At 44.5% G+C, this 288358-nt stretch overlaps 3 protein-coding genes and 1 long non-coding RNA gene across 8 annotated transcripts; 3 read left to right on the forward strand and 1 right to left on the reverse strand.

Moving 5' to 3' along the window:
• Positions 1-9788: 9788 nt before the first annotated feature.
• On the reverse strand, positions 9789-10288 carry LOC121552670. Its single transcript, XR_005997282.1, has 2 exons — positions 10247-10288; positions 9789-10090 (listed from the first exon to the last, which is right to left on the reverse strand). It is a non-coding gene; the product is annotated as an uncharacterized LOC121552670 (long non-coding RNA).
• A 3688-nt stretch (positions 10289-13976) lies between these two features.
• enah (ENAH actin regulator) lies at positions 13977-164847 on the forward strand. Of its 3 annotated transcripts, none has more exons than XM_045211252.1 (14): positions 13977-14319; positions 77984-78149; positions 93655-93832; positions 129430-129502; positions 150775-151247; positions 154074-154820; positions 156756-157075; positions 158404-158561; positions 158820-158868; positions 159195-159249; positions 159493-159559; positions 162308-162386; positions 162815-162872; positions 163267-164847. In XM_045211252.1, exons 1-14 carry the CDS (start codon positions 14315-14317, stop codon positions 163302-163304), a joined length of 2466 nt encoding a protein of 821 aa, XP_045067187.1. In that variant the 5' UTR covers positions 13977-14314; the 3' UTR covers positions 163305-164847. The 3 variants fall into 3 exon arrangements, with proteins under 3 accessions (XP_045067187.1, XP_045067186.1, XP_045067188.1); XM_045211251.1 differs by lacking the exon at positions 13977-14319 and adding an exon at positions 62491-62828; XM_045211253.1 differs by lacking the exons at positions 13977-14319; positions 154074-154820 and adding an exon at positions 62494-62828.
• Positions 164848-168618: 3771 nt separating this feature from the next.
• On the forward strand, positions 168619-178843 carry lbr (lamin B receptor). Of its 3 annotated transcripts, none has more exons than XM_041865077.2 (14): positions 168619-168759; positions 171073-171247; positions 171526-171729; positions 172072-172149; positions 173407-173578; positions 173968-174161; positions 174802-174856; positions 175079-175273; positions 175589-175692; positions 175992-176117; positions 176205-176373; positions 176531-176611; positions 176722-176844; positions 177066-178843. In XM_041865077.2, exons 2-14 carry the CDS (start codon positions 171077-171079, stop codon positions 177224-177226), a joined length of 1833 nt encoding a protein of 610 aa, XP_041721011.1. In that variant the 5' UTR covers positions 168619-168759; positions 171073-171076; the 3' UTR covers positions 177227-178843. The 3 variants fall into 3 exon arrangements, with proteins under 3 accessions (XP_041721011.1, XP_041721013.1, XP_041721012.1); XM_041865079.2 differs by having other exon boundaries at positions 171526-171711; XM_041865078.2 differs by lacking the exon at positions 168619-168759 and adding an exon at positions 169682-170018.
• An 8448-nt stretch (positions 178844-187291) lies between these two features.
• Positions 187292-188728, forward strand: LOC121552141 (insulin-like growth factor-binding protein complex acid labile subunit). Its single transcript, XM_041864873.2, has 3 exons — positions 187292-187475; positions 187658-188356; positions 188538-188728. Exons 1-3 carry the CDS (start codon positions 187292-187294, stop codon positions 188726-188728), a joined length of 1074 nt encoding a protein of 357 aa, XP_041720807.2.
• The last annotated feature ends 99630 nt before the right edge of the window (positions 188729-288358 follow it).

A 288358-nucleotide genomic window follows, 5' to 3' on the forward strand; every position in this document is an offset into this window, starting at 1 on the left:
CCACAGCATTCTGCAGTGACACTCCATCCCATCTGGTTTGGGCTTAGTGGGACTATCATTTGTTTTTCAACAGGATAATTACCCAACACACCTCCGGGCTGTATAAGGGCTATTTTACCAAGAAGGAGAGTGATGGAGTGCTGCATCAGATGATCTGGCCTCCACAATCCCCAGACCTCAACCAAATTGAGATGGTTTGGGATGAGTTGGACCGCAGGTGAAGCTGGTTGAGAGAATGCCAAGAGTGTGCAAAGCTGTCATCAAGGCAAAGGGTGGCTATTTGAAGAATCTCAAATTTAAAATATATTTTGATTTGTTTAACACTTTGTTGTTTACTACATGATTCCATATGTGTTATTTCATAGTTTTGATATCTTCACTATTATTCTACAATGTAGAAAATAGTAAAAAGAAAGAAAAACCCTTGAATGAGTAGGTGTTCTAAAACTTTTGACCGGTAGTGTATGCGGGTGGTATCTAACACATAATGCCACACAACGGTGTTCAAGGTTTAAAGGCCATGTTTCAAATTAGCAACCCCTAAAGGGGATAGAATGAAGAGAGAGTATGTAGATTCCGCTCCTCTGATTGGCTCGAAGGGTCCTTCAATAGTCTTGCAAAAAATGTTAAAGGGAGAAGTTTCGGAGATCGCACAGAGCGAGTAGTGCGGACAAAATAGAGGAAATGGAGAGAAGGTTGGAGAAGCAACATCTGTGCTGGAAGATGAGAGCATCCTGAAGTTTTTTGTCTTGCCTAGGGCGGCAGAACGGCCAGCACTGGCTCTGCTCTACTCTCTTCACTGCCTCAGCATAGGAAACTTTCTGCCCCGGGGTTTCGGAGAGCAATGACGGAAGTAGAAGTAATGCTTGATTCTGTTGGAGCGAGTGAAGATAGAGGAAATTTGTGGAATACTGTAGCATCTACGAATGGAGCTAAAAGGGCTAAAGTTGTAAATTAAGATAAGCCTCTGTATGATAATGCCTCATTCCTTGTTGGATTGCAATTCATGAGCAAGGATGTTTTTTTGGGAATCCCGTTTGCGGTCACAAAGATGGTGAAGGATGCATTGCGAGAAGTGGAGTCAGTCAGAGTGAACAGGAGTGGTATTATGTTGATGTCATCTGTGTCAAAAGAACCAAAGGAGAAAGCACTGTGTATGTACACATTTTCGACACATGAAGTGGAATGCTATGATTATCGGAGTAGGGCACCGATAAAAGGTGTCATATCTGGCGTCTCGATGGATATTGAGGCTTCATGGTTTAAGATTAACATGCCAGGAATAGTTGATTCACGTCGCTTAACCCACACTGTGAATGGAAAGAAGGAGGAAAGCCTTTCTGAATTATTGATGTTTGATGAAGAAGTTCTCGCGACCCATGTAAAGCTGGGATATGAGATATGCAGTGGGAGCTTATGTACAAAAGCCACTTCAATGTCATAAATGTAAAAAGTCTGTCCACGTGTCAAGTCTTTGTAAACGGAATATCTTTGTTGAAGAGGATGCACAGTGTTGCAATTGTGATGGGAATAACATTCCAGAGTTCCCTGAGTGCCCTGTTAGGGTGAAGGAGGTCAAAGTAGGAAGGATCAGGGCTGTCGAGAAGGTCTCCTATGCAAAGTCAGTGAAAATTGTCGAAACAGCGAGTAGAGATGATGAAGCTATGGCAGTGGATGATGTCCAACAGTCTGTGGATGTCAGTCAGTTGAGAGATCCTGAAATACTGTCTAAAGAAGGTTGATTTTGGTGCGTTTATTGCACAGGTGATTAATTGTAAAGGACAAACTAACAAATAATCGAAGAAACTGGAAATCATTGTGAAAGCGGCTAAAAGGTTCTTGGATCTCCAGGATTTCAAGGCTGAAACATTGCAGGGAATACTGTCTAAAGATGCTTCCCCCTCTCAGGCCCCAGAGCCTTAGGTATCTGAGTACATTTTACTAAGTGAAGGAATACATTGACTTTAGTTTAGTTTTTTTGAGAATAATGTGTATTATTCGTTCTTTGTATTCGTTTTTACCCCACCCAATAGGTGGAGGCAATACACATTTTTTGATGTAGTCTGCCAATAAAACCTTGAAAAAGAATAATAATAATAATAAGAAGAAGAAGAAGCAGCAGCTGTGCTGGAATGCGAACAATATGGGTGTCGGTTCTGATGATATGGAGCGGGAGGATGAGGGTCAAGGACAGGAATGGTCTGTAGTGGAAAGACATAGGAAGAAGAGAGATCATGATACAGAAAGCAGTGGGGCGTCTAGTAAAGAAAGCATAAAGAGGGCCAATGTAGGAAGCAAGAGTAATAATGTGTCGGAGTGGAAAGTGGTGATGGTGTTTGATGAGACCACAGGGCCTCATTTACACCCTATCCGACTAACCAATGCTGTAGAGAACGAGATAGGTGAAGTCAAATTAGCCCGGTTAATTGGAAATGGTAGATCGTCACGGTAGCTATTGATAAAGAAGAACATCAAGACGAAGCAGCTGCTTTACAAGTGGGATTCACTGTCGAGAGCTACGTGCTGATTGTACGGAGACTGTGACAGCCGGTTAAATGGCGTCCCTTGAGAAGGCAAGAACAAGATGTATGTCAGTAGAAGTGCAGTATTATTATAAGGAGACGTATACTTGGAATACGGAGGAGGAATGGAGTGAAAAAGAGAGGCAGAGGAGGTCTAAGAGACAGAGGGAGGAAGAGGGTGAGCTTGAGTCGGTTAAAAATGGCAGAAAAAAGGGAGATGGTTTGTTAAAGAAGAATGCAAGAAAGAGTAAGCAGAGTGAGCTGAAGACAGGAGGAGAAATGGAAGTGAATGAGGGCGAAGAATTGGAGGTGGTAGGTGTGGTGAAGTTCTAGGAGCCCGACGCTTGCACCGAGGGTCAGGATAAAGATGAGTCTGTGACAGTAGGAGTGAAGTTTCTGGAAAAAAGTGGACCCTTGGCTTTTGGCTGATCCATTTGAGGTTTCAGGGTGGTTGAAAACAGAGTTGGGTGCTGTGGAATCGGTGAAGGTAACCAGAAATGGTCTTGTGATAATTGTTTGTGTTTCTGCTGGTCAGAGGGAGCAGGCGCTCCGCGTTGAATGAATGGGGGCAAGAGATGTGAATTGTTTTGCTCTCAAGAAAAGGGCACCATTGAATGGAGTGATTACTGGGGTAGCGGTAAATGTGAAAGTTGACCAACTGAAGGGGAAGATTCCCGGTGTTTGTGATGCTCACCGTTTGGTGTGAAGCAGACAGGGCGGGGTGAGTTGTGAAACAGAAGAGTCGTTGTCTGTTCTTTTGAGTTTTGACTTTGCCCGACAAAGTGATGTTAGGGTATATAAGTTATCCTGTACGAGCTTTTGTGCCGAATACATTACGTTGTTAGAGGTGTCAAGCTTATGAGCATGTGGCAGCAGTGTGTAGGAGGGAGGTTCCTATGTGTGAGAAGAGTGCAGAAGGGCATGAGACAAAGGAATGTGTAGTATTGGGGAAAGTAGTGGTATGTGTTAATTGTAGGTGTGCCCATGGGGCTTGGGATCAGAAATGTCCTGTGCGAGAGAGGCAGGTTGAGGTTTCCAGGGTTAGAGTAGTGCAGAAGATGTCATATGCTGAGGCAGTGAAGAAAGTAGAGGAAGATGGGTCAAGGGGGAGGGATCCTGAGAGGAGTGGTGTGAGTAGTAGAGCTGTACCAGTACAGAGGGATAAACCAACAAGTGATATATGTTTCAGTAAGATTGGATTTGTAGCATTTATAGCAATGGTTGTCAACTGTACTGCAGAGATGGAACGTAAGTCGCAGACAATTGAGGTTGTGGTGGCAGCTGCAGAGAGGTATTTGGGTGTGCGAGACTTGATGTCAGAAGAGTTACAGGGTGTGTTAAGTGGTGATGTCCTATCCTTTCAGGCTGTTGGCCTGAGGCAGGACTAAATCGATTTAAATAGTGGAGTAGGGTGGTTTTTCTTTTATTTATTTTAGTGAGTGCAGTGGTGGAAAAAGTACCCGATTGTCATACTTGAGTAGAAGTAAAGATACCTTAATAGATAATTACTCAAGTGAAAGTCACCCAGTAAAATCCTACTTACATTTAGCAGACGCTCTTAACCTTACTTACAGTTAGTGAGTGCATATATATATATTTTTTCATACTGGCCCCCCGTGGGAAACGAACCCACAACCCTGGCGTTGCAAGCGCCATGCTCTACCAACTGAGCTACAGGGGGCTAAAAGTATTTGGTTTTAAATATGCTTAAGTATCAAAAGTAAATGTAATTGCTCAAATATACTGAAGTATCAAAAGTAAAATAATTTCAAATTCCTTATATTAAGCAAACCAGACACAACCATATACTTTTTTTATCTACAGATAGCCAGGGGCACACTCCAACTGTTGGCCAGAAAAGCATGGTAAGCTAATGTTAATGGGTCAGTATCAAGCTAGCTAGCTTGGCCGTAACTGATAAAGACAAGTCGAGTTGGCTAGCTAGCTGCGTTTTACAGCCAGACTGGGTTTTACACTTAGCTAGCTAAACTGCAATTATAAACCATTATTATCTAGGTAGATACGGTAGCTAAGTATCTGTCAGATGTAAAGCAAGCAGGATCGTGGCATCTGTCAGAAGCAATGCATGTTGGCTAGCTCACGTTAGTTTTTTTTTTTAGTTTTTTTTTCACCTTTATTTAACCAGGTAAGCCAGTTGAGAACAGGTTCTCATTTACAACTGCGACCTGGCCAAGATAAAGCAAAGTAGTGCAATAAAAACAACACAGAGTTACATATGGGGTAAAAAAAACATAAAGTCAGAAATACAACAGAAAATATATATACAGTGTGTGCAAATGTAGCAAGTTATGGAGGTAAGGCAATAAATAGGCTATAGTGCAGAATAATTACAATAGTATTAACACTGGAATGCTAGATGTGCAAGAGATTATGTGCAAATAGAGATACTGGGGTGCAAAAGAGCAAAATAAATAACAATATAGGGATGAGGTAGTTGGGTGGGCTAATTTCAGATGGGCTGTGTACAGGTGCAGTGATCGGTAAGGTGCTCTGACAACTGATGCTTAAAGTTATTGAGGGAGATAAGAGTCTCCAGCTTCAGAGATTTTTGCAATTCGTTCCAGTCATTGGCAGCAGAGAACTGGAAGGAATGGCGGCCAAAGGAGGTGTTGGCTTTGGGAATGACCAGTGAGATATACCTGCTGGAGCGCAGACTACGGGTGGGTGCTGCTATGGTGACCAATGAGCTAAGATAAGGCGGGGATTTGCCTAGCAGTGATTTATAGATGGCCTGGAGCCAGTGGGTTTGACTGACGGACATGTAGTGAGGACCAGCCAACAAGAGCGTACAGGTCACAGTGGTGGGTAGTGTATGGGGCTTTGGAGACAAAACGGATGGCACTGTGATAGACTACATCCAATTTGCTGAGTAGAGTGTTGGAGGCTATTTTGTAAATGACATCGCCGAAGTCAAGGATCGGTAGGATAGTCAGTTTTACGAGGGCATGTTTGGCAGCATGAGTGAAGGAGGCTTTGTTGCGAAATAGGAAGCCGATTCTAGATTTAACTTTGGATTGGAGATTCTTTATGTGAGTCTGGAAGTTGAGTTTACAGTCTAACCAGACACCTAGATATTTGTAGTTGTCCACATACTCTAGGTCCGACCCGTCGAGAGTAGTGATTCTAGTCGGGTGGGCGGGTGCTAGCAGCGTTCGATTGAAAAGCATGCATTTAGTTTTACTAGTGTTTAAGAGCAGTTGAAGGCTACTGAAGGATTGTTGTATGGCATTGAAGCTCGTTTGGAGGTTTGTTAACACAGTGTCCAATGAAGGGCCAGATGTATACAAAATGGTGTCGTCTGCGTAGAGGTGGATCTGAGAGTCACCAGCAGCAAGAGCGACATCATTGATATACACGGAGAAAAGTGTCGGCCCAAGAATTGAACCCTGTGGCACCCCCATAGAGACTGTCATAGGTCCAGACAACAGGCCCTCCGATTTGACACACTGAACTCTATCTGAGAAGTAGTTGGTGAACCAGGCGAGGCAGTCATTTGAGAAACCAAGGCTATTTAGTCTGCCAATAAGAATGCGGTGGTTGACAGAGTCGAAAGCCTTGGCCAGGTCGATGAAGACGGCTGCACAGTACTGTCTATTATCAATCGCGGTTATAATATCGTTTAGGACCTTGAGCGTGGCTGAAGTGCACCCGTGACCAGCTCGGAAACCGGATTGCATAGCGGAGAATGTACGGTGGTATTCGAAATGGTCGATGATCTGTTTGTTAACTTGGCTTTCGAATACTTTCGAAAGGCAGGGCAGGATGGATATAGGTCTGTAGCAGTTTGGATCTAGAGTGTCACCCCCTTTGAAGAGGGGGATGACCGCGGCAGCTTTCAATCTCTGGGGATCTCAGACGTTATGAAAGAGAGGTTGAACAGACTAGTAATAGGGGTTGCGACAATTTCGGGGCTAGTTTTAGAAAGAAAGGGTCCAGATTGTCTAGCCCAGCTGATTTGTAGGGGTCCAGATTTTGCAGCGCTTTCAAAACATCAGCTGTCTGAATTTGTGTGAAGGAGAAGCGGGGGGCATGGGCAAGTTGCAGCAGAGGGTGCAGAGTTGGTGGCCGGGTTAGTGGTAGCCAGATGGAAAGCATGGCCAGCTGTAGCAAAATGCTTGTTGAAATTCTCGATTATTGTAGATTTATCGGTGGTGATAGTGTTTCCTAGCCTCAGTGCAGTGGGCAGCTGGGAGGAAGTGCTCTTATTCTCCATGGACTTTACAGTGTCCCAAAACTTTTTGGAGTTAGTGCTACAGGAAGCAAATTTCTGTTTGAAAAAGTTAGCCTTTGCTTTCCTGACTGCTTGTGTATATTGGTTCCTAACTTCCCTGAAAAGTTGCATATCGCGGGGGCTATTTGATGCTAATGCTGTACGCCACAGGATGTTTTTGTGCTGGTCAAGGGCAGTCAAGTCTGAGGAGAACCAGGGGCTATATCGGTTCTTAGTTCTGTATTTTTTGAATGGGGCATGTTTATTTAAGATTGAGAGGAAATTACTTTTAAGGAACAACCAGGCATCCTCTACTGACGGAATGAGATCTATATCCATCCAGGATACCTGGGCCAGGTCAATTAGGAAGGCCTCCTCGCTAAAGTGTTTTAGGGAGCGTTTGACAGTGATGAGGGGTGGTCGTTTGACCGCGGACCCGTTACGGACGCAGGCAATAAGGCAGTGATCGCTGAGATCCTGTTTGAAGACAGCTGAGGTGTATTTAGAGGGTGTGTTAGTCAGGATGATATCTATGAGGGTACCCATGTTTACGGATTTAGGGTTGTACCTGGTAGCTTCGTTGATAATTTGCGTGAGGTTGAGGGCATCTAGCTTGGATTGTAGGATGGCTGGGGTATTAAGCATATCCTAATTTAGGTCACCAAGCAGTACAAACTCTTGAGGATAAATGGGGGGCAATCAATTCACATATGGTGTCCAGGGCACAGCTGGGGGCTGAGGGGGGTCTGTAGCAAGCGGCAACAGTGAGAGACTTATTTCTGGAAAGGTGGATTTTTAGAAGTAGAAGCTCAAACTGTTTGGGCACAGACCTGGATAGTATGATAGAGCTCTGCAGGCTATCTCTACAGTAGATTGCAACTCCACCCCCCTTTGGCAGTTCTATCTAGACGGAAAATGTTATAGTTGGGGATGGAAATTTCAGAATTTTTGGTGGCCTTCCTGAGCCAGGATTCAGACACTGCTAGAACATCAGGGTTGGCAGAGTGTGCTAACGCAGTGAATAACTCAAACTTAGGAAGTAGACTTCTGATATTTATGTGCAAGAAACCAAGACTTTTGCGATTACAGAAGTCATCAAATGATAGCGCCTGGGGAGTAGGAGTGATACTGAGGGCTGCAGGGCCTGGGTTAGCCTCTACATCACCAGAGGAACAGAGGAGGACTAGAATAAGGATACGGCTAAAGGCTTTAAGAACTGGTCTTCTAGTGCGTTGGGTACATAGAATAAAGGGGGCAGATTTCCGGGTGTTATAGAAAAGATTCAGGGCATTATGTACAGACAAGGATATGGAAGGATATGAGTAAAGTGGAGGTAAACCTGAGCGTTGGGTAACAATGAAAGAGATAGTATCTCTAGAGGCATAAATTGAGTCGGTCTGTGAGTGTATGGGGGAGGGACAAAATAGCTATCTAAGGCAGGTTTAGCTAGGCTGGGGGGTCTACAGTGATATAGTACAATTAGAAATAACCGAAACAACAATAAACTAACCATGTTTGGGCTGAGGCTAAACGTAAACAGGATGTAGTACCGTAAAAAGGAACAGTCCAGCAGATATCAGCTGTATAGCTGAGTTATCATAAGGTCCGGTGGTGAAGCACTAGTGAGTAAGAGGGTTAGCAGGGGCTAGTAAGGGCTAGCAGATGGATGGAATCTTCGTGGTTAACGTCGTAACCACATCAGACGATTTCGTCGGCAGACCAGTCGTGTAGGATCGGGCGGGGCTTCGTGTCAACACTAGGTGGTCCCGTCCGGTTGACAGAGAGGTAGATAGCCGGGAGATGGGCCTAGCTCAGGATGCTTAGCCAGACCACAGCGTCCGTTTTGTTGTAGCCAGCTGGTAGCGATGAATCCGGAGTTAAAGGTCCAGTGATTCAGTGATTCCGGCGGAAAAACTGATATGTTCTGGGTCGATAACGCGCTGTGCAGACTGGCCGAATATCCGGTGATCAATGTCCAGTGATTAAAATTAATCCCGCGGAAAAAATCCAATGTTCTGAGTGAAACACCGCTAGCTGTGGCTAATAGCAAGTAGCTAGTTAGCTGAAACTGGCTAGCTAGTTTCAACTGGAGATTCTAGATTCTAGACAAAGGTAAGTCAACAATAGAATCCGTTCCACATTGAGTGAGGCGGGTTGCAGGAAAGTATATTTTCTAGAAGGATGAAAAGTCTGATAGGGAAACATGTACGAAAAATACAAAAAAAAACAGGGTATTTACAGGCTATTTACAGACACACGACAGAAACAGGACTGCACTACTTCGCCATCTTGGATTTTTCCAAGATGGATCACATTAGCTAGCTAATGTAGCTTACAGATGTAACTCGGAGGTGTAGCCTACATTCTGAATTAAGCAATAGAGTGGACACTTAATTAGAAGGGATGTCATTTAGCTAGCACACTCACTACCTCTATCCGTCTCTCTCCAGGTGCTACACTACAGAGACAGAATGGTCCAACGACCTCCAGAGCCTTCTGACCAATTACCTGCCATCTCTCCAGAGCACAGAAAAGTAAGCTACACTCATAATAGTATACTTGATGCACCATGTAAACCTTCACTATGGCAGTCTGCCTGTGTGACAGCATAGCATATTATCCAGGGCCACTGGTTGGATTGGATTTACTGTACTCACTCAAACTCATGCTCTCTTCTCGCTGTAAAAGTCTCCCAGACTTATCAAAACTAACATGTGTCCATCCCCCTATCACCAGGTGAGTCTGCTGGGCTGTGGAACTCTAGAGCAGCCCATCAAAAAACCTGCAGACAGTTCCCTGAGGAAGGATGCAACTATCAAGGCTTAGCAAAAAGGCCACATTTTGAGGATGACCAAATGCAATAACGTTTTGTATAAACTCATTTTAATTTTAATTGTTAGATTATGACCAACAACTTTTTCCATAGCATGTTTGCCATGTTGGTTTTCATACTAACTTATGTGGTAACTTAAACATCAAGACAACACTAAGAGGTTATGATTCAAAAGGTCTAAATTAAATGCAAGTCTCATGTCCAGGGTGAAAATACGTTTTTATTCATGTATATCAAACACACAGGTGTCAACTAAAATAATAAATGTATATCCCATACAAGATTGAAAAATGTCTACTTGTCCCAAAGTGAATATAAGTCAGTGACTGCGTCCGTAGCAGTTTGTATGAATGAACATGTTGACAGAATGGCTGAGAGAGAGAGACTGTTTTGCTGTACTCCCAGGTAAGGCCCTTGCTTCCATTACCACTGAAGGCTACAGTATTCAGTCAGGCAGCTTGAAGATGTGTCACCATCCAGGCCCATGTCACAGCATGCAGGGGCCTGATAGGGAGATGACAAATGCATTAGGTACCTTGCATCACCAAAGCCATCTTAGCATTTACTGCAGGTGTTTCTGAACAATTCAACCATTTTGTTAGCGTCATTGATATATGGAAATTCTCATACAATATTCTGTTCATAAGCATTGACTAATACCTTTAGGGGAGGCAACCCTGGTCCTGGAGTGCGGCAGGTAATTCAAGTTTTTCATTTAACCGACCTAGAAGACCAGGTGAGTTGAATTTAGGCAATCACTGAACTGATCAATTAGCTCAGTTGGTCTGGGCTGTGTTCAGTACATAACTTAATAGAACGTTAAATTGAACAGAAACAGTGCTGCATTGAACGACCAGCTGAAAAACTGGGAGGGGTTGGGTCCATATAATTAATTAATGTCCAAAAACATGTTACAACTGCTGATTGCCCCTTTAAATATGTCACTCTTTGCTTCAAGCCAAACCCCAGCACACACACCGAATGGAGCAAACGTATCTCAAAGTCTGTTCAAGAACGTACACTACCGGTCAAAAGTTTTGGAACACCTACTCTTTCAAGAGTTTTTCTTTATTTTTACTATTTTCTACATTGTAGAATAATAGTGAAGAAATCAAAACTATGAAATAACACATATGGAATCATGTAGTAACCAAAAAAGTGTTAAACAAATCAAAATATATTTGAGATTTGAGATTCTTCAAATAGCCACCCTTTGCCTTGATGACAGCTTTGACACACTTGGCATTCTCTCAACCAGCTTCACCTGGAATGTTTTTCCAACAGTCTTGAAGGAGTTCCCACATACGCTGAGCACTTGTTGGCTGCTTTCCCTTCACTCTGTGGTCCGACTCATCCAAAAACATCTCAATTTGGTTGAGGTCGGGGGATTGTGGAGGCCAGGTCATCTGATGCAGCACTCCATCACTCTCCTTCTTGGTAAAATAGCCCTTACACAGCCTGGAGGTGTGTTGGGTCATTGTCCTGTGGAAAAAACAAATGATAGTCCCACTAAGCCCAAACCAGATGGGATGGTGTATCGCTGCAGAATGCTGTGGTAGCCATGCTGGTTAAGTGTGTCTTGTCACCAGCAAAGCACCCCCACACCATAACACCTCCTCCTCCATGCTTTACGGTGGGAAATACACATGCGGAGATCATCCGTTCACCCACACCACATCTCACAAATACACTGCGGTTGGAACCAAAAATCTCACATTTGGACACCAGACCAAAGGACAAATTTCCACTGGTCTAATGACCATTGCTCGTGTTTCTTGGCCAAGCAAGTCTCTTCTTCTTATTGGTGTCCTTTAGTAGAGATTTATTTGCAGCAATTCGACCATGAAAGCCTGACTCACACAGTCTCCTCTGAACAGTTGGTGTTGAGATGTGTCTGTTACTTGAACTCTGTGAAGCATTTATTTGGGTTGCAATTTCTGAGGCTGGTTACTCTAATGAAGTTATCCTCTGTAGCAGAGGTAACTCTGGGTCTTCCATTCCTGTGGCGGTCCTCATGAGAGCCAGTTTCATCATAGCAGTTTCAAAGTTCTTGACATTTTCCGTATTGACTGACCTTCATGTCTTAAAGTAATGATGGACTGTCGTTTTCTCTTTGCTTATTTGAGCTGTTCTTACCATAATATAATATAACATGCCATTTAGCAGACGCTTTTATCCAAAGCGACTTACAGTCATGCGTGCATACATTTTTTACGTATGGGTGGTCCCGGGGATCGAACCCACTACCCTGGCGTTACAAGCGCCATGCTCTACCAATTGAGCTACAGAGGACCACCATAATATGGTCTTGGTCTTTTACCAAATAGGGCTATCTTCTGTATACCCCACCTACCTTGACACAACACAACTGGTTTGCTCAAACACATTAAGATGGAATGAAATTCCACAAATTAACTTTTAAGAAGGAACACCTGTTAATTGAAATGCATTCCAGGTGACTACCTCATGATGCTGGTTGAGAGAATGCCAAGCGTGTGCAAAGCTGTCATCAAGGCAAAGGGTGGCTATTTGAAGAATCTCAAATATAAAATATATCTTGATTTGTTTAACACTTTTTTGGTTACTACATGATTCCATATGTGGTATTTTATAGTTTTGATGTCTTCACTATCATTCTACAATGTAGAAAATAGTAAAAATAAAGAAAAACCCTTGAATGAGTAGGTGTTCTAAAACTTTTGACCAGTAGTGTACAAGAACATTTTGGGAAAACGTGTCGATCAGCACAAACCGTTCCGCAACATAGCAAATGTTCAAGCGAACTGAATGCACCTGGTGCGGCACTCCAGAAACAGGGTTGCCAACCCCTACTCTAGGGTAGGCTAAATAGTGAGGTGATTTCCATTTAGCAGACGCTCTTATCCAGGGCAACAAGGGTTAAGTGCCTTGCTCAAGGGTAAATCGAGAGATTATTCACCAAGTCGGCTCAGGGATTTGAACCAGCAACCTTTTGGTTACTGGCACAATGCTCTATAACCACTAGGCTACCTGGTGCCCTACAGTTGAAGTCCTGCAATAAGAGCTAAGACACTAATATTTGTGTAAACACTTCACAGTTGGCAAGGCTCCATTGGCAAGGCTTTACAATGCATACAGTATGTCCCCAATGCAGTTGTCTGATACATCCAGAGTGCGATTTTAGGTGCTACATTTTTGGGGGTCAAATTAACTAATTATTGTCCTTTTTTTAATTTTTATAACAACATTCCAAACTTGTTAAGCATTATTTAGTCAACATATGGCATGATTCCTCTATTTGTATCGGTTTGCATCATTTTCAATGTGGAACTTTTATTCTGAAGGTCAACCACAAATTCCACTATTGTGGCTAATCGTTATTGTGGCAAGCTTCACATAGGTGGTGCAAAAGCAATCGAGCATCACGCCGTGACATTGATCAACATTAGATACCACCCACAGACATTTGATAGACACCCCCTCATTATCATATTGGAGGAAGAAATACATAAATAAATGAATGAATACATATATAAAATAATATAATGAATTAAAGTTTGAATAATTAGATAATACATAGATAAATAATTAAATACATACAAATGTGTAGAGAATTTATGAAATTTGGTCAGTATTTTTGTATTTCCTTGCTCATTTATTTAATTATGTGTGTATTTATGTATTTATTTATTCATTTATGTATCTATTTATCTGTGCATTTATTTATAATTATGGCAGGTTTGATCCTCCATAGATTTGATCGTGGGGGACAATAATAAGCACATCCACATAGCGGCACACTGAGATTGCTTATTACATCCCCCATAAAGGTCTCGTTCAAAACTCCCGCAAGGGGGGCACATGCGCCCTTGAGGTATAAAAGAACGTTTGCACCATCTCTGTTGGCTTTTGGGCTGTCAAAAAATTCCAGGGGGTGTGGCCCATAAAGATGTATAGCGATCGCAACGTTGTATCTCACGTTATGGCGTATGTGAGCACAAGGGCAGAGCCATTGAAGTAGTCTACATTTTTAAGTAGTCCATTTTCTTCTACTACTACTTTTATGAGTTGGTAAACAAACTGAAATGGTGCATACTGCCACCTGGAGTGTGTTGTTTGAACAGGTATATTGCCAAGGTTGGCGATTTACTGCCACCTGCAGTTATGGAATTCAGCCTTTGCTCATAAGTAAAATTAATTGACTGACCTGGATGGAATTATGTGATCCTTCATTAACACATAGGAAGTCTCACCCAGTTGACTACTTAAAAATTGTGAAAGTCCTCGATGCCGCTGCCCATGCTTTAGCAAGCTTTTGGCAACTAGAGTCCTCTAGAAATATCTATGGTGTCGCCCTGTTCTGTGCGTCTCTACGTACTTCACGTAGTTGAGAAAAGCTTTGCGTCAGTGTTGAAGCAGAGAGACCGGGATCCCAGCGGCAACGTGCCGTTACATGAAACGACTGGAGTCTCAGCAGCAAAAAACATTGTTTTCTCATTTTTTCTTTCATTAGAATTTCATGAACGGTGGCGCGATGCACTAGATAATTTTTTTTACATTTACATTTTTTTTTACTTTACTGGATGTAACTGTGAACCAAATTCGTCCCGAGGCGTTCCATTGATATTCTTATTTTGTGACATATTCAAGTGCGAACTTTCTGAAAACTATTGCCGAGATAAGTCATCAGTCAAATAACATTTTAAGCCCTCGACGAAGATACTTTTTTAGGCCTGTGACAGAATCATCATGAGGTGAGTAATTGATCAAAGTCTTGATAAAAAAACATTGAAGGGTGCAACATGATGCCAAAGTGTATGTAAATTCACACAGTGACTTCTAGTGAAGCTATATGTCCAACAAAGTTTATATTCGGAACGATCAAATGCATGTTATTCGTTTGGTTATTTGGTAGTTTATGTCTTGCACAAAATGGTGTTATATTCTGCATATACAGAAAGTTGTAGTGCAGCACTGTCGATATAGATGTTGCCTCCTTGTATGTCAAATAGCAAGGCATGTAGTGCGCAATTGTCCTATCAGTGGTTGCTTATTACAGGGCTTACTGAAAAATAAATGATTTCATACAATGTCACACTTACACACGCCTCCACAAAGAAACATTTGTCCTAGGGTTGTGTATACTACGGTCAATAGGTAAATAATTACTTGTGCCAATTTTGTATTCGGCATCATCTTGGGGATTATCCACGACAATGATGAAATGTAATTTATTTGTCACATTAATTCAAACATCCGTTTTTTCGTTAATGTTGACAACTCGACAGGGCTATGCAGGTTCATTCTGCAAGGGTTGCGCACTCTCTGACTACTGTGTCTTGAAAAAAAATGTATTATCATTGAACATATTTAATAATTATACACAATTTAAAACCTGTATTTGGTAAGTATGGTTTATATAATTAAAAATGATTTATTAGTGCTCTAAGGTCATTCTCCCACAAATGTCACACTTGACGATGATGCACTCAGGTGTCCCACGTTGTCTCTGCAGGTTTAACCCCAGGACAAAACAAACTAACATCTCAGATATTCATGTTATAGTCTTATATAATATTTTGTCTTCCTGTATTCAAGCAGTGATAAGTTGCTGATAAAGATGAGTGTATTATCTTAATAAGTGTATAAGTGACATAGCCTTGTGGCTGTTTGAAAAAGACTGTTTCAGTGCTCTCATCACATTGTAGTGGAGGGAGTTGTCGGTAGGATAGGGGGAGTTCAGATGTCAAGGCTTGGTCCACAGTCAGAGGGTGACCCCTACTCAGATCCATGACTCAACATTGCGGGGGCGGGCGTGTGGGGGGGGCTTCAGAGAAAGTCCTAAATGGGGCCAGCTGCTGGCATCTGTCCAATAGACTAAGCCTTATCTAACAATGGCTCTGGCTGCTCCAAGGAACTAAAGCACTGCTGGAATTCTCAAATAATTTTTATCCACCTTGCTGATTGGTGATCAGTGATCACATTACTTTTTGGAAATAGTAAATGGTGGGTGAAATGGAAGTATTATTCTATGTTAACAACTTGCTTGTTTTCTATTTTATCTTTTTGTTAATTAAACAACAAACATGAGTGCCAAAAGGGAGACTATTAGATGTGCCTGGTGGGTTTGTTCAATAGGTGTAGGTTGGTGCTTAGGGTTACTGGCTGGCCAAGCTGCTGGCCTGACTGACTCATGGCCATTTGTTGGTGTGTCTCAGGACAGACGCAGGCAGACAACATGGAGGTTTTCTTTCTCCATTAACTCATCAGGAACTATAAGCCCAAAGACCTGTCAACATAAGACACCTTTTCTATGTCAAAGTGATGAATGCTGAACTGTACCTGTTCCTTTAAAATTCCTAACCCATGATGTTCTAAAATAGAGCCACGAGTCAGTTATGAATCATATGAAGTGAAGCACACTTGACATTGTATCAGTCCCGGTAGATAATTGAGCATCAGGAGACTTGGCTGTGATGTGTCATCGTAACAATCCCTGACAGCCTTTTCCTTTTGAGGAGCCTTTTGCGGTCAATGATGCTGAGAAATAACAGCCACTGAAATGCCCCCAAGCTTTACTCATTTAAGACAACCACTCATGTGATTAAAAGACAAAGGCTGATATTATGAGATTTACTGTATTATTATTATTATTATTATTAGCCTATGTTATTCTTACACCCATGGGTGATATTAACTTTTAGGGGTTTATTTTGTAATTCTTGCATATTTTATGTAAGATCACACCAAAAACAACATTTTTATAAATGCTGCTAGAATAAAAAAAATAAAGTTTTCCTGATGACTGCCACAGTTATTCAGCCTCTGGCTTTTTAATGGACTGGATTAACCCCCAAAATTGGAACAAATCATTTGGTCCAAGTTTTTCTTTTGTGCGATTGTTCATCCAAGGAAAGTGGACCCAGGAGAGAACCACCAGGATTACTGTTGTTTCACAGGAGACAAGTGACTTTGTACTCAAATTATTTTACGTAATTGTTTAATCCACTGACTTCATTCAAATATTTTCGGCTGGTGTGTTTTCCCCCTACCTTTTCGTGTGTGATGCTCAGTTTAAATGGGTGTAAGTAAGATGCTCTGTCTTTGTGTGTGCGTGGACACAGTTTTATCTGGTGACGTATCTCGTCATGGTGAGTTATATCAGACAGCAGCAGCAGAGCCAAAGGGCTGTCAGTGTGTCCTGATATCTCACTCAACCCCCATCCCACCTCACCCTTTGTTTTCTTCATGCCTCTGCTTTGCCACTTAATTGAGCCAACCCACACGTAAAACAAGGAAACAGAACTATCTCTGTTGTTAAAGATATGGAGGATTTGTCTTGCCTTGTCTCTCTGACATGAATCACTACTCTACACATGGTGGCGCTCTGTGAAGAGGGCCTTGTGACTTACTGCCGCACTACAGGGAGACTGGAGGAGGCCAAAGTAACAGGCTCAGTGAGGAATTTCTTGTTTTTGTCCAGTTGTATTGGACATTTTTTATTATCTTTCTCGTTTCTCTTTCTCTCTCTTCCTCTGTACTGGAGTAGAAAGTTGTGTACTCAATGTTGTATGCTGACAGGGAGACGTTCTCCCCCATTAGAATGACTGGCCTCTCAGTACCACAGCATCAATCGGCTATACCTCAACGCCTGCATACCAGACAACTAGTGTCAACTCCCCACAGTGTTACCAAACCACCCTTTTGTAATTATGCTTTTAACAGTGTATTCAGTGTTCATGGAATAGGAAGCTGCCTTTATTTGGCCAAATGACACAGGATTACTTTAATGGCTTCCTAATTATGAGGGCAGCATTATTTATAAAGTGAACACAATGCTGCTTTTGGTAACAGTCCATTTTTAAATGCTGCTCTAAAGCCCTGATGGAAATAGGCTCTGTTAAGTTCTGTTATAACATCCTGTTGTCTCTCTTTTAAAACAGGAATGTTATTTTAACATCTGAGGTATTATTCCAAGTTTTCCAACCTTGGCTTTGGTATGACGTTACAAATTATATACCATTTATTACGGTCTATAAAATATTGACTGCATTTTTAGAAAGCACATATTACAGTGTGTCTACCTGAAACAGGATTCGGCCTACAGTCTTCCCATTTGTCCCTATGGAGCGAAGCCATGAACCCTGCCCCATGCTGTGGGGGTTGAGTGGGTGGGCCAGGTGGCAAAGGGGTAAAAACCCTGACATGCCCAGCCCACTGTCTCTCTTCCTCTTTCTTTCTCTCCCTCTCTCACACACACACACTCTCCCTTCCTCGCTCTCTGGCGACGGTATAGTTGCCTGCAAGGTAAATTTGGCAGCTATAACAGGGGCCAAAGATCAGCACCTTTGAGAGGTGTGGATGTAGAGAGAGTTTTGATTGACATGTCTTGTATGTGTCAGGTAGAGGTCTTCTCGGGTCCAACCCGAGGACAATCGGATCCGGACCCGATCATAAAAAAAATTAATTGAATAAAAAAGGAACAAAAAGGATAATCCTGGACTCGAGAACAATCAGACCAGACGACAACCAGACCTAGACACGACCTGTATCCTAACAGGTTCGGGTCTAGACCAGACCCGATTTGGACCAGAGTGAAAAATATAATAACAATTCAGCCAAGTTGCTCTTCTGGCTAACAAATAGGTATTTTATATGTTGGCTAGGCCTTCTATAAGTCAATACATTCACCTTATCGGAGAAATACAGTCCTGTTTAGCTCAGTTGGTAGAGAATGGCGTTTGCAACGCCAGGGTTGTGGGTTCGATTCCCACGGGGGGCCAGTATGAAAAATGTATGCACTCACTAAAAAACTGTAAGTCGCTCTGGATAAGAGCGTCTGCTAAATGACTAAAATGGAAATGTAAATGTTTACCACCAACACCTGTTAGCTGTCAAGTCCTAAAATGGAATTTCAGAGTTTTATAAAGAACTGCTCAGTGCTCTCTGCCTTTGGCCCAATGTGGTTTTCACCCCCCTCCTGTTGTCCTTGTGATCAGTTTCCCTGGGCTCTTGGGTGTGTGTGTGTGTGTGTTGAGTATACCAAATATTAAAAACACCCTCCTAATATTGAGTTGTACCCCCTTTTGCCCTCAGAACAGCCTCAATTCGTCGGGGTAAGGACTCTACCAGGTGTCGAAAGCGTTCCACAGGGATGCTGGCCCATGTTGACTCCAATGCTTCCCACAGTTGTGTCAAGTTGGCTGGATGTCCTTTGGGTGGTGGACCATTCTTGATACACACAGGAAACTTTTGAGTGTGAAAAACCCAGCAGCGTTGCAGTTCTTGACACACTCAAACAGGTGCGCCTGGCACCAACTACCATACCCCGTTCAAAGGCACATTCACCGTCTGAATGGCACACATACACAATCCATGTCTTAATGGTTTCAAAGCTTAAAAATCATTTTTTAACCTGTCTCCTCCCCTTCATCTACACTGATTCAAAGTGGATTTAACAAGTGACATCAATAATGGATCATAGCTTTCACCTGGTCAGTCTATGTCATGGAAAGAGCAGGTGTTCCTAATGTTTTGTACACTCTGTGTATTTTACCTTATCGTATTTGTATTGTTTTGGACACTGTCATTCCCATTCTCTGGTCAGTGGGTGATTACATCAGGGCAGCGCTGGCTGACCAGCTGCATATGGCGGCTGCTCAGTCATGTGTGTGATGCACTCATGGGATCCTCAACGAGCAGGATTTCCTCTGGCAGGTCATGAATGTGCATCTCCTCGGTCTAGTCCATTCCCATCTGTCCACCATCTTAACTCTGACTGCAGATTATAAGCAACAGAATTATTGATTTGGATACGAAATGTCTGGGGAAGAGTGTTAGAGAGGGGGACTACACTGTCAACCCACCCCATACCTCAGTGAGTTGACATACAGCAGGCTGCCTGTCTCTAACTCACTGACACAGATAGGCTTTCACCCCATAGTGTACCGGCACACCCACTCTGGAACAGATGTGCTAGGCCTGGACAATGGGATTACCTTGCTCTGATCTCTGTTTATAAAAGCAGAGTGGGTCTCTAGGTAGATTGACTGGCGATTACTGGAACGTGACATGATGCTGTAGTAAAAGCAGAGCTACAGAGACCGCTACAGTGCTGGCTAAGGGATTAATATTGCTCCCTCGCTGCCTCTGCACTGCTAACACGGTGAACCCTTAGCTTTCAGGTCACTGTCCACTACAGATGCAGGAAATGAACACCCAACCGGCTCACCAGATCCATGACAGCATCAAAGTATTGTTAGCCTACTGTAGATCCCTTGAAACCTGGTGTTTGAGAAGCAGAACCCTCTTTCTACTGATGGGGACTGTAAAACAAGTTGGTCATCCTTGCTGCAGTAGCAGTCTCTGTAAATCTTTCAATACTACTGGAGCTGCCAGCGGAGCGCTGACTGGTGTGTGTTTTAATCCAGCTCCTGCAAGCGTATTCACCCCGTTACTGCTGCTGCATTCTACTGTAGCATAGGCAGCCAGCCTGTGTTATTGAGTGTGGCAGTCTCTCTCTCAATTCTCTCTCTCTCTCAATTCTCTCGCTCTTTCGCTCTCTCTCAATTCTCCTTCTGCAGTCTCTCGCTCTACAGCCTGGGTAGAAACCTCTGTCAGTTGGCTCTAGAGCACGTGACCTCTGTCGCTCTGTGTGTCCCCAGTGCCAACTATACCCCAGAGGGCTAGAATCACTGCAGTGGCCATGCATCTGGAGCTGTGCACTCTGCTAGGATTGTCTGTGTGAGATTGTGTGTGTGCATGTTAGCAATCACTTAACATATTCTGCATAATATGGTGGTGGTAAGTTCTAGGTGCTTGGACACAGCACTGTCTGTGTCTTTTCACCCTGCTCTCTCTCTTTGCTTCTTGAAACCCTACCTCTTTAAGGAATACCTGGAATAGTATAAAAGTAATCCTTCTACCCCCCCATAAAAATAAAATAAAAAGTGGTTGTCCCACTGGCTATCATAAGTTGAATGCACCAATTTGGAAGTCGCTCTGGATAAGAGCGTCCGCTAAATTACGTAAATGTAAATGTAGAACACTTGAAGCCCATTTAGGAGCTGAACGCATCAACAGCACAGCAGTGAGCCTTGCTGTACGGCCCTGTCACTATATATGGAGAAATGTAAATGCAAAGTTGTCATTTGTGAGGAGCTTAGGGCCAGTATGGGTAGAGGGCGGATGTAGCTGTGCTTGTTTGGAGGAGGACACAGATGATTATGCAGACCCGCCAGAACACACTGGAAATTGCATGATTTTAGCCATCTCTCTCTCTCTTTGCTCACAATTTATGAATGCTCAGTGTTGTGGCATACATCAGAAATGGTCCTGCCTAAAGGACATGTTTGTTGAAAACAGAGAGCGCAGGGTGCATCGATCCACACATACAGATGAATCAGACCAGCAGTTAAGCTCTGTAATGCAGCCTTGCTTTGTTCAGCCTCGTATGCCTGTGTGCAGTCTTCCGTGTTGAGCGCATTGAATGGTTAACGCAGAATACTTTTCCACATAGAAGGGGTTGCCCAGGCAACACAAAATGCAGGGAAATCAAAATTCTTTGATGTTCGCTTCCGAAAAAGTTGAGTCTTGTAAAGGAAGAGCGAGGTGGTAAAAAGGCATTGAGTTAGGAACCCCACAATGCCCTAGATAATAAACTAACCCGAACCAACATCTTTCCTTTGTTTGTGTGACAATGAAGGGAACTCTGAAAGAGTCATTTACATTTTATATTTTAGTCATTTAGCAGACGCTCTTATCCAGAGCGACTTACAGTTAGTGAGTGCATACATTTTCATACTGGTCCCCCGTGGGAATCAAACCCACAACCCTGGCGTTGCAAGCGCCATGCTCTACCAACTGAGCTACACGGGACTACAATTTGACACGTGAACTCCCCTGATTGAGAACACACTCCTTTGTTTTGTGACCGCTCGGTGCAATCGCTCAGCTCTGGGGTTGAGATTGAGAAAAGAAACGCATACATTTTAGGGGGAAGAGAACTGCCGAAGTACAAGCACATCTCCTGAAAGGGCCGCTTTTTAGCAAAGTGTGAACTGCCTGAAAAGCTCCAAACTAATTAGTGTGCGTTGGTGGGAGAGAAAAGCTGTGGGGGCACAGCCAAGACACCCCCGCTAGAGTTGAACCTCTCTTCTATGCAGGGGGTGGGAGATTCCAGGAAATGCTAGAGCTTTCTAATGACCTATTATCAAAACCAAGCATGCATCAGGCCCCTATTGTGGAGAGCAAGTATGTTTTTGCCTAATATCTTGTGGTTAAATATGACTATTTTTAGCTTAGCTAAACTACGTCATAATATAACAGTATGATGGATTGTTTAGAGACTTTTAGCCGACTCTTCCATAGATGTGGTTTCAGAGTTGGAGCAGTCGGTATCACTGTCGTTGGAGCAGTCGGTATCACTGTCGTACTAACTACTGTAGCTTTAGGATAGACTCTCGACCGGCGTCTGACTGAAACCAAACTCTCACACTTCACCTGACCTTTGTACTGCATGGGACCTCATTACCCACACTGCACCACTGCACCTCCCGTCCCTCTGCCAGCGTCCGTTAAAATGTGACAAGATTTTTCAGTCCTTTGGCCAAGTGTCCATGTGATTAGATCCTTGCCTTGCTAAGAGGCTGTGTGTCAGTGTGTGTGATCTGACTGTTCGCTCTGAGGGACAGCAGGAAATCACTCATTTTACATTTAAATCATTTAGCAGATGCTCTTATCCAGAGCGACTTACACATTGGTGCATTCAACTTATGATAGCCAGTGGGACAACCACCAATTTTTTTTTTATAGTAATTTTTTATTTTATTTAATTTTTTGTGGGGGAAGAAGGATTACTTTATACTATTCCAGGTATTCCTTAAAGAGGTAGGGTTTTAAGTGTCTACGGAAGGTGGTCAGTGACTCCGCTGTCCTGGCGTCATGGGGGAGCTTGTTCCACCATTGGGGTGCCAGAGCAGCGAATAGCTTTGACTGGGCTGAGCGGGAACTGTGCTTCCGTAGAGGTAGGGGAGCTAGCAGGCCAGAGGTGGATGAACGTAGTGCCCTCGTTTGGGTGTCGGGTCTGATCAGAGCCTGAAGGTAAGGAGGTGCCGTTCCCCTCACAGCTCCGTAGGCAAGCACCATGGTCTTGTAGTAGATGCGAGCCTCAACTGGAAGCCAGTGGAGTGTGCGGAGGAGCGGGGTGACATGAGAGAACTTGGGAAGGTTGAACACCAGACGGGCTGCAGCGTTCTGGATAAGTTGAAGGGGTTTAATGGCACAGGCAGGGAGCCCAGCCAACAGCGAGTTGCAGTAATCCAGATGGGAGATGACAAGTGCCTGGATTAGGACCTGTGCCGCTTTCTGTGTAAGGTAGGGTCGTACTCTGCGAATGTTGTAGAGCTTGAACCTGCAGGATCGGGTCACCGCTTTGATGTTAGCGGAGAACGACAGGGTATTGTCCAGGGTCACGCCAAGGTTCTTTGCACTCTGGGAGGAGGACACAATGGAGTTGTCAACCGTGATGGCGAGATCATGGAGCGGGCAGTCCTTCCCCGGGAGGAAGAGCAGCTCCGTCTTGCCGAGGTTCAGCTTGAGGTGGTGATCCGTCATCCACACTGATATGTCTGCCAGACATGCAGAGATGCGATTCGCCACCTGGTTAATCACAGGATAATCAAAGGGAAACACACCCCTAATAACACACCACACACTCCTAACACACTACACACTCCTAACACACTACACTACTGCTGCTCTACCTGGAGGATGTAATAAAGCTAGTAACAATTCAGGTTCTCATTGTATGAATATTCTGTTCCCCCCCCCTTTTTTTACTGTTTTTTTTAACCAGTATTGCATTATCATTTTATCTACATTCAGAGATCTGTTCAGCCCTTTCTATATCCAGTACATGACTGCATATCCAGCATATAACTTGGCTGAATGAATGGTCAATAATGTTGTCACAAAGCTGAATGACGGGCTCTTTGCGCAACGGCGGTGTGTCAGTGAAAGTGTGTGACACGTCCTTCTACTAGCCCACAGCAGCTTACACTCCTGATTCACTTACCCTTTAGCCTCTGACCTTCTAAACCGCTCATGGGGACAAGCCGCTGGTCTGGCTGTGACTGTCCTCTAGTCATTGTATGATTCAGCTTTCTGTGGAAAAAAACGGTCTGAATATTTCCCAGAATGGAATTTTGAAGATCTTACATTTTACATTTTAGTCATCAGACGCTCTCATCCTGAGCGATTTACAGTTAGTGAGGGCATACATTTTTTTTTTCATACTGGTCCCCCGTGGGAATCGAACTCACAACCCTGGCGTTGCAAGCGCCATGCTCTAACAACTGAGCTACACGACCAAAGGCGTTCCACCCTTCTTCCATGGTATATGAAACAAATTGAAAAAGAAAAGGAGAGCCGCACACTCTAGGAGCTCTGATCCAATTCTGTCGAATCAAAATAATTTGCAGAAAACAATCCGATTTCGACAGAAATATGGCTGAGACGCAAAGAAAATTCAAGGAGAGGGGGTACAAAAATTGTCAGATTAATACTGCCATTGAGAAAATTCAAAACAAGTCGAGACATGATCTCTTTCAAGGACAGTCTCGCAAAAAGAAGCATTCTTGCGTTCTAATTACATGCTATTCAAAGTGCTCTGAACAAATGAAGGGAATCGTTCACAAACATTGGCACATTCTAAGATCCGATGACGGTATAGATAATGTGTTTTCGGACCCTCCCTTGGTCGTATTCTCGCTGGGCAGAAATCTCAGAGATCAATTGGTAAACTCTGATTTACCACCCCAAAATATTCCTGCACAACGTCTATTTGCGGCTCTTCCGGATAGAAACTACAAGTGTAATGGCTGCGCTCAATGCAATGGTACTTACAAATGTACACCCCCAAACAGGGAAACAGATCCCAATCAAAGGTGTTATCACGTGCTCCACTAAGGCAGTTATTTATCTTATAACTTGTCCTTGTGGTAAAAATTGTGGGAAAAACAAAGCGCGAATTAAAAGTACGAATCTCGGAACATCGTAGCACCATTAGGTGCAAAAACTCGACTTACCCAGTCGCGGCCCACTTTTTGGAAGCGAACTACTCACTCGATTTCGTCCCTACGTTATATCGGCATCGAACATGTCACCCTCCCTAGGAGGCTGCCTGGATCTTTAATTTAAAGACCCTTGCTCCCTTCGGTCTCAACGTAGACTTTGATCTGAAGCCATTGTTGTGATTATTGTAATTTTGCTATTCATTGTAAATGTTTGTAGGCCTATGTAGCCAAATTGTGTCTGATCGTATGCTAGTCATTCATGTTTTTTATATGCTCTGTTTATCTGTGAATTAACCAACGATATCAAGCCACACCCGGCCATGATTACAGACACCTGTGTGTGTCCTTTGACACTATATAAACTAGTGACCCGCAGTGTTTGTCATTATACCCTGATGAAGACCGCTTGTCTGTCGAAACGTTGGTTATCAGGTTATTAAATTATTGCATCTGAACTCCTAGAGTGTGTGGCTCTCCTTTTCTTTTTCAAGTGTTCTACTCCGCTAGCCAGCACCTCGCCTAAACAGGTGTGTGTTTCTTTCGCCTCCAAATTAATATGAAACATTACCTAAGAGGCCTTGCTTTTAAAGTTTAAACAGACAAACAATATGTTGGTTCTGTATATTGATACTTTGACGGGCGCAAATCACTGTTGTTCATCTGTGTATAGGAATGGGTCTAGTAGCATAATATTTTCTTGACGTCTGGATGTAGGAGTGTGAGGCCGAGGCAGGGGTGACTGTTGCAGAGCTGCCATTTACTGGGCTGTGAATGTTGACCCTTTGACCTCAACTGTTCTGGACTGAGCCGAGTTGGACCATAGAAAGGAGCACTTGAAATTCGATCTGCAATTGAAGCACTCACAAAGAAAAGTGGCCTCTCCCTCTGTGACTGAAAGGCAGTGCTATTTGATCCTCTTTAATGGATTTCAGTCTTTGTGTGCTAATCTAAATCCAGACTTTTCTTACTGACTGATTGTTTTAGAGCTGGGGCTCCACTTGGCTTTGACGGCACTCCATAGCTGCTCATTTTGTTTTGGATTGATAATATACCCAAGGCCTCCCGCTGAGTAGTGAGCACTAGCCCATATAGCACAGCCCAGTAGAGAGGAAGCTTTCAAAAGCCGTCTTACAGAAACCATGATCTAAAATTGAGCTGATTTTAAAAGTCTCAACTGTAGGCTGTGTTTTCATGCCTGTATCTGTTGACTCACTGTCAGCCACCCAGCTGCTTCTAAAAACCATTTGGCTCATCACCTGTCGCTAGTTTACGCACGCACACGTTTAAGTGTTTTACTTAATTTCTCTGGCACTGGTTCTTGGTCTGAGACTAATCCCACAAGTGAACATTAGGCTGATTAACCCTGAAGACATCCATCCAATGATACAATATTAAATATCACCCCCGTGCTCTACTGCCTTTTCTCCTACAGTAACTATGGGTTTATCAGTTCTCTGGAAGTGAGGAAGTGTGTGTCTGTGTACATTACAAGTGTATAATTTGGGGTCTTCTGTTATGTCAAAGGTCAAGAGCCACAGAAAAAGATGAATAGGAATATAGTACTGCTTTCACATAGGATTTACGGTATGTTGCCTGTAAAAACAATTGGGAAATGTTTATATGATCATCCTTCTTGCCGGCATTAACCTTTTAAATCACCATTGCTTTAGCCGGCAAGGAGCAAGACATTCAACTTTGACCCTGTTGTTGCGATAGTTGTCATGGCGTGACGGCAGCAAGTTGTTCTAAATTCCTCTGACAGAATTCACTTTTATTTCTTGACTTTCACAACCGTAAGTTAGCAGCGCACCATACTTGTAAATAATTACCCTGTAATGTGTTAATTTTCCTGTTATGGCGAGTAAAAAGTTGGCCACAGTTAAACTCAAAACGTTGTGTTCTGGTAATTACAGTGCTTTTGGAAAGTTACGTTACAGCCTTATTTTAAAATGGATTAAATTGTTTTTCCCCCTCATCAATACCCCATAATGACAAAACAAAAACAGGTTTTCAGAAATGTTGGCAAATTTATAACAGAAAATAAATCTGAAATATCAGACCCTTTACTCAGTACTTTGTTGAAGCACCTTTGGCAGCGATTACAGCCTCGAGTCTTCTTGGGTATGATGGTACAAGCTTGGCACACCTGTATTTGGGGAGTTTCTCCCATTATTCTCTGCAGATCCTCTCAAGCTCTGTCAGGTTGGATGGGGAGCGTCGCTGCACAGCTATTTTCAGGTCTCTCCAGATGTTCAAGTCCGGGCCCTGGCTGGGCCACTCAAGGACATTCAGAGACTCGTCCCGAAGCTACTCCTGTGTTGTCTTTGGCTGTGCGCTTAGGGTCGTTGTCCTGTTGGAAGGTGAACCTTCGCCCCAGTCTGAGGTCCTGAGCGCTCTGGAGCAGGTTTTCATCAAGGATCTCTCTGTACTTTTCTCCGTTCATCTTTCCCTCGATCTGCTCAAAAACATCTCCACAGCATTTATGCTACCACCACAATGCTTCACCGTAGGGATGGTGCCAGGTTTCCTCCAGACGTGATGCTTGGCATTCAGGTCAAAGAGTTCAATCTTGGTTTCATCAAACCAGAGAATCTTGTTTCTCATGTTCAGAGTCCTTTAGGTGCCTTTTGGCAAACTCCAAGCGGGCTGTCATGTGCCTTTTACTGAGGAGTTGCTTCCGTCTGGCCACTCTATACCATAAATGCCTGATTGGTGGAGTGCTGCAGAGATGGTTGTTCTTCTGGAATATTCTCCCATCTCCACAGAGGAACTCTGTCAGAGTGACCATCAGGTTCTTGGTCACATCCCTGACCAAGGCCCTTCTCCCCCGATTGCTCAGTTTGGCCTGGCGTCCAGCTCTAGGAAGAGTCTTGGTGGTTCCAAACTTCTTCCATTTAAGAATGATGGAGGCCACTGTGTTCTTAGGGACCTTCAATGCTGCAGAAATGTGTTGGTACCCTTCCCCAGATCTGTGCCTCAACACAATCCTGTCTCGGAGCTCTATGGACAATTCCTTAGACCTCATGGCTTGGTTTTTGCTCTGACATGCACTGTCAACTGTTGGACCTTTATATAGACAGCTGTGTGTCTTTCCAAATAATGTCCAATCAATTGAATGAACCACAGGTGGGACTCCTAATCAAGTTGTAGAAAGATCTCAAGGATGATCATTGGAAACAGAATGCACCTGAGGTCAATTTCCGAGTCTCATAGAAAAGGTTCTGAATACTTATGTAAGGTATGTCTGTTTTTTATTTTTAATACATTTGCAAAAAATACATAGTCCTGTTTTTGCTTTGTCATTATTGGGTATTGTGTGTAGCTTGATGAGGAAAATGTTTTATTTAATCAATTTTAGAATAAGGCTGTAACGTAACAAAATGGAAAAAGTGAAGGGGTCTTAATAGTTTCAACTGTATATGAGCTGGTAGCCAGCTAGATAACTAATGTTAAGTTTAGCTAGCAACAAACTAAAACATTGTCAAGAAAGTTGATTTTAGTTGCCTGGCTTGCTAGATTTACTTAATATCCTGACCTAAATAGATTTTTAAACAGATGGGTTTTTTAGTGCATAAAATAGAGCAGGTAACATTGCTGTTTGGACCAGCTATGCTGCATGCAGACTGCTGTTTTGTTTATACTTTTTCATAATGACAGGGGCAAGTTTGATGTCGGAGAACAACAATAGAATATTCATGATTTAATAGTGTCAAAGCCGGTAAGATGAAAGGGGACGTTTATACTGAGGGATTGGAGGGACTTTTAAACATATTACAGCAATCATGACAAGGTCGGGTAGCGGAAATAAAAGTGAAGGCTTTGTTCAGATATAAAGAAAAGTTGGCAAAAAGTTGTTGGCATGCCTCAACGTCTTGGTTTGTTTCTTGTGTGGCCATCTCCATTGCAAGACAATCTCCAGTTCAATTGTACTTCAATTCTTCCAGTTAAACACGGTATGCTAATTCTGTCCCAATGCAAGGGCATATTCTCTATTAAATAGTGCTGAGTGATTATCCGAAATGTTGTTTATTCCTGGGTTATTAAACAACTAATTGACCAACGTCGGTTCAGTTAATTGAATTCCATTTAGTTGTAGTTATTTATCTCAACGCAGCGTTTCTGTAGAGAAATCAAAACAAGCACGAGAGAAATCAAATAAACTAAATGTGGGACGCTATAGGAAATTGTAGTTTCAAACAGGAAAATATTCAACATATATTGAGGGGAAAAAAGTATTTGATCCCCTGCTGATTTTGTACGTTTGCCCACTGACAAAGACATGATCAGTCTATAATTTTAATGTTAGGTTTATTTGAACAGTGAGAGACAGAATAACAACAAAAAAATCCAGAAAAACGCATGTCAAAAATGTTATAAATTGATTTGCATTTTAATGAGGGAAATAAGTATTTGACTCCTCTGCAAAACATGACTTAGTACTTGGTGGCAAAACCCTTGTTGGCAATCAGAGGTCAGACGTTTCTTGTAGTTGACCACCAGGTTTGCACACATCTCAGGAGGGATTTTGTCCCACTCCTCTTTGCAGATCTTCTCCAAGTCATTAAGGTTTCGAGCATGACGTTTGGCAACTTGAACCTTCAGCTCCCTCCACAGATTTTCTATGGGATCAAGGTCTGGAGACTGGCTAGGCCACTCCAGGACCTTAATGTGCTTCTTCTTGAGCCACTCCTTTGTTGCCTTGGCCGTGTGTTTTGGGTCATTGTCATGCTGGAATACCCATCCACGACCCATTTTCAATGCCCTGGCTGAGGGAAGGAGGTTCTCACCCAAGATTTGACGGTACATGGCCCCGTCCATCGTCCCTTTGATGCGGTGAAGTTGTCCTGTCCCTTAGCAGAAAAACACCCCCAAAGCATAATGTTTCCACCTCCATGTTTGACGGTGGGGATGGTGTTCTTGGGGTCATAGGCAGCATTCCTCCTCCTCCAAACACGGCGAGTTGAGTTGATGCCAAAGAGCTCGATCTGACCACAACACTTTCACCCAGTTCTCCTCTGAATCATTCAGATGTTCATTGGCAAACTTCAGATGGCCCTGTATATGTGCTTTCTTGAGCAGGGAGACCTTGTGGGCGCTGAAGGATTTCAGTCCTTCACGGCGTAGTGTGTTACCAATTGTTTTCTTGGTGACTATGGTCCCAGCTGCCTTGAGATCATTGACAAGATCCTCCCGTGTAGTTCTGGGCTGATTCCTCACCGTTCTCATGATCATTGCAACTCCACGAGGTGAGATCTTGCATGGAGCCCCAGGCCGAGGGAGATTGACAGTTCTTTTGTGTTTCTTCCATTTGCAAATAATCGCACCAACTGTTGTCACCTTCTCACCAAGCTGCTTGGCGATGGTCTTGTAGCCCATTCCAGCCTTGTGTAGGTCTACAATCTTGTCCCTGACATACTTGGAGAGCTCTTTGGTCTTGGCCATGGTGGAGAGTTTGGAATCTGATTGATTACTTCTGTGGACAGGTGTCTTTTTATACAGGTAACAAACTGAGATTAGGAGCACTCCCTTTAAGAGTGTGCTCCTAATCTCAGCTCGTTACCTGTATAAAAGACACCTGGGAGCCAGAAATCTTTCTGATTGAGAGGGGGTCAAATACTTATTTCCCTCATTCAAATGCAAATCAATTTATAACATTTTTGACATGCGTTTTCCTGGATTTTGTTGTTGTTATTCTGTCTCTCACTGTTCAAATAAACCTACCATTAAAATTATAGACTGATCATTTCTTTGTCAGTAGGCAAACGTACAAAATCAGCAGGGGATCAAATACTTTTCTCCCTCATTGTAGTTCAGCTCAGAAAAAAGTGATAATTAACTACAATACCCATAATTCACTGCGCCTGCACTGCCTGCCATGTTCTTCCCGGCCCCGGACAGATAGATACACACAGACCGCATTAGAAAGGAATGTACACAACACAACGACCAGAGTGATACAGTTCGTGTGGTAGCTCTACCCTATTGATAGTTGTAGGACTTGGTAATTAGCAGTCTTGAAAGTATGCCGTATCTACTTTGAAGAACTGCAATTGTGATTTCGTCAGACCGCTCTGCTGCACAGGCAGCTACTAGCTAGCTACTAGCCTAGCTAAATAGGATGATTCGTTGGGGAGCACAGAGATTAAATTAGATGGTTGGCTGGCTGGCTGCTAGTGCCTGAGCAGAAATAAGATTATGACTAAGGAATGAAATAATAAAGTCATCAAATTAATAAGACAATGGTATTTTTTCAATGTTTTGAATGTTCTCAATTTTTGGCTTTGAAATTTCAATTAAAAAGCTAAAATCATTTTAAGATCATTATTTAATTTAAAATATAAATAAACAGCAATTTATATTCATTTTTTACAGAACCGAATCCGAACCGACTTCAAAAAGGACTAATCACTCAGCACTACTATTAAATGCATTTACAGGGAATTATTAATGTGATTTGTATGGCCAGCCATATCTCCATCAGAAGCCATACTGTGGGGCCTTCTGTGGTGCAGTCAATCAGCGGACACAGATCGGCCGTCATCTCAATTATATTTATCATATGTCAGCGCACATCAGTGAGCTGTGAGCACCCAGCGACACCCGTGGGAGCGCTCCATACTGGCCTGTTGGGTGTCTCGGTCTCTGTGTATCTCTCTCGGTCTCTTTGTGTAAATGGGCCTGCCTGCCTGGATACTGGCATTTAGCGGCAGCAGATGTCACTAGTGAAAAATTGAAGGACTTAAGAGTGGGGAAGGTATCTGGTGCTGCCTGCTAATGTGGCAGGCCATGCAGGAGCCATGGGCAGGATATAACCTCTACTGAGGCATGCAACGATGGGCAGGCACCTTTCACTGGCCATTGATTTATCACAGCGCTGGTCTTTGGTGCGTGAGCCTGATGGGGAAAGAACTCATCTGGACCACAGAGGTGTTTTTCTCCCCAGTAAATTACCTCCAACAGACAACATGATGGATGGACAGAGGAGTGTCATCTAGCCTGTCGTTTCTGCATGATTGCAGAATGAGGATATGTCTGTCTTTCCCCCACTGTCTCCATCTGTCTTACATTCGCCTTCTCTGTCGCTTTGCTCTCTTGCGTTGCTCATTCCCTCCTCCTTTTTCAACCCCTGCCTCACTCCCTTTTTTTAATGTTTTTTTAGTCATTTAGCAGACGCTCTTATCCAGAGCGACTTATAGTTAGTGAGTGGTTTTTCATATTGGTCCCCCGTGGGAAACGAACTCACAACCCTGGCGTTGCAAACGCCATGCTCTACCAACTGAGCTACACGGGACCTTTTTCAACCCCTGCCTCACTCACTCCCCCTTTTGCCGCTCTCTCCTCCGGTCTTTGAAACCCCCAGGAAGCCTTGGTTGTGCTGGGAGTCGTGTGGCTCGTTGTTGCTAGGGCAGTCCATGGGCAGGGTTTCTGAACAGGTGGCGCCTATGTTTGCCCATCTGTCCATGGTAACAGCAGTTGCCCCATGGCTACTTTTCCTTTTCCACCTCCCTGCCTTGTTTTCTTTCCAGCCTGGGAGTCATGTTGCCAGGTTCCCAGAGCCAAGATTTCCAATCTCTTTCTGTAGTAGGAGGGTAGGGAGACCCACGGGAGCTAAACATAGTCAGTTGGACTGTAAGAGAACACACTTGTCGTCTCAGTAACAGTAGTGTTTTGTTTCGGGGGTGGGGTGACTCTAGTAGATGCTAAGGCTCGGGACCAGATCTTGATAACATTTTCTAATAAAAAGGGAAACTGGATTATCATTAATACTGATCTATTAATGAACTGCAACTGGTCCATGAAGGGTATGCGAAAATACCCATAATATCTGTCAAAACTCTTAAAGAGGAAGTTTACCTAAAATCCAAAATGTCCTAAGTGATTCCATACATTAAAACTAAACTGAACAATAATATAAATGCAACATGTAAAGTGTTGGTCACATTTTTCATGAGCAGAATATATTTTTTTTAATGCATATGCACAAAAAGCTTATTTATCTCAAATTTTGTGCACAAATTTGTTTATATCCCTGTTCGTGAGCATTTCTCCTTTGCCAAGATAATCCATCCACCTGACAGGTGTGGGATATCAAGAAGCTGATTAAACAGCATGATCATTACACAGGTGCACCTTATGCTGGGGACAATAAAAGGCCACTTTAAAATGTGCAGTTTTGTCACCCAACACAATGCCCCATGTCTCGCAGATGAACAAAAATATAAATGCAACATGCAACAATTTCAATGATTTTACTGAGTTACAGTTCATATAAGGAAATCAGTCAATTGAAATAAATTCATTAGGCCCTAATCTATGGATTTCACATGACTGGGCAGGGGCGCAGCCATGGGAGGGCCTGGGAGGGCATAGGCCCACCCACTTAGGAGCCAGGACCACCCACTAGGGAGCCAGGCCAACCCACTGGGGAGCCAGGTCCAGCAATTCAGAATGAGTTTTTCCACACAAAATGGCATTATTATAGACAGAAGTACTCCTCAGTTTTATCAGCTGTCCGGGTGGCTTGTCTCAGATGATCCCGCAGGTGAAGAAGCCGGATGTGGAGGTCCTGGGCTGGCGTGGGTACACGTGGCCTGCGGTTGTGAGGCTGGTTGGACGTACTGACAAATTCTCTAAAACTAAGTTGGAGGCGGCTTATGGTAGAGAATTAACATTAAATTTATCTGGCAATAGCTCTGGTGAACATTCCTGCAGTCAGAAACCAAATGCACGCTCCCCCAAAATTTGAGACATCTGTGGCATTGTGTTGTGTGACGACAACTGCACATTTTAGAGGGGCCTTTTATTGTCCCCAACACAAGGTGCATCTGTGTAATGATAATGCTGTTTAATCAGCTTCTTGATATGCTACACCTGTCAGGTGGATGGATTATCTTGGCAAAGGAGAAATGCTCATTAACAGGGATGTAAACAAATGTGTCCTCAAATTCTGAAAGAAACAAGCTTTTTGTGCATATGGAAAATTTCAGGGATCTTTTATTTCAGCTCATGAAACACGAGACCAACACTTTACATGTTGCGTTTACATTTCTGTTCAGTATAATTAAAATGCAACAACACCTTTCATTTTTATTCTGTCTATTCTGCAATGTAAGATGGCCCAGTTACTGTATATTACAATGTAAGGTGACATAATTACTGTCCATCTCCTCAACATATGCTAACCGGTAGAGCTCCTAAGCTACAACACAATATCTACTTGAACTGCAATGATTAGACTACATACCTCCGCATGTTCGCTTTGACGCTTTCCCTTCTCAAAAGCTCTCTGTATTTTGGCACGGCACCAGATCCAGTCCATGGGAATATGGAAGGTACAATTTTGTCTACATTTTGTTCTCATCATTTCCGATTGTTATATCTCTTTCGTAGTCATCGCCAATGAGGTGCTTACTACACACACGTAGATTTGCTGTAGGAGTGTTTTGCTGTAGGAGTTTTATCGCTACTAGCCATCTTCTGCGTCTGTCTGTATCTTTCAACGGAAAACGGCAACGTTTTTTTTAGAAATGTTTAGAATTGATTTATTATATAATGTGCAGCCAGGGACTTTAGGCTACCTGTGATAAGTCTTTCAGTGTTTGCGTCATAACTCACATATGTGACGTCATGCTCCAAATAAGGGCATATAAGTAAGTTGCCCCACGAGAGCACACATGCACAGTTGTTATCCATCTCCGCTGTTGTTGCAGTCGGCCACATAAAATCGTTTTAGGTGGAAATGTACACATTTCCTGACTCAAAACCGATAGCTCATTCGGCCGTACACTTTCAATAAAACAAATAATGTTTTCCCAATTTGCGGGTTTCTCAATCGCTCTTTGACTGACAACGGAGCAGAGCTAGCAGTGCACAAAGACACCAGTTCTAGACTGCAGGGAGAGAGGGGGAAAAGGCAAAGTCCACCTAACTATACTGAACAAAAATATAAATGCAACAATTTCAAAGATTTTACTGAGTCACAGTTCATATGAGGAAATCAGTCAATTGAAAGACGATCCCGCAGGTGAAGAAGCCGGATGTGGAGATCCTGGGCTGGCGTGGGTACACGTGGTCTGCGGTTGTGAGGCCGGTTGGATGTACTGCCAAATTCTCTAAAACAATGTTGGAGGCGGCTTCTAGTAGAGAAATGAACATTCAATTCTCTGGCAACAGCTCTGTTGGACATTCCTGCAGTTCCTTCAAAACTTGAGACATCTGTGGCATTGGGTTGTGTCAAGCATAAGGTGCACCTGTGTAATGATCATGCGGTTTAATCAGCTTCTTGATATGCCACAACTGTCAGGTGGATGGATTATCTCGGCAAAGGAGAAATGCTCACTAACAGGGATGTAAACCAAATTTGAGAGAAATAAGTTTTTTGTGCGTGTGGAAAATTTTGGGTGTATTTTATTTCAGCTCATGAAACATGGGACCAACACATTACATGTTGGTCCCATATTTTTGTTAAGTGTAGTTCAAAGTATGGAATCAATTTGGAAATGTTGGATTTTAGGTAAACTTCCCCTTTAATGCTTTTTGAGCGTTAAGTCTGTTTTAATCAGTGTTAGTTGAGGGCAAGGCTGGTGCTGCTCTGCAGTGTTTCCAGTCTCTGATGGAGGAGTCAGTAGGCTTGGGGAAGAAGGGAAATTATTGGACTAATTGGTGTCAGCAGCACTGGGCTTTGCTGCTCACATTTCCACACTGCAGCAAGGCCAAGCTGTTCTCTTGCAACAAAGACTTTCCCTATTTCCTAAGCATCCAGAAGTACTGAAGTGTAGCCCCAATTGTGGATTCTCTCAAATTCAACTCAACTTTTTGTGCTTTTTCATTTGTACTATAAAACATTAGATTATGGTTGTTGAACAGCCTTAATAATGTAATCTAAGTGCCTTAAGTGAAGCACAGTTGATCAGGTCTTAAATAAGCAACTCTGACAGGTTAGCATAAGTCACCTCGCCATACGCGTCAGCTGTTCCCTGGCTGTTGCTCTCCATCTCTCTCATTCCCTCCCTTCCTCTCTCACAGCCACAACAACAGGTGGGCCACAGCCTGCTTCTTCAATACAAAGACCCAGGGTACACTTCCATGGCCACTCTGATGTTCATCAACCTGTTAAACACTCTAAGCCTTTCACTAGGATTTCAGGCTGCTGCTGTTGTAGTAGTGATTATGGGATGCAGAACTGTAGTGTCTTACGAGGATTTATATTGCATGCAAAACAATCTCTCCTACCAACATAACCAAATGTATATGCCGTGTAGGTCAGTTCTGAATGACCTCCTCCAAAATATGCATCCACACCCACATCCCCACACACCACACCTCCTCTTCCCCTCTCCTCAACGATGTTGACAGCAGACCTGAGAGAGTGTCTCTGAGCTCAGTAGCTCAGTCAGAATAGTAACACATATCCACCTCCCCTTCTCCCTCTCCTCCTCCCTCTCCTCACTCTTCACGTTGTCCGCCTGCTGAAAAGGCATCCAGAGGGTTCTCATGGCACACGGCCAGCCTTGACTGAAAATGTAAAGAATTCCCCTCTCTTCATTCCCTCTTCTCCCTGTCCCCCTTTCTCTAGTCTTGCATGGAAATTATACCCAACACAAAAGAGCAGCTTACCCAACAGCCAAACTCAAAGCAAGGCTTAATTTGTAAAAAAAAAAATTAGGAGTGGAGGATGAGAGAAGAGGAGAGGAAAAGGGGGTGGTGGTATCAACACATGCAGTAAGCAGAAATGTCATTTGATATAAAAGGCATGAGAGGAACAGAGCCAGATGTTTCTCTTGCTGATCTTGTAGTGTTCTTAAGCTTCATTGCAGGCTTGTCACGCCCTGACTCTATCTAGTATGTCACGCCCTTTCTATCTAGTATGTCCTAGATCTATGTTGGCCGGTGTGGTTCCCAATCAGAGGCAGCTGTCGCTCGTTGTCTCTGATTGGGGACCATACTTAGGCAGCCTATTGGCACTAGTGGGTTGTAGGATCTTGTTCCGTGTGAGGTATGTTGTTTGTGTACCTTGGACTTCACGTTTCGTTTAGTTCGTTGTTTTGTCGTTGTTTATTCGTTTCAAATAAACATGTATGCATATCACGCTGCGCCTTGGTCTGACCCGTCCTTCAACGAACGTGACAGAAGATCCCACCAAACGAGGACCAAGCAGCGTGCCCAGGCGGTGAGAGTAGCCATGTCACAGGTGGGCAATTGGTGGTCATGGGAGGAGATATTTTCGGGAAAAGGACCCTGGGCGAAGAAGGAAGCCCAGGCAGGAGAGGAGCAACGGCAACACGGAAGCCGGCTGAGGAGGAGGCCCGAGAAGCAGCCCCAATAAACATTTTTGGGGGGGCTAAAGGGGTGGTCGGGGAGCGAGAGAGAAGAGCCCCGACCACTGCACCCGGTTGGTTTTCAGATTGGGTCCCTACGACCATGGGAAGAGGAGTGGGAACAGTATTATACTGAGGAATCGTAGGATGACGACGAGTTTCTGTTCCCTAACTCGTGGGGGCTCCCGGAGGAGTCCTCATGGGAAGAGGAGTGCCGACGACGGAGACCCGAGAGGCAACCCCAAGAAAAATGTTTGGGGGGGGCACACGGGGTGGATGACGAGGCAGCAGGAGGCCGTGGAAGGGCGAATCTGCAGGTTAGGAGAGGAGGCCACCATGTTACGGGGGCTATTGGTTCAGAGGGAGCAGGAGTTATTCGGTCAGAGGGAGGCGCTACAGGAGGGTAAAAGGGAGAAGGAAAGTGTAGAGGCACGGCGAGAGGAGCTGGTTAGGCAGCAGAAGGAGCGGGGGTTAATAAAGGAACCCAGTCCCGCTCCTCGCACCAAGTAAGTGGTGCGTGTCGCCAGTCCGGTCCGGCCCGTTCCTGCTCCCCGCACTAAGCCAGTGGTGCGTGTTCCCAGTACGGCCCGACCCGTTCCTGCTCCTCGCACCAAGCCAGTGGTGCGCGTCGCCAGCCCGGCCCGGCCTGTTCCTGCTCCTTGCACCAAGACAGTGGTGCGCGTCGCCAGCCCGGTCCGGCCTGTTCCTGCTCCTCGCACCAAGCCAGTGGTGCGCGTCGCCAGCCCGGTCCGGCCTGTTCCTGCTCCTCGCACCAAGCCAGTGGTGCGCGTCGCCAGCCCGGTCCGGCCTGTTCCTGCTCCTCGCACCAAGCCAGTGGTGCGCGTCGCCAGCCCGGCCTGTTCCCTCCCTCGCACCAAGCCAGTGGTGCGCGTCGCCAGTCCGGCCCGGCCTGGGGACCATACTTAGGCAGCCTATTGGCACTAGTGGGTTGTGGGATCTTGTTCCGTGTGAGGTATGTTGTTTGTGTACCTTGGACTTCACGTTTCGTTTAGTTTGTTGTTTTGTCGTTGTTTATTCGTTTCAAATAAACATGTATGCATATCACGCTGCGCCTTGATCCGTCCCGTTTATGAACGAACGTGACAAGGCTCCACACAGTGGAGCTGCTGGCCCCTGGATATTTCATAAATCATTGTGGCTCTGTATTAGTTCATTAGACTGTGCAGAGGAATGCTTTTATTGCTGCCTTAAGATTTAGTGAGAACAGACCCATGTTAGTCTCCATGTCACTTCTCTGATTTGTATTGCTGGTGGTCTTGTTTAGCTTTAGCAGTCTGCTGGTCTACGGGAGGATTCAAGTGTTTGGCAAAACTTAGGCATGGGGTGTAGTAGCTTTAAATGCTTTACAGTTAGTTCCACTAGTCACACTCAAAACACATAATTCACATCTATGATGTAATATTCAAGTGAAAGTGTCTGAGGTAAGCAAAGTACAAATAGAAGGTTACACACTCAGTCCAAAGTGATACTATATCTAGGTACATCCTTGAGATAAAGATGAATACAAAGTCCAAGTATGTCTCTACTTGTCTTCTGTTATGTTGTGTGGGTCATTGATGAGATAGATGTTCCAAACAGTCCTGGTACTGTCTGTAGAGATTAGTGTAGAGTGAGATCTGGAGATCTTTTTTATATAGGCCTGGCTCTTCCTACAAATGTCCACAAGCAACATTCAGAGCAGCACAGTCTCCTAGTAGATTATGTCATTGTGTTGTTGTGCATGGGAGCACTTCGACTCAGCATCCACGTGTCTTGGAAAACGCCCTAGGCCAGTTGGAGACTGGCTGACCACACCACTGCTGATATTTCCCTGGGGACTGCAACTGCTGCTACTGCTGCCTCCCTCTCCTGTCAGCACCATCACTGCCACCAGGTCACCCAAAGATCACGCAGCCTGAGCCCGCGCCTGCTACAGCCCCTACTCCTGTTTCGTAACCTAGGTCCAGCTCCAGCCCCTACTCCTGTTTCGTAACCTAGGTCCAGCTCCAGCCCCTACTCCTGTTTCGTAACCTAGGTCCAGCTCCAGCCCCTACTCCTGTTTCGTAACCTAGGTCCAGGTCCAGCTCCTGCTCCTGTTTCGTAACCTAGGTCCAGGTCCAGCCCCTACTCCTGTTTCGTAACCTAGGTCCAGGTCCAGCTCCTGCTCCTGTTTCGTAACCTAGGTCCAGCTCCTGCTCCTGTTTCGTAACCTAGGTCCAGGTCCAGCCCCTACTCCTGTTTTGTAACCTAGGTCCAGGTCCAGCCCCTACTCCTGTTTCGTAACCTAGGTCCAGGTCCAGCTCCTGTTTCGTAACCTAGGTCCAGGTCCAGCCCCTACTCCTGTTTCGTAACCTAGGTCCAGCTCCTGCTCCTGTTTCGTAACCTAGGTCCAGGTCCAGCCCCTACTCCTGTTTCGTAACCTAGGTCCAGCTCCTGCTCCTGTTTTGTAACCTAGGTTCAGCCCCTGCTCCTGTTTCGTAACCTAGGTCCAGGTCCAGCCCCTGCTCCTGTTTTGTAACCTAGGTCCAGCCCCTGCTCCTGTTTCGTAACCTAGGTCCAGCTCCAGCCCCTGCTCCTGTTTCGTAACCTAGGTCCAGCTCCAGCTCCTGCTCCTGTTTCGTAACCTAGGTCCTGGTCCGGCCCCTGCTCCTGTTTTGTAACCTAGGTCCAGCCCCTGCTCCTGTTTCGTAACCTAGGTCCAGCTCCAGCTCCTGCTCCTGTTTCGTAACCTAGGTCCAGCTCCAGCTCCTGCTCCTGTTTTGTAACCTAGGTCCAGGTCCAGCTCCTGCTCCTGTTTCGTAACCTAGGTCCAGCTCCAGCTCCTGCTCCTGTTTTGTAACCTAGGTCCAGGTCCAGCTCCTGCTCCTGTTTCGTAACCTAGGTCCAGCTCCAGCTCCTGCTCCTGTTTTGTAACCTAGGTCCAGGTCCAGCTCCTGCTCCTGTTTCGTAACCTAGGTCCAGCTCCAGCTCCTGCTCCTGTTTCGTAACCTAGGTCCTGGTCCGGCCCCTGCTCCTGTTTTGTAACCTAGGTCCAGCCCCTGCTCCTGTTTCGTAACCTAGGTCCAGCTCCAGCTCCTGCTCCTGTTTCGTAACCTAGGTCCAGCCCCTGCTCCTGTTTTGTAACCTAGGTACAGGTCCAGCCCTGCTCCTGTTTTGTAACCTAGGTCCAGGTCCAGCCCCTGCTCCTGTTTCATAACCTAGGTCCAGCCCCTGCTGCTGTTTCGTAACCTAGGTCCAGCCACTGCTCCTGTTTTGTAACCTAGGTCCAGCCCCTGCTCCTGTTTTGTAACCTAGGTCCAGCAGTTTGCATTATCACTTCACTCACTCTCCACAGTAATCCTAATTAATAGCGCTTCACTCAATTGTCAGAAGAGTAAAAAGTGGCAGGGCATGATACCAGGGCACGACACTACTCCCCCTCCCCCACACATCACATGGTATGTTTGGCCTATAAAAAGCACAGCAGAAATCATCATGTTTGTTTCCCCTTAGGCCAGAAACTGATGTTTTCCCTGGCTAACTTTGTCCTTCCTCCTGTCTAAAAGGCTTTACAGAGTTGGATGTTTGACAGAGAGCCTCATGAAACCTTGGCCCCAAACCCTGACCCTCCCTTAACAGTCTGGACTCTTGAGGTGTTGAGCCCCAGCCAAATAGCCTGGACTCCAAACTGAATATTGCTCTCTTTCACTATTGTTTCAGTATTGATTCCAGGCTACCTGCCAAAACCATTTTATCACACACCAGCATTTGGATGCTTCTCAGGACCAGACTTGTACTTGACGAGGTAGCTATAGATGCTATTCCATCGAGCTGAATTAAATACTGGGTTTCAAACCAGAGTGATGTTAGAATGTAATTTGCGGTTAAAGCACTGCTCTCCTGTGCATCTCATAGCTCGAAGGTTTTTAATTTGCCCAGCTCTGTGGTGAAGATATTGTGTTGACTGCTTCTCTACATTTTCCAGCCTGGGCCTCCCTGTTACAGTGCTGATGATGATGTGGAAGGAATGCGGTGGAGACATCCCTCTTGTTGAATGATCCGATGAGAGAGCCGGGGCTCAGGCAGCTTAACAGGGAGTGTGAGTCATCAGGTTGTGATTGCCATGTTTGGTACCAAAGAGACTCCGTCTCACCTCGTGGGCTAAATTACCTCAGAGAGGAGGAAAGGATTACACTAACATCCCAGAGACTAAAACACCCGTCCTTAACCTGGACGAGAGAGCAATGCATTATACTTATTGACCTACTTCAACTTTTTGTTGTTAATCGTTCTGTCAACTCCTTCTGTTGTTAGTGTAGGGGTCATCATAAATCGTTCTAACAGTGATACTGACAGATCAGATGTTATGATATTTAGGTCCCATTTCCTCACTTTGCATACAGGAAAGTCTGAACTTGTACCACTTGGTCGTCTTGTTAAATTTGCGTAGCAAAATTCTGCCTGTGTCCACTCCAGAGGTCACACTGTGTAATCTCATCTTTTCCAAACAAGTGGGCAGATTACTTCTGTGATGGTTTCCGTTTGCCTCCTGATCAGCCCTTGTTGGTGTAATCAGACGCAGATCACCTGTTTGTTTAGCACTCTGGTGTTGAAACTGGCTTTATGCTGACTGTGGAATTCCACTCATGTAGGGGGCTCTGATTGTGGGAGTGACAGAAATCTCACTGATTCATGGCTTCCTCCCAGTGATGGATGTTATAGTTGGCCAGTGTTGGCCAAGAGTCAAATAAAATTACAGTACTAACTTGTTTTAGGATAGCTCCATGATTGGTGGGTAGCACTGAGCATTGGTGTGATCAATTATCAGACCAACCGCTCATGAACCAAATGAGCCTCACCAAATGAGTAAATTTGCTAAGTGGATGTTTTTAAGGTAAATTCCATAACCATTATATGTGATTGATTTTTATGTTGGGTATAATGACTTTGCTTATTACACAGACTTTGCATATTACCCATGTACTGTTATCAAAATAAAGGTTAAATAAAAACTATCTATTCATCAAGCTTAAAAATGTATGCACACATGACTGCAAGTCGCTTTGGATAAAAGCGTCTGCTAAATGGCTTATTATTATTATTATTATTATAAGCTATGTTTCTGCCACTTCTCTCTGTTAGGTGTCTTTGGAGGTTGCAGTCAAGTCATGCCATGGCCTAGTTATAGTTGACCACAGTAGCATAGGCCTTGAGGTTTGCCCTGTCTCTGAGTGCTACATGTTCTACGGATGTCAGATTCAGCCCAACCCAAGAGTCCAACCTCATCATTGCTGTGAAACTTCATCTTTGTCCATCATGTCCTTTCTGTCCTACGGCAGAGCATGTTCAACATGATATTAAAAGATTTAGGGATTATGGTCTCAGCGTTGCTGTGGGCCAGAACCAGCTTGTGACCAGGCAGGGAAGTCTGTTGATAAGCTGACTGATAAAACACACAAGGCAGACTGCTTCTGCTGACCTGTCACTCAGGCGGCCTTACAGGGGTCTTTACCAACTAGGCCGGTGGTCCCAGTAGCTGCAGTACCCCTGGCTGTGTCCATCTGTGACGCCAAGGGAGCAGACCCAGCCTTGCCCTCCTGGTGACTGCTCTGGAGACCTTCCCATGTATCCCATCATGTAAGTCTTCTATCGACCAGGGGAACTGGACAGAAGTAATCACTGTTTGTCCCTCATCTTTTCAAAACAAGAGGACAGATTTAGTCCCTCATCAGATGCATTTGATGCATGCTTGTTGGGTGCAATTACACAACAGCATGGTGGCTTCAAATTCATTAAGAGATGCCTGTGTGGTAGTTCAGGAGAAATTGGTCCTGTGGTGGTGTTACTTCTAAGATATTTTCTCAATCTCAACCTGTTCCCTTCAGCTTTAGACAGACACTAACGGTCTCTGCTGCATTCCCAACCAGACGTGAGTCTGAAATTAAAGCGGTGCCTGTGGCAGTGTTTGGTCCACAGAGATCAGTGCTGTGAAGGCATAGTGAATGCCAGCAGGCTCATGCTTCTCACTGTGTGATGATCCACAGAGGAACAACCAGGACCAGCCCTCATCACTCCGCTCTTTACCGCACAGAACAAGAGGCCCTTTGGCAGTTAGATAGACATACCAGACCAGCAGTATGTAGACTTGACTTTCTTTCTCCTGTCAGAGAGAGTTAAAGGACAGATTCACTTATCCGCAAAATTATATTCTAACTTGTTGGACTTCTCTGTGTAGCGGTCCTTTAAAGTGAACCTGTCCTTTTTAAATCTTACTACGGATGGTTTGGAGGGACAGACTGGGAGAGAGTGACCGCACTGACCTCCCTCATATCTCGGACCAAACAGAATGCCCAATGGAAAGGCCAATAAAGTTCTATGAGCTTGAGTGGACTTTTGGGACCAACCATGCATCTTACCACTGGCCAAAGCTCAGTTGACACACAGTACCAAGATGGTGCCTGACTTCAAGCTCATTGTGTGTGTTAGTATGCAGACACACAACTCCTTGTGTCCCCAGCTCTCCGCTGTGCATCAGTGAATATTCACAACCACAGACAAGAGAAGACTACACAAAGCTGCTTCTACTGGTTTGGAGGTTATTGTAGCAACGGCAGGTTGCTAACAAACAAGACAAGCTTCTCCCCAGCCGCCCAGCTAGCTCTGCACGCTTCTGATTTAAGTGCGGATTAAGGCACCACTGTGATTTACTACGTGGGCCAATCTCCTCTCAGGCATCTCACAGCCACAGCTCCACTCACCGCTGCAGTTTTAATCTGTCATCCCGGTGATATGCAGGGCCCTGTGTCCCAACTAGAGCAGCGGGCCTGCCTCCGCTAGGCTAGGGGAATTGGCCTACATTGAGCTGTGTTTAGTACCGACCCACCAAACTACTAAATCACAACCTGTCCTGGGCCGGGTCTTTGCTCTGTGTCTTTAGTGGTGCAGGATGTTTTTGACCCGGGACCAGATAGGGAGGCGTACACACACACACAATACATCTGTGAGAGGCCGAATGAAGGCTTCGCTCCTCTGTCACCCTAATCCTGTAAATCCACTGGCCCATTTCCCCACGCTGGAATGAAAGGGCCACGGCACCATAGAAAGTGAATCATTAGGATAAAAGGTGAGTTAGGGAGGGAGAGCGAGAGAGATTTTAAACAAATTGAGATGCTGTGTTTAGGTTGTTTCCATGTACATCACATTTTCTACTCTACCAAAGGTTTTGTCACAAAAACTGTTGCGATAAATAGCAAACTTGCCCAATCTGTTTTTGCCACATGCTCTCTAGACAACAGTCCGCTGATAAAGTTGACAGGGTAGGTAATATGATGGCATACGGATAAGAGCAATAATATATTTTTGGGGTGATTGGCAGCCAAGCATCAATGTTCATGTCGCCAGCATTCAAATAATACCCTCGATATTTATTGGAAATTTGCATCAAGCTCATCACTTAACCACCATGAAGTTCATAACTTATTTCATCTGCGTATGAACTCTTAATGCTTTTCCACGTGGTGGTGGTAGTAGATATGTCCTCATCATATATCATCGCATGACTCCAAGTTTACTTCGACATGATGGTTTATTTGTGCATAAAGGAGTTTCCGCCACATTTGTCGCGTAATCTATTTCACTGACAAAAAAATGATCCCACCTTGTCTAGCGTATTTTGTTTTGGGACGTTTCCATCAGACCTGACTTGAGTTCTTTTTTATGCGTCAGGTAATTCATCCGCATGAAATAGTTTGATGGAAACCTTGTTACTGACAGAATCGTTCTCGTACTCACTGAATCACAGTTTGATGGGAAAGTCTAGATATTGATTTAAAACACCTCAGAATGGAGTCTGATAAATCAATATGATGAGGCAGTGCTTCACCCGCTGTGGTTATATCATCAAATCTCTGTGAAGTCAAGGGCCTGTCTTTATACCAAATGGTTCTTTTGATTTAGCTAGAGACTTGGATTACGTCAAACTGAAACTCTACCATGATACAGCTTTACAGACAATTTATACAGTCATATCTACATTTACCCTCATGCTCTCCGGACCAACATATCAGAGTGCTGTACAGCGAGTGCACTGGGGGTGTTGGGCAGGGTGTAGGAATGGGTTTGGATCCAGGGAGGAGAAAGGAGAGGTGAGTTGTGGGGGGGTGCTCTCTCTCAAGAAAGCCCCGGAATAAAACCGTTCCGTAACGCCTTTCAGTCAGCATGTTTATTCCTGGGCTGAGGGGGTACATTCTTCGGGGGGCTGCCCGATTTAGCCCTCTGGAGGAGGGGTCCTAGTGGCAGCAGGCCTGTTGGAGCCTCTAGTCTACATGGTCTCCTCACTCTACTACTGAGACACTTCTCTCCAGATCTCACAGGACAGAGAGGCAGAACCTCTCACAGACAGATCATTCTCAGGTGTTGGTGCTGGATACACCTGTTGTCTCCACCGCCAACATGACACGTGACTCATAAGTCCTTGCTGTGGCAATTCTGTCGCACAGGGGGAGAGTGGGAAGGGAACATGGTGGGTTTGGGGTACATGACGTAAGGCTGAGGAGGAGAAATGTACTGGACAGACTTGGAGGGCTATTTTTATTGTCAGATAGTGTTTGTAATATAATAGTGTAACGTTAGCAAACGTTTTCCTTCCACCCTATTTCTGTGTTTGAAGATGGCTCTTGAGTTGACTAGTGACTGTATGCAATTCCCAGTTTGGATTAGAGCTTAGTCTTTTTGTGCCCTCCTCTGTGCTGATTGGACAGCTTTAGCTTATGTCCGATGAGCCTCTATACTCCCCATCCCAGTACTGCATCATTTAATAGATCCTAGTCTAATAGGAGTTTCTTTCTACCAGCAGAATAGCTCATATTTATAGACCGTGTCCTCAAGGTCTGGGAATTGCCAGGGACCTCACGATACGATATTATCTTGATACTTTGGTGCCGATACGATATGTATTGCGATTCGATACTGTGATTTTATTGCAATGTTCCAAACATATTGCTCACCATATGTCTGCTGCGGTGGGACAAGAGAGAGCCATGAGAAAACAACACGTTTTTGATCAGGCATGGAAATAAGTGCTGAAAACAAAATTGGCTCCCTATTTAAAAAGATGGAGAACAAGCTATGAAGGAAAAATACAGGAATTTTGGTGCAGGTACAGCCAACTAGGGCAACAATAATGTTGCGATATTGTTAAAACGATACGATATATCATCAAAAAGAGTATCCCAAATTTGTATATATAAAATAAATAAATAATCATCACTAATATCCTCTTCTTTAGAATCCATTCAGATATAGTTAGAGCATAGTATTTCTCCTGTGATGTGACAGGAGCGTTCAGCTCCTTGCTGCTGTAGGTCTATATTTATTGATGCACACTCTGAACCAGTTCATAAAAATCCCTTTTAGCTAAGTCATACCCTGGGGGGTGTGAGTGTTCATGTATGTGTACTGTAAATATGTGTATTCCGCTATGTGTGTGCTATATGTACGTGTTTTACATTAGTGTACAGTACGTTGGGACCAATGTGTTTTAGTGTCTTTCGTTTACCATCTGTGTGCTGTGCTGTTCTACAAAACAAGTTTATCAGTAGCCTCCCCCGGGTTTGTAGAATCAATTGGACTTAATGGCCGTAGCTGTGTTTTTTTTCTCGTTCCCCTGATGGTCATTTTCCTAACCAGCTGCACTTTAGAGATCTTCTCCTCCCAGGTGCCTCTGAGGAGATACAGCTACAGTAAATTGGACACGTTGCCATATGCTATGGCAGGAACAGATGGAGTTGGGGTGGTAGGGCTGTTTTGTCAAGAGTTAGAGGATATACACTACATTACCAAAAGTATGTGGACACCTGCTTGTCGACATCTCGTTCCAAAATCATGGGCATTAATATGGAGTTGGTCCCCCCTTTGCTGCTACTCAGCCTCCACTCTTCTGGGAAGGCTTTCCACTAGATGCTGGAACATTGCTGCGGGGACTTGCTTCCATTCAGCCATGAGCATTAGTGAGGTCGGGCACTGATGTTGGGTGATTAGGCCTGGCTCGCAGTCGGCGTTCCAATTCATCCCAAAGGTGTTCGATGTGGTTGAGGTCAGGGCTCTGTGCAGGCCAGTCAAGTTCCTCCACACCGATCTCGACAAACCATTTCTGTATGGACCTCGCTTTGTGCACAGGGGCATTGTCATGCTGAAACAGGAAAGGGCCTTCCTCAAACTGTTGCCACAAAGTTGGAAGCACATAATCGTCTAGAATGTCATTGTATGCTGTAGCGTTAAGATTTCCCTTTACTGGAACTAAGGGCCCAGCCCAAACCATGAAAAACTGGCTCAGACCATTATTCCTCCTCCACCAAACTTTACAGTTGGTACTATGCATTGGGGCAGGTAGCGTTCTCCTGGCATCAAACCCAGATTAGTCCGTCGGACTGCCAGATGGTGAAGCGTGATTCATCACTCCAGAGAACGCGTTTCCACTGCTCTAGAGTCCAATGGCAGCGAGCTTTACACCACTCCAGCTGACGCTTGGCATTGCGCATGGTGATCTTAGGCTTGTGTGCAGCTGCTCGACCATGGAAACCCATTTCATGAAGCTCCCGACGAACAGTTGTGCTTAAGTTGCTTCCAGAGGCAGTTTGGAACTCGGTAGTGAGTTTTGCAACCGAGGACAGATGCTTTTTACGTGCTACACGCTTCAGCATTCGGCGGTCCCGTTCTATGAGCTTGTGTGGCCTACCACTTCGCGGCTGAGCCGTTGTTGCTCCTAGATGTTTCCACTTTAGAGTAACAACACTTCCAGTTGACTGGGGCAGATCTAGCAGGGCAGAAATGTGATGAACCGACGTTGGAAAGGTGGCATCCTATTACTGTGCCACGTTGAAAGTCACTGAGCTCTTCAGTAAGACCATTCTCCTGCCAATGTTTGTCTATGGAGAGTGGATGGCTGTGTGCTCTTATTGTATACACCTGTCCGCAACGGGTGTGGCTGAAATAGCCGAATCCACTAATTTGACAATGTGTCCACATACTTTTGTGTGTGTATATAGTGTAGATCACCATAGTTTTATGGCACCGGTGTGACAGGTATTGCAGTCGACATTTGGTTGTTGGGTGACTTTGGTTGTGCTGTTTTCCCACTACATATTTTTACTGGGTGTTTTTTCCCCCCTGGTTTTCCATGGTGGTTTTTCTTCTTGCATCTCCATCGTTGTTTATCTCTTCATGGCCCCACCCTAGGTAGAAGTTTGGGGCTTTTTCCAACCGTTACCTGTCTCAAAAGCAGTGTCTGTCTCATGACAACATTGTTCAGACTAGAGTTGGAGAGAATTAAAATACAACAAAAAAATCTGGACTAAAAGTTAGCACTTCTCCCATTTTTTTGTATTTTGCTCATACAAGGAATGCAAGTAACTGTTGTTCTGGAGATGTGGGGATTAGGTAGTAGTCTTGTCCACCAGCCAGCGCTATAGAAATTAGCCTGGGGACGAGGTTAGGTAGCCATGGCATTAAAACAATGAGCCTTCTCTTCACATCAGGTGAAGTTTCCTAACCACCTTCATCATTCTGATAGTTCCCATACCGTTGGCTAATGTTAGTGAGACTCACTCAGCGGGTTTTGTTGGGTGACACACCTGTGCACGTAGCCGTCACCTTGTGTCATTGTTGGCAGGAGACGGGAGTCGAGACAGACCCATTGGGTCATGTCACTGGATTGGCTGAGCTCAGAGATGCTGGCAACAAGGTCGCTGTGTTGACAAGCTTTGGCTGGGAAAAAAATGGATGAATTAATGAATAAACAATGTTGCTATGCAGATCTGTCTCGGTTGGGCAACCTTGTCAGAAAAGGAAGGTTATTGCTGGAATGAGAGAGACTAGTCTTTCTAGCACACCACACCTGTTATTGAACAGATTTGTGCAATTGTTTTGCCTTTTGCTATATGTGTTGTCCTGTAGAATGTTCCAGAGAATAGTGTTTGTCTCATAAGGTCTCTGGGGGAAATGTGTAAAAGGACAAAGACTACTTCCTGCTCTTTTTGGTCAAAGGTTGGAAATCAGAGTAGGCATAATAAACAGTGTACCTAGGCTAGGATGGATTTCTTATTGTTGTGTATCTGACTGCTACCCTCTGTCTCTTTTTGCCATCAAAGCAGATTAAATTACACATACAAGGAATGCAAGTAACTAGTGGATTAGTGGATTCGGCTATTTTCGTTAATATATCTAATGTTGTGACGTGACTTTCATTAATATGATGACTGTTATTTATTGAATCAACTAACTATGTTTAATTTTTACTCAAATGAATCATGTAACAATTAACTCATTAGGATTTGGGGCACCGCGGAATAAGTTGTTTATAGAGTTACCATCTCCCCAAAAAAAGGTATTTACCTATCAATATGTATAAAACAGTCAACGTATCAATCATTACCTCTTATCAGTCGTCATTCTGAATGGTCACAGAATTCTTGGATCCGCAAGAACCCCAGCTTTACTTATGATTCAGCACTACACAAATTGGTTTAATTATTTATTTACTAGCTAACTAAATAATAACACAGAATACATACAGTGGGGAAAAAAAGTATTTAGTCAGCCACCAATTGTGCAAGTTCTCCCACTTAAAAAGATGAGAGAGGCCTGTAATTTTCATCATAGGTACACGTCAACTATGACAGACAAATTGAGGAAAAAAAATCCAGAAAATCACATTGTAGGATTTTTAATGAATTTATTTGCAAATGATGGTGGAAAATAAGTATTTGGTCACCTACAAACAAGCAAGATTTCTGGCTCTCACAGACCTGTAACTTCTTCTTTAAGAGGCTCCTCTGTCCTCCACTCGTTACCTGTATTAATGGCACCTGTTTGAACTTGTTATCAGTATAAAAGACACCTGTCCACAACCTCAAACAGTCACACTCCAAACTCCACTATGGCCAAGACCAAAGAGTTGTCAAAGGACACCAGAAACAAAATTGTAGACCTGCACCAGGCTGGGAAGACTGAATCTGCAATAGGTAAGTAGCTTGGTTTGAAGAAATCAACTGTGGGAGCAATTATTAGGAAATGGAAGACATACAAGACCACTGATAATCTCCCTCGATCTGGGGCTCCACGCAAGATCTCACCCCGTGGGGTCAAAATGATCACAAGAACGGTGAGCAAAAATCCCAGAACCACACGGGGGACCTAGTGAATGACCTGCAGAGAGCTGGGACCAAAGTAACAAAGCCTACCATCAGTAACACACTTCGCCGCCAGGGACTCAAATCCTGCAGTGCCAGACGTGTCCCCCTGCTTAAGCCAGTACATGTCCAGGCCCGTCTGAAGTTTGCTAGAGTGCATTTGGATGATCCAGAAGAGGATTGGGAGAATGTAATATGGTCAGATGAAACCAAAATAGAACTTTTTGGTAAACTCAACTCGTCGTGTTTGGAGGACAAAGAATGCTGAGTTGCATCCAAAGAACACCATACCTACTGTGAAGCATGGGGGTGGAAACATCATGCTTTGGGGCTGTTTTTCTGCAAAGGGACCAGGACGACTGATCCGTGTAAAGGAAAGAATGAATGGGGCCATGTATCGTGAGATTTTGAGTGAAAACCTCCTTCCATCAGCAAGGGCATTGAAGATGAAACGTGGCTGGGTCTTTCAGCATGACATTGATCCCAAACACACCGCCCGGGCAACAAAGGAGTGGCTTCGTAAGAAGCATTTCAAGGTCCTGGAGTGGCCTAGCCAGTCTCCAGATCTCAACCCCATAGAAAATCTTTGGAGGGAGTTGAAAGTCCGTGTTGCCCAGCGACAGCCCCAAAACATCACTGCTCTAGAGGAGATCTGCATGGAGGAATGGGCCAAAATACCAGCAACAGTGTGTGAAAACCTTGTGAAGACTTACAGAAAACGTTTGACCTGTGTCATTGCCAACAAAGGGTATATAACAAAGTATTGAGAAACTTTTGTTATTGACCAAATACTTATTTTCCACCATAATTTGCAAATAAATTCATTAAAAATCCTACAATGTGATTTTCAGGAAAAAAAAATCTCATTTTGTCTGTCATAGTTGACGTGTACCTATGATGAAAATTGCAGGCCTCTCTCATCTTTTTAAGTGGGAGAACTTGCACAATTGGTGGCTGACTAAAGACTTTTTTTCCCCACTGTACGTACTTAATACATGAGAAAAAGTCCCTAGCGGACTAACAGCATGACTGCTTGGTTATCAAAAGAGGGAGGGGTAAAGGGACAGGGAGAGACAAAGAGAGTCAAACTTATCATTGATACATTTGGAAACTGCCCTCAAAGTAATCATCATACTTTGCTCACAAACTACCGCCCGTTTTGGAGTAAGAAACCAATGAATGTATTTACGTGTTTGCCGCTCGTCTATCTCTGTTGATCCCAGCCCTCTTGGAAAGGAGGTTTTGGCTGGGTCTTCGCTCAGCTCACTTGTAAGGCTCTGATTGTCCACCAGAGGTCACAATGTTCTTTGTTCTGTCTTGTAGTGGAGTGTACTCAGAGCAGATACTCGGTGATTGTCTGAGATGGGATTTTATCCTTCCCATCTCTTGTGGTTAGTCAAAGTTCTAGATCACTTTACAAGCACAGCTGCAGACTGGCAATGTTCTGGTCTTGTGAGTTGATCTTCACCTTGTGTTGAGATTCAAAGTTCTAACCATTTCAAACGTGTGGACTACCGTCTCCACGCTTTCTGGTCTAACCATTTTAAGCCGTGTAACCACAGCTCCACGCTTTCTGGTCTAATGCAAATTTTGTTTCCAATGCTTCTTATGCACTCTGGTAAAAGGGGCGTTCCTACTTGCTGACGGTCTCTGAGCTCACTCGGGGCGTGGCTGTTGACTGTGCATAGCTTATGTGAAAACGTATGATCTCGTTAGAAAACTAATCATATTCCTATCTTAACAAAAATACTTTCATTTTTCATTTCTTATACACAACGTATTGGATGAAGACTTGACAAATAGAATGTGTATACTTTCCAAATTACAGTACTTTCTTGATACCATCCTTAATGACATCACAAAATAATAAACAATATGACATGATTATTCTTTAGATCCCCACAGACCATTCCCCACATTCTGATGTTGGGAATATTGATACAGTAAAAGTTTTGGCGGCAAAAGTCTTCTGGAGACCAAGCACATTCCTTTACCAATACTGAAGAGCAAGGGAAAAATTTCCCTCCTACCTAATTTACGACAGAGTGTTAAGGTGTCAAAACCGGCCCAGCCCCCCTCCCCGCTTCTGTGGGTGAGAGGGTCTGGTTGTTGTCAGCCATTTGCCAAGCTGATCTGAGGCCTTTGGATCCTCAGCCAGAAGAGTCATGACACTGACCATCGTCACAGTCCAGCTGCTGGTGAATAACCTTTGTGTGAAGTCCCATCGGTATCCTCCATCCTCTGATCAGTGTAAGAAAATGAGTTATCGATTTTTGTCCTGTAGGGACTTTGATATTTATCCATGTGTTCAGTATCTGTCATTGTTTGTGGGATTTGCCCCTCGCGCTAATCCAAGGTCAGTTATATCCCTCAAATGGTGACTTGTTGTGATCATATCTCTCTACTGAGCTGGATGTCAGAAATATTTGACCTACTCTATTAGGTGGTTGGACACAGACAGGAGCCAACCAAGGAAAGTCTTTGCATACTGTAAGCCTATACACCACAACCATACCAACTGTGACGAGGAGCCTAAACCATTTGATATTAACACTCATCAAAATGCAGCACTTGCAGCTGCAAATTCCACCAGTCGTCCAAGACGCAGCCACCAGACACATTTTTGGAAAATCCTCACACCCCCTACATACCTCTATTTGACATAGAAATGTAAAAGGTTGCAGCACAACTGTAGCCTGGCTGAAGCGACCCATGTGCCTCACAGCACAGGGAAAGCTGTGACCACAATGGTGTGGAAAAGAGGGCGTTTGTTAATGCAATATTCGCTCAGAAATTGTGTGACTGGTTTGATTGGTTCTCTCAAATATAAATTTTTTACTTTTGGATTTGAAAATACAACCGTTGTAATGGAAGGGGGTGGTGCTCGGGGGCTGTGTGTCGCTGTGCGTGTCTGTGTTTGAGTGAGAAAGACACAGAGAACCAAACCGTAAAAGCACAGCCCCCTTCATTGTCAATGCATTGCGCCGACAACATCAGAGTCATTCCAGACTGTGAAGTCAGGAGGACTTTGAGAGTTAGGTGTTAGCCAGACTAGCATCACTGTCTGCAGTGTGGTAAAAGTCATCTGGTGGAGCAGGGAGTCTTTTCCATGTGTTGGCTATCCATTACCTCTGTCTGGGCCTGTGACAGCCTTAATACTTGGAACAGTGTTGCTAACACAACTTGGCTTGGGAAGCTCCTTTTAAAGCCCAGCCTTGGCAAAACTTCTACCTCAACTCTCTCTTACTTTCGTCACTCACATTCTATCTTGATCTCGATCTCTCACTCAACCTCTCAACTCTTCTCATTCACTTTCCTCAACTTTCTCTTTCTGATCTCTCTTGCTCACTCTTTTATTATGTTGTTCTTCCATATTCTCTCCTTCTTTTACTGTATGATCCCGTCTCTTTCCTTCTCTCTCTCCCTTTGCCCCTTCCCTGCTCTCTCTGGTTATGATGTCCTGTAGTGCAATGACAGTGCAGGTGTCAGGAGCTAGTCATCAGTGATTTACTCTGCTGATTTCAGTGGAGCTGGAGGTCAATATATTATCCTCCACATTCTCCTCTTCTCTGTGTCTGGTAGACCTGGGCTTCTGGCGGGCCTGGGCTCTTTTACACTGCAGCAGGGTTACATTCACCACCAGCGCACACACGCTAACCCAGTTATGTTTAACAGCTGTCTGTACTGTAACACAACCCCCCCCACACCCCTTTCCCCCATTTCATTGTTTCTTCCTCCTGGTCGTGAATTGTTACAGATCAGCATCTCTGCTGCACTTATCTCCTAAGGCCCCTGTACACCTGGAACATCTCATCTGATATAATTAATAGTCCTGGCGCTTTGAAGTCAGTGATGCCATGATGCAGCGCATTGCATTGCCTGGCAAAGTTAAAGGCAAAAGACTGGAAAATTGCCCAACACTTACCTGATTCACTCTCTTTTTTTCTCACTGGGTCCCTCAATGCTCGGAAGTACTGTCACACATGACTGTTTTTGCCAGTGTGATCTGAACAGGGGCCGATTTTGCTTGTCTGTGCAGCTAAAACAGCTGGGAAAGAGAAGAGCCTTTGAGCAGCTGGGTGTCGTCCTTTGTTTAGCAGCGAAGGGCAAATGTATTCATCACAAAAAAATATTTAATCAATTTTAGAATAAGGCTGTAATGTAACAAAATGTGGAAAAAGTCAAGGGGTCTGAATACTTTCCGAATGCACTGTATATATGTCACGGTTTCGGCCGAGGCTGCTCCTCCTCCTGGTTCGGGCAGGCTTCGGCGTTCGCCGTCCCCGGAATACTAGCTGCCACCGTTGTATGTTTCGTGTGTTGATTGCTTTGGTCTGTCTGGTACACCTGTGTCTGTTTGTGTCCTAATTACGTGTCCTATAAGTTCCCTGTTTTGTGTTAGTTATATTGTGTGTTGTTGTCCGCGTGTCTTTTGAGCTGCGTGTTTTGCGCTCTTCATGGTATTTGTTTTACGCATGTTGCGTACTGTTTTCTCGCCTCTGTATTTTCGAGGTCGTGTATGGATTATTGTACACTTTACTAATAGTAAAGTTTGTTGGACTAAACCTCTGTGTCCTGCGCCTGACTCCTCATCACATCCACATCGGTACCATACTGACAGAACAACACACCACTTATGGAGTCAGCAGGATCAGCGACGACAGCCTGGTCACTAGAAGAACGGCTCAGTCAGCAGGACTCCATGATCCGGCAACTGGAGGCCGTTCTAGGCGAGGTGTCCAACACTCTGCACCGGTTGGCTAGTGGAGAGGTGCCCACGTCCACATACACCATCCCATCGCCACCGGTCAATCCTCCTCTCTCAGCGCCGGAACCCAGTGGTATTCGGCTCTCGCTCCCGAGGGCATATGACGGTTCTGCAGCCGGGTGTCAGGGGTTCCTCCTGCAGATAGAACTATACCTGGCTACGATACACCCAGCGCCCTCGGGATACGAGAGCGTCTCCGCCCTCATCTCCTGTCTATCCGGTAAGGCGTTGGAATGGGCCAACGCCGAATGGAGGAGAATAGACGCAGCTACCATCACCTACGCTGAGTTCTCCCGCCGCTTCCGGGCAGTCTTCGATCACCCACCTGAAGGGAAGGCGGCGGGGGAGCGTCTGTTCTACCTCCGACAGGAGAAGAGGAGCGCACAGGAGTTCGCACTGGAGTTCCGGACGTTAGCTGCGGATGCGGGATGGAATGAGAGGGCCCTCATCAACCAGTACTGGTGTAGCCTGCGAGAGGACGTTCGTCGTGAGCTGGCCTGCAGGGACACCAACCTATGCTTCGACCAGCTGGTGGACATCTCCATCCGGCTTGACACCCTGCTGGCCACCCGCGGGCGTCCCCGAGTGGGGGTCGTCCATTCCATCCTCCAGCACCTCCGAGCCAATTCCTATGGAGCTCGGGGTGCTGGCGCTAGAGAGAGGAGGAGGGAGAACCCGAGGAGGGCCACCCCCTGCACCAACTGTGGCCGTGGAGGACACACCGCGGCCAGGTGCTGGGGAGGGTCTTCTGAGAGAGGGGACAACAGGTCACGCACTGGGGAGTCATTTCAGGTGAGTAGGCGCCCCCACTTACCCAGAGCTCTCTGTTGGTCACATGAGTATTCCTGTGCGTTTTCCACAGGTGGCACCTCATTCCCAGCATAAGGCGCTAGTAGATTCAGGCGCAGCTGGGAACTTTATTGATCGGGCATTTTGTGCTAGGTTAGGAATTCCCCCTTCGGCCGGTAGAAGTTCCATTCCCTGTCCATGCATTAGACAGCCGGCCGTTGGGGTCGGGTCTGATCAGGGGATGTCACAGCACCGCTGACGATGACTACGCAGGGGGGTCATGAGGAAATCATTCAGTTCTATCTGATTGACTCTCCTGCGTACCCAGTGGTGTTGGGGCTTCCCTGGTTAAGCACCCACGATCCTACCATAGCGTGGCAACAGAGGGCTCTTATGGAGTGGTCTGCCCAGTGTGTAGGGAGATGTCTAGGTGTTTCCATAGGGGCGACCTCGGTAGAGAGTCCGAACCAAGTGCCTGCACTGCGCATTCCCCCCGAGTATGAGGATTTAGCACTAGCGTTTAGCAAATCGAGGGCAGCACGGCTACCTCCTCATAGACAGGGGGACTGTGCGATAAATCTCCAGACCGGAGCAGCTTTTCCCAGGAGTCATGTGTATCCCCTGTCTCAAGAGGAAACTGCGGCTATGGAGACTTACATAGCCGAGTCCTTGGCACAGGGATACATACGGCCCTCTACTTCTCCGGTCTCCTCGAGTTTCTTCTTTGTGAAGAGGAAGGACGGGGGATTGCGCCCGTGTATTGATTACCGTAGTCTCAATCAGATCACAGTAAAATACAGTTACCCACTTCCACTGATTGCGACGATGACGGAGTCATTACGCGGAGCGCGGTTCTTCACAAAGTTGGATCTCAGGAGCGCGTACAATTTGGTGCGCATTAGGGAGGGGGGATGAATGGAAAACAGCATTTAGCACCACCTCGGGTCATTACGAGTATCTCGTCATGCCGTACGGGTTAATGAATGCTCCTTCAGTCTTCCAATCCTTTGTTGATGAGATTTTCCGGGACATGCATGGGCAGGGTGTAGTGGTGTACATTGACGACATTCTAGTGTATTCTTCTACACGAGCCGAGCATGTAGCCCAGGTGCGCCGAGTATTGAGACGACTGTTGGAGCATGACTTGTATGTCAAGGCAGAGAAATGCCTGTTCTTCCAGGAGTCCGTCTCTTTTTTGGGTTATCGGTTGTCCGCGTCTGGCGTGGAGATAGAGGTAGATCGGGTATCGGCTGTGCGTAATTGGCAAACTCCAACCACCGTAAAAGAGGTGCAGCGGTTCTTGGGTTTTGCTAATTACTACCGGAGGTTTATCCGGGGCTTTGGACAGGTTGCAGCTCCCATTACGTCCCTGCTAAAGGGGGGTCCGGTGCGCTTGCAGTGGTCAGCTGAGGCGGACAGGGCATTTGTCAAGCTGAAGAACCTGTTCGCCTCGGCCCCGGTGCTGGCGCATCCGGATCCCTCTTTGCCTTTCCAAGTAGAGGTGGACGCGTCCGAGACCGGTATTGGGGCAGTCCTTTCACAACGGTCCGGCACGCCACCTAAGCTCCGCCCCTGTGCGTTCTACTCCAAGAAGCTCAGCTCGGCGGAGCGCAATTATGACGTTGGGGACAGGGAGCTGTTAGCTGTAGTCCAGGCCCTAAAGGTGTGGAGGCATTGGCTTGAGGGGGCTCAACACCCTTTTCTCATTCTGACTGATCACCGTAACCTGGAGTACATCCGGGCAGCTAGGAGATTGAACCCTCGTCAGGCTAGGTGGAACATGTTCCTGACCCGGTTTGTTTTTAAGATCACATACATCCCTGGGTCCCAGAACGGTAAGGCAGACGCACTGTCCCGGCAGTATGACACGGAGGAGAGGTCCATTGAGCCTACTTCCATACTGCCGGAGTCTTGTCTGGTGGCTCCGGTAGTATGGGAGGTCGATGCGGAAATCGAGCGGGCGCTGCGTACCGACCCTACTCCCCCGAGTGTCCTGTGGGGCGGACGTACGTTCCGCTCGAGGTTCGTGATCGGCTTATTTCTTGGGCTCATACATCACCCTCCTCTGGACATCCTGGTATTGGTCGGACGGTGCACTGCCTTAGCGTGAAATACTGGTGGCCAACGTTAGCCAGGGATGTGAGGGTTTATGTCTCCTCCTGCTCGGTGTGTGCCCAGTGTAAGGCACCTAGACATTTGCCCAGGGGTAAGTTACATCCTCTGCCCGTTCCACAACGACCATGGTCCCACCTCTCGGTAGATTTTGTGACCGATCTACCCCCTTCCCAGGGTAATACCACCATTTTGGTCGTTGTGGATCGGTTTTCTAAGGCCTGTCGTCTCCTCCCACTGCCGGGTCTCCCTACTGCCCTACAGACCGCCGAGGCCCTCTTTTACCCACGTGTTCCGGCACTATGGGGTCCCCGAGGATATTGTGTCCGACCGAGGTCCCCAGTTCACCTCCAGAGTCTGGGGGGCTTTCATGGAACGCCTGGGGGTCTCGGTTAGCCTTACCTCGGGGTACCACCCAGAGAGCAATGGGCAGGTTGAACGTGTGAACCAGGATGTGGGTAGGTTTTTGAGGTCCTATTGCCGGGACCGGCCGGAGGAGTGGTCGAGGTATATCCCCTGGGCAGAGATGGCCCAGAACTCTCTCCGCCACTCCTCCACCGGATTAACACCTTTCCAGTGTATTTTAGGGTATCAGCCGGTCCTGGCACCGTGGCACGAGAGCCAGACCGAGGCCCCTGCGGTGGACGAGTGGATTCGGCGCTCGGAAGAGACGTGGGACGCTGCCCATGTCCATCTGCAGCGTGCCATCCGTCAACAGAAGGCGAGCGCCGATCGCCACCGCAGTGAGGGGCCGGTGTACGCACCGGGAGATCGAGTCTGGCTCTCGACTCGAAACCTGCCCCTCCGCCTGCCCTGCCGGAAGCTGGGTCGGCGGTTTGTGGGGCCCTTCAAAGTCCTGAGAAGATTGAACGAGGTGTGTTACAGATTACAACTGCCTATTGAGTACAAAAATATTAACCCCTCGTTCCATGTGTCTCTTCTCAGGCCGGTGGTAGCTGGTCCACTCCAAGAGGAGGAGATAGGAGAGACCCCTCCACCCCCTTTGGACATCGAGGGGGCACCGGCGTACAGGGTCCGGACTATATTGGACTCGAGGCGCCGGAGGAGTGGTCTCCAGTATCTCGTGGAGTGGGAGGGGTACGGTCCGGAGGAACGGTGCTGGGTGCCTAGGAGGGACATCCTCGACCCATCCCTCCTGACAGAGTTCCACCGTGGGCATCCCACGCGCCCGGGTCTGCGTCCTCCTGGCCGCCCCGAGACCGGGGGTCGGCGCACGGCTGGAGCCGCGCGTCAAGGGGGGGGTACTGTCACGGTTTCGGCCGAGGCTGCTCCTCCTCCTGGTTCGGGCAGGCTTCGGCGTTCGCCGTCCCCGGAATACTAGCTGCCACCGTTGTATGTTTCGTGTGTTGATTGCTTTGGTCTGTCTGGTACACCTGTGTCTGTTTGTGTCCTAATTACGTGTCCTATAAGTTCCCTGTTTTGTGTTAGTTATATTGTGTGTTGTTGTCCGCGTGTCTTTTGAGCTGCGTGTTTTGCGCTCTTCATGGTATTTGTTTTACGCATGTTGCGTACTGTTTTCTCGCCTCTGTATTTTCGAGGTTGTGTATGGATTATTGTACACTTTACTAATAGTAAAGTTTGTTGGACTAAACCTCTGTGTCCTGCGCCTGACTCCTCATCACATCCACATCGGTACCATACTGACAATATATTGTGATTTGATACTGCTATTTTATTGCGTTTTGATGTTCCAAACGTATTGCTCACTGTATGTCTACTGCGGAGAGACGAGAATGAAAAAATTCGTTTTGATCAGTCGTGGAAATAAAAATGCTGAAAACATATTGGCTCACTATTTAAAAGGATGGAGAACAAGCTTTAGGATGAAAAAAAATCCTGAGTTTTGCCGCAGGTACAGCCGACTAGCGCTATAGCTAACAATACCTTTCCTTTTAAATATAGTTTTTTTAACGAATTGATACTTGGAGTCAAAGTATCAATTTTATAATATTATCCCAAAATAATATTGCGATATGTAACTGTATAGATTTTTTCCCCCCATGACTAGTATTGGTGGTCCTGTACAGTTTAGGTATGAATGGCTCCTCGTCAAGCCTCAGCCTCAGTGATAACGCTGAAGCAGATCATCTGATCATCTGCCGCCTGCATGGTATTGGTGCTTCTGGGAATAAGCCTTCTCAGAAAGTCCCTTTAGGATTCTTTACTGAAGATCTGACGTTGTCCACCTCAGCTGCTTGCGCCATTCATTTTACTGACCAATTGGTCCCTGTTGTTGATGTCATGGCCGTCGGAATATGTTTAACTATGTCTTCCCCCTATCTGCAAGGTACTGGAGCTAAAATGGCTGTCATTGTGAACATGACCAATGGAAAAACACTCTGTTTGAGCTTTTAGTAAGGACAACCATCTTCTTTGTGACTCCTGTAAGGCCAAGGAAGGAGGATAATCTTAAAACCATCACTGAATACCAAGGTGAAAATGTTACATTTCACCTCCTCTGACTGTCTGGCATCTTGTCTGCAGGCATTAGAAGTGAAGAACTGAATCATTCATGCCTCCCTGATAGTGGTCTTATCTCTCTACACTTCTCTCCTCCTTTTCCATCTCTTGCTCTCTCTCTGTCGCTCTCTCTCTGTCGCGCTCGCTCTGTATCTCGCTCGCTTGCTCGCTCTGTATCTTGCTCGCTCTCGCTCGCTCTCTCAATCTCGATCGCTCTTTGTCTCTTTCTTTCTCGACTGTAGAGAGATGGCTCTGACTGAGTCAGCTGCTATCCATGCCTCAGCCACCTGTGGTGACATTAAACTCAAAATGAGCAGAGAGAGGGGAGGGGAGATGGAGGGGAGGCGGACGTGGGAGAGAGCAGAATCTCCTCACATCGTCGGCCTGGCTTGCCCTAGCTTGAGGGGCCTGGCATTACACAGGTGGATACCACTTTCTGCTGTCTGTTTATGGCTGTGGTGGTTGGGGTACGAAACATACACTCTGTGTTCTAATGTTGATTTTGGTCAAGTTCAATTTTTTGGCATTATGTGTCAGTTAGTGTCTCCAATGTGTTCTCATTACATGTATTGTAAAGAATACCCCACCAGCAGTGTGAGTGTGCTCCTCTGTGAGTGCAGCCCCTAATTGAATCCTACAGTGTTTTGACAGCTCTTGACTTGCGGGTTACTGAACGTGGGACGACTAGCTCTCATGTAAGTGCTTTTATCCAACAATGCAATTAATTCCCATGGCAGATGCCTTTTTCTAAACTGAGGTTTTATGCCTTTTATATGTTGTGTATATTTCCATTATACTATCCCGATGAGGATACATAAACAGGTAAACTGGGGCGGAGTTGTCATAATTTACATTATGTGATTTTTTTTCTTCAGCATGTGAACAGTCTCTGTGCTGCTCAGTGATTTAGTCATCCATAGTGAGATGAGTCTTGTTGGCGAGGTATTGAAATGTTTCTGTCCAATCAGGGGTGCCCTAGTCATCACCCATATAATTAATACAAGTGTTTATGGGTTCATGGGTGAGGTGGGGTCCTGATTTTATGACCGTGCATCTGCAGGGGCAGGCCTGCTCTCTCTCTCTCTGTGTGACTGACTGGGTCCTTCTCTTGCAGCTGACCTGTTACTCACTCCCGTTCCCATGGCGAACCAACAGCCTCTTCACATGCAGTGAGGTCTGGAATCACTCCTCTCTCTCTGCCGCACACCCTTACCACACACCAGGACCAGAATGCATCTGTTCTGTCAGCTCTCCTGGGGCCTTATGGAAGGGGAAAGTAGTATCATTAGAGGTGGAGTTGGTAGACGTTGTCTCTAACCCCTGATACAGGGTCAGATATTTTTCACCTCTCTAAAGGTTAGCCTAAGATTAGGATTATGGGTCTGGTAATCAGACCCTAAATATGTGGTTAAGGACAACTTTGACCTCAAGATGTTAAGGTGACACTGTGAGAGTGGTTGGGTTCTATGGTTTTATCAGCCAGGGTTAAAAATGACCCCCCTGTTGTAGGGGCTATCACATGGTTAATCCTCTCCTCTCACTGTGCTGACAGACTGCTGATAACAAGCATGGAGTAGCCAGTACAGGAGGACGTGTGTGTGTATCCAGATGAATGTTGAAGGTTGTGTGTGGGAGAGTGTTAGCTCAAGGGTGTGTTGACGTGCAGTGACAGGCTAGTCTCTCTCCCTGCCCGACCCTGTCATCCTGACCCCAGGAGCAATGCCATACCCTCAGTGCTCTTTCCATACTGTACATGGACACTGTTACATAAGCACTGCTGATTCAAGTCATATCAATTCATTCAGACAATGGGTCCTCTTTAGTTTTGTAGTTTTATAATCGTCACCTGCAGAAAGGGAGGCTTCCTCCTGTCAAACGTGTGTGTCATAACTCCATGGCAATGCCTGGTTAAGCCTGGTTAGTACACTACGAAACACCACTAATTCTGCCTGGTTATTATGATAAGTCTATTTTGGAGGGAGACAGATGACAGGAGGGTGGGGGATGGAGAGAGAATAAGAGGGAGAGAGGAGAAGAAAGCTCTGCTGAACTGAGCCCAGCTATAAACACCAGTGTGTGTGTGTGTGTGTGTGCAGTGATTTCATCTTCTCCATACATGATCTTCCATTAACAACTGTCTGCCTGCAAGGTGAAGGGGGGTTGTGAGAGCCTGTTGCTAGGTTACCCCTCCACCACTGTCAGAAGCCGGATTCAGCATCAGTAGCCGTTCACATCAGTGCTAGGCTAGCATGGAGCAACAGCATCGCTGACTCGCAGCATCCATCCATCGCTTCATCATGAGTCACTGATGCCTTTTTAAGAAGGGGGCAACAAAATGAATCCGAAAGGGTGGTAGAGAGAAAGGCGGACGGCGGGACGGACTGCACTGCTCTGCGTCTGGCAACAGTAACGGCGAACGTTGGGCGCTGAGGCGAGGAGAGGAGGGGTAGGCTGGGGGAGAACTATGCAGCTCCCCACCTCCACACACCGCAAGGCTTCCAGCTTCATCCTCAATGAAAGATCATGCGTCTTGTCTTCCAAAATGGAAATTTACCGGTACGTACTGTAGCCTACTTTCTGTACTGTATGTCTAATATAGTACTAGATTCCTCCTCTCTCTGCGTTGGAGGATCTTTTTGGGGTTGTCTATCTGTACAGAATGTGCCCTGCTGCCTGTCAGTCTTGTCTTCCTCATCAAATAAACTGTTGCATATTATTCAAGCAGAGCTTCTAGGCTTTTGGCGTCTTAAACACAGCTGGGTTGGACAGGAATGGTTTCACATGAAGCCTTGTTCTATGACATAGGTAAAGAAAGAGTTTGGGCCATTAATATCTAAATTGTGCCATTATTCCTCTGGTATGATGTTAGATATCTTTCCTGACACGGATGTTGATGTTACAATAAGTGGTTCTCAGATGCTGTTATTTCTATGCTCATTGTATAATTCTCCTGCATAGCTCCCCAAGGAGCAGTAGACATGTACACTAATTCATCTGGCTGCCGGAACGTTAAGCAAGCCATAAACATCATGTTAAGCAAAGGAGAATCTTCATCAAATATGAATCAGTTCCTTCACATATCTGCTCTATGTGCACGGAGTGTATTTAGGCTCTGCCTACTGGGGGCTGAAGCAAAATCATCATTTCAAACTGCATATACATTTGGGAATGTTTTTAAGTTTTCTCTCCCTTTTTAATTTGAAAGTTCCACTGTGGTTTTCTGTATGCGGAAAGAGAGTCTGGCTTCCTATATCCCATGTTTAGGATGTTGAGGAACAACAACACAAACAACGTGGCCAGTCAACCCTGAGAAGAATAAACCAGTGGTGTCCAGGCAGTTCCCATGCAGCCCAACAGGGCCTGTTCTGTTAGCCAAGCGGGTGGTGGGAGATTGATTGGCTGTGTTCCATATGAATCCCTCTCTGTGATTGGCTGAATGGCAGCCAACAGTGCCCAGTAGGGCAAAAAACCTCCAGAGGAACTGGTCCCAGTTAGCACTAACCTGCCACTTTCTCACCGCCCCGCCAGCCACCCTGTAAACGCCTGATGAGGCTGGCGTGTTCACAAACACAGTGCTGCTGCTGTCACTCACACAGAAGCTAGCAGTGTGTTCACAAGGCTGTATCCTCCGGAGGGTTGAACCTGCATGCAAACTAAGTTTCCCCTCAAACACATTCTGTATGACATGTTTTTCTTTCGGTTGCCATGTCATCATTTTGCAGTCTCATTCCGTTTATGTGGAACCTGTTTGGTTTGTTTCTGCTTTATAATTGAGTTATGATTCTTCACACCTGGTGAGTGCAGAGGGAGGAGGACAGTTTTGGTATGACAACATTGTATTACAATGTCTCTCCCACACCTCTCTACTACAACCTCTTGCAGTTAGAACCCCAGACAGACCTCAAATCAAATTTAATTTGTCACATGCGCTGAATACAACAGGTGTAGACTTTACCGAGCCCTTTCCCAACAATGCAGAGTTAAAAAGTAAGAAAAACTTGCTAAGAATAAAAAAGGAAATAGTAGCATAATAAAATAAGGACATTATATACAAGGAGGACCGGTACCGAGTCAATGTGCAGGGGTACCAGGTGGTTGAGGTTATTGTGGTAATATGTACATGTAGGTAGGGGTAAAAGTGACTAGGCAATCACGATAGATAATAGCAGCAGTGTATGTGAAGAGTGTGAAAGTGTGTGTGGTGTCAATATGCATGTGTGTTGGAGTTTCAGTGAAGTGTGTGTTGGTAGAATCCAGTGATGTGCATAGAACCAGTGCAAGAGAGTCCGTTCAAATAAAAAGGGTGTCAATACAAATAGTAAAGGTAGCAATTTGATTAACTGCACTCTTATGGCTTGGGGGTAGAAGATGTTCAGGAGCCTTTTTGTCCCAGGGTTAGCTCTCTGGTACCGCTTGCCGTGCGGTAGCAGAAAGACAGTCTATGACTAGGGTGGCTGGAGTCTTCGGCAATTTTTAGGGTCTTCCTCTGACACCGCCTGGTATAGAGGTCCTGGATGGCAGGGAGCTCGGCCCCAGTGATGTACTGGGCCGTACACACTACCCTCTGTAGCGCCTTGCGGTTGGATGCCAAGCAGTTGCCATACCAGGCGGTGATGCAGCCAGTCAAGATGCTCTCAGTGATGCAGCTGTATAACTTTTTTAGGATCTGAGGGACAATGCCAAATATTTTCAGCCTCCTGAAGGGGAAGAGGCGTTGTCGTGCCCTCTTCACGACTGTGTAGGTGTGTTTGGACGATGATAGGTCCTTAGTGATGTTGACACCGAGGAACTTGAAGCTCTCAACTCAATTACAGCCCCATCGATGTGAATTGGAGCATGCTCGGCCCTCTGTTTCCTGTAGTCCACGATCAGCACCTTTTGTTGTGCTGATGTTGAGGGAGAGGTTGTTGTCCTGGCACCACACTGCCAGGTTTCTGACCTCCTCCCTATAGGCTGTCTCATTGTCGTTGGTGATGAGGCCTACCACTGCCGTGTCGTCAGCAAACTTAATGATTGTGTTAAAGTCGTGTGCGGCCACGTAGTTGTGGGTGAACAGACCTGCACAGGGTTTTATCTGCCACTCCCCAGCTTTCTGGAGCTGGTTACCATGGTACTGTCAAAGGTCAGACTAGTTACAGCCAATCAGAGGCAGCTACCTGTTGATCACACCAGGGAAGGACCCAGTAATCTAGTGCTCCCATGGGTCGTCTGGGTCCTATGGTGAATGACTTAATTAGGGTGGAACTAAATCCATAGGGATGGTCTCAGTGTTCTTCACAACTGCTACTACAGTACAAGATTAAGAAAGGTTTTTCCCTCGAAAGGTCCATTCTTGAATTTATGACTAGCTTCCTTGGACCTTACTCCATGTCACTCGAGTCCAGTGTGGCTCTGTGTTGATCATGAAGGTACCAGTTAACAAGCTTGCTCCGTTGAACGAGAGAAGGTACTGACCCTTGTCATCTGACCTCAAGATGTTCAGAATGTGGCTTCACAGAAGATATTAAAGTTGAGTCCCATTTCCACTAATCTCCTGAAAGCAAGCAAAGGCCTCCTGTTTTCCAGCTGAGTTACATTTCACATTTGAATTGTGCTTTGTGATTGCCTCTACTGCGTGAGCCCCAGTGTGAACAGCCCACAAAGTCATAATTATAAAGGTATTATCGCTCAGTCAGTCGCCTCCCAACTGTCCCTTTTTAGAGTGTGTTCCTGTCTGTGTGCCAGTGGCTGAGACCAGGCCTCCCCTGCCTCGTAAATACAGCCCATATAGTTTAGCTTCAGCCAGCCAGCTCAAAGAGATGTCACCTCAGCAGCTGGCCCGCCTGAATGTTTTTACAGTCATGATGCGTCACATTGTCCTGCCTAACAAGCAGCATGAATGAACATTGTCTCTCTCTCCCTCTCCCTATCTCTTTCCCCCCTTCGCTCTCTCTGTCTATCCCTCTCTATCACACCAAATCTGCTTGTGTTATGGATGACTCATGGCAGTGAGTGGTGTGTATTTTTAAGCTGTCCGTCTGCTCCCTTTGTGCCATACTGGGTTTGGTTGGTGGTGAGGAGGAGTGGGCTCCCTCTGTATGGCTGGCGTCAGAGCGGAAGTGAGAGGTGAGGTAGGGTGTTGAGGTGTTGCAATCCCCAGGCGGGCGGTACGTATGGCAGGACCAGGGAAACAGCTGCTGGTGATTGACTGTGTGTGAATGGAGGATAATCAGACTGCAGGATGTAATGACAAAGTACAACAGTTGTGATCTTACGTTATCTCGAATCTTCATTCTCTCTCCCTCCCCACCCGTGGACACACAAAGGCAATAGGTCAATCCCTTTTATCTGATGTTCTCCAACAACCTTAGTCTGGGTGTCCCTCTCTCGCTCTCTTTCCCAGCTACGCGGAAGCAGCCAAGGATCCAAATAAAAACCCACCCACATACACAGTGTTGCTAATGTGATGGCTGTAGTTTGGAGAAAATTAGGGAAAAGCCAATGAAGGACCTTGACTAGTGTAGCAGGGCTGATGGACGGGGCACACTACACATTTCTACAACATGCCCCCTCCTTCCTTATTACTAGTTTCACATGGTGAGATTGAGGGACGTGCAGTGAAAACTCTGAGGGGGAATATTATGGGAATGAAAAGGAATCCATTTTCTGCTCTCTTTCCACTGAGAATGTTCCTTCTGCACTGTGACATGCTGTGGAGGGGGGTTGAGCGACACACATACGTGTGCACGCACGCACACACACACACACCTTGTCTTGTCTTTTAGGGACATCAGTACAACTATCAGCCATTTAAGAGAACAGCTTGAACTTGCAAACGACTGATTGTACTGTTCAGTATTCATGCAATGCTACTCCTGACAATCAAGGCTCTCTCTCGTTCTATCTCTATTACATGATTTAGTATGTTCAGAAAAATGTTGGTTATTCATGGTATTTCATTCTTACACTGGGATTTACAGTGCATTCAAGGATAATCGGACCACAAAGTGTTCCAATGCTTCTGCTAGAAACTATCCTGGCTACAGAACGCTATGTTATCTAGCCAACTCTTATAACGATCTGCCTCTGACTATTGTTGTCATGCCAGACATGTTTGCTAAAGATATACAGATGGTCCAGACTATCACGAAACCATTCTATGAATCATATAAATTCCTTATTGATGATATACAGATGTAGGATCTTAATTTGAGCCGGTTTGCTACAGCAGGAAAATAATCCTGCAGCATCAGGAAACGTTAATTATTATTATTATGTGGATTATAATTAATGGACATTTTTGTAGGGGTTGATACAAGGGAAAATCAAGTCTGAAATTTCCAAGTGGAAATTACATACTTCAGAAGCCTTTTTTAACCTCAAATACACTACATGTTCTCGTGCAACAGGGTGATCAAATTAAGATCTTACATCTGTAATCAGTCAGGTGTCTTAAGTTGAATACAAGCTGAAGAGGAGTGGGAGGACGAGGTCTTTCAGTGATTAGCATACTAGCGTTAGCCTGATTAGCCTGCTAGCGTTAGCCTTGATACTGGCTCTCCATGCATTTCTCAGCAGGGGTCTGGTGGTTCCAGTCCAACACCTCTAACTACACTGGGCCTCTAACAGTCTGAACAACAGCAGGCTTCTGGCACCACAATCAGTGAGTTTACAGCAGCAACATTCTCACGCCTCCCCTTCTGCTCTTCTACCATAGCTGAGAGGAATCCACAGTATTCTTTCTGTCTGCTATAGGCCTGTAGCCCTCTGGAGCTGTGGAGAAAGTGTTGAAGCGGAGGAGTGTTTAAACTACATTTTACATTTTAGTCATTTAGCAGACGCTCTTATCCAGAGCGACTTACTGTTAGTGAGTGCATACATTTTTCATACTGCCCCCCCGTTGGAAACGAACCCACAACCCTGGCGTTGCAAGCGCCATGCTCTACCAACTGAGCTACAGGGGACTACCTATGTGTGTGCTGTTTGCTGAGCAAATGAAAGCATATCACGTTTTGTGCTCTGGTGAAGGAATAATTCTAGGAACAGAACAGTCCACTATCTGGTCACAGAGTGCACAGAGTTTTAAGGGAACCGTTGTGTCCCATCTCTAGCCAGCAGTACTCTGGTATCAGGCTAGGCTAGCCCTGAGATTCTGCTCCTCCTCACCCCTGTGTGAGTGACACTACTAGCCAGTAGCCACCTGAGTAGGGGCCAGTTTCTGGTTTTCAGGCAGTGGAGGCTAGTACTGGTATGTTCACTCTGCTGCGTGGGAGTACTGGTATGTTCACTCTGCTGCGTGGGAGGCCAATGTGGGGAAGTGTGCTGTGCTGCTGCACAATCCAGCTGTGTGTGTCAGCCAATGGTGGATCAAAGTGTTCTAGGCTAGCCCCAGTGTTGGTTGTTTGTGTGTGTGTATGTCCCTTAGGAGTCTTCACTCTGGCTCTACAGGACTCTGGGTCCAGTTGAAGCCTTGACCCACACCAGTCCCTCAACCCTCAACACACTATATACCACTGCCTGTGGGCCTCCCATCCATCCTCTTTCCTCCCCTAATGCCTTCCAGATAGACTGGAAGCATTTTCTTGTTTCCCCTCACTGACATGGTGGTTACATGTAATCACATCAGGCAGAATGCTGACCTGACAAATCAATATTGCTTTGGTTGACTGTAGAGAGAAATCCCTTTGGTATTTTTCATTAGACCCTCTCCAGGTAAATGAGCCCTCATTACATTTACATGTCAGTAATTTAGCAGATGCATTCATTAGAGGTGGTTTCGCTCACAGGCTCAAAACATTGTCCTTCGTGTTTCTTTGTCTTACTTTGTTTTGTTTAGATTTACAGGGTTCGTCCTTGGTTTCAGCTTGGAGTATAGAGCATAGTTCAGCCGCTTGTTAAAGCGGTATTAAAACTGAGGACAGATACCTAGGCCAACATTCCTGTTTGTTAAGCCCTAACCACTGCATGCGAGTACACCATTTAGGGATCAGGGTTGCTCTGCTCTCTCTGTGGCCATGTGGACAATCAGAAACCACACAACTGTTGACCTAGGCCTCCCTGTGGTGTAGTGCCTACAGGGGGCAGAGGAAGTGGTGGAGGGAAGTGTTGTCGGTCTGCCCCAAGGAAGACTGACTGAAGAGTCTGAAGGAAATCCAGAAACTGTTCTCTGCAGTTGATTTGTAAGACTTGGACAGTCCAACAAACCTCCACATGGGATCTGTTCATTCGACTGTGTTGATGAAAATAATGATTTGGACCCGTTTACAGACCTAAATAATGGAGTGTTCCTTCAAAAAGGATTTGCATTCCTGTTCTTAGCAGTAAGAAACAGAGCGGTAATATGTTGCCATGTATTCTTTGGTAGGGATATAGAAGGCTGGCGCTTTATTGCATAAGAAGGCAGGCCTAGCTAGTCCCTGGAGTGCTTTTCACAGCTCTACTGGCTCTGACGTCACCACTGCTAGCTGCCTCTCCTCTCCCTCATCTCTCACATCCAGGCCCTTTGATGTTATATTTTGGTATAGAGACATTAACATTAATGAAGGGATAGAAGGGAAACGCTCCCCTATTCGTGTTCCAATTCCACCTTGCTCAAACGTTACAGCTTTGTGTAGTGTGTGTGTGTGTGTACTGTACTCTGTGGTTTGTGTGCTGTGTGTGGATTTACTATAGAGTTCAGAATATATGACCTCTTAGATATATTTCTAAGGGGGTGGAGTGGTGGTACTCACAGTGGAGTACTGTACTACCCTGTCCTTCAGAGAGGCTGAAGAGAGCCCAGAGCCCATGCAGAGCCAGCTGTGTAGGTGTGTTGAGACCAGACTGAGAGGGCCTAATGGGGAGATGAGGAGACTGAATGGGATCAGGACTATGATGAGAGGTTGTGTGTCTGTCTGGTCTACTTAACATTTACATTTAAGTCATTTAGCAGACGCTCTTATCCAGAGCGACTTACAAATTGGTGCATTCAACAGGATAGCCAGTGGGACAACCACTCACTTTTTTATTATATATATATATATTTTTTTAATGTGGGGTGGGGGGGGTAGAAGGATTACTGTTATACTATTCCAGGTATTCCTTAAAAATTTAGGGTTTCTAGTGTCTCCGGAAGGTGGTCATGGAATCTGCTGTCCTGGCGTCGTGGGGGAGCTTGTTCCACCATTGGGGTGCCAGAGCAGCGAATAGCTTTGACTGGGCTGAGCGGGAACTGTGCTTCCGTAGAGGTGGGGGGGCTAGCAGGCCAGAGGTGGATGAACGTAGTGCCCTCGTTTGGGTGTAGGGTCTGATCAGAGCCTGAAGGTAAGGAGGTGCCGTTCCCCTCACAGCTCCGTAGGCAAGCACCATGATTTTGTAGTAGATGCAAGCTTCAACTGGAAGCCAGTGGAGTGTGCGGAGGAGCGGGGTGACATGAGAGAACTTGGGAAGGTTGAACACCAGACGGGCTGCAGCGTTCTGGATAAGTTGTAGGGGTTTAATGGCACAGGCAGGGAGCCCAGCCAACAGCGAGTTGCAGTAATCCAGACAGGAGATGACAAATGCCTGGATTAGGACCTGTGCTGCTTTCTGTGTAAGATAGGGTCATACTCTGCGAATGTTGTAGGGCATGAACCTGCAGGATTGGGTCACCGCTTTGATGTTAGCGGAGAACGACAGGGTGTTGTCCAGGGTCACGCCAAGGTTCTTTGCACTCTGGGAGGAGGACACAATGGAGTTGTCAACCATGATGGCGAGATCATGGAGCGGGCAGTCCTTCCCCGGGAGGAAGAGCAGCTCCGTCTTGCCGAGGTTCAGCTTGAGGTGGTGATCCGACATCCACACTGATATGTCTGCGATTCGCCACCTGGTTATCAGAAGGGGGAAAGGAGAAAATTAATTGTGTGTCGTCTGCGTAGCGATGATGGGAGAGACCATGTGAGGATATGACAGAGCCAAGTGACTTGGTGTATAGAGAGAATAGGAGAGGGCCTAGAACTGAGCCCTGGGGGACACCAGTGGTGAGAGCACGTGGTGCGGAGACAGATTGTCACGATCGCTGAAGGAGGACCAAGGCGCAGCGTGGAAGGTGAACATTACTTATTTATTAAATGATACACGAACAAAACAACAAATCGATACGTGACGTCCAAAGGTGCAAAACACAAACCTACACAGGAACAAGATCCCACAAACACTGTGGGAAAACCACCTGACTAAATATGGTTCCCAATCAGAGACAACCAGCAACAGCTGATACTCGTTGCCTCTGATTGAGAACCACTCTGGCCAACATAGATATACAAAACTAGACTAGACACAACGAGCACAAAACATAAACTCTACACACCCTGGCTCAACTTAAAAGAGTCCCTAGAGCCAGGGCGTGACACAGATTCTTGCCACGCCACCTGGTAGGAGCGACCTGTCAGGTAGGACGCAATCCAAGAGTGAGCAGTGCCGGACTGGAAATACTACAATCTGCAATGAGAGAGAAGCCACTGGCTTTAGCTTTGTTTTCCTACACAGCTAGCTACACAACTACTAGGCAGGACTCCACAACAACCTTCATTAGGAAGCTAGCTACTTTCATTAGAATTTGTTTTGCTTTGTAAATTCTTCTGATTTACCTTAGAGCCTTTCTGGGTCTCTCAGTCTCTGTGTTATGACAACCGTAAACTGTGGTACACACACACACACACACACACACACACACTACGCAACAGTTATGTGTTTTGGGATGGTGGTCAGCCAATACCATTGCTTAGATGACTGTGCAGATTTTGATAAAGAAAGTGAAGGGGTAATGAACGCCCCCGTTGATGTTTATGGGGAAGGGCAGCCCTGCCACCACCAATGCCATGTTGCTACCTCGATCCCACTGAGAGGTCTGTGTGGCTCCACTAACACATGTTCCCCTGCCTTGGACACTTAGTTTGGGGTTGGATTCCTCTGGGATTCAGTTGCCTGTGGTTGGAAGGTGGTGGCAGATCAGCGCCAAAGGCCTGCGTTATGTTTCAGATTCTCTCTGGTGGTTTAGAATAGAGCACTATACTGTACTTCATTACACGTCTCCTTCAAGAGTCCAGTGAAACAAGGAAACTAGTGGGAATGTGAAACTAGGGAATCTTGTAATAAGAGCTTCGTTATAGAATGTATTTGAATACAGAGTAGAGCAGTAGTCCATGAATAAATTACAGCTCGCTCCATTTCCATTGTTCTTCTCCATTTAATTTGCATTGGATAATATGCAATTTGCATTGGATATGACAAAATAACTGTTTTTGACCCCATCCTTTCCTATTCCATGTCATCTCTTTATCTAAGCAGTAGGATTGACAGTTGTACAATACTTCCATTCTGTGTAATGCAGCGTTTCTTTCTACCGAGGACTGTAGGGTTTATATTGTTATATATAAATCAAACCAAATCAAATACAACCTTACAGTGAAATGCTTACAAGCCCTTAACGAACAATGCAGTTTTAAGAACAAAAAGTGTTAAGTAAAAAATATAAAATAATTAAAGAGCAGCAGTAAAATAAAATAACAGTAGGGAGATTATATACAGGGGGTACCGGTACCGAGTCAATGTGCGGGGGCACCGGTTAGTCGAGGTAATTGAGGTAATATGTACTTGTGGGTAGAGTTAAAGTGACTATCCATAGATAATAAACAGAGTAGCAGCAGTGTAAAAGAGGGGGTGGGGTGGAGCGGGGGGGGGACAATGCAAATAGTCCAGGTAGCCATGATTAGTTGTTCAGGAGTCTTATGGCTTGGGGGTAGAAGCTGTTAAGAAGCCTTTTGGACCTAGACTTGGCACTCCGGTACCGCTTGCCGTGCGGTAGCAGAGAGAACAGTCTATGACTAGGGTGGCTGGAGTCTTTGACACCGCCTGGTATAGAGGTCCTGGATGGCAGGAAACTTGGCCCCAGTGATGTACTGGGCCGTACGCACTACCCTCTGTAATGCCTTGCGGTCGGAGGCCGAGCAGTTGCCATACCAGGCAGTGATGCAACCAGTCAGGATGCTCTTGATGGTGCAGCTGTAGAACTTTTTGAGGATCTGAGGACCCATGCCAAATATAGGAGGTGTGCTGTCGTGTGTGTGTGTGTGTGTGTTTACACTGGGAGGATGACTGTGTCTAGTGGAGGTGTATGTGTTAAGACTAGGAAGCTAGCTGTGTCTACTGGGATATGTGGGTTCAAGTCTCTTGGCAGGTTATTAGCACTCTTTCACTACAGACAGACTATAGCAGGCAGGCAGATATAGAACTGTCTCTGCCTGGCTAAAGCAATTCAGTTCTAAAGATAGTCACAGTAGCTAATGGAACGCAAAAATGGAATGATGATTTTCTCGGATTAAAGAGGATAGATCATCTTCCAGCTACGCCACGAATATTATGCTCTTCAGTTACAATACTGTTTTTCCGATTTTGAAATCTGTTAGTGGTTTTTAAGAGTAATTTGTGCGGCGACTCTGGTACAGTGTTATTGACAAAGCAATTTGCTGTTGCAATTACCTTTTAATGTACAGCCAGTAAGCATAGCTGTTATTATGGCTGAACGGTGCCTACCCTGCTCTCATGTGTCATCATATCAAAGATGGATTGATGCTTGTCTCAGTGGGCATGAGGTTGCTTTGTGTTTATTGGTTGTTGTTTTCCTTTGTTGGCTCTGTCTGTTTGGCTGGGCTTAGTTTATTTTCTGTATGCTGATGGGTGCTGAGAGTGAGGCGTGGGTTGAGTGAGATGAGGATGGTGCTGCTGAGTAAGAGACCCTCCCCTGTTCCTCCCTTCCAAAGCATCCACTTCCCCACATCAAGTCTGGGAGCTCCCCTCCTCCCTGTAGGCCTAGGGGCTGTCAGTGTTTAGCTAGCCTTGCAATTCTGTTCGTATTATCTTGTTTTCTACCTTTGAGGCTTTTGTGGAATTTCTCTGTCTCTCGGCCAGTGCCGGTCTGACTTGTTCCACCCGTTGGTTTCCTCAGATCCTCAAAAAGTTATACAGCTGCACCGTTGAGAGCATCTTGACTTGCTGCATCACCGCTTGGTATGTCAACTGCTTGGCATCCGACCGCAAGGCGTTACAGAGGGTGGTGCGTACGGCCCAGTATGTCACTGGGGCCGAGCTCCCTGCCATCCAGGTAGAGCTGGGCGATATAGCCAAAATATCATATCACGGTATTTTAAAACTATTGGATGGTATTTTATGTTTTTGAATAGTTTTACATTTAGGGTGACAGCACATACATGCTGAGTGATTTCAATGGGTTTTTCTCCATTCTGATTGTTTAATACTGTTCAATTCAACTTCAACCTAAAATAATTTCTGAGGTCATTTAGACACTGGGCAGGGGCATATGGGCAGAAAATGTAGGCCTTATTTTTTACCAAATGTTGCACTTGCGATTTAGAGCAAAACACTTGGGTGAACTGTTGGAATCATGGAAATAGAATGATTATTCTAATTATATTGTTAGAGTATAATAGTGGGCACTTTGAATACAGTGTAGTTTGACATAACATCGAATAAAAATGCCAGGGAGGAGTTACTGGGACAGGGTAGGAACCAAAAGTGTTGATAACTCCCGAGTGGCGCAGTGGTCTAAGGCACTGCATCGCAGTGCTAGCTGTGCCACTAGAGATCCTGGTTCGAATCCAGGCCAGGGGCAGCACACAATTGGCCCAGCGTCGTCCAGGGTAGGGGAGGGAATGGCAGGCAGGGATGTAGCTCAGTTGGTAGAGCATGGCGTTTGCAACACCAGGGTTGTGGGTTCGTTTCCCACGGGGGGCCAGTATGAAAAATAAAAAAATAATGTATGCACTCACTAACTGTAAGTTGCTCTGGATAAGAGCGTCTGCTAAATGACTAAAATGTAATAAGTGTTTCCTAGGGGACCCTATAATCTTTGGCTACATTGAATGTTTTCTCTTAGCTACTTCAAGTAGCTAACATTTTTTTATAATTAAAAAAATATATATATATATATATATATATATATATTAGTTTTTTGTGTCATTTAGCAGACGCTCTTATCCAGAGCGACTTACAGGAGTAATTAGGGTTAAGTGCCTTGCTCATGGGCACATCAACATATTTTTCACCTATTCGGCTCTGGGATTAGAACCAGCGACCTTTCGGTTACTGGCACAGCGCTCTTAACCACTAAGCTACCTGCCGCTATTCATGCGTCTCATATTCCTCTTTGATTTAGAATATACTGTTGCACAAACAACATGCTGATTTAGGTCTACACCATCACTGGAATTATCAGGCTGTATAGCTAATTACGTTTGCAATGACTCAGCTGGCTGGCTAGCTAATACATGTACTAACTAGCGATTAGCATTAGCGGCTAACACGATTTAGGGCCAACTTGCTAAGAAAAGACAAACTAGCTGTTTGCAGATGTAAGAAACACAAACTAATAGTGTAATTATAGAACGCTAGTGGATTTATATTAAAAAGCAAAGTGAAAACAGCATCGTTGTCATCATCATTGTTGCATGTGCTGCATTGACCATGCAGACTGAAAGCAAGTGTCTCGTGGTCGAGGAACAACACATTTGCGCCTTGAGTGACAGGGGGCGGGGCTTGGTCTGTGTGGAAAGCGGCATGGAGAGAGAGAGGGAGAGTGTAGAGAGATGACTCAAGTAGCAATGTAAACTATAAAAATGGACGCTACACACGGCGTATCACTAACCAAACATTCAAATACCGTTATAGAAGGTAAAGTAAAAACCCAAACCGGTCCGTGCATCAATACCGGTATATCGTAAAATACGGTATACCGCCCAGCCCTACATCCAGGACCTCTATACCTGGCTGTGTCAGAGGAAGGCAGATTGTTCTCAGATTGTTCTCTCTGCTACCGCATGGCAAGTGGTACCAGAGTGCCAAGTCTGGGACCAAAAGGCTCCTAAACAGCTTCTACCCACAATCCATAAGACTGCTGAACAGTTAATCAAATGGCTACCCGGACTATTTGTATTGACCCCCTTTTTGCACTGGACTCTACCCCCACACTCACACATACTAACCACACTGACACTCCAACACACACACACACACACACACACACACACACACACACACACACACACGCATGTTGAGGCTACACAAACACACACACACACTCACTCTTTCACACACGCTGTTGCTATTCTGTTTATGAACTATCCTGATTTGCCTAGTCACTTTTACCCCTAATTACATGTACATATTACCTCAACTACCTCGTACCCCTGCACATTGACTTGGTACCGGTACTCCTTGTATATAGTCTTGTTATTGTTATTTTGTGTTACCATTTCTTTATTTTATTTGCAAATGTTCTTACTTTTTAACTCTGCGTTGTTGGGAAAGAGCTCGTAAGTAAGCATTTCACTGTAAGGTCTACACCTGTTTTATTCGGCGCATGTGACAAATAAGATTTGATTTGATTGATTTGAAACGACCGCCGGATTAAATGGAGTCTGATTTATCAGCCTAGAGCTGTGGAGAGGAGATGCATGTTTTAAGCCTCTTTCGAAGAAGGAAGTGGAAAACGGGGCCTTCTCCCCTGCTGACACTCACGTGGCGAGAGGTTGTGTGGGGAGGTTCCCTCTCTCTCCTCTCACAGTCCCCTGGCTCTCTTCTGCTCTCCTACACCCCCCCCCATTCTGCTCCTCTGTCTTCTCCTGTTGGAGTAGTTGCTATGAAGTGGGAGGGAGGGTGAAGCACGTTGGTGGATAATTTACTCTGTTGCCTGGCAGGGCCTTGGCCTACATGTTTTGTCCTGCTAGTCGGTAACAGTTGTCAGGGATCACCCTACACAACTGTCATTGGACAAGTCTCAAATGGCACCCACTACTATAGCCTATACACTGAGTATACAAAACATTAAGGACACCTTCCTAATTTTTAGTTGCACCCCCCATGTTGACTCCAATGCTTCCCACAGTTGTGTCAAGTTGGCTGGATGTCCTTTGGGTGGTGGACCATTCTTGATACACACAGGAAGCTGTTGAGCATAAAAAATCCAGCAGCATTGCCGTTTTTGACACAAACCGGTGCGCCTGGCACCTACTACCATACCTTGTTCTAAGGCACTTAAATATTTTTGTCTTGCCCATTCACCCTCTGAATGGCACACACACAATCCATGTTTCAATTGTCTCAAGGCTTAAAATTCCTTATTTAACCTGTCTCCTTCCCTTCATCTACACCGATTGGATTTAACAAGTGACATCAACAATGGATCATAGCTTTCATCTGTATTCACTTGGTCAGTCTGTCATGGAAAGAGCAGGTGTCCTTAATGTTTTGTACACTCAGTGTATAGTGCATTAGTTTTGACCAGAGCCCTGTGTGGTGCGATGGGCCTGTCAGTTCTCACTGTGGACAGGCAGGAGTCTGGCCTAGGCTGTATGGTTTCCCTTCTGCAGGTGGACTGTATCATGTGGATTGCACACTCCCACACCCTGATATATCTTTATGGATTTTTGACTCCCCCCTTAAACCCTTCTCCTTTTTAATCATGACCAATGTCATTCCATAAATGACTCCTCCAATACCATTTCCCTCCCAGACAGCCACTCTATCACTTCCTGACTTTCAGTAGACCACAAACGGCGCTGGATTGGCCATGCTTGATTAACTCTGATCATCTGGAGGGGTATTTCATCCTTACTACTTGAGGTAAAAACCAATGTCCCCCTGTGTACTGCTGCTTGTTAATGTGTCTCTCTCTCCTCTCTCTCTCTCTCTCTCTGCAGTGAACAGAGTATCTGTCAGGCGCGGGCCGCTGTCATGGTGTATGACGATGCCAATAAGAAATGGGTTCCAGCCGGCGGCTCCACGGGCTTCAGCAGAGTGCACATATACCACCACACAGGCAACAACGCCTTCCGGGTGGTGGGACGCAAAATACAGGACCATCAGGTGACTCACTGGGACTAGACCTAGATGATGTGTGAAGCATAGTAGTGCTTTTGACGACTTACATGCATATGAATATAAATGCTACAGTATATTAAGCCTATATGCGTCGTTTAAAGTGGGACTGGGATTTCACATGTGGCTGAAAAGTGCACTGATCTGATGACTCTAGACTTCTTTATACTTTATTCCGTCTGACCTGTGTCAGTAGGAAAGCAGTCTGGCAGCCATCTTGCCTGTCTCAATGTCTCTCAGGAATGACCCAGTGTCTCTCAGGAATGACCCAGTGTCTCTCAGGATTGACCCAGTGTCTCTCAGGAATGACCCAGTGTCTCTCAGGATTGACCCAGTGTCTCTCAGGAATGACCCAGTGTCTCTCAGGAATGACCCAGTGTCTCTCAGGAATGACCCAGTGTCTCTCAGGAATGACCCAGTGCTGTAATTGAAAACAAATCTGAGAGCTTTGCTGCTCCATCAGTCACCAGCCATGTCTGGACTGGCAGAGCCAAGGTCTCAAAAACATCAATCAATATGTCTGTCTGTTTGTCCCTGGTCCAAGAGTAAAGCCTATGGTTAGCTATAGAGTCAACAGAGAGCAACAACAATGTAGATCCATGCCAGAGAGGTAACGTAAGTCTCCTGTATTCCTCTCCTCTGACTCTAGCTTACTGCCTTACTCCATATGATATGATCTGGCCAGGCAGCCAGTAATACACATCTGTATTTAATGAAGGGAACATTTTTGTGGAAAATTAGAGGATTGCCTGTTCTCAGGAAAAATAGAAGACATATTTCGAGAAACACAACACCAAGTTCTGCTGAATCATTTCCACGGCACCAGACTACACCGGTCTGATTGGTGGATTAGTGTTTGAGCTGATTGTTGTGTCTTTGGTGTTTGGTAGCCCTCTGTGTGTATACACTACAGATGGCCTTCGCCCGAACCCGTCTCCTGAGTTTTTAGCAGAATTTCCCCCCCAACCCCTCTAAATTCAGTTATATCAGCAGGAACTGACAAACTCTGTGTCGTCTGTTATTCTCATTACAAATAAACTGGTTAGCGAGCTACCTCTCTGCAACCCTATCTCTCTCTACCCTGAAAATGGATCCCCTGAAATAGACTCAGACTGTTTTCAGCTTTAAGAGTGAATCGTTTTTAGAATAGATATATATAATCCTGCCTTGGTTGGGACTAAACAGATGGTTAGCTTGGTCTGATTTGATCCAGCATTTGTCCTAAAGGAGTTTACTCTACCTGTCTGGGAGTATCTCCCTCAGTGCATCAGACTGTTGTGATTTAGTTGATTTCACTGTAATTATGTTCGTCAGTGGATATACTTTCACACCGTCTACTGCTGTTCCTTTGTTGATGGAGGATCACTATAGGATCCAGTGTTTTGCTCCTAGAACATCAGTGCGATCTCCCAGGACCTCATTGCCATGCAGGAAGAGTGTTTGTTGAGAGGGCTGAGTGCAGTACTAGTGTAGTCCACTGAGGCATTGTGTACATCCAGGGATGGGCAACTGACGCAACATGCAATAATTTCAAAGATTGTACTGAGTTACAGTTCATATAAGGAAATCAGTCAATTGAAAAACATTAATTTGGCCCTAATCTATGGATTTCACATGACTGGGAATACATATATGCATCTGTTGGTTACTGATACCTTAAAAAATTAAAAGTAGAGGCGTGGATCAGAAAACCAGTCAGTATCTGGTGTGATCACCATTTGCCTAATGCAGCGCAACACATCTTATTCGCATAGAGTTGATCAGGCTGTTGAGTGTGGCCTGTGGAATGTTGTCCCACTTCTCTTCAATGGCTGTGCGAAGTTGCTGGATATTGGCGGGAACTGGAACACGCTGTCGTACACGCCGATCCAGAGCATCCCAAACATGCTCAATGGGTGACATGTCTGGTGAGTATGCAGGCCATGGAAGAATTGGGTCATTCTCAGCTTCTACAGATCCTTGCGACATTGTCATGCTGAAACATGAGGGGATGGTGGCGAATGAATGGCACCTTAGGATCTCGTCATGGTATCTCTGTGCATTAAAATGGCCATCGATGAAATGCAATTCTGTTCGTTGTCCGTAGCTTATGCCTGCCTATACCATACCCCAACGCCACCATGGGGCACTCTGTTCACAACGTTGACATCAGCAAACCGCTCACCCACACGACGCCATACACATGGCCTTTTCTTGTCCACAGCACAAGTTGCACCTGTGTAAGGATCATGCTGTTTAATCAGCTTCTTGATATGCCACACCTGTCAGGTGTTTTTTTTTGTTCACCTTTATTTAACCAGGTAAGCCAGTTGAGAACAAGTTCTCAATTACAACTGCGACCTGGCCAAGATAAAGCAAAGCAGTGCAATAAAAACAACAACACAGAGTTACATATGGGGTAAACAAAACATAAAGTCAAAAATACAACAGAAAATATATATACAGTGTGTGCGAATGTAGTAAGTTATGGAGGTAAGGCAATAAATAGGCCATAGTGCAAAATAGTTACAATTTCGTATTAACACTGGAATGATAGATGTGCAAAAGATGATGTGCAAATAGAGATACTGGGGTGCAAATTAGCAAAATAAATAACAATATGGGGATGAGGTAGTTGGGTGGGCTAATTTCAGAATGGCTGTGTACAGGTGCAGTGATCGGTAAGCTGCTCTGACAACTGACGCTTAAAGTTAGTGAGGGAGATAAGAGACTCCAGCTTCAGAGATGTGGACTGCTGGAGCGCAGACTACGGGTGGGTGTTGCTGTGGTGACCAGTGAGCTAAGATAAGACGGGGATTTGCCTAGCAGTGATTTATAGATGACCTGGAGCCAGTGGGTTTGGCGACTAATATATAGTGAGGGCCAGCCAACAAGAGCTTACAAGTCACAATGGTGGGTAGTATATGGGGCTTTGGTGACAAAACGGATGGCACTGTGATAGACTACATCCAATTTGCTGAGTAGAGTGTTGGAGGCTATTTTGTAAATGACATCGCCGAAGTCAAGGATCGGTAGGATAGTCAGTTTTACGAGGGCATGTTTGGCAGCATGAGTGAAGGAGGCTTTGTTGCGAAATAGGAAGCTGATTCTAGATCTAACTTTTGATTGGAGATGCTTAATGCGAGTCTGGAAGGAGAGTTTACAGTCTAACCAGACACCTAGGTATTTGTAGTTGTCCACATACTCTAGGTCAGACCCGCCGAGAGTAGTGATTCTAGTCGGGTGGGCGGGTGCAAGCAGTGTTCGGTTGAAGAGCATGCATTTAGTTTTACTAGTGTTTAAGAGCAGTTGGAGGCTACGGAAGGAGTGTTTTATGGCGTTGAAGCTCGTTTGGAGGTTTGTTAACACAGTGTCCAATGAAGGGCCAGATGTATACAAAATGGTGTCGTCCGCATAGAGGTGGATCTGAGCGTCACCAGCAGCAAGAGCGACATCATTGATATACACAGAGAATAGAGTCGGCCCGAGAATTGAACCCTGTGGCAACCCCGTAGAGACGGCCATAGGTCCAGACAACAGGCCCTCCGATTTGACACATTGAACTCTATCTGAGAAGTAGTTGGTGAAGCAGGCGAGGCAGTCATTTGAGAAACCAAGGCTATTTAGTCTGCCAATAATAATGCGGTGGTTGACAGAGTTGAAAGCCTTGGCCAGGTCGATGAAGACTGCTGCGCAGTACTGTCTTTTATCGATCACGGTTATAATATCGTTTAGGACCTTGAGCGTGGCTGAGGTGCACCCATGACCAGCTCGGAAACCGGATTGCATGGCGGAGAAGGTATGGTGGGATTTGAAATGGACGGTGATCTGTTTGTTAACTTGGCTTTCAAATACTTTCGAAAGGCAGGGCAGGATGGATATAGGTCTGTAACAGTTTGGATCTAGAGTGTCACCCCCTTTGAAGAGGGGGATGACCGCGGCAGCTTTCCAATCTCTGGGGATCTCAGACGTTACGAAAGAGAGGTTGAACAGGCTAGTAATAGGGGTTGACACAATTTCGGCGGCTAATTTTAGAAAGAAAGGGTCCAGATTGTCTAGCCCAGCTGATTTGTAGGGGTCCAGATTTTTCAGCTCTTTCAGGACATCAGCTGTCTGAATTTGTGTCAAGGAGAAGCGGGGGTGGCATGGGCACGTTGCAGCGGAGGGTGCAGAGCTGGTGGCCGGGGTAGTGGTAGCCAGGTGGAAAGCATGGCCAGCCGTAGCAAAATGCTTGTTGAAATTCTTGATTATTGTAGATTTATCTGTGGTGACAGTGTTTCCTAGCCTCAGTGCAGTGGGCAGTTGGGAGGAGGTGCTCTTGTTTTCCATGGACTTTACAGTGTCCCAAAAGTTTTTGGAGTTAGTGCTACAGGATGCAAATTTCTGTTTGAAAAAGCTAGCCTTTGCTTTCCTAACTGATTGTGTATATTGGTTCCTGACTTCCCTAAAAAGTTGCATATCGCGGGGGCTGTTCGATGCTAATGCAGTACGCCACAGGATGTTTTTGTGATGGTCAAGGGCAGTCAAGTCTGAGGAGAACCAGGGGCTATATCTGTTCTTAGTTCTGAATTTTTTGAATGGGCATGCTTATTTAAGATTAAGAGGAAAGCACTTTTAAAGAACAAGCAGGTATCCTCTACTGACGGAATGAGGTCAATATCCATCCAGGATACCCGGGCCAGGTCAATTAGAAAGGCCTGCTCGCTAAAGTGTTTTAGGGAGCGTTTGACAGTGATGAGTGTCATGATCGTCATAAGTAACGGACCAAGGCGCAGCGTGATATGCGTACATCTTTTTAATGTGTACTTAGCAACACGATACAAACAACAAAAACAACAAAACGAAACATGAAGTCCTCGGTCATAAACACACAAACCTACACGGAACAAGATCCCACAAAAGACAAGTGCACAACAGGCTGCCTAAGTATGGTTCCCAATCAGAGACAACGAGCCACAGCTGTCTCTAATTGGGAACCACCCCGGCCAACATAGAAACACATAAACTAGAACAAGAACATAGAAAACGAAACATAGAACCTAACACCCAGAAAATAGCACATAGAAACTAACACCCTGGCTCAACATATAAAAGTCCCCAGAGCCAGGGCGTGACAGTACCCCCCCCAAAGGCGCGGACTGTGACCGCGCCAACTAACCCCAACAGGGGAGGGGCCGGGTGGGCATTCCGCCTCGGAGGCGGATCCGGCTTCGGGCGTGACCACCACCCTCTAACTAACCCCCCGTAGCGCCCCTGGTCTGGTCCCGCTGGCTGGAGCTGGACTGGACATCGGTGGAGCGGATTGCTTAGGCTCCGGTGTGGAGCAGCTGACCGGTACCTGACCAGGCACCGGTGAAACAGGCACGGGCTGTGCCGGACTGACGACGCGCACCACAGGCTTGGTGCGGGGAGCAGGAATGGGCCGGACCGGGCTGACGACGCGCACCACTGGCTTGGTGCGGGGAGCAGGAACGGGCCGGACCGGGCTGACGACGCGCACTACAGGCTTGGTGCGAGGGGGAGGAACAGGCCGGGCCGGGCTGGCATCGCGCACCACAGGCTTGGTGCGAGGGGCAGGAACAGGCCGGGCCGGGCTGGTGACGCGCACCCCAGGCTTGGTGCGAGGGGCAGGAACAGGCCGGGCCGGGCTGGCGACGCGCACCACAGGCTTGGTGCGAGGGGCAGGAACAGGTCGGGCCGGGCTGGCGACGCGCATCACAGGCTTGGTGCGAGGGACAGGAACAGGCCGGACCGTACTGGGAACACACACCACTGGCCTTGTGCGGGGATCAGGAACGGGCCGGACCGGACTGGTAACACACTCCAGTACCTCTCGCCGTGCCTCTACACTCTCCTTCCCTCTAATGACCAATGGCCCCCGTAACCTGGTGGCCTTCTCTCCTAGTCCACAATCTCGCCCTGGAGCTGCCTCCAGCAGCCCCGTCGTCCATGCCGTGTGCCCCCCCAAAACATTTCTTGGGGTTGCCTCTCGCCTGTCCGACGACGGCCCGGTTGGCGCCGCTTCTCCTCTCCTGCCTGGGTCTCCCCCTTCATCGCCCTCCGGTAACGGACGGCCTCCTCCTCCGTTATCCTCCCCCAACCGAGGAGGACATCTACCAACGTTACCTCCGGCGTTTGCTCCTGGAAACGCTGCTTGGTCCTGTTTTGGTGGGATCTTCTGTCACGATCGTTAGAAGTAACGGACCAAGGCGCAGCGTGATATGCGTACATCTTTTTAATGTGTACTTAGCAACACGATAAAAACAACAAAACGAAACGTGAAGTCCTCGGTCATAAACACACAAACCTACACGGAACAAGATCCCACAAAAGACAACTGCACAACCGGCTGCCTAAGTATGGTCCCCAATCAGAGACAACGAGCCACAGCTGTCTCTAATTGGGAACCACCCCGGCCAACATAGAAACACATAAACTAGAACAAGAACATAGAAAACGAAACATAGAACCTAACACCCAGAAACTAACACATAGAAAGTAACACCCTGTGAGGGTTGGTCGTTTGACCGCGGACCCATTACGGACGCAGGCAATAAGGCAGTGATCGCTGAGATCCTGGTTGAAGACAGCGGAGGTGTATTTAGAGGGTAAATTTGTCAGGATGATATCTATGAGGGTGCCCATGTTTACAGATTTGGGGTTGTACCTGGTAGGTTCGTTGATAATTTGTGTGAGATTGAGGGCATCTAGTTTAGATTGTAGGTTGGCCGGGGTGTTAAGCATATCCCAGTTTAGGTCACCAAGCAGTACGAACTCTGAGGATAGATGGGGGGCGATCAGTTCACATATGGTGTCCAGGGCACAGCTGGGGGTTGAGGGGGGTCTGTAGCAAGCGGCAACAGTGAGAGACTTATTTCTGGAAAGGTGGATTTTTAGAAGTAGAAGCTCAAACTGTTTGGGCACAGACCTGGATAGTACGATAGAGCTCTGCAGGCTATCTCTACAGTAGATGGCAACCCCACCCCCTTTGGCAGTTCTATCGAGATGGAAAAGGTTGTAGTTGGGGATGGACATTTCTGAATTTTTGGTGGCCTTCCTAAGCCAGGATTCAGACACTGCTAGAACATCAGGGTTGGCGGAGTGTGCTAACGCAGTGAATAACTCAAACTTAGGGAGGAGGCTTCGGATGTTAACGTGCAAGAAGCCAAGGCTTTAACGGTTACAGAAGTCAACAAATGATAACGCCTGGGGAGGAGGAGTGATACTGGGGGCTACAGGGCCTGGGTTAACCTCTACATCACCAGAGGAACAGATGAGGAGTAGAATAAGGATACGGCTAAAGGCTTTAAGTACTGGTCTTTTAGTGCATTGAGTACAGAGAAAAAAAGGGGCAGATTTCCGTGCGTTGTAGAATAGATTCAGGGCATTATGTACAGACAATGATATGGAAGGATATGAGTACAGTGGAGGTAAACCTAAGCGTTGTGTAACGATGAAAGAGATAGCATCACTGGAGGCCCCGATTGAGTCGGTCTCCGTGTGTATGGGGGGTGGGACAAAGGAGCTATCTAAGGCAGGTTGAGCTGGGCTGGGGGATCTACAGTGAAATAGTACAATAAGAAATAACAGAAACAGCAATAAGCAAGGCATATTGACATGGGAGAGAGGCATAAAGCAATCACAGGTGTTATTCGAGAGAGCTAAGACAACAGCTGGTAATGGCAACAACGTTTGGGCTGAGGCTAAACATAAACAGGATGCGGTACCGTAAAAAGGAACAGTCCAGCAGGCATCAGCTGTATAGCTGAGTTAACATAAGGTCCGGTGAACAGCAGTAGGAGAGTTCGGAGGTAGTTCGGGGGTTGCTATAGCACTGGCGAGCAAGAGGCCACGGCTAGCGTGTGCTAGCGGGCCGGGGCTAGCAGATGAGTCTTTGTGGTCAACGTCATAACGGGAAGCCTGTTGTAACCACATCAGACGATTTCGTCGGCAGACCAGTCGTGTTGGATCGGCGGGGCTCCGTGTCAACTCTAGGAGGTCCCGTCCGGTTGACAGAGAGGTAGATAGCCGGGAGATGGGCCTGGCTTTAGGCTAGCTCAAGGTTGATTAGCCACAACAACGTCCATTTGGTTGCAGCTAGCTAGCTGCGATGATCCGGTGTTAAAAGTCCAGCGATTCAGTGATTCCGGCAGAAAAACTGATATGTTCTGGGTCGATAACGCGCTGTGCAGACAGTGCAGACTGGCCGATAATAGTCCAGGCTGGAGCTGGCTGGTAGGTAGTGCAGGCCACGGACAATGGTGAAAAACCGCTAACGGTGGCTAATAGCAAGTAGCTAATTAGCTGGCTACTCCCGTCCTGTAGACAGAGCGGTAGATAGCCGGGATATGGGCCTGGCTCGAGGCAAGCTCACGGCTAACTGGTGCTTGCTTATGGAGCAGTGGTGATCAGCCAAACAGCAACATCCATTCGGTTGCGGCTAGCTAGTTGCGATCCGGTGTTAATGTCCAGTGATTCAGTTATTCCGGCAGAAAATTCAGATGTTCTGGGTGAAAACCGCTAACGGTGGCTAATAGCAAGTAGCTAGTTAGCTGGCTAGCTAGTTTCAACTGGAGATTCTAGATAAAATGTAAGTCAATAATAGAATCCGTTCCACATTGAGTGAGGCGGGTTGCAGGAAAGTATATTTTGTAGAAGGATGAAGTGTGATAGGGAAATATGTATGAAAAATACAAAAAAACAGGCTATTTACACACACACACACAACAAAGAACGCGACCGCACTGCTAGGCAGTGGCAAAGGAGAAATTCACACTAACAGAGATGTAAACAAGTGCGTTCACAAAATTTGAGAGAAATAAGCTTTTTGTGCGTATGGAAAATTTCTGGGATCTTTTATTTCAGCTCGTGAAACATGGGACCAACACTTTACATGTTGCGTTTATATTTTTGTACAGTGTATATTTTTTAGGAACTGAGTCGGGGTCTCAACTTGAGAATAGTAGAATATACAAGGTGCAATTTCAGTCAGTCAATTAGCACGTCTGCTAACATTTTTTAGCTCGCTAAATTACCTTATCATGGTCAAATTACCGGCTGGGGGGCCCCCATAGATTTTTGCTAGTCACTCTCACTCAGATATCACATTAACAACTGCAAACATTTCTCTCCTCCGTATAGCAAAATGTGTAGAATTGCACGAAATTAACTCCTAAACTTAAAAATATTATCTCCGCTGTCAAGATGGGGGCCACTAAAATGGGATGGATGTTGGTACACAAACCTGCGAGCAACTTTGCCCCCTCATGATGAGTTCAGATTTTTCTGTGGCCCCCACTCCCATTAAAGTTGCCCCTCTCTGATCCAGAGGCACAGAGGAGAGGACCAGGGGCTTTTGCTGCAGTGGCAGATCCTGTTACATACTGTAGCAGTCTCAGGAGAGGCCCATGGGGAGATGGAGGGAGAGCAGGATGGAGGAGCGTAGGACAGGTCAGACATGTGGAGAAAGGAGGCAATGCAGTTTCAGCTACAGTTTGCATATCATTATGTCAGTTGGCCGGTTACAAACTCTAAAAGCTTATTTTTATTCTAAGTCTAGTATCCCAGTTTATTGGAATGGTCAGCTCTCCCAGGAGCATAATAGTTAGTTACTGGACTCAGCTGACAGGCTTTTATTCTCTCGGTGACGTGTTTCTGGTGAGGACCCATTCATCCAGTGATTCAGACAGAGCGCTGTGGTGTGTGTCTGTGTGTGTGGCACACAGGCCATAGTGGCTTCCTGATTCGCAGAGCTTCCTACCGTAATGACGGCCAGTAAATCCAGGAGGTTTGGACTCTCAGCAGAGCGCCTCACTCACCTCAGAAAACTGATCCCGTGGTGGTCTCTGATGGAGAGGGTGTCAATGACCGATTGAGTGCAATCGTACTATTTCACTATTGGATTTTTTTCTTTCCTTGAAGACCTAATGAAAAACCTCTGTTCTATTTGTTCCCCCAGAAGCAATAAGCCCTGACCTAGTTCCTGCCCCCTATAGACCTTGTGAAGGTCTTGTTTCTGGAATGACTGACCCCGGTCCTCCTGTCTACTAGGCTACTTGCTGTAGAGCAGAGGGATTTAACGCAGTGGAAAAGCCTCTATGATATTTGTTTCATTTTACCAATGCAATAAAGAGCTACTGGCCCTCACTCACTCCCTCAGTCTTGCAATCACTTACTCACTCACTAGTTCTTAAAGTTGTTTGCCTTGACATTTCGTCCTTACATTTGGTGTATACTGTGTGTGATGGCTGTAGATGTATCAAAAAACACACATCACAGTTTCTAAATACTGATCCAGTAGTCTCTCTCCTGTGATGACAAAGGTTTCTATAGTACAGTGAGTCTCCAGTGTAGTGAGGTCTTGCTGTTGTCTCCACAGCTACTGAGCATTGCAGAATCCATACCCTCAAGGCCTTGCAATGTCTTGTGATGGATGAGCACAGCACATAGACCCCAGGAGTGTGTGTGTGTGTGTGTGTGTGTGTGTGTGTGTGTGTGTGTGTGTGTGTGTGTGTGTGTGTGTGTCAGACACTGCGTGTGTGTGCACAGAGTCACGGGAGGCTGTTTACCCGGTAACACTGTGGATAACGAGGAGGTGTGACTAATCCATCCAACACACAGGATTCCTCCTGTGGGAGAGTGGTAGCGCTGCCGGTCAGCATGTGCTTTATCAGCAATCCCAGAACCCTCTCTGTCTTCTCCCTGACATCTCCTGTCCTGTGGGCAGAGAGAGGAGGACCGGTCATTAACAGGGCCTTGCTCTCCTGCTGTTGTTCATGTCAACACGATGAAAAAAGGCCCTTCTCACATAGACACCATCTCTGTAGACACACACACAACTCAAAGACACCGCTTACACACCACCCACACCAGCCAGGCTCCATTCACATCTCCATCTGAACCTGAGGATGTATCTTTCACATGTAGGAGGGACTCTTTTTAGAACTGGGTTCACATGATAATTAGACACAGTGAAAGGCCATTTTGGCAGTGGCACCCTGTTCTGCGTCTGTCGCAGCAAACTGGTTACACTGTAGTAGCCTAAGGACTAGATAAGATATTCGTGAAGCATTTATAAGACTTTCATAAGCACTTAGTCGTTATGTACCCCTCTATTTATGCTCCGGACGATACCAGCATCGCAAAATCTTTCCCATGGTTAAAATAAAAATAAAAACAAGTAGACCTACAGTGAGGGAAAAAAGTATTTGATCCCCTGCTTATTTTGTACATTTGCCCACTGACAAATAAATGATCAGTCTATAATTTTAATGGTAGGTTTATTTGAACAGTGAGAGACAGAATAACAACAAAATAATCCAGAAAAACGCATGTCCGAAATGTTAGAAATTGATTTGCATTTTAATGAGGGAAATAAGTATTTGACCCCCTCTCAATCAGAAAGATTTCTGGCTCCCAGGTGTCTTTTATACAGGTAACGAGCTGAGATTAGGAGCACACTCTTAAAGGGAGTGCTCCTAATCTCAGTTTGTTACCTGTATAAAAGACACATGTCCACAGAAGCAATCAATCAATCAGATTCCAAACTCTCCACCATGGCCAAGACCAAAGAGCTCTCCAAGGATGTCAGGGACAAGATTGTAGACCTACACAAGGCTGGAATGGGCTACAAGACCATCGCCAAGCAGTTTAGTGAGAAGGTGACAACAATTGGTGGGATTATTCGCAAATGGAAGAAACACAAAAGAACTGTCAATCTCCCTCGGCCTGGGGCTCCATGCAAGATCTCACCTCGTGGAGTTGCAATGATCATGAGAATGGTGAGGAATCAGCCCAGAACTACACGGGAGGATCTTGTCAATGATCTCAAGGCAGCTGGGACCATAGTCACCAAGAAAACAATTGGTAACACACTACGCCGTGAAGGACTGAAATCCTGCAGCGCCCGCAAGGTCCCCCTGCTCAAGAAAGCACATATACAGGGACGTCTGAAGTTTGCCAATGAACATCTGAATGATTCAGAGGAGAACTGGGTGAAAGTGTTGTGGTCAGATGAGACCAAAATCTAGCTCTTTGGCATCAACTCAACTCACCGTGTTTGGAGGAGGAGGAATGCTGCCTATGACCCCAAGAACACCATCCCCACCGTCAAACATGGAGGTGGAAACATTATGCTTTGGGGGTGTTTTTCTGCTAAGGGGACAGGACAACTTCACTGCATCAAAGGGACGATGGACCGTCAAATCTTGGGTGAGAACCTCCTTCCCTCAGCCAGGGCATTGAAAATGGGTCGTGGATGGGTATTCTAGCATGACAATGACCCAAAACACACGGCCAAGGCAACAAAAGGAGTGGCTCAAGAAGAAGCACATTAAGGTCCTGGAGTGGCCTAGCCAGTCTCCAGACCTTAATCCCATAGAAAATCTGTGGAGGGAGCTGAAGGTTCGAGTTGCCAAACGTCAGCCTCGAAACCTTAATGACTTGGAGAAGATCTGCAAAGAGGAGTGGGACAAAATCCCTCCTGAGATGTGTGCAAACCTGGTGGCAACTACAAGAAACGTCTGACCTCTGTGATTGCCAACCAGGGTTTTGCTAAGTCATGTTTTGCAGAGGGGTCAAATACTTATTTCCCTAATTAAAATGCAAATCAATTTCTAACATTTTGACATGCGTTTTTCTGGATTTTTTTGTTGTTATTCTCTCTCACTGTTCAAATAAACCTACCATTAAAATTATAGACTGATCATGTCTTTGTCAGTGGGAAAACGTACAAAATCAGCAGGGGATCAAATACTTTTTTTCCCTCACTGTAACTCTTTGATCCTTTAAAAACCTACTGAATGTAAAATATTGTGTGCTATAGTTTGGAAAATAAATAAATGTGAGTCTGGATGACAACATTTCCTAAATAAGTTTGGTTTCCTTGCCACAATACTAATGAGTATCACGATATTGGTGTCGTCCCGGCCCTAAGTATAACCCAAACCCAAGAGTTAACTTTAAACTGCATGACACTGAAAATGTACCTGCAATAGGATTTATGTTGTCACAAATGTTGTTGTATTCATACTCTGCTTTAGTAAGTCAATAAGTTGATCATAGAGGGACATGTTTCTATATTGCTTCATAACTTTGTCAGACTTCATACACTGACAGACTTTAATCCTCCATAATCCTGGAGCATATTAATTAGGCTCTTTGATGGATTTCTGGTTTTTCATTACAAGCAGAGAAGTGCAACAGTACACACACTGTGTGATTAGTATTGATGTGATCATTGACTTCTATCACAAATATGAGACAGGATAAATGTAAAACTCAAGATTTAATGGCGCTTATTATTAGACTGAGACTGCTACCTGTCTGCATCTGTTTAGTGGAGAGAATCGATAAGAGGAAGATAGACTGTCTGGTTGTGGCGTTGGCCCCTCAGAGAACCTTTCCATTTGAAGCATGCAGTATGAACCCCAAAAAACATGACCAAGAACCTGCACATTCAAATGTGAAATCTATAGCTAGGCCTTGAATGCCTCTCTGAACCTGACTCAGCTAAAAACGAATAGGGGTCCAGAGTGATTCTTGGCCGGGGTACAGTACAGCTAATTTCTGATAGGAGCTAGATTAACTATTTGTTATGCTGTGTTCTTCTCAGTCTCTGGCTGGAGTCGAACCGACACCCGTTACGTTTTCTCTGCTCTGCCGTGTGCCTCAGTGAGCTCATCAACAATACATTTTAGAACAGATTATGTAAATCACTGGCCTGACCACCCAGAGGAAAAATAAAGCTAGAAACCAACATATCTTCAGTTTCAAGAGCCAAAGGAATGTTCTAATTCAATTATAGATTTTTGAAATAAACTTGGCGCGGATATAATAGGTATTTTTCCCCCACAGCTTTCGCCAACCCTAGCATTCTAGTAGTGAAGGACGACCTTAAGCCTCAAGCGGTGAATGATTGCTTGGGAGCTGAACGCAGCTCATTCGATTCCCTCCCATTTATTTATGGAAGGTGTGCTAATGTTTCTAGGTCCTGAAGACTATAGACACAGGGTTTCTTCTTGGTCCTATGCCAAAGCTGTTAAATATACACATATTTATCATTCAAGGTCCCTTATACTTTAGTAAGTGTGGTGGTAGTCAATGTTCCCTCTAATGTTCCCGAAGTAGGCTACTGTGGCTATTTGATCATAATGTTGGCCTACCAGAGTGGCCTACCATCAAAAACAATGGAGAAAAACACATCCCATAACATTTTAACATGGAAATAGCTGTTTTATCATTCAGCCTATAGTATTAGCCAATGTGTGGTGTTCAATGCCTACATTCCATGAGACTTAAAAAAAAGGAAAAATGCAGGGCTTGACATTAACCTGTCTATCCACTTGTCCTTCAGACAAGGAGGTGACTGAAAATGTTGTGTTTGATGCAAGAAACCGCTTTACAAAATAAAATGCATTATTATTCCCATACCATTATTACAGGGAATCAGACAAATTATGCTACACTCTGCCTATTCGCTACTTAGCTTATTCAAGACCATCTCAAAATACAACACTTCCCCTTCAAGACATAAAAAAACTCTTTACCTGACTCGCTTTTCAAAGATGGCTAGAAATACAAACATTTTGTGCTCTTGTTGGAAGCAACTACTCTCCCATTGTTGACTGGAAATTAGCTATAACTGGGATAATAACTCACTAACTAGCAAAGGATATGAACAAATGTGCACACATGGCTACATGCAGCTCTCTCTTTGATCTCAAAACAAGCACATCTACTCCCGACCGTTCATACTGTAGCCTAAACACAGTCCAGTTCAAAGTGAATGGCACACATCCATATATGGCAACGGCATATAGGCCTACTTCAGCTCTGATTGGTTATGGCGCACCGCTCTATGTAGAGTACAGGTCTGTGTAGAGTACAGGCCTGAGTCGTGCCTGTCAATGCAATAGAATCCTACTCCAATGCGCTCTGCCTACAAGAAAATCTCTTGCACAGTTATTAGTTTTGCATACTAAATCTTGCATAGTAAGTTTTGTTTCGGTATATTACACTGAAAGTGGCTAATATTGTGTTAATTGGATCACAATTCCCACAGTAGAGCGAAACGTTGATAGTGTTAACTAATGGGGAAAACTGTAGAAAGTTAAGTGAAGTTAAATCTCCTGCTTTTCTGCAGCGGGCTCATTTTTCTTCTGCACGGCAGTCTGAGGGGAGCTTCGCACATGCACACAGCTTAGACGGAACATTGGTGGTAGTAGACTGACTGAGTGAGGTTGTATTAGCTGTAATGTATGACTCTTATGAACTCTAAAAACATACATTTCCTTACCTGTAATCACTTTACACTTGTTTTGAGCAACAGAAATAGTCCTCGCAGTACTTAAGAATAGCTATCAAAACCATCTCACTCTCTCTCCCCATCCTTCTTCCTATAAGTACGATAAACTACAGAAATAATCCTCTAAGCACTTCAAATTATCTTTCAAAACCATCTCAAAAACCATCTCTCCCCCCCTCTCTCGATCTCCCCCTTTCTCTCCTTCTCCAGGTGGTAATAAACTGTGCCATTCCCAAGGGGCTCAAGTACAACCAGGCCACACAGACCTTCCACCAGTGGCGTGATGCCAGGCAGGTCTACGGACTCAACTTTGGCAGCAAGGAGGATGCCAATGTATTCGCCAGTGCCATGATGCATGCCCTGGAGGTGCTCAACTCTCAGGACACAGGTGAGGGTGAGCTCTGCTGACCGACGGGAAGAATATCTGCTGTAATGACCTGAGATATCCACCCAGCTCTCTTTGGTGTTTTGACAAATGAGAGGTGGTCTTGCCTGTTGCCGTCCTGTTGCCTCACCCACTGCTGTAGTCGGAGTGAGAGGTGTCCTGGATGTTTAGTGGGCAAAGATGCACAGCTCTTGGCTGATGTAGAAGATGGGCAAGGGTTAGCCTTGGAGTGCTCAGACACACTGGTTAAGGTGACTAGGTATTGGTGGATTTAAGCAGGACCCAAGAGGTAGAGCAATGCTGAAACCCTCTATAAATGTGTCATAACACTTGAGCGTCACACTAAAACTAGAGTACTTGACCAGATATTTGCCAAAAGCACTTTTTAATATTTTAGTGTTTACTGTCCACACAGATGACTCATCAATGTTTTGCCTCCCTTTGCAGAATGTTTTGCTTCACTAAGCTGAATATGGTCGGGTAAAACATTTTTTCTTTGTGTCTAATTCCTTTTGATCCACTGTTTTATATTGGTTTGGCAGAATGACTCTTTTGTCCTCAGAGTGAGGTCATATGTTTAGTGAGGACCTGCTCTCGTAAAATTGGGGGGGTAGTGGTCAGAGTGTGTGTGTGTTTGGGGAACTCTGGTTATGGAGCAGGGGCCTAGTGAGGGGCTCAATCAAGGCCCTGTTCCTGACCCCCCTCCCTCTGTGGCTGCAACAACTTGTGACTAGGCCCTCGGGGGTTCCACACAACAGCAGTCACACTGAGCCTAGTATCTCTCACCAGGCTGTTTAGGCCTTTTTAGTCAAACTTCTTACTTATTGCTAACTAATGAGGCATTGTTTTCAGTGGTGGCCATTTCTGTTTTCCAGATATGATTAATCAGAGGAACAGCTAGCTAGTGGCTGGCCTGGCAGTGTTCTGGGGGGATAGCTACAATGTATCTGTATTCTCTCCAAGCAGCAGTCTGCTGAGCCCAGCCCACAGAGTTACCTCTGATGCAGTGGCCTTGGAACAGACTGCGCTTCCTAAGCTTCATTTGTCGGTGGATGCGATGAGCCACTGCGTCTGTGAATAGCTTTCCTGTAATCACCACCACCCCTGAGTAATATACACGCGGTAGCTCTGGTGGTATTTTCTCAATGAGGGCTGGCTGTCTTGGACAGAGAGAGAGATGTGTGTTTGGTTGTTGGTAATATGATCGCAGAGAGATCCGACGGTAGTTGTTTTTCAAGGCACATTTTCATTCTAGAGTCAGTGTCAACGCACACTGCACCCACATCTCTTCTCTGAGGGGCAAGTTACTGTCTCCTTGCCGCTGTGTTTGGAATAAGACTGACTGACATTCAGAAGCTGTTTAACCAAGTCTATATGAATGAATCCAGGTTTCAAATCAAATACAAACAGTTATATTTTTGTTTCATCAGAACAGAGGACATTTCTCCAAAAAGTATGATCTTTGTCCCCATGTGCAGTTGCAAACCGTAGTCTGGCTTTTTTATGGCGGTTCTGGAGCAGTGGCTTCTTCCTTGTTGAGCGGCCTTTCAGGTTATGTCGATATTGGACTCGTTTTACTGTGGATATAGATACTTTTGTACCTGTTTCCTCCAGCATCTTCACAAGGTTCTTTGCTGTTGTTCTGGGATTGATTTGCACTTTTCGCACCAAAGTACGTTCATCTCTAGGAGACAGAACGCGTCTCCTTCCTGAGCAGTATGACGGCTGCGTGGTCCCATGGTGTTTATACTTGCGTACTATTGTTTGTATAGATGAACATGGTACATTCAGGCGTTTGGAAATTGCTCCCAAGGATGAACCAGACTTGATTTTCCCATGATGTCAAGCAAAGAGGCACTGAGTTTGAAGGTATTCCTTGAAATACATCCACAGGTACACCTCCAATTGACTCGAATGATGTCAATTAGCCTATCAGAAGGTTCTAAACACATGACATAATTTTCTGGAATTTTCCAAGCTGTTTAAAGGCACAATCAACTTAGTGTATGTAAACTTCTGACCCACTGGAAGTGTGATACAGTGAATTCTAAGTGAAATAATCTGTCTGTAAACAATTATTGGAAAAATGACTTGTGTCATGTACAAAGTAGATGTCCTAACCGACTTGCCAAAACTATAGTTTGTTAACAAGAAATGTGTGGAGTGGTTGAAAACAAGTTTTAATGACTCCCACCTAAGTGTATGTAAACTTCCGACTTCAACTGTAGGTATGGGTAAATTGACTTGGCAACAGGATAGATAATAGACCATAGCAGCAGCTTATGTAGTGAGTGTGAAAATGTGTGTGTGTGTGTGTGTGTGTGTGTGTTTGGCATCAGTATGCATGTGTGTGGGCGTATGTAATGTGTGTGTTGGGGTGTCAGTGTGAGTGTGTGGGTAGAGTCCTTTGTGTGTTCAGTGCAAGAGAGTTGGTGCAAAAAACGGTCAATGTAGGTAGCCATTTGATTAGCCATTTAGCAGTCTTATTGCTTGGGAGTAGAAGCTGTTCAGGTTCCTGTTTGTTCCAGACTTGGTGCATTGGTATCGCTTGCCGTGCGGTAGAAGATCGAATGGTCTGGCTTGGGTGGCTGGAGTCTTTTACAATTTTTTGGGCCTTCCTCTGACACCGCCTGGTATAGAGCTCGGCCCTAGTGATGTACTGGACCGTACACACTACCCTCTGTATCGCCTTGCGTTCGGATGCCAAGCAGTTGCCATACCAAGCGGTGATGCAGCCAGTCAAGATGCTCTCAATGGTGCAGCTGTAGGACTTTTTGAGGATCTGAGGGCCCATGCCAAATCTTTTCAGCCTCCTGAGGGGGAAGAGTGTTATCGTGCTCTCTTCACGACTGTGTAGGTGTGTTTGGACCATGGTGGTGTGTGTTTGGACCCCTGTGTTTGGACCTCTGTAGCTCAGTTGGTAGAGCATGACGCTTGCAACGCCAGGGTTGTGGGTTTCCCACGGGGGGCCAGTATGAAAATGTATGCACTCACTAACTGTAAGTCGCTCTGGATAAGAGCGTCTGCTAAATGACTAAAATGTAAATGATAGGTCCTTAGTGTTGTGTACACCAAGGAACTTGAAGCTCTCGACCCGCTCCACTACAGCCCCGTCGATGTAAATGGGGGCGTGCTCAGCCCTCCGTTTCCTGTAGTCCATGATCAGCTCCTTTTGTCTTACTGAAGTTGAGGTAGATGTTGTTATCCTGGCACCACACTGCCAGGTTTCTGACCTCCTCCCTATAGGCTGTTCATTGTCGTTGGTGATCATGCCACCAGCGTTGTCGTCAGCAAACTTAATGATAGTGTTGGAGTCATGCGCGGCCACGCAGTCGTGGGTGAAAAGGGAGTACAGGATGGGACTAAGCACGTACCCCTGAGGGGCCCCCGTGTTGAGGGTCAGCGTGGCGGATGTGTTGTTGCCAACCCTCACCACCTGTGGGCGGCCCGTCAGGAAGTTGCAGAGGGATCCAGTTGCAGAGGGAGGTGTTCAGTCCTAGGGACCTTAGCTTAGTGATGAGCTTTGAAGGCACTATGATGTTGAATGCTGAGCTGTAGTCAATGAACAGCATTCTCACATAGGTGTTTATTTTGTTCAAGTGGAAAAGGGCAGTGTGGAGTGCAATAGAGATTGCAGCATCTGTGGATCTGTTGGGACGGTATGCGAATTGGAGTGGGTCCAGGGTGTCTGGGATGATGTTGTTAATGTGAGCCATGACCAGCCTTTCAAAGCATTTCATGGCTTCAGATGTGAGTGCTACGGGGCGATAGTTATTTAGACAGGTTACCTTGGCATTCTTGGGCACAGGGACTATGGTGGTCTGCTTGAAACATGTAGATATTACAGACTGGGTCAGGGAGAGGTTGAAAATGTCAGTGTAGACACTTGCCAACTGGTCAGCGCATGCTCTGAGCACACATCCTGGTAATCCATCTGACCCTGCGCCCTTGTGAATGTTAACCTGTTTAAATGTCTTGCTCACATCGGCTACGGAGAGCGTGATCACACAGTTGTTCGGAACAGCTGGTGCTCTCACGCATGGTTCAGTGTTGCTTGCCTCGAAGCGAGGATAGAAGGCATTTAGCTCGTCTGGTAGGCTTGTGTCACTGGGCAGCTTGTGGCTGGGTTTCCCTTTGTAATCCATGATGGTTTGCAAGACCTGCCACATCCGACGAATGTCAGAGCCGGTGTAGTAGGATTCGATCTTAGTCCTGTATTGATGCTTTGCTTGTTTGATGGTTTGTCCAGGTTAGTGTCCCGCTCCTTGAAAGCGGCAGCTCTTTAACTCAGTGCGGATGTTGCCTGTAATCCATGGCTTCTGGTTGGGATATGTATGTACGGTCACTGAGGGGACTACGTCGTCAATGCACTTATTAATGAAGCCAGTGACTGATTTGGAGAACTCCTCAATGCCATCGGATGAATCCTGGACATATTCCAGTCTGTGCTAGCAAAACAGTCCTGTTGCTTAGCATCCGCTTCATTGGACCACTTTCGAATTGAGCGTGTCACTGATACTTCTGGTTTAAAATGTTTGCTTGTAAGCAGGAATCAGGAGGATAGAGTTATGGTCAGATTTGCCAAATGGAGGGCGAGGGAAAGCTTTGTATGCATCTGTGTTTTTTCCACTCTACTTGCACAGGTGACATGTTGGTAGAAATGAGGTAAAACGGATTGCAGTTTTCCTGTATTAAAGTCACCAGCACCTAGGAGCGCTGCGTCTGGATGAGGATTTTCTTGTTGGCTTATGGCCCTATATAGCTCGTTGAGTGTGGTCTTAGTGCCAGCATCGGTTTGTGGTGGTATATAGACGGCTACTAAAAATTATAGATGAAAACTCTTGGTAAATAGTACGATGTTTAACACAGTTGATATGAGAACGTTGAATAGCCTAGCTGCTGCTAAAATTACCCCTGTCCCTTACCCTGCCTCCCTCCCTGCCTCTCTCCATGCCTCTCCCCCTGTGTCTCTCCCCTGTCCTTCAGCGCTTTGTCCCTGACTAGCCCATCCCCAGACTCGTGTATCTGGCTCTGTTTACCCCAGTGACCTCTAGCCCTTATCTCTCCCTGAGGCTGGATGCTTGGTTCTCACTGAACTTTTATAGCCTGTATTAATTACCCGATAGTGATGCACTTGATTATGGAAATGGTTATAATGAGACATTCTCCGGTGGTGTGGGTGTTCTCACACTATCAGAGCCTGACTTGTGCAGCCTGCCTCTGACAGGAGGAAACCCTGGGGGCTGCTTGCACTTTGAAGGAGTCTAAGGATATCGTCAACGTGTGTTTGCGTGCGTGTGCATATGTGTGTGTGAGAGAGAGAGGGAGGATGTTTCAGTCCTCTCCAATTCCCCTGTCTGTCTGTCTGTTTGCAACAACGTTTGTAGTGTGAGCTTCCTTAATAACGACATAACCAAGGACTTTTCTCTCAGGCGCTCTCTTCCTCTCTCCCTTTCCCTCCTTCCCTTCTCAATCCCCCCTTCTCTCTCACTCTGCTGTTTTCTTTTGTTCATTAGAGAAGGTGGGTTTGTTGTTTGCAAACTCCTCCAGTGCTGAGTTTGCATAATTCCCCTGTGTTTGGTTGGGGGCTTAGACTTGGTGCTAGAGGCTGGGGGCTGAGGCTGGTTGTTGGGGCAGGGGATCTGCTCTGGAGCCGAGGCTGAGGCTGGATATTTACATTTACATCATTTAGCAGACGCTCTTATCCAGAGCGACTTACAAATATGGCCTAGACTGGGAGCTGGGGAGCCAGGGGCTTTGGGATGCAGAGAGTGTTAGACTAGCCCTACCAGGCTGACAGAGGGGAGAGGGGAGGCGAGGTACGATGGGACACTAATTGGCCCTGCCTCAGTCAGAGCTCCATTGTGTTCAGTAAGATGTTTACAGCAGCACAGTCCAGCCTGATGGGGCTGGATAAGGCTGGATAGGCCTGGGGCTGACTGGATGGGGTTACAGCGACCACTGAAGGCTGGAACAGGCTGACACACTCCACTGAAGGCACTTCACTGAGGCCCAGTGCAGCCAAGCTTTCCCCTATACTTGTCCTTTACTGAGATGGAAACATGTATTGTGTACAGTAGTTCTCGTCAGTGATGTGCAGAGAGGAGATGAGCACTTACACAGTTTAGGATGAGTCCACCCAGGCTACAGCTGAGGTACAGAAACCCTGTTCGTGAGCAAGTTTGTTTGAGAGGCACTTTGAGAACTGTAGTTAAGATATGGATCAGATTTTCTGCTCTTCTCTACCTCCTGTTGGTCGTACATAGAACTGCGCACAGAAGCAGTGATGAGATGTTTTAATTATTCTACAGTATATTCTGATCATCCAATGTGATGATACTCCTATTCTAATAGGTGTCCCTTTTAGACATGATAAGCCTTCCATGACACATGAGGCTCAACATCATTCACTGCCAGACAGGATTTATCACCGGACAAGAGAGGAATGGCGTCACTCTAGTCTATCTTTTTATAATACTTGTTATTTATTTCACTGCTAGCTAAATCCAGTATTGACATGGTTTACTGAGGCTTCTGCTGCTGTGGTCTGTGCTTGAGCCTCTGGTCATGCAGGCTGAATGTAGATCCAGCTGCTGTCTGTTCTGTTGCATACTCTGCACTAATGTGATTGTTCCTGCCTCTCTCTCCATTGTTCCGCCACTGGAAAACTGATGCTGCTGCTTGGGAGGAGGAGGGGGAAAAAATGCAGGGTGATGGTTCTGTCTTTTGCTGGCAGTGCAGGATTTTACTGCCTTTGGTGTAAGCGTGTAGCTCTTTCTCTTGTGTGTGTGTGTGTGTGTGTGTGTGTGTGTGTGTGTGTGCGCATACGCTTTAAATGTGCGCATGCATGTCTCCTACTTACAGAAAGTCCTCTTCTCTCCCTATATCCCTGGAGTTTCTACGGTCTATAGTATCTTGTCTAATTTTAGCAGAGTGTAATATGTGCTTTGGAATCACATGGCAGGCAGTCTACGCTAGGCTGGCTAGTGTGACACTGACACTGGAGCTGTCTGTGCTTACCGTGCTGCTATTGCCATGAGACTGTGTGGCATGTGGGCTTTTCTAAAATAAATGGCTGTTGTCGCCTTCCTTCCCAGTCAGATAAAACACTGAATGACTGACTGACTGAGCCACTGGACAAAGGGCAGAGCGGACTGCTGGAGGTCAGGGAGGTCAGGGGTTAGAGTTCATGTTTGCTCTGTATAGGACCTGTGATGAGGTGTTGTAGCCCGCTGACAGACAGATGAGTACATACTCTAACGATAAGCTGTCTGTGTGGAAATGTTTAATGTGAAATTTGGTTTACACAGAAACCAGCCGGACCAAACTGCACCTATTCTGTGTTTAGCGCTGTGAGAACAGCAACAGAACAGCACTGGGAGGGTTTTTTCTCTTCCTCTTTGCCAGGAAGGTGTGTGTGTGTGTGTGTGTGTGTGTACGCCAAGACAAAGTAGTGATCGGTTACCGTCAGAGACGAGGCAGTGTTTGTGGTCTGGTGAGGTCATGTGAAGTTTGGAAAGTCGAGGGTTTCTGTTAATACACGTCAGTCAGATGACTGAGGGGTTAAGTCTGGTGGAGCCGGTCTGTGACCCTCCTCAAGGTCACAACAAAGCAACTGTGTTCTCCCCATGTCTATGTCCAACCTCATTGAAACCCAAGTCAAAGAGAGGTAGTGTGGTGCTAAATGTTTTGGGCAGTAGTGACTTTAGTTCTGGGCTGTGACCTGAGCTCACTCTGTGTCAGTCATGTCCAGCAACCCATAGAGGCCTATACAGACAGACGTCCTCAGTCTACCTCCCTCTCTCTGCTCTCCTAAAATGGGTAAAAGAGGACTGGACTGAGGGTCAGGCCGCCGGACGCCGGTCGGCGTTATGGTCTGGCTGTAATCCCCTCCTTTTCATCTGGCTGTGGACAGATTGATGAAGAGAGATGGAGAGAGAGGGAAAACAGAGCGAGAAATAAGAGAAATGAGGCAGTGTGAAAGAAAGGGCCTTGTAAGGCTAGAAAGCACCAAGTTGAAAGGCGGAGGGAAAGTGTTGGTCAGACGTGCTCCAGTGACATGTAACTCCACAGCTTCTGATTGGGTCTTCATGTTGACAGACGGCCGTCTGAGCCCCAGGACAAACAGCTGAACACACATTCTGACTCTACACAGTGGGGTCCCTCTCTTTGGGGGTCCCCTAAACCTCCACCCAGCGCCCCATGTTGCCCCCGTTCTGCCCTCTACACCTCTAGCAACACAGCCCAGCATGGTGTGAGGGACCAGGGGTAGATTTATTGACAGGCACCTTTTGGGGTATAAATACAGTGTTGTGATGGGCTGTTGACAGAGCAGAATACAAGGCGAGTATGTCTGTTACCATGACCTCATCAGTGTGTGAGAACAACACGGGAGCAGGGTTGACAGTGTGTGTGTCTGTGTGGCCTACCCTTGCCAGTGACTCTGTCATAGAAACAAGCTGCATTCCTGAGCCAAAAGGAGTTTGTTTTGCAGCTCTAGGGACTGGTTTTAAATGGGTGCAGACAGAGATAGTACAGGGGTTCAGACACTGACACCCACCACCGTTTCTCAGGGTGTCTGGTGTGTTGGTTTCTTAACTCATGCCACCATGTGATCCCCATTGCATCACTGGGCCAGGAGAGATGGAGGTTGGTGTGAAGCGAGTCCCGACTGCCTGCCTCACTTTTTATTGATGAGCTCATGCTCTTTGGCACCATACTGCCGTAATAACCCACGCTGCTGAGAGGTTCTCCACTAGCCAGCCTGCTACTACTACTATCACTGACAGAACAGCTGCCCTGCACGGCCCAGAGAGTGAAACCCCAACACTGTACTTATCAGGGAAGGAGACCAGAGAGTGAAACCCCAACACTGTACTTATCAGGGAAGGAGACCAGAGAGTGAAACCCCAACACTGTACTTATCAGGGAAGGAGACCAGAGAGTGAAACCCCAACACTGTACTTATCAGGGAAGGAGACCAGAGAGTGAAACCCCAACACTGTACTTATCAGGGAAGGAGACCAGAGAGTGAAACCCCAACACTGTACTTATCAGGGAAGGAGACCAGAGAGTGAAACCCCAACACTGTACTTATCAGGGAAGGAGACCAGAGAGGGAGAGACCAGACTTTGAGAGCAGCGTGATCCAGAGAGAGAGAGCGGGACCAGGGCCTGCTGTTTTAGACTTGTTGTGACCCAGCCCAGGGTGGGTGCTGTGTTGTTTTGGTGCTCTACACCCTGAACTGCTGCCTCAGCTCTCTCTTTCAGCCCTCTTTCGCTCCTCTGTGAGGTGGAGAGACTGCTGCTGCTGTTTGGTGCTGGCACTGTAGAGCCAGAGGAAGGGAAAAGCCCCCCAGGCTTCCACAGACATGCCTGCTCCCAGAGTGAGCAGCTTCCAGCCGCAGCAGATGATCAGTCGCGCTCAGATCATCCTCAGCAGTGAGTAGAGCTGGACTGGAGAGGGCAGGTAGGGGGGTGTAGTGAGACAGCTGATGGGTAGAATGGGTGGAGCAGGAGTGGGAGGGAGCAGATGACTACACCACTGATTGCATGTTGCAGAGCGTTAGTTGAACAGAGAGCACGACTGACTGAGTGCCTCTCTTTCTGTCTTATTAACACAAGTAGTGCTAACAATTCCTTGTATAACGTAAATGTTTTATGCTTTATTCGAGATGTCAGTGAAAACGAGGTGTTAGTCGCCTGTAGTGTAACCTGTTATATATTATGCACTGTCCCCATGGGTGATGGACACAATTCATCTGGAAGAAAGATGGAGTCCTCTTATGATTGGTCACAGATCAGTTGCTCTTTCTTACGATTGGCTAAGCTGTGTTCCATACTTTCATGCTCTGTAGCAACAGTATACGAAGCCCCTGGCTGAAAGAGAAAGGGCAAGGAGATGGAGGGCAGCCTTGACCTCTGTTTCTGTGCTTAGCCGATCTTTGAAAGAGAAGAAATCACTTTAAAATGTGTCACTGAGTTTCCTAGCTACAGAGTCAGAAACACACAGGCTCTGTTCAGTCCGCACAACTAATACAACCCTTGAGGGAGAGGAGAGAAAATGTACATTTAGGCATAGTTCTGAATGCTGCTTCGTTCTCATGCCCTCAACACCAGTGTTCAGTTGGCTTCGTTCAGCTAGCTCTGTGTTTCCAGTGCAAGCTGGGTGTTTTCGGTTGGAGGCGAGCCCTGTGGAAAGAGCCCTGTCTCTCCTCTCTGTTGTGCCAGCATCAGGGTCATGAGGATATGTCTTTGTTGTGCGCCGCTTGGCTCGCTAAACTGATGATTCATACAGTACAGTTAGGAACAGCAGCAGCACACCAGGGCTTTCTCATTTAAATAGGCTGTGTTTAGGCAACACTGCTGCTGACTATCAGGTGCTAAAGGCATGGTTGCTAATCAAATTGGGACACATGTCCTAACAATGCAAAACAGTTGCATTTGGGTCTAGCCTTTGGGTGCTGTATCTTTGTGGCTAGCTCCCTGGGTGCTGCACTTTCGAGGCTGTTGTCTAGTGCTCCGTGGGGGCTGTTACTTCAGAGCTCCGTGATGAACTCAGGAATGGCGTCACTGGTCTGGGGCTCTATAGCCCTGGGCACCTCCCCTAACACGGTGGCTGGGCCAGAAATAAAATGTTTACCTTCTCCTATGGATGGAGGGGGCCTGCGCTGCGTCTGCTTATGGGTGTACTGTTTCCGAGAAGGGCAGCTTTTATTAGGTAACTTTACGTCAGACCTGAGCTGAGGCATCAGGACCCCTAAGCTGGCCTGGTGTCAGGTGCTGGGTCTCAGTGTCAGTGGCCTTGCCTGGGGAAATGGAGATGGCTAGCTCTGCTGCTGACAGCCCTGCTAAGGACAGGGGGAAGGGTGAGAGAGGGGAGAGGTCACTTTCCTACTGACACCTAGACCCCCTGTCTCTCCCTCTGCCCCAGAATAAGACCCCACCTTGGAAAAGAGGGTGAAGGTGAAAGGGGTTGAGGTTTGGGGGTAGTGTATACGGCCTGTTCTGTCATTACGTTTGTCTACAGGTCTGTACTGTATGCCTGTCTCCCTATGGGAGATGGGGAATGGTTGCACTGCAGCAGTCATGAATAATATATCACAGGATGTCTGTGATTGCAGACAGCTAGGCTCCTCGAAAGCTGTTTTTGTAACCGTAAAGGAAGTAGGCCTAATGTTCTGACATGCAACACCTACCATCATCCATCACCACACACCCAGTCCTGTTGCCACGGAGAGTGAACTGACCTGTCACACCTGCTCAACCTGATTGGCACCCCTAACTGCAGTGAAACTGTTTATAGCCAATCTCATCCAGGCGTAGAGAGCCTGCGGAGTCAGGAGGACCAATCATCTGCACCCTGATGACTCTTCATCCTTTTACTTTGAAGTTTTTCTCCCAGCATCCACACATCTGTCGGCCTGTTCACAGTAGCAGCAATTTCACAAATGGGGTTAGCCATTGTTTAATAGGGCCGGGACGATACCAGTATCGTGATACTCGTTAGTATTTTGGCAAGGAAACAAAACACGAAGCTGATAAACTTTTTTAGGAAATGTTGGAAAAAACATAATCCAGTCACGTTTTGTTTGTTTTCCAAGCTATATCACACAATATTTTACATACAGCAGGTTTTTGAAGGACCAAATAGTGTGGTATGCTTCATGTTTTCTTTTTTGCCATGGAATAAATATTGCGATACTGGTATATTCACAGCCCTATTGTTTAGACACTGCATATTTGTGAGTGTTAAGCTGCGAGACTCCTGACTCTGCGTTGAGAGGGGGGTTGCACGCGGTGTTACAGCAGCAGTGTTGGGGTTGTAATGAGACAGGTGGTGTTACAGCAGCAGTGTTGGGGTTGTAATGAGACAGGCGGTGTTACAGCAGCAGTGTTGGGGTTGTAATGAGACAGGCGGTGTTACAGCAGCAGTGTTGGGGTTGTAATGAGACAGGTGGTGTTACAGCAGCAGTGTTGGGGTTGTAATGAGACAGGCGGTGTTACAGCAGCAGTGTTGGGGTTGTAATGAGACAGGTGGTGTTACAGCAGCAGTGTAATGCACTCCTATATAAATTGTTTTTCTATGTCAGGTATTTTACTACTTTGTGATAAAATAAAGAAAATGATATGTGCCTAATTTGCATATACACTGGGTGTATTTGCATACATGAATACATTTATATAAAGGGTTGAAACAGGGCTGCAACCACCAAAACTACCTCTAATCATAAACTGTGCTGTCTAGACTGCCTCATTAATGATTCATTACTGTTGTCACGTTCTGTTGCATAATTCTACAAGTGTGTAAAGAGAAGGATACCCACTCGTCTCTAGATTACGCCTATCTATAAATACGTCACATTGTTTGCAAGATTAGACATAATATCACTATAATCCCAGTGTTCCTTTTTGGAAATTGCTTTCAGTTCAGCACATTACTGTATTAAATTATTACTTTTTTAATTGCACCAAAAATCTGCACCCACCAAAACAGTGTTCTTCTCTTTCTTGTGATGTGTCGAGACAGTGGGTTAAGTCCCCGACCAATCGTTTGTGTTCACTGTAGATGCAACGGAAAACCATTGTATTCTATTGAGCACATTTCAGCCATTACCGGAGTGTGTTTGACAGGTTACTAATGTTTCCACGGTTGTAACGTTAACTGGAGAAAAAAAAGTAACAAGCAAGAGTGGGAAAGAGTCGCCAGAGTAAAATGAAAGTAATCAATCTAGTGAGATTTAAGTGACAAGTGGATTTTGCACCCCTCAAACACAGGAAATACTGTAGATTGCTAAAAGGAGAGATCCTTAGGTGGGCGGGGCCTGCCTGTTGCTAGATAAAAGGTCAAAACATTGTAATAATGAACATTCTCATGATGAACGAAGCAAAGTACAGAGAGATCCTTGATGAAAACTTGCTCCAGAGCGCTCAGGACCTCAGACTGGGGCGAAGGTTCACCTTCCAACAGTCAACGACCCTAAGCACACAGCCAAGACAACACAGGAGTGGCTTAGGGACAAGTCTCTGAATGTCCTTGAGTGGCCCAGCCAGAGCCCGGACTTGAACCTGATCAAACATCTCTGGAGAGACCTGAAAATAGCTGTGCCGCAACGCTCCCCATCCAACCTGACAGAGCTTGAGAGGATCTGCAGAGAAGAATGGGAGAAACTCCCAAAATACAGGTGTGCCAAGCTTGTAGTGTCATACCCAAGAAGACTCGAGGCTGTAATCGCTGCCAAAGGTGCTTCAACAAAGTACTGAGTAAATGGTCTGAATACTTATTCAAATGTGATATTTCCGTTTTTTTAAAATACATATGCAAACATTTCTAAACTGGTTTTTGCTTTGTCATTATGGGGTATTGTGTGTAGATTGCTGAGGGGAAACAATTTAATCAATTTTAGAAGAAGGCTGTAACGTAACAATGTGAATACTTTCCGAATGCACTGTAGAAAAGCAGGTGTGTGCCTTTCCAAATCATGTCCAATCAAATGAATTTACCACAGGTGGACTCCATTCAAGTTGTTGAAACATCTCAAGGATGATGAATGGGAAACAGGATGCACCTGAGCTCAATTTCGAGTCTCATAGCAAAGGGTCTGAATACTTATGTAAAGAAGGTATTTTTTGTTCTTTTGCACACAAAAAAAAAGTTTTCGTTTTGTCATTATGGGGTATTGTGTGTAGATTGATGAGGAAAACATTTAAATGTATCCATTTTAGAATAAGGCTGTAACGTAACAAAATTTGCAAAAAGTCAAGTGGTCTAAATACTTTCCGAATGCACTGTATATGTGTGTATATATGTACAGTACCTGTCAAAAGTTTGGACACACCTACTCATTCAAGGCTGTCATCAAGGCAAAGGGTGGCTAATTGAAGAATCTCAAATATAAAATATATTTGGATTTGTTTAACACTTTTTTTGTTTACATGATTCCATATGTGTTATTTCATAGTGTTGATGTCTTCACTATTATTCTACAATGTAAAAAATAGTTTAAAGAAAAGTGTCAACTTTTGACTGGTAATGTACAGTGGGGAAAAAAAGTATTTAGTCAGCCACCAATTGTGCAAGTTCTCCCACTTAAAAAGATGAGAGAGGCCTGTAAATTTCATCATAGGTACACGTCAACTATGACAGACAAATTGAGGAAAAAAATTCCAGAAAATCACATTGTAGGATTTTTTATGAATTTATTTGCAAATTATGGTGGAAAATAAGTATTTGGTCACCTACAAACAAGCAAGATTTCTGGCTCTCACAGACCTGTAACTTCTTCTTTAAGAGGCTCCTCTGTCCTCCACTCGTTACCTGTATTAATGGCACCTGTTTGAACTTGTTATCAGTATAAAAGACACCTGTCCACAACCTCAAACAGTCACACTCCAAACTCCACTATGGCCAAGACCAAAGAGCTGTCAAAGGACACCAGAAACAAAATTGTAGACCTGCACCAGGCTGGGAAGACTGAATCTGCAATAGGTAAGCAGCTTGGTTTGAAGAAAACAACTGTGGGAGCAATTATTAGGAAATGGAAGACATACAAGACCACTGATAATCTCCCTCGATCTGGGGCTCCACGCAAGATCTCACCCCGTGGGGTCAAAATGATCACAAGAACGGTGAGCAAAAATCCCAGAACCACACGGGGGGGACCTAGTGAATGACCTGCAGAGAGCTGGGATCAAAGTAACAAAGCCTACCATCAGTAACACACTACGCCGCCAGGGACTCAAATCCTGCAGTGCCAGACGTGTCCCCCTGCTTAAGCCAGTACATGTCCAGGCCTGTCTGAAGTTTGCTAGAGTGCATTTGGATGATCCAGAAGAGGATTGGGAGAATGTCATATGGTCAGATGAAACCAAAATAGAACTTTTTGGTAAAAACTCAACTCGTTGTGTTTGGAGGACAAAGAATGCTGAGTTGCATCCAAAGAACACCATACCTACTGTTTATTTTATTTATTTCACCTTTATTTAACCAGGTAAACCAGTTGAGAACAAGTTCTCATTTACAACTGCGACCTGGCCAAGATAAAGCAAAGCAGTGCGATAAAAACAACAACACAGAGTTACATATGGGGTAAAACAAAACAAAGTAAAAAATACAACAGAAATACATATAATATACAGTGTGCAAATTTAGCAAGTTATGGAGGTAAGGCAATAAAATAGGCTATAGTGCAAAATAATTACAATTAGTATTAACACTGGAATGATAGATGTGCAAGAGATGATGTGCAAATAGAGATACTGGGGTACAAATGAGCAAAATAAATAACAATATAGGGATGAGGTAGTTGGGCGGGCTAATTTCAGATGGGCTGTGTACAGGTGCAGTGATCGGTAAGGTGCTCTGACAACTGATGCTTAAAGTTAGTGAGGGAGATAAGTGTCTCCAGCTTCAGAGATTTTGCAATTTGTTCCAGTCATTGGCAGCAGAGAACTGGAAGGAATTGCGGCCAAAGGAGGTGTTGGCTTTGGGGATGACCAGTGAGATATACCCGCTGGAGCGCAGACTACGGGTGGGTGTTGCTATGGTGACCAATGAGCTAAGATAAGGCGGGATTTGCCTAGCAGTGATTTATAGATGGCCTGGAGCCAGTGGGTTTGGCGGCGAATATGTAGTGAGGACCAGCCAACAAGAGCGTACAGGTCACAGTGGTGGGTATTATATGGGGCTTTGGAGACAAAACGGATGGCACTGTGATAGACAACATCCAATTTGCTGAGTAGAGTGTTGGAGGCTATTTTGTAAATGACATCGCCGAAGTCAAGGATCGGTAGGATAGTCAGTTTACGAGGGCATGTTTGGCAGCATGAGTGAAGGGAGGCTTTGTTGCGAAATAGGAAACCGATTCTAGATTTAACTTTGGATTGGAGATTCTTAATGTGAGTCTGGAAGGAGAGTTTACAGTCTAACCAGACACCTAGATATTTGTAGTTGTCCACATACTCTAGGTCAGACCCGTCGAGAGTAGTGATTCTAGTCGGGTGGGCGGGTGCAAGCAGCGTTCGGTTGAAGAGCATGCATTTAGTTTTACTAGTGTTTAAGAGCAGTTGGAGGCTACTGAAGGAGTGTTGTATGGAATTGAAGCTCGTTTGGAGGTTTGTTAACACAGTGTCCAATGAAGGGCCAGATGTATACAAAATGGTGTCGTCTGCGTAGAGGTGGATCTGAGAGTCACCAGCAGCAAGAGCGACGTCATTGATATACACAGAGAAAAGAGTCGGCCCAAGAATTGAACCCTGTGGCACCCCCATAGAGACTGCCATAGGTCCAGACAACAGGCCCTCCGATTTGACACATTGAACTCTATCTGAGAAGTAGTTGGTGAACCAGGCGAGGCAGTCATTTGAGAAACCAAGGCTATTTAGTCTGCCAATAAGAATGCGGTGGTTGACAGAGTCGAAAGCCTTGGCCAGGTCAATGAAACGGCTGCACAGTACTGTCTATTATCGATCGCGGTTATAATATCGTTTAGGACCTTGAGCGTGGCTGAAGTGCACCGCATGACCAGCTCGGAAACCGGATTGCATAGCGGAGAAGGTACGGTGGGATTCGAAATGGTCGGTGATATGTTTGTTGACTTGGCTTTCAAAAACTTTTTGAAAGGCAGGGCAGGATGGATATGGGTCTGTAACAGTTTGGATCTAGAGTGTCACCCCCTTTGAAGAGGGGGATGACCGCGGCAGCTTTCCAATCTCTGGGGATCTCAGACGTTACGAAAGAGAGGTTGAACAGGCTAGTAATAGGGGTTGCGACAATTTCAGCGGCTAGTTTTAGAAAGAAAGGGTCCAGATTGTCTAGCCCAGATGATTTGTAGGGGTCCAGATTTTGCAGCTCTTTTAGAACATCAGCTGTCTGGATTTGTGTGAAGGAGAAGCGGGGGGGGCATGGGCAAGTTGCAGCGGAGGGTGCAGAGCTGGTGGCCGGGTAGTGGTAGCCAGGTGGAAAGCATGGCCAGCCGTAGCAAAATGCTTGTTGAAATTCTCGATTATTGTAGATTTATCGGTCGTGATAGTGTTTCCTAGCCTCAGTGCAGTGGGCAGCTGGGAGGAAGTGCTCTTATTTTCCATGGACTTTACAGTGTCCCAAAACTTTTTGGAGTTAGTGCTACAGGATGCAAATTTCTGTTTGAAAAAGTTAGCCTTTGCTTTCCTAACTGCTTGTGTATATTGGTTCCTAACTTCCCTGAAAAGTTGCATATCGCGGGGCTATTTGATGCTAATGCAGTACGCCACAGGATGTTTTTGTGCTGGTCAAGGGCAGTCAAGTCTGAGGAGAACCAGGGGCTATATCTGTTCTTAGTTCTGTATTTTTTGAATGGGGCATGTCTATTTAAGATTGAGAGGAAATTACTTTTAAAGAACAACCAGGCATCCTCTACTGACGGAATGAGATCTATATCCATCCAGGATACCTGGGCCAGGTCAATTAGGAAGGCCTGCTCGCTGAAGTGTTTTTGGGAGCGTTTGACAGTGATGAGGGGTGGTCGTTTGACCGCGGACCCGTTACGGACGCAGGCAATAAGGCAGTGATCGCTGAGATCCTGGTTGAAGACAGCGGAGGTGTATTTAGAGGGTAAGTTAGTCAGGATGATATCTATGAGGGTACCCATGTTTACGGATTTAGGGTTGTACCTGGTAGGTTCGTTGATAATTTGTGTGAGATTGAGGGCATCTAGTTTAGATTGTAGGATGGCCGGGGTGTTAAGCATATCCCAATTTAGGTCACCAAGCAGTACGAACTCTGAGGATAGATCGGGGGCAATCAATTCACATATGGTGTCCAGGGCACAGCTGGGGGCTGAGGGGGGTCTGTAGCAAGCGGCAACAGTGAGAGATTTATTTCTGGAAAGGTGGATTTTTAGAAGTAGAAGCTCAAACTGTTTGGGCACAGACCTGGATAGTATTTCAGAATTTTTGGTGGCCTTCCTAAGCCAGGATTCAGACACTGCTAGAACATCAGGGTTGGCGGAGTGTGCTAACGCAGTGAATAACTCAAACTTAGGAAGGAGGCTTCTGATATTTATGTGCAGAAAACCAAGACTTTTACGGTTACAGAAGTCAACAAATGATAGCTCCTGGGGAGTAGGAGTGATACTGGGGGCTGCAGGGCCTGGGTTAGCCTCTACATCACCAGAGGAACAGAGGAGGACTAGAATAAGGATACGACTAAAGGCTTTAAGAACTGGTCTTCTAGTGCGTTGGGTACATAGAATAAAGGGGGCAGTTCTCCGGGCGTTGTAGAAAAGATTCAGGGCATTATGTACAGAAAAGGATATGGAAGTATATGAGTACAGTTCAGGTAACCCTAAGCGTTGGGTAACAATGAAAGAGATGGCGTCATTGGAGGCATCGATTGAGCCGGTCTCGGCGTGTATGGGGGGAGGAACAAAGGAACTATATGAGGCAGTTTGAGAGGGACTAGGGGTTCTACAGTGAAATTGTATAATAAGAACTAACCCAAACAGCAATAGGCAAGGCATAATTGACATGGGAGAGAGGCATAAAGCAGTCACAGGTGTTATTAGAGAGAGCTAAGACACAACTGGAAATAGCGATAACGTTTGGGCTAAGACTAAACAGAATAAACAGGACAGGGTACCGTGTAAAGGAACAGTCCAGCAGGCATCAGCTGTGCAGCTGAGTGATCATAAGGTCCAGTGAACAGCAATATGTGAGTCCGAGAGCAGTTCAAATTGGTGCTTCAGCACAGCTAGCAGGGAGCACAGTTGTAGTTTGCGTGTGCTAGCGGGCCGGGGCTGGCAGATGGATCTTCGTGGTCGTCGCAACGGGAAGCCTGTTGAAACCACATCAGACTATTTCGTCGGCAAACCAGTCGTGTTGGATCGGCGGGGCTCAGTGTCAACACTAGGAGGTCCCGTCCGGTTGACAGAGAGGTAGATAGCCGGGAGATGGGCCTGAGGCTAACTGGTGCTTGCTATAGGGCAATGGTAATGGTAATCAGCCAACAACAGGTTGCAGCTAGCTAGCTGGTTGTGATGATCCGGCGCTAGGGTCCAGTGATTCCGGCAGAAAGTCCAATAAGCTCTGGGTCGATAGCACGCTGGGTCGATAGCACGCTGTGCAGACTGGCCGACGAATTGTCCAGGCTAGAGCTAGAGCTGGCTGGTGGATAGTGTAGGCCACGGACAGTGGTGAAGACGCTAACATTGACTAATAGTAGGTAGCCATTCAGATTGCGGCTACACTCGTTTCAGCTTACTGTGAAGCATGGGGGTGGAAACATCATGCTTTGGGGCTGTTTTTCTGCAAAGGGACCAGGACGACTGATCCGGGTAAAGGAAAGAATGAATGGGGCCATGTATCGTGAGATTTTGAGTGAAAACCTCCTTCCATCAGCAAGGGCATTGAAGATGAAACATGGCTAGGTCTTTCAGCATGACAATGATCCCAAACACACCGCCCGGGCAACGAAGGAGTGGCTTCGTAAGAAGCATTTCAAGGTCCTGGAGTGGCCTAGCCAGTCTCCAGATCTCAACCCCATAGAAAATCTTTGGAGGGAGTTGAAAGTCCGTGTTGCCCAGCGACAGCCCCAAAACATCACTGCTCTAGAGGAGATCTGCATGGATGAATGGGCCAAAATACCAGCAACAGTGTGTGAAAACCTTGTGAAGACTTACAGAAAATGTTTGACCTGTGTCATTGCCAACAAAGGGTATATAACAAAGTATTGAGAAACTTTTGTTATTGACCAAATACTTATTTTCCACCATAATTTGCAAATAAATTCATAAAAAATCCTACAATGTGATTTTCTGGATATTTTTTTCTCATTTTGTCTGGCATAGTTGACGTGTACCTATGGTGAAAATTACAGGCCTCTCTCGTCTTTTTAAGTGGGAGAACTTGCACAATTGGTGGCTGACTAAATACTTTTTTCCCCCACTGTATGTACGTATACAGTGGGGAGAACAAGTATTTGATATACTGCCGATTTTGCAGGTTTTCCTACTTACAAAGCATGAAGAGGTGGAAACATCATTCTTTGGGGATGCTTTTCTGCAAAGGGGACAGGACGACTGCACCGTATTGAGGGGAGGATGGATGGGGCCATGTATCGCGAGATCTTGGCCAACAACCTCCTTCCCTCAGTAAGAGCATTGAAGATGGGTCGTGGCTGGGTCTTCCAGCATGGCAACGACCCGAAACACACAGCCAGGGCAACTAAGGAGTGGCTCCGTAAGAAGCATCTCAAGGTCCTGGAGTGGCCTAGCCAGTCTCCAGACCTGAACCCAATAGAAAATCTTTGGAGGGAGCTGAAAGTCCGTATTGCCCAGCGACAGCCCCGAAACCTGAAGGATCTGGAGAAGGTCTGTATGGAGGAGTGGGCCAAAATCCCTGCTGCAGTGTGTGCAAACCTGGTCAAGACCTACAGGAAACGTATGATCTCTGTAATTGCAAACAAAGGTTTCTGTACCAAATATTAAGTTCTGCTTTTCTGATGTATCAAATACTTATGTCATGCAATAAAATGCAAATTAATTACTTAAAAATCATACAATGTGATTTTCTGGATTTTTCCGTCTCTCACAGTTGAAGTGTACCTATGATAGAAATTACAGACCTCTACATGCTTTGTAAGTAGGAAAACCTGCAAAATCGGCAGTGTATCAAATACTTGTTCTCCCCACTGTATGTAAATGTTGTGTGTGTGTATATATGTATATGTGTATATACGTATGTGTGTATACGTATGTATGTGTGTGTATACATATGTACAGTGAGGGGAAAAAGTATTTGATCCCCTGCTGATTGTCTACGTTTGCCAACTGACAAAGACATGATCAGTCTATAATTTTAATGGTAGGTTTATTTGAACAGTGAAAGACAGAATAACAACAAAAAAATCCAGAAAAACGCATGTCAAAAATGTTATAAATTGATTTGCATTTTAATGAGGGAAATAAGGATTTGACCCCTCTGCAAAACATGACTTAGTACTTTGTGGCAAACCCTTGTTGGCAATCACAGAGGTCAGACGTTTCTTGTAGTTGGCCACCAGGTTTGCACACATCTCAGGAGGGATTTTGTCCCACTCCTCTTTGCAGATCTTCTCCAAGTCATTATGGTTTCGAGGCTGATGTTTGGCAACTCGAACCTTCAGCTCCCTCCACAGATTTTCTATGGGATTAAGGTCTGGAGACTGGCTAGGCCACTCCAGGACCTTAATGTGCTTCTTCTTGAGCCACTCCTGACAACAGTTGGTGCGATTATTCGCAAATGGAAGAAACACAAAATAACTGTCAATCTCCCTCGGCCTGGGGCTCCATGCAAGATCTCACCTCGTGGAGTTGCAATGATCATGAGAACGGTGAGGAATCAGCCCAGAACTACACGGGAGGATCTTGTCAATGATCTCAAGGCAGCTGAGACCATAGTCACCAAGAAAACAATTGGTAACACACTACGCCGTGAAGGACTGAAATCCTGCAGCGCCCGCAAGGTCCCCCTGCTCAAGAAAGCACATATACAGGGCCGTCTGAAGTTTGCCAATGAACATCTGAATGATTCAGAGGAGAACTGGGTGAAAGTGTTGTGGTCAGATGAGACCAAAATCGAGCTCTTTGGCATCAACTCAACTCGCCGTGTTTGGAGGAGGAGGAATGCTGTCTATGACCCCAAGAACACCATCCCCACTGTCAAACATGGAGGTGGAAACATTATGCTTTGGGGGTGTTTTTCTGCTAAGGGGACAGAACAACTTCACCGCATCAAAGGGACGATGGACGGGGCCATGTACCGTCAAATCTTGGGTGAGAACCTCCTTCCCTCAGCCAGGGCATTAAATGGGTCGTGGACGGTTATTCCAGCATGACAATGACCCAAAACACACGGCCAAGGCAACAAAGGAGTGGCTGAAGAAGAAGCACATTAAGGTCCTGGAGTGGCCTAGTCTGTCTCCAGACCTTAATCCCATAGAAAATCTGTGGAGGGAGCTGAAGGTTCGAGTTGCCAAACGTCAGCCTCGAAACCTTAATGACTTGGAGAAGATCTGCAAAGAGGAGTGGGACAAAATCTTCCTGAGATGTGTGCAAACCTGGTGGCCAACTACAAGAAACGTCTGACCTCTGTGATTGCCAACAAGGGTTTTGCCACCAAGTACTAAGTCATGTTTTGCAGAGGGGTCAAATACTTATTTCCTTCATTAAAATGCAAATCAATTTATAACATTTTTGACATGCGTTTTCTGGATTTTTGTTGTTGTTATTCTGTCTCTCACTGTTCAAATAAACCTACCATTAAAATGATAGACTGATAATTTCTTTGTCAGTTGGCAAACGTACAAAATCAGCAGGGGATCAAATACCTTTTTCCCTCACTGTATGTGTGTATATATGTGTGTGTGTGTGTGTGTGTGTATGTGTATATATGTGTGTGTGTGTGTGTGTATGTATATATATGTGTGTGTATGTGTGTGTATGTATATGTGTATATATATATATATATATATATCTCTATCTATCTAGATATATAATTCACTTAATTTTTTGGGAAAGATTATTGGTTTCTTTTCATTTTCATAAGAGTTGGAAATGCAATGAATTGAAGATTATTTGTTGATGTAAAAATAGACATTTATTGATTTTTAAATTGTCATTCGATTTTTGGGTGAGTCGTGTGAAATTATTGGTTGGAAAGAATGTGGTCCCCAGAAATTCTGGGGGAAGAAATTGGGTCCCCGCTGAAAAAGTTTGTATACCACTTAATTAGAGCCTTGAATTTGACCTCTGGTGTCACATCATAATTAATGCTAATATAAAGGTTTAAGGATTCTCAAATGGACCAGAAAATATTTGTACTCTTTATTAGTTATGTCACGGTATGTGAAGTATTTTATTTTTGCTGGATGATATGGTTCCAACTTCAGCAGTATGATTGGTTCATGATGACTCATCCCCAAAGACCCCCAGCTCACAGGTCCCAGGTCAGATCTCAGGTCAGCAGGCCAGGAAACAGGCCCAGGGAATGATTCATGTCTTCCTGACCCAGGAAAAGTGAAATAGGACAGGACAGGCTGGACCTGGAGAATGGAGAGACGCTAGAGAGACGCTACAGGGGCTGTAAGGGGCTGAAACACAACAGGACTGTTTCACAGAAACACAGAAAGAGGATAAAACCCCGAGACTACCCTCATTTCTTCCTCCACTCCTTTCATCTCCTCTGGGAGGAGAGAAACACGTAGTTAATTAGCAAAGAATACATTAGAATGCTGACTGGAGCGTGGGACCACATCCTGTAAACACCTCCCTCTCTCCGTCTACTCCCTCCCTCCCTGCCTGTCTAGCGTAGCCCTCGCTCCAGGCGTGGCGTATGGGTAGTAGCATCCCGGGGCGCTGTGTGTGTTAGCATGTGATAGAGGAACATGGTGCTCTGAGTTCCTAGGATGAGCCTTGATGACAGGGATTCTCAGTGGAGCCATTATGACTGGGACTGGAGCTGGGGTTTTAGTTGGTACTGGGTCTATGGCTATGGTTAGGACTATGTCCAGGGCTGTGGTCGGAGCACCCAAAGACTGCCCGGACGATGGACTGCCCGGACGAAGAGACTGGATTACTGTGTGTGCTGATGTGTGTGTGCATGCACACGTGCGCAGGTTTATTTTGTGAGGTAGACCTTCGTTCTCTCAGTTTTAGGCCTGTGAAGAAGCTATTTTATGATCTGTAGGGTTTTCTCAGTTTCTCAGTCCTGACACATTCTCTGGCATTAATCAGAGCTGCATGTATGGTCTGTCTATCTCAGTGTTGTGAAAGTCTTAAACATCATTGCAGTGTTTGACTGTGGATGCACTGTTGTCGGTCTTTAGCCATAGAAAACAATGTTAGAATGGATTGTATATCCATACAGCAGAAGTATTTCAGTCCCAGTATGGGATCTAATATAGAGGAGTTGAAACCTCAATGTCTATCATAACAGCGACAAAGTGCTGTTTGTTGCCGGCCAACCTCGGAGTGCTTTTGTCTTACCTGACTCTGTTGAATACTCTCATGACATTGTCATAAATTTGATCTCTAGCCTGTAGGCTACAGAAAAGTACATATACTCTTTCTACCATAGGCTACATGATTTCTGTTAATTTTTTTACGCAATGTTGGTGGAGCGCTGCAGTGTTGCGTCTCTCCAACAGCACCCTGGAGAGGCGCGCTCGACATGAACAAGTGAAATATTTCACTGTCCTTTATCCTTCTAATTCTTGGAGTGGAAACGTTGTTTGCAGAGTTCACAACCTGCTACACTTGTGAGAAACAAGTTTTGGTTTATTTCATACCATCATTTAGGCCCTACGAGTTTTGTCTTGAAAAATATATATATATTGATACTTTTTTTTGAGCGCGCCATGTGAGCAAATGAGCATGTGTCTGGAGTCTGGTTTGTTTCTCTGTACTGTTAATGACTGAGTGCGCACACCTACATAAAGTAGGCCTAGGCTACCTGGCCTGCTGCGCGCAAATGTAGGAAAGTGCCCATTTGGGGATATCTGATTTCTGACCACCATTAATAATAAGCTGAGCTTCTCAGTCATTTTTTCTTCACCTCACACAATGAAGTCAGTTCTATTATTTATTTTTTTTTTACATCCATTGCGAGTGATAGGCTAATAGTTCCTCACAGTAGTTTAAAAATCTTTCCAACATTCTCCCCCTCGGTAATCACCAGGCCTCAGTGTGAAAGAGCAAAATGTCATGCTCTGATGATCCCATATATCCAGTGGAAATGTCATAAAATGCCTGAACACTTTTCCCTGGCCTTGCGTAGAAACAGCTGTCTGTCCCGAGCTCACTTGCGCAGGAAACTCTGAGGGCCCGGAATAGGCTAGTTAATACAATGTTACAAGTTTGCTCCTTCACAGTTGCCAAACGTCAGCCTCGAAACCTTAAAGACTTGGAGAAGATCTGCAAAGAGGAGTGGGACAAAATCCCTCCTTAATGTGTGCAAACTTGGTGGCCAACTACAAGAAACGTCTGACCTCTGTGATTGCCAACAAGGGTTTTGCCACCAAGGACTAAGTCATGTTTTGCAGAGGGGTCAAATACTTATTTCCCTCATTAAAATGCAAATCAATTTATAACATTTTTGACATGCGTTTTTCTGGATTTTTTTGTTGTTATTCTGTCTCTCACTGTTCAAATAAACCTACCATTAAAATGATAGACTGATCATTTCTTTGTCAGTGGGCAAACGTACAAAATCAGCAGGGGATCAAATACTTTTTTCCCTCACTGTACTGTACATACACTGTGAATACCAAACATTTGGAACACCTTCCTAATATTGAATTGCAACCCCCTTTTTGCCCTCAGAACAGCCTCAATTCGTTGCGGCTTGGACTCTACTAGGTGTCAAACGCGTTCCACAGGGATGCTGGCCAATGTTGACTCCAATGCTTCCCACAGTTGTGTTAAGTTGGCTGGATGTCCTTTGGGTGGTGGACCATTCTTGATACACACAGGAAACTGTTGAGCGTGAAAAACCTAGCAGCGTTGCAGTTCTTGACACAAACCCGTGCACCTTGCACCTACTACCATACCCTGTTCAAAGGCACTTACATCTTTTGTCTTGCCCATTCCACCTCTGAATCGCATACATACAGTCGTGGTGAAAAGTTTTGAGAATGACACAAATACCAATTTTCATCAAGTCTGCTGCCTCAGTTTTGATGATGGCAATTTGCATATACTCCAGAATGTCATGAAGAGTGATCAGATGAATTGCAATTAATTGCCATGAAAATTAACTTAATCCCCAAAAAACATTTCCACTGCATTCCAGCCCTGCCACAAAAGGACCAGCTGCCATCATGTCAGTGATTCTCCCGTTAACACAGGTGAGAGTGTTGACCAGTGGCGGCTCCTGAAAAAATTCTCAGGGGGGGCAATTTTTCTGATGATTTAGGTGACCTACACACATTTAAAAAAAGATATGTCCAGCAACAACATGAAGACAGGGGCAGCATATAAGTCAATACTGATATACACATTACTTGCTTCAAAAAGGCCTCATGGTTGAATTGGAAATATGTGCACCTGAGCATAATTCACAACAAGCAAGCAGGAGCTTTTGATAGAGGCTACTGAAAACATTGATGCAAGTTATTGGTAATAAGAAATTTTTATAGACTTCCATATTCTGCCCTCTTGTATAGATTTGTGAAAATGAACAGTGATAGACATTTTGCCTGAAAACAGAATTTGAAAATAATTTCTAGAAAAGGTAAACACAGCTATCTGTATGGCTTTGTAAAAATGAACAACCATATTCTGGCCAATTGTATAGATTTGTAAATATGAACAACCATATTCTGGCCAATTGTATAGATTTGTAAAAATGAACATGAACAGATTTTTTTTTATATTTTTACTTTTTTTTAAATGAAAAATAACTATTTTAAACAACATCAACTGTGAACTGATTTGGGCGTGTGTGTGTTAAAGAGACAGACAGGGAGGGACAAAGAGAGAGAGAGAGGCTACATTACTTGTACTGAAACTGTTCTAGCTTGCTGCATGAACAAATTCAGCTGATGCGCATAGCAATGCACGTAATGGGCATTCTTGAAATGCTCATGCACCTTTTGCTGCACACCAGCCTTCTCTCCCCTCATCACACTGGCTCCATCGTAAGCTTGCGCAATGAGTTTGACTTTCTCGTCGTCGGCAAAAAGACCGTTCAGTCTCTCCAAAAGCACACTGGCGATTGAGACTGAGGTTGATTCCGAGATGGGAAGGAACTCAAAAAAGCGCTCCTGCACTTTGTGGTTGCTATCTATGTACCTCAGCACAAGCACCAGCTGTGTCTGTGTAGAAACGTCCGTGGTCTCGTCAGTGTCACGATCGTCTAAGGAGGAGGACCAAGGCGCAGCGTTGAAGGTGAACATATTTATCATTATACTGATCACACGATCAAAACAACAGACGATAACGTGATGTCTACGGTTTAACACAAAACCAAATAAGAACAAGAAACCAAAGGGAAAGACAGACAGTTAAATATGGCTCCCAATCAGAGACAACCAGCTGACACTCGTTGCCTCTGATTGGGAGTCACTCAGGCCAACATAGAAATACAAACTAGACCCACAACCTACAACACAAAACATAGAAACTAACACCCTGGCTCAACATACGAGAGTCCCCCGAGCCAGGGCGTGACAGTACCCCCCCCTAAAGGCGCGGACTCCGACCGCGCCAACCAAACACAACAGGGGAGGGACCGGGTGGGCACTCCGCCTAGGCGGCGGATCCGGCTCCGGGCATGATCCCCACTCCTTCTCTAACCCCCCAAAGTACCGCTGGTCCGGTCTGGCCCTGCTGACCAGAGCTGAACTGAACACTGGTGGAGCGGATTGCTCTAGCTCCGGCGTGACGCAGCACCTGACCGGTGCCGGACCCGCCACCGGTGGAACAGGCACGGGCCGTGCCGGACTGACGACGCACACCACTGGCTTGGTGTGGGGAGCAGGAGCGGGCCGAGCCGGGCTGACAAAACGCACCACTGACTTGGTGCGGGGAGCAGGAGCGGGCCGGACCGGGCTGACGAAGCTCACCACTGACTTGGTGCGGGGAGCAGGAACGGGCCGCGCCGGGCTGACGACGCGCACCACTGACTTGGTGCAGGGAGCAGGAACGGGCCGGACAGGGCTGACGAAACGCACCACAGACTTGGTGCGGGGAGCAGGAACGGGCCGCGCCGGGCTGACGACGCGCACCACTGACTTGGTGCGGGGAGCAGGAACGGGCCGGACAGGGCTGACGAAACGCACCACAGGCTTGGTGCGGGGAGCAGGAATGGGCCGGACCGGGCTGGCGACGCGCACCACAGACTTGGTGCGGAGAGCAGGAACGGGCCGGACAGGGCTGACGAAACACACCACAGACTTGGTGCGGGGAGCAGGAATGGGCCGGGCCGAGCTGGCGATGCGCACCGTAGACTTGGTGCGAGTGGCAGGAACAGGCCGGACCGTACTGGGAACACACACCACTGGCCCTACGTGGGGATCAGGAACAGGCCGGACCGGACTGGCAACACACGCCAGTACCTCTCGCCGTGCCTTTACATCTTCCACCCCCTCTTCGACCAGTGGCCCCCGTAACCTGGCGGCCTCCTCTGCCAATCCGCTGGGCCGCTCTGCCGCGGTCTCCTGCTGGCCCGTCGTCCACGGCGTTAGCCCCCCCCTAAAAATGTTCTGGGCTTCACTCCTACCCGTGGCCAAGGTCTCCATGTCCCTCGCCAGCCGTTCGCCCTTCTGCCACAATGTCAAGCCCCTCTCCTCCTCATCCGGCTTGACCCAGTCGAGGAGGCGAAGGAGATCTGTTAGAGATCTCCCTGGCGATGGCTCCTGGACACGCTGCTTGGTCACATCTTGGTGGTTTCTTCTGTCACGATCGTCTAAGGAGGAGGACCAAGGCGCAGCGTTGAAGGTGAACATATTTATTATTATACTGATCACACGATCAAAACAACAGACAATAACGTGATGTCTACGGTTTAACACAAAACCAAATAAGAACAAGAAACCACAAACTCAAAGGGAAAGACAGACAGTTAAATATGGCTCCCAATCAGAGACAACCAGCTGACACTCGTTGCCTCTGATTGGGAGTCACTCAGGCCAACATAGAAATACAAACTAGACCCACAACCTACAACACAAAACATAGAAACTAACACCCTGGCTCAACATACGAGAGTCCCCCGAGCCAGGGCGTGACAGTCAGCTTGGATAGCTACGAAGTTCGCCGACCTCACCTCCTCCACAATATGTTCCCTCATGACCGCTAGCATACACTCCAGTAGCTCATTTTGAATGGTCTTTGATGTGCCCTTGAAAACTTTAGCATTTTTAAGATGGTCATCAAACACCTCATCTAATTGTGCCACAAAGTTGACAAGTCCAAGAAAAATACCAGGGTTGGTGGAGCCCTCAGTTTCATCTTTGCCTCGCAAAGCTAGCCATCTTGACAGTAGTACGTGAATTGATTGACGCTGCTACCCGCTCTTTTCTTAGTTATGTTCATGGTTACTTATGTTACGTATGACGAAAGCGCGTAAGTGCAAGCCCTCCCGGAACCCATAGAGATTGTATTGAAAGCTCTGATATTTTGAGAAAAAAAAGATTTTACATTAAGTCTATGAGAGACGTCTAGATTAGAACACTGATAACTACTGTTGCCGTGATATAATTGCAAAGAAAAAAAATCCCTTCCTTTTGGCAGTGCGTCGCCCATATCGCCCTAATGAACACACCGCCCCTGGTGTTGACGAGAACAAGGCTGGAGATCACTCTGTCATGCTGATTGAGTTAGAATAACAGACTGGAAGCTTTAAAAGGGGGGTGGTGCTTGAAATCATTGTTCTTCCTCTGTTAACCATGGTTACCTGCAAGGAAACACTTGCCGTCATCATTGCTTTGCACAAAAAGGGCTTCACAGGCAAGGAGATTGCTGCTAGTAAGATTGCACCTAAATCAACCATTTATCGGATCATCAAGAACTTCAAGGAGAGAGGTTCAATTATTGTGAAGAAGGCGTCAGGGCGCCCAAGAAAGTACAGCAAGCGCCAGGACCGTCTCCTAAAGTTGATTCAGCTGCGGGATCAGGGCACCAACAGTACAGAGCTTGTTCAAGAATGGCAGCAAGCAGGTGTGAGTGCATCTGCACGCACAGTGAGGCAAAGACTTTTGGAGGATGGCCTGGTGTCAAGAAGCGCAGCAAAGAAGCCACTTCTCTCCAGGAAAAACATCAGGGACAGACTGATATGCTGCAAAAGGTACAGGGATTGGACTGCTGAGGACTGGGGTAAAGTCATTTTCTCGGAATCCCCTTTCCGATTGTTTGGGGCATCCGGAAAACACCTTGTCCGGAGAAGACAAGGTGAGCGCTACCGTTGTCATGCCAACAGTAAAGCATCCTGAGACCATTCATTTGTGGGGTTGCTTCTCAGCCAAGGGAGTGGGCTCACTCACAATTTTGCCTAAGAACACAGCCATGAATAAAGAATGGTACCAACACATCCTCCGAGAGCAACTTCTCCCGACCATCCAAGAACAGTTTGGTGATGACCAATGCCTTTTCCAGCATGATGGAGATCTTGCCATATGGCAAAAGTGATAACTAAGTGGCTCGGGGAACAAAACATCTAAATGTTGGGTCCATGGCCAGGAAACTCCCCAGACCTTAATCCCATTGAGAACTTGTGGTCGATCCTCAAAAGGCGGGTGGACAATCAAAAACCCAAAAATTCTGGCAAACTCCAAGCATTGATTATGCAAGAATGGGCTGCCATCAGTCAGGATGTGGCCCAGAAGTGAATTGACAGCATGCCAGGGCGGATTGCAGAGGTCTTGAAAAAGAAGGGTCAACACTGCAAATATTGACTCTTTGCATAAACTTAAGCCTTTGACACTTATGGAATGCTTGTAATTATACTTCAGTATACCATAGTAACATCTGACAAAAATATATCATAACACTGAAGCAGCGAACTTTGTGAAGACCAATACTTTGACCACGACTGTACAATCCATGTCTCAATTGTCTCCAGGCTTAAAAATCCTTCTTTAACCTGTCTCTTCCCCTTCATCTAAACTGATTTGAAGTGGATTGAACAAGTGACATCAATAAGGGATCATAGCTTTCACCTGGTCAGTCTATCATGTTTTGTATACTCTGTGTATACAGTGCATTTGGAAAATATTCAGACCCCTTGACTTTTTCCACATTTTGTTACGTTACAGCCTTATTCTAAAATGGATTAAATTGTTTCCCCCCCTCATCAATCTACACACAATACCCCATAATGACAAAGCAAAAACAGTGTTTTAGAAATGTTAGCCAAAAAAAACTGATATCACATTTATTCAAGTATTCAGATCCTGTACTCAGTACTTTGTTGAAGCACCTTTGGCAGCGATTACAGCATTGAGTCTTCTTGGGTATGACGCTACAAGCTTGGCACACCTGTATTTGGGGAGTTTCTCCCATTCTTCTCTGCAGATCCTCTCAAGCTCTTTCAGGTTGGATGGGGAGCGTCGCTGCACAGCTATTTACAGGTCTCTCCAGAGATGTTTGATCGGGTTCAAGTCCGGGCTCTGGCAGGGCCACTCAAGGACATTCAGAGACTTGTCCCGAAGCCACTCTTGCGTTGTCTTGGCTGTGTGCTTAGGGTCGTTGTCCTGTTGGAAGGTGAACCTTCGCCCCAGTCTGAGCGCTCTGGAGCAGGTTTTCATCAAGGATCTCCCTGTACTTTGCTCCATTTCTCTTTCCCTCGATCCTGACTAGTCTCCCAGTCCCTGCCGCTGATGAACATCCCCACAGCATGATGCTGCCATCGCCATACTTCACCGTAGGGATGGTGCAAGGTTTCCTTCAGACGTGATGCTTGGCATTCAGGCCAAAGAGTTCAATCTTGGTTTCATCAGACCAGAGAATCTTGTTTCTCATGGTCTGAGTCCTTTAGGTGCATTTTGGCAAACTCCAAGCAGGCTGTCATGTGCCTTTTACTGAGGAGACGCTTCCATCTGGCCACTCTACCATAAATGCCTGATTGGTGGAGTGCTGCAGAGATGGTTGTCCTTCTGGAAGGTTCTCCCATCTCCACAGAGGAACTCTGGAGATCTGTCAGAGTGACCATCGGGTTCTTGGTCACCTCCCTGTCCAAGGCCCTTCTCCTCCGATTTCTCAGTTTGGCATAGTGGCCAGCTCTAGGAAGTGTCTTGGTGGTTCCAAACTTCTTCCATTTAAGAATGATGGACCACTGTGTTCTTGAAGACCTTCAATGCTGCAGAAATGTTTTGGTACCCTTCCCCAGATCTGTGCCTCGACACAATCCTGTCTTGGAGCTCTACGGACAATTCTTTTGACCTCATGGCTTGGTTTTTGCTCTGACATGCACTGTCAATTGTGGGACCTCCCTATCCAACCTGATAGAGCTTGAGAGGATCTGCAGAGAAGAATGTGAGAAACTCCCCAAATACAAGTGTGCTAAGCTTGTAGTGTCATACCCAATAAGACTCGAGGCTGTAATCGCTACCAAAGGTGCTTCAACAAAGTTCTGACTAAAGGGTCTGAATACTTATGTAAATGTATTTTCAAAACATTCTAAAAACCTGTTTTTGCTTTGTCGTTATTGGGTATTGTGTGTAGATTGATGAGGGAGAAAAAACAATTTAATACATTTTAGATTAAGGCCGTGAGGTAACCAAATGTGGAAAAAGTAAAGGGGTCTGAATACTATAACATTTAATTTTTTGGGGGAACAAACTCAATATACTTTTAAAATGACTAAAACCAATTCAGAATTGTGTAGAAATGATAATGGACCTACATTTAAACCGTTTGTTGACTGGGTCCAGCTCGCCAAAAATCACCGAAATGAAAGAAAGACAGTCAGGGAGCATCGAACATTCCAGAAATGATGGATAGGGGACTATTTTTTGCTAAAGACCGAATGTGGTCCCCGGGGAAAAAATGAGTTTGATACCTCTGCTTTAAAGAGACCTTGCCCTTCTACTTCTTGTTTTGGCTGGGTTGAGGCGCAAGCCCTCCTGTAGCTCAGTTGGTAGAGCATGGCGCTTGCAACGCCAGGATTGTGGGTTCGATTCCCACGGGGGGGCAGTATGACAAATGTATGCACTCACTAACTGTAAGTCGCTCTGGATTTTAGACTAAAATCTAATAATACCTTAGTTACAAAAGCTTTGCATTCTTTCATCTTGGGTAGTGGTTATCGAATTTGTCTAATAAGTGTTTGAAATGTGGTATCATATGCTTGTTCAGCATATAGTGTTGTTGAGGAGTGTGGAGAGGGCTGTTGCTGGTGGGTGTGGTGGACTCTCACTAGCAGGTCTCATGTGTAGGACCAGAAGGTTCTATATGAGTCACTGCTGCCAAACGTTTATAGATAAAAGCCTTATTCTTCCCTCAGATATGGAGCTCTCCTTCGATCTTTCTCCCTCTCTCCATCTGTCTGGAATAGCAGATCAATGTATCACTGCTCTGCACAGACACTAGCCAGCCTGAATACTGATAGCATAGGAGAAGACTCATCTCTTTTGGTCAGATCCAAGCCCTCCAACTTCTGTTGATACTGGACCGTGAAGCAGTGGTGGCTCCTCAGAGGAGGAACGGGAGGACCATCATCCTCAGTGAATTTCAGAAAACTTTAAATGGTAAAACATTAAAGTTATCCTTTTGAGATAAAACTATACTAAATATAATCACGTCACCAAAATCTGATTAAAACACACTATTTTGCGAAGAAGTTCTACCGTAGCCTCAACAGCACTCTGTAGGGTAGCACCATGGTGTAGCCGGAGGACAGCTAGCTTCCATCCTCCTCTGGGTACATTGACTTCAATACAAAACCTAGGAGGCTCATGGTTCTCATGCCCTTCCATAGACTTACACAGTAATTAGGACAACTTCCGGAGGACGTCCTCCAGCCAATCAGAGCTCTTGCAGCATGAACTGACATGTTGTCCACCCAATCAAAGGATCAGAGAATTAATCTAGTACTGAAAGCATAAGCTACAGCTAACTAACACTGCAGTGTATAAAATATAGTGAGTAGTTGACTCAAATAGAGGGAAAGACAATAGTTGAACAGTTTTGAACACATTAATTTATTCCAAAATGAAGGAGAAGCTAGAGAGGGGGAGAGATTTTGTATTATTATATATATATATTTTTTAACGTTCAGTTTCACTTAGCTCGCAAATGCAGCAAGCTAGTTTAGCCTACTGAAACACCCTGCTCAAACAGAGGGATGCTATGTTAGCTATCTGGCTATGACTTTCCAACACAACACTGGAACTCTTCCAAGTCAAGGTAAGCTTTTGGTATTACTAATTTATTGCCACTGGGGCCCGCCGGTGTAACTGCTTACTGACTGTACACTAACGTTACTGCATGATTTTAGCGGGTTTACTTACGTGTTAGTTCTATTAGCAATGCTATGACATTACTTTAGCTAATATGGTGACAACGATGTAGGCTGTGTATAGAAATGTTTTTTCACCTGGTCACATACAGCTGATGTGTTGTGCATTTGAAGTCCACAAGGGAAGGGAAGAGAAGGAATACAATGTGGCTGTTATGAGAGTGATCAGGGGTGTATTCATTCCACCGATTCTGTTGAAAAACGTTTATTAAACGGAAGTAAAGAGAACAAAACGGGGATAAACATAGCTGAATTTGTCGAATAGAAACTCTTGTTTGCAACTGTTGGACTAATGATTACACCCTATATTAGCTAGATGCAGGCAAGGTGGTATTGAATGTCACAGCATCATTAATCTTTCCTTCGATCCTGACTAGTCTCCCAGTCCCTGCCGCTGAAAAACATCCCATCAGCAAGATGCTACCATCGCCATACTTCACCGTGGGGATGGTGAAAGGTTTCCTCCAGACGTTTAAGAAAGTTTTTGCTTTGTCATTATGGGGTATTGTGTGTAGATTGATGAGGGAGAAAAAACGATTTAATACATTTTTGAATAAGGCCGTAAGTTAACCAAATGTGGAAAGAGTCAAGGGGTCTAAATAATTTTTTTTTGGGGGAAATCTATATTTTGGGGGGGGGAGGTGGGGCACAAACTCAATATACTTTAAAATGACTAAAACCAATTCGAAATTGTGTAGAAATTATAATGGGCCTACATTTATAGAGTTTCTTGACTGTCCAGCTCGCCAAAAATCACCGAAATGCACACTGTCACCTCAAATTTGTCTCTTGATCTGTGTGCACCTACGTTGTCAACTTTCATTCATAGGCTAGGTTGTAGCAACCTCATGATGGGTATAGGGAAAATGTAAGTATCATGTAGTAGCCTAAACCTATCGCTGTTACATTGAACTGGGTGAATGGAATATGAATGAGTCATCCAATATGCTGTAATAGAAATAAGGCCATGCTCATGAAAAAAAAATTGCACTGACCGCCACTGCCGTGAAGGCTTTTCACCTATCGAACATAGGCTTCAGTGAATCACCTAAAACCACTTTAGCATGTATAAATGTTATCAACAAACGTGGAGCTCTCTTACTGATTTGATTGTATGTTTGTTGGTTTTCTTTCGATGGCCTTGTCGTCTCTACAACCACCAGATAATCGATTGTTTTGTAACTCCATGGCTGTTTGGCAGCGGTCCAGTGCTGTCCGTGGATATGATGGCTGATTGGTTGGAGTACCTGTGAGGGCAGGCTGATAGACCACTCTGGGAGTGGATCAGTATGACAGACATTAGCTCACAACCTAGCCGACCGACAGGGAATTACGCTTAAAGGATCGGTCTGGCCTGAAAAGAAGAAAAGAGAGTTGGGAAGGAGACAGTGTGGTTTGGGTTTGTTGTGAATTGGATTTGATCCTGATTTTGAAACAAATTCAAGACTGAAGCTTTGAATGAAATGCTGAGAAAAACGACTGGGTAGATGTGGTAGATGTTGCTTTCCCTCAATAAATGAGACTACATTTATGTAAATATTTAGGAGATGAGATATGAGTCAAAAGCGATGAGTCCAGAGGCCATTTCCTCAGAGCGGATGTGTGACCATCTCTGTGTGTTTCTCCTTCCAGGCCCCACATTGCCAAGACAGAGCCCCCAGGTTCAGAATGGACCTTCACCAGAGGACCTAGAGATGCAGAGAAGGTAAGATCTGAGCCTACAACAGCACTAAACACAACAGCACTAAATATAATACTGTTCCTTAGACCCCAATCCATCTAGTAGATACCGACACTTCTGACTAGAAATTCCTGTTTTGAGTTCAGTGTTTCAATCAAATATGAGCCAATCAGTCAATTGCCTGCTTAACACTACCTGCTTGCCTAAATATATTGATCCAACTACACTACATGACCAAAAGTATGTGGACACCTGCTCGTCAAACATCTCATTCCAAAATCATGGGCATTAATATGGAGTTGGTCCTACCTTTGCTGCTATAACAGCCTCCACACTTCTGGGAAGGCTTTCCACTAGATGTTGGAACATTACTGAGGGGACTTGCTTCCATTCAGCCACAAGCATTAGTGAGGTCGGGTACTGATGTTGGGCGATTAGGCCTGGCTCGCAGTCAGCGTTCCAATTAATCCCAAAGGTGTTCGATGGGGTTGATGTCAGGGCTCTGTACAGGCCAGTCAAGTTCTTCCACACCGATTTTCGACAAACCATTTCTGTATGGACCTTGCATTATGTACATTGTCATGCTGAAACAGGAAAGGGCCTTCCCCAAACTGTTGCCACAAAGTTGGAAGCACAGAATCGTCTAGAATGTCATTGTATGCTGTAGCGTTAAGATTTCCCTTCACTGGAACTAAGGGGCCTAGCCCGAACCATGAAAAACAGCCCCAGACCATTATTCCTCCTCCACCAAACTTTACAGTTGGCACTATGCATTGGGGCAGGTAGCGTTTTTCCTGGCATCCGCCAAACCCAGATTTGTCTGTTGAACTTCCAGATTGTGAAGCGTGATTCATCACTCCAGAGAACAAGTTTCCACTGCTCCAGAGTCCAATAGTGGCAAGCTTTACACCTCTCCAGCCGACGCTTGGCATTGCGCAAGGTGGTCTTAGGCTTGTGTGCGGCTGCTCGGACTTGGAAACCCATTTCATGAAGCTCCGGACGAACAGATCTTGTGCTGATGTTGCTTCAGGAGGCAGTTTGGAACTCGGTAGTGAGTGTTGCAACTGAGGACAGACCATTTTTACGTGCAATGAGCTTCAGCATTCTGTGAGCTTGTGTGGACTTCCACTTCGCGGCTGAGCCGTTGTTGCTCCTAGATGTTTCCACTACACAATAACAGCACTTACAGTTGAGCGGGGCAGCTCTAGCAGTGCTGAAATTTGACTAACTGACTTGTTGGAAAGGTGGCATCCTATGATATTGCCAGGTTGAAAGTCACTGAGCTCTTCAGTAAGGCCATTCTGCTGCCAATGTTTGTCTATGAAGATTCCATGGCTGTATGCTCGATTTTATACACCTGTCAGCAACGGGTGTGGCTGAAATTGCTGAATCCACTAATTTGAAGGGGTGTCCACATACTTTTGTATATATATACTGTACTTTTGAATGGATACAACCGGCTTTGGACTTATGCTCTAAAAGGTTGTTACCTCTCGAGCCCTCACCACTTTCCACTCCCATATTAACTAGGCAGGCGGTGTGTTTGGCCGCCTGCAGGTGTTGTTCTCCCACATCCTGGCACCGATAGAGGCTGATGGCTGCCAGTTTGTGTTCATACACAGCGGCAGACACCCCTGGAGTAGAGCAGGGCTGGGTGAGAGGATGATAGGGCTTTGTGGCAGGCTGTAGCGTACAGGCACCCCATCAGTGTGTCAGGTGGAATCACAAACCACTTCTACCCTGCTGAGTGCAATGGTACACTCACAGCCTGAGGTTAGGAGCTGACTTAACGCTTTCTCACACACACACAGCCAGACAGACTCACTCGGTGAGAAGTGTGTGTGTGTGTATGAGAAAGCGTATCTGACTTGGTGTGCATCAGAGAGCGAGAGAGGCAGACATTTTGTGTGTTTGAAGACTTCAAAAGAAGAAATGGACTGATACAGAGGCCTTCTTAATGAAAAGCTAGTCTACAGTGAGCCACGATCACTCTCAGGAGACCTTGGCTAAGGCTTTCTCTCACATTCTAAAAACACACTGCTCTAAATCCTCTCAGAGCCTCCCTCTCCTGCTGCATACACTCACGCACACTGAATAACGCTTGGCATGAGATCTGTCTGTATTCATATTCAAATGAGTGTCAAGTTGTCTTCCTCCGGCTGGTCACTGAACTCTCACACTAGGCTAACACATTTTGTTAAGAGTGTGTGTTTTGTCGTGCAATCACTTCAGTTTTGCATCTCGGTCTCGCGCGAGCTCTTAGAGGGTGTACTGTACCTGTAATTGGTTTTCCTTCTCCTTAAATGGCAATGCGACTATTCCCCCTTGGGTAATAATAATATGCTGCTAACTCTGAGTTTCTCTGTGTGGAGAAGATGCCTCCCCCATTATTCAGTGGGGCACCACAGGACAGTGCAGTGTAGCACTGTAGCAGCAGTATTAATCGGAGCCAGCTGCTGTCTGTTGGCTATTTTATTACCTGCTCACAGAAACCTATAAAACGTTATTGAATTAGCCTGCAGCCTGATCTCACAGGACCACACAGGGACTACCACCTGTCCTGTCCCCGTGCACACAAAGACATGGCATCATGGCGATATGACCCCTCACCCCCAGTGCCATATCCTGCGTCACAGCAGCAGAGAACATTGGTAGTTTGGTAGAGAGCATCTGGATTTTGGATTGGCCCTGGCCCTCTCTCCTTGTCCTACAGACTGCAGCCGGTTACAGAGTAATGTGCTGTGGATTTAGATATCCTGGCTGACTGACAGGTTTAGCAAGAGAGTGGGTGAGTTTGATGCCTGTAGAGTAGATGGCTAGCGGTGGTCAGGGTGCTGTGCTGTGTTATGAATGATGAACAGAGCTCTATCTCCTGGTATGGCAGCAGTATATGTTGTACGTGTCTCTGACCATAAAGGAGTTGCAATGAAAGTGAAGTTAAGATGGCGAGACGTGGCTCTATGTTGAGCTTCATCATGGTAACTGTTTCTATGTGAGTCAGGGTCATTTCAATCCCAGACAACCTGCCCATGGGATCTTTTTATTTATCAACTTAACAGTCGAAAGATAAATCATCCATGACGTTTTTTGTTAATCGGCCTAGATTCACTTGCTTTAGTACCCACTGGTCGTTACGGACTATTAACTGTGAAGATTGTGAGTAAGAAAGAGTTTGAAGATTCTGTGTGTTTGTGTGCGTGTGTCCGTCCAGTAGGTGTGTATCTGGCCTTTTTGTCTCTTTGCGGTCCCTTCCTGTCGTCCCATGATGAATGGTGACTCAGCAAATGCAATGACACTTTTCATGAAATAAATCCTCATGTTTCAGCAGGCTCACTGAGACCCTAAGGCCTGCTGTAAGGCCACTTGGCAATTTGGTTAGCAACAGTTTATTAGCAGCTACTGCCTTCGGAATGTCATTGTGGTATATTGTATGTGGGATTGACCTGTCATATCATTCATACACATCCCTGTTAGTCTCAGATGAGGTGTTCTACAGGGTATATGGCATATCTCATTCTAGGGCTGACCCCTTTTATTTGACTGGTCGATTGTTTTGGTCGATAGGCTCTGAACAAATCCATTGTGGAGATCGCGGGGATGGCACAGTCCAAGAAGAAGAGGAGTGTGGCTACACAATGTACATCTCTCTCCCGAATGCGCTCTCTCCTGCCAATGTGTGCACATTCTTCATTGTTTCATAACTTAATTGTGTGAATTGTTTGCATTTGTTTGTTAGTGTCTATCAATTCCCCATTACGTATATTACCAGTAGTACATTTACCGTTAATTCCTATATTTTCTAATCTACAATGTTTGTTTGGTTACGGTCATGCCTATTAATGCATTCAATATATCATTATTCCATTCTTTCTTTCACAGTGGACATGTGGTTTGCAGAGTGCACAACCTATGCTACATTTGTGAGAAACAAGTTTTGGTTTATTTCATTCCATTTACGAGTTTTGTCAATTTAGTCCTTGACTTTTTTTTGGGAGCGCCCCTGTCAATGTTGAGTAAGGACGCGCACCTGATTACGCATAGAAGCAGGCCTATAGGCTACCTGGCTTGCGCGCAAATGTAGGCATATAAATGTGCCCATTTGGGATCTGATGGTATTTCTGATTGGCTTAATGCACCACCACTAATGAGCTGTGGAGCTTCTCAAAGTAATGTTTTCTTCACCTCAAACAGCAAGCAAACAAAGTCTGTTTTAATATCCATTCAGAATTACAATATGCAATGTTTCAAGTTTGTTGCAGACAGGCCATGCGTAGCCAATGCGATTTATAGGGTATTTATTTTGATCAGGAAATGTTCTGCCTGCAGGCTGCTATGATTTTATTTGTTGGCTTTATAGGCTATTTTTACATTTTCATTTAGATTTGGATCGAATTTTGAGATACGTAGACGTTATTAGAAATTAAATGAAACTGTTCCATGAAAATGCATATGAAAACCATAACTGGCACGCAGATCGGTAGAAATGGTAAGATAAATTGGCATTCCACATGAGCAAGTTTGCCGACTCCTCGTGTAGCGAATTCAGGAGAGTAACGGCAGAATCTTTGAAAGCCAGTTGGAGCGGGAGGAGGATAGTCGGGACAGGTTTTTTTCTTCTGGTTATTTTGATCTCTGGCTCCCTCTTGAGTCGTTTGTGTCTTATTTCATCAAACAGTGAGCTTAAAGCATCAGATGCAGTTGATTGGTTGAAAAACCTGATGACTTTCGGTCTACCAATATATTTTTTTTGTCAAGGACAGCCCTATCTGATTCATATCCTATACTAGATCAGTTTAATGGCTTTGTAAGTGTTGATTTACACAGACGTGGTGTGTGAGTTTGTACATTTCTACATTTACATTTTAGTCATTTAGCAGACGCTCTTATCCAGAGCGACTTACAGTTAGTGATTAAATTTTTTTTATTTTTTATACTGGCCCCCCGTGGGAATCGAACCCACAACCCTGGCATTGCAAACGCCATGCTCTATAAACTGAGCTACATCCCTGCCGGCCATTCCCTCCCCTACCCTAGACGACGCTGGGCCAATTGTGCGCCGCCCATTAGTCTCCCGGTCGCGGCCGGCTGCGACAGAGCCTGGAGATCAAATGCATTACGTGACTTGTTTATGTTGGTGCCTTGTAAAGTCGACCCACTCTCTCCCATCTGAAAGTCATAAAATTGGTTCCTGACACGGATTTGATATTAACCCCATCATTAAGAAATTGGTTTATTGCTCCACGCTAACATGGGGCACACACAGGGAGGGTGGTTTGAGAGGTGGGTGGCCTGGCCTGATAAGCTTGTTGAGTGATTGCCTAGTCTAAAACACTTTCAGTATACATTCAGACATAGGCCTCCCTGTACAGAATGTGTCTGGACCGTTCCAAATGTTCTGAATGTTCCAAATGTTCCTTGGCTGGTGCACCACCTCATACAAAGACATACCTGACATAGCAACATGTCTGTCTGTCCCACAAAGCTCTGTACTGTGTTAGTAGAGTAAGCATTCCTTTACTGCTTTACTGTGAGTAGTAGGAGTGCTCCTTTTAAGGATATCTGACCCAATCTGTGTCGCTCTGTCATAAACAAAAAAGGCCTGGATGTGTTCAAAGGACTTATTTTAGTGTGTGTAATGGATCTGGCCCTGAGCCTCCCCCTCACTCTGGCTCTTCTGTTCTCTTCCGGCCCTCGTCCATACAGTGGGGGAAAAAAAGTATTTAGTCAGCCACCAATTGTGCAAGTTCTCCAACTTAAAAAGATGAGAGAGGCCTGTAAATTTCATCATAGGTACACGTCAACTATGACAGACAAATTGAGAATTTTTTTTCCTGAAAATCACATTGTAGGATTTTTTTATGAATTTATTTGCAAATTATGGTGGAAAATAAGTATTTGGTCACCTACAAACAAGCAAGATTTCTGGCTCTCACAGACCTGTAACTTCTTCTTTAAGAGGCTCCTCTGTCCTCCACTCGTTACCTGTATTAATGGCACCTGTTTGAACTTGTTATCAGTATAAAAGACACCTGTCCACAACCTCAAACAGTCACACTCCAAACTCCACTATGGCCAAGACCAAAGAGCTGTCAAAGGACACCAGAAACACAATTGTAGACCTGCACCAGGCTGGGAAGACTGAATCTGCAATAGATAAGCAGCTTGGTTTGAAGAAATCAACTGTGGGAGCAATTATTAGGAAATGGAAGACATACAAGACCACTGATAATCTCCCTCGATCTGGGGCTCCACGCAAGATCTCACCCCGTGGGGTCAAAATGATCACAAGAGAGAGCTGGGACCAAAGTAACAAAGCCTACCATCAGTAACACACTACGCCGCCAGGGACTCAAATCCTGCAGTGCCAGACGTGTCCCCCTGCTTAAGCCAGTACATGTCCAGGCCCGTCTGAAGTTTGCTAGAGTGCATTTGGATGATCCAGAAGAGGATTGGGAGAATGTCATATGGTCAGATGAAACCAAAATATAACTTTTTGGTAAAAACTCAACTCGTCGTGTTTGGAGGACAAAGAATGCTGAGTTGCATCCAAAGAACACCATACCTACTGTGAAGCATGGGGGTGGAAACATCATACTTTGGGGCTGTTTTTCTGCAAAGGACCAGGACGACTGATCCGTGTAAAGGAAAGAATGAATGGGGCCATGTATCGTGAGATTTTGAGTGAAAACCTCCTTCCATCAGCAAGGGCATTGAAGATGAAACGTGGCTGGGTCTTTCAGCATGACAATGATCCCAAACACACCGCCCGGGCAACAAAGGAGTGGCTTCATAAGAAGCATTTCAAGGTCCTGGAGGGGCCTAGCCAGTCTCCAGATCTCAACCCCATAGAAAATCTTTGGAGGGAGTTGAAAGTCTGTGTTGCCCAGCGACAGCCCCAAAACATCACTGCTCTAGAGGAGAGCTGCATGGAGGAATGGGCCAAAATACCAGCAACAGTGTGTGAAAACCTTGTGAAGACTTACAGAAAACGTTTGACCTGTGTCATTTCCAACAAAGGGTATATAACAAAGTATTGAGAAACTTTTGTTATTGACCAAATACTTATTTTCCACCATAATTTGCAAATAAATTCATAAAAAATCCTACAATGTGATTTTCTGGATTTTTTCTTCTCATTTTGTCTGTCATAGTTGACGTGTACCTATGATGAAAATTACAGGCCTCTCTCATCTTTTTAAGTGGGAGAACTTGCACAATTGGTGGCTGACTAAATATTTTTTTCCCCACTGTATTTAGCTGTTGCAGTCAATGGAACTGGCTGTGTGCTTAATGCCTGGTGTCTTCCCTGTGATGCAAACTCACTACATTCCTGCCTGGCTCACCCTGGAGAGATGGAGTGGAGGGGATGGGATTTTAGGCTACACACTCACAGGCTCACACACTCACTTGCACTCTCAAAAAAATACACACAGGTGCAGAAACACCGCCACACATGGATGCACGTACGCAATCGCAAACATGCACACACTGTTTACTATTACTAGCCTAGTACTTTCAGTCCGACCCTGACAGTGTTTTATTTTTACTAACGACTTTGTTCGAGGTCTATGATTCCGCCATAGATTTAGCCTGAAGGTCAGGCATACTTTACCATGAGCTCAGTCTATTTTCACAGACACGGTTAAGAACTGTTCTGTCGTCCGTAATGCAGAGGTCCAGTGTGTCTGTGTTCCAGAGCTGGTCTCTGCTCTCTTTTCTGCCCAATGCTGTGTTGTGTTGGAGGTGAGAGAAACAGACTGTGTGATGGATGCAGAGTACAGTTAAGCTTAGTACTGTCCGAGTGGCGCAGTGGTCTAAGGCACTGCATCTCAGTGCTTGAGGCGTCACTACAGACCCCCTGGTTCGATTCCAGGCTGTATCACAACCGGCCGTGATTGGGAGTCCCATAGGGCGGCGCACAATTGGCCCAGCGTCGTCCGGGTTTGGCCGATGTAGGCCATCATTGTAAATAAGAATTTGTTCTTAACTGACTTGCCTAGTTAAATAAAGGTTAAAAAAACAACAACAAAAAAACACAACTTGTTATTTTATTAGGATCCCCATTAACTGTTGCAAATGCAGCAGCTAATCTTCCTGGGGTCCACACAAAACATGAAACATGAGATAATACATGACATAATAAACCTCGTACAAAAAGAAATACTGTGGTATTTTGGACACAGTAATTGCACTGTAGCTACAGTTACACTGCAAAATTACTGTAGTAAAAAAACAGTTATTTTGGAAGCAGTATTTACAGCATACTGCACTTTAACTGCAGTTACACTACCAGTCAAAAGTTTGGACACCTACTCTTCTTTATTTTTTATATTTTTTACATTGTAGAATAATAGTGAAGACATCAAAACTATGAAATAACACATATGGAATCATGTAGTAAACAAAAAAGTGTTAAACAAATCAAAATATATTTTATATTTGAGATTCTTCAAATAGCCACCCTTTGCACACTCTTGGCTTTCTCTCAACCAGCTTCACCTGGAATGCATTTCCAACAGTCTTGAAGGAGTTCCCATGTGCTGAGCACTTGTTGGCTGCTTTTCCTTCACTCTGCCGTCCGACTCATCCCAAACCATCTCAATTGGGTTGAGGTCGGGAATTGTGGAGGCCAGGTCATCTGATGCAGAACTCCATCACTCACCTTCTTGGTAAAATAGCCCTTACACAGCCTGGAGGTCTGTTGGGTCATTGTCCTGTTGAAAAACAAATGATAGTCCCATTAAGCCCAAACCAGATGGGATGGCGTATCGCTGCAGAATGCTGTGGTAGCCATGCTGCTTAAGTGTGCCTTGAATTCTAAATAGATCACAGACAGTGTCACCAGCAAAGCACCCCCACAGCATAACACCCCTCCTCCATGCTTTACGGTGGGAAATACACATGCGGAGATCATCCGTTCACCCACACCGTGTCTCACAAAGACACGGCGGTTGGAACCAAAAATCTCAAATTTGGACTCCAGACCAAAGGACAAATTTCCACCGGTCTAATGTCCATTGCTCATGTTTCTTGGCCCAAGCAGGTCTCTTCTTCTTATTGGTGTCCTTTAGTAGTGGTTTCTTAGCAGCAATTCAACCATGAAGGCCTGATTCACACAGTCCCCTCTGAAAGGTTGATGTTGAGATGTCTGTTACTTGAACTCTGTGAAGCATTTCTGAGGCTGGTAACTCTAATGAACTTATCCTCTGCAGCAGAGGTAACCCTGGGTCTTCCATTCCTGTGGCGGTCCTTATGAGAGCCAGTTTCGTCATAGCGCTTGATGGATTTTGCGACTGCATTTGAAGTTCTTAATGTTCCGTAGTGACTGACCTTCATGTCTTAAAGTAATAATGGACTGTTGTTTATTATTTGAGCTGTTCTTGCCATAATATGGACTTGGTATTTTACCAAATAGGGCTATAGCACCTGTTAATTGAAATGCATTCCAGGTGACTACCTCATGAAGTTGGTTGAGAGAATGCCAAGAGAGTGCAAAGCTGTCATCAAGGCAAAGGGTGGCTATTTGAAGAATCTAAAATATAAAATATATTTTTATTTGTTGTCACGCCCTGACCTGGAGAGACTGTTATTCTCTAGGTAGTTTGGTTAGGGTGTGAAACTCTGTATTGTATTTCTATGTTTGGCCCGGTGTGGTTCCCAATCAGAGGCAGCTGTCGCTCGTTGTCTCTGATTGGGGATCATACTTAGGCAGCCAGTTTTCCTGCCTGGGTTGTGGGATCTTGTTTGTGTTCCTGTTTGGCTTGTTTCGTGTATAGCCCATAGGACTTCACGGTTTTGTTGATTTTGTTATTTTGTCTAGTGTTTATCCAGTTTAATAAAGATGTACGCATACCACGCTGCACCTTGGTCTGACCCGTCTCTCAACGATCGTGACATTTGTTTAACACTTGTTTGGTTACTACATGATTCCATATGTATTAGCATTTGAGGGCTGTATTATTTCATAGTTTTGATGTCTTCACTATTATTCTACAATGTAGAACATAGTAAAAATAAAGAAACCCTTGAATGAGTAGGTGTGTCCAAACTTTTGACTGGTACTGTATACTGCAATGTACTGCAGTTAAACTGCACTCTGACTGCAATCTTTTTTCGTAAGGGACAAGAACAGCTCAAGGACAGAAGTACATTAATTTAAAATTAAAATAAAGAATTTATGGTCCCGTACTGAAAAAACACTGAGAAAACAGAGATACCTATACTATAGGCCTATATCCATTAACATCTATCAATGTCATTCTTGCATACATGCATATCAGTTTCCATATACATTATTATTTAGGTCAGATAGGGGAGAGACCGTGCTGCTTCCTCTCTGCTTGGAATATCTTCATAAAATACTAACGATCAAGGGAGCAGAAGATAAATTAAATGAAGGAGAGGGATGGGAAGAGAAAGCGAGAGGCCCAGCTAACTCTAGCCCCGTTTCCATTGGCAATTTGAAATCAACCCAGGTTTGGCTGGCCTTGGTAGGCTAGTTCAAATTGCATTTCCACTGCCTCCAGAAATTAGAAATGATGTAATGTTGCTAGGTAGCCAATATGTGACTGCAGCTGGCTTCGCTAATGTTGATAGCTAGCAAGATGTTGAAGAATTTAATTCACCCTCACTATGCTGTAACTAACGTGACCCCATACTCCTGCCAGTGCCAGCTAGACTCAGAGCCATGTATTTAGCTTACTGGCTTTAGCTAGCTAGCTAAACAGTTAGTCATTGTTAGCATAACAGGCTAGCTAGCTAGCTTAATTCCTACCTTTGCTTGCCATGGCATTGGCTATTAGCTAGCTAGCTAACCAAGCAAACCAGACCGGTTTGATATGATGCAGCTAGCTAGCTTTCAATATGACCTGGCCAGCCAAAATTCCTGCTAGCTCATGTTAGCTAGCTAGCATTTGAGGGCTGATTTGTTTTCATAAAAGTTTGTGTAGTGCAGAACTGAATGAAGGAACTAGCTATGGTGTTAATTTGTGTCATGTCTGGCTACTTCAATACTGCTTGTCCGTGTGCTAGCTAACAGCAACATGCCCAGACGAGCTAGCTAAACGTTTTCAGCATCCAGCATTCATAGCTCCAGCTGGAGAGACTAGAGGCGCGGCCCCAGCCAAACCACGCTCTCACTACTCAGCTATAGTGGCCTCAGAGCAGTGTGACTGTGTGTGTCACAAATCCTATATATGTGTGTGTTTTGAGGAGGGAAAGCAAGCCAATTATAAACATAATGTGGAAACCCTGTTTAAGGCTTGCAGCAATCCAGTCCAACGATGACACACCAAATTCTTGAATGACCACATGAAATGAGCCTTGGCTGTTAATATATCCATCTCTTAAATACATTCCGTTCTTTGTCACGCATAACTATACTCTATTTCTCAATGGCATACTTTGAACCACGCTATAAATAAATATTTAGATCACTGTCCTCAGTCAGAATATCGCTGGTCGTGGTTTCCAGAAGATTATATAGATAAAATATGTTGATTTGGATGTTTTCCTCCCTACCCCAAAATCCCTCTTCCAATCCCAAATCCCAGTCCTTCTGAAGACATGAGACACAACAGCCATGGAAAGGTTGTTAGATGCCTCTTTAAACGTCCCAAAGATTTCCATTAGATTAAAAGAGGTGGAATAATGGGATGTATAAGTAGCTGGTGTGAGACTATAGCAGGTTGGCCTTAGCACTGTGCCTGCTTCTAGCATCTGTCAGGTGGTGAGACAAAAGGACGATATTCTCCGTACTGATGCAGGGAGATTGGAGATAATGTGGTGCTCTGTACCCGATTGGCAGAATCATTTAGAGAGACAAACTGCTAATGAGGAGCATTTATCTGCTGCTTGACATTGATCACACGCTAAGTGGTTGAGATCACATGGTAACAGTAGTTGAGATCACACAATAACAGTGGTTGAGGGATGGCATCAAGCACCTGCAGCTGTGTCAGACGACATGTACAGAACTTGTGTTCTGTTAGTGTCCAACACAAACAAGGCTGCTGTTGGACAAAACTAATTCCCCTCCTTGGCTTTGACTAGTGTTCTGGGGCCTCATTTGATGAAATACAAAATATATCCCAGAACATCCTTGTGCCAGTTTTCCCCCAAAGGTTGGTATTTATAAAAACTCAACTTTAGACCAGGCGCACACACATTTTTTAGTGGTTGAAGTATTGTACTGCAAGCAGGCAACTAAGTATTTTGTGCAAATGGACAATATGATGATAAAAAAACCACACAAAAAAACTGGAAAACATAATAACAAGATGCAACCATTTGCCATTAGTGAGAAGAGCTGACAGGTCGACAACAATTTGCCATTGTTTTCTCTTTGCCAAATACAGCATAAGTTACTGCAAAAGATAACATTCTGCCAAAACATTTGATCAAATTTGTCATTGCTCTTTCTATTAGAAACTACCATGTCCTAATTCCAAAAGTTCCAAATTATACAGCAAATTAAGGGCATTATGTCACCATAAAAGGTGAATGGAGGGCATTTTCCAGGCGGAGTTATAATGCTAGTTCATGCGCGCACAGTTTAAGGACTGGTCAATATTTTTAGAGTACCAGTACCAGTCAAAAGTTTGGACACACCTACTCATTCCAGGTTATTTCTCAACATCAACTGTTCAGAGGAGACTGTGTGAATCAGGCCTTCATGGTCGAATTGCTAAATGACACCAATAAGAAGACTTGCTTGGACACGAGCATTGGACATTAGACCGGTGGAAATATTTCCTTTGGTTTGATGTGTCCAAACTTTTGACTGGTACTGTACGTCGTCTTTTCAGAAATGGCGCACGCAGATATATAGTGTGAAATTTACACAATGGTTATAAATGAGGCCCCTGATCCGATTTGCTGCGCTTGGTTATGGGACACCTGGAAGTGACTGTGAGCTGTAGAGTTGGATTGAGTCATTTATAGAGTAGCTCCATATGGACTAACTGGGCTTCAGTCCACTGAGACAGAACTGTTCAGGCCAGGCCTCTGAGCCAATAAGGAAAGTCTCTCTGACCAACTGGACTGGGGGCTTGCCAGGCTTTGTGATTGTGCGGCTCTGCTTCCATTGGCTGTCAGAATCATGGACAGCTGAGAAGCATCACACTGTTGCTACACCCAAAAGCTCGGACTGTGTGCAATTCATTCTCAAGACCACTTCAAAGATACTCACTCTTCAGTGCAGAATTGTATTTGGGCATTTTCAGTATGGATGTAGACCATGTTGCCTAACATCTGCTCCTGCTAGGGCTGGGCGATTCTATTGTGAATACCGGTATACCAGTGTGGATCCACATACCGGTATGGATTTTTGCCATACTGTCTATAAACGATATTACGATAGTGCTAAATGAAATAAAGTTGTACAAATTGTGCTACTTCGTCAGTTTTGTCCTAGTTTGGTTGAGTATAAAACCATCAGAATGGAGAAAGCCCATTAAAATCACTCAAAATTCATTTGTTGCCATTCAAGGGTCATGCACTACTCATAAAACATATTTAGAACTTTTATTATTCAGAAACATAAAATACCGTCATACAGTCGGAAATGAGAAGAATATTGTGATATGATATTTTGGCCATATCACACAGCCCTAGCTCCTACCCCAACCTTGGTTCTAATTTTGTCTGTATTAATAGTCTGCCTTGGTTCTGACGCATTCATACTGTCATGTCGTCCTTCCTCGCATAGTTCAGACTGGTTTCCTACTGTCTAAATAATTAATTTGTCAAACACAGCACATTCAAGCGATTCTCGTTTTCTTGTAAAATACTGACAAAGCTTTTTTGTGTTTTTCAGTCAGTTGTAGTAGTAAGTTGTTGAAAGAAGTTCGGATTCAGGCTGTGTGCTGCCTACACTCCCTTAGCAACCGTTCCCCAGGCAACGCATGTCAGGAACTGAGACGCCAGTAAATGGATCAGCAAGGTTTTTCACATATTTGAAGCCTTCATTCCCTTAAATGTAAGAGAGGCAAAGTCGGAGACGAATCCAACCTTGTTTCACTCTGCTCGGTGTGCAACAAGGGCTCCTGAGAAAGTGAGGGCAATTCTGTGTTTGTGTGTTGACATGCGCTGAGGAATCCTTTGATCATTTCTAATCTGGTCCCATTGTTCTGTTCAGTAGGACCTGCAGGGAGCTGCCTTCCCCTCTCTCAGCAAGGCAGATATGTATTGTTAATGCTCCAGCTTGGTTCACCCTAATAGTGATGATACATTGAATTGTTAGACTGTATGAGAGTTTTATAGTTGTCATACTGTTCTCCTCTGTGTGTGTTGTGTAGGAATGTTATGATCGCGAATGCCAGGGAATGCAGTATGTGTCAGATAGCATTACATGTACAATAAAAACACTGGATGGAAATAGTCTGAACTACTGCTGTGTACAGGTATGGAATGTCATGCTAGCTAAGCAAACAACGTGTCCAAGGTGAGTGAGCAGTGCTGTCGTGTTTTCTTTCGTGTCCTCAGGTAAATAGCCAGTTTTTTTAGTTTTTTGTCTATTTTGTATATATTTCTCAATTGTACTTTTCATTCTTTAACTAAATATACTTTCCTGCAACCCGCCTCACCCAACGTGGAAAGGATTCTATTAGTTCTTTATAACTTTTATCAAGAACCTTAAGCTGAAACTGGTCTAGCTGCAACCGAATGGCTGTGGTAGCCAGCTAGCTAGCTACTTGCTATTAGCCACCGTTAGTGGTCTAAACTGTTGTCCGTGGCCTGCACTACCCACCAGCCAACTCTAGCTCTAGCCTGGACAATTTGTCGGCCTGTCTGCACAGCGTGCTATCGACCCAGAGAATATCGGATTTTCTGCCGGAATCACTGGACCCTAGCGCCGGATCATCGCAACTAGCTAGCGGCAACCGAATGGCTGTTGTCGTTGGCTAATTACCATTGCCCCTTAGCAAGCACCAGTTAGTCTTGAGCTAGCCTCGAGCCAGGCCCATCTCCCGGCTATCTACCTCTCTGTCAACCGGACGGGACCTCCTAGTGTTGCCACGGAGCCCCGCCGATCCAACACGACTGGTCTGCCGACAAAATCGTCTGATGTGGTTTCAACAGGCTTCCCGTTATGACGTCGACCACGAAGATCCATCTGCTAGCCCCAGCCCGCTAGCACACGCAAGCCGTGCTTCTTGCTCGCCAGTGCTGTAGCAGCCCCGAACTACCTCCGAACTCTCCTATTGCTGTTCACTGGACCTTATGATAACTCAGCTATACAGCTGATGCCTGCTGGACTGTTCCTTTATACAGTACCGCATCCTGTTTATGTTTAGCCTCAGCCCAAACTTTGATTGCTTTATGCCTCTCTCCCATGTCAATATGCCTTGCTTATTGCTGTTTCGGTTATTTCTTATTGTACTATTTCACTGTAGAGCCCCCAGTCCAGCTCAACCTGCCTTAGAAAGCTCCTTTGTCCCACCCCCCATACACGCGGAGACCGACTCAATCGGTGCCTCCAGTGATGCTATCTCTTTCATTGTTACCCAACGCTTAGGTTTACCTCCACTGTACTCATATCCTTCCATATCCTTGTCTGTACATAATGCCCTGAATCTATTCTACAACTCCCAGAAATATGCCCCTTTTATTCTCTGTACCCAACACACTAGAAGACCAGTTCTTAAAGCCTTTAGCCGTATCCTCATTCTACTCCTCCTCTGGTGATGTAGAGGTTAACCAAGGCCCTGTAGGCCCCAGTATAACTCCTACTCCCTAGGCGTTATCATTTGTTGACTTCTGTAATCGTAAAAGCCTTGGTTTCTTGCACATTAACATCAGAAGCCTCCTCCCTAAGTTTGAGTTATTCACTGCATTAGCACACTCCGCCAACCCTGATGTTCTAGCAGTGTCTAAATCCTGGCTTAGGAAGGTCACCAAAGATTCAGACATTTCCAGCCCCAACTACAACATTTTCCGTCTAGATAGAACTGCCAAAGGGGGTGGGGTTGCAATCTACTCTAGAGATCCACCTTTCCAGAAATAAGTCTCTCAATGTTGCCGCTTGCTACAGACCCCCCTCAGCCCGAGCTGTGCCCTGGACACCATATGTGAACTGATTGCCCCCCATCTATCCTCAGTTCGTACTGCTTGGTGACCTAAACTGGGATATGCTTAACACCCCGGCCAACCTACAATCTAAACTAGATGCCCTCAATCTCACACAAATTATCAACGAACCTACCAGGTACAACCCTAAATCTGTAAACATGGGCACCCTCATATATATCATCCTGACAAATTTACCCTCTAAATACACCTCTGCTGTCTTCAACCAGGATCTCAGCGATCACTGCCTTATTGCCTGCGTCTGTAATGGGTCCGCGGTCAAACGACCAACCCTCATCACTGTCAAACGCTCCCTAAAACACTTTAGTGTGCAGGCCTTTTCTAATTGACCTGGCCCGGCTATCCTAGATGGATTTTGACCTCATTCCGTCAGTAGAGGATGCCTGGTTGTTCTTTAAAAGTGTTTTCCTGTCCATCTTAAATAAGCATGCCCCATTCAAAAAATTCAGAACTAAGAACAGATATAGCCCATGGTTCTCCTCAGACTTGACTGCCCTTGACCAGCACAAAAACATCCTGTAGCGTACTACATTAGCATCGAACAGCCTCCGCGATATGCAACTTTTCAGGGAAGTCAGGAACCAATATACACAATCAGTTAGGAAAGCAAAGGCTAGCTTTTTCAAACAGAAATGTGCATCCTGTAGCACTAACTCCAAAAAGTTTTGGGACACTGTAAAGTTCATGGAGAATAAGAGCACCTCCTCCCAACTGCCCACTGCACTGAGGCTAGGAAACACTGTCACCACCGATACATCTATAATAATCGAGAATTTGAACAAGCATTTTGCTATGGCTGGCCATGCTTTCCACCTGGCTACCACTACCCCGGCCACCAGCTCTGCACCCTCCGCTGCAACTTGCCCATGCCCATGAGTATGTGGACAACTACAAATACCTAGGTGTCTGGTTAGACTGTAAACTCTCCTTCCAGACTCGCATTAAGCATCTCCAATCAAAAGTTAGATCTAGAATCAGCTTTCTATTTCGCAACAAAGCCTCCTTCGCTCATGCTGCCAAACATGCCCTCGTAAAACTGACTATCCTACCGATCCTTGACTTCGGCGATGTCATTTACAAAATAGCCTCCAACACTCTACTCAGCAAATTGGATGTAGTCTATCACAGTGCAATCCGTTTTGTCACCAAAGCCCCATATACTACTCAACATTGTGACCTGTACGTTCTTGTTGGCTGGCCCTCACTACATATTCGTCGCCAAACCCACTGGCTCCAGGTCATCTATAAATCACTGCTAGGCAAATCCCCGCCTTATCTTAGCTCACTGGTCACCATAGCAACACCCACCCGTAGTCTACGCTTCAGCAGGTATATCTCACTGGTCATCCCCAAAGCCAACACCTCCTTTGGCCGCCATTCCTTCCAGTTCTCTGCTGCCAATGACTGGAACGAACTGCAAAAATCTCTGAAGCTGGAGACTTATCTCCCTCACTAACTTTAAGCATCAGTTGTCAGAGCAGCTTACCGATCACTGCACGTGTACACAGCCATTCTGAAATTAGCTCACCCAACTACCTCATCCCCATATTGTTATTTATTTTGCTAATTTGCACCCCATTATCTCTATTTGCACATCATCTTTTGCACATCTATCATTCCAGTGTTAATACGAAATTGTAACTATTTTGCACAATGGCCTATTTATTGCCTTACCTCCATAATGTACTACATTCGCACACTGTGCTCATATGTAACTCTGTGTTGTTGTTTTTATCGCATTGCTTTGCTTTATCTTGGCCAGGTCGCAGTTGTGAATGAGAACTTGTTCTCAACTGGCATAGCTGGTTAAATAAAGGTAAAAAAAAAAAAAGATGTCACCCATACCAAAGTTAACCAAAGGTCTACGTTGTAAAACATATTCCCTTTTTGGTGAAGCATATCTTGTTCCGTATAGAGCAGGGTTCCCAAACTTTTTGGGCCCGTGATCCCATTTTGATATCAATTAATTTTTTTCATGTAAAAAATGTTATGTAATCAATGGCCAACGTTTACTTTTTTTATTGTGGCTATGACAGTCTATTACAAATCAGTATGACAGTTTTGAAAGTATTTCAAGCTGAAGGAAGTATGGTTTAAAGTGACTGAAATGCATCAGAAAGCTATTGGGAAGTTCAGAAGATCATCAGGCAATAATTTTGTATGATCTTCTGTGTAGAATATAACATGATTTATGTTATTCTCTCCCCAGTCAGCACCTAGTCTTGTCCGCTCTGTTATAATGATTGTGGGCGTTGTAGAGGGAATCTTATCTTTCAGGGATCGGGTCATAATAGTTTGTAGAGCCACATTTGCAGGAAGAAAACAGAAACCGCTGTTTATTACATCTAACGGCTACCGGAGGTTACTGGTTCTATGAACCAAGCACAATTATTATTATTTTTTTATTTATTATTCTGGCTGATTAGTTTACGTCATCCCCGTTACATGTAATTCGTTACTACCCAATCCTGTATACAGTTTCACTCCGTTTTGTACTGTGTAACTACTCCCCATATATGATGGGTCATTGACATTGCACGTCAATTGCATCATCCACCACTGACCTTCTCTAACCCTGTCGGTCTTTCTAGTGGTGGGCATAATAAACCCTTCCTGCTGCTCTCAACACAATCCCGCCTAAATTTAACCTCTGGCATACTGATAATATTATACATTTTAGTGGGGATGTTTTAAAGAGGCTCCTGCTTGTGCAGCACTGTCAGCACTCCTGTCACAGTTTGACGATACTCTCGATGGAGGAGCTACTGCCCCCGCCCCTCGCAGACTGCCCCCGGGGTGTTCTCTCTACTGTAACTATATCAGCGTGGAGATAAGGGGATGTTATCCTATAGCGAAACCCCTTGGAATGGTCCTTCCAGCCGGATACCCCGCCGCCAGCCCTCTAGTGGCCCAGCCCCTAATGAGCAGTACAACACTCCTGCTCTTTAATTAATTCTGAGAGGAGGGAGAGGGAGGTGTGGGAGGGTGGAGAAGATTGAGATGAGGCTGGCTGTGACATCTTCATTGAGGAACAGGTGTGTGTGTGTAGGTAGGTCCTGACCAGATGGAGCGAGGGGGAGGTGTGACACCAGATAGTGTTTGAAACTGATGGCTGATGTTGAGCTGACGATTCAACCAGAACTGGGTTTGGTTTACAGCAAGAATAAAGAACAGGAGGGAGAAGGAGTGTCTGAGGGAAAGGGGCTTGCGGCTTGTCCGTATACAAATAAAGCACCACAGATTAATTTGTCATGCCAGTGGAGTTCCTCCCTTGACAGTTGGTCAAGGCTTCAAGGGTATCAGCCTGGCATATTTGGTCCAAATTGATGTGACACAATCCAAGATGTCTCAAACTGACAGTCATGGATAGGGGCTCTGCAGTGTCATTATGACAGTCTGGGTAATGTTTGACAGCAGGCCTGGTTGAGGCTGATGAAGCCCCACAGAATGGGCAAGTACATCAGTCACAGCCTCCATGGTAGTGAGATGGGGAGAGAGAAGAGTCTGTGAAACGGCTTGGAGCCAGACTACTGCAGCCAGCCAGCCAGCCAGAGTCGCAGTGAGCTACAGCAGGCTACCCCAGGAGCCATCCTGCCTAACCTCTTATTAGAGCATGCTGCCCTCTGGTGGTGAGATTTCTAGCTGCAGAAATAAGTCATTCCCAAACTGGGAAGCTCCTATCCGACCTCAGCAGACCTAGTTGGAATGAACAAGCTGATATTGAATGCGTTTAGGTACTTGGTGAATGTTATGCAGTCAATACCAGTAGAAACTGAATAACATACAGGTTCTGTCCTTATCACTACAGAATGGGAAGCTGTAGCCAGAAGAAGACATTGTTGTGTTTAACAACAGAAATGTGCAGAGCTAGCTGTGGTTACGCAACGGTTTGTCTTGCACAGAACAGTAATTACATAATGACAACAAGCTTATATAATGATAACAAGAAGGCCTTTTCCAAGCGACAGCACTGCCTGTGTGTCTGCATGGTGCATTAGGCCAGCTTGTGAAACGAGGTTATGGCCTCGTCTTCATTTACATTTTACCGGAGCGATTAGGGTTAAGTGCCTTGCTCAAAGGCACATCAACAGATTTTTCACCTAGTCGGCTCTGGGATTTGAACCAGCGACCTTTCAGTTACCTGGCCCTTAACCGCTAGGCTACCTACTGCCCATCATCTTCTCCCCTCCTCTATTCTTTCTCCTCTCTGGTTTCTCCACTATCATCTATGGTCTCTCTTTTTTCTTCTATGGTTTCCTCTCTTGACTCTATGGTCTCTTCTTTCTTAGCTCTCCTCATCTGGTGTCTCCACCTCTATGGTCTCCTTTCTTAGCTCTCCTCATCTAGTGTCTCCTCTATGGTCTCCTTTCTTAGCTCTCCTCATCTGGTGTCTCCTCTATGGTCTCTCCTTTCTTAGCTCTCATCTGGTGTCTCCTCTATGGTCTCTCCTTTCTTAGTTCTCCTCATCTGGTGTCTCCTCCTCTATGGTCTCTCCTTTCTTAGTTCTCCTCATCTGGTGTCTCTACCTCTATGGTCTCTCCTTTCTTAGCTCTCCTCATCTGGTGTCTCCTCCTCTATGGTCTCTCCTTTCTTAGTTCTCCTCATTTGGTGTCTCCACCTCTATGGTCTCTCCTTTCTTAGCTCTCCTCATCTGGTGCCTCCTCCTCTATGGTCTCTCCTTTCTTAGCTCTCCTCATCTGGTGTCTCCTCCTCTATGGTCTCTCCTTTCTTAGCTCTCCTCATCTGGTGTCTCCTCCTCTATGGTCTCTCCTTTCTTAGTTCTCCTCATCTGGTGTCTCCTCCTCTATGGTCTCTCCTTTCTTAGTTCTCCTCATCTGGTGTCTCCTCCTCTATGGTCTCTCCTTTCTTAGCTCTCCTCATCTGGTGTCTCCTCCTCTATGGTCTCTCTTTTCTTAGCTTTCCTCATCTGGTGTCTCCTCCTATGGTCTCTCCTTTCTTAGCTCTCCTCATCTGGTGTCTCCTCCTCTATGGTCTCTCTTTTCTTAGCTTTCCTCATCTGGTGTCTCCTCCTATGGTCTCTCCTTTCTTAGTTCTCCCTTTGCTCATCTCTCCCTCTTTCCTACTCTATATGCAGGCCTCTCTCGCTTCTCCTCATTAACCCCCTTTCTCTTCCCCTCTCTCATCTCTCTCTCCACCGCTCTGGTCTCTTCTCTCCTCACCTCTTCTCTCCTCTCTCCCCATGGCAGGCAGCTGCAGGAGCTTCAGAGGCAGAAGGAGGTGGAGCGCGAGCGGCTGGAGCGGGAGCGCCAGGAGAGGGAACGGCTGGAGCGTGAGATGCTGGAGAGGGAGCGCGAACGGGAACGTCAAGACCGTGAGCGCCTGGAGCGAGAGCGGGAGCGTGCCGAGAGGGAGCGGGAGCGCTCCGAGAGGGGGCATGTGGAGCGCGCCGAACGGGATCGGCTGGAGCGTGAGCGTCAGGAACAGGAGAGAGAGCAGTTAGAGAGAGAGCAGTTGGAGAGAGAGCAGTTGGAGAGAGAGCAGTTGGAGAGAGAGCAGTTGGAGAGAGAGCAGTTGGAGAGAGAGAGGGCGGAGAGAGAGAGGGAGCTGATGGCAAGAGAGAAGCAGGAGAGGGAGAGGATGGAGCGAGAGACTCACGAGGCGCAGCAGTTGGACAGAGAGCAGATGGACTGGGAGAGAGGGAGACGCATCTCCAACGCCGGTGAGCAGTCAATACTTTTTCCTTACCTCTTACACACTCAGACATACTCGCACACATGCATATACATACTTATACACGCATATGCACACATCTGATGTCTAGCACAGGATAAGGTAGTACATTACACACTGAAGACACAGGACAGAACTAAATGACAGAATAGTCACCAACTGTGAGTGGGTTTAGCTCTCACTTCATTTAGCAGTAGTTCTTCCAAAGAGCCGTCTTGGGTGTAAAATCCCAGCGTGGCATTTAGCTGGAGTCTGAAGCGAAGCCTAGACGCGGACTACTCAGCCATCCCTGGCCGCTCATTAGTTAGTGTGATTTATAGCGAGGCTCCGCTCCCATCTCTCTCTGCCCATCTGCTTGTGTGTTGGATGGGCTCGTGGAACAGCTTGAGTGGCGCTAGGGCATAGGGGGAGTGTTTGTGTGTTTAGGTGCTTCTCTCAGCGAGGAAGCAAGCAAGCACACACACACTCAGCCCTCTCTGCCTACCTCTGTTAAATGGGTCCAGTTTTGACCAGTGATGGCTTTGACTATGTGTTGGTGGATGGTAGGGTACCCCAGCCAGCCTGCCCAGCAAAGCATAGGCAGGTGCAGGACTCAGGTTCTGGGGTTGGTTAGAGGAGAATCAAGGATGGGAGATGGGCATTGCTGCTACATATTGGGTCAGTGGGGGAGCCAGTGTTGGCACGGTTGGCATGGTTCAGTGCCACACTCATCACATTAGCTGGGCCAGATTCTCTGTGTTAATAGGCGAAAAATAAACCATCAAGGCTAACATGCTGCCTGCCCCCCAGGAGAGGGGGAGGGGCCTTCAAGTCAACATAAATATGAACATATCTAAGATATTATGGTATAGAGTAGACTTTATTTTTCTCAGGACATTTGTACAATAAATGCATAATGACCCAATTCACACAGTACATGACAAACACAAGAAACAATGTTACACTGCATGTTACTGTAACATTTGAGGTGCTTTTGGGTTTGAGGTGTGAGAATGCACTTTTAATATGCTTCTAGTTGTCTTTCCTATAGGAAAAACAAACATTTGCGCTGTTGGCCTACTGTACATAGCCTTGCAATAGCTTTTGGTTGGATTTCCAATTGAATTCATAGTATGTTCAGTATTCCATTGGATGTAGTCAGTGTCTATGGATGTCATGCTGATGCTGTGTGTAACCATGCTGAACTTCTAACTGAACACTTGTTGAGGAGAGGTCTGCTAATAGGGCATCCACAGATCCATTGACCGTCTTAAATTAGCTTCTTGATGTATCCGTCACTGTGGAGTCTGTGTCATATTAGCTATGCCCCTCATCACGTTAGAAAGAACAAGAGCTTCCTTGTGTGAATAGAGAATCTCAACCTCTTTAATCTAGCCATTCCTAACGGTCCTCTGATGGAAACCCCTCATAACACTGTGGTGGTTCTAGGCCTGCCTCACCCTCTACTGGTCCCCCTCTTCTGTTAGCCACTCTCCTAGGGAACACACTAGGCTACATTTAGTTAGTGTGTATGGAGGAGATGTAGTGTATGTCCATTTTGGGGTTAGTGAGGTGAGTGGGTGTTATTACTCTGGGATCACAGAGCAAAGCTGGGGCTTGCCTCTGGTCACCCAGGGAGGGGAGGGGAGGGGAGGGGGGAGAAAGGAGGAGGCAGTTGGTGGGTCGGGAAAAAGAGAGGAAAATTTGGGCAAGAGTGAGTCTTCTGGCTGGAGGAACAGAAGGAGTGTGTGTGTGTGTGGCTGCCACTGAGGGTTAGTGGAGCAGAATGAGGCTGGCACAATGGATTAGCAACATTACCCCTCAGTCAACATATGGCAGGAGTGGCCTCAGCTCTGGGCTAACTCTAGGGCTACGCTGGCTGAGGCCACAACAAAACAGAGCATGGATAATTCAGAGCATACAGTCAGGCTCTGGCTGTGTGACCACCCAGCGATAATACCCCCGCCATGGCTCGCCTCGGCTCACTAGTTCTGTACTTTACATGAGAGATGAGAAGATACTACTGATGTGGGTATTGATTAAAAAACACCATGAGAAACACAGACTTTGCAATGGTATTTTTTCTTTGTTTTTTCAAAGAGGAGATTCTGACTTGAAATCGTTCTGATAGAAAGCTAGGTAATGGTGAATGCAAGTAAGGGGTGATTGATTGAAACTGTGAAGTCACCCAAATATTTAAGCATTTTGTTTAATAAGTTATTTTAGTTTCTACCCGAGTCTGTGTACCATTTTGCTTATTGTCCGAACAATGAACAAAACATGTCCAAATTGGTTACATGTCTCAATTGTGGTGCTTTGACTTCTACATTTATAGAATACAACTGTTCTGCTTGCTCAGTCCTGGTATAGACAGGATGGATGCAGCATGGAAAGAGTGAGTGACTGACCAGTGCTGTGTCTGGTGGGTGTTGATCCTGTGAGTTCCACCAGAGGCTAATAAATCGTTTGAAGTGTGCATCACTTGATCAGGCTTCGTTCAATGAGGGACCAAGCCAAGCGCTCCCTCCTGAAAGTACGATGGTCTATGGTTTTCTGCTTCCTCTATCCATGTGTACACATTGTTTACAGAGTCTGCCTCAGGTTCTGTCTCAGCTGCTAACCTTGTGTACTAATAGTAGCATCCTTTCTGTCAGAGAAAGAACCAAAAAAAGTAAAAGGAGATTTAGGTCTGTGCTGGTTTTTCCTGCTTCATTTGCCCCCTTCTCTCTCTTCTTTCTGTTTCCCCCCCTTTCTCTCTCTCCTCTCCTGTGTTCTTTCCCCCCTTGTGTGGCTGCACGGTGGCTGCTTCTCTCCTGTCCTGTTCTGTCCTGTTCAGCATTTGAAAGTACCCTCTACACCCCTCCGCCTCCAGAGTACTCCTCCAAGACCTCCTCTACGTCTGTGTCTCCCACCACCCCCAACTACCCTCCGCCCACCCCGTCACCCTCCTCTGCAACACCCCCCACCCCGCCTCTACGACACTCTGCCTCCCGATTCGCCACCTCGCTAGGCTCCGCCTTTCACCCGGTCTTGCCCCACTACGCCACAGTCCCCAGGCGACAGCCAATCCCTCCCACGTCCCCCGCCCCGGCCCCAGCACCCCCCTCCAAGTCTGTGGTGTGGTCAGCAACCAACTTCAGCCCACTGCCCCCCTCGCCCCCCGTCATGATCAGTAGCCCGCCGGGCAAGGCAACCGGCCCTCGCCCTGTCATTGCCATCCCAGTCTCCAGCTCCTTGTCACAGAAACCCGCCTCACCCTCCCCCAATGGGCCTCCCATGTTCTCTGCCCCTTCACCTGTCACCATCGGCAACAGCAGCAACCCCGCCCCGCCTCCCACCCCGCCTCCCCCTCCACCGCTGCCCCCTCTCTCCCTGTCCCTGTCGTTGCCCTGCCAGCAGTCGCCCGTTGTCTCCCCCATCGCTCCCCTTGTGTCCTCTCCCTCATCCCAGCCTGCTGTTGTCCCTTCTCCTTCCACAGCTCCCTCTGCCTCTGCTGACCTCTCTGTAAACCTCTCTGTGCTGGGAGACTCCTGCTCCTCGGCTCCAGAGGCCTTTCAGCCTGCAGACCCTCTGGCCCAGCAGGGTAAGGCCTCACCTCTCTCAGCCTCGCTCTCTACCTCCACTCACCCACTAATGGTGGGGCCAGGGAGCAGCGGGCCTGCCCTAACCAACTTGGCCCAGCTCTGGGTGCCAATGCTGGCTGCAGCGGTGGCTAGTGTGGCTGTGGCTCTAGGTCTGCTAGGTGCTTGTTAATCTGTGTTGGTCAGGTGTCTGTCTGGCCTTTGTCAGCATACTCTCACCATGTATGTTCATGCTATTGCTCATGGTCATGAGTTGCGTTGTGAACTGGTTTGAATGGTGTCTGGTCATTAGGCATGGCATGCATGCGTGTATGTGTGTGTGTGTGTGTGTGTGTGTGTGTGTGTGTGCACTCAGACAGGGGGCTCTGTTGCATCTAGCTATAGATCACTGCAGCAAAGTCTGAAGGGATCAATGTCTCTGTTTCTCCATGCTTGTTTTTTTTTATCACCTCAAACTATTATTTTTCTGCAATTCACCATTGTGATGACCTTAGTATTTTACCATGACTTTTCACCCTCACTTGTCATGTCAGTGTTGTGTTCATCAAGCCTACTGGACCTGGTGACAGTTGGCTTGTATACGTGACACAAAAGGGACTGATAGATGGAGACTCATTTCTGCGCTATCCTTGTTCACTTAGGGTTATTGTCATGACACTACAGTACGTTTCAAGGGAACAGGAGGGATGCTAGTGCTGAGCAATTAACAGACATTTTAGTTGTATTTTGATTATGAAATGACTGACTGAACTCGGTCACTTTCACTCTCAGAAGCAATCCATGGTAAGATTAGCAGCTGGAATCAATAATATTAAGATTATGATTTTTCCCTCTCCTGAATGGAATTGTTAGCAGATACATGTCTGTGCCCTCTGCATTTGGGGATCCAAATAAATTAATATCCATTTGCATGTCAAATGAGGACAAGCCTTTTATTATTCACCCTAAACCTGCCCTCACATTCATCTGATTACCTTATCAACTTGATGGGATATAACATTTAATTCAATAGTAGTTATCCACATTTGAAATCTTTCTGAAAACCATTGCAGTTTCAAAAGTTCAGATTTGACATAATTCAAACACTCCAGTAGCATTAATGAGACAATATTTTTTAACTTATTAAAGTTTTAGATTTTGGTGTATTACAACTGCCCTTTGAGTAACTCGTGAGTAGCATTTATATGTAGATGATTCAGTCAGACTATTTCTCCCACTCGGACTGACCCACCCGTGTTCCAGTGAACTCTGCCCTCCAGTCTCCTCTCTCATTGGCTGAAAGGAAACTGGTCACGCTATAGAGATCCTATTAAATTACTATTCTAATAATTAGTATTCTAATTCCTAATTCTATGGGTCACACCCTCACTGACAGGAGCTCAATATGGGAACATTCCATCATGGCTTATTGATCCAATCATCTGTCTGGGTTGAGGAATCACAATGATTTTCTACAAGCTAATTATTACAGTTAATACATCTCTGTGGTTCCATGGTTTAGGGCTGCTCTTGCAGGCATATGCTGATATTGACCTAACTAGGGCTGCTAGAGTTCCTGTGTCCGATGCATTTTCTGTCTTGTTTATGTGTTGGATGTCTACATTTGCTTCATTCAAATGGATACATTTAGGCCGTTGCCACAACTCACTGATGTTCATGCATGTTGTATGACAAACAACAAGGGGATGTAGTGTGTTCATACCATGTCTTCAAAAAACAGTTTTGTTCTTCACACACAAGTTTTAAAGTATAACATTTCCCAATAAATGGTCAAGCCTGATAATGTTAGTATTGATGCTGAATATACTATGGGTACTTTAGGAAGCCTGAGTTTTGTGTGTGAGGATAAACTAAATAGGAGAGAACTCCTGACTCTTTCTGTGAGTCCCAAAGTTTGATACTGACCGTTTACTCTTCTCCCTCCTCCCCCCATACAGACACAGTGTTGACACCGGTCCTGCCCACCCCTCCTCCCCCTCCCCCCCTCCCTCCCGGCTCCAATGTGACCCCCACGGCCGCTGCCCCCCCGGCCCAATCAGGCCCTCCACCCCCTCCCCCCTTACCCCCTACACTCACCCCTACCAGTGGCGGGCCCCCTCCCCCACCCGGACCCCCACCTTCCCTTGGTGGCCAGGCCCACCCTCCACCTCCACCAGCCCCTCCCCTGCCACCAGGCCTCTTCTCCCCCTCGGAGGACCGCCCCCTATCCGGGCTAGCCGCTGCCCTCGCTGGAGCCAAGCTGCGTAAAGTGCCAAGGGTGAGAGGCCGACACACACAGAACAGAAACACACCCACGTATCCTTACCCCTACACAGACACCCACTGTTTGTCTCATACCATATCCTCACAGGCTTGTGATCTTGTCCAGCACCAGTCACACTTTATATCCCCTCTATTCGGAGTAGTGCTGAGCTATTAACCAACATTTCGTTGTTTTTTTCTGTTATTAAATCGACTTCGGTTCAATTACCTGAATTCCATGTAGTTATTTTTTTGTGAGCCCAACTCGCCGTTTCTCGAGAGAAATCAAAAAATTCACGAGAGAAATCTGAGAAATCAAGCCAAGAACTATGTGGGACGCTGGGCTGAAGGGAGTTGTAGTTTTCGTGGTAATTAACTACATAATCCATTGCGCCAAGAGACGAAGAAGAGGCAACCAAGAGGTTTCACTCTCGCCCAAATCTGTCCAAAATAAGCCCAATGCGTTTCTATGGGCTTATTTTGGACTGAAGCTTGTCGCCTGCCTTCCCGCCTTTGGGACAACTACTCCCATTGTTAGGGCATAGACATGAGCATCTCGTCATTTTATACAGATCTCTGGACGGATACACTTTTACGCCTGCTACGTTAGATTAGATACACACAGACCGCATTGACCACATGAGAGCAGAATGTACACAACACAACGATGAGTGACAGTTCGTGAAAGTATACCTTATCTACTTTGAAGAACTAGTAAAACATTTGTCAGACAGCTCTGCAGCATACATAGGCAGGCTAGCTAAATAGGATGACTAAAGACAGTACAGTATGGGGAGCACATAACGTTAGATGGCCTGGCTGGCTGACTGCTACTGCCTGAGTAGAGATGAGATGATGCCTTTAAGGAATGAAAAATAATAGTCATCAAATAAAAACTAAGTAATATACACAACTGAAATATTGTATTATTTCATAGTAATCTCCTATTTTTCTATTGATGTCTACCCAATGTGGACCTGACAGAGAAAATTGAATATTTTCAATGTTTTGGCAATTGAATGTTCACTATTTTGGGCTTTGGAATTTCCATTAAAAAGCTCTAAAATCATTGTAACGTCATAATTTCATCATTTAAAAAATATCGAAACCGAAATAGAACACAGTGATTCTTTTTTAATAATCTAACAAAAACCGAACCGACCTCAAAACACTAATCACTCAGCACTAATTGGGAGCTGCCACTCACTTCAGATACATTTAAATCATGTAGCCCTTACTGTACTTCACTCCTCCATATACTGCACTCCACCATACCTGACCCCCAGTTATGTGCCTCTGTAACATGGTCTGCCACTACTTAACTGACTGACCACTACTTCACAGAGTGATAGTGGTGGTGACGCGGCAGCTGCTCTGGCTGCAGCCATGGCTGGGAGCTTGGCTGGCGCTGCAGGGGCCAAACCTGGAGGGAACGGCCCTCTGGGAGGAGCACCTGGAGGAGGGGGGTTGATGGAGGAAATGAGCGCCCTGCTGGCCAGGAGGTGACATTAAATTACACCCCCGTTTGAAACATGGAGGGAGACAGCATGTTTGGGTGGCTTCAGGGAGTGGGGACAATATTGAGGAAGGCTTGATGCCCAAATATTTCTTGTCAATATAGATATTTTAATTATTTGAGTGTTCTATCATTGCAGACTATGTAGCTGGGAGTGGGAAGTTAGAAAATCTTTATTTAGGTTTACAATATTATAACATGTTATGAGGTTGGCAATCTATCTTAATATTTTGTTGTTTTTCAGGAGAAGAATTGCAGAGAAGGGATCATCGCCTGAGCCGGAGCAGAGAGCTGTGAGTATGACAGACAGACAGAGGCCAGGGAAAGGTCATCTCTGTATTTCCTGCCTGACAGTATCTATCTAGTTTACCCATCTATAATTCAGTAACCTGATGTTTGTATTCTGTAGCCTGGTGTTTGTATTCTGTATCCATCTCTTCTGAATATCTTTGGAGCTTCATATGTTTCTCTTTGAGGGTCATTAGGGTCATTAAAGAGGATCAATGGATCTCTCTCAGTGGATTATTAACTCAATGCCTGGTCACATTTCTGATATCTGGGTATCTGAAGCTGACCTATAACTTCTAACCTTTGAACTCACGGTGCTTCTCTCCAATAGGACGAGGTCGGCGAGGGCACCACTACGCCCAAAGTGTCTGCCTGTAGCACACCAGGTGAGTGGGGTTCAGTACAGGATACAGTACAGGATTGTAGTGGTCAGAGATACACAGGAACAGCAACATGCACCTTCCACATTTAGACCACCAGGACCCTAGTCAGTGTTGGCCAGCAGTTAATGTAGTTTGGCAGATTTGTTCAGTCTATAGAGTTTGTCTGTATTGTTTTGTCTCCTGATGAAGTGGTTGAGTTCTATCAGTGTAATATATCTAATGCTTGTGTGTGTGTCTCCTCCTCAGACATGCCCAGGAAACCATGGGAGAGGACTAACACTATGAATGGTAGCAAATCCCCGGTCATTGGAAGGTAAATACCAGCATTCCATAATCCACAAATGGGCTTAGATTTCAATTGTGTGCTTTCATGTACACACGGTAATACATTTTTAGTCTGAGTCTAAACACATTATTGGGTCAAGCACAACTAAGTCAAAATATCCACTGCCTGTCTGAATCATTGACTGCCTCAGCATTGCCGCTCATTGTCACGTAACCGGAGAGAAGGAGCACAGAGGATAGCAGAGCATGGCACACTGCTGGGGTCCGACCCCTGGGCTTGCTGGTTCATGACTGGTTAATAACATGACTAAAGCACAGGGCTTCTGCTTACCGCTAGGCAAGGTTGTCTGTAGCAGTGAGTGTTCCTGAGATGTGTCAATCAAAACCCCAAATTACAGGTTTTAATTACAGGGCTCTAAATGGCGGTTTGTCGGTGAGAATGTGCTCTGGAAATGCATCTCCTGCTTCCATGTGCAAAACAGAATGCTGGCTGCCTCCACCACAAGTCCTTTTTTGTTTTAATTCTCTGAGAATGTAAGATGTTTTTTAGAACTTCCTTTAAAGGCGGTTGGCGTTACATTTTAGCCTATTAACGCGAAAAGTTTCAGATAATTAACAGATCCCTTGAAAATTCCTATTACAATGCTTTATCAAAGTAAAGTAAACTTAAAACAAAGTCAATATATCATCAATAGCGATTGTTGTTTTTCCATATGCCCTGGTAGCTATACTCCGTCTGCTCTCTGTAGCCTTGCTCTCTGTAGCCTGTAGGTTTAGTTAGGGCTGGTGTAGGGAAGGGACCTGGGGCAACAGGACAGGCCTTTTAAAAGCTGGAGTCTCTCTCTCACTGACGTGGCTCACCGTGGAGAAATCCGATGGGTTCTGATATTGTAAACAGGTAAACAGGCCTGTAGAGTGATACATCTCCCTTTTTACTCCTTTTGTATAATTTGCTGTGATCGAAGTGGAAGTGATATTGTTGGGGGTTGGGTTAGTGCCTTGTAATTCCCATATACTGTATCTCTGTTTTGCCAGCAAAGTAATCACCAGACTGCTAATGAACGCTACGTATATACATTGCTTTATTTTTATTTAAATAATAAACAATCTATGTCATGTTACGTTTCCAGTAGCTTTACAATCATTGTTTTACTGTCCTTCATCTCTCCAAAGTGTCTACTTTGCTAAATTCCTGTCAAAGGGAATCCCTCAAACACATCACAAAGTGCCCCCCACCCACACATGTACACACATACTCAACCCACTCTGTGGCTGTGTGCTACTGTATAGTGAGGAAGCCAGAGGAGACCTCGCCCCGTCCAGTGCTGTGAATATTCATATCCGTTTCAATTCTGTCCCAGAAGGACCCCATAGATAAGGCCACACAGCCCTGCATTGGCAGATGGGTGTTATTAATTTCTCCCACATAAACTGGCCTTTGTATGTGACCTATAGAGCAGGTCAGAGAGACCACTAGAGAAATACACAAACACACAGAGACACTGCAGAAAGACAACTGTGAGAATAGGTTACACTTCCCCTATTCTCTTGGCTTCCACTTCCTCCCTGATAAGCTGTTGGCTGTTCAAGGAGTTAATTTCCTCACTAATTTCACACTCAGTTTCCTTGAATCATTCCTGTAGTTGTAGCCCATGGCGATTACCTTGTTGGCAACGGTGTCCAGTCCCAGCTGATCCAATGGCAGAGAAGCATGGCTGTGTGTGACTGCTGCATTGCATGCTGTAACTACAGTGGCCTGTTTCTGAACTCTGATTCAACTTGACCAACTTGATTGTGTTTCAATCGGGCTGAACTACCCAATGTTAGCTGTGTGTTTCCTTCCTATTACTTGGTGTGTGAACTCAAACGGTTGGTGTGTAGCATGTGTATTGGGCTGGCTTTACTGAAGGCAGGGCGGCCCCCCTTTTGAATGCCCTCGGATCAATTCCCTTGTTATGTCAGTCACTGATAGTCAGTCAATTAGCCCATGTCAGCTAACATTATTTATTTTCAATTTTATTACGGCCCCTCGTGATGAATTCAGATTTTTTTGTGTGCCCACACCCCATCAAAGTTGCCAATCCCTGACCTAAAGCATTAAGCTATTCTATTTGTGATTCCAGTCATAGGACATAGTTTCCAGTTAATTTACTGGTTCACTTTGCCTAAATCTAGATTCAGTTTGCTCAGAACATAATGATGCTTGAACTAACTAAGTTCATGAAGGTGCCTCATACTGTATGTGGGCAGCCAAAGGGTTAGGTACCCTGTCAAATAGGCTCAGCTGTGTACCACTAGTGTAGTTATCAATGCTGACAAATAGATATGAAATGGCATGTAAATGATTATTGTGGTACATTATTCTCTACATTGCCAGATTTATATATCAGTTTCCAAATTCTGAATTTAAAAGAATAGATGTTGGTGTATGATGGCAATTTTTTTTGTTTTAATTCTGTAACTTCCTATGTTTCCTGCTGTGTTTTGATATCAAACCGTCAATTTGAATCCATTTTAAATCTCAAAGATGTCCTCCTTTGGGGTTTCAGTGCACTTTCTTTCAACTTGTTTATGTTATAGTTGCAAAAAATGCTAATCTAACTATTTTTTAAGAGTGATTGAAGTGTCTGAGGACTGAATGCAGAGGTGAGTGATCTAACCAAAGTAGGCACTTTGCTGTCTTGTTTTCCTCCAAGAGTGACTTCTGGAGTCCCACTCGACAATAGCCCCAGTTTAGGTATACTACTTTAACTTTTTCTGTTTATCTCGTCTACAGACCAAAGTCCACAGCGACTGGATCCCTAAGTGCCAACGGGGTGCCAACAGAAGGTCTCGACTATGACAGATTGAAACAGGTATTCAGAGGAGACAAGTGAAAAATGACTGACTTGCTGTTTGCTGGCAGTACATTGGAGCTGTAGTATTTTACACAGCATACTACAGAGCCCTGAGAGGGTGTGTCCAATGACGGTGTCCCGTGCTGGGGCAATCCCTCCCTCCTCCCCTATGAATGAGCCTGTTAGATAAGTGTAAATTCTCCATATAACCTCCCTATCTGTGCACACAGCAGCAGCCTCAGTCAGAGACAGAGCAGTAACAGAGGAGTGACACTATGGGCTTACTAACAATCCTTCAGCTCTCTGGGACAGTATCTCTCATTGCTGTTTATAGTCACTGTTTTCCCCCATCTCACATGTCCAAAGTGCCTGAAGTTTGAAACAAGTTATTCGTTTTTCCACTGTATTTTGTCTCTTAGCTTGTCTTTCCAACCTTGTATTTTCAGGACATTCTGGACGAGATGAGGAAGGAGTTATCGAAGCTGAAAGAGGAACTCATTGATGGTAACTGATTGCTTGATGAACCTGATGCACATACTGCTCTGTAGTATGTGACAGGGCGTGGAACAAGTTCCTCAAAGCACAGGGCTGAGAGGAACCGCTTATGCTCAGTTGAGGCCTGCTATACCTTTGTCATCAGAGAATTAGCATCACACCATTCAAGCCACTGTTAAGATCATATCACAGCAAAGACAGCACAAAACACAATATAACTGTCATGTGGTCCTCTGTAGCTCAATTGGTAGAGCATGGCGCTTGTAACGCCAGTGTAGTGGGTTCGATCCCCGGGACCACCCATACGTAAAAATGTATGCACACATGACTGTAAGTCGCTTTGGATAAAAGCGTCTGTTAAATGGCATATTATTATATTATTATGTTGTTTGTCTGTCCACAGCCATCAGAGAGGAGCTGGGCAAGTCGAACACCGTGTAGAAGGATCTCACCTCCCTGTAAATTACACCCATTACTGGACAACTGAGACCGGGTAACTTCAGATGGGACAATATTATAAAGGAACGAACAAGGAAAAAAGTTTTAAAAGGTGGTGATGATGATAACAATAACCATATTAATACAGAAGACAGAGTTTGTGGGCGGAGCAGCGTCAGACGCACAGCTGGGGACGAGGGAGTGTGGGAGGCGTGTAGTATGAAAGCACTGCTGGCGTCCATCTTGTGAAGCCTGGCCATTGCCACCATTTTCCCGCAGCCTCACCTGGAGGACAGGACACAGTCTTAAAAGAGAAGTGACTGTCATTATGCAAAGATTTCTCTCTTTGTCGATAACACAAGAAAACAAGGAAAAGCAACAAATAAAAAACTAACTATATTGAACTGTATACTGTATTAACCATTGAAGTGTGAGAAATCAAACAGACAGCGGTCACACTAAGAATTGGAACGGTTGGTGCGCACTTGTGATTTCAAAGCAAAAAGGCACGTTTAGTGGGTGAGTGTTAAGTTTGGAGGCAGGAGGGGAGGGAAAGGGAAGTAGGACTCAGTTTCCCATAGGGCCATTGGAGGGAGCCTCTTGATGTGAATGAGGGACTGACTGGTGGACTTGGTATAGTCTACTGCTGCAGGACTCTGTAAAGCTTGTCTTCCTCAAATACTATTTTAAACTGAATATGTACAAAATAAGAAAAATATATATCTCCAAGTCTATCAATCGTCTGTTTTAATGTAAACCATGGCCATATCAAGTAGCTTAATCAAATATTTTCAAGATGGTCTGTCTTTTGGTCTGTTTGGCTTAATATCCGAATATCATTATCTTCTTTTTTCTATAGAAATGATCGCTATTACAAGCACCTGTACTGCATTTCTTATCACTGTTTCTATGTGTTGCAGGCTGATGAGACGGTCACAAAGGGTACATGCCTTTCTACAGTCAATCTTTGTAGCTCTTTACCAAACAACCTCTGTCAATTAGTGATGGTTAATAATGCTAAAATCACCATGACCAGATCTGGAACTATTTGAAATATCTGTACTGTTATTATGAACTGAACCTTTTTTCCCCTCTCCCTCTCATTTTCTGTCAAATGTTTGGTGCATGTAAGGCTTTGTACGGCGTTACTGCCACGAAGTTGCATTATTGTCTGTCAGTTTATAAGCAATAAATGTAGCATCTGGGTTGAATTTCCCCCACATGTTTTCCTTTAAATGTTCCTGTTCTTTTAACTCCACTCCAGCGCCCTGTTGAGGATGTGATAGTGATTCTGTACCTCCTTCTGTTCACTACTGTACATCCACCTCATAGATTCTAACTGTTCTGAAACAAATGGGTAGAGAATAGATGAGATGGACAGACCCTCCCTGTTTATAGCCATAATGTACTTAATTTACTGAGGTATGCCATTCATTTTTAAAATCATGGTACTCATGGTATTTTGTTTTATGATTCAAGGATGCTGTATCTTTTTATCAATATTGCAGCTAAATTGTAGTTATTCTCTTTTTTTTTTTTTTTTTTTTTTGCATAGAAAATAAATACAAAACTAGTAATGAAAAAATACGAGGGACACCCCAGAAATGAGTTTGTCGGCATGACGTATCTGCATACATGCTTGTGCCATTCAGTGTTTTACTTGTGCTTAATAATTATTTGTAGCATTTCGGTTTGCCTTTATTTCCTCCCCTATAGTATGAAGTTCTGATAATGGCATACTGCTTTCGCCCTTTGATTGACTTATTTGTTCATATGGGAATGGCTACTTTCTATTGAAAATGTTTTCTTTTCAAAGCTATTTTCTTTTTGATTTCCTAAAAATCTCGATGTACAATCAACTGAGAGAAACCAGGTCAACCTGAGACTAGTGTAAAAGAAAGAACTGTCTTCAATGTAAAACTCTATTGCTTCTATTCTCTTGACTTGCTGGTAAGGGGATCGACTTTGATCAGGGTTCTGTCATGGCAACAGCTGAGGGGTGGTGGTGACTGAGCAATCTTCACAACACTCCCCTTGTGAGTGTTTTGCTCAAACACAAATTATTTCATTCTCATTCTCTCTGAATCAAAGCATTGGAAGGTTTGTACAGAAGAGTGTTTACAGCATCGATTGCACTTTATAAACCCATAGAAATTCATGATACTATGATGAACCTGCTTACAAGATGCAGCCATCGCCAATAGTGTGGCTATCTCACCAAAGGTTTCAGCTACAATCTCCTCCTACACACGTCACACTCTGCTGAGACGCCTTTTGTTTTATCATTGTCAAGAGAAAGGGAGATATCGATATATCGAGTCCTTGGTTTGGGGAGTGAAACATTCTAATCAAGGATCATTCAGATCTACATGGATAATTCTGTTTGTGATCTTCATGGTTTGTGCCTTGTTCTGAAGTTACATTTAATATGTCAAAGATTTTAAAAGACTAGTAATAATTCTAGGAAGTGTCATAATCTCACACATGATCATTGTTTTGTTTTTTTGCATCCTGGTATAGTTATTTTTAAAGGGAGAATGAAGTTATCTGTTACAAAGTACAATTGAACCCAGAAATTGTGTATTTTCCTCATGCCATTTGTATGTTACAGAGCAGTTTATGTTACATGGTCTAGGTTCTTGGCGCTTGGGAAATCTGAAAATGTATATATCCTCTACAGCAGTGGAGGCTGCTGAGGGGAGGACGGCTCACAATAATGTCTGAAACGGATCGACTGGAATGGCACCAAACCATGTGTTTGATGTACTGATACATTCCACCAATTCCACTCCAGTCATTACCATGAGCCCATCCTCCCCAATTAAGGTGCCACCAACCTCCTGTGCTCTACAGTGACATTTTTGTCCCCAAAATCAGATTTTTCCATCTACTGAGGGAACCGAAGCTGGTGGACATATTAAGAATATGCAGCAGAAATTCAACTGAATGTCTCTGAAATTCATTTATCAGTTTCCTTTTTATTATTTTATCATTCACATTGTACCATACCGTTCTCATGTTAATTAGAATTTTCTTACATGCTAACATTGTTTTGTTTGAGCGAATGAAATAAAAAAAATTGCAATACTTGATTAAAAAGTAACTTTGTTTTGTGTGGTGTTCAATTGATATTGTTTCAGTAACTAATTCTTAACTTTTTAATCTGGATATTTCTCTCCTGCTGTGGGACAGGATGTGAAGCACAGGAGCCCTGAGACTGATCTGAAGAGTTACGAGGCCATACATGGACTTGTGCTGCATCAGCGGTTTCTCTCACAGAGCTCTTCTCAGCCTTTGAATATAACTTGTTGTTTATATCCGCACCAAAGAGAATGTGTGGGAGATCATACCCATGTTACATGCAGGGCATTCATGAAATATTAAACAACAATGATTCAGCAGAAATACTGAAATTGAGCTTAGGTGAACACCTTGGACTTGTCTTGTCTCATGGTGATTATAAGCATTGTTTTACTCTTTGTTATCAGTGTTGAATACTTTACAGATGTTGGGTATAAAGAGGTCATTACTGTATAGGAATTTGTCATAAGACTGCACTTGCTATACAACTGTCCCCTCATGAGTTAGTCACTGCCTTAGCCACTTGTTCCTTAAGTAGGTCTAGGGAATTCCCAGCAGGCCTATTCCTAGTAGCAGACCAATAACATTGGATGTTACATTACCCCCTATTTCACACCCCATTAGCAGGGAACGTATCTGCGCCTCAGGTTTTGCGCCCTTCTACAGCCACAGGTTAGCTGAGGCGAACAGGAAGAGGCAGGACTAACTGAAAATGAAGCAGAGAAATCTCTGACTGTTGCCCATACTATTTTTAACCCCTCACACAGTTTCTGTCTGAACCCAAGCCTATGTCCATTACAAAGCGCAGCCAATCATCTGCATCTTGTTTTGCAGCTTCTTTTCACAGGGGTAACAAGATCTCACAGTGGGAGTCTACTACTGTGTGCGGTTGTTTGCAACATAATGAACAGTAGAAAGACGTTTCCTGGAGGAGTGTCTGAGAAATCTGCCAGTCCATCTGCAGTTCATTTGTGCCGGAGTAGAGAGAAGGCTCTGCAGGGGCGGAAACTGCTGTAAGACAGGAAGATAGACTAAGCAGCTGCTTGGCTTCATGACCTCAGAGAGCGGGCTGAGAAAACGCTGTAATTGGGCTGTAGAGTTTGTTTGAATTTTCAAAATCTTTTTTTATTTCCTGCCAGTCATGAAATGACTGTAGGTGTGTGAACTGTGAATTGTGACATCTGTTTTGACTTTACATTATAACTGACTGCTGAGATACATAAGATATGTTTTATGATAATCATCCTTCGTAATCGTGTGTGTTTAATATTTCTTCGCAATGTCTCGACTCCTTGAATGTGGTTTTGCAATCACTCTCTAAGCCTATGAAGCAACATCCTACATTGAATTGTACAATGTGAGGTCAGTTGGATAAATCAGAGCTTCATAGAGGGGATGGCATAGCACCATGTTACAGCTGGTTTGGAATGTTGAAAGCAACTCCTGCAACAAGATGTTGATGTGAACTTAAACTCATATAAACCTTGCATTTGGTAGATAGTGTCACTGGTTCTGCACTGTTTTCAGCTCAGACAGATGAATTAACAATAAGATTCAATTAGATTCAACATCTACTGAGGTCTAGAATGCATGAGCACTTTAGAATTTTAGAAAGTTTAACAAATGTGTTGGTGAGCTGTGCTGTCTGTTTATATTTTTCCACAATTTTTTAAATTAATGGCCAGTAACAAAGTTATTTATTACATGATACACATTTATTTACAGATTTCTGGATTTCAATCGTTGATAGTTACTTTTTAAATTCAATACAATTTTAAATAACCTTTAATGACCAACTGTAATCAGTTTACTTTTTTTTATTAACAAATTGTTGTAAATGCTCTACAATTTACCACATAAATCAAGGAAGTGCTTGTATGATATCATAGCATTTTCCATGCATCAATAATGTAATTAATAATTAATCAATTTAAACATGTTCATTTTTTTTTAAACAAAGATTATCTCCCATACAATAATAAATAAATAAAATCCTCCATTTTGTCTGACGCTTGTAGAAATCTGATGGCACATGACACATGAGTTGGGATCACTGAGGTATACTGGCAACCAGTCTAGAAATCTGACACCGTCAACAAGAAAGCGGTAGGACAAGCCGGTTACAACCAATCCGCACTCTGTTAAAATCCTCTATCGACCAATCAGAAAATGTAATAATTTAAAAAGAAAAGCTTTGTAGCCAATCAGCGAGCTTCGCGCCATCATAGACTGGTGGGCTTCGCGGATAGAGGGAGGGAGAACGCGCTCTACGTTCAGCTACGGATTTTACAAATATACCTAGCTATATTTTTGTTCCACGTTTTTAACGGGATACGTATCTTATTTTCCTAATTGGAGTCGTACGTGTTATCTAAAGGTAATATGGTTTTATGCATATTTACCATTTATTGTGCATACATGTGATCACTTTTTAAATGTCTTTGTTGAGAACTTGGCCGCTAGCTAACGGGTTTTCTTGTGTGTTTTTGTGTTGCGTGGGGTCAGCTAGCTAGCTACGGTAACCACTGCAGCTGAGCGTATTTTGCTAGCTAACAACTTATCTTTTATTTTATAGAAGTGGCTAACTTTGTTTTGCCGCTACACATTCAGCTATTTTACACATGTTTATGCGTCGGTGCAGTGTTTACAGTTGCAAAAACGTAAACATGCCCTGAAACATAGCTGGCTAACGTTAGTTAACCCTATACCAATGACCGACCGTTGATGACATCATTGATGTGCCTGGTCGCCGAGTTAAGTTAGCCTGCTACTAGCTAGCTAGTTAGGTCAACATTACCAACGAAGGTTTGAATTTATGACGTTTTCCCTCCATCCCGCTATCACTTGGAGCTATTTATTGTCATTAAAGGAGCAGATACATTCGAGCAATTTTTACCATGTTACTTTTTGCACATTGATTCATATTTTGGGTTGCCCCTTTTGATAGTTGACGTAAGTTAGCTTAGCTACAACGTTCTGATTACTCTTCCAGTTCAATGTTATGACTAGCTAAAATGGCTAACTACTGTTAGATAGGTCATTTTTTAATTAGATTATGTTCGTTTTTTTGTTGCTCACTTTCTTATTTTTCTGGCGAACTAGCTAGCTATAGATAGCTCTGTGAATGTTTGGTTGGAGATATATTTAGCTGTCTACATTTTTGCAGATTAAAAATATATATATTTCTAAAGTAACTTTACACTTTAGTAGTCTAATTCTAGGGGAATATGTTCAACACTGACTTGCGAGCAACATCCATCATTCAGTCACATCATCAATGAAGCTGGCTTAGCTAGATGGATGACCAAAAAAACTGGCGGCTGAACTTCTCTAACGTTAATGAACTCCTGGCGGGGGCTGGGTGAATTTACTTTCTATAAAACCAATTACAAACTCCCATTAGAGTATTGTGAACAATTAATTGAAACTACTTTACTTTTGGATGTTGTATTTAAAAGGCTGTGTGCCCGAGGTATGACACAAAAGGCAGGGGCTAACTTTCAAAGCTCCACCCACATCATACAGCGCATCCTTTCATCTTTCCTGGAGTAGTGAACCTTGTCAGCATCGTTTAGCTATATCTTTCACCATATGGAATTCAACAGGGACGCCAGGACACCAGCACAGAGCCTTTTGGTGTGTTGGTATTCATTAATGGAGATGTTATGGAATGTGCTTTACTAGATTAGTGACAGCTATGACGGATCGATTAGTGGGCTCACTGTACTCTGCTTCTATTTATAGTCTGTGGGCCATTAGGAAAATGATACTTTTTAAAATATTTTTTTATGCATTTCAGCAGCTGTGGTGTACCGTTTTGACTTATATTAGATTACAAATATGACCCAGGCCAGTGCTGAGTAGTTGATTGTGGTCATTACAAGGACAGAGCTGTGGAATTCCAGTGGACTTGGGCAGTAGTAGGGAATATATGTCAGGCATTTCACATCTATTTTTCCCTCTATTTAAATAATATCTGCTTTGATGAGGAACTATGTTTTCATAGTGTGTGTAATGTGTATTGAAATAGACAGTTTGTGGCAAAAAATATCTGGCTTTAACTTGTTGATATGACATGTTGGTTTAAGGGTAGACATAGAAGCACAACTTCCAATGTCTGTCAAACTTCTAAAATGCATTTTTTGATGTTACCTGACTGTTACTGGAATCCAGTGTACAAAGGCTATTGAAAGAGTGACAAAGGGGGCTGGAGTGGCAATGTCGAGTTTAAAACTACATAGTTAAACCTAGTGGGGACAGGCACGTCAGCACTTCTGTGAGCTCCGCAGCCCCTTCCATACCGCTGACCTCACTGCTCCATTGTGTCAAGCCTTACACGCGTCTGTCCCTCTTTACATTTTCTTAATGCACACTGTAAATGTCTCATCTAGCCTAATCCACCCACGCCAAAGTCAAGTAGAGCCACTGGAGCACGTGTTTGGGGAAATGTTCTAAAGGAGCTTTCTCCTCCATCGTGGATGGTTTTGATATGCACATCCGACTCATTTGAAAAAATTGTATCTAACCTGATAGGCCTATTTATAATTTGCTGTCTTTGTTGAATTTATCAGGGTAAAGTGAAAGAGAACAGAAGCAGCATGTCTCAACTCTGAAATAATATTTTCAGTCTTAGTTCAATGACTCAAAACCCTCTTGTATTTCCCCTGTGCTCTCTCTCGCTCTCTGTCAGGTAAATGAGGATGCCGAGTATCAAGTTTCAGAGTGGGGACACAGTGATGGGCCGCTGGCCCGGCAGCAGCCTGTTCTACGAGGTCAAGGTGCTGAGCTACGATGCCAAGAGTCAGCTCTACACTGTTATCTACAAGGACGGCACTGAGCTGGAGCTCAGAGAGGCTGACATGAAGGTAGGACCACTATCTATCTCCATGGCAACCATGTCACTGAAGACATGACTCAGATGAATATCAATGTCACATAATATGACTTCTCAGTTGGATGGTGTTTTTATACCTTGAGAATGTTCAGACATTTTGAGTTTATAATTTTATGGTAGTGCATAATCAAATGTTATTATCCTTTTATGATAAGTTGATTGGTGCTGGCCTTTTACAATTCAGTTATGTAAAAGCTATGTAATAATATGTTGTAACCTTGCTAAATGCTGTAATTTATGTTGTTCCAGAATCCCACTGGGTTCAAACCAAGCCGTCGCTCTCGTTCTCGCTCACGCTCCCCGTCGCGGCGGCGCAGTCGCTCCCGTTCCCCGGCCAGGACTACCAGGCGCTCCTCGTCACGCACTGTCAGCGGCACCTTCATCGCGGAGACCCACACCGCACGCAAGGAGCCCAAACTGAAAGAAGCGCTAGAGGTCAGACTCATCCCTGTGGTGAGGAACGTGATGGCACACTCATTGCTGGGATTTAGAATGGCTTTTCGTTTTTAAAAATTGCTCTACTGATGTTTGTTTGCTGCATGTGTTTGTGTATTCAGGATGCCCTGTAAAATGTATAACCTCAGAGAGAGCATTATTTGATAGATCAAGCATTGGCTAATAATGGTGTAATAAACCCGTATTTTAACGTAGTGTGAGTTAACCACTTATAGTATTAATTCGGTGGGTCCATGTTTGTGTAGACATGCCTCTGTTTTTCACTATTGTTGGTCATCAGGTTCCTTTTTCTGCATGTTGATGTTTTTGCTTCCTTCACTCCATTTTCATTTACCACAGGCAAAGCCAGTTGAAAACAATAGCAACAATAAGCATGAAAATAAAGAGGGAAATGATACTTCTGACAAAGTCAACGAGGTGAGACTTCCAGATATGTACTTTAGGAATACCTACTTTTTTAGTTTCTGTCAATCCATAATTATCGCAATGCTCCTAGAACAAAATACATGTTTGTGTTAGGCTGTAAGCAAGATTAACCAAAGTCATGGAATTAGGCAACAGAACATTCCCTAGCTGTAAAGTCGGCTTTTAGGTATAGGAATGTCATGATGCATGCATGTTGTACCTCCTGTATGTTAGGAGGACTGCATGGGGGAGTCAGCCTGTACAAAGCCCCAGCTGACTGATCCACACACACCACTTAGTGTCTTGCTAATGTTCCATCAGTCAGTCACATGCTGTTTGAACATGTGCTGCCTCTTTTCTCTGCTCTCCTCAGAGGTTATGAGATCTTCTCATTGCAGCTTATGTGGATTTTGATCATAGTTGATGTTAAACAAATACCAAGACTTTGGCTATCAGTATGCTCATGACATATAACTCTGCCAACCTAGTAGTAAAACCAAACAATGGTTTATGGTGGTATTTCCTGCTATAACAAGATACGTCTTCACTTGTCCTTTAATAGCAGATGCACATCTAAAGATAATTTGCGTGGCAAATAGAATGGATGTGCATGACAAGAAAGCTCATAGTGTCTGCCTGTCACTGAATTCACTGGCTTTGCATCATAGATTGGGGCCTGTATAGTGAAACATAGCACCTTTATTATAGTCTTACTGTTTATATTTCGCTATAGTATTTTCCCCATGTTTGTCGGACTTGTAAAACAGTAAGGCCTGTAGGCTACATCAAATTCACAAGCTCCATTGACCCTCGTTTTAGACTCAGGCATTCATGCTGTGTCTGCCCCCCTGCCCTCTTAAGCGTCTATCAACCAGAACATGTAGGTGTACACACAGCAGTGTTATAGAATATTTGACTGTTTGCTGTCATACTTTTTGAATTCTGAGCATGGCTCAAGCAATTTCTCCAACTGTCAACATGTTCAAATTAATACAGGACGCGTAGGCTATGTTGGTTGGGAATTTGGGTGGTTGCAGATTCATGCTATGCGTCCCCCGAAGACGGTGGTGTCACAATGAGACGCCGGACTATCACGTCTGTAGACTCTGAATTACACCCCCCTCATCTCACCAGCCGTGTGAGGCCCAACTTAGTTTATTCTACGATAACCTCCCCCATAAGCTCAAGTCACTGTGGGTTAGACATGTTGTTCATGTCTGTGTAAATAAATACTACCACTCAGCCTGTCCCATGTGTGTCTACCTCCAGAAGCCTGCAGATGTGGAGACAGATAAGAAAATAGTAGAGAGCCGCTACAACTTGAGACGCAGGAAGGATGACGGTGATGCCAAGCCAGCCGAGCAGACAGAGGAGGTTGAGCAGAAGCCTGCAGTAGCCACAGCCCCCATCACCACGGAGCTGGAGTTTGGAGGGAGGCTAGGTGAGGAACTGAGAAATGTGGTTGCTATGCCTATCACATCTTGTCATGTGCTGGATAGAGTGAGGAAAAAAAGAATGGTGCTAGTCTGCACACTGTTATGCCAATCAAATTGCACTAGGGTGCTAGTCTGCATTCGCCTGGGTACCTTCTGTTTAGCTAACATTCCACTCCTTGTACTCTGTGTCATATGCCAAAGATGTTTAGTGTGGCAAGGAGTGGAATGATAGCTAAACAGACTGGTACCCAGACTAAGTCTGTATATCGTTTGACAAGAATGTATTTCTTGATGGACGGTAACAGGGTAAACATAAGTCAGACATTTGGAGAAGGGCCAGGCTGACTTCCCTTGGCTCCAGTCACTCAGTGTCTTTTTCCCCCTGTATTTGCAGGAGTGTTCTGCATGACGCTGCTCCTGCCTGCGACGGTGTTGGGCCTGATGGTGGTATGCGGTCAGAAGGATGCTAGCCTGATGAGCTCCCCCCCTCTGCCTTCCCTGGACTCCCTGTGGGACCTACAGGTGTTTGGCATCGTGGTCCTCTGGTTGCTCTTCCAGGCCCTGCTCTACGTGCTGCCTGTCGGAAAGGTAACAGGATCACCCACCCCCTCACTGCTCTGTTGGCACACATGTAGAATCAGCTTACCCTCTCCAAATTCTGTTGTAGTCATTGTGGAGAGAAAAAAAGAACTGAACCGTAGACGATTGTCTAGTGGCGCAACTGCGTTCTTAGAATTTCTACTACTCCCACCTCCTCAAACTGTACACACACTGGCAAATACACACACCAACACCCCCCTGAGAGTACAGGCAGTACACATGACTCCCATCTGTGACCTGGACAGAGCACATGACCGGCGCTCACATCTAATTTCTGCTCATTAGCCGGAGCAGAGGATAGAAATTAGATTAATCAGCGGGAGTAGGCTACGGTCCACGCTGGAACACTACAGGAGAGAATGGGACATTTCGTTCCTATTTTCATCTCCTGATCTTCCTTTTGAAAACCGTTGAAGCACCCTTGTCTTTTTGAGAATGTATGAAACTTTCACCATATGGCTCCCATGAAATTGCATGATCTCTGGGTCTGGGAAACATTAGTAAAAGGGATACTGTACAAAAAGTAACCTGTCCTATCTACATTATCCCTCTCAGATAATGTATTTCCTGTACACTGTATTTCCTGTAAGGTTGAATGAATGTCCAACCTGTGTGCTTTTGTCCCCAGGTTGTGGAAGGAATGCCCCTGAAGAATGGAGACAGGCTGAAGTACAGAATGAATAGTGAGGCATTCCTGTCCCCCCCCTTTTTTTCTTCTTCTCATTTCGAATGAATTAATTGAGATTAACTAGTCCGTTACCCCCAGCACTTTGATATCTGTAGTAAAGCACTATGCCAATGTATTTCATTAACATATAAGTCATGTAAGGAAACTAGGAAATACCTTTTGGTTGAGGAACTTCCTGTGTATTAACCCTGTATGTCTCCCTCTCCTCCGCCACCAGCCCTCCATGCCTTTGTGCTGACGGTGGCAGCCCTGGGGGCTGCAGTGCACCAGGAGGTGGACCTCAGCTACATTCACAACCACTTCCTCCAGCTGGCTGTGTCTTCCCTGCTCTGCTCTGTCCTGCTCAGTGTCTACCTGTACGTCCGCTCTCGCTGGGCAACCCAGGACCAGCTGGCCCCCGGAGGAAACTCTGGTGAGTGGGTGTGAATGGGGTGTTTGTGTGTAGTTGTCACTGGTAGACACACTTCTACAATCTGGGTCTGATTTGATTCGATGATATGGTTCTATTATGACATGGACCAGCATACGGTTAAGAGCAAATATGAATTGATCCAGAGCTATAGATGTATAGAAACAGCTTAAGTATCCAAATGTTCAATTGATTCTGACAGGAGAATGCATTCCAATCCTCAAGTTGCGAGCCGTATTGCTGTACTACCCGTTTGCATGATGATGCCTCACAAATGGTCTACATAATATGATTAATTTGTTCTTCTCACCTCCGCAGGGAGTGTGATTTATGACTTCTTCATGGGAAGTGAACTTAACCCCCGGATCAAAGGCTTTGATCTCAAATACTTCTGTGAGCTGCGTCCAGGATTGATTGGTTGGGTAAGTTTGTCTGTAGTGTACTGAAATGTTTCCATTAAAGTACATTTCAGCTGTATATTAGAGACAGTGTAAATTAGGCTGTTTATTTCCTCAAACACAACTGCAAAAACCAAAGAAGCTGTGTTCAGTTTCCCGTTGTGTTCATTACTCCCTTTAGTGGTAAAATCTAAAATGCATCAAATAAATCCTAAAATGATACTACTGTACATTTTGGAACTAGTTTGTCTATGTCTGAGTTTAACTGTCTGTTCAACGAGAGTGTTTAATCAGACCTGTGACATCTGTTCTGTTCTGTCCAGCTGGTGATCAATGCTGCCATGGCTCTGGCTGAGATGAAACTCCACCACCTGGACTACCCCTCACCAGCCATGATCCTGGTTAACTGCTTTCACCTGCTCTATGTGCTTGATGCCTACTTGCATGAGGTACAAAACCTGCTTTTTATTTCTGCCTGATGTTTTATTTAGTCAATTTATTTGGTTGTAATATAATGGTTGATTGTTGCTCCCCAGGAGGGTGTCCTGAGCTATATGGATATTACCCATGATGGGTTTGGCTTCATGCTGGCATTTGGAGACTTGATGTGGGTCCCCTTCACCTTCAGTCTCCAGGCCTACTACCTGGTTCACCACCCCAACCACCTCTCTCTGCCCTGGATCGTTGGCATCGTCACTCTCAATGGTTAGTCGGTAGTACTGACTTAGTACTCTGACCTTTAGTATTGGCATACGTTCATATTAGTCCTATATGTCGTCTGGGATATTATTTTTGTTGTACCAGTATGACATTTTGTTGTATGATTACCAGTATGACATTTTCTTTACATCATGTGTTACAGTCATTGGATTTTGCATCTTCCGTAAAGCAAACTCACAGAAAAACGCCTTCAGAAGAAATCCATCAGACCCCACATTATCCCGTAAGTCCTCAATCCCAGTATGTCTTATTCTAAACGTTATCCATTTGCAGGCTCCCTGCCTTGATAAAGGGATGGAGTTGTTGGACTCACTGTAACTCTGTGTTTTCTAGATCTGAAGACTATCCCTACTGCCACGGGGAAGAGTCTCCTGGTATCTGGTCTGTGGGGGCTAGTCCGTCACCCCAACTACCTGGGGGACCTCATCATGGCTCTGGCATGGTCCCTACCCTGTGGTGAGTGACGGCTAGTTCAGCTAGTTAATCAGTTATTCATAGTTACTTAGTTACCAGGTATTTCTTTCATTTGTTTTTTGTATGTATTTTTTTCGGAGTTGTGCTGACGAGGCACCAGAAACAGCCCAGTAAAGCTAACCATGTTTTGATAGGTGTATAGTGCTAAGATGAGATGATGTAGTGTAGGTTGACCTGTTGTGTTGTCTGTGGTTGCCCTGTAGGGTTCACCCACATCCTGCCATACTTCTATGTGATCTACCTATCCATCCTGCTGGTTCACCGGGAGGCCCGTGACGAGGCCCAGTGCAGGAGGAAGTACGGCTCGGCGTGGGATGACTACTGCCGAGAGGTCCGCTACCGCATCATCCCCAGAGTCTACTGAGGCCTACGCCACCTCTGTCCCCACTCCACGCCCTCCAGTTCTGCAAGCTTACAACTCATCACATGGCTGCATGAGTTCACAGAGAAAAAACTAGTTGTTTGAGAACATTAGAATTTTGGAAAGGGGGAAGCTTGATTCTTGGAAGTACCGCAGGAGCAGCTTTCTTTTGAAGTTTCGTGGTTTTAGGAAGGTAAACCCTCATTGGCTGGCTGAATTTGGTTAATGCCTTTGTTTAGAGAGAAAAAAGGTCAAAAAAATAAACCTCATATTCTGGTGAAGTGATGTATATATTTTTGTACATATACATTTTTTAAACTGAAAGATACCTGTTAACATAACATTGCATATTTGGTCTGTTTTAACGTTTTCTTTGCTCCCATATTCAAAGTATACAATATTTTCTGGGCTTTTATTTTGAAGTATTTTGTAATGATACCTTTCGTATACATTGCTTGTGTATATTGTGAATGATGGGATTGAAATGCTCTTTTTATTTTTTTTATCTGTACAGTTGACATAGGACTAATGTTCTCCCTCAGGACCATGACATTGTCATACAATTGCATTTAGAAGGTTTTTTTGGTCTTTAATATATGTATATTTTTTTATATAGAGATATGTAGCCTGGTGTTAACTGAGTGTAAAAAAAAAAATGGTATAAAATGCAATCTCTCATTTAAAACAAAGTCTATGATTTGGCTTTGCTTCCTCAGGTTCTGTCAAATTCCTCCCCAGTCCTCTGGATGGTAGTATTGCTTAGTTTAGCTCCTGTGATAGTCACAGTCACTGTTTCAGAGGGAAGACAACCCATATGTTATCAAATCCATATGCACATAATGTTATTTAAAACCATTTGAATCTGCAAGGGTGCTTACAGACAGTATCCATTCAAACACCACAAAACTTAAGTTATTCAAGACCTTAAAAAAAAAAGCTTAATAATTACATGATTTTTATGTTCCTTTATTTAGTATATTCACCAAGTTTATACTGTGACATTCTGCACAATGCTGTGTGGTGTGGTAGCCATCTGGCTACATTGGTGTTTTTATCCTGTGCATTCTCAAACCCAAACAAGTATTTTTGGAACCAGCTGTAGATTAACAGTATAGCAGCAATATGTTAACTAGAATATGTGGCATTTTATGCAACTGAATGCAATGTAAATATTCTAGATTTTTTATTTTTATCATGTTTTTAATTTTAAGTTAAATATACAAGTGATGATAGATATTATGTTTCACAAGTAGATATTTAAAGTTTCATTTGATTTTAACTGTTTGTTTTTAAGTTAATTGCCTGAATTACCACTAGCCATTTTTGTTTACAGCTAGATCTGCCGTTATTACTGACTCTGTCATCTGAGAAGATTTCTCATTGTGCAACATTCTGTACTCAACCTCTGTGTTTGGGGCGGATGGGACTGGTAACAATATCCTGTTTGGCTCATCTGGCAGTTTGTCAAAGCTAAAAGTTGGATGTAACTAAGACAATGGAAGAAGACCCAACGTTTTTTTTATCGTTCAATTCCGTTGGAGACAGATCGAACCTGTGACAGTGGCTGGAAAGCTCGCATTGTACAAACGTTTTGGCAAAAAAATAAAAGGTTTACACCTACATTATCCCATCATGTTATTCAGAGGTGTCAAACAATTCAACAGATACTGCACTGTGTGAATAGTCTCCTAGAAAGAGAAGACTAGTCAAAGTGAAACAGAACAATGGAAGGTAACTGGGAAAGTAAGCAATTCAACACAACTGAGATGCAGTCAGAGGGGACAGGCTGTCCTCTAAGTCAGGGATGGGCCTGACTGCCTGCTGAGCTGCAGATCCGGACAGGACCAGAGACTATCCCCCTGCTGCAGACCCACTGCCAATCAATTTGAGATTACTAAATCTTGTGACCCATCACACTGACTGCAGTGTGAAGGGGAGTAAATCCCAAAAATAATCTAAAAGGACAGTTTAGTGTTTGTTTTGCTCTCAGCACAACACCAAAGAAATGTACAGTTGATTCGGAAGTTTACATACACTTAGGTTGGAGTCATTAAAACTCGGTTTTCAACCACTCCACAAATGTCTTGCTAACAAACTATAGTTTTTACTTTGTGCATGACACAAGTAGTTTTTCCAACAATTGTTTACAGACAGATTATTTCACTTATAATTCAGTGGGTCAGAAGTTTACATACACTAAATTGACTGTGCCTTTAAATAGCTTGGAAAATTCCAGAAAATTATGTCATGGCTTTAGAAGCTTCTGATAGGCTAATTGACATAATGAGTCAATTGGAGGTGTACCTGTGGATGTATTTCAAGGCCTACCTTCAAACTCCGTGCCTCTTTGCTTGACATCATGGGAAAATCTAAAGAAATCAGGCAAAAATTGTAGACCTCCACAAGTCTGGTTCATTCTTGTGAGCAATTTCCAAACGCCTGATGGTACCACGTTCATCTGTACAAACAGTAGTATGCAAGTATAAACACCATGGGACCACGCAGCCATCATACCACTCAGGAAGGAGACGCGTTCGGTCTCTCAGAGATGAACGTACTTTGGTGCGAAAAGTGCAAATCAATCCCAGAACAACAGCAAAGGACCTTGTGAAGATGCTGGAGGAAACAGGTACAAAAGTATCTATATCCACAGTAAAACGAGTCCAATATCGACATAACCTGAAAGGCCGCTCAACAAGGAAGAAGCCACTGCTCCAAAACCGCCATAAAAAAGCCAGACTACGGTTTGCAACTGCACATAGGGACAAAGATCGTACTTTTTGGAGAAATGTCCTCTGGTCTTATGAAACAAAAATAGAACTGTTTGGCCATAATGACCATCGTTATGTTTGGAGGAAAAAGGGGGTAACTTGCAAGCCGAAGAACACTATCCCAACCGTGAAGCACAGGGGTGGCAGCATCATGCTGTGGGGGTGCTTTGCTGCAGGAGGGACTGGTGCACTTCACAAAATGGCTTAAGGACAACAAAGTCAAGGTATTGGAGTGGCCATCACAAAGCCCTGACCTCAAACCTATAGAAAATGTGTGGCTCAAGTTAAACAATTTAAAGGCAATGCTACCAAATACTAATTGAGTGTATGTAAACTTCTGACCCACTGGGAATGTGATGAAAGAAATAAAAGCTGAAATAAATCATTATCTCTACTATTATTCTGACATTTCACATTCTTAAAATAAAGTGGTGATCCTAACTAACCTAAAACGGAATCTTTACTAGGATTAAATGTCAGGAATGGTGAAAAACTGAGTTTAAATGTATTTGGCTAAGGTGTATGTAAACTTCCGACTTTAACTGTACATATAAAAGTCACATCTCTGCAGGTGTTTGGTAGCCTGGTCCAAGGTCTGATTGTGCTCTTGCCTACTCCATTCTTCATTGTTAAGCCAAACATATCATTGTTTGGCATGACAATGAGTGATGAGTTTCAACCTGGTCTCAGAGCATTTGGTATTATTCCGTACGTAAATCCGAGATGCTCCATTTGTATGATATGTTACGTTTGGTATGGTTACAGAAGGAGGTTGGTCGGGCGTATGACACGAACGTCTAGCAACCCACAGGTTGCGAGTTTGAAGCTCATCACGGACAACTTTAGCATTTTTGCTAATTAGCAACTTTTCAACTACTTGCTACTTTGCAACTACACTATATATACAAAAGTATTTGGACACCCGTTCAAATGAGTGGATTCGGCTAGTTCAGCCACACCCGTTGCTGACAGGTGTATAAAATTGAGCACACAGCCATGCAATCTCCATAGACAAACATTGGCAGTAGAATGGCCTTAATGAAGAGTTTAGTGACTTTCAACGTGGCACCATCATAGGATGCCACCTTTCCATCAGTTCGTCAAATTTCTGCCCTGCTAGAGCTGCCCCGGTCAGTTGTAAGTGCTGTTATTGTGAAATGATAACTTCTAGGAGCAACAACAGCTCAGCTGCGAAGTGGTAGGCCGCACAAGCTCACAGAACGGGACCGCCGAGTGCTGAAGCGTGTAGTGCGTAAAAATCGTCTGTCCCTGGTTGCAACACTCACTACCAAGTTCCAAACTGCCTCTGGAAGCAATGTCAGCACAAAAACTGTTCATTGGGAGCTTCATGAAATGGGTTTCCATGGCCGAGCAGCCGCACACAAGCCTAAGATCACCATGCGCGATGCCAAGCGTCGACTGGAGTGTTGTAAAGCTCACTGCCATTGGACTCTGCAGCAGTGGAAATGTGTTCTTTGGAGTGATGAATCACACTTCACCATCTGGTAGTCCGATGGACGAATCTGGGTTTGGCGGATGCCAGGAGAACGCGACCTGCTCGAATACCCAGTGCCAACTGTAAAGTTAGGTGGAGGAGGATTAATGGTCTGGGGCTGCTTTTCATGGTTCGGGCTAGGCCCCTTAGTTCCAGTGAAGGGAAATCTTAACGCTACAGCATACAATGACATTCTAGACGATTCTGTGCTTCCAACTTTGTGGCAACAGTTTGGGGAAGGCCCTTTCCTGTTTCAGCATGACAATGCCCCCATGCACAAGCGAGTTCCATACAGAAATGGTTTGTTGAGATCGGTGTGGAAGAACTTGACTGGCCTGCACAGAGCCCTGACCTCAAACCCATCGAACACCTTTGGGATGAATTGAAACGCCTACTGCGAGCCAGGCCTAATCGCCCAACATCAGTGCCCAACCTCACTAATGCTCTTGTGGCTGAATGGAAGCAAGTTCCAACATCTAGTGGAAAGCCTTCCCAGAAGAGTGGAGGCTGTTATAGTAGCAAAGGAGGGACCAACTCCATATTAACACCCATGAACTTGGAATGAGATGTTCAAGGAGCAGGTGTCCACTGTCCACATACTTTTGGTCATGTAGTGTACTTAGCATGTTTGCTAACCCTTCTCCTAACCCTAACCTTAACCCTTTTAGCTAACCCTTCACCTAACCTTAACCCTTTTAGATTCCCCTAACGCTTCAGCAGGCAGCGCTTTAGCTCTGGCAGGATAGGAACATAATAGGAAGCAGTGGTGGTCTCAGAGAAGTAGAGTTTAGCTGATCAGCTCCCATACCCAGTGGTCTAGCCTGCAGTCGGCCTCTGTCTCTACTCTAGGCTCTCTTCCTCTCCCCTCACTGTTCTGCCTCCACCACAGACACCAACCCAACACCTAGTTGAGTTTAAGAAACAAGGTCACTCACTGACATGGGATAGCATAGAGGTCAAGAAGTAACCGGCCAAATAAACATTGTACTTATAGGTCAGTAATCGAAAGTACCTGATTTGCTTTTTGCCATGTTGTCTACAATCTCTCCTTTTTAATTAGTGGTATATTTCCATACCAGATCCTAGGGGATTGCAGAGAGATCATTATGGTATGTTAATGAATCTATAAATAATTTAGACTGTAATTTGAGTAATTGCATGAACGTAGAGAATAGGCTGGTGATTGAATCACGTAAACACTGGTAAGCACCTGTAAGATCCTATCCCCTTTTAAACCTTCAACCTACCGTGCATTATGGTAAAGGATCTGTGCAGTCTTGCTATGAAACCAATGCATGAAGATGTGTGTATTGTCCTCACAGACCCATCAAGTCCACCTGACCTATACTTTGTGTTTAGACATGTACCTATATTGCTTAAACTAATTATATCACACAGGACAGGTTTTCATTTAGATTCGAATAATTAAATATATCTGTTTTGAGTGTGTGTAGGATTCTAAGAATTGTTTGGATTATTCCTGGACTGTCCCATTTTCTTGACAGTTTCAAAGCAGATAAGTCAGACCTGATTCGTTGTGTGCCATCATTGAAATACCAGGAGTAAGGGAATGGGAGGCCCCTAGTAAACTGTCAGTTTGTTCCTAAGGTGACACGTTTCCAGTGCATATCTGGAAGTCCTCAGACAAATCTAGTGTGCTGCAAAGCATCAGAGATTTACTCACTTTTTGGAATTACTGTAATAACTTTGCTATTCAGTAAAGGTCGGCCTCATTATGTAACTCAATAGTATTTTATAACATCAAAGTAAAGCAGCGTTGCTTTGCATTCAGCTGTGTTTACTCAGAATCACAACATGTAGGTCATGGTTTGTGGAATACAGGAGGGAGAAACGCTAGAACACAGAGGCTGCTATTTTGACAAGGGTAATTGATTCTAAGAACCCTTTGAAGTGAGAAATAGTGAATCATAAAACACTGCGATTTTTCCTCCTTTGCTGTTTGTTCTTCCCTTACATAATCGAACAGTTTTTTTCTTTCCTGGCTGCTGCCCATTTTCAGCAGAGCCAGAACCCTCACTAGTGATAATAAAGAGTAAAACATCATTTTATGAAAAGGATTGGTTACTGTAATATTTGTTGAATATATTTGAAAACTCTTGAGGAAAAACTGTGTATTCACAATCCTTGATTGATGATAATTGAGCAAAAGCTTATTTTATGAAATGGATGTTGAGTTGTGAATTCAGTACACTTGTCTGAAACTCACGGCATTGTTTCAACTTTACAGTAGACTTTGAAATGCACTTCCTCCTAAACTTCTGATTGTTCTCCATAGCTCATGTCTGTCAGGCATGGTTTGAAGCATGTATGTATCCTGGGCCTGTCATGGTGGAATCTGTGTCTGACTATGTGCATGTGAGACTGGGATTCTGGTATTCTGACAGGTGCCGTAGGCAGCGTACTAAAGATGGAATGGAACAAGTGCCTATCACCATTCCCTCTTTGACAGCTATACCTGTGGTGTGATATGTGGTGCCATCAGCACTAAATAATGCAAATAGAATATTCATGATAGATTGAAGTGTTGAAATAATGAACATTTCAGGCTTTAGTGGCTGATGTCTCTTCATTTGTTTCCAGTCACCCAAATCAGGTTTCAATTCAGCTAGACCACCTATCCCTGTCGAAATAATTGACAATGGAGTGTTCCATTACTCCGGACCTAGTCAAATGTTTGGAAGTGGCCTGTCTTAAGACTAAAGCATAGATTATGTTAGATGAGAGAAAGAAAGCGAGAGAAGAGTGAGAGGAGAGGGAGAGAAGAGTGAGAGGAAAGAGGGAAAGAAGAGGGAGAGAGAGGGAGAGAAGAGGGTGATATAGGGAGAGAAGAGGTAGAGGAGAGGGAGAGAAAGGAGGCAGTTTAAGAATCCAGTTAAAACCCCTTTCTATTCGACCAGAAGCTGTGAGTCCTCTAAATTCACTCCAGACGCCAAACGCTCCATCCTTCTGCTACTAAGCAGGGTCAGAAATGTTTAAACAACCAGCTATGTATCTGTTAACAGCAGGACGCTTCATCCAAACACAGTCAAGATACAGCTCTGTAGGAGGGAAATTATAGTGTATAGGACGGTTCTGAGTGACTGTTTAATGTACAGTAATGCTAAAGTGATAATACACTTGACCACCAGATGCTGCAAGTGAGCCACAATCACACCTGAGCTGCAGATGTTTCTATTGCCATGGTAATTGTGTTCTTTTGGGGGTCCTATATCAGATCCAGGGGACTCAAACTGCAGAGCGAAAGATAACCTGAGAGTAGTAATGAAGATCATGAGGAAGTTCCATTAGTGATAGCAGTGCTTGATTTCTCTGTTAATTAGACAATGGTTGACTCAGCCGTCTAAATGTTCTACATAGGGAGTAGGTGCTTGGGCTGCCACGCTTAAGTGAGCATCATTAGACACAACAGCTGTCTTTTAGTAACCCAAAGATCTGTCATTAGGAAAGTAATCTCACAACTTTTAATCGGAAAACCGGAAAACTTTTGGCTCTTTAGCTTCAACGGGAAGACGATAACGTTCAAGAACTCAAATCTATCACACCTCAGTTTTAGCACAATGCATCTGCTGGATAATGTAGTCAGTACTGGCACATAAATACATATTTCATGCAAATAGTGAGAATAACATTAGTCCAATGGCCTCTTAGTCTTTGTCAGACTTCTACTGCTATATGTCAGGTGAAATAAAATGAAGCGTTTGACAGTGAGGAGTGGTTTGGGGCGTGTTGCTGAGACAATGTTCTTTATTATGTATTGCATTGTGTGACAAACTGCTTTTCACTGTAGTTTGTAAGAGAGCAGAGTACATCTGTCAAAACTAGTGTGAAGGATGGCGTTACCTTAGAGATGCAAAGGGAGGTTGGTGCAATCTATAATAAAACATAAATAATTATTTTACAAAGTAAAACTGTACAGAACATTTAGGGCACTGTGACAAGTTCAGAAGCAAGATGACAAAGAATAACGTTTTAAGAATGGCCAACTTTGATATTGTGAAATCTGGTTGGTTAAACCCTCATGCTGAAACCAGCAGCGAAAACGATCATTTTCGGAGATGTGGGTGTATCCAAACGGAAGGCATCATTGGGTGTGCATTAGAGCCTACAGCTGTGCAGTGCAGTAGAAATACAGTCAGGGTACTTTATGAAGGAGCTAACTGAAGAATAACATAGAAATGGGAGAGAAATCAATGACACGCCATTGACTGGATGTAAAGACAGCTAGCTCTCTTGTTTAATAGAGACTTCTCACATCCATTCCTTTACAAGACCTTACACATTGCTTTTATCATCTTCCTCCTGTCAGTATGCACTAGAAACTGAGGCGGGCCACTCAATAGAAACAGTATTTGATCAATTGGCTGTAATTGGCAATCATATTGGAATGATTTCAGCCAAGCCATGCCAAGTGAATGCCCAGCCCACCACATTGAGTTGAGTAGAGTTTGTGAATAACATCATATTGCTGAAGAAGTTCTTGTGTGTTCCTCAAAACTCAGTGTGTGTTAGCTGGGCTTCTCTCTCCCCTCCAGTGAAGAGGAGTTGACTGGTGCGGCTGAACACCCTAATTACGCTGCTCCAGATGGCATGCATATTGTCTTGCTGTTGGCTAGGCTTGAAAAGAGCTTTTAAACTTTAGCATACAATAAAATTGTCTCACTCAGCAGACGCGTCGATCTGCAGCTATTCTTAACATGTGTCTCTGTAATCCCTTTTCACTACTGGGGAGCTTGGCCTCTCTCTCTCTCTCTCTCTCTCTCTCTCTCTCTCTCTCTCTCTCTCTCTCTCTCTCTCTCTCTCTCTCTCTCTCTCTCAGCACTTGGCCCTCTGTAACAGAGAGTGACATGTGTGATGGCTCCTCTCCCCTCATAAGGAATTACAGTTGCGAGCATGACTTCCTTTCGGTCTGTCTGTGTGCGGCTGGGCTCCTCTCGAGTCACAGAACCTCAGTATAATCTCCATGACGTTGGCTGTCAGGGTGGCAGGGAGCCATGCCTTCTGAGGTACCCACCATCCTCTCTCTGTCTTTGAGACTCCATGACATCAATCTGTGCGTAGTTTGTATATCACTCCTGGCACAAACACACACACACACACACACACACACACACACACACACACACACACACACACACACACACACACACACACACACACACACACACACACACACACACTGGCACACACACATACTGGCACATACTGACTGAGTTGTCCTCTTTCTCACACACCCCCATTCACTCCTCTGGGGCATGGAGGAGTTCACTTGGCAGAGATTTCTCCATTTGTGTGAGGTGGCTTGGATCCATAATCTGAGGATGCCATCTTTCTCAAGGGACTGTGACATTGCAGTGGTGCTAAGCTGGGAGTTTAGCAGGCTGGCTGCTGTAGCTGGTGGGCAGACGGCTGGGCTAATTCACTCTGACTAGCAGGAAGTTACACGACAGCAGAACAGGCAGCTTAAGAAAATCTGACTCCCTCCCTTTGAGAGGCAAAACAAAGTAGACGGCTTAAAGAAGAGGTTTATACGACAACAAGTCTCACTAACTGTTCAGGTAAATGCTGATGAGAAAATATTGATCAGTCTAACAGCATAAACTGTAGCTCTGCAGCCGTTCACCCTGCACCTGCAAGATGTTAATTCTTAATATGCTCATATAATTTAAATAGGATTATCTTAAATTGAATTTCTAATCGTCCTTCCAACACAAACTAAATCATCAAACTTAATCAGTCTGCAAGTGCTGAATACTTGTTCTTTTCCCTGTGGGTGCAGTAGGCATGCAGCTGGTGGCCTGTTTAGCAGTGCTGGTGTTCTGGGTGGAAGAGGTTGTAGAGAGTTGTCCTGATGTCTGTAAATGCACCAAGAAAACCAGCCCTGAAAGGTCAGAGGTCAACTGCCACAAGAAGGGGATGAGGATGTTTCCCTCCAAACTGCCCCCTGATTCCTGGATCCTAAAAATGGGTGAGTCCACGTATTGTTTGCAATTGTGGGAAAACCACCGTCCCACTTTTTAAAGTATGTGCCAGCTATTTGGCTCGGAATCGATAGGCTCTTTTATTGACATTAACCACAAGAAAGAGGCTGTTATTACCATCTTCCACTGTGATTGATTTCTCATGCTATTTCTGTGGTCCATGTCCCAGGTGAGAACGGAATAGTAGACCTCCCAGCAAACATCCTGAAACCCATCCCCAAGATCGAAAGCATCAACTTGGAACGCAACGCCATCAAATCAATACACCCCCAGGCCTTCTCTGGAGCCCAGAGGCTGATGCTGCTCAATCTGTATGGGAACCAGATCAACAAACTCCCCGTGAAAGGCTTCCAGGACCTCATCAACCTCCGCTTCCTCATGCTAGGCCAGAACCAGATCTCCAGTGTCAAACCAGACATGTTCACAGGCATGAGGAACCTTTCAGACCTGGACCTACCCCTCAACTCTCTGACTGCCCTTCCTTCCAACGCCTTCAAGCCCCTGATCGCCCTAAAGGTCCTGGATCTGGCCCTCAACCGAATCGAGAGGATCTCACCCAAGGGCTTTGTGGGCCTGACAGAGCTGCTGTTCCTCAACCTGGACAACAACAGCCTGAAGAGCATCTCAGCTGGGGCTTTCAAGCCTCTGGCCTCCCTGGAGATGCTGGTGCTGGATAATAACCTGCTGTCCACTTTGACCTCAGCCACTCTGGAGGGCCTGTCCAGCCTGCAGGAGCTCTACCTGAGGAACAACGAGCTGGAGAGGCTGCCCCAGGCCCTGTTTAGACACACACCCAAGCTCTCCCAGCTGGCCCTCAGTGGAAACCGGCTTAAGACTGTGGATGGGAACATTTTCACCCAGCTGTCTGGTAAGAGACTGATCATTTACAGCAAACTATTCTAGGCATTCTTTCTAATGTATTTGTGGACTATATGTGTCATATGTGTACTTCATGTTTGAACATTTGTTCATAAAAAGTAATATATATTTATATTATTAAAAATAGTGTCATATTAAGCATAATCTGATTGTCCTCTGCCTCCTGCCAGGCCTAAAGGATGTGTATCTCCATGACAATCCCTGGACGTGTGACTGCAACATCAATGGCCTGGTGCGCTGGATGTCCCAGACAAAGGCCAACCTTTCCCCTCTGGAGTCCCTGAGGTGTGTTGCCCCGACAGAGTACCGCAACAAATCCCTCAACAGCCTCAAAGACCAGAACCTACGCTGCCGGGCCTAGACTAGAGCCACACCAACCCTTACTCTGGTGCTGCCGGGCCTAGACTAGAGCCACACCAACCCTTACTCTGTGCTGCCGGGCCTAGACTAGAGCCACACCAACCCTTACTCTGTGCTGCTGGGCCTAGACTAGAGCCACACCAACCCTTACTCTGTGCTGCTGGGCTTAGACTAGAGCCACACCAACCCTTACTCTGTGCTGCCGGGCCTAGACTAGAGCCACACCAACCCTTACTCTGTGCTGCCGGGCCTAGACTAGAGCCACACCAACCCTTACTCTGTGCTGCTGGACCTAGACTAGAGCCACACCAACCCTTACTCTGTGCTGCTGGGCCTAGACTAGAGCCACACCAACCCTTACTCTGTGCTGCCGGGCCTAGACTAGAGCCACACCAACCCTTACTCTGTGCTGCCGGGCCTAGACTAGAGCCACACCAACTCTTACTCTGTCCTGCCAGGCTTAGACTAGAGCCAAACAAACCCTTACTCTGTGCTACCAGGCCTAGACTAGAGCCACACCAATCTTTCCTCCACACCAGCATCCTGCATCAGCCACGTTAAATTTTAAAATTGTACATATTTAGCAGACGCTCTTATCCAGAGCGTCTTACAGTAGTGAGTGCACACATTTTCATATGTTCCTGCTACAGAGTTACCTGTTATACAACACTTACTACTCAGCTATGGTCCAACGACAGCACAGTTACCCATTACTGTGCAACACCCACACTAGCCATGGTCCAGCCACAGAATGACCTGTCATTGTGCAACATCTAGGCAGCCAACATCTAGGCAGCCAACTGTACAATTAGCTTTTACTGTACAACCTTAAGCCAAAGTTATTATATCTGTACAAGCAAAAGAGAAAGAAGAGCAAAAGGCGATATGTAATAGCTTGCCCTGAGCTTTCTGTAATTGAGACGTTATACTTTCCATCAACCCCAAACACATAATTTACACCTTCGTTAAACCTGCTATTATCGAAGTGCGCGGAGAAACATGCTACTGTAATACCCTCTCTAATACTGCATTCATATGTGCTCCTGCTTTCTTTTTTAATCTTGCATACTTTATATTAACTGAAGTAAATTCATTTCTAGCATTTCTTTACAGTAACATCCTATGCTGATAAATCTATCATCTTAACATAAGCTTTTTTTCATAACTCAATATGTACGTAGGGCAATTGAATTATTTTTACAGATATGCAATCATTTCATGCTTATTAGTTTGATATCTTTGAGGATTTGCCTATGCTTCCGAGCTTGTCACTGTAGGATGTAATGAGTGAATCTAAAGCACAATTAATATATCTAATTGTTTCCATTGAGTGAAAAATATGCAAACGAAACAGTACTGCTATTGTACAATCCTAAAAGTCTGTAGTCTAATTGATTTCATACTGTACATACATTTTGAAATAAAGGCCATTGTGCAATGAACAGCATGTCATCTCTCACAGTTACTGTAGTGCAGTGGATCTTGTTTATACACATGATTTCATCACATCAAGAGTTATTCAAGCCTTAATACCAACTGCAAAATTATTCATAAGTTCAGAAAAAGCAGCTATTTTCTGCTACAACCATTTTTGTGGAAAGAAGCGCTGCTTCAAAGAGGGAAAGTAGGTTAAAACGTCCGTTTTACTTGCAAAGTGACGGTAAACTCCCATCACCACCTGAGAAGGAATAAGGAATTCCTCATCAGATTGTTACAGCTGAATAAGCTTCCATAGAAATCATCATTCCACCTCCACATTCCAGAGCCAGTCGGACAGGCTGCTTAGGTTGCATAGACCTGAGCATCTAGGCAGGTCTTCCACCATGGCACAGTTCTGTCTCAAACTGATGCTAACCTGTTTTAAATTTCACATGGCTGCCTTTCCAGGGTAACAGCAACAACATAAGGTAGGGGGTATAGTTATATTAGGCCTGTAGTATGTGGTGAAAATAGGCTATTATGTAACTGGCTTTCTACCGCTCTAAATCAATGAATTATATTGTACATCAAAGTATTTTTGGATCACCTGTATTGGTATTGTCACGCGACGTGTATGCGGTCAGCGAAGTCAAACGCAGGACACAGAGCGGCTGGCAACGTACTTTACTGAACACAGTAATAAACATTCAAAAACAACAAACCTCCAAAACAGGGAGGAAAACACAAATACCCGTAATACAAAGCAACTGCCGAAATGACAAAGAACAATCACACACAATAACCAATGAGAGACAGGGGGTAATATAGGGAATACAATCCAACATAATGGGAAACAGGTGTAAACAATAAAGACCAAACAAGACAAACACCGAAACATCAATCGGCAGTAGCTAGTACTCCGGGGACGACGAACGCCGAAGCCTGCCCGAGCAAGGAGGAGGAGCAGCCTCGGCTGAATCCGTGACAGTACCCCCCCCCTTGACGCGCGGCTCCAGCCGTGCGCCGACCCCGGCCTCGGGGACGGCCAGGAGGACGCGGAGCAGAGCGAGTCGGATGACTCCGGTGGAAATCCCTCAACAGGGAGGGATCTAGGATGTCCCTCCCAGGGACCCAGCACCGTTCCTCCGGACCGTACCCCTCCCACTCCACGAGATACTGCAGACCCCCCATCCGACGCCTCGAATCCACGATCGAACGGACTGAATACGCCGGAGCCCCCTCGATGTCTAGTGGGGGCGGAGGAGCCTCTCGTACCTCATTCTCCTGGAGTGGACCAGCTACCACCGGCCTGAGGAGAGACACATGGAACGAGGGGTTAATGGGGTAATTAATGGGCAGTTGTAACCTATAACATACCTCGTTCAATCTCCTCAGGACTTTAAATGGCCCCACAAACCGCCGACCCAGCTTCCGGCAGGGCAGGCGAAGGGGCAGGTTTTGGGTCGAGAGCCAGACCCGATCTCCCGGTGCATACACCGGAGCCTCACTGCGGTGGCGATCGGCGCTCGCCTTTTGCCGCCTGATAGCCCGCTGCAGATGGACATGCGCAGCGTTCCATGTTTCCTCCGAGCGCCGAAACCACTCATCCACCGCAGGGGCTTCGATCTGGCTCTGATGCCAGGGTGCCAGGACCGGCTGATAACCCAGCACACACTGAAAAGGCGTAAGATTAGTGGAGGAGTGGCGGAGTGAGTTTTGGGCTATCTCTCCCCAGGGGATATACCCCGACCACTCCTCCTGCCGGTCCTGGCAATAGGACCTCAGAAACCTACCCACATCCTGGTTTACTCTCTCCACCTGCCCATTACTCTCAGGGTGAAAACCTGAGGTAAGGCTAATCGAGACCCCCAGACGTTCCATAAACGCCCTCCAGACTCTAGAGGTGAACTGGGGACCCCGATCAGACACTATATCCTCAGGCACCCCGTAGTGCCGGAAGACGTGAGTAAACAGGGCGTCGGCCGTTTGTAGGGCTGTAGGGAGACCTGGCATAGGAATGAGACGGCAGGCCTTAGAAAACCGATACACAACGACCAAGATCGTGGTGTTCCCCTGGGAGGGGGGAAGGTCCGTGACAAAATCCACCGATAGGTGAGACCATGGCCGTTGTGGAACGGGTAGGGGTTGTAACTTCCCTCTGGGCAGGTGTCTAGGCGCCTTACACTGGGCGCACACCGAGCATTGTTCTTTGTCATTTCGGCAGTTGCTTTGTATTACGGGTATTTGTGTTTTCCTCCCTCTTTGGAGGTTTGTTGTTTTTGAACGTTTATTACTGTGCTCAGTAAAGTACGTTGCCAGCCGCTCTGTGTCCTGCGTTTTACTTCGCTGACCGCATACACGTCGCGTGACAGAATCACACACCTAGACATGGAGTCAGCAGGAGCGGCGGTGCCAGCTGGATCAATGGAAGTCAGAACAACTATGCACTTCTTTGAACTTACAGCTTGTTTTAGCCAAGAGAGCTACTGCTCCAAATCACTGTGACGTGTTGAATCTAGAACATAAAGCTTTATGAGATGGTTCACAACAGGGCTTACATACAGAACGCTGCACTTATTTTACTCCTACTCTCAGTAACAAACCAGATGTGTTACGTTGTAGCTAAAGGCACAATGCATAATTATGTTTACATTTCTTCACACAAGAACACAAAAAAGGCTCATGACAGCCCGCTTGAAGTTTGCCAAAAGGCACCTAAAGACTCTCAGACCATGAGAAACAAGATTCTCTGGTCTGAGGAAACCAAGATTGAATTCTTTGGCCTGAATGCCAAGCATCACGTCTGGAGGAAACCTTGCACCATCCCTACGGTGTAGCATGGTGGTGGCAGCATCATGCTGTGGGGATGTTTTTCAGTGGCAGGGACTGGAAGACTAGTCAGGATCGAGGCAAAGATGAACGAAGCAAAGTACAGAGAGATCCTTGATGAAAACCTGCTCCAGAGCGCTCAGGACCTCAGACTGGGGCAAAGGTTCACCTTCCAACAGGACAACGACCCTAAGCGCACAGCCAAGACAACGCAGGAGTGGCTTCGGGAAAAGTCTCTGAATGTCCTTGAGTGGCCCAGCCAGAGCCCGGACTTGAACCGGATCAAACATCTCTGGAGAGACCTGGAAATAGCAGCAACACTCCCCATCCAACCTGACAGAGCTTGAGACGATCTGCAGAGAAGAATGGGAGAAACTCCACAAGTACAGGTGTGCCAAGCTTGTAGCGTCATACCCAAGAAGACTCGAGGCTGTAATCGCTGCCAAAGGTGCTTCAACAAAGTACTGAGTAAAGGGTCTGAATACTTATGTAAATGTGATATTTCTGTTTTTATTTGTAGTAAATTAGCAAAAGATTCTAAAATCCTGTTTTTGCTTTGTCATTATGGGTTATTGTGTGTAGATTGATGAGGGGGAAAAAATACAATTTTATCAATTTTAGAATAAGGCTAACAAAATGTGGAAAAAGTCAAGGGGTCTGAATACTTTCCAAAGGCACTGTATATCTGTAGGAGCCTGCTCGTCCTTCCACAAAGTCATGGTAAATATCCGTTTCACACACACTCAACAAATTATAATTAACGTTGCACTGTGTTTTCTACCCTACAAGATGCTCCTGTAACATCCCATTTTCTCCTTTGTTATCATGGAAACCCTTATTTATGGTCGCAAGACTCATGTTTGGGTTGCTTCTTTATGCATCTCCCGCATAGCTAGCTGGCTTTCTTCAACTACCTCCCATAAATGTATACATGCATTGGAAAATCGTTGTTGAAGTGATGGAAAATACAACAGTATTACGAAGAAATCAGTCAACTGAATTGAGGAAACATGTTTGACATCAAAACGGTGTGTGAGATCATTTCAAACCTTTATAGGATAAACAATGTTGAATACAACATTGTATAGAGGCCCCCTCTACTGTACATAGAATTGGGCTGCAGACAACGGCCTATGGTCTTTGTTGTAATATCTGTTGTCTGATATACTTCACAATCCATTCTTACATTCCCACACAAACATCATGATGGATCAGGCCAGGGACAGCTGACAGGGTTGGGGAGGCGGCCCAAAACTCATAAAGTGAGATAAACAAGTTAATTACATTTGGGTTGATGTGTGGAGGTTGCAAATTGAATCAGCCGTTGTAATTCTAAATTGTGTGGCAAGCTAAATGGGAAAACAGATCACAGAGAGGGGATAGCTGTAGAAAGACATGGTTGATAAATAAAGCGAAGCCAGTTGAAAAAGGTGACCTGAGTGCCCGCCTCAGCTGATGATTGCACCAATGAAATGCTAGTTTCTAACACCTACCTTATTTGGCGGTCTATTTAAGCTGACCGGTTCTGCTCACACACCTTGCTGCCACTTGCTGTTAGTATGCATTTGCTTCTTTTGCTGCTGCTGTAACTACCTCTACTCGCTATGCTGATGTTTTCTGATATGAAATGTTCTTTGCGAATGCTCGCTAACTGTGTTTGAACCTCGCCCACGTCGTTCAATATGCTCATGTTGCAATGTTTGGCTGCTGCGGTGATGTCATTGATTGCGAGGATCAACCATTACATTTGACATTTTATTCATTTAGCAGACGCCCTTATATGTTGTGGGATTATTTATGACTCTTTGAAGAGGTAGGGTTTCAGATGTTTTCAGAAGATGGGCAGGGACTCTGCTGTCCTAGCATCAGGGGGAAGCTCGTTCCACCATTGAGGTGCCAGGACAGAGAAGAGTTTTGACTAGGCTGAGCGGGAGTTTCCCTCCAGTAGAAGTGGGAGGGCCAAGACACTAGAGGTGGCAGAATGGAGTACTCGAGTTGGGGTGTAGGGTTTGAGCATAGCCTGTAGGGAGGGGCAGTTCCTCTTGCTGCTCCGTAGGAAAGTTCCATGGTCTTGTAGTGGATGTGAGCTTCGATTGGAAGCCAGTGGAGTGTGCGGGGTGACATGGGAGAACTTCTGGATAAGTTGCAGGGGTTTGATGGTACAAGCAGGGAGCCCAGCCAACAGTGAGTTACAGTAGTCCAGACGGGAGATGACAAGTGCCTGGATTAGGACCTGCGCCGCTTCCTATGTGAGGTAGGGTTGTACTCTATGGTGAAAAAATCTGACGATGTGGCTTGAGCAAGGCACTTAATCCTAATTTACTCCAGGGGCGCTGTACTACTATGGCTGACCCTGTAAAACAACACATTTCACTGCACCTATCCGCTGTATGTGACAATTTTCTTTTGTGGAGCATGAACCAGCAGGAGCGAGTCACTGCTTTGATGTTTGCAGAGAACGACAGAGTGTTATCCAGGGTCACACCAAGGTTCTTTGCACTCTGGGAGGGTGACACCATGGAGTTGTCAATAGTGATGGAGAGGTCTTGGCGCTCAGCGGGCAGGCCTTCCCCAGGAGGAAGAGCATCTCTGTCTTGTCAAGGTTGAGCTTGAGGTGGTGGGCCGACATCAAGCTGAGATATCTGCCAGGCACACAGAGATGCGTGTCACCAGCTGGGTGTCAGAAGAGGGAAGGAGAAAGTAGTTGAGTGTCAGAGGGGTCGAGTGTTTCTTGTGGAGAAGAGAGTCTATGGCCATTTTGAAGTCAGAGGGGATGCAGCCTGTGGTCAGGTATGAGTTGATAAGGAAAAGGTCTCCAGAGATGGTCTGGAGAAGGGGATGGGGTTAAGCGGGCAGGTTGTTGGGCGGCCAGACCTCACCATTTGCAGGATTTCATCTGGAGAGAGAGAGGAGAAAGAGGTCAAGGCATAGGGTAGTTGTGTGAGTGGGAACAAAGGACCCAATAGGCTGAATAATGAGCGAATGTCATCAACATTCTTTTCAAAGTGGTTGACAAAGTTGTCCGCAGAGAGGGAGGAGGGAGGGTGAGCGGGTGGAGGATTAAAGAGGGAGGAGAAGGTGGACAATAGTTTCCTAGGGTTACAAGCAGAAGCTTGAAATGTAGAATGATAAAAAGTGGCTTTAGCAGCAGATACAGAGGAAGAGAAGGTAGAGAGGAGGGAGTGAAAGGATAATAGGTCCTCCGGAAGTTTAGTTTTTCTCCATTTTCACTCAGCTGCCTGCAGCCCTGTTTTGTAAGCTCACAATGAATCACTCAGCCACGGAGCAGGAGGGGAGGGCTGAGCCGGCTGGGAGGAAAGGGGATAGTGCGAGTCATAGGGTGCGAAAAGGGAGGAGAGTAGGGTCAAAGAGGCAGAATCAGGAGATAGGAGAGAGAAGTATTTAGCAGAAGGGAGAGATGATAGGATAGAAGAGGAGAGAATAGTGGGAGAGAAAGAGTGAAGATTGCGAAGGCGCATGACCATCTGGGTAGGGGCTGAGTTGGTAGGGTTGGAGGAGAGATGGAGAGAAAAACAAACAAATTAGTGATCAGAGACCTGGAGGGGGGTTGCAGTGAGATTAGTAGGTGAACAGCCTCTAGTAAAGTTGAGGTCAAACGTATTGCCTGCCTTGTGAGTAGGAGGGGACTGGGAAAGTGTGAGGTCAAAAGAGGCAAGGAGGGGAAAGAAAGACAATTAATCGAAGGCAGACGTTGGGAGGTTGAAGTTGCCCAGTACGATGAGCAGTGAGCCATCGTCAGAAAATCTGCTTATCAAGGTGTCAAGCTCATTAAGGAACTCTCTAAGGGCACCTGGTGGGTGATAGATGACAACAATGTTAAGCTTGAGTGGACAAGTGACAGTGACAGCATGGAATTCAAATGAGGAGATGGACTTAGGAGAAATGAGTAGCCCTGTGCCACCACCACGACGACCAGATGCTCTCGGACAATCAGAGAACATGTATTCAGATGAAGAGAGAGCAGCTGGAGTAGCAGTGTTCTCTGGGGTGATCCTTGTCTCCGTCAGGGCTAAAAAGTCTAGCGACTGAAGGGGAGCATAGGCTGAGATGAACTCGCCGGCAGTTTCAAACGCTGCCAAAGACCAGGAATTCCACATGGGTTGTATGTGCAGGGTACACTAAATTAGAAGGGTTGCAGCCAAGGTGTGGGGAGCGTCTGTAAAGTCTACAGGGAGAGGAGTGAACAGGTATAGAAAACACAAACATAGTTGACAAAACTACAAAAGAGCAAATATTTGATAATCTGAAAATAACTAGGTAAAATACTCAAATGAGAGAATGGTGTGGAGCCTTCCTCTCTTTCCTTCCTAGAACAACTCGGTAGAACCGTCTTTGTTTCGGCGGTGAGACCGCCGCTGACACCATCGCCGCTTACAGCTGCCACTGAGAAAACAGGGGATACTGAACTACTAACATTAATTGCTAATTGCCTAGCAGAGCTGAAGAGCACACCTCCCGGTACTAATTGCTGGTTGCCTAGTAGAGAAGAAACCGCTCCCACTCCAATACAGCCACTGATTGCCAAACAACAACAGTCACAAATTGCCCTGCCCCTTAATCCTGGTTGATGTGTCAACAATCAGCTGCAAGTTATGAGCAGTCAGCAATTCACACACCAAGTAGGCTACTGGGAAGACAGACAGTACTTAAAGTAGACAACATCAGATTAAGACATAAATTATACAAATCACTCATGGAGATATCAGGAGTCCTCTAGCTATAGATTGAACCATGTTGCTGCTCTACTGTTGTCAGGCAATAGCCGGCTACAACTAGCTAAGTAGAATTAGTCTCGGGAGTATACTTTGTTTGTTCCCAATGCCAGCTTTCGGGAAGAGTCTGCGCGCTCACTCATTGAACATACCCATCATGGAGAATAATCCCTCGTCCATACGAGGAGGACGTAGCCTATGCTAGGCTAGCTATACAGGCCTATGCATCGATATACAGTGAGTGAGTAGCAATGTTTTCTGATCATGAGCAGGATATGTTGCTTAGCACAGTGATTCGACAGTATTTCTGTCTCTATGCGGCCGTTAATTTGTTTAGTGCAGCATCAATATTGATAGTAGCTACCACTGTGTCGAGCAGCTCACGAGACCGCTGCAAGGCACACCATCAGCGCAGCAGTCACACTTTAAATGTTGCAGAAATTATTTCTGACTATGGTTATTATTCTTTGGAACCTTATTCCCTTACAAGGTTTAAGCTAGAAACACATTTAACTTAATTTGCAGACTATTCTGCATTAGAGCGCTTGTATAGCTACAATTCTGGTGCTTTTCTGCTCTGAGTAAATCAGAGTATCTGCTATCTTATTAGTGCATACTGTTGCAATGAGTCACAACTATTAGCATACATTTTACAGTATCATTTCAGGTCATTTGACTGCAGGTCATCATCCTTATCTGCAGCAGTAGGTTTAGGCTCTGATTTATTATCCATGTTCTAATCATATGTCATGCATTTTACATATGTAGTTCCTCCCTGTCAGTCCGTCTTTGCGTTCTAGTAATATTAGTCTAGTGACAGCTTAGGGACTCTATTCCAATTCTATCTTATGCTATTGTATTGTGTGCTAATTGTAGTAATCGCTTCATTCTAGTCATCATGTACAGTGCCTTCAGAAAGTATTCATATCCCCTTAACTTTTTCCACATTTTGTTGTGTTACAGTCTGAATTTAAAATTGATTAAATTGAGATTTTGTTTCACAGGCCTACACACAATACCCCATAATGTCAAAGTGGAAATACATTTTTACAAATTAATTACAAATGAAAAGCTGAAATGTCTTGAGTCAATAAGTATTCAACCCCTTTGTTATGGAAAGCCTAAATAAGTTCACGAGTAAAAATGTGCTTAACAAGTCACATAATAAGTTGCATGGACTCACTCTGTGTGCAATAATAGTGCGTAACCCTTTCCTGACGAAATTCCGGTGTTTCTATGTCAAACGGTTTTGTTATATTTCAGTCTTCTGTGATGTAAATAAAGTGTAATATTGGGACGCAAACTCAAAATGGAATACATTTCAACTCTATATCTGACATGGTACAGGTGTCTTATTTTTTTGTAAGCCCATAACCATGTGTGTGAGGTGTGTACTTTTGTTTCAAAGTAGATATGTTTAAAACTACCAAGAAACACTCTGTGTGACCCTGATTTAGCACACTGCAGTAAAAGGTTAACATAATTTTTTTAATGACTACCTAATCTCTGTACCCCACCACTCTTCAGTCGAGCAGTGAATTTCAAACACAGATTCAACCACAAAGACTAGGGAGGTTTTCCAGTGCTTCGCAAAGAAGGGCACCTATTGGTAGATGGGTATAAATAAAAAAAGAAGACATTGAATATCCCTTTGAGCATGGTGAAGATATTAATTACACTTTGGATTGTGTATCAATACACCTAGTCAATACGAAGATAAAGGCATTTTTCCTAACTCAGTTGCCGGAGAGGAAGGAAACCGCTCAGGGATTTCACCATGAGACCAATGGTGATTTTAAAACATTTACACAGTATAATGGCTGTGATAGGAGACTGAGGGTGGATCAACAACATTGAAGCTACTCCACAATAATAACCTAAATGACAGAGTGAAAATAATGAAGCCTGTACAGAATACAAATATTCCAAAACATGCATCCTGTTTGCAATAAGGCACTAAAGTAAAACTGCAAAACATTTGGCAAAGAAATTAACTTGTCCTGAATACAAAGCATTATGTTTGGGGCAAATCCAACACAATACATCACTGAGTACCACTCTTCATATTTTCAAGCATGGCAGTGGCTGCATCATGTTATGGGTATGCTTGTCATGAGCAAGAACTAGGGAGATTGTTTTGGATAAAAATAAATGAAATAGAGCTAAGCAGAGGCAAAATCCTAGAGGAAAACCTGATTCAGTCTACTTTTCAACAGACACTGGGAGACAAGTTCACCATTCAGCAGGGCAATGACCTAAAACACAAGGCCAAATCTACACTGGAGTTGCTTACCAAGACGACATCGAATGTTCCTGAGTGGCCTAAATACAGTTTTGACTTAAATCGGCTTGAAAATCTATGGCAAGACCTGAAAATGGCTGTCTAACAATGATCAACAACAAACTTGACAGAGCTGGAAGAATTTAAAAAAGAATAAGGTGCAAATATTGTACAATCCTGGTGTGCAAAGCTCTTAGAGACTTACCCAGAAAGACACACAGCTGTAATCACTGCCAAATGTGTTTCTAACGTGTATTGTTCCAGGGGGGTGAATACTTACGTAATCAAGATATATACAGTACCAGTCAAAAGTTTGGACACACCTACTCATTCAAGAGTTTTTCTTTATTTTTACTATTTTCTACATTGTAGAATGACAGTGAAGACATCAAAACTGTGAAATAACACATATGAAATGATGTAGTAACCAAAAAAGTGTTAAACAAATTTGAGATTCTTCAAATAGCCACTCTTTGCCTTGATGACAGCTTTGCACACTCTTGGCATTCTCTCAACCAGCTTCACCTGGAAAGCTTTTCCAAAAGTCTTGAAGGAGTTCCCACATATGCTGAGCACTTGTTCACTGCTTTTCCTTCACTCTGACGTCCGACTCATCCCAAACCATCTCAATTGGGTTGAGGTCAGGGGATTGTGGAGGCCAGGTAATCTGATGCAGCACTCCATCACTCTCCTTCTTGGAGGTGTGTTGGGTCATTGTCCTGTTGAAAAACAAATGATAGTCCCACTAAGCCCAAACCAGATAGGATGGCGTATCACTGCAGAATGCTGTGATAGCCATGCTGGTTAAGTGTCACCAGCAAAGCACCCCCACACCATAACACCTCCTCCTCCATGCTTTATGGTGGGAAATACACATGCGGAGATCATCTGTTCACCCACACCGCGTCTCACAAAGACACAGCGGTTGGAACCAAAAATCTCAAATTTGGACTCCAGACCAAATGACAAATTTCCACCGGTCCAATGTCCATTGCTCGTGTTTCTTGGCTCAAGCAGGTCTCTTATTCTTATTGGTGTCCTTTAGTAGCGGTTTCTTTGCAGCAATTCGACCATGAAGGCCTGATTCACACAGTCCCCTCTGAGCAATTGATGTTGAGATGTGTCTGTGACTTGAACTCTGTGAAGCATTTATTTGGACTGTAATTTCTGAGGCTGGTAACTCTAATGAACTTATCCTCTGCAGCAGAGGTAACTCTGGGTCTTCCATTCCTGTTTCATCATAGTGCTTGATGGTTTTTGCGACTGCACTTGAAGAAACTTTTAAAGTTCTTGAAATTTTCCAGATTGACTGACCTTCATGTCTGAAGGTATTTTACCAAATAGGGCTATCTTCTGTATACCTACCTTGACACAACACAGCTGATTGGCTCAAACGCAGTAAGAAGGAAAGAATTTCCACAAATTAACTTTTAAGAAGGCACACCTGTTAATTGAAATGCATTCCAGGTGACTACCTCATGAAGCTGGTTGAGAGAATGCCAAGAGTGTGCAAAGCTGTCATCAAGGCAAAGGGTGGCTATTTGAAGAATTTGTTTAACACTTTTTTGGTTACTACATGATTCCATATGTGTTATTTCATAGTTTTGATGTCTTCACTATTATTCTACAATGTAAAAAATAGTAAAAATAAGGAAAAACCCTTGAATTAGTAGGTGTGTCCAAACATTTGACTGGTAGTGTATGTGTTTAATTTTTAATTCATTTTGTTTATAAATATTATAATTCTTCTTCCACTTTGACATTACGGTGTATTTTGTGTAGATCGTTCACCAAAAATTACAATTAAATCCTTTTTTATCCCACTTTGTAACACAACAAAATGTTGAAAAAGTCAAGGGTTGTGAATATTTTCTGAAGGCACTGTATTAGCTACTGTTATTAATTCACCTTCTGCTTTCATTTTGTTATCTTCATATCTTACATACTTATTATATCATTAGGCTGCAACTCTTAATGCTGTGGTCAATACTCGCAAATTCAGGTGTTAGCTGATATTCTTTGCTTCATTATCTACAGTGGCTTGCGAAAGTATTCACCCCCCTTGGCATTTTTCCTATTTTGTTGCCTTACAACCTGGAATTAAAATAGATTTTGGGGGGGTTTGTATCATTTGATTTACAAAACATGCCTACCACTTTGAAGATGCAAAATATTTTTTACTGTGAAACAAACAACAAATAAGACAAAAAAACTGAAAACTTGAGCGTGCATAACTATTCACCCCCCCAAAGTCAATACTTTGTACAGCAATCTTTAAGTCATAGCACAGATTCTCAATTGGATTGAGGTCTGGGCTTTGACTAGGCCATTCCAAGACATTTAAATGTTTCCCCTTAAACCACTCGAGTGTTGCTTTAGCAGTATGCTTAGGGTCATTGTCCTGCTGGAAGGTGAACTGCCGTCCCAGTCTCAAATCTCTGGAAGACTGAAACAGATTTCCCTCTAGAATTTCCCTGTATTTAGCGCCATCCATCATTCCTTCAATTCTGACCAGTTTCCCAGTCCCTGCAGATGAAAAACATCCCCACAGCATGATGCTGCCACCACCATGCTTCACTGTGGGGATGGTGTTCTCGGGGTGATGAAAGGTGTTGGGTTTGCGCCAAACATAGCGTTTTCCTTGATGGCCAAAAAGCTCAATTTTAGTCTCATCTGACCAGAGTACACCTTCTTCCATATGTTTGGGGTGTCTCCAACATGCCTTTTGGCGAACACCAAATATGCTTATATCTTTAAGCAATGGCTTTTTTTCTGGCTACTCTTCCGTAAATCCCAGCTCTGTGGAGTGTACGGCTTAAAGTGGTCCTATGGACAGATACTCCAATCTCCGCTGTGGAGCTTTGCAGCTCCTTCAGGGTTATCGTTGGTCTCTTTGTTGCCTCTCTGATTAATGCCCTCCTTGCCTGGTCTGTGAGTTTTGGTGGGCGACCCTCTCTTGGCAGGTTTGTTGTGGTGCCATATTCTTTCAATTTTTAAATAATGGATTTAATGGTGCTCCGTGGGATGTTCAAAGTTTTGGATATTTTTTTATAACCCTACCCTGATCTGTACTTCTCCACAACTTTGTCCCTGACCTGTTTGGAGAGCTCCTTGGTCTTCATGGTGCCGCTTGCTTGGTGGTGCCCCTTGCTTAGTGGTGTTGCAGACTCTGGGGCCTTTCAGAACAGGTGTATATATACTGACATCATGTGACAGATCATGTGACACTTAGATTGCACACAGGTGGACTTTATTTAACTAATGATGTGACTTCTGAAGGTAATTGGTTGCACCAGATCTTATTTAGGGGCTTCATAGCAAAGGGGGTGAATACATATGCACGCACCACTTTTCCGTTATTTATTTTGTATAATGTTTTGAAGCAAGTAATTTTTTTCATTTCACTTTACCAATTTAGACTATTTTGTGTATGTCCATTACATGAAATCCAAATCCAAATCCATTTAAATTACAGGTTTTAATGGAACAAAATAGGAAAAACTCCATGGGGGATGAATACTTTTGAAAGACACTTTACACACAGTATTTTATAATGGCATGTCTGCCGTTATTGCATTCGTGGGAGCATGTGGATGGTTAGGCTCCGTAGCCATCACATTGCAGAGGTGAATGCTTGTGCTAATTCATGCATTGGCTGTTACGTCCTGTATAATCTGCACATAGTCGTTATGGCATGGCTGCTATTATTGCTATTGCCAAGAGCACACAGTGAAGTCGTGGTGACATAGAGGCTAACACTAGCTACCCCTTCAACTGTATCCTCTTGGAGCATTGCAGTACGATGGCATACACATTCATTTTACCCAGGTGCAAAACGAAGGTTTTTGCAGATCCTTTACCCACATGCTATGTGGCTTTTAACATCAACACTTAGTTTATACATTCATTGAGAATGTTCTGCTTTTAGTGTCTGTGTGTCATTGTGTGCTTTTGTTGTGTATTTATTGTGATGCATGTATTGGCTGGTGCAATCAATTTCCCCTTTGGGGGATTAATAAGTACTTATCTTATTTAGCCTACTAATGCATTACCAGGCGCTGCGTTATATGAAAAATATAAGACATACGTTGCATAGCTCATGCTAAAAATTTTTAATATTCACACATAGTATAGGATCTTGTAATGGTAGGATGACTTTAGCTGGTCTATTTGATTATATCTAAATAGCACTTTCTGCTGTAGCTACACAGAGTCTATATCGCCAAGACTTGCATTATTAATGATTTAATAATTGGTTAAACATATTTCTACTTGGTGTTTCCTTTCTAAAACTATGTTAATGTAAAATATTACTGTATTTTTAGTAGGCCTGAGGATATCTTATGACAATACACTGTTACTGTGACAGCGTTTGAAATAACATCAATTTCATTGTGATACCATTATTATCCTGTCAGTATGATTCAAATGTTAGATATTTCCACCCAGAAACCCTACTTTTGTATCTCCCACCCCCTACTACTTCCTTTCATATATTGTTATATTTAATTTCAGTACAAATCTGCATTAATTTTCTGAAATGTTCCCCTGAATAGTTCATTTTAATGTCCGAAACATAAAAATGCTGAATGAATGGTATTTAATGAGCTTGATGATTAAATGTTGACTGGTGAGTACAGAGAATGTGTTTAACTACCGGAAAACGCTCTCTGATAGTTCAAGGGTATGCCAGGACACTTCCTTCATTATGTATTTTGTCTATTTAAGCTAGAATTAACTCATATGGAGGAGTATTCTGGATCACACTTCAATTCTTCCACGGATTCAGAACATACCCCTATAGTTGAATGTTACCACATACAATTCAGTGATAAGTCAGTAAGCCTCGCTACACTTCTGCTTCAGTGTAAGAGTGTAAGAATGCAACTTTTTAGTAATTCATTTAGGCCTGCAAATTTGAGAGACGCATGAGCTTAAAGGATGTTGAGAGTTGCTCTAGTTCTTATAGTGCCAAAACCTCAGTCCAAACATACAGGAGGAAACATTGAACTTGTCATATTGATTTGGAACATGCAGCATCACATTAATCTAACAGGCTTATTACTGATTTAACACGACTACATAATGCAGTAGAACACAACACTTAAACTAAGGAGGCTCAGGACTGGGAAGCACAGTATTTAGGAAGTCTTCATGGCCACACATAAAGTATTTCTAATAATGCAATGGTGTCTTGAAAATGTGCATTATTAAAGGAGTTTGTCCTTCCACTAAAATCACTTTTACCATGAATATTTTGGGGGTCTGATCTCTCTTGACTTTAATGCGTGATAAAAGGGTTTAGAAAACACAATAAAAGTTGACATATTGCGGAGATATCGCCCCGGATGCCCGATTAAAGATGTAGGATTGTCACACCCTGGCTCTGGGACTCTATATGTTGAGCCAGGGTGTGTTCATTCTATGTGTTGTAATTCTATGTCGGGAGTTCTGGTTGTTGTGTTTCTATGTTGGCCAGAGTGGCTCCCAATCAGAGGCAACGAGTGTCAGCTGTGGCTGGTTGTCTCTGATTGGGAGCCATATTTAAACTGTCTGTTTTCCCTTTGTATTTGTGGGATCTTGTTCCTGTTGGTTGTTCCTTTCGGTGTGTTCCGTGTTTATTGTGTACAACATAGGACGTCACGTATCGTTTATTGTTTTGTTCGTGCATTCATTAAATAAAGTAAAGTATGTTCGCAACTAACGCTGCGCCTTGGTCCACTCCATATGACGATCGTGACAAGGATCTTCATTTGATCACTCTTTTGTTCCTGAGAATTTTCCTGCATAGCAGGAAATGCAAACTTGTAGTGTTTTTGAGTTTAAAAAAGGCTTCTAAAGTTTGTAATTTCCACTTTGAAATTTCAGACTTGATTTGCCCTAACAAAAAATGTATTAACCCCTACAAAAATGTCCATTCATTATAATCCACATAATAATTCACATTTCCTGATGCTGCAGGATTATTTTCCTGCTGTAGCAAACTGCCTCAAATTAAGATCCTATCTGTATGTTACATTTACAGGATATCTACATCTCACTTTGAGATGGATTATGAAACATTTCAGTCCCACACAAAGCTAAGCACAAAGCTTTAATTATATATTAAATGAACATGAAAGAAGTTGTAAATCGGATTCCAAGGTTTGGCACACCCACAACAGGGACACACATATGACCAGGGCATCGCACCATGCTGTGAGAGATTGTAGAAGAGCAGACAAATAAAAAACAAGAAATGTTGAAGTAGAAAATGTGTCTACCACTACAGTCATATATTCAAGGAAGTCCAGAGTTATCTTAGAAAACACGTTTAGCTTCATTTCAATTGTCTCCCAGCAAAAGGCTCAGTCTGGCACCAAGGATACAGCAACATGACAAGGCCAGTTTGGGTTTGTAGTTTGTTCAACCCCTGAATGTTTGTCCAATATGCTTGACTTTCTCTCTCTCAATTTACTTGACTTTCCCATGAATAGTGTGGCTCCTCTCCAAAGGCCATTGGGTATCTAGATCACAGCATCTCAGATGATTTGATCTGGCCTTAGATGTAGTTGGACCAATACTCCAGTCAGTACACTGAGCTCCAGTACTGAAGCCAAGTTTTTTTTGGATGGAGTACAATTAAAGAGAGTCTCTGCTGTCTCTAAAGTATGAGAATTGCACTTTGTGAACACAAACTGTTCTTAGTAAATTAGCAACGCTCCTAATACATTTATAGATGCATCTGATTGACATGGATTAAATTAATTTAGAGTGATTAGATACAGTTAGATAACCTCTGTCGGAACAGCAGATTAGCTTCTTAAAATTCTATGGAAAATTAATCAGTGATGAAGAAATTGTATTCATGCCAATCATGATTGATTAATAACAGTATCGTTACTCCCAAGATACATTTTGTATGATGATGATGATGTCTGTTATTGGTCTTGATTCATATTCATACACACTTAGATCAATAAAACCTGCCTTGCCCCACCTGTAACAAAATCACACATCTCTCCCTTGTATTGCCTGTATCATGAGCTGATATTTAATTGAGGAAATTCTTTCATCAAACCAGACTTTATGAGAAAACTGGAGCAGAATAATACTGAACTAGGGATTATTTTGGATTCTTAGCTAACTATTAACCATATCTGTATGTGTCAGCAATTTTTTCTTATCTCCCTCTACTATTCAGTAGTCATTAATGGAATCAGGAGGCGATCGAGGGAGGAGATGTACAGATGAAAGGACTGGGCCAAAACACAGGGAGAAGGAGGTCAATCAAGAAGTTAGTGTCTTCTACAACAGAGCCGTTCCTGTCCATTTGGCTAGTCCACTTCAACACAATAACCTTCTTATTTATATGATTTAGCCAAGGGGTCGTCTCAGTTCATGGTGAGCTCCTTCCTGCCCAGAATGGGATAGAGAGATTGTAGAAGATTGATTGATGGAGAGATTGTGGAGAGGGCTGTAAACACTGTTTTCAGCACTGGAAGGCAATTATTCTCTTGAAATCACAGCAGAATCACTTTGTGCTGGGACGGATATGTGCATGGTATTAAAAACATGTTATTGGCCTGTTATCCTTGTTGCTGGGGTTTATCTACATTACGGTCTGGCACACCAGTGGGATTTTTCACATTGAAAAGCCATTACTAAAAGATGTCAGTCAGCTTTTTTTCCAGCAGGTGCAGATAATATATTCAGGAAGAGAATGGGCGCTGATGTAGCAGCAGAAGAAATAGAGGCTGTCTCAGAACGGTCTCCCATAATGTGCGAGGTTACCAGATCTCCAGTACGAGGTGATTACAGAGGAGAAAATAAAACCCTGGTAGGTTTCCCATGCAGCGCCTCTCCTTCCCAACCGTTTGGTACAGTTACTGGGAGATCTGGTAACCCTTCATTTTACAGCCCGGTAATTACTAGGTAATAGCTATGTAAACACCTAGTAGCAAAAAGTAAATACATTGTAACTATTTGGTCCCAAACATACTTACTAGGAACCAAGCAAGAAAGTACTATATACTTAGTAAATACAAGGTAACAAAATGTAATTATACACGCTTGGCATTCAGGCCAAAGAGTTCAATCTTGGTTTCATCAGACCAGAGAATTTTGTTTCTCATGGTCTAATAGTCCTTTAGGTGCCTTTTGGCAAACTCCAAGTGGGCTGTCATGTGCCTTTTACTGAGGAGTGGCTTCCGTCTGGCCACCCTAGCATAAAGGCCTGATTGGTGGAGTGATGCAGAGATGGTTGTCCTTCTGGAAGGTTCTCCCATCTCCACAGTGTAACTCTCAAATCAAATCAAATCAAATTTTATTGGTCACATGCGCCGAATACAACAGGTGCAGACATTACAGTGAAATGCTTACTTGCAGCCCTTAACCAACAGTGCATTTATTTTTAACAAAAAAAGTAAAAATAAAACAACAACAAAAAAAGTGTTGAGAAAAAAAGAGCAGAAGTAAAATAAAATAACAGTAGGGAGGCTATATAGACAGGGGGGTACCGGTGCAGAGTCAATGTGCGGGGGCACCGGCTAGTTGAGGTAGTTTAAGTAATATGTACATGTGGGTAGAGTTAAAGTGACTATGCATAAATAATTAACAGAGTAGCAGCAGCGTAAAAAGGATGGGGTGGGGGGGCAGTGCAAATAGTCCGGTAGCCATGATTAGCTGTTCAGGAGTCTTATGGCTTGGGGGTAGAAGCTGTTGAGAAGTCTTTTGGACCTAGACTTGGCACTCGGGTACCGCTTGCCGTGCGGTAGCAGGGAGAACAGTCTATGACTAGGGTGGCTGGAGTCTTTGACAATTTTGAGGGCCTTCCTCTGACACTGCCTGGTATAGAGGTCCTGGATGGCAGGAAGCTTGGCCCCAGTGATGTACTGGGCCGTACGCACTACCCTCTGTAGTGCCTTGCGGTCGGAGGCCAAGCAGTTGCCATACCAGGCGGTGATGCAACCAGTCAGGATGCTCTCGATGGTGCAGCTGTAGAATTTTTTGAGGATCTGAGGACCCATGCCAAATCTTTTCAGTCTCCTGAGGGGGAATAGGCTTTGTCGTGCCCTCTTCACGACTGTCTTGGTGTGTTTGGACCATGATAGTTCGTTGGTGATGTGGACACCAAGGAACTTGAAGCTCTCAACCTGTTCCACTACAGCCCCATCGATAAGAATGGGGGCGTGCTCAGTCCTCTTTTTTTTCCTGTAGTCCACAATAATCTCCTTTGTCTTGGTCACGTTGAGGGAGAGGTTGTTGTCCTGGCACCACACGGCCAGGTCTCTGACCTCCTCCCTATAGGCTGTCTCATCGTTGTCGGTGATCAGGCCTACCACTGTTGTGTCGTCGGCAAACTTAATGATGGTGTTGGAGTTGTGCCTGGCCATGCAGTCATGGGTGAACAGAGAGTACAGGAGGGGACTGAGCACGCACCCCTGAGGGGCCCCCGTGTTGAGGATCAGTGTGGCAGATGTGTTGTTACCTACCCTTACCACCTGGGGGCGGCCCGTCAGGAAGTCCAGGATCCAGTTGCAGAGGGAGGTGTTTAGTCCCAGGATCCTTAGCTTAGTGATGAGCTTAGAGGGCACTATGGTGTTGAATGCTGAGCTGTAGTCAATGAATAGCATTCTCACGTAGGTGTTCCTCTTGTCCAGGTGGGAAAGGGCAGTGTGGAGTGCAATAGAGATTGCATCATCTGTGGATCTGTTGGGGCGGTATGCAAATTGGAGTGGGTCTAGGGTTTCTGGGATAATGCTGTTGATGTGAGCCATGACCAGCCTTTCAAAGCACTTCATGGCTACAGACGTCAGTGCTACGGGTCGGTAGTCATTTGGGCAGGTTATCTTAGAGTCCTTGGGCACGGGGACTATGGTGGTCTGCTTGAAACATGTTGGTATTACAGACTCAGTCAGGGACATGTTGAAAATGTCACTGAAGACACTTGCCAGTTGGTCAGCACATGCTCGGAGTACACGTCCTGGTAATCCGTCTGGCCCTGCGGCCTTGTGAATGTTGACCTGCTTAAAAGTCTTACTCACATCGGCTACGGAGAGCGTGATCACATAGTCATCCGGAACAGCTGGTGCTCTCATGCATGCTTCAGTGTTGCTTGCCTCGAAGCGAGCATAGAAGTGGTTTAGCTCGTCTAGTAGGCTTGTGTCACTGGGCAGCTCGCGGCTGTGCTTCCCTTTGTAGTCTGTAATAGTTTTCAAGCCCTGCCACATCCGACGAGCGTCAGAGCCAGTGTAGTACGATTCAATCTTAGCCCTGTATTGACTCTTTGCCTGTTTGATGGTTCGTCAGAGGGCATAGCGGGATTTCTTATAAGCGTCCGGGTTAGAGTCCCGTTCCTTGAAAGCGGCAGCTCTACCCTTTAGCTCAGTGCGGATGTTTCCTGTAATCCATGACTTCTGGTTGGGGTATGTACGTACGGTCACTGTGGGGACGACATCATCGATGCACTTATTGATGAAGCCAGTGACTGATGTGGTGTACTCCTCAATGCTGTCTGAAGAATCCCGGAACATGTTCCAGTCTGTGCTAGCAAAACAGTCCTGTAGCTTAGCATCTGCGTCATCTGACCACTTTTTTATTAACCGAGTCACTGGTGCTTCCTGCTTTAGTTTTTGCTTATAAGCAGGAATCAGGAGGATAGAGTTATGGTCAGATTTGCCAAATGGAGGGCGAGGGAGAGCTTTGTATGCGTCTCTGTGTGTGGAGTAAAGGTGGTCTAGAGTTTTTTTTTCCTCTGGTTGCACATTTAACATGCTGGTAGAAATTAGGTAGAACGGATTTAAGTTTCCCTGCATTAAAGTCCCCAGCCACTAGGAGCGCTGCATCTGGATGAGCGTTTTCTTGTTGATTTATGGCCTTGTACAACTCATTCAGTGCAATCTTAATGCCAGCATTGGTTTGTGGTGGTAAATAGACAGCTATGAAAAATATAGATGAAAACTCTCTTGGTAAATAGTGTGGTCTACAGCTTATCATAAGATACTCTACCTCAGGCGAGCAAAACCTCGAGACTTCCTTAGTATTTGATTTTGTGCACCAGCTGTTGTTTACAAATATACACAGACCGCCACCCCTTGTCTTACCGGAGTCAGCCGTTCTATCCTGCCGATGTAGCGTATAGCCCGCTAGCTGTATGTTATCATTGTCGTCGTTCAGCCACGACTCGGTGAAACATAGGATATTACAGTTTTTAATGTCCCGTTGGTAGGATAACCGTAATCTTAGGTCATCCAATTTGTTATCCAATGATTGAAGATTGGCTAATAGGATTGATGGAAGAGGCAGTTTACTCGCTTGCCGTCGGATCCTTACAAGGCACCCCGATCTACGTCCACGATATCTCCGTCTCTTCCGCACGCGAATGACAGGGATTTGGGCCTTGTCGGGTGTCTGTATGATATCCTTCGCGGCCGCCTCGTTGAAGAAAAAATCTTCGTCCAATACGAGGTGAGTAATCGCTGTCCTGATATCCAGAAGCTCTTTTTGGTTATAAGAGACGATGGCAGAAACATTATGTACAAAATAAATTACAAATAACGCGGAAAAACACACATAATAGTACAAATGGTTAGAGGGCTGTAAAACGGCAGCCATCTTCTCCGGCGCTGTTCAACGCATTCTGGAGCTCTGTCAAAGTGACCATCGGGTTCTTGGTCACCTTCCTGACCAAGGCCCTTCTCCTTGCTCAATTTGGCTGGGCGGCCAGCTCTAGGAAGAGTCTTGGTGGTTCCAAACTTCTTCCATTTAAGAATGATGGAGGCCAATATGTTTTTTATTTTATTTTAGTTTTAAAAAATTGTCATTTAGCAGACGCTCTTATCCAGAGCGACTTATAGTTAGTGAGTGCATACATTCTTTTTTTTCATTTTTCACAGAATCGAACCCACAACCCTGGCGTTGCAAACGCCATGCCCTACCAACTGAGCTACATCCCTGCCGGCCATTCCCTCCCCTACCCTGGACGAATTGTGCGCTGCCCCATGGGTCTCCCGGTCGCGGCCGGCTACGACAGAGCCTGGATTCGAACCAGGATCTCTAGTGGCACAGCTAGCACTGCGATGCATTGCCTTAGACCACTGCGCCACTCGGGAGGCAGAGTGGGGATCTTCAATGCTGCATAATTGTTTTGGTACCCTTCCCCAGATCTGTGCCTCAACACAATCCTGTCTCTAAGCTCTACAGACAATTCCTTCAACCTCATGGCTTGGTTTTGCTCTGACATGCACTGTCAACTTTGGGACCTTATATAGACAGGTGTGTGTCTTCCCAAATCATGTCCAATCAATTGAATTTACCACAGGTGGACTCCAATCAAGTTGTAGAAACATATCAAGATGATCAATGGAAACAGGATGCACCTGAGCTCAATTTCGAGTCTCATTGCAAAGGGTCTGAATACTTATGTAAATAAGGTATTTCTGTTCTTCTAAAAACGTGTTTTTGCTTTGTCATTATGGGGTATTGTGTGTACATTTTAGAATAAGGCCGTAACGTAACAAAATGTGGAAAAAGTCAAGGGGTCTGAATACTTTCCAAATGCACTGTAGATACGTTTAACAAGTATATTATTCTTCTGGTTTTTCTAGCTCTATTTGTGATATTTTACCTTGCCTTGCTGGCTTACTAGCTTCTAGGTAATCAATCTTCCAGGTAACCATCTGATTACATGTTTGTTACCTTGTACGAGCTGCATTTGAAGTTGAACGTGATCATATCCATTAGTAAACAGAGCTGGTTTCTGACGAGGCACTGCATGCTCAACTTTTCATGACGCGACCCGGGAAATGGGTCTATGGCACTGTTGTAAACTTGAAAGTATTTGGTATTTACATGGTAATATGAACAGCTTCATTTTACATCCCTTTTACCCCGTACCTATCCTGTAAGTGTGAAGATGGTATGTAACGACAGGGTAAGATCGCGGACAGATTTGCTGTCGTCTTCATGGGATCTACCTGGAAACAGACACCACGTAATTTTACAGCCCTGTTAAAACATACATGCCAAGTTACTACAGGGAAATTACTTGGTACATTATGTCTACACAATAATTAGACAAAATCATAAAGTTCGTTAGCTGCCCTGCAAGTATCTGGTATTTACATGGTATTAGCAACGCCTTCATTTTACAGCCCTCTTACCTTGTACCTTCCCTGTAAGTGTGAAGGTGGTACCATGAATCAACAGGGTAAGATCACGGACAGATTTGCTGTCGTATTCATGGGATGGAGTCATCCAATGTGGTGGTATTTCTACCTGGAAACGAACACCACTTCCTTTTACAGACCCTTTTTTTTTTACACATATATTTATTCGTTTCAAATAGGACAATCAACACACTCCCACAGGCAATGATACAAGGTGCCTAGATGCATGTTACATTTAACACACAGGTCTGGGATATTAGGGTCAAATTTTTGAAGCTTAATAGGGCTGATATATGTTCTCATTATCCAATTGTATTGCAACCATCTCAGGTGTGTGTTTATTGTCTGTTTCTGAGCTCTAGAGCATATCATACCCAAGTCCTCTTCTGAAATATCTTCCTGCATGTCTTGTATATCCTGCATGTATTGTATCCACTGAAGTAATCCTTCTACCCCCCCTTACCCTTACCCCAACCCAAACCCCAACCCAAAAACAAAAAAACAAAAAAAAACATTGTAAAGTGGTGATCCCACTGGCTATAAGGTGAATGCACCTATTTGTAAGTCGCTCTGGATAAGAGCGTCTGCTAAATGACGTAAATGTAAATGTAAATGTAAGTCTCTTGCTATCGGAGTTGTCTTTAAGAGTACAGTAGCTACCATTTTCCCATATAGTAACGTAATTTGACCTCTCCCATAACACATATTAACAGAGAGCATTTCTAAAGTGTTCAAAGGAGGTTGTAGGGCAGATGGTTTTAGTATGGAAGAAATAAAGCTTCTCAATTATAAGTATTTGAAAAAATGCTTTTGTGGTAAGTTACATCTTGCCTTTAGTTCTTCAAACGACATGAGCCCATTTTCATTGTATAAGTCCATTACTCTAACAATGACTTTTCTTGCTCATTCTTTAAACCCCAAGTCATTTTTACCAGGTGTGAAATTGTCATTGCCACAAATTGGTGTAAAACTGGATAACACAGGGGATTCACACAGATATTGCTATACTTCATGCCATATAGTAAGGGTGTTTTTAACAAAAGGATTAGTAGTATTTTTCTTTAGTTTCTTAAAGGGAGCAGAGTACAAATATCCATCCAAAGTGAAGCCTTTTGTGGACAACATTTCAGTCTGCAGCCAGGGTAAGTATGATTCCTTGGAGAACCAAGCATACATTGCAGCCCTCAGTTGTGCAGCCCAGTAATACCCTCTCTGTCATAGGGCAAGAGAAAGTCTAAGCCTTGGTTTTCTGTTGCTCCAGATAAAATTTGAGAGTATCTTTCTGATCTTTGGGAAAAATAAACGTGGTGGAGCCAGAGGTATTGATTGAAATAGATAAATAAATGTGGGCAGAATATTCATCTTAATGACATTTATTCTACCAATAATAGTTATAGGCAATGATGTCCATCTGTTGATGGATTCTGTTTCAGTCATTACTATGGGTTCATAATCTGTTGAACTCAAGGAGCTAATTTCTGGTGTGATTTTAATACCAAGATATATGAACCCTTGTTCTGCATTCACAAATGGATGCTGTACAACTGGATTCAGTCTCTCTTGCTTGTTGAGGAAAAGGGTGGACGATTTTGTTTTATTAACTTTAAACCCAGAAAACTGACCAAAGTTATTAATCAAATTGAAGAGGGAAGAGATAGAATTCTTTAGATCTGTTAGGAATAAGATGGTCTCATTGGCATGCAGGGCCACTCGATGTTCAAAATCTGATGCTTTAATTCCACTAATTCACTGGTGGGCCCTTACTGCAATGGCATCCTTTTCTCATGTCCCGAAAAAGGTTGTGAAATCAAGTTGTTAGTGGCAACTTCTGCAATGGGGTCGGTATATGATATCTTAATCCATTTACAGAAGTAGTCCCATTTTACAGCCCTTTTAATACAAACATATTTAGTAACTTAAGGCAAAGTACATAGAAACAACGTGAGATAATACCAACGTCAGGAAGATTGACTTCAAGGTATTTATATGGTAAATACGGGGTGATAAGTAAATAAAAGATCACATAAACGTTCTGACTAGGTATTTACATAGTAGGTACCTTGTACTTACTTATAGGGTCCTTAATTACAACCTTTGGGACTAAAGGGTACTACAGTATATAATGGCATGTTGTTACTTTGTATTTACTAAGTATGTAGTACTTAATTGCTTGATTCCTAGTAAGTATGTTTGGGACTAAATAGTAACCTAGTTATTACCTAGTAATTACCGGGCTGTAAAATGAAGGCTTACCGGAGATCTGCCTCTAATAACATGGTTTGCCTTATAGGTGTGTGCGTCCCACACACACACTCTCATATTGGCGAGTTGACCTTAAGTTCACAGTAAAGTGAAGATAATGACATGTGAGTGGTATTTGGCGGTAAGGGCAGACTAAATGAAAGGGGTATGTATTGTACAGTGATGCCAGAGCCTCATTAAATGAATGGGTTGCTTTTTCAATAGCCACAGGGAATATGCACAGTCGTACAAACCATGGCATGTGTAAAAATAAGTGGCTTGCTTTTGTGTGCGATTTCCTCTCCATAGTTTGACATCTTGACAACCATTTCTATTTTTGTGAGGTCTTATGAATTTGCTCACAGATGCATGAACAGAAGCCTTTATGGACTGAGCATGACAATAGAGATAAGAGAGGGGGAAATCAGGAGAGAGAGAGAGAGAGAGAGAGAGAGAGAGAGAGAGAGAGAGAGAGAGAGAGAGAGAGAGAGAGAGAGAGAGAGAGAGAGAGAGAGAGAGAGAGAGAGAGAGAGAGAGAGAGAGAGAGAGAGTGGGATCAGGGGATAGAGAGAGGGTGGGGTCAGGGGATAGAGAGAGAGAGAGAGAGAGAGAGAGAGAGAGAGGGTGGGATCAGGGAGAGAGAGAGAGAGAGATTGAGAGAGCGTGGGATCAGGGGATAGAGAGAGAGATTGAGAGAGCGTGGGATCAGGGGATAGAGAGAGAGATTGAGAGAGCGTGGGATCAGGGGGAGAGAGAGAGAGAGAGAGAGAGAGAGAGAGAGAGAGAGAGAGAGAGAGAGAGGGATCAGGGGATAGAGAGATTGAGAGAGGGTGGGGTCAGGGGATAGAGAGAGAGAGAGAGAGAGAGAGAGAGAGAGAGAGAGAGAGAGAGAGAGAGAGAGAGAGAGAGAGAGAGAGAGAGAGAGAGAGAGAGAGAGAGAGAGAGAGAGAGAGAGAGAGAGAGAGAGAGAGAGGGTGGGATCAGGGGAGAGAGAGAGAGAGAGATTGAGAGAGCGTGGGATCAGGGATAGAGAGAGAGAGAGAGAGAGAGAGAGAGAGAGAGAGAGAGAGAGAGAGAGAGAGAGAGAGAGAGAGTGGGATCAGGGGATAGAGAGATTGAGAGAGGGTGGGGTCAGGGGATAGAGAGAGAGAGAGAGAGAGAGAGAGAGAGAGGGTGGGATCAGGGGAGAGAGAGAGAGAGAGAGATTGAGAGAGAGAGAGAGAGAGAGAGAGAGAGAGAAGAGGGATCAGGGGATAGAGAGATTGAGAGAGGGTGGGGTCAGGGGATAGAGAGAGAGAGAGAGAGAGAGAGAGAGAGAGAGAGAGAGAGAGAGAGAGAGAGAGAGAGAGAGAGAGAGAGAGAGAGGGTGGGATCAGGGAGAGAGAGAGAGAGAGATTGAGAGAGCGTGGGATCAGGGGATAGAGAGAGAGAGAGATTGAGAGAGCGTGGGATCAGGGGATAGAGAGAGAGAGAGATTGAGAGAGCGTGGGATCAGGGGATAGAGAGAGAGAGAGAGAGAGAGAGAGAGAGAGAGAGAGAGAGAGAGAGAGAGAGAGAGAGAGAGAGAGAGAGAGAGAGAGAGAGAGAGAGAGAGAGAGAGAGAGAGAGAGAGAGAGAGAGAGAGAGAGAGAGAGAGAGAGAGAGAGAGAGAGAGAGAAAGTGTAGGAGAGAGGGAAAGAAAGAGACAGAGAGAAAGTGTAGGAGAGAGGGAAAGAAAGAGACAGAGAGAGGAGAGAAAGAAAGAGAGAGAGCAAGAACGAGAGAGGAGAGAGAAAGAAAGTCTGACCTGTTTTATTAAATGACTGAAGCCTTACACTGGTATTACATCACAGTCGTAGCAGCCGTTATCTCCTTAAGAAGACATGAAAGCTTTAACTCTGTGGTTTTTGTTTCATCTCTCTCGCAGTGTGGCCAGTGTCACATGAACGTGGATGTCAAAGCAGTTATCAGGGGACGGGGTCTGGAGATGCACTAACGCGTTGACAATGTGTGACCCCTAAATTATTGACAAGGTTATCACACTGTGCCCCTCTCTCCAGGTGTTCACAGACAGTACAGTAAGCCTGGATAATGGGTAATAGTTGTCTGTCTGGCTGGTTGTCTGTCTGGCTGGTTGTCTTGCTGGCAGGATGGCTGGCGGCTGGCTGGCTGTCTGGCTGGTTGTCTGGCTGGTTGTCTTACTGGTTGTCTGACTAGCTGAATGGCTGGCGGTTGGGTGCAAAGCTCCCAGTCTGAACACAGGCAGGCAGCTCCAGTGAGATGAGGTATGAATGTATAGATAAGCCAACAGACACAGAAGAATAAAATGGCTGAGGTGACACCAGAACCATGCTATACTGTAAGGCTGGACTGGATGTTCAGGTGGACTGCTAGGGTTTCTTGTTTTTAAACATACTGTACCTCTGTTTAGATAAAAGTGAATGTATTTTATGAAGCTGGAATGGTGGTGTATTCATGTACGTTGGATTCAGTATATTACATATTTATCATTCATGACAAATATAGACTACATAGCAATACTTTTCTTGTTATTGTCATTCATGTTATCTAGGGGATTTTGAAGATATTCATTGAATATGGCAAGCAAAGTTGTGTCTCTGTTCACATTGACAGATTTGTGTTTCCTAGCCTTTAGATCAATCAGAACCCTATGGCTTTATGTGCTAGCAGAAGGATGGAGGCAGCAAACACACATCATTTAACATTCACAAGCTCATACACACCTGCTCACACGCACGCACACACACACGCACGCACGCACACACACACACACACACACACACACACACACACACACACACACACACACACACACACACACACACACACACACACACACACACACACACACACACACACACACACACACACACACACACACACACACACACACACACACACACACACACACACACACACACACTACCCAGGTACGTACATCCCACCTATAGATAGAGGTGTTCTTCCCTCTGTTTCCCTCCTCTGCTCATCTCTCCTCTCACAGAGAGCTCTGGCTCAACCCTGTGGCCACGTCTTTGAGGGGGCTGATATCAAACACTTCAAAAGGAGCCTGATTCTGCTGTGGAGCTGTGGAGTTGTATTGTGTTTCACTGCCACAGAGCCTATACCCTTATATGTGCCCTTACAGCATACTGCACATCTAATTATATGGTGTTCACATCCACTCTACCCATACAATACTCTTCCTCTGTCCTCTCACTCTATAGCTGTAAATGACTGAGTGTGCCGGAGGATAAAAGGGGGGGAAAGGCGATGGTTCATCAAATCCTCTGGCATGCAATGCATACTGTAAACCCAAACCCAAACACATGTGATGTTATCATGTTTGTCTATATGTTTCAGATCATAAATTGCTATGATGCTGTTGATTTGTCTGTTCCATGCCTGTTGGTCGCTTTTCACCCTGTCTTTCCTGCCTCTCCCTGTTTTGTTCCCCTCACAGGTACTGTCACGCCTGTCAATCACTACCCAGTGGGTCAATGACAATAATCGAATTTCACACAAGGACAAGGAATGATTGGGAAATGTCTCCCTCAATTAATTGTTTTCCTCATCCGCTCCTTTCTTTCTCTGCCTGATCCGTATTCCATTACCACCCTCCTCTTTTTTCAAATGTCTCTCTCCCATCTCCCTTTCTCTCAATTTCGCTCTGCGACTCTTACATTCTATCGCTCTGCTTATCTCTCTCTCTCTCCCCCTCTCTCTCTCTCTCTCTCTCTCTCTCTCTCTCTCTCTCTCTCTCTCTCTCTCTCACTATCTTTCCCCTCTCTCTTTCTCTCTGCATATCCATTTCTAAACATCTCTCTTCTGCTCTCTCTGCCTCTCTCTCCCTCACTCCCTCTCTCTCCCTCTCTGTCTCAGACCCAGCTGGGGGTTTAAACATGCTCTTTTTGAATTCTATATGAGGATTAAACTCAGGGTTCTGCTCCCCTCGTCTATCACGGCACAGCGGCTGGCCGTGTTACTCAGCTCCTACCTAAACCATACAGACACCATATATAAACTATTTAAAAGGATTGTATACATTTTGGGGACAAAAATAATATTACATAAATTGATAATAATTGACAGAAAAAAAGCATCTACTTGTGTTTCCTGTTCAATAATAAATATGCTGCAATATTATTGGTTATTATCATGTTATGATGTCGTTATAGAAAAGTGTGTCTCTGGGTGTGTAATGCCCGCACATTTCTGTTTCTCTCTCTCTCTCTCTCTCTCTCTCTCTCTCTCTCTCTCTCTCTCTCTCTCTCTCTCTCTCTCTCTCTCTCTCTCTCTGATCCCACGCTCTCTCAATCTCTCTCTCTATCCCCTGATCCCACCCTCTCTCTCTCAATCTCTCTCTCTCTCTCTCCCCTGATCCCACCCTCTCTCTCTCTCTCTCTCTCTCTCTATCCCCTGACCCCACCCTCTCTCAATCTCTCTATCCCCTGATCCCTCTCTCTCTCTCTCTCTCTCTCTCTCTCTCTCTCTCTCTCTCTCTCTCTCTCTCTCTCTCTCTCTCTCTCTCTCTCTCTCTCTCTCTCTGTGTGTGTGTAGTGTACCAGCAGGTCTCCTCTAGCTAGCTGAGTCTGAGCCCCTGCTGTGCTGCTGTCAGATTGGCAGTGTGATCCTGTCTCCTGAGGTGCTTCCTGCTTCCATACACCACTCTACGTCACTCCAACAGCATCCCAGCTCTGTCCATGCTCCCGTCCAAAACACATACACACACACACACACCAGGCAGGGCCACCAGTGTGGTCACTCATTTTCTGAGGGCCTCTGGGAGCCCGGTATGGTCATAGTATTTTCATGACCATGACCATACCAGGCTAAAGGGGCAGCCATCTATTCATTGACACAACTGTTTTCTGTAATGCTGCCTCTCATAATTTACAGTGAAAATAATAGTTTTGACAACTTTGATTGGTATGAGTCTTATGATACAGTATCCTGAAGCAATCCACATTTTCTTAAATAAATACATGTGTTTTTCCTGTTGCATTTTCTCAGTGAAATGTTGTTTTCCATCCTTTGAAGATGTTCCCATTTGCAGATTCCCACAGAGTCAGGGAGACCTCTCTAACTCTCAATTACACAGCCGCCAGCTGTTTGCCCATATCTATGGCGCAAGATTCTGTTTCTGTCCCTTAGGACAGCAGACCTGAATACCCAAATTATATATAAAAGATTGATACAGCATGTGGACTAAAATTGGAGGAATTATAGCTCACTATCTATCTGCAGCAAGCAAGCACAATATATCCCTTATAGCTAAAGACTGAAACACAAAGCTCAGTGAAATTGCTGGCCATGGAGCTAGAGTCATCAGTTTTGTGGTATTGTTAGGGAGGAAGTGTTGAGGACATGGGTGGAGGTGGGATGGAGATATGGATCTGGATGGGGGCTGTTCCTGTTCCTGTTTCAAAATAACAGTAGTGGAGTGATATCTCAGTGTTAGATAAACACAGTGTAATCCCTGTCCAACGCTGACACCAATCATTACCCTCACAACTAGCTCATAATGATCCTCGCTCACAAAGGACCAAAGCCTAATTAATCCCTCGACAGCCTTCATACTCCTCTCATCCTCTCGCCTTTCTCATCCCTCCTTGTCACTTTAACCCCTGAAACTTCTGGAACATTGTCAGATGATTATTATATATTTGTCTATCCCTTAGTATTGTCACTAGAGAGCAGAGAACACCCCCAGAGACAATTCTACTAATTTCTAGGAAATTCCGAGGTATTGCTGGGTATTCCCACCTATTCGATCTACACAAAATACTCTGCAATGTCAAAGTGTAAGAAAAATTCTAACATTTGTAAAAAAAATAAAACACTATTATATCTTGATTAGATAAGTATTCTACCCCCTTAGTCAATACATGTTAGAATCACCTTTGGCAGCGATTACAGCTGTGAGTCTTTCTGGGTAAGTCTCTAAGAGATTTCCACACCTGGATTGTGCATCATTTGCCCATTATTATTAAAAAATTCTTCAAGCTCTGTCAAATTGGTTGTTGATCATTGCTAAACAACCATCTTCAGGTCTTGCCATAGATTTTCAAGCAGATTTAAGTCAAAACTGTAACTCAGCCACAGAACATTCACTGTCTTCTTGGTAAGCAACTCCAGTGTAGATGTGTCCTTGTGTTTTAGGTTGAAGGCACTGTAAGTCATTGCTGAATTACCTTTAAGCACATGGAGTTGACTCTGGAAAGCAAAGAGGGTGTTTAGCTGCAGTATGAAAGACTTTTGACTGATTTGACCTTTCTTTGATCTGCTGAAGGTCAGTGGTTGTTTAAGGCTGGTACCTGGACCATTTACAGTGCCTTGCAAAAGTATTCATCCCCCTTGGCGTTTTTCCTATTTTGTTGCATTACAACCTGTAATTTAAATGGATTTCTATTTGGAGTTCATGTAATGGACATACACAAAATAGTGTAAATAAAAAAAAAAACTTATTTCAAAGAATTCGAAAAAATAAATAACGGAAAAGTGGTCCGTGCATATGTATTCACTCCCTTTGCTATGAAGACCCTAAATAAGATCTGGTGCAACCAATTACCTTTAGAAGTCACATAATGAGTTAAATAAAGTCCACCTGTGTGCAATCTAAGTGTCACATGATCTGTCACATGATCTCAGTATATATAAACCTGTTCTGAAAGGCCCCAGAGTCTGCAACACCACTAAGCATGGGGCATCACCAAGCAAGCGGCACCATGAAGACCAAGGAGCTCTCCAAATAGGTCAGGGACAAAGTTGTGGAGAAGTACAGATCAGGGTTGGGTTATAAAAAAATATCCAAAACTTTGAACATCCCACGGAGCACCATTAAATCCATTATAAAAAAATTGAAAGAATACGGCACCACAAAAAACCTGCTAAGAGAGGGCCGCCCACCAAAACTCACGGACCAGGCAAGGAGGGCATTAATCAGAGAGGCAACAAAGAGACCAAAGATAACCCTGAAGGAGCTGCAAAGCTCCACAGTGGAGATTGGAGTATCTGTCCATAGGACCACTTTAAGCCGTACACTCCACAGAGCTGGGCTTTACGGAAGAGTGGCCAGAAAAAAGCCATTGCTTAAAGAAAGAAATAAGCAAACACGTTTGGTGTTCGCCAAAAGGCATGTGGGAGACTCCCCAAACATATGGAAGAAGGTACTCTGGTCAGATGAGACTGAAGTTGAGCTTTTTTGCCATCAAGGAAAACGCTATGTCTGGCGCAAACCCAACACCTCTCATCACCCCGAGAACACCATCCCCACAGTGAAGCATGGTGGTGGCAGCATCATGCTGTGGGGATGTTTTTAATCGGCAGGGACTGGGAAACTGGTCAGAATTGAAGGAATGATGGATGGCACTAAATGCAGGGAAATTCTTGAGGGAAACCTGTTTCAGTCTTGCTAAAGCAACACTTGAGTGGTTTAAGGGGAAACATTTAAATGTCTTGGAATGGCCTAGTCAAAGCCCAGACCTCAATCCAATTGAGAATCTGTGCTATGACTTAAAGATTGCTGTACAAAGTATTGACTTTGGGGGGGGTGAATAGTTATGCACGCTCAAGTTTTCTGTTTTTTTGTCTTATTTCTTGTTTGTTTCACAATCAAAAATATTTTGCATTTTCAAAGTGGTAGGCATGGTGTGTAAATCAAATGATACAAACCCCCAAAAAATCATTTTTAATTCCAGGTTGTAAGGCAACAAAATAGGAAAAATGCCAAGGGGGGTGAATACTTTCGCAAGCTACTGTAACTGTTAAAGCAGCTATAGAGTTAATGTGTGGGGCAATCTGTCTAGAGCTGAAAACTCTGATAATCTGATCTTGTAAAGGTTGATCAGGCTGTTAATTCTATGGAAAGTATAGCTAGATTAGTTCATTAGCACCTTGCTGTTATCCTATGTCACTAGAAGTGAATTAGAGAGAGGGTAAATTACATATCCAAAGTATATCAGTTAAATAGCACATTGCTATGTTCGTTCTGCACAGCGTTATGTTTGGTTCTTAATATAGGCTTGAAACACAGCACCTTTTATCGTAATGTGATTATGAATGTCACGAAAAATAAATTCAAAATCTGTTATATTGCTCAAGACTAAAACATCTGATTTTTGTTTTAGTGAAATATGGCTCTTACAATTTAATTACAATATATTGAAATTAGTGCATTGTTCTAAAAACAAACAAACCTCACCGCTAATACGTATGTATGTGATGTCAGGGGAACGTGTACTTAGATTGAACTCTAGAACTATAGCAGCAAGTTAAATCATGAAAATCAATTAGCATTTCCTCATCTCTTTTCAGCTGGAGGTCAAATGGTGAAGCTAAGAATAGTTTTCTGGCATTTTTATACTATAGCACTAAGAGACATTAATTAACATTACATGCATTGAGGATACGTAATAATATGAATCTGAAGTAATTCATCTTTGATCCAGATCCAAAGTACTTAAGAGAAAGAAAATGGTTTATTAAGTGGACAGTATATGATGGCCACTGTGGGTAGGTCTGTGTTCATCCATGGATTCTCCCATCTATACTCTAACGTACAGTATCTGGACATGTTTGTTAAAAATAGTCCTAGAAACCAGAAACCAATACTCAGCATTAATCCTATACTGATCAGATAAAGCCACATGCTTTAGGGCACAACTGATGATGTTTATACATTGAGCAAGGTGAACCAACTCCATCCCCCAACTCCCCAGTAGAGAACTATAGCCCCTCCCCTCTAAGCACTGGTGTAGATCTGAGAGGATTACATACAGTACCAGTCCAAAGTTTTGACACACCTACTCATTCAAGGGTTTTTCTTTATTTTTACTATTTTCTACATTGTAGAATAATAGTGAAGACATCAAAACTATGAAATAACACATATGGAATCATGTAGTAACCAAGAAAGTGTTAAACAAATCAAAATATATTTTAAATGTGAGATTCTTCAAAGTAGCCACCCTTTGCCTTGATGACAGCTTTGCAGATCTTGCCTTCTGATAGGTGGAATTTTTACCATATTGCCTACACCTGCACAAAAGCAGTTGATTTGTAATTTACTAATGACTAATGTACTGCATTGTTGTACTGCATTTCACTACACCTTATTCCTGCTGTAAACTGTGTATGTGACAAATAAAATGTGATTTGATTTGTGTTAGGTTTGGGTTTAGGCTTAGGCATAGGGTTAGGGCTAGGGTTAGGGTTAGTGCTCATTTTTGTACCTTCAAATCATTATAAAACCAAGAGATTGCAGAAAGCTCTAAATCCCCCTTACCTGAAACATTCAATTCAATGTCAGCAGCCTCCTCCAAGCCATCCCTGTAATTCCAGATGACTGGGATAATGAAGGCACAGCAATCAGTTTTTTGGGGGGCTGAAAACTCTTCTTTGGATTAAGGGGTTCCTTCCTGATGGGTTTGGGCTGTAAAATTCTGTTATCTCCAAAAAGCAGAACATTCCCGTGATTGTTTCATCACTCCGTCTGTGGTTTAAGCCCCACTGCTGGTTGATTTCAGTATAATTAAAAACATTTATTTTCATTTCTGAAGTTTGAAACATTCTGGCATGAGGTTTGAATTGCTCCCTGGACCCCCTCAGCTTGGCTAAGCCTGGTTGGAGATCAGAAATATCAAGCTACAGTTAACTGCCAGGAAATGAAAGGATCCTTTTCTTAGGGAATTCAGGAGCAACTTATTAATTCATTTGACATTTTAGTCATTTAGCAGACACTCTTGTCCAGAGTGATTTACAGTAGTGAGTGTACATATTTTCAAATTTGTTCGTACTGGTCCCCCGTGGTAATCGAACCCACAACCCTGGCGTTGCAAGTGCCATGCTCTACCAACTGAGCCACACGTTATTGATTTGGTTGTTATTTGTTTAACGTTTGTCTGAATATGTACAATACTTTATTCTGTAGACAGGGACATTGACGAACATCTTTTCACTAATTTGTATTCCTGCTAATACACTTTTGACTTCTGTGACTTCCTGGGTTAGCGTGTAATAACATCATATGTTGTATCTCTAGTGGTTACTCACACAAGTTTGAAACAAAGCCATATCTCCACTTTTCATCATTTACTCTGGCTGTGGCAGAGAAGAGAAGAGGGATGATTAGCAACACATTCTGAGGAAGGAGTGGGTCTGTGTTCCTGTGGGAGCACAGTGACAGAGTGTGACTGACCTCTTCCTCAGTACCATCTGCATTCCTCTGAGAAATAACACCAACAGATCTTAATTTGATCACCCTGTTGCAGGACATTTTACACTTGTAGTGTATTTGAGGTTTAAAAAGGCTTCTGGAGTTTGTACTGCAGGACAAATATAAGCACCCCCTAATTTCCACTGTGAATTTCAGACTTGGTTTTCCCTTACGAAAAATGTATCAACCCCTACAAAAATGTCCATTAATTATAATCCACATAATAACTCATATTTCCTGTTACATTTACATTTACATTTACGTCATTTAGCAGACGCTCTTATCCAGAGCGACTTACAAATTGGTGCATTCACCTTATAGCCAGTGGGATAACCACTTTACAAAGTTTTTTATTTTTTATTTTTTTGTGGGGGTGGGGTGGGGTAAGGGGGGGGTAGAAGGATTACTTTATCCTATCCCAGGTATTCCTTAAAGAGGTGGGGTTTCAAGTGTCTCCGGAAGGTGGTGAGTGACTCCGATGTCCTGGCGTCGTGAGGGAGCTTGTTCCACCATTGGGGTGCCAGAGCAGCGAACAGTTTTGACTGGGCTGAGCGGGAACTGTGCTTCCGCAGAGGTAGGGGGGCCAGCAGGCCAGAGGTGGATGAACGCAATGCCCTCGTTTGGGTGTAGGGATGGATCAGAGCCTGAAGGTACGGAGGTGCCGTTCCCCTCACAGCTCCGTAGGCAAGCACCATGGTCTTGTAGCAGATGCGAGCTTCAACTGGAAGCCAGTGGAGTGTGCGGAGGAGCGAGGTGACGTGAGAGAACTTGGGAAGGTTGAACACCAGACGGGCTGCGGCATTCTGGATGAGTTGTAGGGGTTTAATGGCACAGGCAGGGAGCCCAGCCAACATCGAGTTGCAGTAATCCAGACTGCTGTAGCAAACTGGCTCAAATTAAGATCTGTACATCTGTAGAGTACATCTGAGTCACCAGGGGGTCAAAGACAAATCTGGAACGCCTAGAATTACACTGTAGTACACATGAACTCATGCTGTAACTTCCAATACTGTCATTAAAGTATTGTACTGTAGTACTCATCAAAATCCTGTTTATGAAAAAGAGATGTGGTTATACATGATATCTAATCTATGGACAACACTTTGGTTTGCCATGCTTGACTGTGTTGAACTTTGTTGTGACCTCATCTGCCTTGTTCCTATATGACCACAGTTATGAGGAGATACATTGTGCAGTTATGGAACACATTACAATAACTGTACATTGAATTACATGCATTTCATTGCACCAAGTCAGTAAAAGGTAATCATTCTGATACACATTGTACATCAAGATCAGTTTTCTGGAGAAGGATTTGTCCAGTCCAATGTAAACAGCTGTGGTAGCTTTCCGTGCAACCAAGATCTTATCCATTTTAAATGTCACTTAGAGTTTACTCCTATAGACTCTACTTGAGGACACAGACTTAATATGTTGTGAAATCTGTTATGAATGTATTGTAATGTTTTTAAAATGTACAGTGAGGGAAAAAATTATTTGATCCCCTGCTGATTTTGTACGCTTGTCCACTGACAAAGAAATGATCAGTCTATAATTGTAATGGTAGGTTCATTTGAACAGTGAGAGACATAACAACAACAAAATCCAGAAAAACGCATGTCAAAAATGTTATGAATTGATTTGCATTTTAATGAGGGAAATAAGTATTTGACCCCCTCTCAATAGAAAGATTTCTGGCTCCCAGGTGTCTTTTATACAGGTAAAGAGCTGAGATTAGGAGCACACTCTTAAAGGGAGTGCTCCTAATCTCAGCTTGTTACCTGTATAAAATACACCTGTCCACAGAAGCAATCAATCAATCAGATTCCAAACTCTCCACCATGGCCAAGACCAAAGAGCTCTCCAAGGATGTCAGGGACAAGATTGTAGACCTACACAAGGCTGGAATGGGCTACAAGACCATCGCCAAGCAGCTTGGTGAGAAGGTGACAACAGTTGGTGCGATTATTCGCAAATGGAAGAAACACAAAATAACTGCAATCTCCCTCGGCCTGGGGCTCCATGCAAGATCTCACCTCGTGGAGTTGCAATGATCATGAGAACGGTGAGGAATCAGCCCAGAACTACACGTGAGGATCTTGTCAATGATCTCAAGGCAGCTGGGAACATAGTCACCAAGAAAACAATTGGTAACACACTACGCCGTGAAGGACTGAAATCCTGCAGTGCCCGCAAGGTCCCCCTGCTCAAGAAAGCACATATACAGGCCCGTCTGGAGTTTGCCAATGAACATCTGAATGATTCAGAGGAGAACTGGGTGAAAGTGTTGTGGTCAGATGAGACCAAAATCTAGCTCTTTGGCATCAACTCAACTCGCCGTGTTTGGAGGAGGAGGAATGCTGCCTATGACCCCAAGAACACCATCCCCACCGTCAAACATGGAGGTGGAAACATTATGCTTTGGGGGTGTTTTTCCTGCTAAGGGGACAGGACAACTTCACCGCATCAAAGGGACGATGGACGGGGCCATGTACCGTCAAATCTTGGGTGAGAACCTCCTTCCCTCAGCCAGGGCATTGAAAATGGGTCGTGGATGGGTATTCCAGCATGACAATGACCCAAAACACACAGCCAAGGCAACAAAGGAGTGGCTCAAGAAGAAGCACATTAAGGTCCTGGAGTGGCCTAGCCAGTCTCCAGACCTTAATCCCATAGAAAATCTGTGGAGGGAGCTGAAGGTTTGAGTTGCCAAACGTCAGCCTCGAAACCTTACTGACTTGGAGAAAATCTGCAAAGAGGAGTGGGACAAAATCCCTCCTGAGATGTGTGCAAACCTGGTGGCCAACTACAAGAAACATCTGACCTCTTTGATTTCCAACAAGGGTTTTGCCACCAAGTACTAAGTCATGTTTTGCAGAGGGGTCAAATACTTATTTCCCTCATTAAAATGCAAATCAATTTATAATATTTTTGACATGCATTTTTCTGGATTTTTTTGTTGTTATTCTGTCTTTCACTGTTCAAATAAACCTACCATTAAAATTATAGACTGATCATTTCTTTGTCAGTGGGCAAACTTACAAAATCAGCAGGGTAGCAAATACTTTTTTCCCTCACTGTATAACTGCCTTAATTTTGCTGGACCAGTGCATTTGGAAAATATTCAGACCCCTTCCCTTTTTCCACATTTTGTTACGTTACAGACTTATTCTAAAATGGATACAATTATATTTTTTCCTCATCAATCTACACACAATACCCCATAATGACAAAGCGAAAACAGGTTTTTTAAATTTTAGCAAATGTATTAAAAATAAACAACAGAAATGCTTATTATTTACTTAAGTATTCAGACCCTTTGCTCGGGTGCATCCTGTTTCCATTGATCATCCTTGAGATGTTTCTACAACTTGACTGGAATCCACCTGTGAAGGTCCCCAAGAACACAGCGGCCTCCATCATTCTTAAATGGAAGAAGTTTGGAACCAACAAGACTCTTCCTAGAGCTGGCTACCCGGCCAAACTGATCAATCGGGGGAGAAGGGCCTTGGTCAGGGAGGTGACCAAGAACCCGATGGTCACTCTGACAGAGCTCTAGAGTTCCTCTGTGGAGATGGGAGAAACTTCCAGAAGGACAACCATTTCTGCAGCACTCCACCAATCAGGCCTTTATGGTAGAGTGGCCAGACGGAAGCCACTCCTCAGTAAAAGGCACATGACAGCCCGCTTGGAGTTTGCCAAAAGGCACCTTTTTTGTGTGTTTTTTTAGGGGGTAGATGAGCATTAATATTACAGATAGATTGTGGCTTCCATCAATGTAATTGTCTGCATCATTTCCAATCCCCCATATTAAAAAAAATATATATATATACAGTTGAAGTCCTGGGGCAGTTGTACACTCTCTTAAGCAGCATGTAAATGCTAAATTGAAACTCTAATGGAAAACATATTTACAGTTGAAGTCGGAAGTTTACATATACCTTTTCACAATTCCTGACATTTAATCCTAGTAAAAATTCACTTTCTTAGGTCAGTTAGGATCACCACTTTATTTTAAGAATGTGAAATGTCAGAATAATAGTAGAGATAATTATTTATTTCAGCTTTTGTTTCTTTCATCACATTCCCAGTGGGTCAGAAGTTTACAAACACTCAATTAGTATTTGGTAGCATTGCCTTTAAATTGTTTAACATGGGTCAAATGTTTCGGGTAGCCTTCCACAAGCTTCCCACAGTAAGTTGGGTGAATTTTGGCTCATTCTTCCTGACAGAGCTGGTGTAACTGAATCAGGTTTGTAGGCCTCCTTGCTCGCACACGCTTTTTCAGTTCTGCCCACACATTTTCTATAGGATTGAGGTCAGGGCTTTGTGATGGCCACTGCAATACCTTGACTTTGTTGTCCTTAAGCCATTTTGCCACAACTTTGGAAGTATTCTTGGGGTCATTGTCCATTTGGAAGACCCATTTGCGACCAAGCTTTAACTTCCTGACTGATGTCTTGAGATGTTGCTTCAATATATCCACATCATTTTCCTTCCTTATGATGCCATCTATTTTGTGAAGTGCACCAGTCCCTCTTGCAGCAAAGCACCCCCACAGGATGATGCTGCCACCCACGTGCTTCGCGGTTGGGATGGTGTTCTTCGGCTTGCAAGCAACCCCCTTTTTCCTCCAAACATAACGATGGTCATTATGGCCAAACAGTTCTATTTTTGTTTCATCAGACCAGAGGACATTTCTCCAAAAAGTATGATCTTTGTCCCCATGTGTGACGAGGTGTGAATGAAGGAGTCAGGCGCAGGAGGTAAAACACAGAAGTCCAGAGTTTATTCTGTTTACATAAATCAAACGCTCCCAGCGTGAAAATGAAACTAATACAAGGGAAAATAATCCACCTTGGCAAGTACAAATAGAAGAGAAGCTCAACCGAGCTACTCTCTCTCACATTAAACAATCACTCACGAAGACAAGGGGAACAGAGGGAACACTTATACACATACTAATTAGGGGAATGAGCACCAGGTGTGTGTGATTGACAAGACAAGACATGACAAGTGGAGTGATGAGAATGGGATCGGCAGTAGCTACTAAGCCGATGACGACGAACACCGAAACCTGCCCGAACAAGGAGGGGAGGCAGCCTCGGCGGAAGTCGTGACAGTACCCCCCACCCCTTGACGCACGGCCCCAGCCGTGTGCCGACCCCGGGGAGCATGGCGAGTCGGATGGCGATGGTGGAAATCCCTCAACAGGGAGGGATCGAGGATGTCCCTCCTTGGGAACCAGCACCGTTCCTCCATACCGTACCCCTCCCACTCCATGAGATACTGAAGGCCCCCCACCCGACACCTCGAATCCAGTATGGAACGGACCGAGTATGCCGGGGCCCCCTCGATGTCCAGAGGCGGTGGAGGAACCTCCCGCACCTCAGACTCCTGGAGTGGACCAGCTACCACCGGTCTGAGGAGAGACACATGAAACGAGTGGTTAATACGGTAATCAGGGGGGAGTAACAACCTGTAAATAACCTAGTTTATCCTCCTCAGGACTTTAAACGGCCCCACAAACCGCAGGCTCAGCTTCCGGCAGGGCAGGCGGAGGGGTAGATTCCGGGTCGAGAGCCAGACCCGATCCCCCAGTACGAAAACCGGGGCCTCCCTGCGGTGGCGGTTAGCGTTCGCCTTCTGACGATGCATGGCGCGCTGGAGGTGAACGTGGGCAGCGTCCCAAGTCTCCTCCGCGCGCCGAAACCAGTCATCCACCACAGGAGCCTCGGTCTGGCTCGGGTGCCATTGTGCCAGGACTGGTTGGTAACCCAAAACACATTGGAAGGGTGTTAGGTTAGTGGAGGAGTGGCGGAGAGAGTTCTGAGCGTATTCTGCCCATGGCAGGAACACCGACCACTCTCCCGGCCGGTCCTGATAGTAGGTCTGCAGGAACCTACCCACATCTTGATTCACCCTTTCCACCTGCCCATTACTCTCGGGGTGAAATCCAGAGGTCAGGCTGACCGAGACCCCCAGACGTTCCATGAACGCCTTCCAGACTCTAGACGTGAACTGGGGACCTCGGTCGGACACTATATCCTCTGGTACCCCGTAGTGCAGGAAGACGTGAGTAAACAGAGCCTCCGCAGTTTGTAGGGCCGTGGTGAGACCAGGCAGAGGAAGGAGGCGTCAGGACTTCGAAAAGTAATCCACAACGACCAGGATAGTGGTGTTACCTTGGGAGAGGGGAAGATCAGTAAGAAAGTCCTAAGGTGAGACCATGGTCGTTGTGGAACTGGTAAAGGTTGTAGCTTACCCGCTGGGAGGTGCCTAGGTGCCTTACTCTGGGCGCACACTGAGCAGGAGAAAACATACACCCTCACATCCTTAGCCAAGGTAAGCCACCAGTACTTCTCGGTCAGGCAGCGCATTGTACGACCGATACCTGGATGACCAGAGGAGGATGACATGTGTGCCCAGTAGATCAGACGATCACGGATAAGCGCAGGCACGTACTGCAGCCCAGCTGGACACTGCGGTGGAGATGGATCTGTGCGTAATGCCTGCGCTATATCCGCATGCATCGCCCATACTACCGGCGCCACAATGCATGAGGCCGGGAGTATGGGGGTGTTGTCTCTGGGCCTCTCCTCTGTGTCATACAGCCGAGACAGTGCGTCTGCCTTCATGTTCTTCGTACCCGGAATGTATGAGAGTGTGAAATCAAACCGGGTGAAGAAGAGGGCCCACCTGGCCTGGCGAGGATTCAGCCTCCTCGCTGCCCGAATGTACTCCAGGTTACGGTGGTCTGTCCAGACGAGGAAAGGGTGTTTCGCCCCTTCGAGCCAATGCCTCCACACCGTCAAAGCTCGGACAACAGCCAGCAGCTCCCGATCACCAATGCCGTAGTTCTGCTCTGCCGAGCTGAGCTTCTTCGAAAAGAAGGCACAGGGGCGGAGCTTGGGTGACGTGCCCAAGCGTTGGGATAAGACAGCGCCTATCCCTACCTCGGACGCATCCACCTCCACTACGAACGGTAGTGATGGATCGGGGTGAGCCAGTACCTGGGCGGAGGTGAACAGATCCCGCAATCTACTGAAGGCCAAATCAGCCTCAGCAGACCAGCGGAGCTGGGACGGCCAACCCTTCAACAAGGAGGTAATGGGAGCTGCAACCTTGCCAAAGCTCAGAATAAACCTCCGATAGTAGTTGGCAAAGCCAAGGAAGCGCTGCACCTCCTTCACCGTGGTTGGAGTCGGCCAATTACGCACGGCTGAAATGCGATCTCCCTCGATCTCAACACCTGTGGTAGTAATGCGGTATCCGAGGAAGGAGATTGACTGCTGGAAAAACTCACACTTCTCTGCCTTGGCATAAAGATAATTTTCCAGCAGTCGGACCAGTACCTTGCGAACCAGGGACACATGCTCGGCGCGCGTAGAGGAATACACCAGGATGTCATCGATGTAGACCACCACACCGCGACCAAGCATGTCCCGAAACACCTCGTTCACAAAGAACTGGAAAACGGATGGAGCATTCATCAAACCGTAGGGCATCACCAGGTATTCATAATGCCCCGAGGTTGTGCTGAATGCTGTTTTCCACTCATCCCCTTCCTGAATACGCACCAGGTTGTAGGCACTCCTGAGGTCTAATTTGGTGAAAAATCGAGCCCCATGCATTGACTCAATCACTGAAGGAATGAGGGGAAGAGGATAACTAAATCGTACCATCACCTTATTCAGTGGTCGATAATCAATGCACGGGCGTAAACCGCCATCTTTCTTCTTCACAAAGAAGAAACTCAAGAAAGCAGGTGAAGTGGAGGGACGTATATACCCCTGGCGCAGGGACTCGGTGACGTATGTTTCCATAGCCTCCGTTTCGGCCTGCGACAGGGGATACATATGACTCCTGGGAGGTACAGCGTCTACCCGATGGTTTATCGCGCAATCCCCCTCCCGATGAGTTGGTAATTTAGTCGCTTGCGTCTTGGAAAATGCGAGCGCCAGATCATGGTATTCGGGGGGAATGCGCACGGTGGGAGTACCGTCTGGACTTTCCACCGTGGTCGCACCAACGGAAACACCTAGACACCTACCCGGGCACTCACGCGACCACCCCGTAAGAACCCTCTGCGGCCATAAAAAATTGGGATTGTGAAGCGCTAACCACAGAATACCTAAGACTACAGGATAAGCAGGAGACTCAATAATCAAAAAGGTGATCTGCTCAACATGCGTCTCCTGTGTAATCATGGTGACTGGTACAGTAACCTCCTTAACCAACCCGGACCCTAATGGTCGACTATCAAGTGCTCTGATGGGGAGTGGAATGGATAGGGGAACCAATGAAATGCCTTGCCGGCGTGCAAATGCCCTGTCCATAAAGTTCCCAGCTGCGCCTGAATCGACTAGCGCCTTACACTGGGAAACTACCAGGTGATCGGGAAAGGAGATAGATAGGGTACAGTGTGCGCAAAGGGCTCTGAACAAGTTTGGGTGTTCGTTACCTGGGGTGATGCGTGAGTACCCTGCCTACCGCCTCCAGACCCAAAAGTACATTGACTGCGATGTGAGGTGGATTGTCCCTTCGTGCCACCAGTGGCACTGTCGCTGTCCTCCTGCGCTCTCTCGACCGGCGGCTCCCCCCAGCTCCATCTGCTCGGGGTCAGAGTCGTCCGGAGTGGGAACGGGCAGACCCCTACCAGGACGTCCTCTGGCTGCTAGCAGATTGTCCAGTCGGATGGCTATGTCCACCATTTGGGAGAACGATAGCATGGCATCACGGCAGGCTAGCTCCCGTCGGTCATCCTCCCTTAGGTGGCACCGGAAATGGTTGATCAGGGCCTGCTCATTCCACCCGGACCCCGCTGCCAGCGTCCAGAACTCCAGCGCGTAGTCCTGTGCGGTCTTCGTCCCTTGCCTCAGATGGACCAGTCGTGATCGAAAACGGCCCGAAAGAGGCGAGCAAACTCCCCATAGTCCTCCAACGCGACACCTCTCTCGTTCAACACCACGTTGGCCCACTCCAGGGCTCTCCCACAAAGGCAGGAAACGAGGACGGATACCTTCTCCCACTCCAGTGGCGCCGGCCTGATGCTGGAGAAATACAGCTCGAGTTGGAGCATAAATCCCTTACATCGCGCTGCCGTCCCATCAAACGCCGGTGGCCGGGATATCTGGATCCCTCCAGGGGCTGGGGTGTAGGTGGCTGGATCCGGTTGACCAGCTGGTCTCCAGGCGTTCTACTACCTGAAGAACCCGATCCATCGCTTCCCCCAAGCTGGCCAGCATCGAGGAATGCTCCTGGACCCTTGCCACAACTCCAGGCATGCGGTCTTCTCCTGCTGACTCCATTCAGCGGGTGAGTGATTCTGTGACGAGGTGTGAATGAAGGAGTCAGGCGCAGGAGGTAAAACACTGAAGTCCAGAGTTTATTCCGTTTAAATAAATCAAACGCTCCCAGCGTGAAAACGAAACTAATACAAGGTAAAATAATCCACCTTGGCAAGTACAAATAGAAGAGAAGCTCAACCGAGCTACTCGCTCTCACAATAAACAATCACTCACAAAGACAAGGGGAACAGAGGGAACACTTATACACATACTAATTAGGGGAATGAGCACCAGGTGTGTGTGATTGACAAGACAGGACATGACAAGTGGAGTGATGAGAATGGGATCGGCAGTAGCTAGTAAGCCGGTGACGACGAACGCCGAAACCTGCCCGAACAAGGAGGGGAGGCAGACTCGGCGGAAGTCATGACACCATGTGCTGTTGCAAACCGTAGTCTGGCTTTTTTATGGCGGTTTTGGAGCAGTGGCTTCTTCCTTGCTGAACGGTCTTTCAGGTTATGTCGATATAGGACTTGTTTTACTGTGGATATAGATACTTTTGTACCTGTTTCTTCCAGCATCTTCACAACATCCTTTGCTGTTGTTCTGGGATTGATTTGCACTTTTCGCACCAAAGTACGTTCATCTCTAGGAGACAGAACGCGTCTCCTTCCTGAGCGGTATGACGGCTGCATGGTCTCATGGTGTTTATACTTGCGTACTATTGTTTGTATAGATGAATGTGGTACCTTCAGGCATTTGGAAATTGCACATATGGAATCATGTAGTAACCAAAAAAGTTAAACAAATCAAAATATATTTTATTTTATACTTCAAATAGCCACCCTTTGCCTTGATGACAGCTTTGCACACTCTTGGTATTCTCTCAACCAGCTTCATGAGGTAGTCACCTGGAATGCATTTCAATTAACAGGTGTGCCTTGTTAAATGTTAATTTGTGGAATTTCTTTCCTTCTTAATGCGTTTGAGCCAATAAGTTGTGTTGTAACAAGGTAGGGAAGATAGCCCTATTTGGTACAACAACTCAAATAAGCAAAGAGAAACGACAGTCCATCATTACTTTAAGACATGAAGGTCAGTCAAAGGGAACATTTCAAGAAAGTTTCTTCAAGTGCAGTCGCACAAACCATCAAGTGCTATGATGAAACTGGCTCTCATGAGGACCGCCACAGGAATGGAAGAACCAGAGTTACCTCTGCTGTTCATTTGAGTTACCATCCTCAGAAATTACAGGCCAAATAAATGCTTCACAGAGTTCAAGTAACAGACACATCTCAACATCAACTGTTCAGAGGGGACTGTGTGTATCAGCTCTTCATGGTCGAATTCCTACAAAGAAACCACTACTAAAGGACACCAATAATAAGAAGAGACCTGCTTGGGCTAAGAAACACGAGCAATGGACATTGGACCGGTGGAAATGTGTCCTTTGGTCTGGAGTCCAAATTTGAGATTTTGGGTTCCAACCGCTGTGTCTTTGTGAGACGCGGTGTGGGTGAACAGATGATCTCTGCATGTGTAGTTCCCACTGTAAAGCATGGAGGAGGAGGTGTTATGGTGTGGGGGTGCTTTGCTGGTGACACTGTCTGTGATTTATTTAGAATTCAAGGCACACTTAACCAGCATGGCTAACACAGCATTCTGCAGCGATACGCCATCCCATCTGGTTTGGGCTTAGTGGGACTATCATTTGTTTTTTAACAGGACAATGACCCAACACACCTCCAGCCTGTGTAAGGGCTATTTTACCAAGAAGGAGAGTGATGGAGTGCTGCATCATGACCTGGCCTCCACAATCCCCTGACCTCAATCCAATTGAGATGGTTTGGGATGAGTCGGACGGCAGAGTGAAGGAAAAGCAGCCAACAAGTGCTCAGCATATGTGGGAACTCCTTCAAGATTGTTGGAAAAGCATTCCAGGTGAAGCTGGTTGAGAAAATGCGAAGAGTGTGAAATGCTGTCATCAAGGCAAAGGGTGGCTATTTGAAGAATCTCAAATATAAAATATATTTTGATTTGTTTAACACTTTTTTGGTTACTACATTATTCCATATGTGTTATTTCATAGTTTTAATGTCTTCACTATTATTTTACAATGTAGAAAATAATACAAATAAAGAAAAACCTTGATTGAATAGGTGTGTCCAAACTTTTGACTGGTACTGTATATATATAATATATATTTAAAAAATATATATATGTTTGTCACGGTTTCGGCCGAGGCTGCCTCTCTTCCTTGCTCGGGCAGGCTTCGGCGTTCGTCGTCTCCGGAATACTAGCTGCCACCGTTGTATGTTTCTATGTTCGTTTGGTTTTGTCTGGATTATGTACACCTGTTGTCGTTTAGCATCATTAGTGTCCTATAAGTTCTCGTTGTGTTTGTCAGGTGTTGTGTGTGATTGTTTTCGCTGTCGTGTTGGTGCGCTACTATTTACAGTGCGCTATTGTAGCTTGCCTCCTTTGTGTAGGAGTGTATTTTTCGCACATGTTTAGTGCGCCCTTTTGTTTACGCCTGTGTGCGCATTTTCTCGCCTCCGGGCTGTTGGCTCGTGTTTTGAGTGTGCATTACTAAAGTCTTTTGGACTTATCTTCTGCGTCCTGCGCCTGATTCCCACACCACACCCACCTACAGCACCTACTGACAGAATCACACACCATTCAGAATGGAATCAGCAGGAGCCGCAGCAGCACAGGAGACTTTGGAGGATCGGGTCCGGGAGCAGAATGACCAGATCCTTCGGATCGGGACTGCCCTGCAGGATGTTATTACCACACTTCAACGCTGGGAGACCCGAGGGACACCCCCAACTCCACCTCCCCTGCCATCACCATCAGCCAGTCAGCCCATTCCAGCTCCGGAACCCAGGGGAATTCGACTCTCGCTCCCGAGGGCCTACGATGGGACCGCTGCCGGGTGTCAGGGCTTCCTTCTCCAGGTGGAGCTATACCTGGCCACCGTGCACCCGGCGCCCTCGGGACACGAGAGCGTGTCCGCCCTCATCTCCTGCCTTACCGGCAAGGCGTTGGAATGGGCCAACGCCGAGTGGAGGAGGATAGACGCTACCACCATCACATACGCTGAGTTCTCCCGCCGCTTCAGGGCGGTGTTTGACCATCCACCAGAGGGGAAAGCGGCGGGGGAGCGTCTGTTCTGCCTCCGGCAGGGGAGGAGGAGCGCCCAGGAGTTCGCGTTAGAATTCCGTACTCTAGCGGCGGATGCAGGGTGGAATGAGCGGGCCCTCATCGATCACTACCGCTGTAGTCTACGAGAGGATGTCCGTCGGGAGCTGGCCTGTAGGGACACCAGTCTCTCTTTCAACCAGTTAGTCGACATGTCCATCAGGCTGGACACCCTGCTGGCTACCCGCGGACGTTCCGAGGGGGGTCCGTCCATTTCACCCTCCAGCGCCTCCGAGCCGAGCCCTATGGAGCTTGGGGGCGCTGGCGCTAGAGAGAGGAGGGGTCGGAGTACGAGGGGGCCCGTCTCCTGCACCAACTGTGGCCGTGGAGGACACACCGCGGCTAGGTGCTGGGGATGGCCTCCTAGGGGAGAAGACGACAGGCCCCGCACTGGGGAGTCCTTCCAGGTGAGTAGGCGCCCCACTCACCCAGAGCTCTCTGTTGCGCACTTCTGTATACCTGTGCATTTTCCACAGGTAGCACCTCATTCCCAGCATAAGGCGCTGGTAGATTCAGGCGCGGCTGGGAATTTTGTTGATAGAACATTTTGTTTAGAATTAGGGATTCCCCTTCTTACTGTTGACGTCCCCTTCCCCGTTCATGCCCTAGATAGCCGTCCGTTGGGATCGGGCTTGATCAGGGAGGTCACGGCGCCACTTAGGATGTGTGCGCAGGGGGGTCATAAGGAGATGATCCAGCTATTTCTGATCGACTCGCCTGCGTATCCGGTGGTGCTGGGCATGCCCTGGTTGAGTATCCATAACCCGTCTATTTCGTGGCAGGAGAGGGCTCTGATGGAGTGGTCTGCCCAGTGTGTGGGTCGATGTTTAGGCGTTTCCGTAGGGGGCTACCTCGGTGGAGAGTCCAAACCAGGTGCCCACATTGCACGTTCCCCCTGAGTATGAGGATTTGGCTATTGTGTTCAGTAAGTCGAGGGCGACGCAGTTGCCTCCCCCATAGGCAGGGAGATTGTGCGATAGACCTCCAGGCAGGAGCTGCGCTCCCACGGAGCCATGTGTATCCTCTGTCTCAGGAGGAGAAGAGAGCTATGGAGACTTACATAGACGAATCTCTGAGACAAGGATACATACGGCCATCCACTTCCCCCTGCGTCCTCGAGTTTCTTTTTGTGAAGAAAAAGGATGGAGGGTTACGCCCGTGCATTGATTACCGTAGTCTCAATCAGATCACGGTGAAGTACAGTTATCCACTTCCTCTGATTGCGACCATGACGGAGTCATTGCACGGGGCGCGTTTTTTCACTAAATTAGATCTCAGGAGCGCGTACAACTTGGTGCGCATTAGGGAGGGCGATGAATGGAAGACAGCCTTTAGTACCACCTCGGGCCATTACGAGTATCTTGTCATGCCATACGGGTTGATGAACGCTCCTTCAGTTTTCCAATCATTCGTGGATGAGATATTCAGGGACATGCAGGGGCAGGGGGTGGTCGTGTACATAGATGACATTCTCGTGTACTCGTCTACCCGAGTTGAGCATGTGGCTCTGGTGCGCCGAGTGTTGAGGAGGCTGTTGGAGCACGACCTGTATGTCAAGGCAGAGAAGTGTCTGTTTTTCCAGGAGTCTATCTCCTTTTTGGGTTATCAGTTGTCTGCGTCAGGGGTGAAGATGGAGGTTGACCGGGTGTCAGCCGTGCGTAATTGGCAAACGCCAACCACTGTGAAGGAGGTGCAGCAGTTTTTGGGGTTTGCAATTACTACCGGAGGTTTATCCGGGGTTTTGGACAGGTGGCAGCTCCCATAACGTCTCTTTTGAAGGGGGGTCCGGTGCGTTTGCAGTGGTCAGCCGAGGCGGACAGGGCTTTTGGGAGGCTGAAGGACCTGTTTACCTCGGCTCCGGTGCTGGCGCATCCGGATCCCTCTTTACCATTTCAGGTAGAGGTGGACGCGTCAGAAGCCGGTATAGGAGCCGTGCTTTCGCAACGGTCCGGCACGCCACCTATACTCCGCCCCTGTGCCTTTTATTCCAAAAAGCTCAGTCCGGCGGAGCGAAATTATGACGTAGGGGACAGGGAGCTGTTAGCCGTGGTACAGGCCCTAAAGGTGTGGAGGCACTGGCTTGAGGGGGCTCAACACCCTTTCCTCATTTTGACTGACCACCGTAACCTGGAGTACATCCGGGCAGCTAGGAGACTGAACCCTCGCCAGGCGCGGTGGAATATGTTTTTGACCCGGTTCGTATTTAAGATCACGTACATCCCTGGGTCACAGAACGGTAAGGCGGACGCACTGTCTCGGCGGTATGACACGGAGGAGAGGTCCGTGGAGCCCACTCCCATACTGCCGGAGTCTTGTCTGGTGGCACCGGTAGTGTGGGAGGTCGATGCTGAACTCGAGCGGGCGTTGCGCACCGACCGTAGTCCTCCTCAATGCCCGGAGGGTCGGACGTACGTTCCGCTCAAGGTTCGGGATCGTTTGATCTATTGGGCTCACACGTCACCCTCCTCTGGACATCCTGGTATAGGCCGGACAGTGCACTGCCTTAGTGCTAAGTACTGGTGGCCCACGTTGGCGAGGGATGTGAGGGTTTATGTCTCCTCCTGCTCGGTGTGCGCCCAGTGTAAGGCGCCTAGACATCTGCCTAGGGGTAAGTTACTACCCCTGCCCGTTCCACAACGACCATGGTCTCACCTCTCGGTGGACTTCATCACTGACCTTCCTCCCTCACAGGGGAATACCACTATACTGGTCGTTGTGGACCGGTTCTCTAAGGCCTGTCGTTTGCTCCCTATGCCGGGCCTTCCTACTGCCCTACAGACCGCCGAAGCTCTATTCACCCATGTTTTCCGGCACTACGGGGTACCCGAGGATATTGTGTCTGATCGAGGTCCCCAGTTCACCTCCAGAGTCTGGAGAGCCTTTATGGAGCGGTTGGGGGTCTCGGTGAGCCTCACCTCGGGTTACCATCCGGAGAGTAATGGGCAGGTGGAACGTGTGAACCAGGATGTGGGTAGGTTTCTTAGATCATACTGCCAGGACCGGCCGGAGGAGTGGGCATGGTACGTTCCCCTGGGCAGAAATGGCCCAGAATTCCCTACGCCATTCCTCCACTAACCTAACCCCCTTTCCAATGTGTGTTAGGTTACCAGCCGGTTCTGGCACCTTGGCAGCAGAGCCAGATCGAGGCTCCTGCGGTGGATGAGTGGGTGCGGTGCTCGGAGGAGACGTGGAACGCTGCACACGTCCACCTGCAGCGGGCCCTCCGTCGTCAAAAGGCGAGCGCCGATCTCCACCGCAGTGAGGGACCGGTGTACGCACCTGGTGATCGAGTCTGGCTCTCTACCAGAAACCTGCCCCTCCGCCTGCCCTGTCGGAAACTGGGTCAGCGGTTTGTGGGGCCGTTTAAAGTCCTGAGAAGATTGAACGAGGTGTGTTACAGATTACAACTGCCTATTGAGTATAAAAGTATTAACCCCTCGTTCCATGTGTCTCTTCTCAGGCCGGTGGTAGCTGGCCCACTCCAGGAAAATGAGATCAAGGAGACTCCTCCGCCCCCATTGGACATCGAGGGGGCACCGGCGTACTCCGTGCGGTCCATCTTGGATTCGAGACGTCGGATGGGGGTCTCCAATATCTGGTGGAGTGGGAGGGGTACGGCCCGGAGGAACGGTGCTGGGTGCCGAGGAGAGACATTTTGGACCCGTCTCTCCTGACGGAATTCCACCGTAGTCACCCGACGCGCCCTGCTCTGCGTCCTCCTGGTCGTCCCCGAGGCCGGAGTCGGCGCACGTCTGGAGCCGCGCGTCAAGGGGGGGGTACTGTCACGGTTTCGGCCGAGGCTGCCTCTCTTCCTTGCTCGGGCAGGCTTCGGCGTTCGTCGTCTCCGGAATACTAGCTGTCACCGTTGTATGTTTCTATGTTCGTTTGGTTTTGTCTGGATTATGTACACCTGTTGTCGTTTAGCGTCATTAGTGTCCTATAAGTTCTCGTTGTGTTTGTCAGGTGTTGTGTGTGATTGTTTTCGCTGTCGTGTTGGTGCGCTACTATTTACAGTGCGCTATTGTAGCTTGCCTCCTTTGTGTAGGAGTGTATTTTTCGCACATGTTTAGTGCGCCCTTTTGTTTACGCCTGTGTGCGCATTTTCTCGCCTCCGGGCTGTTGGCTCGTGTTTTGAGTGTGCATTACTAAAGTCTTTTGGACTTATCTTCTGCGTCCTGCGCCTGATTCCCACACCACACCCACCTACAGCACCTACTGACAATGTTCCTTTATTATTTCCCCTTAACCCTACCATCCCTCCCCTAATTGGAGTAAACTAATGGACAACAACTCTTAGGCTTCTACTTCCAGCTTATACATACTATATACATTTTACGGACACGGTATAGTTTACAATAGTTATCTTTTGTTTGTTTTTAGTCCCATCCTCAACTCAACCCCTCGCATCTATCTCTGAATACCATCCAGTTTTGATTTCTATTTGCCATATATTTTTCAAATGTACTGTGATGTTTCACAAAAGTTCTGAACCTTTCTATTCTCATAGATTCTACATATTCTAAAATAAAGATACACATTTTTGCTAAGAGTGTTATTATGTTATTAATCGATTGACTATGACTTTTTAAATCACCCAGCAGTGCTTTTTGCAGAGTTAGCTCCAGGTAAATGTTTGGATAGGACTTGTATATTACAGTATGTGTGAGTTAACAGGTAGGTAGACTATCTCAGAGTGAGTATAGAGACACCCCCTGCAGACCAGTGCTCCATCATTCTGATAGGTCTGACTCTCTGGGCTAAGTAAATCTCTCAGCGGTATTGGAACAACAATCAGCCAGAAGGCAATTCAGCAAGTTGTCTGATGGCTCAGTGGGTTTGATCATGGTGCTGACAACACCAGGGACTTAGGTTTGGTCATGGTGCTGGGAACACAACTGATGTTCCATTTGGCAACAAAAGTTGGGTGTAAAAAATATGAAATTTGCTCCACGTTGATTCAATGTCATCACATTAATTTATTTTGTTGAAATAACGTGGAAACAAGGTTGATTCAACCAGTTTTTGCCCAGTGGGGTGGGTTTCATTCCTTCACGATCCATGAAGACAGGACATATAATACTGTATGTTTTTATAAAACTCTCTTCTAAATGCATTATATCCAGCCATCAAAGAAACTAGAATAGTTTTGGTCCATGACAAGAGCGAACAATCCCAACATATCTGTCAACAAACATAACATGCAGTTATGAACTGTTGTAACTCAAACCACTTTTTGACTGCTACATACACCCATACATGCTGACGATTGCATTATAGTATCATAACCCAAGCAAAGACAGCACTTTTTTATGGCAAAAATAGCACCTGGGATCTTTGTTTGTTTTGCAAGCTCACTTACTTTTACTTATGACTTCTGTCAAAGGTTTTGCCAGCTGCAGAGTGTTTGCCCTAACAGCCCACAAGGCATGCATGCACAGCACAGGGAGGATGGGGAAGGGCTGCAAGCTACATGCTCAGCCTATTGTAGCATGACAAAGACAGATGTAGCCAAGGAAATACAGCTGCAGACACACAGAAAGAACAACAGCTAGAGGAGACCTGCTGGTACACCACACACACACACACACACACACACACACACACACACACACACACACACAGTTTGCTGAGATGAATGCAGCTGTTGTGGTATAGATTCATAGATATTTTAGACTAGGCACTTTTGGCTGTTTGACAAGCATCATCATCATCATTCTTATCCCACAGCTGGGTATCACATGCGCTGTTGTTGTTGAATTTCTTACTCATCCATGACATCAATTAATCCAAGTCATTAAGTATTTTATCTTTAACGTCATACCTACTCTCAGGTATGTAAGCGTTACATTATTCACACCCATTTTCACACTTCTTGTGTAGAAAGTGGAACAAATACTCCATATTTGCTTCCATTATTTGACCTCAAACCTGTGAGATAAACAGCTGAGGGAGGACTTACCTTTCTTGACCTAATAATACATAAAGCCACATTCTGTACACATCCAGTGTTGAGGGGGATTGACACCACAAACAGACCAGACCAGCTGCTTGCCTTGGACTTGTCCCTCACATCCTCCTTCTCCTCATTAAAATATTCTGTCTTATAAAGAGCTAATGCTACATGTGGAGACAGAAGGGTTCGAGAGGGAGCTAACGAGAGAGAGAGTCTGCTCATGAATCCTAACGCTTCTGCTGCTGCTGCTTCGTACCTAAGGGGTGAGAAGTAAAAAATAAATGTTACTGGACCAACTTGGAAGCCCTGAGGCTCAGCTGCCACCACAATTCCTCCCTGCAGACAACCACGACAACGAGACATCTGTGATCAAACTTTGTATTTAACTTAAATCCTTGTCCCCCTCCCTCCCTCTTCTACGACTTTCCAAAGTCTTCCGGTTGCATAGTGAGTTTGACAGCTATTCAAGAGGGAGACGGAGGCAGGATGCACCAAAGTCACTGTGGAAGACTGTCAATCTGAGGAGGAGGGGAACGGGGAGGAGAAGGGGGGACTTGCTGGTGAAACTGTGATTAAGCAGGCTTTAAACGCTTAATTTGTATTCAGGATATGAATGACCTCAATTAACATGTCTTCTCCGACTTTCTCTCCATTTCTCAGTGCAGAGTGAGAGAGACTGTTTAACAATGATAAATGGTGTGGAAAATAGGTTTGTTGCGCCTTCTATATCGATCCACCTTATACAGTCCCGCCCCATTAAAGCACTCCAACATCCACCAGTCAGCACTCTCTCAATTCACTTCTAGACACAAATGTATGACCCTACCTTTACATAACCAATTCCACCACCCTCTCGCCAAACAGATCACACTAAGGACATTTAAACCAGGGTTGAGTGAGTGAGTGAGAGGCTCTATGGAGAGTTCCATTTGACTGAGAGAGAACAAATGAAGTGAGGAGGGAGGCATCCTACTGCGATTGTGTTTCCCTGTACACAGGGGACCCCTCTTAAACAAGAGCCAAGCCTCTTCTACAATCGATGGCCTCTTAGAAGAAAGGCCCTTTTTGAAAAGAGACGGTCAGCGGGTGCCTGGGGATCATGGTGTCACTGATGACCTCAGAATAAAAGGGCTAATCAATGAGCGGGAAAGCTCTGGTTTGTTTTTAAAGGCTATGGACCCCGGGTGAGACTCACTCTATGAGAGAGCTACCTGTGCCTGAGTGGGGTTATTAGTCATTGTCAGAGGTGGGGGATATTAAAACTCACCTGTCTCAGTGTAGACTGGACTAGAGCAATGACTGTAGGTGTAGAGGCTACTAGAGCAGTGATAGATGAGGGTATTATCTACTTCTATAAGGAGAGTCTAGGGTAACTCTGATGTCTTTGGTCTGGTAGAGGGATTTAAGATGGACCATCATCGATTGTGATACTACTGACTGTGGATATGAAACAGCACTGATGTTTCCAACACTATAGTGTTGGAAGTTGTGTAGCTCATCCCATACTGAACAGTGACTATCAGAGGTGTCATGCCCATAGAGGGCACAAGGGCATGTGCCCCCTCAGAGTTGTCCTTTTGAAAAAAAAAAGTTTTATCATCATTATTTATAAAAAGATCTGTCAGCGTTATTTTGTGGAGGGGGCACACTGACTGGACCCTTCCCCCCTATTCTCCCTAGTAGGTGGTTCCTTCCAAGGCGCTCCACGAAGCAAGAGAGAGAGTGATTCTATTTTAGTTGCCGGTGATGGGCAAGACTCGCAGGAGGTATGTTTGTAAATTAATTTGATCAAGCTATGTAGCCTATTGATACTTTCTTGATTAATAAATAAAACTAAAATGTTTTGTTGTTTCTCTCTAATACTAGCCACTAGCAATTGTATTACGTTGGCTTTAGCTAGCCAGCTAGATAGGTTCCTAATCTCCCAACCTCATAACTAGCTACCAAGCCATTTCATGCTATCAATCAAGTTAGAGTAGCTAGCTTGTCTAACTAGCTTAGCTGGCATGCCTGCTGGCAAGGTTGCTTTAAATGTGCCTTTAGAGGCCATGCAATTCAGTACTCATCTCAAAAACAAAAGCAATTTAGGTGAAAATAGTTTATACTAACAAAGGAAATAGAAAGTCTAACAGAACAGATAGATGGCAATAAAAACTGTAACATAGAGGCTCAGAATAAATTAGAGGAAAAACAAAAAGAGATGGAGAAACTTATTCAAGAAAGATCAAGTGTAATATATTATAAAAATAAAGCAAACTGGATGGAATATGGGGAAAAATGCACAAAATCTTTGAGCCAGGCAACTAAGGAGAATGAGAGGCTCAGTTAACGATGTTATAGAACTGCTGCATTTGAAGCATGACTGTAAGTCGCTTTGGATAAAAGCGTCTGCTAAATGGCATATTATATTATTATTATATTATTATATATTATATTATTATATTATTATATATTATATAAGCAGCACTCCCTTCTGCCCAGTTTCCCTGATGTTGCTATGGAAATGAAGCTGTTTTTACCATCCCTGTAACTGTCGCTTCTGCGCGGAGATCAACTTCTAAACTAAAACTCATAAAGAACAACCGTAGAAGCATTAGGCTCTCGGGTCTGATATGCGCTTTTGAACACATGAGTAATTGCACTTGCGCCGTCATAGCCTTGACCACAGCATTTGTTCACTCATACTTTCAATCAGTTTAATTTTTATTTTTCACTTTTTCAGTCACATTCCTGAACCCCAAGAAACAAACACTTAGCTTCCTAGTACATATGGAAATTAAAAAGGTTTATGAATGAGTTTTTGGAGGGTTACTGTCAAAATGATTAAATACAACAAATGTTACTTCGATGACAGGCGCATGGGCTCCCAGAGCTCGTGGGCCCCCCCGCCTTGTGGGGGCTGCGGGGGTTTCCGGTACACCAGTGATGTGTGTTATGATCCCATGTTGTAATTTGGATGTAATATCCTAGGCATGTTAGTGCATTATATTGAGATGTGTAATTTCCAACAGTCAGAATGACACCCTCATTAAAATTACAATTGAACAGGTAAAGCGGTATGCTTAGATAACCTATGCAGTAAAATAGACATAGTTCTTACATAGAAGTAGGCATAAGGGTTATGGCTCTAGATGGCAGGAAAAAGCTGTTTCAGGTGTTTGAAAAATGCAAAATTCTCCACCCCCTCGCCATCCTCACGTCTTCATGCCCCCTCTAAAATAATGGGTGCATGACGCCCCTGGTTCCTATGCTGTAAGCCTATACCCCTACAGCAAAACCCCCACACCGGCTCCACCACACCAGGGTCTGTTTCAAAGATAGGCCACATTTGTCCAATGTCTACCATTGTCTGTATAAATCATACCAGCGCCATGGTTCCTTGTTAAACTCCCAGCGCCCGTTAATTAACTCTGCGATAACTTTATGAAATTCAAAAGAGGGTCAGTGCTATTCAGACCTTGTTTCATTCCCTGCAGCACAGCAGACAATTACTACAGTATCACACCCTGAGTCAATGGAGTATTACTAGTATAGAGGAGCAGATTGAATCACTCTGGACTGATTTCTACACATTGTTTCTACACCATTTCAGCTACATTAACTGCTTTAAACAGCTGTATGGTGCATGATGCCCCCTGTGTTACTAAATCAGTAATTCATGCCTTGTGAGTTATGATGTCATGTTGGTACCCTTGACTGGGCAATGGCATTATGCTTCAATAGTCCCAGCCATTATAACTACAAAAATATATCCTCTGGATTGAACACGGTCGGCTGCACAGATCAAATTGTCTCCTTTAGTCTGTGGATAAATGTTAAAACATTGCCTCTCATTCAGATGCAAACTGAGAAGAGGTATCTTTTTCTGTTTTCTGTGTTGTTTTTGAAACTAGGGCAAGGTGGGTGAGGGGGGATGCATAGCAAATGTATTAGCAGCTATGATGTAAGATGGCTGAGATGGAGATGGTTCAAACACTGTTTCTTTCATGGAGATATGTCAGATGAATGTGTCATGCTTGAAGGAAATAATTTGCAGTCTTTTTTCTGTCTACAGTGTTCCTGTTACAGGCGCTACTGGCTGCTTGGCCCAGTGTGTATAAACATGTGATATGTGTATGAACATGTGATGTGTTGATTAAGATACGAGACATTCATAGGAAACAAATGAAGTGCATAAAAATATAATTTCCTTATGCCAGCTTAGTGCTTTGGGGCTATACTCCAGTCTCATTCATATGTTCGAGTAATACATAATCTTGTTTCTAATTCTAAAATAGGATTATAATGATGGCTAGCTAGCCCCCTCTCCCGGTGTATATAAAGGGCAGAGAGAGGTTATCTTTTAGACTGTTAGACTGTTCCACTGCCTGAATAGACTGCCATTAGACCTGTGACTCACACACTCACAGTCTTCAGGAGAAAGAGACAAGCACATGCATGCACACGCACACACAGCTTCCCCATCCTCCCTAGAGTCTGGTGGAAAAGAGTATCCTAAAACAACAAAGAGTATCCTAAAACAACACTACCCTTCTGCAAAACGACACACCACACACAATCTCCACATCATGAAACAGAATTTCTAGTATCACTAAATACAACCACAGCACATTGTCTGTGTTGAGAACAGTGATTTGTCTGATTTGTCCTCTTTGCTGAATCCATCATGACTTTGTTGCCAAATGACAACAGTTACTGTAGGATGGTGAAATAATGGATCATAACAACAGTCATTATCATTAGGAATAAGATAATTAAACCAACCTGCTTGATGCAAATGAATGTTCATTATTCTCTTGCAGTAGACATAGACACAGTTACTGTGTAATGGTCTCCAAAATAGAGACAAATCCTTGAGTAATGTAATTAATTATTGGCAGGGGAAGATGAATATACCTTTGATGTTAATGTATGAATGTTTTCACACATTTCCATTCCATGACGAAATAATGTGAGATTTCATTTGCAGAGTTTTCTCTTTAAGCCGAAGGTTTTTGCAGTTATTGTTATTATTCTACAGTATGAAAGTATCAACGTGCATATCTATGCTGAGTAAGCGTTGCTATAGAATAAAACTGTATTTCAATTGCTACCACCTAATACATTTTCTTTTAGAGAGAAGCAGATGCCATTCCAGATTATAAACATGAAGTATCCAAATGCTTATTTTAAAGATGATTAAACTGCATCCTATTTTGATTCATTTGAATTTCTCCCCTCACTGAGTTGTGATTAATTTCTGAAGCAATTCCTCTTCTCCTAGTCAGATAAGGACGCTGCTGCTGTGTTATTCACAAGGCTTGGCAACAGCGCCTCTTCAACCTCAGGAGGCTAAAGAAATTCAGCTTGGCCCCTAATACCTTTACAAACTTTTACAGAAGCACCATTGAGAGCATCTTGTTGGGCTATATCATCGCCTGGTACGGCAATTGCACCGTCCGCAATCGCAGGGCTCTCCAGAGGGTGGTGCGGTCAGCCTAACGCATCACCAGGGTCACACTGCCTTTCCTCCAGAACCTGGTGTCATAGGAAGGCAAAGAAGATCATCAAGGACCTCAGCCACCTGAGCCACGGCCTGTTCACCCCGCTACAATCTAGAAGGCGGAGACAGTACAGGTAAATCAAAGCTGCAACCGAGTGACTGGAAAACAGCTTCTATCTCCAGGCCATCACTGTTCAATAGTCACCACTAGCTGGCCCCTGCCCAGAACCTTAGTCACTGTTACTAGACGGCTACCACCCGGTACTCTACCCTGCACCTTAGACACTGCTGCCCTATGTACATAGTCATTGAACACTGGTCACTTTAATAATGTTTACATACTGTTTTACCCACTTCATATGTATATACTGTATTCTAGTCATGGCTCACCCTATATAGCTACTGCTGTACACACATGTTCTGTTCATATACTGTTCATACTGTCTATACACACCATTATATATACACTGAGTGTACAAAACATTAGGAACATAAGGAACCTTCCTAATATTGAGTTGCACCTAGGGCTGTTGCGGTGACCATATTACCGCCACATCGGCAGTGATGAGTCATGATGACCATAGTAAAATTCCACAGTAATCTCCTCTTATGTACTCTGAACATGCGTTGGTAGTACCCAAATCACTAACGACCATCAGGTCGCTAATGGCCTGGTACTCAGGGCTCTATTGTCACTCTAACCACTCTGACATCAATGCAAATGCAATCAAAAATCACATCAAACACTTATCATCAAAACAGCATAGTGCTTTTAAAACTCACCTCACTGTGATTGATCAATTTGAAGAAAGAAGTTCAACAACAGGTTGAAACTGAGTGGAAAACATGGTTGTTATGGATGTTGTTTCAAAGCCTAACACAATGAAATGGACAGAGCTTTCTAAGGTTAATTCAAAACACCCATATGCATACTCATAGGCCTATATATGAGCTCAAGCCTGAAAAAAGAATCTGAATTAAAATAATGATTATATCATTATACAATACATAGCCTACTGCATATAACGCCTGATAGAAAAACATACAAAAAACTGATTTAAGATGTCTTTGGTACATAATTGGTCCAGCCTATACTCCAAAATTAAACATATTCTAGTAATCACCATTGAATGTGGACTGTATTATTATGCACACTGGATGGATTGGTTACCTTATATTACGCTCCAAACGTTCTATCAATGAGTCTAGTAGAGAACATACACTGAGTGTACAAAACATTAAGAACACCATAACATAGACTGACCAGGTGAATCCAGGTGAAAGCTAGGATCCCTTATTGATGTCACTTGTTAAATCCACTTCAATAGATGAGGGGGGAGACAGGTTAAAGAAGGATTTGTAAGCCTTGAAACAATTAAGACATGGATTGTGTATGTGTGCCATTCAGAGGGTGAATGGGCAGACAAAAGATGTAAGTGCCTTTGAACGGGGTATGGTAGTAGGTGCCAGGCACATCGGTTTGTGTCATGAAGTGCAATGCTGCAGGGTTTTTCACGCTCAACAGTTCCCTGTGTAGATCAATAATGGTCCACAACAACAAAGGACATCGAGCCAACTTGACACAACAGTGGGAAGCATTAGCGTCAACATGGACCAGTATCCCCGTGGAAAGCTTTTGACACCTTGTAGAGTCCATGCCCCAATGAATTGAGGGCAAATGGGGGGTTGGAACCGGTTCAGGGAACAGAACTGAAAACCGGGAACGAAAGTGACCCATACTGTTCTGGAACAGAACCGTTATTTTAAAGCATGGGAACCGTTTCTTAACGTTATTTTACGTTCCAGGCTATTTTCTAGTCCCACAAAAAAACGCAACAAAGAGTCTATGCAAAGCCCTCACCCTGTCACTCAGAAACGTATTCCAGTGTCTGAAAATCTTTGCCAGTGTGTGTGCGTGTTTAGGCTACCTGCCACTCCCCTGCCGAAGCATTGGCTACTGTACTAACGTTACAAGCGTAATTCAGAAGATAGGGAGAGCGATTTTTTTAATTAGCTAGAGAAGAATGGATTAACTTTTTAAATTCTAGTTAAGGATACTAGAGGTCTAGTTATGACGTTTCATGTTGAATTTATTAACTACAAAAAGGTAAGACATGTTTTTATTCTGGTGCCGCTCTGCACACACAAGCTTGTTAGCTAGCTAGCTCAAAGGACATTCAAAGTTCCTCCATAGAGGCCGCTCCTCCTAGGTACAATTCTGCGGACCTAATTCAGATAATGCATGTCATAACAAGATGCCCATCGCTTCCAGCCTCCTCCTCAACCCTCTCTCACTCTCTCCCCACCCGCAAAATTTCAGTCGCATCTTGTGCCATAGGCTACACTTGTCTGTCCATCACGCATGTAAGTAACTAGTTTGCCTACTCTATCTGCACTGATTGGTACAGTAATTTAATTAGCTGTAAAAAAACTGTTGATTTCACAAGTTACAAAAGGAACAGAAAGGAATGATATAAACTGGTACCTTTTTTTTTGTTCGAACCAGTTCAGAACTTTATTTTGCTGGTCGGAACAGTGGAACGGAATGAAAGATATATTGATTCTGTTCAGAACAAAACAATTGGAAAATAATTTTGGTTCCAATCCCTGCCTGTGGCCAATTCAGTTGTTTGAACATGATTTAGAAAGAAACACACCTTTCTATATAAGTTCCCACAGTTGACAATGCATGTCAGAGCAGAAACTATACCATGAAGTCCAAGGAACTGTCTGTAGATCTCAGAGATTGCATATGTCTGGGGAAGGGTATAAAACAATTTCTAGAGTGTTTAAAGTTTAAGAGCACAGTGGTCTCCATCATTGGGAAATTGAAGAAATATGGAACAATTCAGCATCTGCCTAGAGCTGGCCGTCCGACCAAACTGAGCAACCGGGCAAGAAGGACCTTGTTAAGGGAGGTGACCAAGAACCCAATGACCACTCTGACAGAACTACAGAGTTCCTTAGCTGAGATGGGAGAACCTGCCTGAAGGACAACAGTCTCTACAGCACTTCACCAATCTAGGCTTTATGGGAGAGTGGCCAGACGGAAGCCACTCCTGAGAAAAAGGCACATGACAGCACACCTGGAGTTTGCAAAAAGACATGTAAAAGGCAAAATATTCTGTGGTCTGATGAGACATACTGTAAATGTAACTATTTGGCCTGAATGCAAAGCGCTATGTCTGGACAAAACCAGGCACAGCTCGGCACCCGTCTAACACCATCCCTACTGTGAAGCATGGTGGTGGCAGCATCATGCTATGGGGATGCTTTTCAGCCACAGGGACTGGGAGACTGGTGAGGATAGAAGGAACAATGAATGGAGTTAAATACAGGCAAATCCTTGATGAGAACCTGCTTCAGAGTGCAAATGACCTTAGACTGGGGCGAAGATTTACGTTCCAACAGGACAATAACCCCAAGCATACAGCCAAACCAATTCTGGAATGGCTTCAGAACAAGAATGTGAGAGTCCCTGAGTGGCCCAACCAAAGCCCAGACTTGAATCTCATTGAAAATCTATGTAAAGACTTGAAGATTGCTGTTCACCGCCGCTCTCATCTAACTTAACAGAGCTTGAGAAAATCTGCATGAAGAATGGAAGAAAGATCCCCAAATCCAGATGTGCAAAGCTGATACAGACATACCCAAGACGACTCAAAGCTTTAATCGCCGCCAAAGTTGCTTCTACAAAGTATTGGGGTGTGAATACTAATGTAAATGAGATATTTCTGTATTTCATTTTCAATAAATTAGCAAACATTTCTAAAAACATGTTTTCACTTTGTCATTATGGGGTATTGAGTGTAGATAAGTGTGAAAAATAATCAATACATTTTGAATTCAGGCTATAGCACAACAAAATGTGGATTAAGTCAAGGGGTATGAATTATTTCTGAAGGCACAGTATATATATATATATATATATATATATATATATATATATATACACACTACCAGTAAAAAGTTTGGACACACCTACTCATTCAATGGTTTTTATTTATCTTTACAATTTTTTACATTGTAGAATAATAGTGAAGACATCAAAACTATGAAATAACATATAGTAACCAAAAAAGTGTTAACACAAATCAAAATATATTTTATATTTGAGATTCTTCAAATAGCCACCATTTGCCTTGATGACAGATTTGCACACTCTTGGCATTCTTTCAACCAACTTCATGAGGTAGTAACCTGGAATGCATTTCAATTAACAGGTGGACCTTCTAAAAGTTGATTTGTGGAATTTCTTTCCTACTTAATGCGTTTGAGCCAATTAATTGTGTTGTGACAAGGTAGGGGTGGTATACAGATGATAGCCCTATTTGGTAAAATTTCAAGAACTTTGAAAGTTTCTTCAAGTGCAGTCGCAACAACCATCAAGCACTATGATGAAACTGGCTGTCATGAGGACCGCCACAGGAATGGAAGTTACCATCCTCAGAAATTGCAGCCCAAATAAATGCTTCACAGAGTTGAAGTCACAGACACATCTCAACATCAACTGTTCAGAAGATACTGTGTGAATCAGGCCTTCATGGTCGAATTGCTGCAAAGAAACAACTACTAAAGGACACCAATAACAAGAAGAGACTTGCTTGGGCCAAGAAACACAAGCAATGGACATTAGACCGGTGGAAATGTGTCCTTTGGTCTTGAGTCCAAATTGGAGATTTTTGGTTCCAACCGCCGTGTCTTTGTGCGAAGCGGTGTGGGTGAATGGATGATCTCTGCATGTGTATTTCTGACCGTAAAGCATGGAGGAGGAGGTGTTATGGTGTGGGGGTGCATTGCTGGTGACACTGTCTGTGATTAATTTAGAATTCAAGGCACACTTAACCAGCATGGCTACCACAGCATTCTGCAGCGATATGCCATCCCATCTGGTTTGGGCTTAGTGGGACTATCATTTGTTTTTCAACAGGACAATGACCCAACACATCTCCAGGCTGTGTAAGGGCTATTTTACCAAGAAGGAGAGTGATGGAGTGCTGCATCAGATGACCTGGCCTCCACAATCCCCTGACCTCAACCCAATTGAGATGGTTTGGGATGAGTCAGACCGCAGAGTGAAGGAAAAGCAGCCAACAAGTGCTCAGCATATGTGGGAACTCCTTCAAGACTCTTGGAAAAGCATTCCAGGTGAAGCTGGTTGAGAGAATGCCAAGAGTGTGCAAAGCTGTCATCAAGGCAAAGGGTGGCTATTTGAAGAATCTCAAATCTCAAAAATATTTTAATTTGTTTAACACTTTTTTGGTTACTACATGATTCCATGTGTTATTCCATAGTTTTGATGTCTTCACTATAATGTAGAAAATAGTAAAAAAATAAAATAATACTGTATATGTATATATACACTGAGTGTACAAAACATTAATTACACCTTCCTAATATTGAGTTGCACCTCCCTCCTTTTGCCCTCGAACAGCCTCAATTCGTCGGGGCATGGACTCTACAAGGTGTCGAAAGCGTTACACAGCGATGCTGACCCATGTTGACACCAATGCTTCCCACAGTTGTGTCAAGTTGGCTGGATGTCCTTTGGGTGGTGGACCATTCTTGACACACAGGAAACTATTAAGCGTGAAAAACCCAGCAGCGTTGCAGTTCTTGACTCAACTGGTGCATCTGGCACCTACTACCATACCCCATTCAAAGGCACTTAAATATTTTGTCTTGCCCATTCACCCTCTGGTACGCAGACCCGCGAGCAACTGCGGCCCCTCATGATGAGTTCAGATTTGTGGCCCCCACCCCCATCAAAGTTGACCATCCCTGCCTTAGGTCCTCTCACACATTCCTATACACAGCACTCCAGAAAAAGCCTTGAATAAGTAATATTTTACATGCAGTACTTATGTATCTACTTTCAGTGTAGAAGGAAATTATATTAATATAATTCTGATTGTTTTACAGAGTGTTTTTAAAGGTATTTGTATTGATGAAGTAGTCAGTCACAACCTTGTGCAGGGTGCTGGGTCACTGGCATGGCCAGGTCATTAATGTTGAATGGTTGGCTCCTGGGGTTGTGGCTTCAAGGCAATGATAAGGTCATGAACCCTACATGAAGTACACCCCTCTGAGAGCTCTGCTGGTGGGGACCCTCCAGGAGACATCCACAAATACTGATGCATGCACACACAAACACGTGAACATGCACACACACGCACAGGCTCACAGGAAGAAGGGACAGGTTGTAGATGTGTTCCGTGTGGTGTTATTCGCATGGTAGACCATCCATTTACAGTATTTTTTAATCGCTTTGGTATTATGTGATGAATTTTCAAAACTCAGCACAAAACTCCAAACTGGTAACACTTGTAATGCAGCCATTCTTACATTCAAAACCTTTCATTGTACATTCATTTTGTTTGCAGACATCTTTCACCACATAAGCATTGATCCAAAATATAAGTTCACTGTGAAATATAATGAGTTGTAACATATATGCAGAGAGTCATGAAGCAGGTGAGTTTAATAATGAAACGATACTAAAGAAGAAACATGAGCCGCATACTGAATGTGAGAGAAAACAATACTGCCTGATGACTGCGGCTTACTGAGGGCTATATGAAGGGAGAGTAATCAGGGTGGTGATGAAGTCCAGGTGTGCTTAACGATGGAGAGCAGGTGGGCGCAATGATGGTTGTCAGGACCGGTGGTTAGTAGACTGGTGACGTCGAGCGGAGTAGGCATGACATGAGTACATTGGTTTAATCACCAAAACACAACATAATATCTTCTCAAAATTGCCTTTTGAATGTAGTATGCAACAGTACTGTAAATTACAGTATTTTACACTGTTGTCACATTAGGCACTTCCAATAAACATTGACTGAACATGACATTTCCATAATTTCTTTCCCATGTGTGATCAAAGGTGTGATCATTGAAGACATCTTTCACAACGTAATCAAATTAAAGAATTGAAAGAAACAAAATGATTAGCAGCACTAATCTGCATCAAGCCTGTCTTGAGCATTTAGCCAAACGTTCTCATCGAAATCACTGTAAATATCCTCATTGTTCAAACACCTGAGAAAAAGCATTTTGGCATGGGGAATCCAAGTCTTACATAGGTCTGGATTGAAATCATTACATGCCTCATCCATGGCCTGAAGGAGGGTGGTACGCTTATGGGATGGCAATCATACATCTTCCACATGTATTGTAATTGTGTATTGTATTCTACAGCATTGTATTGTATTGTACTTACAGTGCCTTCAGAAAGTATTCATACCCCTTGACTTATTTCACATTTTGTTGTGTTACAGCCTGAATTAAAAATGGATTGAATCGATTTTCTTCGTCACTCATCTATACACAATACCCCATAATGAAAAAGTGAAAACATGTTTTTAGAAATATTTGCAAATGTATAATTTTTTTTTATACAGAAATATCTCATTTACATAAGTATTCAAACCTCTGAGTCAATAGATGTTAGAATCACCTTTGGCAGTGATTACAGAGTCTTTCTGGGCAAGTCTCTAAGAAGCTTTGCACACTTGGATTGTATGATATTTGCCCATTTTTATTTTCTAAATTCTTCAAGCTCTGTTAAATTGGTTGTTGATCATTGCTAGACAACCATTTTCAAGTCTTGCCATAGATTTTCAAGCAGGTTTAAGTCACTGTGACTTGGCCACTCAGGAACATTCACTGTCTTTTGGTAAGCAATTCCCGTGTAGATTTGGCCTTGTGTTTTAGGTTATTGTCCTGCTGAAAGGTGAACCAGGTCTTCCTCTAGGATTTTGCCTGTGCTTAGCTCCATTCAATACATTTTTTATCCTGAAAAACTCCCTAGTCCTTCACGATTACAAGCATACCCATAACATGATCCAGCCACCACTACACTTGAAAATATGGAGAGTGGTACTCAGTAATGTGCTGTATTGGATTTGCCCCAAACATAACACTTGTATTCAGGACAAAAAGTGAATTGCTTTGGCACATTCTTTGCAGTATTACTTTAGTGCCGTGTTCACTGACATTTTCAACATGTCACTGACTGAGTCTGTAATACCAACATGTTTCAAGCAGACCAACATAGTCCCTGTGCCCAAGGACACTAAGATAACCTGCCTAAATGACTACTGATCCGTAGCACTGACGTCTGTAGCCATGAAGTGCTTTGAAAGGCTGGTCATGGCTCACATCAACACCATTATCCCAGAAACCCTAGACCCACTCCAATTTACATACCGCCTCAACAGATCCACAGATGATGCAATCTCTATTGCACTCCACACTGCCCTTTCCCATCTGGACAAGAGGAACACCTACGTGAGAATGCTATTCATTGACTACAGCTCAGCGTTCAACACCATAGTGCCCTCAAAGCTCATCACAAAGCTAAGGATCCTGGGACTAAACACCTCCCTCTGCAACTGGATCCTGGACTTCCTGACAGGCCGCCCCCAGGTGGTAAGGGTAGGTAACAACACATCTGCCACGCTGATCCTCAACACGGGGGCCCCTCAGGAGTGCGTGCTCAGTCCCCTCCTGTACTCCCTGTTCACCCATGACTGCATGGCCAGGCATGACTCCAACACCATCATTAAGTTAGCCGACGACACAACAGTGGTAGGCCTGACCACCGACAACGATGAGACAGCCTATAGGGAGGAGGTCAGAGACCTGGCCGTGTGGTGCCAGGATAACAACCTCTCCCTCAACGTGATCAAGACAAAGGAGATGATTGTGGACTACAGGAAAAAAAAGAGGACTGAGCATGCCCCCATTCTCATCAACTGGGCTGTAGTGGAACAGGTTGAGAGCTTCAAGTTCCTTGGTGTCCACATCACCAAAGAACTATCATGGTCCAAACACACCAAAACAGTCGTGAAGAAGGCACGGCAAAACCTATTCCCCCTCAGGAGACTGAAAAGATTTGGCATGGGTCCTCAGATCCTCAAAAAGTTATACAGCTGCACCATCGAGAGCATCCTGACTGGTTGCATCACCGCCTGGTATGGCAACTGCTCGGCCTCCGACCGCAAGGCACTACAGAGGGTAGTGCGTACGGCCCAGTACATCACTGGGGCCAAGCTTCCTGTCATACAGGACCTCTATACCAGGCGGTGTCAGAGGAAGGCCCTAAAAATTGTATAAAGACTCAAGCCACCCTAGTCATAGACTGTTCTCTCTGCTACCGCACGGCAAGCGGTACCGGAGCGCAGATTTTCTATGGGATTAAGGTCTGGAGACTGGCTAGGCCACTCCAGGACCTTTATGTGCTTCTTCTTGAGCCACTCCTTTGTTGCCTTGGCTGTGTGTTTTGGGTCATTGTCATGCTGGAATAATAATATAATAATATAATATGCCATTTAGCAGACGCTTTTATCCAAAGCGACTTACAGTCATGTGTGCATACATTTTTACGTATGGGTGGTCCCGGGGATCGAACCCACTACCCTGGCATTACAAGCACCATGTTCTACCAATTGAGCTACAGAGGACCATCCACGGCCCTTTTTCTATGCCCTGGCTGAGGGAAAGAGGTTCTCACCCAAGATTTGACGGTACATGGCCCCGTCCATCGTCCCTTTGATGCGGTGAAGTTGTCCTGTCCCCTTAGCAGAAAAACACCCCCAAAGCATAATGTTTCCACCTCCATGTTTGATGGTGGGGATGGTGTTCTTGGGGTCATAGGCAGCATTCCTCCTCCTCCAAACACGGCGAGTTGAGTTGATGGCAAAGAGCTCGATTTTGGTCTCATCTGACCACAACACTTTCACTCAGTTCTCCTCTGAATCATTCAGATGTTCATTGGCAAACTTCAGATGGCCCTGTATATGTGCTTTCTTGAGCAGGGGGACCTTGCAGGCGCTGCAGGATTTCAGTCCTTCACGGCGTAGTGTGTTACCAATTGTTTTCTTGGTGACTATGGTCCCAGCTGCCTTGAGATCATTGACAAGATCCTCCTGTGTAGTTCTGGGCTGATTCCTCACCGTTCTCATGATCATTGCAACTCCACGAGGTGAGATCTTGCATGGAGCCCCAGGCCGAGGGAGATTGACAGTTCTTTTGTGTTTCTTCCATTTGCGAATAATCGCACCAACTGTTGTCAGCTTCTCACCAAGCTGCTTGGCGATGGTCTTGTAGCCCATTCCAGCCTTGTGTAGGTCTACAATCTTGTCCCTGACATCCTTGGAGAGCTCTTTGGTCTTGGCCATGGTGGAGAGTTTGGAATCTGATTGATTGATTGCTTCTGTGGACAGGTGTCTTTTATACAGGTAACAAGCTGAGATTGGGAGCACTCCCTTTAAGAGTGTGCTCCTAATCTCAGCTCGTTACCTGTATAAAAGACACCTGGGAGCCAGAAATCTTTCTGATTGAGAGGGGGTCAAATACTTATTTCCCTCATTAAAATGCAAATACATTTATAACATTTTTGACATGTGTTTTTCTGGATTTTGTTGTTGTTATTCTGTCTCTCACTGTTCAAATAAACCTACCATTAAAATTATAGACTGATCATGTCTTTGTCATTGGGCAAACGTACAAAATCAGCAGGGGATCAAATACTTTTTTCCCTCACTGTATCATACTTTTTATGTTTGTAATTTATAGACATACATTTTCATTATGTAGTTCTCAAAATCTGTAATAGACAAACCAGTTTATATGTAAAATCTTTAGCTTTACCAAATGTTTAAGTGATCATCAATGAAGAGAATTCGGATTAAGTAATAGTAAAATGTCTTTAAAAATAAATAAATAAGAGAATCATATCAAAAGTAATGTGGGAATTGCATTGTGAATGGTATTTCCTTTATATGAACATGTATTGCAATGTGAAACATGTATTTGTAGATTAAACACTCAGTGGTGTAGTGGTGCCTCGAGAAGAGGGTATATTCAAATTTTGCCCCCCAAAAAATGAGAATGAGAAATTCTATGAGAAACAGTGACATACACTCTGAATGGCCTAAAATTATAAATCCCATATTGGTCTTTCACAGTCAGGCCAACCCAAGCTGTACTGTGCAGTAGGCTAATATTAGGCTTACTATTGAAACAGATAAATGAGGCTGTCAACTGAAAATTGTAAGGAGCTCCATGATAGTCACACAGCTGAAACACAGCATGACAATCTTACCATAACGGTTCCCATAGCTGACTGTACAGTATGTGCTACAGTGGTTTGCGAAAGTATTCACCCCCCTTGGCATTTTTCCTTATTTTGTTGCCTTACAACCTGTATCATTTGATTTACACAACATGCCTACCACTTTGAAGATGCAAAATATTTTTTTTTGTGAAACAAACAAGAAATAAGACAAAAAAACGAGAAATTGAGCATGCATAACTTTGTAGAGCCACCTTTTGCAGCAATTACAGCTGCAAGTCTCTTGGGGTATGTCTCTATAAGCTTGGCACATCTAGCCACTGGGATTTTTGCCCATTCTTCAAGGCAAAACTGCTCCAGCTCCTTCAAGTTGGATGGTTCCGCTGGTGTACAGCAATCTTTAAGCCATACCACAGATTCTCAATTGGATTGAGGTCTTGGCTTTGACTAGGCAATTCCAAGACATTTAAATGTTTCCCCTTAAACATTTACATTTTTTACATTTACATCATTTAGCAGACGCTCTTATCCAGAGCGACTTACAAATTGGTGCATTCAACTTATGATAGCCAGTAGGACAACCACTTTTCTTTTTTTTCTTTTTTTATGGGGGGTCGGGGAAGAAGGATTACTTTATACTCTTCCAGGTATTCCTTAAAGAGGTAGGGTTTCAAGTGTCTCCAGAAGGTGGTCAGTGACTCCGCTGTCCTGGCGTCATGGGGGAGCTTGTTTCACCATTGGGGTGCCAAAGCAGCGAATAGCTTTGACTGGGCTGAGCGGGAACTGTGCTTCCATAGAGGTAGGGGAGCTAGCAGGCCAGAGGTGGATGAACGTAGTGCCCTCGTTTGGGTGTAGGATCTGATCAGAGCCTGAAGGTAAGGAGGTGCCGTTCCCCTCACAGCTCCGTAGGCAAGCACCATGGTCTTCTAGTAGATTCGAGCCTCAACTGGAAGCCAGTGGAGTGTGCGGAGGAGCAGGGTGACATGAGAGAACTTGGGAAGGTTGAACACCAGACGGGCTGCAGCTTTCTGGATAAATTGTAGGGGTTTAATGGCACAGGCAGGGAGCCCAGCCAACAGCGAGTTGCAGTAATCCAGACGGGAGATCACAAGTGCCTGGATTAGGACCTGTGCCGCTTTCTGTATAAGGTAGGGTCGTACTCTGCGAATGTTGTAGAGCATGAACCTGCAGGATCGGGTCACCGCTTTGATGTTAGCGGAGAATGACAGGGTGTTGTCCAGGGTCACGCCAAGGTTCTTTGCACTCTGGGAGGAGGACACAATGGAGTTGTCAACCGTGATGGCGAGATCATGGAGCAGACAGTCCTTCCCCAGGAGGAAGAGCAGCTCCGTCTTGCCGAGGTTCAGCTTGAGGTGGTGATCCGACATCCACACTGATATGTCTGCCAGACATGCAGAGATGCGATTCGCCACCTGGTTATCAGAAGGGGGAAAGGAGAAAATGTATTGTGTGTCATCTGCGTAGCAATGATAGGAGAGACCATGTGAGGATATGACAGAGCCAAGTGACTTGGTGTATAGAGAGAATAGGAGAGGGCCTAAAACAGAGCCCTGGGGGACACCAGTGGTGAGAGCACCTGGTGCGGAGACAGATTCTCACCACGCCACCTGGTAGGAGCGACCTGTCAGGTAGGACGCAATCCAAGAGTGAGCAGCGCTGGATATGCCCAACTCGGAGAGAGTGGAGAGGAGGATCTGATGGTTCACAGTATCAAAGGCAGCGGATAGGTCTAGAAGGATAAGAGCACTCAAGTGTTGCTTTAGCAGTATGCTTAGGGTCATTGTCCTGCTGGAAGGTGAACCTCCGTCCCAGTCTCAAATCTCTGGAAGACTGAAACAGGTTTCCCTCAAGAATTTTCCTGTATTTAGCGCCATCCATCATTCCTTCAATTCTGACCAGATTCCCAGTCCCTGCGAATGAAAAACATCCCCACAGCATGATGCTGCCACCACCATGCTTCACTGTGGGAATGGTGTTCTCGAGGTGATGAGAGGTGTTGGGTTTGCGCCAGATATAGCGTTTTCCTTGATGGCCAAAAAGCTCAATTTTAGTCTCATCTGACCAGAGTACCTTCTTCCATATGTTTGGTGAGTCTTCCACATGCCTTTTGGCAAACACCAAACGTGTTTGCTTATTTTTTTCTTTAAGCAATGGCTTTTTTCTGGCCACTCTTCTGTAAAGCCCAGCTCTGTCGTGTGTACGGCTTAAAGTGGTCCTATGGACAGATACTCCAATCTCTGCTGTGGAGCTTTGCAGCTCCTTCAGGGGTATCTTTGGTCTCTTTGTGCCTCTGTGATTAATGCCCTCCTTGCCTGGTTTGTGAGTTTTGGTGGGCGGCCCTCTCTTGGCAGGTTTGTTGTGGTGCCATATTCTTTCCATTTTTAAAAGAATGGATTTAATGGTGCTCTGTGAGATGTTCAAAGTTTCAGATATTTTTTTATAACCCAACCCTGATCTGTACTTCTCCACAACTTTGTCCCTGACCTGTTTGGAGAGCTCCTTGGTCTTTATGGTGCTGCTTGCTTGGTGGTGCCCCTTGCTTAGTGGTGTTTCAGACTCTGGGGCCTTTCAGAACACATGTATATACAGTTGAAGTCGGAAGTTTACATACACTTAGGTTGGAGTCATTAAAACTCGTTTTTCAACCACTCCACAAATTTCTTGTTAACAAACTATAGTTTTGGCAAGTCGGTTAGGACATCTACTTTGTGCATGACACAAGTAATTTTTCCAACAATTGTTTACAGAAATATTATTTCACTTAAAATTAACTGTATCACAAATCCAGTGGGTCAGAAGTTTACATACGCTAATTTGACTGTGCCTTTAAACAGCTTGGAAAATTCCAGAAAATGATATCATGGCTTTAGAAGCTTCTGATAGGCTAATTGACATCATTTGAGTCAATTGGAGGTGTACCTGTGGATGTATTTCAAGGCCTACCATCAAACTCAGTGCCTCTTTGCTTGACATCATGGGAAAATCAAAAGAAATCAGACAAGACCTCAGAAATAAATTGTAGACCACCATAAGTCTGGTTCATCCTTGGGAACAATTTCCAAACGCCTGAAGGTACCACGTTCATCTGTACAATCAATAGTATGCAGTATAAACACCATGGGACCATGGAGCCGTCATACCGCTCAGGAAGGAGACGCGTTCTGTCTCAAAGAGATGAACGTACATTGGTGCAAATCAATCCCAGAACAACAGCAAAGGACCTTGTGAAGATGCTGGAGGAAACAGGTACAAAAGTATCTATATCCACAGTAAAACGAGTCCTATATCGACATAACCTGAAAGGCCGCTCAGCAAGGAAGAAGCCACTGCTCCAAAACCGCCATAAAAACACCAGACTACAGTTTGCAACTGCACATGGGGACAAAGATCAAATTTTTTTAGAAATGTCCTCTGGTCTGATGAAACATATATAGAACTGTTTGGCCATGATGACTATCGTTATGTTTGGAGGTAAAAGGGGGTAGCTTGCAAGCCGAAGAACACCATCCCAACCGTGAAGCACGTGGGTGGCAGCATCATGCTGTGGGGGTGCTTTGCTGCAGGAGGGACTGGTGCACTTCACAAAATAGATGGCATCATGAGGAAGGAAAATGATGTGGATATATTGACGCAACATCTCAAGACATCAGTCAGGAAGTTAAAGCTTTGTCACAAATGGGTCTTCCAAATGGACAATGACCCCAAGCATACTTTCAAAGTTGTGGCAAAATGGCTTAAGGACAACAAAGTCAAGGTATTGGAGTGGCCATCACAAAGCCCTGACCTCAATCCTATAGAAAATGTGTGGACAGACCTGAAAAAGTATGTGCGATTAAGGAGGCTTACAAACCTGACTCAGTTACACCAGCTCTGTCAGGAGGAATGGGCCAAAATTCACCCAACTTATTGCGGGAAGGTTGTGGAAGGCTACCCAAAACGTTTGACCCAAGTTAAACAATTTAAAGGCAATGCTACCAAATACTAATTGAGTGTATGTAAAATTCTGATCCACTGGGAATGTGATGAAAGAAATAAAAGCTGAAATGAATCATTCTCTCTACTATTATTCTGACATTTCACATTCTTAAAATAAAGTGGTGATCCTAATTGACCTAATACAGGGAATTTTTAGTAGGATTAAATGTCAGGAATTGTGAAAACTGAGTTTAAATGTATTTGGCTAAGGTGTATGTAAACTTCCAACTTCAACTGTATACTGAGATCATGTGACAGATCATGTGACACTTAGATTGCACACAGGTGGACTTTATTTAACTAATTATTTGACTTCCGAAGGTAATTGGTTGCACCAGATCTTCTTTAGGGGCTTCAAAGCAAAGGGGGTGAATACATGTGCACACACCACTTTTCCGTTATTTATTTTTTAGAATTTTTTGAAACAAGTTATTTTTTTCATTTCACTTCACGAATTTGGACTATTTTGTGTATGTCCATTACATGACATTCAAATAAAAATCTATTTAAATTACAGACTGTAATGCAACAAAATAGGAAAAACGCCAAGGGGGATGAATACTTTTGCAAGGCACTGTATCTCCAGATGGCACACACAGGTAGGTATTATTATTCAATATTCAAAGTGTTATATTGTGTACTTGTATAACTGTTTAAGCAAATGATGGTGTTGGCAAGATATTCTTGCTAAAGGTACAAAAATACATGGTAACAATTTATTTGGATAATCCATCTGTAGATGCTCTACAGACTATCTACAGACTACCTGTCACGGTTTCGGCCGAGGCTGCCTCTCTTCCTTGCTCGGGCAGGCTTCGGCGTTCGTCGTCTCCGGAATACTAGCTGCCACCGTTGCATGTTTCTATGTTCGTTTGCTTTTGTCTGATTGTTGTTACACCTGTTATCGTTTAGTGTAATTAGTGTCCTATAAGTTCTCGTTGTGTTTGTCTAGTGTTGTGTGTTATTGTTTTACTGTCGTGCCGGTAGGCTGTTATTCTACTGTTTGCTCGGTTGAGCTATTTCTCCATATTGTTTGGAGTGTTTTGTCGCACCTGTTAGTGCGCCCGTTCTTTTCGCCTACGTGCGGAGTTTTCGCCTCAGGGCATTTATTCGTGATTGTTTTTGTGTGCATCTACTAAAGTCTGTTGGACTAACGTTCTGCGTCCTGCGCCTGATTCCACCACCACACCCACCTACATCTACCTTGACACTACCTGTAACATTTCAACCAACTAACTATCTACTAACCCTAACCCTAGCTCTAACCCTAAGCCTCATCCTAACCCTTACCCTTATTCTAAACCTTAACCCTAACCTTAGCAAGCAGTTGTTTATCAACAGATAGTAGAGCATCTACAGATGGAAAATCCGGACTATCCAAATAAAGTGTGACCAAATGTACATCTGAAAACCTGATATGTGTATGAGTCATAATGACAAGAGAAGTCCTCTGCAGAGTAATCAGTTGGAGAGAAAGTCATGCTCAGACTGCATCCAGACACTGGTTATGTTAAACAAGCAGAGAGAAAGAAGAGGAGCAAACCATATGATATGAGGTATCTCCTCCTGTAGAACCTCACTCTGAACCTCACTCTGAGTAAACAGTCCCATTGAGAATAACGGCTCGATTAAAACACATTTCTACATTTTACAGCCAAACTCTAAGAGATATTGTTCCAGTGGACGCAAATGCAAATAGGCATTTCAACACAAAAAACATATTGCTATAACAATTTCTACGTACAAACGAGAGATAATAAATTGTTGGGTTAAATTTCCTCTCACTTTATGTGTCAGCATTACAATCTATTAGCAGGATATCAGTCAGAGAAGTGGGCTACAGTAGCTTAATCTCCATCTCTTAATTGGATTATATCTCTCCTCTTCATCCCCACAGCCCATAATGCAGATCATGCAAAAAAACATAAATAAGTCTCCCATTGCATAAGTTGTTTGTCTGTTTCTAAATCTATTAGTTTTTATCACAGTACATTTCAATTATGTAATAGTGGGTATTTTGTCCATCAGATCATCTTCACTTTAATATCCACTGGAGTGCATGCAATTATTAAGCTGCAATGCCTGCAATAATATTGGATTGGAAACACAAATTTGATTGTACAGACACAGACTGTTTGTGTAGACTCTGGGTTGGTCAAACTAAATCTTCCACAAATGCAATAACATTTTAATGATAACATGGAGGATGGCTTAATAATGATGATTTGGGGTGAGTGATGAATAATACAAATTACAATTTTCTAGTGCAGTGTCTCTCAATTGTGTCTCAAATTACACCCTGTTTCCATTATAGTGCACTACTTTGAACAGAGCCATATTGGGAATAGGGTGTAATTTGTGATTTGTCAATTTCTACCATTGATCGCCAAGCTATCTTCCTCCTTGCAACCCAGTCTCTAAGCACATTAGCCCATCTGAGGGACTAGTCAGCAACATCCCAGGGACCAGCGCCGGTCCTCGAACCGGGGGTTGAAAAACACTCAAGCTGGTGAATCTAAGTTCTATTTTCTTTTACTAGCAATATGAATCTTTGCACTCATTCCCATTGTGTGCATAGTGCTTCTACAGTATATGAAGTCAATGAATCTGCCTGCAACCAACCCTCCAGTGGGACCCACAGACACCCCTCAGCCCCCAGTTGTGCCCTGGACACCATATGTGAATTGCTTGCCCCCATCTATCCTCAGAGTTCGTACTGCTTGGTGACCTAAACTGGGATACGCTTTTATTTTTTTATTTTTTATTTCACCTTTATTTAACCAGGTAAGCCTGTTGAGAACAAGTTCTCATTTACAACTGCGACCTGGCCAAGATAAAGCAAAGCAGTGCGGTAAAAACAACAACAACACAGAGTTACATATGGAATTATAATTTAGTATTAACACTGGAGTGATAGATGTGCAGAAGATGATGTGCAAATAGAGATACTGGGGTGCAAATGAGCAAAATAAATAACAATGTAAATAACAATATGGGGATGAGGTAGTTGCGTGGGCTAATTACAGATGGGCCTGTGTATAGGTGCAGTGATCGGTAAGCTGCTCTGACAACTGATGCTTAAAGATAGTGAGGGAGATAAGTGTCTCCAGCTTCAGAGATTTTTGCAGTTCGTTCCAGTCATTTGCAGCAGAGAACTGGAAGGAATGGCGACTAAAGGAGGTGTTGGCTTTGGGGATGACCAGTGAGATATACCTGCTGGAACGCATACTATGGGTGGGTGTTGCTATGGTGACCAATGAGCTAACATAAGGCGGGGATTTGCCTAGAAGTGATTTATAGATGACCTGGAGCCAGTGGGTTTGGCGATGAATATGTAGTGAGGGCCAGCCAACGAGAGCGTACAGGTCACAATGGTGGGTAGTATATGGGGCTTTGGAGACAAAACGGATGGCACTATGATAGACTACATCCAATTTGCTGAGTAGAGTGTTGGAGGCTATTTTGTAAATGACATCGCCGAAGTCAAGGATCGGTAGGATAGTCAGTTTTACGAAGGCATGTTTAGCAGCATGAGTGAAGGAGGCTTTGTTGCGAAATAGGAAGCGGATTCTAGATTTAACTTTGGATTGGAGATGCTTAATGTGAGTCTGTAAAGAGAGTTTACGGTCTAACCAGACACCTAGGTATTTGTAGTTGTCCACATATTCTAAGTCAGACCCGCCGAGAGTAGTGATTCTAGTCGGGCAGGCGGTTGTGCAAGCAGCGTTCGATTGAAGAGCATGCATTTAGTTTTACTAGCGTTTATGAGCAGTTGGAGGCCACGGAAGGAGTGTTGTATGGCATTGAAGCTCGTTTGGAGGTTTGTTAACACAGTGTCCAATGAAGGGCCAGATGTATACAAAATGGTGTCGTCTGCGTAGAGGTGGATCTGAGAGTCACAAGTAGCAAGAGTGACATCATTGATATACACAGAGAATAGAGTCGGCCTGAGAATTGAACCCTGTGGCACCCCCATAGAGACTGCCAGAGGTCCAGACAACAGGCCCTCCGATTTGACACATTGAACTCTATCTGAGAAGTAGTTGGTGAAACAGGCGAGGCAGTCATTTGAGAAACCAAGGCTAATTAGTCTGCCAATTAGAATGCGGTGAATGACAGAGTCAAAAGCCTTGGCCAGGTCAATGAAGACGGCTGCACAGTACTGTCTTTTATCGATTGCGGTTATTATATCGTTTAGGACCTTGAGCGTGGCTGAGGTGCACCCATGACCAGCTCGGAAACCAGATTGCATAGCGGAGAAAGTACGGTGGGATTCGAAATGGTCGGTGATCTGTTTGTTAACTTGGCTTTCAAATACTTTCGAAAGGCAGGATGGATATAGGTCTGTAACAGTTTGGATCTAAAGTGTCACCCCCTTTGAAGAGGGGGATGACCGCGGCAGCTTTCCAATCTCTGGGGATCTCATACGATACGAAAGAGAGGTTGAACAGGCTGGTAATAGGGGTTGCGACAATTTCGGCGGATAATTTTTAATAAGTTCCTCCTCTGTAATTTCACCTTCACATGAGTCTTTCTGTATGGCTGTTAATTTTACATTATCAATAGAAAAAAATCTCTACAATTAGCTTCAGTTAGAGGAGATGGAGGCGACTGAAAAGAAAACATATGCTTTCCTCCTTCAAAATATAATTTGGTGAATCATGGGTGACTCCGTCAATTGTAACCAGTTTCATTAAGTTCTTTTTGGTAGCATTCCTATGTTGAAGATTCAAAAATAATTTTGTGCATTTTTCCCCATATTCCATCCAGTTTGCTTTATTTTTATAATATATTACACTTGATCTTTCTTTAATAAGTTTCTCCATTTCTTTTTGTTTTTCCTCTAATTTATTCTGAGCCTCTATGTTACAGTTTTTATTGCCATCTATCTGTTCTGTTAGACTTTCTATTTCCTTTGTTAGTATAAACTCTTTAGACCTAAATTGCTTTTGTTTTCGAGATGAGTACTGAATTGCATGGCCTCTAAAGGCACATTTAAAGGTGTCCCATACAATAAGGGGATTTGCTGTACCTGTGTTATGTCGGAAAAAGTCAGTTATAAATTCCAATTTACGTTTTGTTTTTGTTTTTAATTGCACTGCTTTGCTTTATCTTGGCCAGGTCGCAGTTGTAAATGAGAACTTGTTCTCAACTGGCTTACCTGGTTAAATAAAGGTGAAATAAAAAAAAATCAATAAACAGTATGTGACACACGACAAGATGATCAATAGAGCCACCACAACGCTATAGATATTTAACTTCTGAATGATGGATGAATGTGACAAATGAATAAGAGGTCTATGTTTGAACCTGCATGACAGCACCGTATTCCCCATTCCGCCATCAGCCACTGCAGTGCAGAAAAACAGACCAGTATGAGTATGAGTAGTGATATGACGTATTTTATACAGGATTTGTTAATGTGACTGATATTGTGGGTTGCATAGGATTTTGAGGATGAGGACATTCCATTTATTTCTGTCACTGGTGGGTGTCAGAAGGTATGCGTGCCAAGGAAGATTGGGGGGCCACTGATGTTACTTTTAGAATTAGTATGTGATGGAATGTCCTGACTAGGGTGCAAGATGATACCATCTAGGGTGATACTATTGTGGTTGGGAGTGACACCCAATAATGGTTGGCAACTGTTGGACAGAATTAGCTTGCAAAGCAGTATATAATCTGAGAGATGTTGTATGTGTCACGATCGTCTTGACGAGAAGTAGACCAATACGCAGCGTGTTGAGCGAACATGATTGACTTTATTACCGTCAGTGATAATAAGCACACTAAACAAAAACAATAAACGACTCGTGAAGTCCACGGTGACAAAGACCGACAAGGAACAAAAACCCACAAACCCAAAGTGAAACACAGACAGTTAAATATGGCTCCCAATCAGAGACAACCAGCACACAGCTGACACTCGTTGCCTCTGATTGGGAGTCATTCCGTCAAACATAGAAATAACCAACCTAGAACACCCAACAAAGAAACAGAACACATAGAATGAACACACCCTGGCTCAACATATAGAGTCCCAGAGCCAGGGTGTGACAGTATGCCTATCATTCAGATAATGAGGGGCAACTCGCGTGCCGTTCGTTATGCTGAATCCGGTACTGTATCTATTGGATACTTTGTATCAACTCTCCATCTAAGTGTTAAATATCTTCTTGCATCCTGAATTCCTCGATACCAGAAAACTCATCATAACAAGTAGGAAGGGAGTTATTGACACTGTTAGACTGTCTCAGCTCAGAAAACCCAGCGCTGTGTGTTTCAACCGGATACATAGGTATTCTGTGAGTCATTAACAGTCTGGAGCGAGCGATGAGTAATTTATTAAACGAGTTTGAGAGATTTTTTCATGCGTACAGTTGAAAACAGATTTTGCAGCAAGCAGCTCTGAGGAGAGTTGAAGCCTGTTTTCAGCTCGAGGAGGGCCTTAGAAACTCCTCCATATCATCTGACAACCTGTGTGTGTGAACCCCTTTGAAGCTCGCTGGGAGCTCTGGAACAGAAGGAGCACACTTATGTTACTGAATCATTGTGTTGTTGGTGTTAGCTTTACTCAGCTGACTGCAATTTCTCTGATGCATTTCTGCTACTTTGTAAATGCAAATTTGATTCACAGATCCTATCCACTTGTGATATTTGGCTTGGTAAACAAAGAACCTTTATGATTGTGTCCATACAGAATGACTAATGAAATGACACATTTTGTGAATAACAGAATAACACATTAGGGTGGATTGGAGTGCTTCCATTTAAAACAGCTTCACAGTCCAAGAGTCAGCTTCATCTGAGTGTGCAAGAGCCCCATTATGATTGTGAAATAACATGTATAAAATGTGAACATCCCATATGAAAAAATACTACAGTTTACTATAGAATACAACAGTACTTACTATCGAATTCTGTAGTAAACTATAGTATACAGTAGAATACTATACTACACACAGTAGTATCCTTCAATCATGTAGTGCTTACTATGCATTCGGAAAGTATTCAGACCCCTTCCCTTTTTTTCACATTTTGTTACGTTACAGCCTTATTCTAAAATGTATTAAATAAATAAAAATCCTCATCAATCTACACACAATACCCCATAATGACAAAGCGAAAACAGGTTTAAAAAAAACAGAAATACCTTATTTACATAAGTATTCAGATTCTTTGCTATGAGACTCGAAATTGAGCTCATGTGCATCCTGTTTCCATTGATCATCCTTGAGATGTTTCTACAACTTGATTGGAGTACAATCATTCTTAAATGGAAGAAGTTTGGAACCACCGACACTCTTTCTAGAGCTGGCCACCCGGCCAAACTGAGCAATCGGGGGAGAATAGCCTTGGTCAGGGAGGTGACCAAGAACCCGATGGTCACTCTGACAGAGCTCCAGAGTTCCTCTGTGGAGATGGGAAAACCTTCCAGAAGAACAACCATCTATGCAGCACTCCACCGATCAGGGCTTTATGGTAGAGTGGCCAGACGGAAGCCACTCCTCCGTAAAAAGCATATGACAGCCCGCTTGGTTTGCCAAAAGGCACCTAAAGGACTCTCAGACCATGAGAAACAAGATTCTCTGGTCTGATGAAACCAAGACTGAACTCTTTGGCCTGAATGCCAAGCGTCACATCTGGAGGAAACCTGGCAACATCCCTACGGTGAAGCATGGTGGTGGCAGCATCATGCTGTGGGGATGTTTTTCAGTGGCAGGGACTGGGAGACTAGTCAGGATCGAGGGAAAGATGAACAGAGCAAAGTACAGAGCGGTCCTTGATGAAAACCTGCTCCAGAGCGCTCAGGACATCAGACTGGGGAGAAGGTTCACCTTCCAACAGGACAACGACCCTAAGCACACAGCCAAGATAATGCAGGAGTGGAATCGGGACAAGTCTCTGAATGTCCTTGAGTGGCCTCTCTGGAGAGACCTGAAAATAGCTGTGCAGCGACACTCCCCAGCCAACCTGACAGAGCTTGACAGGATCTGCAGAGAACAATGGGAGAAACTCCCCAAAAACAGGTGTGCCAAGCTTGTAGCATCATACCCAAGAAGACTCACGGCTGTAATCACTGCCAAAGGTCCTTCAACAAAGTACTGAGTAAAGGGTCTGAATACTTACAGATGAAGTCGGAAGCTTACATACACCATAGCCAAATACATTTCAACTCAGTTTTCACAATTCCTGGCATTTAATCCTAGTAAAAATTCCCTGTCTTAGGTCAATTAGGATCACCACTTTATTTTAAGAATGTGAAATTTCAGAATAATAGTAGAGATAATTATTTATTTCAGCTTTTATTTCTTTCATCACATTCCCAGTGGGTCAGAATTTTACATATACTCAATTAGTATTTGGTAGCGTTGCCTTTAAATTGTTTAACTTAGGTCAAACATTTTGGGTAGTCTTCCACAAGCTTCCCACAATAAGTTGGGTGAATTCTGTTCTGCCCACAAATGTTCTATAGGATTGAGGTCAGGGCTTTGTGATGGCCACTCCAATACCTTGACTTTGTTGTCCTTAAGCCATTTTGCCACAACTTTGGAATTATGCTTGGGGTCATTGTCCATTTGGAAGACCCATTTGCGACCCAGCTTTAACTTCCTGACTGATGTCTTGAGATATTGCTTCAATATATCCACATCATTTTCCTTCCTCATGATGCCATCTATTTTGTGAAGTGCACCAGTCCCTCCTGCAGCAAAGCACCCCCACAGCATGATGTTGCCACCCCCGTGCTTCACGGTTGGGATGGTGTTCTTCGGCTTGCAAGCATCCCCATTTTTCCTCCAAACATAAAGATGGTCATTATTGGCCAAACAGTTCTATTTTTGTTTCATCAGACCAGAGGACATTTCTCCAAAAAGTACGATCTTTGTCCCCATGTGCAGTTGCAAACCGTAGTCTGTTTTTTTTATGGCGGTTTTGGAGCAGTGGCTTCTTCCTTGCTGAGCGGCCTTTCAGGTTATGTCGATATAGGACTTGTTTTACTGTGGATATAGATACTTTTCCTCCAGCATCTTCACAAGGTCCTTTGCTGTTGTTCTGGGATTGATTTGCACCAATGTACGTTCATCTCTAGGAGACAGAACGCGTCTCCTTCCTGAGCGGTATGACGGCTCCGTGGTCCCATGGTGTTTATACTTGCATACTATTGTTTGTACAGATGAACGTGGTACCTTCAGGCATTTGGAAATTGTTCCCGAGGATAAACCAGACTTATGGTGGTCTACAATTTTTTTCTGAGGTCTTGGCTGATTTCTTTTGATTTTCCCATGATGTCAAGCAAAGAGGCACTGAGTTTGATGGTAGGCCTTGAAATACATCCACAGGTACACCTCCAATTGACTCAAATGATATAAATTAGCCTATCAGAAGCTTCTAAAGCCATGACATCATTTTCTGGGATTTTCCAAGCTGTTTAAAGGCACAGTCAACTTAGTGTATGTAAACTTCTGACCCACTGGAATTGTGATACAGTGAATTATAAGTAAAATAATCTGTCTGTAAACAATTGTTGGAAATATGACTTGCCAAAACTATAGTTTGTTAACAAGAAATTTGTGGAGTGGTTTAAAAACGAGTTTTAATGACTGCAACCTAAGTGTATGTAAACTTCCAACTTCAACTGTATATACAACAATCAAAGAAAAAATCTCAAAAATCTCTCAAATGAATAATAAGCAACCATTCAAACAACTGCATTAGCATGAGTAGAAAAAACGTATTTCACTTACCAGTCTAAAGTGGCATCCTCTCCTACCAAAAACATATTTTCAGATGTTGAGTCCTCATCTACTGGTTCTGTGACACTTTCCCGGTCGATTTCTGCTATAATGTCATCCAAATCTGTATACCTGGACTTTGATTTAGCTTTTCCAGTATTAGTAGCCATATTGTACTTTCAAAATTTGCAGAAAACTTTGTTCACTAAATCTAGCTGTGTGTAAAGCGCCACTTAGATTTCCAATGGAAACTAAACCGCATTGCACGCGTGCTGAATACACAGGCCTTTCCTCAGACAAAGGACCATCTCGTACTCCTGTAAAGCCCAGCTCATTGGCTATCTAGCTAGCTACGTTTCAAAATGATAGGTGGTAATTGGACCAAGATACAGTCAATCAAGTGAACACCGCCGTCTCATTGGTGCGTAGTCATGTCAGTTCTTGGTGGGCTCAAATAGCTTTTGTGTAGCCTATACGTCATGCAGAATGATGGACAAAGTTTGGTTGCCTTCTTGTATCTGAGGATCGTAGATAAACTGAACTTTACTGGGTGAAACAAGGTGTAGTGTTTATATTATGTCTAAATGTTTTGTTGCAAGTTGAATGAGTCGGAATTCAGGCGAAACGCTGTATACAACATGGATCATGTTAGGATATAAAAATGGATTTTATCAAACAAAACAATTCCACATTTTATCTCTGGGACCCGCAGGATGACAAATCAGAGCAAGATTACTGAATGTAAGTACATTATTTACCTTCAGAGGTGAATGTATCAAACCAGTGGCCTTGATAAAAGTGTTTTGTTGTTGTGCACTATCTTCAAACAAATTGGACACTGCAGTTAGATTAACAATAATTGAAGCTTTCTGCCCATATCAGATATACATGTCCGTGAAAATGTACTTTTGTTTACAACTTCATTGTAGTCACATTATCCGTATTGAGCAACACCCATCCAGTAGAGGTTAAGCTGATTGGATAATAAGATTGATTGAAATTTGGATATTAAGCTGATTGAAATTTGGATGACAAGATTGAAATATGGATAATAAGCTGATTGAAATGTGGATAATAAGAGAATGAAATGTAGCTATAAATTATTGAGTGAATGAGAGCTGTCAGGGGACTAGCTCACATGTGAAAGAGGTGAATGAATACCCAACCAGTTCCATGTGAGCTGAGCAGAACAACAGTGAAAGTAACAAAGTGAATGGTAATTGGTTTTCAGATAGCAATCCAATAATGCAATATCTTAGTAATTTGAAGAAGTAAGACAGAGGTATTGAGCATTGCGACTTAAATTAGAGGCCGCTCACTCTTCAAGGCCTGGTCCACTGCTCTCGTGTTTAAGCCATCTGGTGTGTGGGTTAAGAGATAAGCTTCCTGTAGAACAATAGATAGCCACCAGTACACACTGAACTCAAACAGGCTGTAAGAGAGACATTGGGAAATTTGGGACAGAGATGAATAATTGAATAAGACATGTTTTTAACAATTTATTTCTGAATTCTATAGTTTGGGTAGCACCAGGGATTTAAGAGGGGCTCTGCGATTGTTTACTTTAGAAGGTGCCTAACTCAGCTTTAAGGGACACCATATCAGCTGATGTTTCTGAAGTATAAATGTGTCTGAAGTATAATTCTGTATGCACGTGGGTTTATTAAGACTTCCTGCCCAAGATGCAGTAAACTCGATTATGTTTATTTTCTTTCTTCCAGGACTGATGGAATGTCTGCTACCATTTTTTTTTTTTACACCTTTATCAATGATTCTGTATCTCTCCCTTTGAAAGGCTTCCTGAGGCAGGTGCCTTGGGAGAGCAGTTAAAAGTTCCCGGATCCAGCTGTTAAGAGACCTCCCAAATTAAGAAAGGCCATTTTGTTTGTGTTTACCCTACGATTTTTACTATATACACGCCAGCACTCACACACAACCCACCTGTTAATGAATATTTGTTAGTGGTTAATACTCTGTTTGATTTAGAAGTGTGGGGTCTTTTTATTTTCGTTTTAGTGGGTTTTTCACAGGTTAGAAAGGATGTTGTACACAAATAAAAGTTTATATTGTCAGAGTTTTGGTTGCACACATGTAAATTCTCTTGATTAGAAGAAATGTACTGAAAAACCCAACGTAAACCTGATACACAAAATGTTTTAAATGTTTTAAATATCTTTAAATAATGTCTGAGGTACAGGAAAACAAACACTCACTTAATAGGGCTGACTGACCTCTGATCTCTGTTATGACTTCCTGGTGAGGCCTGTTCACCCTCACTTGAAAGACTGGAGACATTGAGTGAGATTTAAATGGGCTATGTAAACACTAATTAATAAAATAAGTTTATAATTTATCAATAGTCCCATGTGTGATTCGGACCACGAGAAGGACAGAGAGAGACCATTACCTTATGGGATACAATTATTTCCTTATGGAGTTATCAAGAGTGGTAATTCTAATCTGATTTGTTATTCTAATTTGTTTATTTTGATTTAACAGGCAGTGTTGTTGTTTTTTTGGACCAATTAATCATGATGTGAGTCATGTGTCCAAAGGGGGAATTACCAGTCACCTGGGGTCCTTTGGTAAATAAGCAAATTGATTTTGTTCACATGGATTGAAGTTTTCCCCACCTCTAGTTTTATATGAATTAGTATTGCTGTTGTTGTGTTGTTTGTTTGTTTGTTTGTTTTTTGTCTTGCTTCATTAACAATTCTCACTCTGCAGTGAGATCGCCAAGATGATAGTGGAGTATAAGCCAATTTGGAGAGAAAGAAATGGTTTCAACTGTGTGTTGTTATTTTCTTTGACATTCTGTATTTCCTGAATCAGAAATGCCCTAAACTAAACTGTTTACTACACAAAAAAGCAACTTGGGGAAATCAACTAGACAGTGTAAACTGTATAGGAAGCTCTGAGGACAGGTCGTCTGGATACTGGACAGACAGTAAATTGGCAGATGCAAACCGATTATCATCTTTAGCAGACAACACTTCTTGAGGGCTTGAACAAAAAAAGCTTTTTGCGATTTAGTATGCTGTTGCATCGAACATTTATTTTACAATCTGCAATGTTTGAATTTCCAACTTTAATTACTGATCAAGTAATTACATTATTGCCACCAGCCAGCAGTCTAAAAATGGCAGCCTTGCGACACCGTGTATAGCTTCGTGAAATGTTAGGCTTAACATGAGAAAATAACGACCAAATAGGCCTACCAATAAACATTTTCCCCTTAGCTAAAGCAAAGCAAAGCCCTGGCACCACACAAAGCATATCATCAATTCGATCGGCATGCAGCCGCATATACATTTAACAATATCATCACAATGGACAGCGATTGGTAAAACCTATACTTCCCCCAACAGAATTTGGGGAGGGGAGGGCCCGAACTCTGACTTTGTGTGTGTTTGTGTGGTGGGGTTCCAGAGAAACGGGTTTACGCCAGTGACCCTAACCCTAACATGGTCATACAATGCACCTACAGCTGTAATAGAGCTCGCCAGCTTGTAGTCCTAAAAAACTGAAATGAGTTATAATTTTCTACCTCTGGTTCATTGGGCATTCCTATGGGGGCCAGGAAAGAATGGGGTTTTGGGAAATGCTGAAAATAAGGTCTGAGGTTAACACAGGCTTAGGAGATTTTATCAGTTTTGTTCTATGAGATAATATCAGTCAGTTAACATCACATAAATGCTTCAAAATTCACAAAAAGCGATGTTAGCTGATGAGATTATATCATACTACAACAACGTATAAGAACTCCTAAGCCTGTATTTACCACAGACCCCTAAAAAAAAAACATGAATTTCCCCATAGGCTTTGGCCAACGAGCCATGGCGGAGTTAGCCTCCATTAGTGCCTACGAAAAGACGCCATTACTGTTGCTCTTTATGGTAACCCTAACCCTTACCCTGATCTTGGCATAACCCTAGCTTCATGTCCACATCCCGGCTTAACCTAACCATAGCCATAACCCTAACCCTAATCTTGGCATAGCCCTAACCTTAGCCCTAGTTCAACCCTGGCTTAACTCTCACCCTAACCCATCCAAATAGGGCTCAGCCACCTCTGAATTCCCAATTTAACCCCTATTGACACCTAAAGAAGCCAACATATTAAAAAGCATTTGGAGGTTTTACCATAAAGATTTCACAAAATTCAGTGAGTAAAACCAGATTATGAGAACGGACACCGTCCATACAGACAGATTAGCTAAAACTTTCTAGTTGATATCTAATGAGACAGGACCTGTGGTGGGAATCAAAAGGTTCTGTGAGCGTTAACATATGGATTCTCTTTCTACTGAGCCCTGACAGCTTTATACTTCCACTACAGTGGGTGTCACAGGTAATAACAGGACTATAGAGCCCTCTCATTATACGCTCAACAGGAGAGTCAAACATCACATCAGCAATGCTGTTTGGTGCATACATGAATGAGAAAGCACTGTGAAAATACAGGCTTTGGCTCTGAGTGCGGTGCTTCAGAACAATAGGCCATGCAAGGTGAGCAGCTAGCGTCTGCTGTAAAACTGTAAAAACTCCACGCTCAAACCGCCTCTCCCTGTATGGGATCAAGCAATGAAAATGGTTCTAGAGTTATCAATTGAGATACTTTCTAAAGACCTATAATCACCACAGTAATGCCTCTCCGTCCTGTGATAACATTTGGTATTAGAAGCCATTTATAGTTCCTGATGTGGGGGTCTGGGAACTCTTCTTTCCTTCACCGTGGACAGATCTGCTGAGGAGGACGGAACACAACAGTGCAGGGTCGACAGGGACAGGTGTCACATAGAGAAGCACAAATATAAAGATGTCAGACTGAGAAGAATAGAGGATGGATGGAGGATGGAGGATGGAATGAGGGAGGATGGAGGATAGAAGGAGGGAGGATAGAGGGAGGGAGGATGGAAGATGTAGGGAAGGAGGATGGAGGGAGGGAAATTGGAGGAAGGATGTAGAGAAGATGGAAGGACGATGGAGAATGGAGAGAGGATGAAGGGAGAGAGGATGGAGGGAGGATGGAGGGAGGGAGGATGGAGGGAGGATGGAGGGAGGGAGGATGGAAGGAGGGAGGATAGAAGGAGGGAGGAGAGAGGGAGGAGAGAGGGAGGATAAACACCCCCATGCATAAGCAGTAAGCATCAGTGCTGAGCTGGCTGCAGAGCCGGTGTTCTCTTCTCACCCAGGCTATTTTAGCCTCCCCAGAAGCAGCATTTCACACTCCAGTCCCACAGGAGCTCTATCAGGCATGAAGTCCAGGACAACATACACAAACACACACACACACACACACACACATACGTATGCAAGCCCACGACTGCATTAAGACCTTCACTGATTATTTTAGGAATCTAGGAAAAAGTGACTAGTCGATGGAGTAATACGTAAAACAGAATTGATAAAAAATTCTGAATATAAACCTACAAAAAAGCGATAGTGAGGTGTTCCCCATAGACTTTGGCCCATGAGCCATAGCGGAGTTAGCCTCTGTTTGTGCCTACGAAAAGACGCCATTACTATTGCTCTCAATGGTAACCCTAATCCTTACCCTGATCTTGGCATAACCTTACCCTAGCTTCATTTCCACAACCCGGCTCAACCCTAACCATAGCCATAACCCTAACACTAACCCTAACGCTAATCTTGGCATAACCCTAACCTTAGCCCTATGTTCAACCCTGGCTTAACCCTTACCTCTCCAAATAGGGCTCAGCCACCTCTGAATTCCCAATTTAATGACACCTAAAAAAGCCAACATATTAAAAAGCATTTGGAAGGTGCACCATAAAGTTTTAGATTATGAGAATAGACACCATCCATACAGACAGATATGCTAAAACATTCTAGTTGATATCTAATGAGACAGGACCTGTGGTGGGAATCAAAAGGTTCTGTGAGCGTTGACATCTGGCTTCTCTTTCTACTGAGCCCTGACAGCTTTATATTTCCACTACAGTGGGTGTCACAGGTAATAACAGGACTACAGAGCACTCTCATTATACGCTCAACAGGAGAGTCAAACATCACATCAGCAATGCTGTTTGGTGCATACATGAATGAGAAAGCACTGTGAAAATACAGGCTTTGTCTCTCAGAGTGCGGTGCTTCAGAACAATAGGCCATGCAAGGTCAACAGCTAGCGTCTGTAAAAACTCCACGCTCAAACCGCCTCTCCCTTTAGGGGACCAAGCAAAGAAAATGGCTCCAGGGTGATCAATTGAGATACTTTTTAAAGACCTTTAATCACTACAGTAATGCCTCGCCACCTTGTCATAAAATTTGTGACTCGTTTCAGGAAACTAGGCGTATGTCGCGCGTCACTACTTCACATGAGAGGCATTTGAATGTAAACTTTCTTTATTTCTCAAAATTCGTTTTTTGGCAGAGATGCCTTCTGGGACATGTGAACTTTCATGTGCCTCAATAACAAACTTGTAAAATTACGAGCCTTGTTGGTTTAGCCACGGAAAAAGACAGGAAACTTCCCGCAAGCCATGATTGGCTGAGATAATGGATGGGTTGGACATGCCGAGAGATGAGTTTGGATTGGTCTGCCATGTAGCACGCTTCTGTCTATAACAGGAGCTGGTCAGTATGTGTACGTAATACTTTCTAAGCTTTTTTGAAAAATATTACGTAGTAGAACTGCAAAAGTGTTGCTCTCCACTTTCTGGAGGACCGAGTTTTGAAATCAGGGGAATGCCCGGTGGAATTAGTGTATGATAGCTAAGGAGATGGAGAAAATTCTGGCATTTGATTGCAAATATGCAGAGGGAGTTGAAAAGAGAACACACAGAAGGCTGTTGTATAAAACACCTGTCTCCGGATTACATCTTTAAACTAAGGGCAACTATGGCATCTGTGACAGAAAGGGAGAAGAGTCCATCCATGTATACGGGTAAGATAGTCTAGGAAGCTACATTTTTCAGATATTATACATTTCTAATTTAGGCAGAAAGTCATTTTCATTTCAAGTTAAAGTGTACTGTTAGCTAGCTAGCTAACGTTAGCTGGCTGGCTCACTAGCTAACGGTACATGTATGATCTGTGTAGTAACGTTATTCGTATCTCAGAGCCATTTGCATTTCTACTTATAGCCTAATGTTAGCTAGCTAGCTAACATTGAACCTTGTTGGTTAGCTACCTGAAGATTCATGCAGGGTAGTAATGTTATGAGTTGGGAGTATGGTTCATTGTTTAGCTAGCTACATGTATATAAAAAAAGACTTCACTATGCAAGTAACCATTTCACTACACCTTCTGAGTCCTGTAAACTTTGATTTGATTTGATAAAGTATGTGTTTACCAGAGACGGTAATGTGAAGAACATGACCTGCAACAATGTCAAATTAGGATATAACGTTAGGCCTACAAGACAGTGTCCAAGTTCTACCAAGATTCTCCGGTAGAATGCCCTGCTTTTATTTAGTCACACTCACAACCGTAAGCTATTTTCTGTAATTGGCTCGCCATTAACTTGTAAATAATTATCTCGTGAGTTTATTTTCCTGTAGAAATGAAGACAAATTAGCTAAAGTGAAGACATTGTCAGCTATATGATATGGTCATTATTTGAACTAGCTAGCCAGCTAACTTAACATTAGCTAGCTAGCTAACAAGCTAGAAACGAACCAAAACGTTGTTTAGAAAGTTGGTTTTAGTTGCCTGGTTTGCTAGATTGACATATACTAAATTCATTTTTAAACGAGTGGGTTTATTGGTGTTAAAACTCACTAGTTATGCTATTTTGTTTGATGTCGGACGACAATAGAATGTTCATGAATGTTCATCGTCACATGACAACTGTCGATAGACGTAGTATAAACCAGCCTTTAGTCTTGAAATCTTTTGTTGTTTAGTACATGGCCTCACATGTGAATCCTTAAAGAGATGGGTGGGGCTAAGGCTTAAGAGGGTGTGAATGATGCTGAATGAGTGTAGACAAAGAAGAGCTCTCCAGTACGTGTACCAAAACATTCAAGGGTCATTTTCTCAAAAGTTTATCAACTTTCAAAGCAGAATTACTTTCCCATTGTTCCTCAACTGTAGTGTATGATATACCATTTTCTAGCTCTGAGTCTCTACTTTTATCCAATGTAAAAAACACAATTTCAAATAAAAACCAATCGAGCCGGTCGGTCACATTTGGTCCGAGAAGCCATTTATAGTTCCTGATGTGGGGGTTTGGGAACTATTATTTTCCTCCACTGTGGACAGATCTGCTGAGGAGGATGGAACAGACTGAGAAGGATAGAGGATGGAGGGAAGGAGGGAGGGAGGGAGGGAGGGAGGATGGAGGAAGGATGGAGGGAGGGAGGAGAGAGAGAGGGAGGAGAGAGGGAGGATAAACACCCCCATGCATAAGCAGTAAGCATCATTGCTGAGCTGGCTGCAGAGCCGGTGTTCTCTTCTCACCCCAGCCTCCCCAGAGGCAGCATTTCCCACTCCAGTCCCGCTGGAGCTATGTCAAGTGTGAAGTCCAGGACAACACACACACACACACACATGCAAGCACACAACTGCATTAAGACCTTCAAATATTTAGGCTGTTTGAGGACTCTAGGAAAAAGTGACTCTAGTCGATGGAGTAAAACGTAAAACAGAATTGATAAATGTAAAAAAAAAAAAAAAGCAACAGTGATAACCAGGTGGCGAATCGCATCTCTGCATGTCTGGCAGACATATCAGTATGGATGACGGATCACCACCTCAAGCTGAACCCTGGCAAGACGGAGCTGCTCTTCCTCCCGGGGAAGGACTGCCCGTTCCATGATCTCGCCATCACGGTTGACAACTCCGTTGTGTCCTCCTCCCTGAGTGCGAAGAGCCTTGGCGTGACCCTGGACAACACCCTGTCGTTCTCCGCTAACATCAAGGCGGTGACCCGATCCTGCAGGTTCATGCTCTACAACATTCGAGAGTACGACCCTGCCTTACACAGGAAGCGGCACAGGTCCTAATCCAGGCACTTGTCATCTCCCGTCTGGATTACTGCAACTCGCTGTTGGCTGGCCTCCCTGCCTGTGCCATTAAACCCCTACAACTCATCCAGAATGCCGCAGCCCGTCTGGTGTTCAACCTTCCCAAGTTCTCTCCGTCACCCCCCTCCTCCGCACACTCCACTGGCTTCCAGTTGAAGCTCGCATCCGTTACAAGACCATGGTGCTTGCCTATGGAGCAGTGAGGGGAACGGCACCTCCGTACCTTCGGGCTCTGATCAGTCCCTACACCCAAACGAGGGCATTGCGTTCATCCACCTCTGGCCTGCTGGCTCCCTTCCTCTGCGGAAGCATAGTTCCCGCTCAGCCCAGTCAAAACTGTTCGCTGCTCTGGCACCCCAATGGTGGAACAAGCTCCCTCACGACGCCAGGACAGCGGAGTCACTCACCACCTTCCGGAGACATTTGAAACCCCACCTCTTTAAGGAATACCTGGGATAGGATAAAGTAATCCTTCTACCCCCCCCCCCCAAAAAAAAAAAAAAAAAAAAAAGTGTAAAGTGGTTATCCCACTGGCTATAGGGTGAATGCACCAATTTGTAAGTCGCTCTGGATAAGAGCGTCTGCTAAATGACGTAAATGTGCCCTTGAGCAAGGCACTTAACCCTAATTGCTCCTGTAAGTCGCTCTGGATAAGAGCGTCTGCTAAATGACTAAAATGTAAATGTAAGTGTACATCTTGATGCATAAGTCTTCAATTGTTTGCATGAAGACCATTTGACCTAACTGAAAGCTAAGCCCTTCCTTCCTTCCTGCTGGATGTTATGCAGCAAAAAAGGAGTGCTTGTGGAAATGTTGTGGTCTGGCAGAGGCTTTAATCCCTCCCAACATGGAAGTGCTGAAAAGAGAGGCAGGAGCCAGTCTCTGACTGCCATTGACTCATTACACACACACACAGGCATGAACGCACACACATACAGACACACAAACACACAGAAGCACACACACACACGCACACATATATAATAACAGAACATAATCATAATAATTTGTGTACTGCAAATTGAACACAACTAAGCCCCAAAAGATTACACACCTTGATTACATCACACGATCACATACGTCTAATTTTTTAATTTGTGGGAATACTTGGGAACATAATTCCTAAATTGTTAATTTTTTAAAATGATTCCTGGTGATTTAAGTCTTTTTTAACCAAAAACTTTGGTAGTGGCAAAAAATGCCTATACCCTTAAGTTTACATTAGATACCCTGTAACTGTCTATACACCTATGTTTACATGACATACCCTGTCACTGCCTATACCCTTCTCTTTAGATTAGATACCCTGTCACTGCCTATGCCCTTAGGTTTACATTCGATATCCTGTCACTGCCAATACCTAATGTTTACATTATGGATCCTGTCACTGCCTATACCCTTTTCTTTACATTAGATGCCCTGTCACTGCCAATACACTTATGTTTACATTATGGATCCTGTCACTGCCTATACCCTTCTCTTTACATTAGATACCCTGTCACTGCCTATAACCTTATGTTTACATTAGATACACTGTCACTGCCTATACCATTATGTTTACATTAGATACCCTGTCAATGCCTATACCTTTATGTTTACATTAGATACCCTGTTACTGCCGATACCCTTATGTTTACATTAGATACCCTGTCACTGCCTATACCCTTATGTTTACATTAAATACCCTGTCACTGCCTATACCATTATGTTTACATTATATATCCTGTCACTGCCTATACAATTATGTTACATTAGGTACCCTGTCACTGCCTATACCCTTATGTTTACATGAGATACACTGTCAATGCCTATACCTTTATGTTTACATTATATACCCTGTCACAACCTATACCCTTATGTTTATATTAGATATCCAGTCACTGCCTATACCCTTATGTTTACATTAGATACCCTGTCACTGCCTATACCCTTCTCTTTAGATTAGATACCCTGTCACTGCCTATACCCTTCTCTTTAGATTAGATACCCTGTCACTGCCTATGCCCTTAGGTTTACATTCAATATCCTGTCACTGCCAATACCTAATGTTTACATTATGGATCCTGTCACTGCCTATACCCTTCTCTTTACATTGGCTACCCTGTCACTGCCTATACCATTATGTTTACATTATATATCCTGTCACTGCCTATACAATTATGTTACATTAGAAACCCTGTCACTGTCTATACCCTTATGTTTACATAATTTAACATGTCGCTGCCTATACCCTTATGTTTACATTAGATACCCTGTGATTGCCTATACTCTTATGTTTACATTAGGTATCCTGTCACTGCCTATACCCTTCTCTTTACAAAAGATACCCTGTCACTGCCTATTCCCTTCTCTTTACATTAGATACACTGTTACCGACTATACCCTTATGTTTACATTAGATACCCTGTGATTGCCTATACCCTTATGTTTACATTAGGTATCCTGTCACTGCCTATACCCTTCTCTTTACATTAGATACTCTGTCACTGACTATACCCTTATATTTACATTAGATTCCCTGTCACTGCCTATACCCTTCTCTTTACATTAGATACACTGTCACTGACTATACCCTTATATTTACATTAGATACCATGTCACTGCCTGTACCCTTCTCTTTACATTATATATCCTGTCAATGCCTATAACCTTATGTTTACATTAGATACCCTGTCACTGCCTATACCTTAAGTTTACATTAGAAACCCTGTCATTGTTTATACACTTATGTTTACATTAAATATCCTGTCACTGACTTTACCCTTATGTTTACATTAGATACCCTGTCACTGCTTTACACTTCTCTTTACAGTAGATACCCTGTCAATGCCTATAACCTTATGTTTACATTAGATACCCTGTGATTGCCTATACCTTTATGTTTACATTAGGTATCCTGTCACTGCCTATACCCTTCTCTTTACATAAGGTACCCTGTCACTGCCTATACCCTTCTCTTTACATTAGATACCCTGTCAATGCCTATAACCTTATGTTTACATTAGTTACCCTGTCACTGCTTATACCGTTATGTTTACATTAGATACCCTGTCACTGCCTTTACACTTATGTATATATTAGATATACTGTCACTACTAATACCCTTTTGTTTACATTAGATACACTGTCACTGCCTATACCCTTTTCTTTACATTATATACTGTGTCACTGCCTATACCATTATGTTTACATTAGATACCCTGTCACTGCCTATACCCTTATGTTTACATTAGGTATCCTGTCTCTGCCTATACCCTTCTATTTACATTAGATACCCTGACACTGCCTATACCCTTCTCTTTACATTATATACCGTGTGACTGCCTATACCATTATGTTTACATTATATACCCTGTCAGTGCATATACCATTATGTTTACATTAGATATCCTGTCACTACCTATACTCTATTGTTTACATTAGATATCCTGTCACTGCCTATACCATTATGTTTACATTATATACCCTGTCAGTGCATATACCATTATGTTTACATTAAATACCCTCTCACTGCCTATGCTCTAATGTTTACATTAGATATCCTGTCACTGCCTATACCATTATGTATATATTAGATATACTGTCACTGCTTATACCCTTATGTTTACATTAGATACCCTGACACTGCCTATACCCTTCTCTTTACATTAGATACCCTGTCACTGCCTATACCCTTCTCTTTACATTAGATACCATTTCACTGATATACCCTTATGTTTACATTAGATATCCTGTCACTGCCTATACCGTTCTCTTTATATTAGATACCCTATCACTGCGTATATCCTTACGTTTACATGAGATATTCTGTCACTGCCTATACCCTTATGTTTACATTCAATACACGGTCACGGCCTATACTCATATGTTTACGTTAGATACCCTGTCACTGCCTATAGCCTTATGTTTACATTAGATACCCTGTCACTGCCTATACAATTATGTTTACCTTAGATATATTGTCACTGCCTATTCCCTTATGATTACATTAGAGACCCTGTCACTGCCTATACCCTTATGTTTACGATATATACTGTCACTGACTATACCCTTCTCTTTACCTTAGATACCCTGTCACTGCCTATACCCTTATTATACCCTTATGTGTACACTCGATACCATGTCACTGCTTATTCCCTTATGTTTACATTCGATATCCTGCACTGACAATGCCCTTATGTTTACATTAGATACCCTGTCACTGCCTATACCCTTATGTTTACATTAGATATCCTGTCACTGCCTATATGTTCCTCCATTTCCAAAGAGCACAAAGCAAGAACGGGGGACATACAGTACAGAACTACTGTATAGAGCTACAACATTTAAACAGCTCTTTTCTCTTATCATGTAAAAATAAGTCAAACTGCTGCGGGAATGTTAAACCAACATCCTGTGAGAGAATTCTCCTCTCCTCTCCTCTCCTCTCCTCTCCTCCCCTCCTCCTCTCCTCTCCTCTCCTCTCCTCTCCTCTCCTCTCCTCTCCTCTCCTCTCCTCTCCTCTCCTCTCTCAGGACTGCAGCAGGACTCCCGTGAGTATTTGAACACACTCCGCTTGCAGACGGTGGGCCGGATGTAGCTAGCTAGCTGTAGCATTCAGAAGGCAGGCAGAAGCTGGAGTCATCCCAGTAGTCACACAGGAGCTCGGCTATTTTAGGAGGTCCTCCGTCTGATCAGCCCGTGGCTTCTTTGTTAATACAGTGGGGAGAACAAGTATTTGATACACTGCCGATTTTGCAGGTTTTCCTACTTACAAAGCATGTAGAGGTCTGTAATTTTTTATCATAGGTACACTTCAACTGTGAGAGACGGAATCTAAAACAAAAATCCAGAAAATCACATTGTATGATTTTAAAGTAATTAATTTGCATTTTATTGCATGACATAAGTATTTGATACATCAGAAAAGCAGAACTTAATATTTGGTACAGAAACCTTTGTTTGCAATTACAGAGATCATAAGTTTCCTGTAGGTCTTGACCAGGTTTGCACACACTGCAGCAGGGATTTTGGCCCACTCCTCCATACAGACCTTCTCC

The sequence above is a fragment of the Coregonus clupeaformis genome, chromosome 36 (assembly GCF_020615455.1).
Source record: "Coregonus clupeaformis isolate EN_2021a chromosome 36, ASM2061545v1, whole genome shotgun sequence".
Taxonomy (NCBI): domain Eukaryota; kingdom Metazoa; phylum Chordata; class Actinopteri; order Salmoniformes; family Salmonidae; genus Coregonus; species Coregonus clupeaformis.

Excerpts from the sequence above, each read along its gene's own strand:
- enah (XM_045211251.1), top strand. The coding sequence starts at position 62,737 with ATGCAGCTCCCCACCTCCACACACCGCAAGGCTTCCAGCTTCATCCTC. Across the intron at positions 151,248-154,073 it reads GAGACGCATCTCCAACGCCG|CATTTGAAAGTACCCTCTAC; the intron begins GTGAGCAGTCAA and ends TGTCCTGTTCAG. Across the intron at positions 159,250-159,492 it reads GTCTGCCTGTAGCACACCAG|ACATGCCCAGGAAACCATGG; the intron begins GTGAGTGGGGTT and ends TCTCCTCCTCAG.
- lbr (XM_041865077.2), top strand. The coding sequence starts at position 171,077 with ATGAGGATGCCGAGTATCAAGTTTCAGAGTGGGGACACAGTGATGGGC. Across the intron at positions 176,118-176,204 it reads TTGATGCCTACTTGCATGAG|GAGGGTGTCCTGAGCTATAT; the intron begins GTACAAAACCTG and ends GTTGCTCCCCAG. Across the intron at positions 176,612-176,721 it reads ATCAGACCCCACATTATCCC|ATCTGAAGACTATCCCTACT; the intron begins GTAAGTCCTCAA and ends TGTGTTTTCTAG.
- LOC121552141 (XM_041864873.2), top strand. The coding sequence starts at position 187,292 with ATGCAGCTGGTGGCCTGTTTAGCAGTGCTGGTGTTCTGGGTGGAAGAG. Across the intron at positions 187,476-187,657 it reads TTCCTGGATCCTAAAAATGG|GTGAGAACGGAATAGTAGAC; the intron begins GTGAGTCCACGT and ends TCCATGTCCCAG. Across the intron at positions 188,357-188,537 it reads CATTTTCACCCAGCTGTCTG|GCCTAAAGGATGTGTATCTC; the intron begins GTAAGAGACTGA and ends GCCTCCTGCCAG.